This window comes from Erinaceus europaeus, chromosome 13 (genome assembly GCF_950295315.1).
Source record: "Erinaceus europaeus chromosome 13, mEriEur2.1, whole genome shotgun sequence".
NCBI classification, from domain to species: Eukaryota; Metazoa; Chordata; class Mammalia; order Eulipotyphla; family Erinaceidae; genus Erinaceus; species Erinaceus europaeus.
Window position 1 is genome coordinate 28,809,278 of NC_080174.1, and position 219,508 is coordinate 29,028,785.

At 40.1% G+C, this 219,508-nt stretch overlaps 3 protein-coding genes and 2 pseudogenes across 15 annotated transcripts in view; 2 read left to right on the forward strand and 3 right to left on the reverse strand.

Annotated features, from left to right (window-relative positions):
- Window positions 1-52,915: 52,915 nt before the first annotated feature.
- Window positions 52,916-74,930, forward strand: LOC103124694 (zinc finger protein 709-like). Its single transcript, XM_060205476.1, has 5 exons — window positions 52,916-53,071; window positions 58,750-58,880; window positions 71,028-71,154; window positions 71,314-71,371; window positions 72,442-74,930. The coding sequence occupies exons 2-5, from the start codon at window positions 58,776-58,778 to the stop codon at window positions 74,102-74,104; spliced, it is 1,953 nt and encodes a 650-aa protein (XP_060061459.1). The 5' UTR covers window positions 52,916-53,071; window positions 58,750-58,775; the 3' UTR covers window positions 74,105-74,930.
- A 12,402-nt stretch (window positions 74,931-87,332) lies between these two features.
- On the reverse strand, window positions 87,333-92,353 carry LOC132542710 (heterogeneous nuclear ribonucleoprotein A1-like; annotated as a pseudogene).
- Window positions 92,354-93,144: 791 nt separating this feature from the next.
- Window positions 93,145-191,228, reverse strand: SNX14 (sorting nexin 14). Of its 11 annotated transcripts, none has more exons than XM_016193577.2 (29): window positions 190,918-191,227; window positions 177,989-178,109; window positions 175,767-175,843; window positions 175,601-175,679; window positions 165,560-165,603; window positions 160,889-160,976; window positions 153,734-153,818; window positions 149,439-149,595; window positions 146,397-146,472; window positions 143,177-143,221; window positions 142,991-143,023; window positions 142,778-142,892; window positions 135,146-135,301; window positions 134,628-134,752; window positions 134,061-134,119; window positions 131,296-131,322; window positions 126,837-126,969; window positions 124,080-124,281; window positions 119,979-120,062; window positions 115,716-115,816; window positions 108,494-108,605; window positions 102,901-102,941; window positions 102,649-102,768; window positions 99,187-99,310; window positions 98,554-98,718; window positions 97,849-97,944; window positions 96,946-97,037; window positions 95,120-95,176; window positions 93,145-93,369 (listed from the first exon to the last, which is right to left on the reverse strand). In XM_016193577.2, exons 1-29 carry the CDS (start codon window positions 191,055-191,057, stop codon window positions 93,331-93,333), a joined length of 2,793 nt encoding a protein of 930 aa, XP_016049063.1. In that variant the 5' UTR covers window positions 191,058-191,227; the 3' UTR covers window positions 93,145-93,330. The 11 variants fall into 11 exon arrangements, 9 of the variants coding, with proteins under 9 accessions (XP_016049063.1, XP_060061455.1, XP_007535492.1 ...); XM_060205472.1 differs by having other exon boundaries at window positions 95,120-95,142; window positions 142,991-143,071; XM_007535430.3 differs by having other exon boundaries at window positions 142,991-143,071.
- LOC132532516 (U6 spliceosomal RNA) lies at window positions 108,908-109,159 on the forward strand (annotated as a pseudogene).
- Window positions 191,229-214,531: 23,303 nt separating the features above from the next.
- Window positions 214,532-219,508, reverse strand: part of SYNCRIP (synaptotagmin binding cytoplasmic RNA interacting protein) — a 35,079-nt gene continuing 30,102 nt past the window's right edge. For 2 of the 3 annotated variants that reach the window (XM_060205468.1, XM_060205471.1), the window contains one exon: window positions 214,532-219,051. In XM_060205468.1, the coding sequence (XP_060061451.1) occupies window positions 219,010-219,051 (42 nt within the window). In that variant the 3' untranslated portion in view covers window positions 214,532-219,009. The remainder of the gene's footprint in view (window positions 219,052-219,508) is intronic. The other variant, XM_060205469.1, reaches the window with a different exon arrangement.

The window sequence follows — 219,508 nt, forward strand, 5'->3', positions numbered from 1 at the left end:
TGGGAACAGGATGTGACGCAGAGAGGGTGGAGAGAAAAGTGACTGGTGAAAACAGGGTATGACAAGGAAAGGGGGCAGAGCAGGCAAGAATTCTACCACTGAACCACCAATGCCCTGGAGAGAGGGTGGTGCTTGTTAACAGAGGTTATGTAAATAGAATACAGTGTTATGTAAATAGAATGCAGTGTTAAGCAGGGGGGATTAAACCAAATGAAACAGAAGGGGGTATTAGAAGCATACCAACAAACATGTAGTCTATAATACACAAGAGGAGAATTACTTTATTACGAAGACATATCATGTCAAACACAAATTTTAATCTGTACTGTTTTAGTTGAACCATTTTTCTCCTGGATCACACCTGCAGAGAAAAAGCCTTATGAGTAGTGAAGCAGGGATGCAAGTGTCTCTCTGTCTCTCTCCCTCTCTCTCCATACACTTTCATTTTCTCTCTCTCTCTATCCAATAATAAACAAATAAGATGGGAATCAGGCGGTAGCACAGCGGGTTAAGCACAGGTGACGCAAAGTGCAAGGACCTGCAAAACTATCCCGGTTCAAGTCCCTGGCTCCCCACCTGCAGGGGAGTCACTTCACAAGGGGTGAAGCAGGTCTGTAGGTGTCTATCTTTCTCTCCCCCTCTGTCTTCCCTTCCTCTCTCCATTTCTCTGCTTTATCCAACAACAAGGGCAACATAAAGGAATAAGTAAATATTAAATAATAAAACAAAAAGAAGATATACTTTTGTTTTTTAAACTATGGTCTATGCATCAAACCTTTGAGACATTTGATCCATTTTTCCCCTCATTACTTAGTGATTTGTGAGACTATAAGCTGATCCAGGGACTCGAAGAGGGCAGGTAGGAGGGGTTGGAATGTGGTGAGGGCTCAGCCTGGCTGGAGGCTTAGGGGTACTGACATCAACCTGAGACTCTGGAGCCCTAGGCACGAGATCTCTTTGCAGAAACATTATGCTGTCTACCCTCTGCACACAACAGTTTTGTAAATCAACACTCCCTTGAGTAAATGATGTTTTTGTCCTGTCATTCATTCACTTATTTACCCATTTATTTTTTTTATTAGTGGTTTAATAATGATTGACAAGATCACTGATTCCCACCACCATAGCCATCAGAGTTCCATGTCCATTAGAATGCCCTGCACTGGAAGCTTCAATATTCTTTATCCCTCAACAAGGGCAACAAAGAAGGAATAAATACTAAAAAAAAAAAAAAAAAAATTAAAATAAATAAATAATAAAAATTAAAAAGAAACTCTTTATCCCTCTGAGAGTGCATATTTTTATTCTAGCGTTTGCCCTTTTTCCGTAGCCAGTCAACAGCGTCAGGTTGAGCCTGATGTCTGCTTGTTGCTGGCTTTGAAAGTGACTGGGATCCATGTGGATTCAGTCGGCTAGGAAGGATCGTCAGTTTCCCCAATAAATGGGTACTCACGGGATGCACCACGAGAAGCTCGATCCAGTGCATCCCCGTATTTTTATTGCCACCAAGGTTATCACTAGGGCTTAGTGCTAACAATGAATCCACTGCTCCTGCTGGCCATTTTTTCTATTTTATTTGACAGGACAGAGAAATTGAGAGGGGAGGTGGAGATAGAGAAGGAGAGAGAGGAACCAGGTGGTGACATGCCTAATTAAGTACACACATTACACAGTTCAAGCCCCTGCAGAGGGGAAAGAAAAATTAAGAAGAAGGAAAAAAAAAAAAAAAAGGAATGTTGTAGCCAGATCTGGAGTTGGTTCACTGAGTGAAATATCTGCCTTGCTCCTTGTGCAGCAAGCTTCTGGCCAATCTCTGTCACAAGGTAGAACAATTGAAGAGCCCCAGTTTCTTTGGTTCTTGGGACATTCAGCAAGAATTGAAGAATGAAACAGAAGTTTGAAGCAAAGATGTTTTCTTACAGTATTAACAAGCAGACATACTCTCTGGAGGATTTCTGTAGAGATGGTCCCAAGTAATAAAGTGTTTTAAGGTTCCAATATGGAGAGAGGGGAACAGTCTGTCACTGCTTGAGGTGGAAATGTCCTGTCTGACAAGCTGGGTGATACCCTGTATGCACTCAGTTCCTGTAATTACAATGCTTACAGAGAAGCTCTAGAGGGCGGTGTGGAGCAAAAACCACAATCATTACTTTTACGTTCTTTAAAAAAAAAGTTTTTATTATCTTTATTTATTGGATAGAGACAGCCAGAGATCGAGAGGGAAGGGGGAAATAGGAAGGGACAGAGACACCTGCAGCCCTGCTTCACCACTCATGAAGTTTTCCTCCTGCAGGTGGTTACCAGGGGCATGAACCCAGATCTCTGTGCACTGTAATATGTACACACAGTTCCCACCACCAGACTCCTCCATCAGAAGCTTCCCTATTCTTTATCCCTCTGAAACTATGGACCCAAGATCTTTATGGGGTGCAGAAGGTGGAAGGTCTGGCTTCTGCATTGGACATGGGTGTTGGCAGGTAGATCCACACCCACAGCCTGTTTCCATCTTTCCCTAGTGGGGCAGGGCTCTGGGGAAGTGAAACACATTGGTGAGGTCATCTGCCCAGGGAAGTCAGGACGCTGTCATGGTAGCATCTTCAACGTGGTGACTGAAAGGTGGTAAGATATAAAGCAGGAATGATTGTTTAATATACAGGATCTAGGGAGTAGGATGGTAGCGCAGCAGGTTAAGCACAGGTGGCGCAAAGCATAAAAATCCCAGTTCGAGCCCCAGGCTCCCCACCTGCAGGGGAGTCCATTCGCAGGCAGTGAAGCAGGTCTGCAGGTGTCTTATCTTTCCCCACTCTTTCCCTCCTCTCTCCATTTGTTTCTGTCTCATCCAACAACATTAATAACTACAACAAGGGTAATAAAGGTAATAAATATTAAATAAATAAACAGGATTAGGGAGTCGGGCAGTAGTGCAGTGGTTAAGTGCAGATGGCGCAAAGCACAAAGACTGGCATAAGGATCCTGGTTTGAGGCCCCAGCTCCCCATCTGCAGGAGAGCCGGGGCTCCCCACCTCTGAGCATTAAGTAGTGTCCATTCCTATCTTTTTTAATCTTATCTATTTTAAAGTCTATCATGTCAGATATGAGAATAGCTGGTTTTGCCCCTTTTTGTGGGCCTTTGGCTTGTATGATAGTTTTCCATCCTTTCACTATGAGTCTGTGTTTGTCTTGTTGAGTTAGGTGGGTTTCCTGTAGACAGCATATTGTTGGGTTGTATTTTCTGATCCATCGTCCTACTCTGTGTCTTTTAATAGGTGAATTCAGGCCATTGACATTTATTGATATCAAAAATTGAAGATATTTTAATGCCATTCTTGCAGAGTTTTAGAGTGTTCTGTCCTATTTATGGTGGTCTGATTGTCTATAGGAGATCTTTCAGAACTTCTTTCAGGGAAGGCTTGGTGATAGTTGATTCCTTCAACTGTTGCTTGTCTGAGAAGGTTTTGATGCCTCCATCTAGTCTGAATGACAGTCTAGCAGGATACAATAGTCTTGGTTGAAAGTCTTTCTCATTGAGCACGTGATAGATATCTTGCCATTCTCTTCTGGCCTGTAGTGTTTGTGTGGAGAAGTCTTCTGCTAATCTTATGGGTTTTCCTCTGTAGGTGACTCTTTGTTTTTCTCTTGCAGCCTTCAGGATCCTTTCTTTATCCTTATTCCTTTCCATTCTAAGTATGATTTGTCTTGGTGTCTTTAAGTCTGGGTTAATTCTGTTTGGGACCCTCTGGGCTTCTTGAATCTTTATGTCTTTGATGTTGTCTAGACTAGAGAAGTTTTCAGCTATTATGGCCTGAAGAATGCTTTCTTCCTCTCCCTCTCTTTCTTCCTCTGTTATGCCAATAATGCATATATTGTTTCTTTTGAAGTCATCCCATAAGTCTCTGTTGTTGTTTTCAGCATCTCTTAATCTCTTTTTGAGATCTCTTACTTCTTTTTTAGTTGTCTCTAATTCGTCCTTGATCTTGCTAATTCTGTCTTCAGCCTCATTGATTCTATTCTCTCTGCCCTCTACTGTTTTCTGGAGTTCATCTATTTTGTTTCCCTGTTCTGATACTGTTTTAGCTTGTTCAGCTAGTTGTGTTTTTAGCTCAGCTATTTCAGCTTTCAGCTCTCTAATAACCTTGAGATATCAGTGTTTTCTTCCAGAGTCTCATTTGTTGTTCCTGTATTTCTGATTACAATTCTTTACTCTCTCCTGTCATTATTTCTTTAGCTAGTGTTTGGATGTTGAATTTGTTATTTTGTGCTTCACCCTTTGGGGGGCTTTTAGCTGGACTCTTGTCCTGGTTTGTTTCTCCAATATCTCTTCTTGTTGTTTTAACCATTTTATATATTATGTTATGAGTTCCCTCTCTCAGTACTTTTCAAATTACTGATCACTATTGCCTGGATTGACTTGTGTCTAAGTAAGGTAATTAAAGGGTTCACAGTGGTGGAAGTTAACAGTTGTTTCAATAGTATTTTAATCCCTGAGTTGGAGCTCAGTGGTTTAAAAGCCTCTTTTTTTTTTTCTTCCCTGTAGGCTATGGGAGCCTGAGCGCTTTTAAACTATAAGTAGGCATCTTGGCTTAATCACTGACTCCTGACCAAGATAAAGCAGGGTGTGGCAGAGATAATCCAGTGGTTATGCAAAGAGACTTTCACAGCCCCACCACTATGCCATAGAGGTATATGTCTTCTCCTGAGTTTCCTGGTTAGATCTCTGTCCCCTGGTGTCCCTCCCTGCCGCTGCTCCAGATTCTGAGAGCAATAACAATGGAGACTCAGAGTTGCACTTGGTGAGTCTCCGGGGAGTCCTCTCCTCCCTTCAGCTGTCCCCTTATTGGTGGAACAGACTGAAGGTGGTGTGTCAACTGATAAACTGCTGTACTGTTACCAGTCACTTAATCTCTCCCTAGACTCCTCTCTGTCACCAACCACACATGTTTGCACTCACCAGTGATTTGGTTGGTTCCTGTAGTCATTCTAGTCCTGTCTTGTTGTGGTCCCAGGTGGTATCCTTTGGTATTCCCTGGCACGCGTGAGCAGCTGACCCAGTGAAGCTGTGCCATTCTGGGTTTTTTTTTAAATACTTTCACTTATTTATTTTTTGATAGAAACTGGGAGAGTAGGAGGAGATAGAGAGGAATAGAGACAGAGAGACACCTGAAGTCCTGATTCACCATTCATGAAGTTTCCCCCTGCAGGTGGGGAGCAGGGTCTTGAACCCCAGTCATTGAGCACTATAATGTGAGTGCGAAACCAGGTGTGCCACTGCCTGGCCCCACATCCTGTTTATGATGAGAACTTAAGTCTTTTGCACAGCTCAGGACATGTTTGACCACACTGTTTTGTATCCTAGAGCCTGGCCTTTAAAGAGAGAGAGAGAGAGAGGAGTTATTGATCCCACCTTCTGCACCCCAAAAAGAATTTTGGTCCATTCACCCAGAGGTCCATGATAGAGGGGAGATCACTAGAGGGCTCTGGACTCATGTCTATTAGGACCCAGAGAGGGAAAAGAAAGAAAAGCAGAGTATTTGGATATAGTAATAGGTGTAGCTGTGGCTTAGAGAAGAAGAGAATGGCTAGGGGACAGCATAATAGTTATGAAAAAGAACTTCATGACTGAGGCACCAGAGGTCCCTGGTGAAATCCCCGGCCCAAAGATAAGCCAGAGCTGAGCAGTGCTCTGGAGGGGGGAAAAAAAAGAAAAAGAAAGAAAGAGAAAAACAGTGGTCCAGGAGGTGGCATAGTGGATAAAGCATTGGACTCTCAAGTATGAGGTCCTCAGCAGCACATGTACCAGAGTGGTGTCTAGTTCTTTCTCCTCCTATCTTCTTCATGAATAAAGAAAAAAGAAATATATAGAATTTCCTGTGGAATGGAAGGGAAGATGGGACCATGAGGGAAAAAAATGAACAAATATAGACAGTTGTAGAAATAATAATTACCCCATATCTGCAACCTTGTGAGAATGGCTGTCGATTCCAGTGGAGGGAGAGAGGACACAGAACTCAGGGAACAATGTGAAATTATACCCCTGTTATCTTATAATTTTGTAAATCAATATGAAGTCACTAATAAAATTGAAAATTTTTTCAGGAGAAAAAAGAAAAGAAAGAGGGAAGTATCAGTATACATATCTTGGGAGTGGGAGGAGAGGGTATGTGGAGAGAAACATTTGTGGGGCCAGTTGGTAGTGCACATGTTACCGTGCACAAGGAACCAGTTTGAGCCCCTGGTCTCCACCTACAGGAGAAAAAGCTTTGCAAACAGTGAAGCAGATCTGCATGTGTTTCTCTGGTTTTCTCCCTCTCTTCTCTGGAAAAAAAAAAAAGAAATATATATATATATATATATATATATATATATATATATATATATATATATATATATGGAGAGACTAAAATAAAACCCGAAAATATACCAGAAACCTGGGCCTGGGTTACATCCTTGGAGCTCTGCCCATTGATGGCTCAAGCCTGTGCCCTAGTGGTGATTTCATCAATTTGCAGTAGGCTTTCGGTTTTGCTACTTTTTCACCACCACCCCCCACCTTTTTTTTTCTACCAGAGCACTGTTCAGCTCTGGCTTGTGGTTGTGTGGGTGGTTGAGACTAAGACTTTGGAGCCTCAGGAATGTGAGCAGGATGGAAGAGAATCGATACGGAGTGATCTCACTCACAGGTAGGCACTAAGAAACAATGAAGGGCTGTGTGGGGGCAGAACCATAAAGTGCACCTGTTACCATTCAAGAGGACCCAGGTTCAAGCCTCCCACTCCCCACCTGCAGGGGGTGGGGGGATTCACAATGTCTGCAAGTAGCTCTTTCCCTTCCCCTCTCCATTTCTCTCTGTTCTATCCAGTAAAATGGGAGGTGGGGTGATGCTAAGATTGGAAGTCAGGCGGTAGCCCAGCGGGTTAAGCCCACGTGGTGCAAAGCACAAGGACCAGCCTAAGGATCCCGCTTTGAGCCCCTGGCTCCCCACCTGCAGGGGGTCACTTCGCAAGCTGTGAAGCAGGTCTGCAGGTATCTATGTTAGCTTCATGTTAACCTGAAGGCCTGTTGATGACTATCTGTGTTTACCCTGATGTAGTCAAAGCATCTCCTTGAAGCTGCATACAACACAAGAAAGAATAGAAATAATTTGACCACATCAAATCTATGGGGTTTACAGGCAACAACATTTATACCCCTTTCCTATATTTGGGAGCTACTCTCTTCCCTGATGCAGCTTTCTGGTCCTTCTTTCAGCCATGATATCATCTCCCCAGACAATAACTTGGATCCATCTGCATATCAGATTTCAGGCTCAGGAGAAAAAAACAAACTAGTATAGCCACAGGCCCTTTGGAAGATAATTAAAATATGCCTACTAGCTATCTACAAAATTGAGTACCCCCAACTCTTCATCTGCACTATTTCAGCCTTTAGTCAACAATTTGTTTGACTTTGTATGTTAACTCTCTTTTCAGCCACCAGACTCCAGATGCTAGCATGATGCCAACCAGACTTCCCTAGACAGACAATCTCACCAATGTGTCCTGGAACTAGCTCCACTCCCCCAGAGCCCCACTCCACTAGAGAAAGAGAAAGGCAGGCAGGGGGTATGCATCAACCTGTCAATGCCCATGTTCAGTGGGGAAGCAATTACAGAAGTCAGACCTTCCACCTTCTGCATCCCACAATGGCCTTGGGTCCATAATTCCAGAGGGTTAAAGAATAGGAAAGCTATCAGGGGAGGGGATGGGATACTGAGTTCTGGTGGTGGGAATTATGTGGAGTTGTACACCTCTTATACTATGTTTTGTCGATGTTTTTGCCATTGCTTCCTATTTATAAATAAATTTTTAAAAATTTGACATGTTTGATATAATGCATAGCTGTCAGTAATTTAAAAAAAATGTTCTTTTGTGTCCAGAAGGTGGCACATGGATAAAGCACAGGATTCTCAACCATGAGGTCCTGAGTTCAATTCCCGACAACACATGTACCAGAGTGATGTCTGGTTCTTTCCTTCTGTCTCGCTCATGAATAAATAAATAAATAAATAAATATAAAAAATAGTTCACCAGAGAAATAACCAGCATTATAATTAGAGATTCTCCAACAATCATGTGACCTTGTAAGCCATTACAGAAATACTAATGCATTACAGTACTCTCACTCACTCCAAAGCTAACCTTAGCAAAGCAAGGACTGCAAAAGCTGAATAAAGGCAAGACTGGCATACTTTAATGATGACACTTTAGTCACTATAAGACCATCTCATCACCTGGCGCTTTATTCAGGGAATCCTGAGATTACCAAACAGACACCTCAAATAAATCTCTATCAGGAACAAACAAATAGACCCCTTTGTGGGGGGGCCCCACAGGACCTTGCCCTCATCTTGGATCAACAATGGTAGAGAATGTTCCATCCTCAAAACAGAGGATGGACAAGATACTCTATGCTACACCTGAGGAAGATGGGTCAATATTGGGGCAGCTTGGAATGTTACTACTCATGACCACAGAATATGAGCTCAGATCTACAGGGATGCAGAGGTCACATAGGCTCCTAAGCTGAACATGGGCCCTAGATCACATCAAATCGTTGGGGTATACATTCAACAATATTTATACCCCTTTCCCATATTAGGGAGCTACTCTTTTCCCAGACCCAGTTTTGTGGTCCTTTTTCCAGCCATGACATCATATCCTCAGACAATAACTTGGATCCACCTGCATATCAGATTTCAGGTTTAGGGAAGAAAAAAAAAAACCTAGTATAGCCACAGGCCCTTTGGAATATAACTAAAATATGCCTACTAGCTATCTACAAAATGGAGAACACCCCCCTCCCCAATCTTCATCTGCACTATTCCAGCCTTTAAGTTCATGATTGGTCTATTTGTTTGGCTTTGTATGTTAACTCTCTTTCCAGCCACCAGGTTCCAGATCCTAGACCTCCCTGGACAGACAACCCACCAATGTGTCCTGGAGCTCCTTTTCCCCAGAGCCCTACCCTACTAGGGAAAGAGAGGGGCAGGAAGGGCATGTGGATCAAACTGTCAGAGACACCTGCAACTACACCTGGTTGAGTGTACATGTTACAATGTGCAAGGACACAGGACACATGTTACAATGTGCAAGGACACAGGGTAAAAAGTAACAATATTCAAAGTTCAGGAAAGTCATCAGCTCATCAAAATTACAAAAAATAGCACACTTAGAAAATGTGCAGTGGTAAACATTTCTTAGCACATTACCAATGCAACAAGGACTCACATTCAAACCATGCTCTCTTCCTGCAAGGAGAAAACTTCACAAGCAATGAAACAATATTAATGATATTCTTTCCTTCTCTCCACTCTCTCTCATAATATCCTCCCTATCCTAGCAAAGTAAATAAATTAAATTAAATTAAAAAGTCTGCAGTTTGCACTATAGTGAAAGACTGTGGGGTGGGGGTTAGAATACAGGTCCTAGAAATGTAAAACATTAATCCCCCAGTAAAGGAAAAAAAATTTTAAAAAAACTGTGCAGTGGAGAGACCACCTAGGATCTGTGCACTGTACCCATCACAAAACTTCTGTCCTCCTTAAGGAAATATGCTGAGGCTTGACCACCTACTTGCACAGAAATAACTTTTCTTGATGAAAGAGACTGAAGGGGACATTCTGAGAATAAGCAGACTCTTCACCCTCACAAGAGGATTTATTACTCTCTGCAGCAAACACATCCAATCAAAAACATCTATAAACCCACAACGACCCTGGGTCCATGCTCCCAGAGGGATAGAGAATGGGAAAGCTGTTGGGGAGGGGATGAGATATGGAGATTGGGTGGTGGGAATTGTGTGGAGTTGTACCCCCCCCCATCCTATGATTTTGTTAATGTCCCTTTCTTAAATAAATTTAAAAATAAAATCTAAGTGGGTCATAAATCCTGTGCCCATGCCAGAAATAGCCAATACACTACACATGGTATTTTATTTGGATTTCGTATTGGATAGAGACAGAGAAACTGAGAGGAGGGGAAGATAGAGAGGCAGAAAGCACTGCTTCACCACTCGTGACAGGGGACTTGAACCTGAGTCCTTGTGCAGTGTAGTCTGTGTAGTTAAGCAGCTACACCACCACCTGGCCCCGCCAGTACACTACATAAGGCCCTGTCACCTTGGGCTTCTCAGCTTCCTCTCCCCAGGTTGGATCTTCTTCAATCCTGGATGGGCATCCTAAACTCTCCTGGCTACTTTATCTGGGCTTCTCAAGCTCTCACCTGGCTACTACTAAACTTTCCTTTGTCTATATTCCTGACTCTACTTGTATCACTTAGTGATTCATATTTGTAACATTTGGTGCTAAAACCTATGGAGCTAGCCCCTCTATTGTCATTCTTGTCACACATTTCTCTCCAAGAGTCTGCCCCAGTATTGAGAAGCATACTCAAAAGTTGAAATCATATTAAAAAGATAGGGTGGAGGGTAGATAGCCTAATGGTTATGCAAAGGAACTCTCATGCCTGAGGCTCCAAAGCCCCAGGTTCAATCTCCACCACCACACCATAAGTCAGAACTGAACATTGCTCTGGTTTAAAAAAAAAAAATACTAAAAAGGTAAGTACTGGGAGTCTAGCGGTAGTGCATCTGGTTAAGCGCTCACGTGGTGCAAAGTGCAAGGACTGGCATAAAGATCCCTGTTCGAGCCCTTGGCTCCCCACCTGCTCTAGTATTTGATTTGGTCACCTATATTCTACATCCAACAGGAACCATCTGGTGCTATCTTCACTGTACTTACTTCACCTGGTGCTCCAGGTAGTACAAACAAGTACACATTCTTTTATTTTTAATTTTTATTTATTTATTCCCTTTGGTTGCCCTTATTGTTTTATTGCTTTAGTTATTGTTGTTATTGATGTCATTGCTGTTGGATAGGACAGAGAGAAATGGAGAGAGGAGGGGAAGGCAGAGAGGGGTAGAGAAAGATAGACACCTGCAGACCTGCTTCACCACTTGTGAAGTAACTCCCCTGCAGGTGGGAAGCCAGGTCTTGAATTGGATCCTAACGCGGGTCCCTGCTCTTTGAGCCGCCTGCACTTAACCCTCTGCGCTACCGCCCAACTCCCATAAGTACAAATTCTACTGTAATTTTTAAAGATATTTTTATTAAATTGCATTTGTTTAAAACATATACTTTTTTTTTTCCCCAGGGAAGTGCTCAGCTCTGGCTTGTGGTGTGAAAGACTGAACCTGGAACATTGAAGCCAGGGAAATAAACTCCATTTGCATAACCATTATGCTATTTCCCCCACCCTCTTTCTTTTTTTTTTTTTAATTGCCACCAGAGTAATTGCCACTGAAAGAAAGTACCTATCCACTGCACTTGGCAACCATTTTTTGTTTTGGTTGTCCTCCTCCTGTGAGAACTATGGGGGTTATAAGGTGGAGGACAACAAAACTGGTGCAGAGTGTGGTGATTTATAAACATATGTGTACATGTGAAGTTACATCCCCAAAATCTTATATTTTGTGAAATACCATTAAACCACTAATAAAGAAACTAAAATGAAACTACACAGAGACAAGCTATTTGTAGACCTCATAAAATTATCTAAAAGTTAGAACACAAGAGAGTAATGTGATTATGTCAATTATCAGAGATTGCCTTTTGTTAATGACTACAAGTCAAAGGTACTCCTTGTTTTGTTTTGTTTTTGTTGTATTTTATTTTTGAGAGACTTACAGAGAGAGAAAAACAACAGAGCACTGCCCAGCTCTAGCTTATGCTGGTGCAGGGGATTGAACCTGGGACTTCAGAGCCTCAGTCATAAGAGTCTCTTTGCATAACCACTAGACTATCTCCCCCCACCCAAAGGTTTTCCTTTAATTGGGTGTCTGAATTATATTCAATTTGTCTCAGAAAGATTTGGACAACAGAAGTTGTTCAGTGTCATTGTCTGTCTTAGGTTCATTATCTGTCATAGGATTGAATAGGCTATACCCAGAATTTAGCAGGGAGCTGTCACGATGACTATGTTGATATAAATATGCCCATAGTAAAGATTGCAGACAGTTAGCATGTAGGGATGTTGTATGGATGTTGTGTGTCTCTGGTCGTCTCTGTCTACCACAGCGAAGCTAGCCCAGCCTGCTGGAGCCCCGAACTTTAACAACAAATGGCACCCACGTGGACCTGACCTGCACATCTCTCAGATAAGTGAAGACAATTTGGCTACCTATGCACTATGGCCTTCTCTTCTGCTTGTGAAGAGATCTCCAAAGGCCTCTGCCCTTTCTTCACGAGACTGTTTCGCTGTTTCTGGAACATTTATCTCTGGACCAGTCTTTGGTTTCTGCCCAACGCCAGCCCGCATGAGGCGGCTTTCTGCCGCATGGCAAGGGGCATTGGGCGTGGGCTCCTCCCACGCTGCTCGGCTGCTGAGAGCAGGGCACCAGACATGGCAGGCAAAGCTGCAGCCTCTCATGGCTGCCACCCCGGGGCACCTCAGCCCGCACCTTCTGCACGGCTGGCCCGCCCGCCCACCTGCTATGAAGTCTGGGCAGATTCCGGACCACCCGGAGACCGCGGGCTCCCTACCAAAACTGGGCCCCCTGGCCGAGATCTCCAGCTTGGGTCTGAAGGCAGACGAGCTAGAATACGCAGAGATTTGTCCATAGATCACTACCTACAATTCCTGAAGCTGAAGTTGCGCAAGAGGCCACCGCTGGACAACGCACTCCCCAAACGGCTAAGACAGTACAGATCTAAACTCGTGTTTAAAATGACATGTCTTCGTAACAAAGGTTTCTCTCCTTGTGTATTAAAGACCATGTTTATGTGTGTGTTTAAAGTTTGGTAATATTAACTTTAAGGTTAAAAATATAACTTTAAGACTATATTCTTACCAGACAGAGTTAAATGAAAAAGGTTTTCAACATAGTTCTCATAAAGGTAAAATTAACTTACATTCAAAGTCTGAGGTAAAAATTAGTTTAAAATCAATATATTTTAACTAAGTTAATCTAAAAAAAAAAAAACCTGCACACACATAAGGTGAGTCTCCATCTTGAATGGGTGTAACAAAAGGTTAAAAAGACGCTGTTGATATGTAAAACTATCAAATTCCTTCTCAATTAAAAACATTAGATTGTGCTATATGGTTATGCTAATGATTCTCATGCATGAGGCTTTTTTTTTCCATGGTTCTTAAGTTTACCTTTCCACATTCTATTGTTTAAACTTTAAACAACCTTAAAATCATACTAAAAAAGACTTCCAATTGTAATAGAGTTATCAATTGTGATAAACTTCTAACCTGCTACAAGTTTTGTTTCATAGTAAGTAAATTGCAGCTGTCAAGTTCTCTACAGAAAAGTGGAATTCCAGCAGCTGACCTTCCTCATACAACGTTCCACCCCCTGGCATTCTTCCGTGGACATCTGCTTTGGACTGGCACTTCTGTCGGACTCACTGGTACACCTCTTGGACACTTTGAAGCTTCCCTTTATGCTGCTGGGTTTCTCAAAGACTGACTGCAGCCAGCTGCCTTGAGACTCTAGGCCTTACCCCTCCCCCCATGCTAGAAAATGCCCGTGGAGGCCAGTAACACCCCCCAAAGGTAAAAAAGGTCCCCCTCAGGCCTTCCCTTGGCAGCACACTGGTTCTTATTACTCGCTTACATGTTCCTCCATGTTTGTGCCAGTTTCTTTTTTAAAATTCCTGTACAATATAGGTTTCTATTCACCCCACACCCCTGATACTATGGTCATTTAGTTAAAAAGAAAAGGGGGAATCGGTGTATGCTTCACATTGGTTTTGGTCTCACCCCCCCCCCCACCTCTGGGAGATTGTGGTATGGCCCCTGCTAGTTTTGCGGGCCCTCTTCTCTCCGCCCCCGGAACCCCAACAGACTTCGGGAGTTCTGGCGCGGCCACCGGAAGAGAAGGATGGAGGACAGATCTGTGTGGTGATTAGTTTGGGTTAGTTTATGCATCCTTGTTCGTGAATAAAGAAATACAGCTTCCCGGCACAGCTGTGTGTCACCAAGTCTCTGTTTACCGCCGTGAAGCTAGCCCGGCCTGCTGGAGCCCCAAATTATAATGACATAGGGAGGGGACTCTCAGGAAGTAAAGTCACTTCCTTGGCCATAGTCCCCAGTAGAACTTGCAGCACCTGTAACCAGGCAACCACTCACTACATAGATATAGTATATGACATAAAATATGTTCTCCTAGACTGGTGGTGATGCATCTGGTCAAGTGCTCATATTGCAGGGCACAAGGACCCAGGTTCAAGCCCCTGGTTCCCACCTGCAGGAGAACAGCTTCATGAGTGGTGAAGCAGGGCTGCAGGTATCTCTCTGTCTCTCTACCTCTCCTTCCCCTCTCAATTTTTCTGTCTCTATCCAATAATAAATATTTTTCCCTTTTGTTGCCCTTGTTTTTATTTATTTATTCCCTTTTGATGCCCTTGTTTTCTTGTAGTAGTTGTAGTTGTTGTTATTGATGGCGTCAGTATTGGATAGGACAGAGAGAAATGAAGAGAGGAGGGGAAGACAGAGAGGAGGAGAGAAAGATAGACACCTACAGACCTGCTTCACTGCCTGTGAAGCGATTCCCCTGTAGGCGGGGAGCCGGGGCTGGAACTGGGATACTTACGCCGGTCCTTGGGCTTTGTGACATGTGCACTTAGCATGCTGCACTACTGCCCAACTCCCATAAATAAAAAAATTTTTTAATAGTTTGAAAAATATGTTCTCCTGACATATTCCAATTTATAGGGGCTCTTTCCTGTGGGAACCTTAGTGACAGAAGCTTTCAGATGCTGCACATGTTGTCTGAATCTGGTCATTTGTCACCACATTCCAGAAAGTCTGCTAAGATAAACAAAATGTTTGCAAGGTGAACAAGTGTCTCAAGTAAGTTAGACCATTTTAGGTTAGTCAGAATAACCTAAAGCTTCTTTGTTTTTGCACTTCTACCAGAGCACTGCTCCATTCTCAGTTCTGATGCTGGGGATTAAATTTAAGACTAGCATGTCTCTGGTGTGAACATTTCTTCTATAAATCACTGTGTCAGGACCAGGTTGAGCACATATGTTTTGTTTTGGAAAAAGCTAATAAATCTGTTTTTTGGCATACTGCACCAAAGTAAAAGACTCTGGGGTGGGTGGGTGGGGGGAGAATACGGGTCCAAAAAGAATGACAGAGGACCTAGTGGGGGTTGTATTGTTATATGGAAAACTGTCCAATGTTATGCATGTAGAAACTATTGTATTTACTGTTGAATGTAAAACATTAATTCTCCAATAAAGAAATTTTTTTAGTTTTTTTTAATATTTATTTATTCCCTTTTGTTGCCCTTGTTATTTATTGTAATTGGTATTGTTTTCATAGCTGTTGTTGTTGGATAGGACAGAAATAGAGAGAGGAAGGGAAGACAGAGAGGGAGAGAGAAATACAGACAACACCTGCAGACCTGCTTCACTGCCTGTGAAGCGACTCCCCCTGCAGGTGGGGAGCCAGGGGCTTGTACTGGGATCCTTATGCCAGTCCTGTGATTTGCGCCCGTGCACTTAACCCACTGCGCTACCACCTGACTCCCCCCAATAAAGAAATTCAAAAAAATCTATTTTAAGTATATTCTTTTTTTTTTTCCTCCTCCAGGGTTATTGCTGGGCTTGGTGCCTGCACCATGAATCCACTGCTCCTAGAGGCCATTTTTCCCCCTTTTGTTGCCCTTGTTGTAGCTTCGTTGTGGCTATTATTATTGCCCTTGTTGACGCAATTCATTGTTGGATAGGACAGAGAGAAATGGAGAGAGGAGGGGAAGACAGAGAAGGGCAGAGAAAGATAGACACCTGCAGACCTGCTTCACCACCTGTGAAATGACCACCCTGCAGGTGGGGAGCCAGGGGTTCGAACCGGGACCTTACTCTGACTCTTGTGCTTTGTGCCATGTGTGCTTACCCCACTGTGCTACCGCCTGACTCCCTGTCTCATGGATTCTTTAGGGCTTTCTATGTGTACTATCATATCATCTACAAAGAGTGAGAGTTTGATTTCTGCCCTTCCAATCTGCATTTCTTTAATTCCTTTCTCTTGCCTGAATTCTATGGCAAGAACTTCCAATACTATGTTGAAGAGTAATGGTGATAATGGATAGTCCCCAATTTGAGGTGGAATGCTTTCAGCTTCTGTCCATTGAGTATGATGTTGACTGTAGCTTTGCTTTATATGGACTCCACTGTCTTAAAGAATTTTCCATCTATTCTCTTTTTTTTTTTTCTATTCTCATTTTTTGCAGTGTTTTGAGCATGAAAAGATGCTGGATTATGTCAAAGACTTTCTCTGCATCTGCATCTATTGAGATAATCATCTGGTTTTGGTTTTGCTTTTATTGATGTGGTGAATCACACTGATTGACTTGCATATATTGAACCAACCTTGCATTCCAGGAATAAATCCAAGTTGCCATGATGAACACTCTTTTTAATATAATATGCTGTGTCTGGTTGACTAGATTCCTGATTGTTTTGTAGAATTCATTTGAAAAGCCATCAGGTCCTGGATTTTGTTGAGAAGGTTTTTTAATAACTGTTTTGATTTCTTTTGGTCTGTAATTGGTGAATTTAGGTCTGAGATGTTTGGGATGACTTCAGTATTCTTGAATTTGTTGATACTGTCTTCGTGGCTTAACATGTGTTCTATCCTTGAGGATGTGCTGTGCAGATTTTTAAAAAATGTGTATTCCAAGTTCTTGGAGTGCAGAACTCTGGATATATCCAGGAGGTCTAGTCTATCCATATCTTCAACTCATTCTTTTATTTCTTTTTTTTATATTTTAATTTAGTTTCCATTTTTGTTGCCCTTGTTGTTTTTCATTGTTGTTGTAGTTATTATTGTTGTTGTTGTTGTTGTTGATGTCCTCATTGTTAGATAGGACAGAGAGAAATGGAGAGAGGAGGGGAAGACAGAGGGGGAGAGAAACATAGACACCTGCAGACCTGCTTCACTGCCTATGAAGCAACTCCCTACAGGTAGGGAGCCAGGGTTCGAACCAGGATCCTTATGCTGGTCCTTGCGCTTTGCTCCACCTGCGCTTAACCCACTGCACTACTGCCCGACTCCCTCTTTTATTTCTTTATTGACTCTCTGCTTAGATGATGTAAGTGTGAGAGTGTGTTGAAGTCTTCTACTATTACTGTCTTATTATTGATGTATTTTTGTAGCTGTTTCAGTGTTAAATCTTATTAATTGATTGATCCTCTGAGCAATATGCTATGTTCATGCCTACCTTTTATTACTTTATTTATTTCGTAAAGTTTATTTCTTAAAGTGTCAGAGGTGAAAATAGCAGTTTAAGGAGAATAGCTGTTTAATGTTTATTGGTTTATTGTATCAGAGAAAAGAATATCTGGTTTTGTTTTGCTTTGTTTTGGTGATCTATTAATAGCTCGTATGATAGTTTCCAATTCTTTCACTTTGAATCTCTGTTGAGTCACGTGGGATTCCTGCAGCCTTCATATGGTTGAGTTGTTTTTTCTGATCCACCTTCCTACTCTGTACCTTTTAATGAGAGAGTTTAAGCACTGACATTTACTGATATTATGGACTTAATGTATTACAATGCCATTTTTCAAAAATTTCTTATTTACTCTGATATACGACCTTTTTTTCTGGTGATGTTGCTTATGGTTATAGGAGGTATTTTAGAACCTCTTTCAAGGAAGGCTTTGTGATAGTTTCCTCTTTTACTGTTGCTTATGTGAGAAGGTTATTAACCCTCACCTACTCTGAATAACAGTCTAGCAGGATATACTATCCTTGGTTGAACCCCTTTTTCATTGAGAGCTCGATAGATATTTTGCCATTCTCTTATGGCTTTTAGCATTTATGTGGGGAAGCCTTCTGATAAATCTTAGGGTTTTTCTCCAACATGCATATTTTTTGTTTCTTTGTTTGTTTTGTTATTTTTTCTCAAAGCTTTCAGGATCATTTCTCTATCCTTCTTTTCATTGTATCTATGATGTATCTTCTGATCGCATTGATTGTTTGGAACTCTTTAGGATTCTTGAATTTTAATGCCCTTTCTTTTTCACAAGGTAGGGTAATTTTCTTTTATTTCCAGTAGGATGCTTTCCTCTCCTTCCTATCATTCTTCCTCTGGTAGGCCAATTATGCATATGTTACTTCTTTTGAGATAATTTCATATGTTGTCGAGTTGCATCTCGGGGGAGAGAGAAGAGACCAGGAACTCGTGGCAGAGTGGGAACACAAATCTTTATTCACGTGGGTGCCCCAGAATTAGGTGTGAGCACAGCAGTTTAAGCCACGTGGAGCTAGCAAAATAGCCACCTCCCACTATGCCCACTAGCCCTTCTCCAGGTTGGGTTGCGGAAGAGAAAAAAGAGAGAGAAAGCAGAAACAGCAGAGGCTTTTATGGGGGAATTCTGGAAGTGGAAATGTGGGAAGGGATTGGCTAGGAAAGGGGGTGGAGAGAGGGAAAAGACATGCTGGGAAGGTGGAAGCATCCTTAGCAACTGTTGCAATGGTTTTAACTGAATTAACAATACCCTGAGGGGATAGCGTGGTAGGGATCTGTAATTAATACTTGCATGGAAATATAGTGATTTGTGGGCTCTGCCAGTGTCCAAAAAAATATGCACAATTTCTCAACACCTCCCCCTTTCCTTATATCTAATGGCCATAGTATAGAAAATTTAGAGTGGAGCAGGCTTAAAGTTTTTTAAGGAATGCCAGGCTCCAGTGGGAAGAAGTAGGATGTTTTTGTGGGGGAGGGAAGACTTACACATAGCCACCAACCTTGTGAGATTTATGTGCCCCCCCCTTTTGCTCAACCCCTCTGTAGAGAGAGAGACTTATCTGGAGGGAGTCATCTCATAGGTTAAGCTCTGCCAGGCTTCACCATCTCTTCACAATATTTCTACATCTTTCTCTTATCTTTCTATCTAATTGTCACATTTAAATGGGTCAATGTCTGTAAAAGACTTCATCTTTGACAGGAGAATAGTAGTGTAGGGGTGAACAGAAATCTTTTAGGCATATCCCTGAATGATATCGTGCAAGCATTTTCAAAAGTACTGGAACAAGACAGGAAGGGACAAGTAGGAGAGCAACAAGAGCCAGTGTGATGCCAAGGAGAGGCCTGGTGGGCAAAGGGGTGTTTCCTGCCTCAAAGGGCAGGTCCTAGTAATGAGGGGAGTTTCCTGCCTCTGGGGGCATTTTCTGCCTCAAAGGACAGAACCTATCAAGCTAAAGGGGGCATTGCCTGCCAAGCAAGAAGAGGGTATTTGGTGTTGTATAGTCCCCAAGGCAACTGGCTCCAAAGTCCATGAACTGCTGCAGTCTTTGAGAAACCCAGCAGGGTAAAGGGAAGGAAGCTGCTGTAAAGTTGTGTAAAGTGTCCAAGAGGTGTACCAACAAGTCCAATAGAAGTGTCAGTCCAATGTCAACGACCAGGGGAAGAAATACCAGGGGTTGAAACGCTGCATGTCTATCCCAATGGGGAAGGTCAACCACCGGAACTTTGCTTCTCTGTAGAGAGTGAGCTGGAACTGCCAAAACATGACAGGCAAAGCAGAAGCAGGAAGGGCAGACATCAATGGGTGAGAGAAAGGCAGTAAGAAAGTTCTGTCCTTGGAGTCTGTGAATCAGTTTCTTCAGATTGTGTCAGGTCACATCATGGGTTTCAGGGGGTGTGCTGTAGTCATGCCATCTTGGGGACAATGTCAGAGGACAGGAGTCCAGACGAATTTCCGGGGATTCCTGTGAAATAAACACAAACAATTCTGCTTCCCATGGTTAGTAGGGTGTCTGGTTCAAATTTTTATAGATATTAAATTAGGTTTAATGTAGTTGGTGTCTTAGCCAAATGAATATTGGGGGGATGTATCCCCTTTTTTCTTTACTTAATTGGGCCTAGGTGTTTGATGGGCCTTTTCAACAACCATTTGTCTTTGGGGGTTTTAAGGGCTGTCTGTGGCATGGGTGATGTTATAAAGGAAAAAAGTCTTTAAATTGTTAGCTGACAAAGGGCAGGCCTATAGTGACAAAATGAGATACACCAGTTAAGTGTAGAAAAATATGTGAATGTTGTTAATTTAAATAAGTTGTATATGTAAGGACCTCTTTTTTTTTTATTTTTTTATTATCTTTTTTATTTATTCCCTTTTGTTGCCCTTGTTGTTTTATTGTTGTAGTTATTATTGTTGTTGTCATTGTTGGATAGGACAGAGAGAAATGGAGAGAGGAGGGGAAGACAAAGAGGAGGAGAGAAAGATAGACACCTGCAGACCTGCTTCACCGCCTGTGAAGCGACTCCCCTGCAGGTGGGGAGCCGGGGTTCGAACCAGGATCCTTATGCCGATCCTTGTGCTTTGTGCCTCCTGCGCTTAACCTGCTGCGCTACAGCCTGACTCCCTAAGGACTTCTTATATAGTCTAATATCTGACCATATGAGCAGATACTTCTTTGTGTGAAGGCTTTAACATAGTTGTAATCAATTACTTCTGAAGAAAAAAACTAACAAGTTAAATTGATAATGCGATGATTATAATTGGTTTAAGTATCTTTATAATTTTGTTTAAAGGTCATTTTATGTGACCTCATGTAGCAGTCTCTGTACAGCAGGATCTTCAGACCAAATTTAGTATATATATATATATATATATATATATATATATATATATATTAATTTTTAACTATTTTTCACTTTGGACTTTAAACAAACTCAGGTTACTTAGAGAGTTAACACATGTTAGTGACAATATTTTTTTTAACATATACAGTGTCAGATTGATGCTAGATTTGTTGTGGACTAATTTTCACAAGATTAGTTTACAGGGCATTTGGGGGGCCCTCAAAAAATGTCCTGTATAGAGAATTTGTATTTTAATTTTGGTGATGATGAATTGTCATGTTGAATATTTAGACTTTTACCTTAAATACTCAATAACTTTAGCAAATTAATTTTACCTTGCCTGGTCAGAATGTAGCTTCAAAGTTACACTTTTAACTGTTAAGTTAATGTTTACCAAACTTGAAACACACACATAAACATGTAGTTTAAAACACACAGGAGGAGAAAAACTTTTGTTACAAAGACATATCATTTCAAACACAAATTTAGATCTGTACTGTCTTAGTTAAGCCATCTTTACTAATACAGTTTAAGACTAAAAGTTTCAAATTTATACCAAGACAAAAAAAAATCAAAAGAGGAAAAAACAAATTTTTGGACTGTTTCTAGACATCTCCAGAAACAATGTCTGTGTCCAGAATTTTTGTATAAAGTCAACTAAGTTTCAGAGTACTCTGAACAAAATGGGTCATAATAAAAAATTTTGGTCATTCAACTCACTCAAAAAAATTTTTTTAGTCATTCAACTCACTCACAAAGCACTACTGGCCATTCATAGCATAAGATATTCAGAGAAGGGGGGAAGAGTGGCCTCTGTGAACCAGATTTTTCAGATTCCGACATGTTGTATTATGGGTCCTGGGATGCTCCCTGCAGCCAGTCCTCTTGCAGTGTTTCTTGTTCCTCAGGGATAGCAGCAACATCATGCGGGTATTGCCAGACATGGCATGCAGGAAGCCAGACATGTTTTGAGTAATTCTGTGGAAACACGCATACAAAACCCCTCCCCATGGTCAATAGGGGGTCAGGCCTTTTCCAAATTTTACCGAGTGGGTCTTTCCATTTGACTTAATAGCTGAGAAGGTGGATGGTGTTTGCCAATAAAGAATAATAGGAGGTTGGTTCAAGTTTTTGTAAATATTAAAGACATTTAATGTAGCTAAGGCTTTTGTCAGCTGGATATTGGTGGGGTATATTCCTACTTTTTCTTTATTTAATTGTGCCTTAAGGGTTTTATGGACCCTGTTGAAAATGCCTAGTCCCTGTGGATCATAGGGAATGCCTGTAGTATGAGTAATGTTCCAGAGGGAACAAAAATCTTGTTTGCTTATAAAAGCGGGACCATTGTCAGTTTTTAGTTGAAGATGTATGCCCATTACAACAAAACAGGAGAGTATATGGCTTATAAGCTGTTTTTTTTTAGCTTTCTTCTGTCTGAACTGTAGCCCACATAAACTTAGAGAATGTATCAATTGAGACAAACATATTTTTGTTTGCCAAAGTTGAGTAAGTGGGTGACATCAATTTGCCAAAGTGTATTGGCTTTTAAGCCTCGGGGATTAACCCCAAGAGTTTGAACAGCAGATGTCTTGATTAGACCTGCACAGGAGGAGCACATAGAAAGAATACGTTTCAACTGTGCCAGAGGAATATCAGGAAATCAAGCTCGAAGGCCTTTATGATTAATATGGGTTAGGGGATGAAAGTCAGCAGGATTAGATACAGAGGCTAGGAGAATTTCTGTGGAGGCGAGGCGGTCAGCTGCAGCATACCCTTTGGACAGGGCAGCGGGTAGAGGGCTGTGGGAATGATGGTGTTGAATATACAGTGGTTGGGTTTGAGAACAGAGCATAGAGGCAATTTGAATTAAGAGAGGAGAAAGTGGGTTGTCATCAAATCTCACATAAGCACGAGCAAGCCATAGAAGTAAGTTAACAGTATACACACTGTCAGAAAAAAGGTTGAAGGATTCTGGTACAGCTTTTAATGCAAGGAAAACAGCATAAAGTTCTTTGTACTGAGGGGAATTATCAGGAAGCTCAGTAAAGAGAGACTTGGGGTATTGCTTGTCTGGATAATAAATAAGGGCAGCAGCTCCCTTTTTTCCACCATCAGTGAAGATTGTAGGAGCAGAGGGGATGGGATCTTGAGAGAAAAGTTTAGGTACTAGTAGAGGCAAAAGAGGTAAGGACGCTGTCAACTTATTAGAAGGAAAATGATTATCTAATTGTCCTTGAAAACCCATAAAACTTATGGAAAAACGAGAATGGTGGCATATGAGCCACTCTGTATCTGTGAGAGAAAAAGGAAGAATAATTGAACCCAGTTCCCTTCCTAATAACTGTATTGATCTGTTTCTTCCTTGGCTAAGGGATCAGTCTTGGTAAGATGTCTTGGAAATCCCCCTACTGGCATATGAAACCATTCAAGAAAGCCATGATTTTGCCACAGTGCCCCCACTACCGTGGGAGTGGAGTTAAAGATTAGAAGATTTGCTGGAAAGGAGGGGGAGAATCGAATGAGGTTCTTGTCCTGGAGAGCCTGGTTAACCCTTTCCAGTTCCAAGGAGACTTTGGGGGATAGCATACACTTTGAGGAGAGCAGTTTGTTTCCTTTTAGCAGATCAAACAGTAGTTAGAGGCATCTAGTAGGCAGATTAGGATACTGTCTAAGCCTATTTAAATTTCCAAGAAAACTTTGTAAAGAAGCAAGAGTGAGATTAGAAGGAAAAGTAACACAAGGTTTTAAGGGAATAATCTGCATTAGAGAAATCTCTGAACTTAAGAAAGATATTGGAGGAATTAGCTGTACCTTCTCAGGAGCTACATTAAGGCCACTTTTCTTTAAGGCAGGAATAAGAAAATCATGTAGGGCAGAGAGATCTATATCTAATTCTCCCCATATTAAGACTTCATCCATATAATGAAAAACCTTAAAGCCCTTATGAATATATGGAACAAGGACAGATTTAAAAGCCTCTTGACAAATGGTAGGATTAATTGGCAATGCTCTGGGGCAGTACCACTCATTCAAATCTCTCAGCAGGGCTGGCATTATTAATAGAAGGAACAGAGAAGGCAAAATGTTTACAATCTTTTGTATAAAAGGGACTAGAGAAAAAACAATCCTGTATATCAATAGCTATGATTGGAATTGCCATGTGAATTGCAGAAGCAATTGGCAAACCCCTTTGGAGGGAGCCCCAAACCTGCATGGTTTTATTAACCACACAGATATCTTAGAGGAGGTGCCATTTTCCCAAGTATTTTTTTAATCACAAAGACAGGAGTATTCCATGGGTTCCAGGAATGGTGAATGTGTCCTAAGGACAATTGCTCTTGGATGAGCTCTTTTAATATTTCTAGCTTCTCCTTAGTTAAAGGCCACTGCTCCACCCAGACAGGCTCATTAGAAAACCAATCTAAGCAAGGAGTTCTGTTACAAACAATGGGAGTTAGTATTGGTGGTGCTGGTTGGATCTAGAATTCTCACAGGATTGGGTGTGGCACCCTGCAGAAGCATCTGAGGCTAATACTACATCAAGAGATTCCAGCAAGTCTCTGCCCAATAAATTGATGCTAATATCAAAGGACGAAAGTGTCCAGTAGTCCTTTCCAGGTCTTCCCACACAAGCAAATCTTGTATGAGGAAAGCTTGTGTCAACACTTCAACACCATATAAACGTGGTCCTGGAAGGAGTTCCCAACTCTGGGGAACCTCTGCTTGCCTTAAGATTGTCTTGTCTGCCCCTGTATCAATCAAACACTTAAAAGGAATATTATCAATCCTTACTGTCATAGTAGGATGACCCCTTTCTAAAACAGGGGTGATCCACAAAATCTCAGGTTCTGAATCCACACCATTCACTTGCTCTAGCTGGCTATTTTTATGCTGAGGGTTCCCACATGCTAAAAGCTCTGCCTTCCACTCACCCTCTGCTATTATTACATTGTGTGGTGGGCAGAGCGATGGCTTGGGTCCTGGGCTGGGCTTTTGTTTATGGAAGAAAGACACAGCACCGAGCAGGAAACCTGCTTGACTCCCTATTGAAGCCGGGGCTGAGGGATCCCCCGCACCTAGTTTAAATCCCTGTTTAAATCTACATTTGACAGGGGCGTGCCATTTCCATGAAACTTGGACCAACAATCTCTCCTCCAATGAAAACCCTTCTGACATCAAGGACAAGGTGTTCGGGGCCTCTGGCTCCCTAACTGGAAGCAGGGTCACCATTTATTTTCTGGACATTGTTTACACCAATGCCCTTGGTGACTGCATCGAAAGAAAGCCCCTTTTTGCTTATCTAGAGCAGCTGCATAGGCCTATGTCATAATAGGTGCCTGGTAAGAGCTTGATCTAAGATCCTCTGTCGCTAAAATCCAGGTGTCTGGGTGTTTGTTTTTAAGACTGAGGCATGCCTGATGGAAGTCTAGAAGCATGCCAACCCAGACAATAGAACACAAGAGGAGAAAATGGGCATCAGGACTATGAATCTTTCCCTCCAAACTTGATAGGACCCTGGTAATGAATTTAGCTAGGGATTCATCAGGTTCTTGGCAAAGGGAGAGAATGGGGGCTGAGGCCAATCCTATGGATGGTGTTAACCTCTCCCATGCTTGTAATGCGCAGAGGTGTACCTGATCAAAATAACTGGGTGGAAACTTGGCCTCTGCCTGTTGAATTCCAGTTCCAATAAGGAAAGACAGAAACAGGCTGAGGGTATGGATTGACCTGTCAATGTTCATGCCCAGCAAAGAAGCAATTACAGAAGCCAAACCTTCCTTCTTCACCTCCCCATAAAGAATTGTGATCCATATTTTCCAGATGTATAAATAACAGGGAAGCTTCCAACAGAAGGGAAGGGACATAGAACTCTGGAGGAGGGAACTGTATGAAATTGTACCCCTGTTATCTTGAAATCTTGTTGACTATTGTTGAGTCACTAATAAAAAGATTTTTTAAATGTTGAATGAGGATAGTGGTAGTAAATACCCTTTTGCTCAGTTACCTTGGAAATCTTTTCAAATAATAGTATTCCAACTCTGAACCATCGATCAAGAAACAACCCTTATGAATACTCAGAAAATATTCAAGAAAAAAAATGATAGGTTAAAAACAAAAACATTGTTTTATAAGTCTATCTTGAAAGCTATACTGAGTTTTTATTTAAATTTTTATATGTATTTATTTATTCCCTTTTGTTGTCCTTGTTGTTTTATTGTTGTAGTTATTACTATTATTGTTGTCGTTGTTGGATAGGACAGAGAGAAATGAAAAGAAATGAGGGAAGACAGAGAGGGGGAGAGAAAGATAGACACTCGAAGACCTGCTTCACCGCCTGAGAAGCGACTCCCCTGCAGATGGGGAGCCAGGGCTCGAACCAGGATCCTTACTCCAGTCCTTGCACTTTGCACCACCTGTGATTAACCCGCTGCACTACAACCCAACTCCCCTGAGTTTTTAATTATCCCTCCAACTATGTACACTCAGTATGCAATATTCAGATTTTAGTGAAGACAAAAAATGCCATAAAAGTAAACATATTTCTTTATGAAACAGAGGGAAACTGAAGCACCACTTCACTGTTTATGATGTTCTATTTGTCTTAAGAGAAATAGACAGGATGGACCTACTAGATAGATAGGATGGACCTACTAGTCTATAGAGCTCTTCATCCCAAGAAAGTAGAATATACATCCTACTGGAGAGGCCTTTTTTCATTATTGATTTAATAATGGTTCACAAGATTATAAGATTCCCTGTAAAACACCACTACCACTACCAAAGTCCTATCTATTGCCCCACCCTCATCCCCTTTGATAACCACCACAGTTCTCACAGACTTCAGAGACAATGATCATTTTTTATAAGTTCATATATTTCAATGATCTGTATTTACATATATAACTATCCATTAGTTGCCTTCCACTTCCTTCAATAAACATCCAACTCTAGCCATTTAAAAAATATATTTTATTTATTTATTCTCTTTTGTTGCCCCTGTTGTAGTTACTACTGTCCTCGTTGTTGGACAGAGAGAAGTGCAGAGGGGAGGGGAAGATAGAGAGGGAGAGAAAGACACCTGCAGACCTGCTTCACCACTTGTGAAGCTACTCCCCTACAGGTAGGGAGCCTGGGGCTTGAACTGTGATCCTTATACCTGTCCTAGCACTTTGCACCACTGTGCGCTTGCTGGTACTTTTGTGGGGTGACTTTCAACCAGGAAGGTAAGCTACTGGTTCTCCCTCTCTTGTTTGAGGGCTCAGCAATATAACAAGAGACACCTGGGAGAATTTGAACACTCTCATTTATTGGAAGGTAGGCTTGGGTTTTTATAAGTATTCAAACAAAGAACATTTTTCAAATACATCAGAAAATACAGGTTTCTTAAAGGTCAGCTTGCCTCTATGGTAGGGGGCTGGTATGACAAGAATTGATGTGACACATAAAGGCCAAAAAAATTATTCCGCATGATGCAAACAGGTTAATTATCTAAAGGCAATTGAGAGAAGCATAGGGGTTTAACTAGCAGGGTGAGATAGAGAGAAGATAAACAAAACTTGATGTAAATCATAGATATCAAAGAGCATAAGGAAATAGAGTTTTGAGGTTGCTGTCTGGTGTTGAGGAGGTATTTGATGGAGTGTGTTCTCCTTTGTGATCAAAAGTGAGATGAATGTGTGAACTCTGAGTGACTATGTGAACTTTGAATGAACCTTAAAGCAGGCAGCCATGTGACCTGCTGCTAGCAGGGAGAAACTGTGTGATCTCTTTGGGCTTGAGAGTCTAATAAGGGGAAACTGAGTCTGGGAGACTTTTTTTTTTCGCCTTTGCTCATCTCTGTGAGAGAGGCTATCAAAGGGGTGTCTTTTCCAGACCTCCATCCAGGGATGGGGGGAGTTCCCCTAAGCTCTATCAAGCTTTCACATAGTCCCACATGTGTTGTCAGAGTTCAGGTCACCAGTATGCCGGGCTAGCTTCACGGTGGTAAACAGAGACCCGGGGACACATGGCTAAGCAGAGAAGCTGTATATTTTATTCATGAGCAAAGGGTTCAAAAACTAATCTAATCTAATCACCATACAATGTGTCCTGCATTTTTCTCCTCCAGCGGCAGCGGCAAGAACCCAGGAAGTATGTAGGGTAGGGGGCAGAGAGAAGGAAGAAGCACGAAACTAGCAAGGGCTAAACCAAATCTCCCGGAGGTAGGGGGAGTGAGACCAAACCAATGTAATGAAAAAGACCATGTAAATAGACCACAATGTCAAGTAATGTAACAGAAGCAGAACTAGATTCCAGAAGCAGAACTAGAAGCATAACAACAAGTCCCCCTTTTCTTTTTAACTAATTGACCATAGTATCAGGAGTGTGGGGTGAACAGATGTCACTGTCAGCCCGCAACAACGACACGGACACCAGAGTCTTCTTCCTCAATTCCCTTTATTTCCTTCTTATGCCCACCTTAAGTACCTTTCACTGTTACATAGTCAGCCAATGGGCATTAAGCAAGCATACAGCATTCATAGATCATGCAGCCTTCTACCAATCATAAAACAGTTCACGTGTACAGCACGCAGTCTGTTCAGTTGGATCATCCAACTTCTGCAAAGTTGTTTACCACTTTACTGGTTTAGCCACCACGTGGCTGGCGCCATCTTAGGGGCGTGAAGTGCAGTGTCATTATGGCTCCTGTCAGCTCCCCCGTTTATTTATAATAAAATGAGCAGGGGACCATGCCTGTCTTAGGTTGTCCCAGACTGTTCGTACCCTTACCCATCTTCAGCGGCCGGGCAGCTTGGCACGCTGCCTGTCTTAGGTTGGTATAGGAACCCCAGGGAACTTACCCATCTTTGGCTACTGGTCCAGCATGCTTAGCCAGATTTGAGGGGTCTCTCCACCTTGGATAGCCAACATGGCCTGGACCATAATTTGTCGTTTGACTCGAGCCTGTGCTCTGAGACGACACAGACAATAAAGGCCCAGGATGATGGCACCCACAAGCGCTGTCCCGAGGACCCCTACTCCAGCCCATTCTTTTAGGTGGGAGACTGCCGAGAGCACATAAGTGGCAAACTCTTTTTCCATGGCAATCTGCACTTTGGTGGTATTAATGGAGAAAATTTGGCGTCTCATGGTCTTGGTCAGCGTGTCAAACTCAATGGACCAGGTGCCACTGAGCATCAGGGATAATCGCCTGGAGTAATTAGCTGCCAGACTGTTATTGACCCATGCTGTACTGGTGACACACACTCCAGGCATGCTCCGCACACAATGAGCAACGAGCATACCCTCTATTTGCTCAAATGACTCTTGGAGAAGGTCTACCCTTTGGTTCACAATCATGATACCTGCTCTGAGGTGTTGAATAACAGCTAGATTGGTTTGTAAGGCCTCGGCAGTGGATGCAGTGAGATTATTTAGAGCTTCTGCAGTAGGTATACTGGTAGCTAGGGAAATGCCTGCCGCCGCGCAGGCGGTGGCAGATAAGGCAATGGCAGCAACAATTGCCGCTGTGATGCCAAAATCTCACCTGGGGCGGAGCAAAATCTCTAACTTTCCTTCCTCTATCTTAGTGGGTACAGGGAGATAAGTGGGTACCCTGGCCACTACAGCTGTGCCCATACCGCTCCAACATTGTGTCAGGTTACATCTCCCTGACTTACAAGGCAGCCGAGTGGTATTAACCGAAGCATGAACAATGAACATGAACAGGGGCTGCACATATACAGGTGTAGGGGGGAAGTTCAGTGTAGCATTGCAATCAGAAGGAGAAACATTAGTTTCAAACGTCTCATCGGGAGTATGAGAATAGGTGAAGTTTTTCCACATAGCCCCCCGTGCAAAGGAGAAAGGGGAAATGTCCAAGCAACCCCCGCCCGAGGTGCAGAACAGCCACACTTGCCAAGGGTTGACTGGGGCACCCTGCGTGGGGTTGCCAAAGGAGTAGTTATATCCTCCAAAAGAGTTGTTGCTAAAGGTAGGAACCTGCAAGGTGGAGTTGCACACCCGACGAGGGCAGACCTGCGGGACAGTGGCAGAAGTCATTGTGACTGCCCAGGGGAGCCCGGAGCTATTGGAGAAATGTCCCAGGGTCTGAGTCAAAAGCATCACACAGGGTCCAACAGAGTCTGCTGAGACCCTGGGGGCTTGAAAGCAGACAGTCCCTTGGAGTAGAAAGTCCATGGTATTGAAGTATCCTGTGGCCGGCACTGTAGGAAGTCCCATAGAGGCATTTGTGGACAGGAAGGCTGGCAGGATTTTGGACTCATTGGTCACTGGCAGGGGGAATGGCCACGCGCGGGCCAGACTCCACAGGGTTCGCGTTTGTGCCCTGGCCGTCGTCATCACCATCATCATGATCAGCAGGGCAAGCGGGGGAGTCATCTTTATGCGTCACAGCACAGGTCAGCCTTTCCGGGATCCACACAGGCGTCTGCTGATTCTCCCCTCTTTACTAGACAGGATTTGATCAGGGTCCACAATCCCAAAGTTCCCGGCCTCAGGGGCCCCTCCCTGTCCTCTATCTTTCTGAAAACTTCTCCAAGGTGCTCCCATTGCGGGACGGTAAGAAGTCCCTCTTCCAGGAACTATGGAGAGACCTCTTCTACCGTGGACATGAAAGTCCTAATGGTCCCCGTCTTAACGGGGGTCCCATTATTCTTCAGTAATTTCTTAATAGTTCCCTCCATGCGCTGGCTTGACTGAAAGCCTCCCATGGCGACTCCCTGCTTAAAAGAAGCTTAACCTGTGATCACAATCCTGCATTTCTCGCAGCTCCCTAGTCTGTTTGACTAGCTTTCGGTTTACTCACAGACCGTTTTGAGATTCCCGGGTTTCGGCACCACTTGTCGCTGCTGGCCCACAACAACGACACGGACACCAGAGTCTTCTTCCTCAATTCCCTTTATTTCCTTCTTATGCCCACCTTAAGTACCTTTCACTGTTACATAGTCAGCCAATGGGCATTAAGCAAGCATACAGCATTCATAGATCATGCAGCCTTCTACCAATCATAAAACAGTTCACGTGTACAGCACGCAGTCTGTTCAGTTGGATCATCCAACTTCCGCAAAGTTGTTTACCACTTTACTGGTTTAGCCACCACATGGCTGGCGCCATCTTAGGGGCATGATGTACAGTGTCATTATGGCTCCTGACAAACAGAAACCTATATCGTACAGGCATTTAAAAAAAAAAAAAAAAGAAACTGGCACAAACATGGAGGAACAAGTAAGTGAGCAACAAGAACCAGTGTACTGCCAAGGGAAGGCTTGAGGGTGGTGTTTCTTGCTCTGTGGGCAAGGCTTTATCAAGCTAAAGGACCTTTCTTGCCTTGACGGGCGTTTCCTATCTTTGTGGGCATTACCTAGCATGGGGAGTATGGTTTATAGAGTCCCAAGGCAGCCGATTGCAGTCAGTCTTTGAGAAACCCAGCAGCATAAAGGGAAGCTGCTAGTTTTGTGCAAAATGTCCAAGAGGTGTACCAGTGAGTCCGAAAGAAGTGCCAGTCCAAAGCAGATGTCCACGGAAGAATGCCAGGGGGTGGAACACTGTATGAGGAAAGTCAGCTGCTGGAATTCTGCTTTTCTGTAGAGAACTTGATAGCTGCAATTCACTTAGTTATGAAACAAAACTTGTAGCAGGTTAGAAGTTTACCACAATTAATAACTCTATTACAATTGGAAGTCTTTTTTTGTACGATTTTAAGGTTGTTTAAAGTTTAAACAATAAAATGTGGAAAAGTAAACAGAAGAACCATGGAAAAAAAGCCTCAGGCATGAGAATGATTAGCATAACCATTGTGCAATCCACCATTTCTCATTGAGAAGGCATTTGAGAGCTTTACATATCAACAACGTCGTATTTAACCTTGTGTTACACCCATTCAAGATGGAGACACACCCTAGGTGTGCGTAGGTTTTTTTAGACCAACTTAGTTAAAATACATTGATTTTTAATGAATTTTTACCTCAGATTTTAAATGTAAGTTAATTTTACCTTTATGAGAACTATGTTGAAAACCTTTTTCATTTAACATGGCCTGGTAAGAATGTAGCCTTAAAGTTAGACTTCTAACCTTAAAGTTAATGTTTACCAAACTTTAAACACACACATAAACATGGTCTTCAATACACAAGGAGAAAAACTTTTGTTATGAAGACATGTCATTTTAAACACGAATTTAGATCTATACTGTCTTAGTTGTTCGGGGTGTGCGTTGTCTGGTGGTGCCTTCTTGCCCAACTTCAGCTCCAGGAATTGCAGGTCGCCATCACTGTATGTATGTCTGTGTATTCTAGCTCCTCTGCCTTCAGAGCCTAGCTGGGGATCTCGGCCTTGGGGCCCAGTCCCGGCAGGGAGCCCACAATCTCCAGGTGGTCCAGGATCTGCCCAGACTTCATAGAAGGAGGGCGGGCGGGCCCGCAGTGCAGAAGGCTCGGGATGAGGCACCCTGGGGCAACAGCAGCCAGGATGGGCTGCGGCTCTGCCCGCCATGTCTGCTGCCCTGCTCCTGGTGGCCGAGCAGTGTGGAGGAAGCCCACTCCCAACACCCCACGCCACGTGGCAGCGAGCCAGCTCCTGCGGGCGGGCAGCGGGTAGAAACCAGAGTGTGCCCCAGAGAGAAATGTTCCAGAAACAGAGAAACAGTCTCATGAATAAAGGGCAGAGGCCCAGGATTAGACTTCCAGAGGCTGAGCTACGAGCAGCAGATCACTTTCTCTCCTCTCCTCTCCTCTCCTCTCTCGGATCAACTAGGAATACCAAAGGAGACCACCCGGACCGAAACAAGACAGGACTAGAATGACCACAGGAACCCAGTAAATCACCCATGAGTACAAACACGCGTGGCTGGTGACAGAGAGGAGAGAGAAGAGATTAAGTGACTGCTAACAGTTCAACAGTTTATCAGTGCAGACACTACCTCCAGTCTGTTCCACCAACAAGGGGACAGCTGAAGGGAGGAAAGGACTCCCCAGAGACTCACCAAGTGCAACTCTGAGTCTCCATTGCTACTACCCTCAGAATCTGGAGCAGCGACAGGGAGGGACACCAGGGGACAGAGATCTAACCGGGAAACTCAGGAGAAGACCTATACCTTGGTGGCATAGCTGAGGGGCTGTGAAAGTCTATTTGCATAACCACTGGATTATCTCTGCCACACCTTGTTTTATCTCTTGGTCAGGAGTCAGTGATTAAGCTAAGAAGCCTATTGATAGTTTAAAAGCCCTCAGGCTCCCATAGCCTACAGGGAAGAAAAAAAAAGAGGCTTTTACACCACAGAGCTCCAACTCAGGGATTGAAAAAACTGTTAACTTCCACCACGGTAAAACCTTTAATTAAATTACTTAGACACAAGTCAATCCAGGCAATAGCGATCAATAATTTGAAAAGTACTGATAAAGGTAACTCATAACATAATATATAAAATGGTTAAAACAACAAGAAAAAATATTGGAGAATCGAACCAGGACAAGAGTCCAGCTAAAAGTCCTCCAGAGGGTGAAGCACAAAACAACGAGTTCAACATCCAAACATTGGCTAAGGAAATAATAACAGGAGTGAGTAAAGAATTTGAAAAAATTGTAGTCAGAAATGCAGGAACAACAAATGAGAATATGGAAGAAAATTCTAATAATCTCATGGTTATTAGAGAGCTGAAAGCTGAAATCGCTGAGCTAAGAAGGCAACTAACTGAACAAGCTAAAACAGTATCAGAGCAGGGCAACAAAATAGATGAACTCCAGAAAGCAGTAGAGGGCAGAGAGAATAGAATCTATGAGGCTGAAGACAGAATTAGCAAGATTGAGGATGAATTAGAGACAACTAAAAAAGAAGTAAGAGATCTCAAAAAGAGATTAAGAGATGCTGAAAACAACAACAGAGTCCTATGGGATAACTTCAAAAGAAACAATATACGCATTATTGGCATACCAAGGGAAGAAAGAGAAGGAGAGAAAGAAAGCATTTTCCAGGCCATAATAGCTGAAAATTTCTCTAGTCTAGACAACATCAAAGACATAAAGATTCAAGAAGCCCAGAGGGTCCCAAACAGAATTAACCCAGACCTGAAGACACAAAGACATATCATACTTAGAATGGAAAAGAATAAGGATAAAGAAAGGATCCTGAAGGCTGCAAGAGAAAAACAAAGAGTCACCTACAAAGGAAAACCCATAAGATTAGCAGCAGACTTCTCCATACAAACACTACAGGCCAGAAGAGAATGGCAAGATATCTATCGAGTGCTCAATGAGAAAGGCTTTCAGCCAAGAATACTATATCCTGCTAGACTGTCATTCAGACTAGATGGAAGCTTCAAAACCTTCTCAGACAAGCAACAGTTGAAGGAAGCAACCATCACCAAGCCTGCCCTGAAAGAAGTTCTGAAAGGTCTCCTATAAACAACCAGACCACCACAAATAGGACATATATCAAAACACTCTAAAACTCTACAAGAATGGCGTTAAAATATCTTCAATCTTTGATATCAATAAATGTCAATGGCCTGAATTCACCTATTAAAAGACACAGAGTAGGAAGATGGATCAGAAAACACAACCCAACAATATGTTGTCTACAGGAAACTCACCTAACTCAACAAGGCAAACACAGACTTAAAGTGAAAGGATGGAAAACTATCATACAAGCCAATGGCCCACAAAAAAGGGCAGGAACAGCTATTCTCATATCTGACATGATAGACTTTAAAATACATAAGATCAAAAAAGATAGGAATGGACATTACTTAATGCTCAGAGGATCAGTCAATCAAGAGGACTTAACAATTATTAATATCTATGTACCCAATTAGAAGCCATCTAAATACATCAAACTTCTACTGAAAGAGCTACAGCAATATATTAACAGTAACACAATCATAGTAGGGGACTTCAACACCCCACTATCTCAACTTGACAGATCATCCAGGAAGAAAATCAGTAAATACATAAGGGAGCTAAATGAAGAGATAGATAAACTGGAACTACATTTTCAGAGTCATTCATCCCAAGAAACTGGAATACACATTTTACTCAAATCCACATGGATCATTCTCAAGGACAGACCATATGTTAGGCCACAAAGACAGCATCAGCCAATTCAAGAGCACTGAAATCATCCCAAGCATCTTCTCAGACCACAGTGGAATTAAACTAACACTTAACAATCAACAAAAGATTAGTAACAGTCCCAAAATGTGGAAGCTCAGCAATACACTTCTTAACAACTTCTGGGTCAAAGAGGAAATCAAGGAAGAAATCAAAATGTTTCGAGAGTTCAATGAAAATGAAGACACAAGCTATCAAAATATTTGGGACACAGCTAAAGCAGTCCTAAGAGGGAAGTTCATAGCTATACAAGAACACATTAGGAAACAAGAAAAGGCACAAATAAACAGCATGATTGCACATCTTAAAGACCTAGAAGAAGAACAACAAAGGAATCCTAAAGCAACCAGAAGGACAGAAATCACTAAAGTTAGGGCAGAAATAAATAACATTGAGAATAGGAAAACCATACAAAAGACCAATGAAAGTACATGTTGGTTCTTCAAAAACGTAAACAAAATCGACAAGCCTTTAGCCAGACGAACAAAACAAAAAAGGGAAAAGACCCAAATAAATCGGATACTGAATGAAAGAGGAGATATCACAAAAGACACCACAGAAATTCAACATATCATGCGAGGCTTCTATGAACAACTATATGCCACCAAGCTAGAGAACCTGGAAGAAATGAATGATTTCCTAGATACCTACCAACTTCCAAAACTAAGTAAAGAGGAAGTGGATAACATGAACAGGCCCATCACAGCTAATGAAATTGAAACAGTTATCAAAAATCTTCCCAAAAATAAAAGTCCTGGACCAGATGGTTTTACAAATGAATTCTACAAAACTTTCAAAGAAGAACTAATGTTGGGTAGTATGCCACCTCCCCCTGGCTTCTGCTTAACCATATGCCTATATAGGGATTTACTGATCCCATTCAAAGCTTTGGTCTATTTACATAAATCACTTTTACATTTACATAAAGCACTCCCTCCAGGGCATTGGTGGTTCAGTGATAGGATTCTCGCCTGTTCTGTCCCCTCCTTGTCACACTCTGATTTTCACCAGTCACTTTTCTCTCCACCCTCTCTATATCACATCCTGTTTCCACCCTACTTGGAGAGTATAAAAACAGCTGCTCTTCTGATTAAAGACACTTGGAAATTGCTTTCCGGCTCCGAGAGTTCCAGAGTGTATCTCCTGCGGAAGTTAGTGCGGCACGAGTTCCTGATCCCTCTCCCACGCAGCAGCCTAGATCGGCTCCAATTGAGTTCTCTCCAAGCCAGAGAGCACTAGCTTGGGAAGAAGTACCCTCAGGCTATCCCAGCATCTGGCGCCCGAACAGGGACACATAAGCAGCAGATTTACAAGAAGACATCTTAGATAAGTACACACCTTTTGGGTATCTGCAATATTGTGTTAAGGCACTGTGATTTTTTTCTTTCTTATTGTTTTCCTGAGATCTCTCCACCATGGAAAATCTTTTCCAAATTCTGCATCCTTTTTCCAGTATACAATTTTTATATATCTGGGACATTTTTCTCGGGGCTTCACCTTATATCCTGTTGATCATCATAGCAGCTTTTAAGGGATATATAGGGCAACCTCTCAAAAGGCTTAAGGACCTAGAGGCTGAGGTCCAAGAGATAAAGGAAGTGATCATAGAACTTAACCAGCACCTTAAAAACAAGAAGAAGCAAAGGCCTGTCGTGATCTTGACCCACCCTAATTCCTCTGCATCTTGCCCTGAGGCCCCTATTTTGGCATCTTGCCCTGAGGCCCCTATTTTGGCAGACACGTGTCCGAATTCTCCTTTGGACTCCACAGCCACTTCTTCGGCCACCCTCATTTTGGCAGACACGTGTCCGGAACCTCCTGCTGCCTCCACGGCTGCTTCTTCGCCCACCCCTGTTTTGACAGACACATGTCCGAATTTTCCTGTAGCCTCCAAAACCACTTCTTCGGACACTTGTCCAGAAGCTTCCACTTCGGTGACTCCTACTACCGCTACACACTTATCAGAGCAAGTCCACACATTTCCGGTCAATGTTGCCCCCAATAGACAAAAACCTCAGGCCTGGTATTCATATTCCGCCACAGACCTGAAGGAACTACGCCAGGCTATCAAGGATGACGGTGTTCATGCCCCATGGACCAGGTCCATTTTACCTGGCCTGCTTCAGAACCTTAATACCCCCAAGATTGGAGGGATTTGACTCGTGCTACGCTCCCAGGCCCCCTCTTCCTGCAATGGGAGGCATTCTTTCACGACGAATGTTTACAACAATCGCAGAAAAATATTCAAAGTCAGCCAGAGGGTAATTTTGATGCATTGTTTGGAACAGGCCAATTAGAAACAGGGATTCAACAGGCGGAAGCCAAGTTTCCACCGGGGTATTTTGATCAGGTACGCCTATGTGCATTAAAAGCATGGGAGCGATTAACACCACCCATGGGAGCAGCCTCAGCCCCCATTCTCTCCCTGCAACAAGAACCTGATGAATCCCTCGCTAAATTCATTGCCAGGGTCCAGTCGAGTTTGGAAAGGAAGATTTATAATCCTGACGCTCGTTTTCTCCTCCTGCGATCCATAGTCTGGGATGGAATGCTTCCGCATTTTCGACAGGCCTGTATCACTCTTAAAAACGAACACCCAGATACTTGGATTATAGCTACACAGGATCTCAGATCAAGCTCTTTTCAAGGACCTATGTTACAGGCCTATGCAGCTACCTTACATAAGCAAAAAGGGGCTTGCTTTCAGTGCGGTCGCCAAGGGCATTGGCGTAACCAATGTCCAGAAAATAGACTGCGACCCCGCCTCCAGTCAGGGCAACCCCGCCTCCAGTCAGGGCAACACTGCCTCCAGTCAGGGCAACCCCGCCTCCAGACAGGGAATCAGAGACCATGAATGCCTTGTCCCAGATGCCAGAAAGGATTTCACTGGAGGAGAGATTGTTGGTCAAGGTTCCATAGGAACGGCACACCTCTGCCAAATGTAAACAGGGATTTAAACTAGGTATGGGGCTTCCCTTAGCCCCGCCCCCAAGAGGGAAGGAAGCAGGTCACCCGCTTGGTGCTGTGTCCTTCTTCCACAAACAGAAGCCCAGCTTGGGACCCAATCCATCCCTACACCCACCACGCCAAGTAACAATAACAGAGGGTGAGCAGAAGGAGGAACCCACGGTATGTGGGAACTTCCAGCATAGAAATAACCGGCTGGAGCAAGAAAACAGCTCGAATTCGGAGCCTGAGATTTTATGGACCACCCCTGTTTTAGAAAGGGGTCACCCAACTATGACAGTAAAGATTGGTAATATTCCTTTTAAGTGTTTGATTGACACGGGAGCAGATAAGACAATATTAAGACAAGCAGAGGTTCCCCAGAGTTGGGAACTCCTCCCAGGACCACGCTTACATGGTGTTGGAGGATTGACTCAGGTATTCCGCACACGAGATTCCCTTGTGTGGGAAGATCCAGAAGGGACTACCGGATGCTTTCAGCCTTTAATAGCTGATATAAGCACCAATTTATTGGGAAGAGACTTGCTGGAATCTTTAGATGTAGTGATATCCTCAGACACCTCTGCAGGACACCACACTCACTCCTGTGAGACTGCTAGACCCAACCAGCACCCCCAATACTAACTGCCACTGTTCGTAACAGAACTCCCCGCTTAGATTGGCTTTCTAATGAGCCTGTCTGGGTGGAACAGTGGCCTTTGCCTAGGGAGAAGGTAGAAATTTTAAAAGAACTTGTCCAAGAGCAGTTATCTTTGGGACACATTCGTCATTCTCGGAGCCCATGGAATACTCCAGTCTTTGTGATTAAAAAGCGCTCAGGAAAATGGTGCCTCCTCCAAGATCTTCGTGCAGTTAATAAAACCATGCAGGTTTGGGGCTCCCCCCAAAGGGGTTTGCCTCTTGCTTCCGCAATTCCCACAGGAATTCCAATCATAGCTATTGATATACAGGATTGTTTTTTCTCTATTCCCTTACACCCACAAGATAAGATTGTAAACGTTTTGCTTTCTCTGTTCCTTCTATTAATAATGCCAGCCCTGCCAATAGATTTGAATGGGTGGTACTGCCCCAGGGCATGGCTAATAGTCCTACTATTTGTTAAGAGGTTGTTAAATCTGCCCTTTTTCCATATATTCATAAGGGCCTTAAGGTTTTTCATTATATGGATGATGTGTTAATATGGGGAGAATTAGATACAGATCTCTCCGCCCTACGTGATTTTCTAATCCCTGCCTTAAAGAGAAGTGGACTTAATGTAGCTCCTGAGAAGATACAGCTAATCCCTCCAATATCTTTCTTAGGCTCAGAGATTTCCGTAACGCAGATTCGTCCTTTAAAACCTTGTGTTACTTTTCCTTCTAATCTCACTCTTGCTTCTTTACAAAGTTTTCTTGGAAATTTGAATTGGCTTAGGCAGTATTTTTATCTGCCTACGAGCTGCCAGCAACCACTGTTCGATCTGTTAAAAGGAAACAAACAGCCCTCCTCAAAGCGTATGTTAACCCCCGAAGCCTCCTTGGCACTGGAAAAAGTTAACCAGGCTCTCCAGGACATGCACCTCGTTCGGTTCTCCCCCTCCTCTCCAGTAAATCTTCTAATCTTTAACTCTACCCCCACGGTAGTGGGGGCATTGTGGCAGAAACATGGCATTCTCGAATGGCTTCATACGCCAGTAGGCAGAGCTCCAAGACTCCTTACCGAGATTGATGCCTTAGCATTTATGGTTCGCCAAGGAAGAAACAGATCGGTTCAGGTCTTAGGAAGGGAACCAGATTCAATCATTCTTCCCTTTTCTCTCACTGATACAGAATGGCTCATACGCCACCATTCTCATTTTGCCATAAGTTTAATGGGTTTTCCAGGACAATTAGATAATCATTTTCCCTCTAATAATTTGATAGCTTCTTTACCTCTGTTGCCTCTACTAGTACCTAAACTTTTCTCTCAAGATCCCATCCCCTCTGCTCCTACAGTGTTCGCTGATGGTGGAAAAAAGGGAGCTGCTGCCCTTATATATTATCCAGACCAGCTATACCCCAAACCTCTATTTACTGAACTTCCTGATAATTCCCCTCAGTACAAAGAGCTTTATGCTGTTTTCCTTGCATTAAAAGCTGTACCAGAATCCTTCAACCTTTTTTCTGACAGTGTGTATACTGTTAACTTACTTCCATGGCTTGCGCGATCTTATGTAAGAATTGATGACAACCCACTTTCTCCTCCTTTAATTCAAATTGCCTCTATGCTCTGTTCTCGAACCCATTAACTGTATGTTCAGCACCTACGTTCCCACAGCCCTCTTCCTGGTCCCCTGTCCAAAGGGAATGCTGCAGCCGACCACCTTGCCTCCACAGGAATTCTCCTAGTCTCTGTCTCTAATCCTGCTGACTTTCATTCCCTAACCCATGTTAATCTTAAAGGTCTTCGAGCTCGATTTCCTGATATTCCTCTGCCACAGTTAAAACGTATTCTTGCTACATGTTCCTCCTGTGCAGGTCTAATCAAAACACCTGCTATTCAGACTCTGGGGGTTAATCCTCGAGGTTTAAAAGCCAACGCTCTTTGGCAAATTGATGTTACCCACATACCTAACTTTGTTCGTCTCAATTGATACCTTCTCTAAGTTTATGTGGGCTACAGCTCAGACTGGAGAAAACTCAAAAAAGCTTATAAGCCATATGTTCTCCTGTTTTGCTGTAATGGGCTTACCTCTTCAACTTAAAACGGATAATGGACCTGCTTTTACCAGCAAACAATTTAAAGATTTTTGTTCCCTCTGGAACATTACTCATACTACAGGCATTCCGTATAATCCACAGGGACAAGGCATTGTTGAGAGGGCCCATCAAACTCTTAAGGCTCAATTAAATAAAGAAAAAGGGGAAATGTACCCCCCTAATATCCAGCTGGCAAAAGCCTTAACTACATTAAATCTCTTTAATATTTACAAAAACTCAGACCAACCTCCTATAATTCTTCATTGGCAAACATCACCCACCCTCCCAGCTATTAAAGTCAAATGGAAAGACCCACTTGATAAAATTTGGAAAGGACCTGACTCCCTGTTGACTCTGGGGAGGGGTTTCACATGTATTTTTCCACAAAATTACTCCAAGCCTGTTTGGGTTCCTGCCTGCCATGTCCGGCAATACCCACATGATGGCGCTGATATCCCTGAAGAACAAGAAACACTGCAAGAAGACTGGCTGCAAGAGGACTGGCTACAGGATGCACCCCAGGATCCATAATACAGCATGGCAGAATCAAAAAAAAAATCTGATTCTGAACTCTTCCCCCCCCCCCCGAATGAATGTCTTATGCTATGACTGGCCAGTTGTGTTTTGTGAGTGAGTGAGTGAGTGAGTGAGTGAAAAAAAAAATTGAGTGACCAAAATTTTTGTATGACCCATTGTGCTCAGAGTACTCTGAAAGTTAACTGACTTTATATAAAACGGCTGGACACAGCCATGGTTTCTGGAGACGTCCAGAAACAGTCCAAAAATTGTTCATTCCCCCTTTTGATTTCTTTTTTAAGTCTTGATATCAATATGAAATGTTTAGTCTTAAACTGTGTGAGTAAAGATGGTTCAACTATGACAGTAGATCTAAATTCACATTTGAAATGATATGTCTTATTTACAAGTTTTTCTTCTCCTGTGTGTTATAAACTATATGTTTAATATGCGTGTTTCAAGTTTGGTAAACATTAACTTAACAGTTAAATTGTAATTTCGAAGCTACATTTTTACGAGAAGAGGTAAAATCAATTCATTTAAGTAACTGAGTGTTTAAGGTAAAACTCTAAATATTCAATGTGACAATTCATCATCTCCTAAGTTAAAATACAAATCCTCTATACAGGACATTTTTGGAGGGCCCCCAAATCTCTCCTGTAAGCTATCTTGTGGAAATTAACCCACAACAAATTTGGCATCAATCCGATATTGTAAATGTACCAAAAAAAAAAATTGTCACTAAAATGTGTTAACTCTAGTAACCTGAGTTTGCTTAAAAACCCAATGTAAAAATAGTTAAGAATCAATATATGTGACTTAAATTCGGTATGAAAATTTTGCTATATAAAGACTGCTACATGAGGTCACATAAGATGACCTTTACACGAAATTATAAAGATACCTAAACCAATTATAATCATTGAGTTATCAATTGTAGTAAACTTCTAATTTGTTACAAAGTTTTTTCATAAGTAATTGACTACAGCTATGACAAGCCTTCGCATAAAGAAGCATCTGCTCATATAGAATCCCCAGAAATCCATCTTGGACCCCTGACCTCTGACATCACCCACAATTACAGCCATCCCCCGAAACCCATGATGTGACCTGACATGATCTGGAGAACCTATTCACAGACTCCAAAGGACAAGACTTTCCTACTGCCTTTCTCTCAACCATCAGTGTCTGCTCTTCCTGCTTCTGTTTCGCCCACCATGTTTTGGCGGTTCCAGGTCACTCTCTACAGAGAAGAAAATTTCTAGTGGCCGTCCTCCTCCATCAAGATAGACGTGTGGCATTTATTTCCTGGCCGTTGACATTGGACTGATGCTTCTATAGAACTTGCTGGACACTCCTTTTATACTGCTGAACTTCTTGAAGAATGACTGTAGCAGTTCATAGAACTTTCTGCCAGCTGACTTGGGATTTTGCAATGCCAGATCACCCCTCTAGCCCCTCGGCTTATCAGGCCCCCACTCCTCCACCCATCAGGCTCACTCTGTCTCTTACTACTCTTACTTATCCCTCCCTGTCTTGTGCTAGTTCTTTTTGAAGACACTTACACACTATCATTCTGCTTTCTTCCCAACAGGTTTCTGTTCACCCCTACACTGCTATTCCCCTGACAGAGATGAAGCCTTTTACAGACATTGACCCAGTTATATATGGCCATTAAGTAAGAGGAAGATGTTGGGGAATTGTGAGGATATGGTTGAGCTTGGAAGGGCTTGAGCCTGAGGGGTGTGTCAATCCTGTTAGTCTCTCTCTCCACGGAGAGGTTGAGCAAGGAGGGACAGTAGAACCCAAAAAAAGGTGTGCCTCTTATTAGTCTCCCTGCCTCACAAAGTGCCCCACACTCCTGATACTATGGCAAATAGTTAAAAAGAAAGGGGGAGATGTTGGGTAGTATGCCACCTCCTCCTGGCTTCTGCTTAACCATATGCCTATATAGGGATTTACTGATCCCATTCAAAGCTTTGGTCTATTTACATAAATCACTTTTACATTTACATAAAGCACTCCCTCCAGGGCATTGGTGGTTCAGTGATAGGATTCTCGCCTGTTCTGTCCCCTCCTTGTCACACTCTGATTTTCACCAGTCACTTTTCTCTCCACCCTCTCTATATCACATCCTGTTTCCACCCTACTTGGAGAGTATAAAAACAGCTGCTCTTCTGATTAAAGACACTTGGAAATTGCTTTCCGGCTCCGAGAGTTCCAGAGTGTATCTCCTGCGGAAGTTAGTGCGGCACTAACTGATCCCTCTCCCACGCAGCAGCCTAGATCGGCTCCAATTGAGTTCTCTCCAAGCCAGAGAGCACTAGCTTGGGAAGAAGTACCCTCAGGCTATCCCGGCAAACTAATACCTCTACAAAGTCTTCCAGAAGATTGAAGACACTGGAATACTCCCTGCCAGCTTCTATGAAGCCAACATCACCCTGATACCAAAAGCAGACAGGGACACATCCAAAAAAGAAAACTACAGACCAATATCTCTGATGAACATAGATGCGAAAATATTGAACAAAATTCTAGCCAACCGGATACAGCAGTATATCAAAAAGATTGTTCATCATGACCAAGTGGGGTTTATCCCAGACATGCAAGGTTGGTTTAATATACGTAAATCAATCAATGTGATCCACCACATCAACAAAAGCAAGACCAAAAACCACATGCTCATATCAATAGATGCAGAGAAAGCCTTTGACAAATACAACATCCCTTTATGATCAAAACACTACAAAAAATGGGAATAGATGGAAAATTCCTGAAGATAGTGGAGTCTATATAGAGCAAACCTACAGCCAATATCATACTCAATGGTGAAAAACTGGAAGCATTTCCCCTCAGATCAGGTACCAGACAGGGCTGCCCACTATCACCATTAATATTCAACATAGTGTTGGAAGTTCTTGCCATAGCAATCAGGCAGGAGCAAGGAATTAAAGGCATACAGATTGGAAGAGAAGAAGTCAAACTCTCCTTATTTGCAGATGACATGATAGTATACATGGAAAAACCTAAGGAATCCAGCAAGAAGCTTTTGGAAATCATCAGGCAATACAGTAAGGTGTCAGGCTACAAAATTAACATTCAAAAGTCAGTGGCATTCCTCTATGCAAACACTAAGTTAGAAGAAATTGAAATCCAGAAATCAGTTCCTTTTTCTATAGCAACAAAAACAATAAAATATCTAGGAGTAAACCTAACCAAAGAAGTGAAAGACTTGTATACTGAAAATTATGAGTCACTACTCAAAGAAATTGAAAAAGACACAAAGAAGTGGAAAGATATTCCATGTTCATGGGTTGGAAGAATTAACATGATCAAAATGAAGATATTACCCAGAGCCATCTACAAATTTAATGCTATCCCCATCAAGATCCCAAGCACATTTTTTAGGAGAATAGAAAAAATGCTACAAATGTTTATCTGGAACCAGAAAAGACCTATAATTGCCAAAACAATCTTGAGAAAAAAGAACAGAACCGAGGCATCACACTCCCAGATCTCAAACTGTATTATAGGGCCATTGTCATCAAAACTGCTTGGTACTGGAACATGAACAGACACACTGACCAGTGGAATAGAATTGAGAACACAGAAATGAGGCCCCACACCTATGGACATCTAATCTTTGACAAAGGGGCCCAGACTACTACATGGGGAAAGCAGAGTCTCTTCAAGAAATGGTGTTGGAAACAATGGGTTGAAACATGCAGAAGAATGAAACTGAATCACTGTATTTCACCAAATACAAAAGTAAATTCCAAGTGGATCAAGGACTTGGATGTTATACCAGAAACTATCAGATACTTAGAGGAAAATATTGGCAGAACTTTTTTCCGCATAAATTTTAAAGACATTTTCAATGAAACGAATCCAATTACAAGGAAGACTAAGGCAAGTATAAACCTATGGGACTACATCAAATTAAAAAGCTTCTTCACAGCAAAAGAAACCACTACCCAAACCAAGAGACCCCTCACAGAATGGGAGAAGATCTTTACATGCCATACATCAGATAAGAGTTTAATAACCAACATATATAAAGAGCTTGCCAGACTCAACAAGACAACAAATAACCCCATCCAAAAATGGGCGGAGACCTTGGACAGAATATTCACCACACAAGAGATCCAAAAGGCCGAGAAACACATGAAAAAATGCTCCAAGTCTCTGATTGTGAGAGAAATGCAAATCAAGACAACAATGAGATATCACTTCACTCCTGTGAGAATGTCATACATCAGAAAAGGTAACAGCAGCAAATGCTCGAGAGGGTGTGGGGTCAAAGGAACCCTCTTACACTGCTGGTGGGACTGTAAATTGGTCCAACCTCTGTGGAGAACACTCTGGAGAACTCTCAGAAGGCTAGAAATGGACCTACCCTATGACCCTACAATTCCCCTCCTGGGAACCCAACCCATCCATCCAAAAAGACCTGTGTACACATATGTTCTTGGCAGCACAATTTGTAATAGCCAAAACCTGGAAGCAACCCAGGTGTCCAACAACAGATGAGTGGCTGAGCAAGTTGTGGTCTAGATACACAATGGAATACTACTCAGCTGTAAAAAATGGTGACTTCACCATTTTCAGCAGATCTTGGATGGACCTTGAAAAAATCATGTTGAGTGAAATAAGTCAGAAACAGAAGGATGAATATGGGATGATCTCACTCTCAGGCCGAAGTTGAAAAACAAGATTAGAAAAGAAAACACAAGTCGAACCTGAAATGGAATTGGAGTATTACACCAAAGTAAAAGACTCTGGGGTGGGTGGGTGGGTGGGTGGGGAGAATACAGGTCCATGAAAGATGATGAATGACATAGTGGGGGTTGTATTGTTAAATGGGAATCTGGGGAATGTTATGCATGTACAAACTATTGTATTTACTGTTGAATGTAAAACATTAATTCCCCAATAAAGAAATAAATTATTAAAAAAAAAAAAAGAAGAAAGGGCAGAGGCCTTTGGAAACCTCTTCACAAGCAGAAAAGCAGCCCATAGTGGATAGGTAGCCAAAATCTTCACTTATCTGGGGGATGCACAGGTCAGGCCCCGTTGGGCGCCATAATGTCGTCAGAGTTCGGGGCACCAGTATGCCGGGCTAGCTCGCAGTGGTAGACAGAGACCACGGGGCACACGGCTGAGCAGAGAAGCTGTATTTTTTATTCACGAGCAAACGGTTCAAAAACTAATCTAATGTAATCTAATCATCACACAATGTGTCCTGCATCTTTCTCCTCCAGTGGCAGTGGCAGGAACCCAGGAATTACGTAGGGTAGGGGGCGGAGAGAAGGAAGAAGCACGAAACTAGCAAGGGCTAAACCAAATCTCCCGGAGGTAGGGGGAGTGAGACCAAACCAATGTAACGGAAAAGACCATGTAAATAGACCACAATGTCAAGCAATGTAACAGAAGCAGAACTAGATCTCAGAAGCAGAACTAGAAACATACCAACACACATGCACTTAACCTGCTGCGCTACCGCCTGACTCCCTAGCTCCATCTATTTTGTCCTGAGGGATACAATATCATCTTTTTATTGATGCTTTTAGTAAATAATTAAAGTTAAATGAGGCTGCAGAAACCTAATCTTATAGCATCAGTGACCTTATAAGAAGAGATCACTTTGGGGAGTCAGGCAGTTGCCTAGCAGGTTAAGCACATGTGGCCTAAAGCACAATGACTGGCATAAGGATCCCGGTTAGATTCCCCGGCTTCCCACATGCAGGGGAGTCACTTCACAGGCGGTGAAGCAGGTCTACAGGTTTCTAACTTTCTATCCCCCTCTCTGTCTTCCCTTCTCCTCTCCATTTCTCTCTACCCTTTCTAACAACGACATCAATAAAAACAACCATAATAACTACAACAACAATACAAGAACAATAAGGGCAACAAAGGGAAAATAAATAAATATTTTAAAAAGTAGAGATCACTTTCTTTCTCACTTCCCACATGTACACACCTGTACAAAGAGGTCATGTGAGAAGGGAGTTGTTTGCAAGCCAAGTTTAACCTATGTTAGAATGAAACTTGCCTTACAGGCATGGTCTTGGGCTAGGAATAGTAGATTTCTGCTGATTAATTACTGTGTATATGGTATTTTGTCATGACAGCCCAAGCAGACTGATAGAGCTATAGCAAGTCTTTTCTCATATAAATACACAAAATAGCATAATATATACATATATAATTTTTATTTATAAAAAGGAAACACTGACAAAACCATAGGATAAGAGGGGTAGAACTCTCACAAGTTTCTACCACCAGAACTCCATATCCCATCCCCTCCCCTAACAGCTTTCCTATTCTTTTTGGTGGTTTCCCATTTTTTTTATTTAATATTTTATTTATAAAAAGGAAACATTCACTAAACCATAGGAAGGTACAACTTCAAACAATTCCCACCACCAGAACTCTGTATCCCATCCCCTCCCCTGACAGCTTTCCTATTCTTTAACCCTCCTGGAGTATGGACCCAAGATCACTGTGGGATGCAGAAGGTGGATGGGGAAACAATTATAGAAACCAGACCTTATGCAAACACACTGTCATGCCTGAGGTCTGAAGTCCCACATTCAATCCTCCTGCACCACCATAAGACAGAGCTGAGCAGTGCTCTGGTTAAAAAAAATAATAAACAAACATGCAACTTGTTTCTACTAGTTTATAAAAATGTGAGGGAACAAAATTCAGGTGATAATTCAGCTAAAAAGTAACAATATTCAAAGATTTGGAAAGTCATCAGCTCATCAAAATTACAAAAAATAGCACACATCAATGTTCCACATTTAGGAAACATGCAACAGTAAACATTTTTAGCACATTACCATGCAACAAGGACTCATGTTCAAGGCATGCTCTCTTCCTGCAGGGGGAAAGCTTCACAAGCTGTAAACAATGTTAATGATGTTCTTTCTTTTTCTAATCTCCTCTCTCTCTCTCTCTCTCTCTCTCTCTCCTAATATCCTCCCTGTCCTATCAAAGTACAAAAATTAAAAAGTCTGTAGTTTGCACCAAAGTGATAGGCTGTGGGGAGAATAATACAGGTCCTGGAAAAGGTTGACAGAGGACCTTGTGGGAATTCTATTGTTATGTGGAAAACTGAGAAATGTTATACATGTACAAACTATTGTATTTACTGTCGAATGTAAAACATTAATCCCCCAATAAAGGAAAAAAATTTTTAAAGTGTGCATTGGACAGACCATCTAGTGCTGGCACTCATGTGGGCAGCCTCACAACCCAAGGCAGCTGCTGGCCCTCTCGTCACCAGTTCTCGTGACTGTATGATGCAGAAAGAAGCTCCAGGAAAGGTTGAGGTATGAACTTCCACTTTATTTGGGGTGAGCACAGGTTTTTATAGCAAACAGAACAAAGAAGATTTTTTGAATACCTCAGACATTACAGGGTTCTAAAGGTCAGATACCCCTATGGTGGGGAGGGGTAGGAATGACAAGAATTGATGAGATACAGAAAGGTCAGAGCAATTAGTTTCCATGATGCAAGACATGTTAATTATCTAAAGGTATTAAGAAAAACATAGTGGTTAAACCAGTAAGGTGAGATAAAGCAGAGAAGGGCTTGATGTCAAAAGACAAGGAAATAGATAGATATCAAAGACAAGGAAATAAAGTGTGGGGTCTGACTGCCAGGGTACTGGCAAGGCTTCTGATGAAGTATAATTATGTGTGTGATCAAAGGATGGTGAACTTATAGTGAACATAGTGAAGCAGGCAAACATTTGGTCTTCTAGTAGGGGAGTGAACTAAGTGTGAGAGGCTGCAGGCTTCTGTGAAGCTTTGAGAGACTAACAAGAGGAAACTGAGTCACAGAAAGCGTTTCCCTCTTAGCTCCATCCCTAGAAGGGAGAAACTGACAAGAGGGGTGTCTTTCCAGACCTCCATCACAAGGATGGGAAAGCTCCTCAAGCTACTGGCTCCTCAAGCTACCAGGCTACTACTAAACTTTCCTTTGTCTATATTGCTGACTCTACTTGCATCACTTAGTGATTCATATTTGTAACATTTGGTGCTAAAACCTACGGAGCTAGCCCCTCTATTGTCTTTCTTGTCACACATTTCTCTCCAAGAGTCTGCCCCAGTACTGAGAAGCATACTCAAAAGTTGAAATCATATTAAAAAGATAGGGTTATGAAAAGGAACTCTCATGCCTGAGGCTCCAAAGTTCCATAACAAGAGCTGAACAGTGCTCTGGTAAAAAAGAAAAAAAAAAAGAAAACCTACAAAAATAAGAACTTCCAGCCATTGTGGTGAATCCTTGAACAAACACAGATGGAGGACAGGTGTAGATAGCATAGTGGTAATGCAAAGAGACTCTCATGCCTGAGGCTCCAAAGTCCCAGGTTCAATCCCCTGCACCACCATAAGCCAGAGCTGAGCAGTGCTCTGGTTAAAAAAAAAAATACAGATGGAAATGTCATATTATCCAGCAATTCCACTACTAGGCATAGACCCAAAAGATATAACAACACTGATTCAAAAGGATATACTTAACCCCATGATCATAGTGGTCAAATTCACAGTATCAAAAACCTAGAAGCAAACAAAATGCCCTTTGACAGATGACTGGATAAAAATGTTATGGGACATATACCCAATAGAGTGTTATTCAGCAATAAAATTGATGTTGTGTCCACTGGGCTAAAGTGGATGGAATTGGAGATTATATTTAGTGAAGCAAGTAAGGTGACGGACAACTCCAGAGTGATTGTACTCATAATGTGGAATAGAGAGAACTGAGACTACAAATGTGAATAAAAGTTAACCTATATTTAAGAATGGGAGAGCTGTAGTTGTTACCTATGGGCGTGGCAATGGGGACACCAACCTTTGGTGAATAGTGACGAAAAAGATGTAAATAGAGGCCAGAGGGTTGCTTACTGAACACACGTTACAATGTGCAAAGACCTGAGTTTGAGCCCCTAGCCCCACCTGCAGAGGGACTGTGGTGAAGCAGGATTGCAGGTGTCTCTTTGACTCTCTTGCTCTCTATCTTCCCCTTTCCTCTCAATTTCTGGCTGTCTCTATCCAATAAATAAATAAATACAATAACAATTAAAATAAGTAGATACATTTAAAAAAATATATCACAAGTAAAGTTCCATAATATAATCTTTTTGATTGATTTAACATAAAAACACTATAGTCCAGACTCTCATGCCTGAGGCTCCAAAGTTCTAGGTTCAATCCCCTGTACCACCATAAGCCAGAGCTGAGCAGTGCTCAGGTTAAAAAAAACAAAAACAAACAAACAAACAAAAAAACAGTATAGTCACCACTAATTAAAGACAACTGTGCTAGATTAAGTTCCTTCGTACTAAAGATTCCATTTTACTCCACAACAGATATGTGTTTTTTTAATATGATTTTTTAAAGATTTTATTTATTTTATTAATGAGAAAGATAGAGAGAGGGAAAGAGCCAGAAATTACTCTGGTACATGTGCTGCCAGGGATTGAACTCCGGACCTCATGCTTGAGACTCTAGTTCCTTAATCACTGCGTCACCTCCCGGACCACATAAATTTTCTTTAAAAAAAAATTTTTTTTTATTTATTCATGAAGATAAAAGGAGAGAGAAAGAGAAAGAACCAGACACCAGACATCACTCTGATACATGTACTGCCAGGGATTGAACTCTGTAGGGCTCTTCTGTTTTTTTTTTTTTTTAAATATTTATTTATTTATCCCCTTTTGTTGCCCTTGTTTTATTGTTGTAGTTCTTATGGTTGTTGCTACTGATGTCATTGTTGGATAGGACAGAGAGAAATGGAGAGAGGAGGGGCAGACAGAGAGATGGAGAGAAAGATAGACACCTGTAGATCTGCTTCATCACCTGTGAAGGAATTCCCCTAGAGGTGGGGAGCCAGGGGCTTGAACTGGGATCCTTCCATGGTCCTTGCACCTTGCGCCATGTGCGTTTAACCCGCTGTACCACTGCCTGACTCTCAGGGATTGAACTCTGAACCTCATGCTTGAGAATCCAATGCATATCCACTGCGCCACTGCCTGGACCACGAACTTATGTGTTTTTCATAAGCTGTTTCACTCATTAGATCATCTAGCTATTTTTATTATTTAATTAATTAATTTATTATTATTTATTTTTTACCAGAGCAATGCTCAGCTCTGGCTTATGACGGTGTGGGGGAGCCTAGGATCTCGGAGCCTCAGGCATGAGAGTCTTTTTACATAATCATCATGCTATCTACCCCAACCCCAAATATTCCATTTTAATTTTTTCTTAGAATCTTTTATTTAAAAACCCTGGTGAAGCAGGGCTGCATGTGTCTCTCTGTCATTCTTCCTCTCTATCTCCTCCTTCCCTTTCCATTTCTCTCTGTCCCTATGCAATAATAAAAATAAATAAATATTTTTTAAAAATCTTTTATTTATTACTGGGTAGAGAAAGGAATTGAGAGGGGGAGATAGAGAGGGAAAGAGGCTGAGAGACACCAGGAGCCCTGTTTCATCACTCATGAAGCTTTCCCCCTACAGGTGGGGACCAGGATCATCTAGTTCTGAAGGATCACTCACTGACATGTTGATCAGTCACCCATAATTATGACAAGATTTGTTGATGAGTCCAGGATTTCTGCAAGAATTTCAGTAATTTTAATTCCTTCTCCTGACAGAGGAGAGTACAGGTCACTAGCACCTCTTACTAATTCCAAAGCAGCAAATCCACCTCATTTGTCCAAGTTGTGAGAAGATGGAATTCTCCAAATTTAGACTAGTCCATTAAAGTAGAGAAAGTGTCTTAGAAATTAGATAAGATGAAATACACTAATGCACTAATTGTTTCAGCTCCGCACCAGGCAGATACAAATGTTTATCTTGAAACTGCATACCATATAATCCCTGCTTCCTCAGCTATATGTTAACCTGTCCATTTGGCTTCTGTAAACACTGCTTGCTTCCTCCCTAGAAAACAAGAATGGAATGTTCTCTTTGAGACTTTTACCCCAAAGATAGATTAGCAAGGACATGCAGACTCCTCCAATCATGCAGACACCCCCTGCACTTTTCTCTTTTAAAGGAGGGTGAATTTTAAGCCTGGTTATCTCAGAGCAAGGGAAGCAGACTTGGTACCGGCCTGGGATCCCTCAGCTGAGGTTTGTCTTTGTCTCTGTCTTTGTCTTTTGGTGTTGTCTCTTTGTAAGTATGTGGACTGGCCTTATTTTCACTCTTTTAAAATTAAGAATAAATTCCTTATACTTCACTTATATACTGGAGTCATGTCAGTTTGTGTGGGTTCCGATCAGAAGTGCTCTTACAAAGTTTATTCCAACTTCATGCAGAATATAGGAAACAACATCTCCCAAAAGCCTGGGCAAAACAGCCGATTTCCACTGTTCCATTTTCTATGGTTAGCCATCCATATTAGTCTGTGAACTTACTCAATGATAGCAAAACGGGACCCATGCTCAGTATCCAGAGGGTACTGCCATGTACCCCTCTCCCCTGCCTCAGGGCTGTGGAGAGCATTGTGCATCAGAGGTCAAGGCTGCAGGGAACAACAGAATGCATCCTGTACACCTGTGCATCAAAAAGCATGGTGATGGCAGGGCCTGGGGTCTCTGGACTGTGGCCCAAATACCCTAGTGTGTGTTGGGTGGGGACAGTGCAGGAGCTAGCCAGCTTGAAGTGGACGCTGGGAGTAAGTCTAAATTCTTAGTTGCTGGTGCTTCTTGAGTGACACTCAAGCTCGGTTTCTTGCTTGGCTAGTTCCCCAGTCACACCATCTCTGGAAAGCCAATTGGACAGAGTTCCTGCCATTCAGAAATCTCTGGTTTTGATCTGCTGTTAGTTTGGGGGCGTGCTTCTGTGTTGGGCGGATCTGAGTATTATCCAATCAAGAGAGGAGGTGTGTTGGCGACATGTGCTCCATCCAATTATATTTTAAGCTATTGGAAGTGGACACCTCCTTTCCCATCTGGGCTGGTAGTGGTTAAAGAAGACAAGCCAGGAAGTGAAGCACACTAATGACCCCACTCCTGGGGTTCTCACTTATTTCTCAGCTAACCCTTGCTTTCTTGTGATTTGGATTTGGAGAGGAGTCTTCAGGGAGCCCAGAGCCTGTACAGCCAATGGTGAGTGCAGTTCACCTGAACCGAGATGGGAAGAGCTGCACCGGAGAGCTGCTGCGATGATGTGGGAGGCAGCCATGTGGCCAGGGCGCTCCTCCCCCAGTCATTCCGCCATGTCCACATTGCAGCTGGGCTGCAGCCCCCTTGACCGTTACCTCCTGATCCATCGCAAGGGTCCCCGATTCAGTGTGCTCCTTGGGCAGGGAGTGGGAAACACCATTCAGGTTCCAAAACTTTTCTCTGCCTGGCTGAAGCTGCAGAGTCACTCGTCCAGGTTGTAGTGGGAGAACAAGAGGAAGAAGACAGAGGTCCCACCATAAAGTTCCGCTGGTGTTATAAGCTGATTTTTACATGAGGAATCACCAGAGAATCAGTCATGTTTCAGGGAGGCAAGCACTTACTGAGATAAATCCGAGAGAGAGAGAGAAGAGGCAAATACACGATTCAGACATATATACTCCCAAGAAAAAGAGAGGGGGCGGGTTTTGAAATATCTGGCCTTCTAACTTTTGTTGTGGATTCAGGGAATATTGAAGTGGAATTCCAAGCCATTGTCTCAGGTGTGCACATCTGCATGTCTTACTTATTTAATTTCATTTTTGTCAAAACACTGATCAGCTCTGGCTGATGGTGGTAGTGGTGACTGAACCTAGGATTTTGGAGCCTCAGGCATTAGGAGTCTTTTACATAACCATTACGCTATCTACCCTCTGTCAGGAACTGCTTTTTTTTTTTTCCCCCTCCAGGGTTATTGCTGGGGCTGGGTGACTGCACTATCAATCCACTGCTCCTGAAGGACATTGTTCCCATTTTTGTTGCTCTTGTAGTTATTATTGTCATAGCTGTTGTTGTTGTATAGGATAGAGAGAGAGAGGGAGAGGGAGAGGGAGAGGGATAGAGAGAAGACACCAGAATATCTGCTTCACTGCCTGTGATGCGACCCCCTGCAGATGTAGAACTGAGGCCTGGAATGGGGATCCTTTTCAGGTGCTTGCACTTTGTGCCATGTGCGCTTAACCAGCTGCACTACTGTCCTGGTCCCCCCCCCCCCCCCCACACACACACACTGCTTTTTATGCAATAACGGTAGGGTGAAAGAAGAGATACGGGGTTGGTTATGCAAAAACACTCTTATGCCACAGGTTCCAAAGTTCCAGGTTCGATCCACAACACCACCATAAGCCAGAGCTGAGCAGTGCTCTAGGGGGAGTCAGGGACTTTGTTTCATTAGAATGAAAATGGCAAGAAATCATTTGAGATTTGTTCTCTTTCCCAACAATGTCCCTGGGGTTGTCAGCACTCTATAAATGGGCTTGTTGGAAGCAGTAACCAAAAAAAAATTTTTTTTAATTTAGTGAATTTTAATATATAGGTAAGATTCAATTATCCTTAATACTCAGTGGTTTCTGTGGTCACTAAGACTTGAAAAGTAATGCTTGTTTCACTAATTTATTTTATTATTGCTCAGCTCTGGTATGTGTTGTGAGGAACGAACCTGGGACTTTGAGCCTCAGGCAAAGTGTCTGCATAAACATTATATTCTAGTTACCCACCTGTTTTTTATTTTATTATTATTATTTATTTATTTTACAAGAGTACAGTTCAGTTCTGGCTTATGGTGGTGTGGGGGACTAAACCTGGGATTTGAGCCTCAGGCACAATATTCTCTTTGCCTGACCATGATGCTATTTACCCCCATCCAGGAAATAATGTCACTCAGCCTAAATTTCCCTTTAGGATTAGACACGAAATTTTCAGAAAAATCATTGATCACTTTATTTTTTTAATATTTATTTATTCCCTTTTGTTGCCCTTGTTTTTATTGTTATTGTTGTTATTGATGTCATTGTTTCACAATTTACCGACAGAATAGGACAGAGAGAAATTGAGAAAGGAGGGGAAAACAGAGGGGGAGAGAAAGATAGACACCTTCAGACCTGCTTCACCATCTGTGAAGCAACTCCCTTGCAGTTGGTGAGCTGGGGGCTTGAACCGGGATCTTTATGCCGGTCCTTGCACTTTGCACCACTTGCACTTAACCCGCTGTGCTACCGCCTGACTTCCTGATCACTTTATTATATGTTTTTCTCAACAAGATCATTCTAGATTATCGTTTTTGATTGACTGTTTGGTTTTAATATGTATGCATGTGCATATTCATGTGCAGTTCAGAGTTGGATAAACCAATCTATATTAATTTGTTAGTAACTTGACAGTGTTTTGCAAAATTGCCACCAGAGTAATTGCCACCGATAGTACCTATCCACTGCACTTGGCAACCTTTTTTTTTTTTTGGGGGGGTGGCTGTCCTTGAGAACTATAGGGGTTATCATGTGGAAGACAACAAAATTGATGTAGACTGTGGTGATTTATAAAGATAGGTGTTTATAAATCACTGTACACCCAAAATCTTAGACTTTTGTGAAATACCATTAAATCACTAATAAAGAAATTGAAAGAAGCTACACAGAGACAAGCTATTTGTAGAGATTACCTTTTGTTAGTGACTGCAAATCAAAGGTTCTCCTTTCATTGGGTGTCTGCATAATACTCACTTTGTCTCAGAAAGATGTGGACAACAGAAGTTGCTCAGCATCATTGTCTGTCTGAGGTTCATTATCTATCATTGGATTGAATAGGCTGCACCCAGAACATAGCAGGGAGCTGTCACAATGACTATGTTGATATAAATATGCCCATAGTAAAGACTGCAAACAGTTAGCATGTAGGGAGGGGACTCTCAGGAAGTGAAGTCACTTCCTTGGCCATAGTCCCCAGTAGAATTTGCAACACCTGTAACCTGGCAATCACTACATAGATATAGTATATGGCATAAAATATGTTCTCCTGGATCTGGTGGTGGCGCACCTGGTCAAGTGCTCACACTGCAGTGCACAAGGCCCCAGGTTCAAGCCCCTGATCCCCACTTGCAGGAGAAAAGCTTCATGAGTGGTGAAGCAGTGCTGCAGATGTCTCTGTCTCTCCTTCCTCTCTCAAGTTTCTGTCTCTATCCAATAATAAATAAATAAAAGAATTTAAAACATAGTTTGAAAAATATGTTCTGACATATTCCAATTTATAGGGGCTCTTTCCTGTGGGAACCTCAGTGACAGAAGCTTTCAGATGCTGTGCATGTTGTCTTAATCTAGTCATTTGTCACCACATTCCAGTAAGTCTGCTAAGATAAACAAAATGTTTGCAAGGTGAACAAGTGGCTCAAGTAAGTTAGACCATTTCAGGTTAGGCTGCCTTGTGGTGCTCCACACCCCAGTCTCTTCAGTGTGGAGATAAAAGAGAAATCATGGAAGAGATGTCCTGGGCAAGCTCAAGTTGCTGGGCTATTGATAACCTGGTGATTCTGTCATCACTCACCAAAACATCCCAGAGGCCTCGGAATGGGGTCATTGAAGTGTCCCTTATCTGTCCAAGTGGCCCATAGTCATTGCTGTCCTCTTCTCCATCCTTCCTGGAGATCTCTGTAGCCATGGTGTGCATGGATCTGCTGGGCCCTGTCTTTACAGATGATTAACGAAAGATCAGACAGGAGCTCATCAACTAGGTCCCCTGCTCCATCTGCCAACAGAGTGGTCATGTGTCCTCCATCATCGACACAGTCAGATATTATTGCAAGTGGGGATTCAAAGTCAAATAGTCGTAAGACTCTGCAGGCTCTAACTTTATACCTAAGAAGTTTCATGTCTCTCTTAACTTGTTTGAGTTCCATGTTTAGTGTCAGAATAACCTAAAACTTCTTTGTTTTTGCAGTTTTACCAGAGCACTGCTCCATTCTCAGTTCTGATGCTGGGGATTAAACTTTAGACCAGCATGCCTCTGGTGTGAACATCTTTTGTATAAATCACTGTGCTAGGGCCAGATTGAGCACATATGTTTCATTTTGGAAAAAGCTAGTAAATCTATTGTAAGTATATTCCAAGGGGCCCATGACTTTGCTAATTTTTGCCTGAGCCTGTCAGCTAACATGCAGGTAGGCTAAAGGTATTGACTGTCTGGGGAGATGCTGTCAGAGTTGGAAAAAGAACTAGAGCCATTTATTGAAGAGACCCTCTTTCCTTCACGTAATACTTTGAGTTCCCTTATCAAAAATTAGGTGTCCTTGTTGTGGTCCGGGAGCTGGCACAGTGATAAACCTTTGTACTCTCAAGCATGAGGTCCCAAGTTCGATCCCCAGTAGCACATGTACCAGAGTGATGTCTGGTTCTTTCTCTCTTCCTATCTTTCTCATACTTAATAAATAAAATCTGTTAAAAAAAAAAATCCCTAACAGTCAGTCTTTAGATTAGATTAGACTGGCTACGGAAGAAGGGCAAATGCTAGAAGAAGAAGAAGACTATTCCAGATTGGCCACACAACCTTCCCCCTTCCTAAACAAAGCAAAAACACACAACCACAGGAAACAACTATCAGTTAAATTCAGTAGGTATAACGGAGATAGGAAAATGATAAATTAGACCAAGCAAAACCAAAGGACATTATTCTCACAGCCCCTGGCAGAGGCAGAGATTGGTCAGGTATTCAGCCTCTCAGATTGAGCTCGAGCTTCTGACAAAAAAAAAAAAGTCTTTCTTGGGAGAAGAACCCCTTCGCTGAATTGCTCCCACGGAGCTAGGTATTTTGATAAAGAAATTATCTTTTTTAAAATATTTATTTATTTATTTATTCCCTTATGTTGCCCTTGTTTTATTCTGGTAGCTATTATTGATGTTCTTGTTGGATAGGACAGAGAGAAATGGAGAGAAGAGGGGAAGACAGAGGGGTAGAGAAAGATAGACACCTTCAGACCTACTTCACAACCTGTGAAGTGGATAAAGTAATTATCCTTAGTGTTCTCTTGTCTGTAGCTGGTTCCCTTACTCCTCTGGTGTGGGCGATGGTCTTGGTGTGCAGTGGGAAAGACTCAACTCACAGTCCATGGGACAACTCCATTTTCCTTTGTCCTTTTCACCTTCGTTTGCCAACCTAAGTGTGAGTTATAGGGCTCTTCCTTGGTTCCTTAGAGCTCTCCTACATGCTTTCTTTGCCACTGGCCTGGAAATCCTACCCTCACCTGAAATTCCCAAGTTTAAAGCAGCCTCATTGCAGAGCTCATGCCAGGTGTTGTCTTCAAGCTGCCATCTTGCTCCATCCACCCCACTCCCCCCATATCAATGAGCAGTATTTAGGTGAGACTTGAATTAAATAAGAAAACTAGCAGACGTTTTACTAGTTATTTTAATATATTTTGTTTATTTACCCTTCTTGATGTCCTTTTTTTTTTTTTTACTGTTGTTATTGATGTTGTCACTGTTAGAAAAGACAGAGAGGAAGGGAAGACTGTGAGGGGGAGAGAAAGATAGACACCTGCAGATCTGCTTCACCACCTATGAAGCGACTTCCCTGCAGGTGAGGTGAAGGGGGCTCCAACTGGGATCCTTACACTGGTCCTTGAGCTTCATGCCATGTGTGCTTAAACTGTTGCGTTACCACCAGACTCTCATTTCACTAAATTTTTGTGGGTGTTTTTGTTGAAGAAAAATTAAAGGGTTGGAAATAGATGTCAGTAGAATTTGTGGGCTTTGTGATGGTCCTAATAGGCAGGATAACTCACTAAATGTTTCCATAATCTCCTCTTTTAACATTGAACAGCTAGCTACCTTTTATTCATTACAATATCTTCCATCTAGGGGCCGTACTGTCCAGTGAAGAGGCTATGCTGCTAGATTTAAACAGAGTCTCAAGCTATTGCTGTGGTTTATCTTCCATTTTCTGGCCTGAAAGACATTCAGGGAAAGAGGAAGAGATGGCCACTTCTTGGGTAAGTGACTTGCCCACATCAGAGTCTGTTTTTTTTTCCTCTTGAATAAGTTGTATTTTAATGGATACATGTTTTATTTACTGTTTGTGTTTTGCCTATCATATTTATTTCTGTATCTCTATCTCTTTCTCTCTCTTTCTGCCAGGGCACTGCTCATCCCTGGATTATGGTGGGTCAGGAAATAGATCCTGGAACCTGAGAGCCTCAGGCAGAAACTTTATGTTATCTCCCCCACCCTTGTATTTCTCTTTTCACTTACTCCATTTTTTTAATATTTAATTTTTAATTATAAAATGAAAACGTTGACAAGACCATAGGATAAGAGGGGTACAATCCCACCAGGAGAATGCCATATCCCATCCCCTTCCCTATAGCTTTTCTGTATTCTTTACCCTCTGGGAGTATGGACCCAGGTTCATTATGGGGTACAGAAGGTGGAAGGTTTGACTTCTGTAATTGCTTCCCCACCAACCATGGGCATTGACAGTTCGATCCATACTCCCAGCCTGTCTCAATATTTCCCTAGTGGGGCAGAGCTCTGTGGAAGCAGGATTCTTTAACTTAATTTTTTTTTTAATTTATTGTAATGAAGGAGTGAGAGGGAGAGGGACTGACCAGAGTACTGCTCAACTCTGGCTCATCTTGATGCTGGGGATTAAAAGCCTCAAGTATGGGCGTATTTTGCATAACCACTATATTATCTCCCCAACTTCTTACTCTTAAAACTCTTCTTTTCCAATTAGTATTATCACTGGTTCTCAGTGTCATCACTGTTTAATGTCATGATTTTATATATATATATGTATATATATATATATATATATATATATAGAGAGAGAGAGAGAGAGAGAGAGAGGTATAAATAGATAAGAGAAATGGGACTAGAGGTGAGACACATATGATTGTGAGACTTCCCTCTATAGTTGTTGGAGAGATGCGTCTTGCACCCATCTGGGATCTCACAGGTGATCATTTGTAGTCTCTACTTGGTATGCCCCCAGAAAGACCCTGTGAAATAATTTTGGAATACTGAGAAATAAGTTGTATTGTAACTTTGTCATACCCAGATATTTAGATTCAAATGTATTATAGTTGTATGATAATTAAATAGAGACTTGTTGGTGTGGAAAAGAAAACCATGTATCATCTTTTTAAAAAAAATTAATTAATTATATTTATTCCCTTTTGTTGCCCTTGTTTTATTCTTGTAGTAATTATTGTTGTTATTGATGTCATTGTTGTTGGATAAGACAGAGAGAAATGAAGAGAGGAGGGGGAGAGAAAGAGAGACACCTGCAGACCAGCTTCACTGCCTGTGAAGGGACTCTTCCTGCAAGGGGGGAAGCCAGTGTCTTGAAAGAACCAGATATCACTCTGGTACATCTGCTGCTAGGGTACTGAACTCAGGACCTCATGCTTAAGAGTCCAACAATTCACCCACTGAGCTAACTCCTAGACCACATAAACTATGCACCATCTTGGCATTAGCCATTTTCATGTTGAGATATATTTTCATCACTATTGCTAGTGGTACACAATTTCTGCGTAAATTTATTTCTACTATCCCCCTCTAACTTTTATCACAGCTATATGTACAAAAGGAGTTCAGGATCTAATAGTTGAAATTTTCTCCTATGTATCTAAGAGAAGTGTCTTACCAGAAAATTGATTGGTCAACTAATTTAGTCAGTAAGTCTCTACATTCCTTTGTAAGCGCCCCTGTGGTGGCAGAATCATGTGTTTTTTTCCCCTTATTGGGCCACCACCTGACCTCCAATTTATTTCATTTTAAAATGTTTTATTCGTGGTCCGGAGGTGGCGCAGTGGCTGAGGCTTTGGACTCTCAAGCATGAGGTCTCAAGTTTGGTCTCTGGCAACACATGTACCAGAGTGATGGCTGGTTCTTTCTCTGCTTCTATCTCTCTCATGAATAAATAAATAAATACATTCTTTTTCAAAAAATGTTTTTATTCCTTTTTCAAGATTTAACTAATTTCTGAAAGGAAGTGACACCATAAATCTCCTCAGTTCTAGAATTAGAAGATACTTGGAAATTACCCTATTGTCCTTGGGACATCAGATCTGAAAGTCTGGTGTGTCTTCTCACCATATCCAGTACTATTCCTTAAAAGAAAATAAAGGTTCATTTGTTGTATTACATATGAGAAGTCATTTCATATGACACTAATAAAGGGAGAGAAAAAGATAAATTGAGAGAGAACCCATAACACAATTTTAGGACATACTGGGAATCTAACAAGGAAGCTTAGGTGCTCAAATCTAATGATCTACAATTTGAGGCGATTCCCTGTCCTGGTTTTATTCATTTAAAAAAAAACAAAAATATTTATTCTAATATTATTATTATTGATTTTACCAGGGCACTGTTCATCTCTGGCTTATATCGGTGCAGGGAGATTTGACAGAGCCTCAGGCATGATTGATTGTTTGCATAGCCAATATGCTATCTACCCCCTCCCTCTAATATATTTTTTAGCTCTATTTATTTTACCAGAGCACTGCTCAGCTCTGGCTTATGGTGGTGCACGGGACTGAACCTGGGACTTTGGAGCCTCAGGCATGAGAGCCTCTTTGCATAACTATTATGCTATCTACCCCTGGCCTAATATTATTTTAAACTGGTGTTTTAAAGTTGTTTTTTTTTAACTATCTTTATTTTTTTGATATAGACAGTCAGAAATAGAGAGGGAAGGGGTGATAGATAAGATATAGACAAAAAGACACCTGGTAGCCCTATTTCACCAGTCACAAAGCTTTCTGCCTGCTGGTTGGGTCTGGGGGCTCAAAGCTGGGTCCTGGAACACTGTAACATGTGTTCAACCAGATGTGCCACCACACAACCCCTCAGGTTAAAAATTTTTTTAATTATCTGTAATTATTTATTGCGCAGAGACAGCCAGAAATTCAGAAGGTAGAGGTGACATAGAGCAAGACAGACAGACATCTACAACAATGCTTCACCACTTGCAAAGCTTTCCCCCTGAAGCTGAGGTCTGGGGGCTTGAACCCGGGTCCTTGTGCATTATAACATGTGCATTCAACCAGGTGCACCACCACCTATCCCCAAAAGAAGAAATTTTACAGGTGATTGTGTGTTTCTGCAATGTCTCTCCTATTTCCTTGGCCTCCATATTTCTCTCTGCCTCTCTCCCCTTCTATGTAAAAAGAGAAATATACTTTGTCATCTCCCTCAGGTGGTGCTGAAAATTGAAGGCTGTTTTTACAGCTAGCAATGCTCTCCTCACTCCAGTCCTGGCAGGCTGTAAATAACTCACTGCATTGTATAAGAAAGTGGATTTTTGGAGACAACATCCTTTTCATGCACAAGGCTTTTTTGCTTGAGGCTCTAATGTCCACCATTACAGGGATGCAGAGGCTACATAGGCTCCTGTGCTGAATATGGGCCCCAGATCAAACTGCAAACTGGTGTGGTTTACAGTTAACAATATTTACATTCTTTCCCATATTTGGGAGCTAATCTGTTCCCTTAGCCAGCTTTGTATTCCTTTTTCTATCCTTTTTATTCTTTATTCCATCCCATAAACTAAGAGTTGAGCTAATCTGTATTTCATTAATAATAACAATCTATTAAAATAAAATGTTCCACAAACAGCAAAATAACTCACTCAGATAGTTTTTATTTATTTATTTCCCCTTTTGTTGCCCTTCTTGTTTTTGATTGTTGTTGTTGTTTTTGATGCCCTCATTGTTGGATAGGACAGAGAGGGATGGAGAGAGGAGGGGAAGACAAAGGGGAATGAGAAAGATAGACACCTGCAAACCTGCTTCACCGCCTGTGTATCGACTCCCCTTCAGGTGGGGAGCCGGGGGCTCAAACAGGGATCCTAACCCTGGTCCTTGCACTTTGCACCATGTGGGCTTATCCCTCTGTGCTACCACCGACTCCCTCACACAGATAGATTTAACTCTTAGCAGTTTAGTATACAGTCTTCATTTGAGACAGAGCCCCACCACACGACAGGCAGTTCAGTGTTGGACTATCTTTCTGTCTTTTTCATCCTGAAAAATATACAGGAATAAAGCCCCACTGATGAACCATAGAAAGTAAAAATAAATTAATTTGTTCACTGGTGGATCTCCAAGACCTAAATCTGTTCTGCTTGAGCCTGTTTATTCAGCCTCCCAAGTGGAGTTAACTCCCTCCTCCTCTTAAGAGACATAAAACCATGTCACTGTCACAGACTTTCCACAATGGTTCCCTCCTCCCCATAGCATCTTTCTGTATCTATAAATTATATTTTGCTTCCTACTATAGAGAGAAACAGAGGAGGATGTAGATTACTGGATAACAGTTCTTCTTCTAGTCCTCCTCTTCGTTTTTCTGCCACCAGGGTTATTTTGTGAGCTCAGTGTGAGAAGTTTGAATCCACTGCTGCAGAAAGCAACTTTTTCTTTCTATTTTATTTGATAAGAAACACCTGCAGGCCTGTTTCACTGCTCATGAAGTGTCCCCCCGCTCAGGAGGGAAGCAGGCCTCAAACTTTGGTCCTGTTTCATGGTGATATTTACACTTAACCAGGTACACCGCTGCCCTGCACCTGATACTTATTTTGTTTCTATAACATTCTAGCATTTTTAACTATTTTTTTGGACACTGACCCTACACAGAGAAGCCTAATGTGGAATGATCATTCTAAATTGTCGGGGTGCATCTCAGGAGAGAGAGGAGACCAGGAACTCATGGTGGAGCGGGAACGCAAATCTTTATCCACATGGGACCCCAGAGTTGGGTGCAGGCACAGCAGGTTTAAGCCACGTGTAGCTACCAAAATGGCCACCTCCCACTATGCTCACCTGCCCTTCTCCAGGTCGGGAATCTGAAGAGAAAGAGAGCAAAACCAGAACAGCAGCAGTCTTTATAGGGTAAAAACCAGAAGTGGCAAGTCAGGAACAGGGTTGGCTAGGAAAGGAGGTGGATAATACAAGGCACTCTTGGAAGGTAGAAAGCTTCCATAGCAATGGTTACTAGGGTTTTAGCTGGTGAAGGGCAATACCCTGAGGGGGTAATATGGTGGCACAGGAGTCATTTTAAAACAAGGCAGAAGACTGATATGTAAATAATAATACTTACATGGAAATATGGTGGTTTCTGGGCCCTGCCAGTGTTCAACCACATCTTTACAATATCACAACACTAAATAGTATAATTTCTTTTTTTTTTTTTTTCTATTTTACTTCTAGAGGTTTTTTTTTTTAATTTCTTTATTTGGGAATTAATGTTTTACATTTAACAGTAAATGCAATAGTTTGTACATGATTAGCTTTCCCAATTTTCCATATAACAATACAACCCCCATTGCATCCTCTGTTATCCTTTTTATACCTGTATTCTCCCACCCCACCCCCACCCCAGAGTCTTTTACTTTGGTGCAATATGCCAATTCCAGTTCAGATTTTACTTGTGTTTTCTATTCTGATTTCAACTATTTCAACTTCTGCCTGAGAGTGAGATCATCCCATATTCATCCTTCTGTTTCTGACTTATTTCACTTAACATGAATTTGTCACACTCCATCCAAGATCTGGTGAAAACAATGAACTCACCCTTTTTAATAGCTGAGTAGTATTCCATTGTGTATATATACCACAACTTGCTCAGCCACTCATCTGCTGTTGGAACCTGGGTTGCTTCCAGGTTTTGGCTATTACAAATTGTGCTGCTAAGAACATATGTGTACACAGATCTTTTTGGATAGATTTGTTGAGTTCATTAGGATATATTTTCAGGAGAGGAATTGCAGGATCATAGGGAAGGTCCATTTCTAGCCATCTGAGAGTTCTCCAGACTGTTCTACAGAGAGGGTGGACCAACTGACGTTCCCACCATCAGTGCAGGAGGGTTCCTTTGACTCCAACATTTGCTGCTACTACCTTTGCTGATGTATGACGTTCTCATAGGAGTGAAGTGGTATCTCATTGCTGTATTTATTTGCATTTCTCTGACAATCAAGGTCTTGGATCATTTTTTCATGTGTTTCTCAGCATTTTGGATCTCTTCTGTGTTGAATATTGTGTGCATGTCCTCCCCCAATTTTTGGTTGGGGTTGTTTTCTTTTGTTGAGTTTGGCAAGCTGTTTATTTATTTTGGATATTAGCCTCTTGTCTGATGTATGGCATGTAAAGATCTCTGTGAGCGGTCTCTTGGTTTGGGTACTGGTTTCTTTCGCTGTGCAGAAGCTTTTTAACTTCCAACACTATGTTGAATAGTAATGGTGATAGTGGGCAACCCTGTCTAGTACCTGATCTGAGGGGAAATGCTTCCAGTTTTTCACCATTGAGTATGATGTTGGCTGTAGGCTTGCTATATATAGACTTCACCATCTTCAAAAAATTTCCATCTATTCCCATTTTTGTAGCATTTTGATCATAAGGGGATGTTGTATTTTGTCAAAGGCTTTCTCTGCATCTATTGATATGACCATGTGGTTTTTGGTCTTGCTTTTGTTGATGTGGTGGATCACATTGATTGATTTACGTATATTAAACCAATGTTGCATGCCTTGGCTAAAATCCCACTTGGTCATGATGAACAATCTTTTTTTTTTTTATTGAATAACTTTTGCTGTTGTTTTTGCTATAACCAGTAATAAATCCTGAACATTACTAATATGTAGTGTTTGATTATACTCAGCTTATTGGTAAAACTAATTAAATGAGTGGGAGGAAACAGAAGATTATAGAATATTCAGGTTAGCTTTAATGAGAAAGCAATGCTTTTTTTTTTTTTTTGCTTGTTTTTGTTTATTTGTTTTTACAGAGTTTCTAGTTTCACTGACTCCACTGTGCTTCCATTTTCCTTTTTTTTTTTTTTTCAGAAATTTTCATCTTTATTTGGGAAAACTGAAAACATTCACATGTTGGGCCAAGGGAGAGGCAAGAGAGGCAGAAAGGGCAGAGAGAGAGTAGAGTAGAGCCCATACTCACATGATGACTCGGACAGAGGGCAAGCCACGCCCACAGGTCAAGCTTTTACCAGCTAAACCTCGCCTCCACCTTTCCAAGTCACACCTATCACCACTCCCATTATCTGGGCGGTGCTCTCCAGGTACCTCCAATCCCTCAGCTAATTCTACACTTTTTTTAAAAAAATAATTTATTTCTTTATTGGGGAATTAATGCTTTACATTCAACAGTAATGAACAAACTTTTTAATACGCTACTGTATCTGGCTGGCTAGAATTTTGTTCAATATTTTAGCATCTATGTTCATCAGAGATACTGGTCTGTAGTTTTCTTTTTTGGTTGTGTCCCTGTCTGCTTTTGGTATCAAAGTGATGTTGGCTTCTTAGAAGCTGGAAGGGAGTATTCCAGTGTCTTCAATCTTCTGGAAGACTTTGAAAAGTAGAGGTGTTAGTTCTTCTTTGAAGGTTTTGTAGAATTCATTTGTAAAACCATCTGGTCAGGACATTTATTCTTGGGAAGGTTTTTGATAACTGTTTCAATTTCATTAGCTGTGATGGGCCTGTTCATGTTAAATAGTTCCTCTTTACTTAATTGTGGAAGTTAGTAGGTATCTAGGAAATCGTTCATTTCTTCCAGGTTCTCAAGCTTGGTGGCATATAATTGTTCATAGAAGTCTCACATGACATACTGAATTTCTGCAGTGTCTGTTGTGTTATCTCCTTTTTCATTTACGATTCGATTTATGTGGGTGTTCTCCCTTTTTTGTTTTGTGAATCTGGCTAAAGGTTTGTCAGTTTTGTTCACTGTTTCAAAGAACCAACATTTACTTTTTCTCATCTTTTCTGTTGTGTTCTTATTTTTAATGTTATTGATTTCTGCCCTAACTTCAGTGATTTATGTCCTTCTAGTTGCTTTAGGGTTCCTTTGTTTTTCCTCTCTAGGTCTTTAAGATGTGCAATCAGGTTATTTGTGTTTTGTCTTTTTTCCTAGATCAGACGAGATTGGGCATGTTCAGGGTGGTATGGCCGTAGACTTTTTTCCTAATCTGTGCTTTATGGCTATGAACTTCCCTCTCAGTACTGCCTTAGCTGTGCCCCAAATATTTTGATAGCTTGTGTCTTCATTTTCATTGAACTCTTTAAACATTTTGATTGCTTCCTTCATTTCTTCTTTGACCTAGTAGTTGTTAAGGACTGTACTGTTGAGCTTCCATATTTTGGGACTGTTACTAATCTTTTGTTGATTAAGTGTTAGTTTAATTCCACTGTGGTCTGAGAAGATACTTGGGATGATTTCAATGCTCTTGAATATGCTGATGCTGTCTTTGTGGCCTAACATATGGTCATGACCCATGTGGACTTGAGTAGAATGTGTATTCCAGTTTCTTGGGATGAATGACTCTGAAAATGTCCAATAGTTCTAGTTTATCTATATCTGCATTTAGCTTCCTCGTGTCTTCATTGATTTTCTGCCTGGATGATCTGTCAAGTTGAGAGAGTGGAGTGTTGAAGTTCCCTACTATGATGGTGTTGCTGTTAATATATTGCTATAGTTCTTTCACTAGATATTTGATGTATTTAGATGGCTACTTATTGGGTGCATACATGTTAATAATTGTTAAGTCCTCTTGATTGATTGATCATCTGAGCATTAAATTGTGTCCATTGCTATCTTTATTTTTTTAATGTTCATTTAATTATTTTCCCTTTTATTGCCCTTGTTGTTTTTTATTGTTCTTATAGTTATTATTCTTGTTGTTACTGATGTCGTTGTTGGATAGGACAGAGAGAAATGGAGAGAGGAGGGGAAGACAGAGAGGGTGAGAGAAAGATAGACACCTGCAGACCTGTTTCACCGCTTGTGAAGTGATTCCCTTGCAGGTGGGGAGCAAGGGGCTTGAACCGGGATCCTTATGCCTGTCCTTGGGCTTCACGCCACATGCACTTAACCTGCTGCATTACCACCCAACTCCCCCATCCCTATCTTTTCAATTTTATTGATTTTAACTTCTATCATGTCACATATGAGAATAGCTGTTCCTGCCCTTTTTTGTAGGCCATTGGCTTGTATGATAGTTATCCATCCTTTCACTTTCAGTCAGTGTTTGTCTTGTTGTGTTAGGTGAGTTTTTTGTAGACAGCATATTCTTGGGTTGTGTTTTCTGATCCATCTTCCTACTCTGTGCCTTTTCATAGATGAATTCAGGCCATTGCATTTATTGATATCAGAGATTGAAGATACTTTAACACCATTCTTGTAGACTTTTTGACTGTTCTAACAGATGGCCTATTTATGGTGGTCTAATTGTATATATATATACCTTTCAGAACTTTTTTCATGGCAGGCTTGGTGATAGTTGATTCCTTCAACGGTTGCTTGTCTGAGAAGGTTTTCATGCCTCTATTGACAGTCTAGCAGGATATAGTACTCTTGTTTGAAAGTCTTTCTCATTGAGCACTCAATAGATTTCTCTTCTGGCCTGTAGTGTTTGTGTGGAGAAGTCTGCTGCTACTCTTAGGGGTTTTCCTCTGTAGGTGACTCTCTTTGTTTTTCTCTTGCAGCCTTCAGGATCCTTTCTTTATCCTTATTCGTTTTCTTTTTAATATGATGTGTCTTGCTGTCTTTAAGTCTGGATTAATTCTGTTTGGGATCCTCTGTGCTTCTTGAACCATTATGTGTTTGATGTTGTCTAGACTAGATAAGTTCTCAGTTATTATATCCTGAAGAATGCTTTCTTCCTCTCCCTCTCTTTCTTCCTCTGGTAAGCCAATATTGTGTATATATTATCTCTTTTGAAGTCATCCATAGGTGTTCGTTGTTGTTTTCAGTATCTCTTAATCTCTTTTTGAGATCTCTTACTTCTTTTTTAGAAGTCTCTAATTTGTCCTCGATCTTGCTAATTCTATGTTCATCCTCATTAATTCTATTCTCTCTCCCCTCTACTATTTTTTGGAGTTCATCTATTTTATTACCCTGTTCTGATACAGCTAGTTCAGCTAGTTGTGTTCTTAACTCAGCTATTTCAGCTTTCAGTCTCTCTAATAACCTTGAGATAATTAGTGTTTTCTTCCAGAGTCTCATTTGTTATTTCTGCATTTCTGATGACAATTCTTTCCAACTCTTTACTCTCTCCTGTGATTATTTACTAAACTAGTGTTTGGATGTTGACCTCATTATTTTCTGCTTCACCCTTTGTGGGGCTATTTGCTGGGCTCTTGTCCTGGTTCATTTTTCCAATATTTCTTGTTGGTTTAACAACATTTTATATAGTATGTTACAAGGTTGCTCTCTCAGTACTTTTCAAATTACTGATCACTCTTGCCTGGATTGACTTGTGTCTAAGTGAGGTAATTAAAGGGTTCACAATTGTGGAAATTGACAGTTGTTTCAATATTATTTTAATCCCTGAGTTGGAGCACAGTGGTTTAAAAGCCTCTTTTGTGCTTTTTCTACCCTGTTGGCTATGGTAGCCTGAGGGCTTTTAAACTATAAGTAGGCTTCTTAGCTTAATCCTTAATCTTAGCTTAAACTCCTGACCAAGAGATAAAGCAGGCTGTGGCAGAGATAATCCAGTGGGTATGCAAAGAGACTCTCACAGCCCCACTGCTAGGCTACCGAGGTATAGATCTTCTCCTGAGTTTCCTGGTTAGTTCACTCTCCTCTGGTGTCAACACAGGACCAATATCGTGTCTGTCCTCCCACCCCCATCCCCCACCACCACTACCGGTGCTGCTCCAGATTCTGAGGGCAGTAGCAATGGAGACTGACAGTTGCATTGGTGAGTCTTAGGGGAGTCCTGCCCTCCCTTAGCCATCTTTTTGTTGGTGAAACAGACTGGAGGTAATGTCTCAACTGGAAAACTGCCGGACTGTTACTAGCCATTTAATCTCTCCCTATAGTCCTCTCTGTCCACAAGCCACACATGTTTGCACTCACTGGTGATTTGGTGGGTTCCTGAAGTCTTTGTAGTCCTGTCTTGTTGCAGTCCCAGATGGTCTCCTTTGATATTCCTAGTTAACCTGGGAGAGGAGAGGATAGAAACACAGTTGCTGCTGCTCCGTAGCACCCCCTTCTGTAAACCCTAAGTAGTATAATTTTTATGCTTTCATAATGCTGTTAATTTTATAAAGAGCTATATGTGGCTAGAGATGTTTCATTTCTAACAAGCTTTTAATTTTATAAAGAGCTATGTGTGGCTAGAGATGTTTCATTTCTAACAAGCTTATCATAAAATCACTATGTGTTATTTTTTATCCTATCTTTTTTTTTAATGACTGTGGCTTTATTATGAATTCATTAAGCCCAGTGGCCATTTTCTTTCTTATTTGTATTTTTGAGTTTTATGTAGGTGAATATAATTTAATATGGAAAGTGAGGTAGAAAGTGAAGTACAGATATCTCTTATCTCTTTGTGTGTCGTTGGAAATTATTTATATATAATAAAATAAAATTAATGTTTATTTTATTGTTATTTTTAAAAATATTTTATTTATTTATTCATGAGAGGGATAGGAGAGAAAGAACCAGACATCACTCTGGTACATGTGCTGCCGGGGATTGAACTCAGGACCTCATGCTTGAGAGTTCAATGCCTTATCCACTGTGCCACCTTCCGGACCACTGTTTATTTTATTTTAATGAGAAGAACTGAAGATACTAAGGAGACACACCAGACTTGAGTCCCCAGGTCTATAGGTTCAAATCCCATTACCTTGAACTTCACCTTCCCTATCAAATTCTCTTTACCTATATAAACTTTATATTATAAATAAGGAAGACAATATCCAAAACTGCTCCACCACTTGTGAAGAATGCCTCACCTCCTGCATATGAGGACTAGGACACTGAATCTCAGCCCTTTTGTATGGCAATGTGAATACCCTATCAGTTTTACTCTTACACAGCCACTAAGGTTTTATTGTTTACTCATTAGAAAACTATAGGGGGGGAATAGTGAGAATAGGGATATCTCTCTGTCACATGAGATGGCAGAGATTTTACTCAGGGCCTCCTGAAAGAGTGTCCAGTGTTCTAATTAATGTACCAACTTCTAGACCATGATTAAGAGGTATTTGATTTTTAAGTCCCCAAAGACATGGTTGCAGATGAGACAATCATTCACAGGATTCCTAAAGTAGAGACTGAATGGCTAATCTGCTGTCACTCACATTTTCTCACATAAACACATTGCACATATTTTAGGGCTCAGTGACCTTTGAAGATGTAACTTTGAAATTCACTCAAGAGGAGTGGGCACTATTAAATCCTTCAGAGAAGAAACTCTACAGAGATGTGATGTGTGAAAACTTGAGGAACATTCTTTCAATAGGTAACTCTAATCGCCTTAATTTTTCAAGTAGAAGACAAATCGCTTTTCATCAATGTAGAAATGGAGACACTATTAAGTGAGAAAGGTTTGCTTGTGATTCATGATCAAATTCAATCTATTTGTATAACTTCTAATACTTTTTATATTTTGTAATTTTAGGAAAAATACAAAAACATTCCACCAAAGAGCAGCATAACTTGCATGGGAGTAAACAAAGGTGAGAGTTACATTTACAGTAAAGCGTGATATACCACTCAGAAAGCTATTGTTTTCAAAAATTTTGTCATTGTGTAAATTACTGAGATCTAGTGTCTGCATGGTTTCCCTGTATAAGTAGACTCATGGGTTCTTAATTGTGTGCTCTCTTCTGACTTAACAATTGCATAGCACACCTTTTAATACATTTATTAAGTAAATGAAATTTAAAATTGATGCCACAAATAGATTAATGAGTAGGTTATAGAAGACTAGGACAACTGACTAAGATATGATGTATGTGATGTACATGGCTGAACTTCCTATCTGGGTCACTGGCAACAAAAGTACTATCATGATGTTCTACATCATCTGTCTTTTCTCCACTTTATAGGAAAATCTTTCTCACATGTAAGAAGGAAATGGAAAGTTTAAAAAGGGGGCAGAGATACTTAGTATTTATAAAATAGTATACTTGGTAACAATAAGAATATCTTCAATGTATGAATATCTATATTTTTATGTTACTTAGAGGTAGTCCTTCTAGAAAAGATCAGTATTTTCAGTGAAAAATTTCAACACAAAGCCAAAACATGCTATTTACAATAGTAGTTCAATTAATACATAAAAAATACCTGTAAAGATATCATTAGTTTTGGCATAATAAATTTAGATGAAAGCATTCAGTTTTTACTAAGTTTTATTTTATTTATTTATTTATTGGATAGAGACAGCCAGAAATCAAGTGGAAGGGGGAGGGAGAGAGACAGAGAGACTCCTGCATTTCTCCATCACCACTCGAAAGCTTTCCTACTGCAGGTTGGGACCGGGGGTTTGATCCTAGGTCCTTGTGCATTGTAGCATGTGTGCTCAGCTAGGTGTGCTACTGCCCAGCCCCTTTGACCAAGTTTTTTAAGTTGAGATCTTTTTTTAATTTTGAATATCTGTGATTTCTTTGGTATATGTTTTTAGTCAAATCTATTGTTAGTGTCTGATTTTGTGGCTTATGTAAAATAATGTCCTGCATTTTGATAATAGGATCAGTTACAGTTTTATTCATTAAAATATCATTAATTGTTCATTATTTTACAGTAATACAACAGTGAACATCTCTGAGGGCAAAGATAGTCAGAATGGTAGAAAATCTCAAGGATGTGGAGTATACAACAAATTATTTACTTATTCTATTCATCTTCAACAACATGAAGGAATTCACAGTGGAAGGAAACCCTATCAATGTAAACTGTGTAGTAAAACATTCATTTCTTCCAGTCATCTTCGGACACATGAAAGAATTCATACTGGAGAGAAGCCCTATCAATGTAAGCTATGTAGTAAGACATTCAGTTCTTCCAGTTATCTTCAGATACATGAAAGAATTCACAGTGGGGAGAAACCCTATCAGTGTAAACAATGTAGTAAAACATTCTGTCGTTCCAGTAGTCTTTGGACACATGAAACAATTCACAGTGGTGAGAAACCCTATGAATGTAAAGTATGTAGTAAAACATTCAGTTTTTCCAGTAGTCTTCGGACACATGAAAGAATTCACAGTGGAGAGAAACCCTATGAATGTAAACTGTGTAGTAAAACATTCAGTTTTTCAAGTACTCTTAAGAAACATGAAAAAATTCACAGTGGAGAGAAACCCTATGAATGTAAACTATGTAGTAAAACATTCCGGCGATCCTGTCATCTTTGGCAACATGAAAGAATTCACAGTGGAGAGAAACCCTATGAATGTAAACTATGTGGTAAAGCATTCAGACAATCTAGTATACTTAGATTACATGAAAGAACTCACAGTGGAGAGAAACCCTATGAATGTAAACAATGTAGTAAAACATTCAGACAATCTGGTACACTCAGATTTCATGAAAGAATTCACAGTGGAGAGAAACCCTATGAATGTAAACAATGTAGTAAAACATTCAGTTCTTCAAGTTATCTTTGGGCACATGAAAGAATTCACAGTGAAAAGAAACCATTTGAGTGTAAAGCATGTAGTAAAAAATTCAGTTTTTCAAATAGTCTTCGAATACATGAAAGAACTCACAGTGGAGAGAAACCCTATGAATGTAAAGTCTGTAGTAAAACATTCCTTTGTTCCAGTAATCTTCGAACACATGAAAGAATTCACAGTGGAGAGAAACCCTATAAATGTAAACTATGTAGTAAAACATTTAGTTTTTCCAGTAGTCTTCGGACACATGAAAGATTTCACAGTGGAGAGAAACCTTATGAATGTAAACAATGTAGTAAAACATTCAGTCAATCTAGTCATCTTCATATACATGAAAGACTTCACAGTGGAGAGAAACCCTATGAATGTAAGTTGTGTAGTAAAGCATTCAGTCTTTCCACTAGTCTTCGAGAACATGAACGAACTCACAGTGGTGAGAAACCCTATAAATGTAAACTATGTAGTAAAACATTCCGGCGATCCTGTCATCTTAGGCAACATGAACAAACTCACAGTGGAGAGAAACCCTATCAATGTAAGCTATGTAGTAAAACATTCAGTTCTTCCAGTAGTGTTCGGACACATGAAAGAATTCACAGTGGAGAGAAACCCTATCAATGTAAACTATGTAGTAAAACATTCAGTTCTTCCAGTAGTCTTTGGACACATGAAAGAATTCACAGTGGAGAGAAACCCTATGAATGTAAACAATGTGGTAAAGCATTCAGTCGGTCTAGTAGTCTTTGGGCACATGAAAGAACTCATAGAAGGAGAGAAACCCTATTAATGTAAACAATGCTTTAAGACATTTAGTTGTTCCAGTAACCTTCGGTCACATGAAAGAATTATCAATGGAGAGAAACCTTATTAGTGTAAAGTATGTAGTGAAACATTCAGTTTTTCAAGTAAACATGAAAAAATTCACAGTGTATAGAAACCCTATGAATGTAAACAATGTGGTAAACATTCATGGTTTCTAGATCTTTCCAGTTACATGAAAGAACTCACAGTGGAGCAAAAGAAACTTCATGAATGTAGACAATGTAGTCAAACATTTATTTAAGATACTTTTTTTTTTTTGGAGACTTGAAAGATATCACAGTGGAGAGAAACTCCATGAAAGTAAGCAGCAAAACATTGGTTCAGGCCAGTCATCTTTGTCAACATGAAATAACTCACAAAGGAGAGAAATTTGATAAATGTAAGCAGTGTTGAAAACATTCCGGTATTCTGGTCCTCTTTGTAGACATGAATGTGTTCACAGTGAAGCAAAACCCTATGAAAGTAATAAAGCTTTAGATGTTCACTAATTTTCAAACACATGAAATATTTGCAATGGAAATCAATCTTTTGAGCATAAGTTGTGTACTAAGCACTAGAGAGAGGGATGTAACCTGAGACATGATGCAGAGACTAGTGGTTCAATATAATAGATCTCAGGAGTGATCTTCTGCACTACATGGGAAGGAGTTATGTTCTGTATTATTGTCTCTCTATCTCTCCATCTTGTGTTAATATATAAGTAAATATGTCTAAATAATTGTAAGGATAACAGTTCCATGATATATAATTGAACCCATACCTCTGAATATTCAATAAATGTAAGGAATATGAATAAGTACTTGATTCTTTATCTTAAATCCTAAAACATGCAAAAATACACCATCCCACCCCTGCCCCATTGGATCAGCAGAGTCAGGGAGGATCATTATCACCTATTCAATGCAATTCTCAAACACTCCACCCAGGGGAGCGGTGTGTTATGTTCATGTGCACAGTATGTACTAGCCAGCTGTAAGATACCATGAAACAAGGTGAAGGACAAAGCCTGGAAGGTAGTACAGTAAAGTCCTGGGCTCAGACAGGTGGTGTTGGTGTACTGTGGGGGTGCCTCTTCACAGGCTTGTACTCTCTGGGTTGGAGAGAACCTGACTGGAGGCAGCCTGGGCTGCTACTCAGTGATGTGAGGGAGATCACTCAGGAACAGATTCATGGTCGTGAGACAGTTCAATTCTTTATTGATTAGGAAGTGGCAAGTTGGAAATGGAAATGGATAGGAAAGGGGCGGAGAAAGGCAAAAGAGGCTGGAAAGGTAGGAACTTCCTTAGCAACTGGTTTTACCTGGTGGGATTAATAATACCCTGGAGGCAGGGAGGGTCTTAGGTAGAAAGTAGCTCAAAAGAATGGAATGGGTGGGGATCTATCAGCAAAACAATGGTTATGTAGATAATAAGTCTGATAAGAAAAGAGGATGGATGTCCCCTCAAGTCAAGCTCTGCCAAGCTCTACCACATCCTCACAATTTGGTTGGTTCAATTTTTGTAAATATTAAAGAGATTTAATGTAGTTAAGGCTTTTGCTGGCTCGATATTGGGGTGGGGTATGTTCCTTTTTCTTTATTTAATTGTGCCTTAAGGGTTTGATGGGCCCTGTCGGCAATGCCTTGTCCCTGTGGATCATAGGGAATGCCTGTAGTATGAATATTATTCCAGAGGGAACAAAAACCTTGTTTGCTTGTAAAAGCATTACCATTGTCAGTTTTAAGTTGAAGAGGTATGCCCATTACAGCAAAACAGGAGAGTATATGGCTTATAAGCTTTTTCTGAGCTTACTCCTGTCTGAGCTGTAGCCCACATAAACATAGAGAAGGTATCAATTGAGACAAACATATTTTTGTTTGCCAAAGTTGAGTAAGTGGGTGTTGGCTTTTAAGCCACAGGTGTTAACCCCAAGAGTTGGAACAGCAGATGTCTTGATTAGACCTGCACAGGAAGAGCACATAGAAAGAATACGTTTCAACTGTGCCAGAGGAATATCAGGAAATCAAGCTCGAAGGCCTTTATGATTAATATGGGTTAGGGGATGAAAGTCAGCAGGATTAGATACAGAGGCTAGGAGAATTTCTGTGGAGGCGAGGCGGTCAGCTGCAGCATACCCTTTGGACAGGGCAGCGGGTAGAGGGCTGTGGGAATGAAGGTGTTGAACATACAGTGGTTGGGTTTGAGAACAGAGCATAGAGGCAATTTGAATTAAGAGAGGAGAAAGTGGGTTGTCATCAAATCTCACATAAGCACGAGCAAGCCATAGAAGTAAGTTAACAGTATACACACTGTCAGAAAAAAGGTTGAAGGATTCTGGTACAGCTTTTAATGCAAGGAAAACAGCATAAAGTTCTTTGTACTGAGAGGAATTATCAGGAAGCTCAGTAAAGAGAGACTTGGGATATTGCTTGTCTGGATAATAAATAAGGGCATCAGCTCCCTTTTTTCTACCATCAGTGAAGATTGTAGGAGCAGAGGGGATGGGATCTCGAGAGGAAAGTTTAGGTACTAGCAGAGGCAAAAGAGGTAAGGAAGCTGTCAACTTATTAGAAGGAAAATGATTATCTAATTGTCCTTGAAAACCCATTAAACTTATGGCAAAATGAGAATGGTGGCATATGAGCCACTCTGTATATGAGAGAAAAAGGAAGAATAATTGAATCCAGTTCCCTTCCTAATACCTGTATCGATCTGTTTCTTCCTTGGTGAATCATAGATGCTAAGGCATCAATCTCAGTAGGAGGTCTTGGAGATCCCCCTACTGGTGTATGAAGCTATTCAGGAATTCCATGCTTTTGCCACAGTGCCCTTACTACTGTGGGAGTGGAGTTAAAGATTAGAAGATTTACTGGAGAGGAGGGGGAGAATCCAATGAGATGCATGTCCTGGAGAGCCTGGTTAACCCTTTACAGTTCCAAGGAGGCTTTGGAGGATAACATACGCTTTGAGGAGGGCTGTTTGTTTTTTTTTAACAGATCAAACAGTGGTTGGAGGCAGCTAGTAAGCAGATAAAGATACTGCCTAAGCCAATTTAAATTTCTAAGAAAACTTTGTAAAGAAGCAAGAGTGAGATTAGAAGATAATATAACACAAGGTTTTAAGGGACGATCTGCATTAGAGAAATCTCTGATCCTAAGAAAGATATTTGAGGAATTAGCTTTACCTTCTCAGGAGCTACATTAAGGCCACTTTTCTTTAAGGCAGGGATAAGAAAATCATGTAGGGCACTGATAACAACAACAATAAAACAACAATAATAAAAACAACAACAATAAGAAATAAGGGCAACAAAAATGAAATAAATATTTTTAAAGAAAGATAATTCCTTCAAAAATAGGTAGAATATATGACCAGAATATTCTCAAGAGATCCACAGGGACAATAGACATCTGAAAATATTCTCAAAGTCACCGATTATCAGGGAAGGTAAATAAAACCAATAATGTGAGTTGTCATGCTTCAGAAGAGACAGAAACAAACAAACAAAAAAAGACAGAAAAAGCTACTTTCTTGAAAAAGCTACTGAGTGGTTCGGGAAGTGGTTTTATCCAAACCCACCCACTATGCCACCTCCTGTGCCATGAATTTATAAATTTTTATAAAAAGGAAACACTGACAAAAACCATAGTATGAGATAACTCCACACAATTCCCACCACCAGAACTCCTTGTCTCATTCCACTCCCCTGGTAGCTTTCCTATTCTTTATCCCTCTGGAAGTATGGACCTATAGCCATTATGGGGTGCAGAAGGTGGAAGTTATGGCTTCTGCAATTGCTTCCCTGCTGAACGAGGGCACTGACAGTTCAATCCATACTCCCAGCCTGTCTCTCTGTCTCTCTTTTTTCTTTCTGTTAAAGAACTGCTTTATTAATACAAAGTTAGACACACACAAACCACAAAGAGTTAAGTTTAAATAGGCCAGCCATTGCAAATAGGTGGCAATTCAACATCTAGGACTGACAGAATGCTTGAAGGACACTAGAGCATATCAGATTCCCACAGTGGGGTGGCATCTTCACAGGGGAAGGAAGACCCAGGTTCAAGTTCCTTCTCAAGAATCATGAGGGGCACACCACTCAAGGGCAGGTATGCAATCTGATGTTCTTCAATGCTGGGCTAGCGTGGGGGTGCCTCTTCCCCAGGCGAGTGTTCTCTGGGTTGGAGAGAACTCGAATGGAGCCAGCCTGGGGTGCTACTCACTCAGCGAAACAGAAGAGACAGTCTTGAACTTGTGGAGAAGTGGTAAGGCAATGTTTTTTTGTTTTTTTTTTTAAATTTCTTTATTGAGGAATTAATGTTTTACATTCAACAGCAAATACAATAGTTTGTACATGCATAACATTTCCCAGTTTTCCATATAACAATACCCCCACTAGGTCCTCTGTCATCCTTCTTGGATCTGTATTCTCCCCAACCACCCCAGACTCTTTTTACTTTGGTGCAATACGCCAATTCCAGTTCATGTTCTACTTGTGTTTTTTCTGATCTTGTTTTTCAACTTCTACCTAGAGTGAGATAATCCCATATTCATCCTTCTGTTTCTGACTTATTTCACTTAACATGCATTTTTCAAGGTCCATCTAAGATCAGCTGAAAACAGTGAAGTCACCATTTTTTATAGCTGAGTAGTATTCCATCATATATATATATACCACAACTTGCTCAACCACTTACCTGTTATTGGACACCTGGGTTGCTTCCAGGTTTTGGCTATTACAAATTGTCCTGCCAAGAACATATGTGTACACAGATCTTTTTGGATGGGTGTGTTGGGTTCCTTAGAATATATCTTCAGGAGAGGAATTGCAGGATCATAGGGAAGGTCCATGTCTAGCCTTCTGAGAGTTTTCCAGACTGTTCTCCACAGAGGTTGGACCCATTTACATTCCCACCAGCAGTGCAGGAGGGTTCCTTTGACCCCCCAACCTCTCCAGCATTTGCTCCTGTTGCCTTTTCTGATGTATGACATACTCACAGGAGTGAAGTGGTATCTCATTGTCTTTATTTGCATTTCTCTGACAATCAGAGATTTGGAGCATTTTTTCATGTGTTTCTCAGCCTTTTGGATCTCTTCTGTGAATATTCTATGTCCTCCCATTTTTGGATGGGGTTATTTGTTGTCGCTGAGATTTGCAAGTTCTTTATATATTCTGGTTATTAGCCTCTTGTCTGATGTATGTTATGTAAAGATCTCCTGTGAGGGGTTTCTTTGGGTATTAATTTCTTTAACTGTGCAGAAGCTTTTTAATTTGATGTAGTCCCATAGGTTTATGCTTGTCTTAGTCTTCTTTGTAATTGGATTTGTTTTGTTGAAGATGTTTTTAAAATTTATGTGGAAAAGAGTTCTGCCAATATTTTCCTCTAAGTATTTGATAGTTTGTGGTCTAACATCCAAGTCCTTGATCCACTTGGAATTTACTTTTGTATTTGGTGAAATATAGTGGTTCAGTTTCATTCTTCTGCATGTTTCAACCCATTGTTTCCAACACCATTTGTTGAAGAGACTCTGCTTTCCCCATTGAATAGTCTGGGCACCTCTATCAAAGATTAGATGTCCATAGGTGTGGGGGCTCACTTCTGGGCTCTCAATTCTATTCCACTGGTCAGTGTGTCTATTCATGTTCCAGTACCAAGCAGTTTTGATGACAATGGCCCTATAATACAATTTGAGATCTGGGAGTGTGATGCCTCTAGTTCTGTTCTTTTTTCTCAAGATTGTTTTGGCAATTCTAGGTCTTTTCTGGTTCCAGATAAACATTTGTAGCATTTGTTCTATTCTCCTAAAAAATGTGCTTGGGATCTTGGTGGGGATAGCATTAAATTTGTAGATGGCTCTGCAGTATATTCATTTTGATGATGTTAATTCTTCCAACCCATGAACATGGAATGTCTTTCCACTTAGTTGTGTCTTTTTCCATTTCATTGAGTAGTGACTCATAGTTTTCAGTATACAAGTCTTTCATTTCTTTGGTTAGGTTTACTCCTAGACATTTTATTGTTTCTGTTGCTATAGCAAAAGGAAATGATTTCTGAATTTCAATCTCTTTTTTTTTTTTACTCTGATTTTTTTTTTTAATTGGGGAATTTGCGGCGCCCCCCCTGTCACGAACGCCAGGGAGCCTGACAGGGTCATCTCCTCTGGACCTGCATTCAGACTTCAAGGAAGCTGGGCAGAAAGGACGAGAGTGGGACGACGCATTCTCCCCCCTGTCATTGTTACAAATAATTATACTGTCACAATTGATTAATAGTGCTTTGGCAGTGCCTGATGAAAATGGAGAGTCAGAAGCACCCCCTCTCCCTTACACAGGGGCATATTTGAAAGTTACATTATGAAAGTGGGGAAGGTGGGTCAGCATAGACAGACAAAAGAAGTCATGTTATGACTTGCCCCTCAAAGAAAGAATACAGAGATTGAGGCCTCCTAGGTACAAGTTGACGTATTGAAAGAAAGAAAGATTAATAGTTAAACTGTACCAGACCTAGATGAGCAGTGGTCCACAACTAGGCAAAGATCTGTATGCCCCCCATAGAAGATTAATGGTAGAGATAGCCCTCAGCAAAAGTCTAAAACAATTCTGGGTATGACCTCCCCTGAGAACAGGGCGATACTAAGCATTGTACCAATCTTTACAGAAATAGGGGAGTAGCATATAGGTTGCCAAAGCCACAAGACTAAGCTGGTTGTTTAGGCAACCTGAATGTAACCTGAAAAAAGTATAAAAGCTAAAGCAGTTTCACTATTAAAATGAGTCCAGATTCACCCTCCAGTAGAGTGTGGTGTCTATCTGTTCTCCCTCGCGCCGACTCCTGACCCACCGGGGAGGTTGCCTTCAAGACCCCTGACCCTCCTGCTGCTCATCCACTGTGGTGGTCTGCGGCAGGAATTAATGTTTTACATTCAACAGTAAGTATAATAGTTTGTACATGCATAACATTCCCCAGTTTCCCATTTAACAATACAACCCCCACTAGGTCCTCTGAATCCTTCTTGGACCTGTATTCTTCCCATCCACCCCAGAGTCTTTTACTTTGGTGCGATATGCCAATTCCATTTCAGGTTCTACTTGTGTTTTCTTTTCTGATCTTGTTTTTCAACTTCTGCCTGAGAGTGGGATCATCCCATATTCATCCTCCTGGTTCTGACTTATTTCACTTAACATGAATTTTTCAAGGTCCGTCCAAGATCGGCTGAAAATGGTGAAGTCACCATTTTTTACAGCTGAGTAGTACTCCATTGTGTATATATACCACAGCTTGCTCAGTGACTCATCTGTTGTTGGACACCTGGGTTGCTTCCAGGTTTTGGCTATTACAAATTGTGCTGCCAAGAACATATGTGTACACAGATATTTTTGGATGGATATGTTGGGTTCCTTAGAATATATCCCCAGGAGGGGAATTACAGGATCATAGGGTAGGTCCATTTCTAGCCTTCTGAGAGTTCTCCAGAGTGTTCTCCACAGAGGTTGGACTAATTGACATTCCCACCAGCAGTGTTGGAGGGTTCCTTTGACCCCACACCCTCTCCAGCATTTGTGCTGTTACCTATTCTGATGTATATGACATTGTCACATACAGGAGTAAAGTGGTATCTTGCTGTTGTCTTTATTTGCATTTCTCTGACAGTCGGAGAGTTGGAGCATTTTTCATGTATTTCTCGGCCTTTTGGATCTCTTCTGTGGTGACTATTCTGTCCAAGTCCTCCCCCCATTTTTGGATGGGGTTATTTGTTGTCTTCTTGTTTAGTTTGACAAGCTCTTTATATATGTTGGTTATTAGCCTCTTGTCTGATGTATGGCATGTAAAGATATTCTCCCATTCTGTGAGGGGTCTCTTGATTTGGGTAGTGGTTTCTTTTGCTGTGCAGAAGCTTTTTAATTTGATGTAGTCCCATAGGTTTATACTTGCCTTAGTCTTCTTTGTAATTGGATTCGTTTCATTGAAGATGTCTTTGAAATTTATGCAGAAAAGAGTTCTGCCAATATTTTCTTCTCAGTATCTGATAGTTTGTGGTCTAACATCCAAGTTCTTGATCCACTTGGAATTTATTTTTGTATTTGGTGAGATACAGTGGTTCAGTTTCATTCTTCTGCATGTTTCAACCCATTGTTTCCAACACCATTTGTTGAAGAGACTCTGCTTTCCCCATTGAATAGTCTGGGCACCTCTATCAAAGATTAGATGTCCATAGGTGTGGGGGCTCACTTCTGGGCTCTCAATTCTATTCCACTGGTCAGTGTGTCTATTCATGTTCCAGTACCAAGCAGTTTTGATGACAATGGCCCTATAATACAATTTGAGATCTGGGAGTGTGATGCCTCTAGTTCTGTTCTTTTTTCTCAAGATTGTTTTGGCAATTCTAGGTCTTTTCTGGTTCCAGATAAACATTTGTAGCATTTGTTCTATTCTCCTAAAAAAATGTGCTTGGGATCTTGATGGGGATAGCATTAAATTTGTAGATGGCTCTGCAGTATATTCATTTTGATGATGTTAATTCTTCCAACCCATGAACATGGAATATCTTTCCACTTTGTTGTGTCTTTTTCCATTTCATTGAGTAGTGACTCATAATTTTCAGTATACAAGTCTTTCATTTCTTTGGTTAGGTTTACTCCTATTTTATTGTTTTTGTTGCTATAGTAAAAGGAATTGATTTCTAGATTTCAACTTCTTCTAACTTACTTTTTGCATAAAGGAATAAAAGTCACTGACTTTTGAATGTTAATTTGTAGCCTGACACCTTACTTTATTGCCTGATGATATCCAAAAGCTTCTTGCTGGATTCCTTAGGTTTTTCTATGTATACTATCATGTCATCTGCAAAAAGGGAGTTTGACTTCTTCTCTTCCAATCTCTAGCCCTTTAATTCCTTGCTCCTGCCTGATTGCTATGGCAAGAACTTCCAACACTATGTTGAATAGTAATGGTGATAGTGGGCAGCCCTGTCTAGTACCTGATCTGAGGAGAAATGCTTCCAGTTTTTCACCATTGAGTATGATGTTGGCTGTAGGTTTGCTATATAAAGATTCCACTATTTGAGGAATTTTCCATCTATTCCCATTTTTGTAGTGTTTTGATCATAAAGGGATGTTGTATTTTGTCAAAGGCTTTCTCTGCATCTGTTGATATGAAAGGCAATGTTTTTATTGATCAGAGAGACAATGCTTTTATAGAATTGAACTGGAAGTGGTAAGTCGGAAAGGGAAATGGCTAGGAAAGGGGGTGGAAAAAGGCAAAAAAATTCTTTAGCAACTGTTGTGAGGGTTTTAACTGGTGGGACTTATGCACCCCTGCAGGCAGGGCAGGTCTCAAAGAAGAGATAAAAGGAATGGAATGGGTGAGGACCTTTCAGGCAAACCAATGATTATGTAAATCGGCCATAATATCAGCAATGCAGGGGGAGCTGCCTTAATTCCCAACATCTCTCCCCTTTTTTATCTAAATGCCATAATATCAGGAATGCCCGGGACTTTGTGAGGCAGAGAGTCTGATAGGACGAGGCACACCTTTGGGGTTCCTACAGTCTTTCCTTGGTCTACCTCTCAGTAGAGAGAGAGATTAACAGGATCGATGCACCCCTCAGGTTGAAGTCCTGCCAATTTCCCAACACTTCAAGCAGGTCGAAGCTCTCAAAATTTAGAGGATTAAAGGGAAATAACATTTCTATTTCTGGATAGGTGTCGTCTACCACAGGAGTAGTGCTCTTTGCTTTAAGTCTTTTCCGTTAACTCTTGGGCAGAGAAAGCTTTCTGTTTCTGTATGAGGGAAGGGTCCATTAGTCTGCACAAACTTTCCTGTGGTTCTGTTTACAGTCTGCCTGTGAGCTCAGTGGTCTTGTGTATTCTGATGCCCCCTTCCCTGAACCCTCTCTTCCAGTCCTTCCATGTGTGAAAAAAAAAAGTCCAGGTGGTGGGATTGGTGTTCCACTCACCCTGCATTAACTGGACAAGGCTCTCTTCTGCTGATGCATTTCACAGACTGTACTTCTCTGCTGCATTCCAGAATAGGCAGCTCCCCAAGGATACGCAACATCTTCTCATCCAAGCCCCAAGGCTGAGTCAATCTGACAGTTCTTGGCATGTCTCCAAAGAGTGGGCTGTGTCCAGAAGCTGTCCGGGCTGCCTTAGCCAAGACCCTCTCACAGTCTCTTCCACACAGCTCTGCTAGCCTAGGTCCCTGACCCAAGAGGCTGGCGAACCTTAGGGGTCTCCTGCCACCCTTCAAAGGTCCGCTAGTCATGATGATACAGTGCCATGAGTCCATAAGATGAGTTCTCAGCCTTTGGATACACGTGTTCAGGTTCCAGGAGAAGCAGCACAGTGGTTAGGGAGGAGAGCTTGCAGGAGCAGCTAGTGCAGCTGAGGAACGGAGAGTGTGTTTCCAGCAGACACGCACTAAGCCACTTCCGACACACCACACCCATGTGAGTTTGAGTCTTTTTTGCCTCCAGGGTTGTCACTGGGGCTCAGTGCCTGCGTGAGTCTTACTATACTTCCAGTTTGACATCAGCCATATGATGATTATGTCCCAAAGTCCAGTATCTACAGCTTGGGCTATTCCCACCTCTTTGACACACTTGGAGCCTTGTGTGTGCAATAGACGGCCTAGGAATATGCCATCAGAATCTGGGAGAAATTCAGGTCCACTATCTACTTCCTTTCACACAAGGATAGTTGAAGCCCAGAAAGGTCAAGTGATTTCTTTAAGTTCTCCTCAATTGGTCCACACATGCCAGGATTATTATTTATAAGTTTTAAAATATTTAACATTTATTTTTCCTTTTGTTGCCCTTCTAGTTTTTTATTTTTGTTGTAGTTATTATTGTTATTATTGATGTTGTCATTGTTAGATAGTACAGAAAGAACTGGAGAGAGGAGGGGAAGACAGTGAGGGGGAGAGAAAGATAGAAACATGCAGACCTGCTTCACTGCCTGTGAAGCAGGGAGCCAGGGGCTTCAACAGGATTTTTACGCTGGTTCTTGAGCTTTGAGTCACATGCGCTTAACCTGCTGTTCTCTCTCTCCCCCCCCATATATTTATTTATTCCCTTTTATTGCCCTTTTATTTTATTGTTGTAGTTGTTGTTGGATAGGACAGAGAGAAATCGAGAGAGGAGGGTAAAACAGAGAGGGGGAGAGAAAGATAGACACCTGCAGACCTGCTTCACTGTGAAGCGACTCCCCTGCAGGTGGGGAGCTGGGGGCTTGAACTGGGATCCTTACACCAGTCCTTGCGCTTTGTGCCACGTGCGCTTAACCTGCTGCGCTACCGCCTGACTCCTTAACCTGCTGTTCTAACGCCCAACTACCACAGGATTATTATTTTTTTCATTTTGTTTTTATTTATTTTTATTTTTTTTAAATAATTTATTTCTTTATTGGGGAATTAATGTTTTACATTCAACAGTAAATACAATAGTTTGTACATGCATAACATTCCCCAGATTCCCATTTAACAATACAACCCCTACTATGTCATTCATCATCTTTCATGGACCTGTATTCTCCCCACCCACCCACCCACCCCAGAGTCTTTTACTTTGGTGTAATACTCCAATTCCATTTCAGGTTCGACTTGTGTTACACAGGATTATTTTTTTATAATTATTTTATTTATTGGATAGAGGCAGCCAGAAATTGGTAGGGTGAGAAAAAGAGAGAGGAAGAGAGGGAGAGACACCTGCAGACCTACTTCATCACTAGTGAAGCTTTCCTCCTGTAGGTGGGAACCAGGGGTTCAAACCCTGGTCCTTGTGCACTGTAACACTACAGTTCAACACACCTGCGTTCAACCAGGTGTGCCACCACCCAGCCCCCACATGCTGCAGGATTCTTATCCAATGAGGTGGATGGGTCCCTCTATAAGACCAATCTTGAAGCTTTAGGATATAGTCAGTATATGGGGAGGTGGGGTGGAGGGGTGGGCAGCACTGCAGGAGCTGTGGTGGGGGGTTCAGTGTCCCTGTTACCTAGAGAAGAGTCTCCTGAGCTCAAGGAGGAAGGATAAAAAGACCTATCCACCTCTGACTAATGAATCTTTGGAGGAACTTGAGGATGGGGTTTTTTCTGGTGAGTAGCTGTGGGATGAGAGGGGATCCCTGTTGAGGACCAGGACATGATCTGGGGCAAGAACTTGGCACTGTCCTTGCACAGGACTGAAGCCCCTCTTCCCTGGAGGGACCTCGACCATCTGGTGAGGATCCCACCTCTGGTCAAGAAGGACGTTCCTCTCTTCCATCTCTCTGCTGGAAGTTGACAGCTACTGTTGTTTTTCAGTGTTTCTTTTTTATAAAGAAAAAAAAAAAAAAAAATTGGGGGGGAGCTTCAGAAAATTAGGGCTTTCCTGATCCCATGACTCATGTGTTGGCTTTTTCATTGTTTTGTTTCTGAGAGGTTGAGAGAGGAGAGATTCTACCACACTGCTCTACCCCAAGTGGAACTTCCTACTTATGGTGCTCCCGTGAGGTGCTCAGACCTGAAATCTTATATACAGTAAGGCAAATGCTCTCCTGTGTGAGCCAGCTCTGTGTCTAGTGTTAAAATTTTTTAATATTTATTTCCTTTTGTTGCCCTTGTTGTTGTTGGATAGGACAGAGAGAAATGGAGAGAGGAGGGGAGTACAGAGAGGGGGAGAGAAAGATAGATACCTGCAGACCTGCTTCACCTCCTGAAGCAACTCCCCTATAGGTGGGGAGCTGGGGGCTCAAACCGGGATCCTTACGCCAGTCCCTGTGCTTTGTGCCACATGCGCTTAACCCACTGCACTACTGCCCGACTCCCAGTGCTCATATTTATTTTTATTTATTAGCACAGTGTTTTGTTTTTTAAAAAAGAAATTTATTCAGTGTCATGATCAGACTATCACATTTAGCAAACAACAGCATGGGTGAAAAAAAAACGTACATTAAAACCCTTTGTTGGAATGCTTTACACTTTCCACAAAACAGAAACAAAAAATAACCTGTTATACAATTAGTCACAAATACAGTCCTCCAATGTTTTTTTTTCCCATAAAAAGAGCATTTTAAAAAAATATAATTTATTTATTCATGAGAAAGATAGAAGAGAAAGAACCAGACATCACTCTGGCACATGTGCTTCTGGGGATTCAACTCGGGACCTCATGGTTGAGAATCCAATGCCCTATCCACTGCACCACCTCCCGGACCACACAAGAGTATTGTTTTTTTTTTTTTTAATTTTATTTATTTTATTTATTTATTCCCTTTTGTTGCCCTTGTTTTTTTATTGTTGTAGTTATTATTGTTGTTGTCGTTGTTGGATAGGACAGAGAGAAATGGAGAGAGATGGGGAAGACAGAGAGGAGGAGAGAAAGATAGACACCTGCAGACCTGCTTCACCGCCTGTGAAGCGACTCCCCTGCAGGTAGGGAGCCGGGGTTCGAACCGGGATCCTTATGCTGGTCCTTGTGCTTTGCGCCACCTGCGCTTAACCCGCTGCTCTACAGCCCGACTCCCAAGAGTATTGTTTTAACACAAGTCTTCTTTGTAGCAGCTAGGCCCTGCCATCACTATGCTTGGCTGAGTTAACAAATCTGTTGTGACCTGTCGCTTCCCTGTCACTTCTCTGCTCTCCTCTCCTGCTAAGCTTTGTTTCCTGGCAAATAAAACCTTCTGCCACTGCCATAGCTACTGCTGCTGTTGGAGCCACCATATCTACCTTGGTTTCGTGGTTTGGCAAAATATTGGCCACCACCACAAGGGCCAGAGCTTCAGCCTCCAAAGTTTTCTCCTTTCATAGGTCCAAAATTTGAGGACTGGTTATTGTAATTGCCAAAATCATTGTAGCGTCTGTCACCTCCAAAATTACTTCCATCATTGCCAAATCCATTGTAGCCATCCTCACTGTCATAACGGCCACCACCTTGGCTGCCACTAAAGCCACCTCCACCAGTAAAGTTTCCTCTTCGGCCAAAGTTGTCACTGCCACCAAAGCCACCCCCACAGCCACCACCAAAGTTTCCAAAACCACTTTGTCCTCTTTGGTTGGATGAGGTACTAGCCATCTCTTGCTGTGATAAGGCTTTCCTTACTTCACAGTGGTGGCCACTCACAGTATAGTATTCTGAATGACAATCTTGTCGCCAGAAATCATGTTCACCAAAGGTTACAAAATCGAAGCCTCTCCTTTTGCCACTATCCCAGTCAGTCATGATTTCAATAACTTCAATTTTCCCATATTGTTCAAAATAATCTCTTAGATGGTGTTCTTCAGTGTCTCCTTTAATGCCACCCACAAAAATCTTTTTCACGGTGCCAGGTCATTGAGAATCTTCTCTGGAGATGGCCCTCTTTGGTTCCACAACTCTCCCATCCACCCTGTGTGGCCTTGCATTCATGGCAGCACTCATAAACAGAAGTTGAGAAAGAAGAACAGAAAGGAAAACTCAAAGCAGGATTTGACTGAGTTTGGAGTAGGGCAACAAAGTAAAAATCTCTGTGTGGAGGGTGAGGGTGGATGTTAGGCTTCATTGGCTGGGGGTGGGGGTGGGGGTGTTTAGGGGGGAGGATGCAATGGGACAGTCTTTTGGTGGTGGGAATGGTATTTATGTACACTATTAACTTATAGGCATATAAATAACTATTTAATATGAGAGGGGAAAAAAATTGACTGTCTCAAACTGTTTAACACACAGACCATAGGCTGAGTCTTGGAAATGTCGAGTCTCTTAAAAGCTTAGACCAGGGAGAACAGAAGCAACTGGTGGCATTACTCTATAAGACACAGCTATATACAAATAATGTCAAATGACATAAATTATACAGCAAATCATAACAAAGGGATTTTCAAAGTTAACCCAATTGCAAAATAATCTGATTACAGCAATAACTATCTATTGTCTTCGTAAACCCTAAGACAGCAGGAACCTCCCACTTCCTCTATAGAGCCTCTATTTCCCCCAGTCCTGGAGCCTCTAGGATGGGGCTTAATTTCCCGCATGCCTCTTTCAATTCATACCAAATGATATTGCATCTGCCAACCCCAGCCTAAACAACACAAGTACCACCTCAGCATGCTTCACTTCAGACTATGTCCAGAGACATCAGGCATGGAATGTCAAGTCAACCCTTTACCTCATTACTCGGGTGAGACCTTTCCTTTCATAGGATTCTCTAATTCCATTTCAGGTAGTTCACTTCCTAACTAAGTCCTAAAACCTAGATATAGACCAGGTCCCATGAGATAGGGCATATGCTCACATGTATCCATAAATTAGGGCAAAAGTGCATAATAAATTAGGGCAAAATTGCACCTAAAAGCAAAAGTGCACAGTAGTGTGCAGTGTGTCAGTATATGAAGCAAGTAGGAAGACTTAAAAAGACACCATAAAGTTCCTAATGAAATTGTTTCTACTTAGACTTAGTTGCCCTCCTCACCTACTTCCTATTATACTTCCCTTAGTCACTCCAAAGCTAACCCTATGAAAGTAAGGACTGCAAAAGCTGAATAAGGGCAAGAGACTGGCATACTTTTTTCTTTTTTCTGATTTTTTTTTTATTTATTTTTTTAATTATAAAAAGGAAACCATAGGATAAGAGGTGTACAGCTCCACACAATTCCCACCACCAGATCTCCGGATCCCATCCCCTCCCGATAGTTTTCCTATTCTTTAACCCTCTGGGAGTATGGACCCAAGGTCATTATGGGGTGCAGAAGGTGGAAGGTCTGGCTTCTGTAATTACCTCCCTGCTGAACATGGACATGCCTCTCTCTTTCCATAATAGGGTAGGGTTCTGGGGAAGTGGAGCTCCAGGACACATTGGTGGGGTTGTCTGTCCAGGGAAGTCTGGTCAGTATCATGATAGCATCTAGAACCTGGTGGTTGAAAAGAGAGTTAACATACAAAGCCAAATAAATAGTTTATCAATCATGAACTTAAAGGCTGGAATAGTGCAGATGAAGAGTTGGAGGGTACTCCATTTTGTAGATAGTAGGCATATTTTAGTTATATTCCAAAGGGCCTGTGGCTATACTAGTTTTTTGTTTCCCCTGAGCCTGAAATCTGTTAAGCAGGTGGATCCAAGTTATTGTCTGGGGAGATGATATCATGGCTAGAAAAGGACCATAAAACTGGATCAGGGACAAGAGTAGCTCCCTAACATGGGGAAGGGGGTATAAATATTGACTGTAAATCCCATCAATTTGATTTGGTCTGGGGCCTATATTCAGCTTAGGAGCCGATGTGGCCTCTGCATCCCTGTAGACGTGTGCTCACATTCTGTGGTCATGAGTAGGAACATTCCAAGCTGCCTCAATATCGACCCATCTTCCTCAGGTGCAGCATAGAGTGTTGTCCATCCTCCCATCATGTCTGTTTGGGAATCTCAGGACTCCCCAACTAAGGATCCCCCTGGTCAGGGCCCCAGCTGATGGGGTGGCTTGATAGTGACTAAAGAGTCATCATTAAAGTATACCAGTCTCTACTTCCCTAGTCGGGGAGTCCTAAGATTCCCAAACAGATATGATGAGCCTAGACCTCAAATAAATCCCTCTCTCTAACATTACCAGTTATCTCTATCAGAAACAACAAAACAGACCGCTTTGTGGGCCCCCATAGGACTTTGCACTCAACTTGGATCAACAATGGTAGAGAATGTTCCATCCTCCAAAGGGAGGCTGGACAACAAACTCTATCTTCCTCCTGAAGAAGATGGATCCTGAAGTTGGAGCAGCTCATAACTACAGAATGTGAGCTCAGATCTACATGGATGCAGAGGTCACATAGGCTCCTATGCTGAATATGGGCACTGGATCAGATCAAATTGATGGGGCTTACAGTCAACAATATCTATATCCCTTTCCCATATTAGGGAGCTACTCTCTTCCCTGATCCAGATTTTTGGTCCTTTTCCCAGACAAGAACTTAGATCCACCTGCATATCAGATGTCAGGTTCAGGAAAAAAAAAAAAACTAGTATAATCATGGGCCCTTTGGAATATAACTGAAATAGTACTACTATCTACAAAACGGAGACCCCTCCCCCCAACTCTTTATATGAACTTTCCCAGCCTTTAGGTTCATGATTAGTCAATAATTTTTTTGGCTCTATATGTTAACTCTTTTTTTCAGCCACTAGGTTCTAGATGCTAACATGATGCCAAACGGACTTTCCTGGACAGACAACTCCACCAATGTGTCCTGGAGCCCTACTTCCCCAGATCCCTGCCCCACTAGGGAAAGAGAAAGACAGGCTGGAAGTATGGATTGACCTGCCAACGCCCATGTTCCGCGGGGAAGCAATTCCAGAAGCCAGACCTTCCACCTTCTGCACTCCATAATGACCCTGGATGTATACTCCCAGAGGGATAAAGAATAGGAAAACTATCAGGGGAGGGGATGGGATACAGAGTTCTGGTGGTGGGAATTGTGTGGAGTTGTACCCCTTTTATCCTATGGCTTTTGTCTGTTTCCTTTTAATAAATAAAATTTTTAAAAAATACAAAAAAGAAGTTATTTGTTGGGATGGGTGGCACACTTGGCAGAGCACACAAGTTACAGTGTGCAAGACCCAGGTTCAAGCCCCTGGTCCCCAGCTGTAGGGAGGATGTTTCCTGACGAGAAAGCAGTGCAGCAGGTGTTTCTTTTTCCCTCCCCTTTCCTTCTTAATTTCTCTCTGCTTCTATCCAATAAATAAATGCATAAGATACTTTTTATTTATTTTGAAAAAATAAAGCAAAGCATTCAAAGAATTATGTTTAGTTCTACATGCAGTATCTTTAAAAAATGTCATTTAAATTAATTAATTTCTCTTAAGAAATACAATTAATTCCTGATTTTTCTTTTAGAGGGACAACAGATTACATAAACTAAACATCTACTTGACTAAAGCTTCTAGAATATAGTATATAGCAAAGTATATCTTGCAACCATACAACCACAAACTTGGTCTTTATGCTCAATAGAGCTATAACTTGTCAGTCATTAAAAAAAAAAAAAAGTAAGTTCTTCACTCACTATGAAAAATTCTTAAAAGGTGGCCTGTCTCTTTTATACATAGTTAACTATTTAGAAATTTTGAAACTCAGGGGTCGGGCAGTGGCGCAGTGTGGTGCAAAGTGCAAGGACTGGCATAAAGATCCCGGTTTTAGGCCCCGGCTCCCCGCCTGCAGGGGAGTCGCTTCACAGGCGGTGAAGCAGGTCTGCAGGTGTCTATCTTTCTCTCCCTCCCTCTGTCTTCCCCTCCTCTCTCCATTTCTCTCTGCCCTATCTGACAACGAACAACATCAACAATAACAATAATAACCACAAACAAGGCTACAACAAGGGCAACAAAAGGTGGAAAAAATGAAAGTTAAAAAAAAAAAGAAATTTTGAAACTCACTAGCTCTAAATAAGCAAAGCAAATCAAATCTTACTACTGTTCACACTAGACAAACCTATTTTCTTTTTGAATAGTTTATTTTTTATTGGATAGAGACAAAGAGAAATCAAGAGGTAACAGGGAGATAGGGAGAGAAACAAAAAGAGACACCTTCATCACTTGGAAAGCTTCACCCCTGCAGGTGGGGACTAGGTGCATGAACCTGGATCTTTTTATTTTTAATTTTTTTTTTTTATCTTTATTTACTGGATAGACACAGTCAGAAATAGGGAGGGAAGGGGGTGCTAGAGAGGGACAGAAAAACCTGCAGCTTTGCTTCAACACTTGCAAAGCTTTCCCCCTGCAGGTGGGGAATGGGGGCTCGAACATATTAGTCCTTGCGCACTGTAATATACGCTATCAACCAGGTGTGCTACCTCCTCAACCCGAACCTGGATCTTTTGCACACTGTAATATATGTACTCAGCCAGATATGACACCACCTGGTTCTGATATAATTATTTTAAAGGTGACATGATATAAAAATTTTGGTATTTTTTACCCCAGGGAATTATGAATTATCTCTTTAAGAGTAGAAGTAGTATGTGGTGTGCACAGTAACAAAATTTAGCTAAGAGGTATAAAATGAAAGGTTTCTAGTACCCAGGCACTTTTAATCATTACTAGGTTTGTGTTAGTGTTTATTAAAACAAAAAGATAATCAAAATTTCAGACAAAGAATTACATGATATATACAAAAATATACAAAGGGAAAAGGAAAAAGTACACAGCTACAACATTCTCATAGCAGACATTCTGAATGGTTATTCTATCCCAAATCCAAATGCTTACATCCAAGATGTCAAATGCTTACATCCAAGACGTCACAGAAGTAACTTCCTTTTGCACCTAAAATGAAAATAAATCTATTTAATATAAGGCAAAAAAGAGTTCTTTTGTGAATTACCTAGTAGTTCATTAAAATTTTACCCTAGGGCGGAGGGTAGATAGCATAATGGTTATGCAAACAGACTCTCATGCCTGAGGCTCCAAAGTCCCAGGTTCAATCCCTTGCACCACCATAAGCTAGAGATGAACAGTGCTCTGGATAAAAAATTAAAAAAAAAAAAATTCTACCCTAGTGGTTCGGGAGGTGGTGCAGTGGATAAAGCATTGGACTTTCAATTCCTGGTAGCATATGTACCAGAATGATATCTGGTTCTTTCTCTCTCCTATCTTTCTCATTAACAAATAAAATCTTAAAAAAAAAAAAAAAAAAAAAAAAAACTACCCCAACATACACATACAGTTAGCTGTATAACCAAAATAAATTAGCTGGCATATGCTACAAAAATAAATGTAACATTTAGCAACAGACCTTACAAAATGTTAAATAGAAACTGAAGATTACCTAACATTGACCTGTATATAAGTTAAAGGTGTCTGCAAGTCCTGTTTTAACATACATTCAACATTACTATAACTCAAGAGCTTATAAGTAATAGGGAAAGTGGTCCAACTTGGGTTTCCTGTACATTACTAAGCTGACATTTGACTACTGTAACAGAACACTGAAGCAGAAAGGTTAAGAAATGCAGCCGAAAGGTTAAAAAATTTTTTTCAACAGTAGAAAATAGTGACTTAGGGAAAGTTGCTCAGAGGTTAGAGAATCTGCCCTGTGTATTTTACCACTGAGAACAAGGAAAAATCTCCCTAGATGGTGGAGGGTGTTTTGGTTTCTCTCTCTACCCCCACCTCCATTCTAAAAGTTAAAAAAAAAGGGGGGGTGGTGGAAATGGGCATAGATACATCTCATGCTCATGTATATGCTCTGACCTTGAGGTCAACCTCTAACAGTACACAAGATAATAAATATAGTAACAACAGTAGTAGCAGTAATGATGACAACTTATATCTCTGCTTAAAATTTAAAAATTTTCAACATTCAACATAACTATGTTAACATTCAATTCATTTTGTACTCATTGGTTTCTATTAACTCAACTGCTTCAAAAATACTATATCATCAGTTACATAACATTCACTTTTGCAAATGACAGCTTGAAGAGCTTGGTCCATTCTAGTGCTTAAAACCAAAACACACATCTTCCTCTGTATAGACTCTATAGTAATGAATGTATGTAATTTGTTTGTAATCTGATTGTAATTTGGAAGAAATGAAGTCAAGGTAAAATCTCTATCCCCTCTGATACAAAATGTGCTTGAATGGGCTGAATAAAAAAATTTAAAAAGCCATTCATTAAAAATTTTCATTTTTAAAAGGAACACAGTCACAAGGCTTTCTTTACTTAAGTCCTTAATTAAAGTAAATGTCAGCATATAGAGACTAAAAGTATTGAAATATAAACATGTTGAAGCAAATCTATGCTGGTAACTTAAAACTCTAATACTCGTGGTCTGGGAGGTGGCGTAATGATTGGATTCTCAACCATGAGGTCCTGAGTTCGATCCCCAGCAAGCACCTGTACCAGAGTGATGTTTGGTTCTTTCTCTCCTCCTATCTTTCTCATGAATAAATAAATTCAAAAAAAATTTTCAAAAAACAAAACACTATACTCTAGACTTTGCAATACACTACTGTGATGTGGAAATTATAACATATTCAAGGAAAGAAATTAAATTGTTACTTTTTAGTTACCTTATTGAGCTCTGGAAACAGTTCTTGCACAACAATGTCCAATAAAACATAAGTCAGCTAAAATATACACAGAATTTAAGGCATTACACAAAATAACATAAAAATGATAAGCACAAAACTCAGAACTGTGATTGATTACCTACAATTGAAAAGGCTGGGAACAGAACTAATAATATAAAACAAGCACAAAAGTAGTTTCAATAGTATGCTTAGTTCTTAAGGTGAGTGTTAGATACAAGTGCATTCATACCTATTATTATAGCCTATATTCATTTTATGTTAAATATTTTACATGTAACAACAATTTTAAAGACAAATACAAAATTCAAACTACCAAGATCTCAAAAATGTACTCTGACTATAAACTTAATTGTTAGGTGGGTTTTCTATGTAATCTGAATAATGAGATTCTCAACTTTCAAGCTTTATTTTGGGTTGAAGAGACAGTGGACTTGTATATAAGAAGTCACAGAACAGATCTAAGGCCCCTCCAGTAGCCAGAGCTGAGTAGTACTCTAGTCAATCAATCAATAAATTTATTTTATGAATTTTCTGTATACTCTAAATTTTCTACAATGAATTATTGTGCCTATTTTAATTAAAAGCAATTCATGACATAAAGAAAAAAAAGCAACTAAACAAAAGTATAATACAAAACAAACTTTTCTATCTGAATGTTTAGAGTTACACTGTCATGTAGCCTGGGAGGTAGCATAGTGAACAAAGTTATGGACTCTGAAGCATGAGGTCCTGAGATCAATCTCCAACACTGCATGTGCCAGAGTGATATTCTAGTTTTCTCACCCTCTCTTTCGTGTTAATAAACAAATACTAAAAAATTATTTTAAGAAAGTTACATTGCCATGATTTATTATAGTGTTACTTCACAGTTATTAATGTATCAAACTCCTTACTGTGTCATTCACCAACCTAGACAACACCAGTCGACTTGCTTTGACAATTTTAAAAAAAATTTTAATTGGGGGGATTAATTATTATAGTGTTACTTCACAGTTATTAATATATTAAACTCCTTACTGTGTCATTCACCAACCTAGACAACACCAGTCTACTCGCTTTAACAATTTTAAAAAAAATTTTAATTGTGGGGATTAATGGTTTATAGATGACAGTAAATACATTTGTTGGTACATGTACAAAATTTCTGTTTTCTGCAAAACCCTCTAACCCCCCCCCTACCTTGGTCCTTCTCTGCCATCATGCTCCAGAACCTGAAACCCCACCCCAACCTACCCCAGAGTCCTTTACTTTGGTGCAATACACCAAACCCAGTCCAATTTCTGCTTTGTGTTTCCCCTTCTGTTCTTACTTCTCAACTTCTATCAGTGAGATTATCCTTCTGTTTCTGATTTATTTCACTAAACATTATTCCTTCAAGCTCTATTCAAGATGAGATGAAGATGATGAATTCATCATTTTAATAGCTGAGTAGTATTCCATTATGTATACATAGCACAACTTTCTAAGACATTCATCTGTTGTTGGACACCTGGGTTGCTTCCAGGTTTTGGCTATTACAAATTGTGCTGCTATGAACATAGGTAAATAAAGATCTTTTTGGTGGTCGGGGAGATGGCACAGTGGATAAAGCATTGAATTCTCAACTATGAGGTCCTGAGTTCAATCCCTGGCAGCACATACACCAGAGTGATGTCTGGTTCTTACTCTCCTATCTTTCTCACGAATAAATAAATAAATTCTTTAAAAAAAAAAATAAATAAAGATCTTTTTGGATGGGTGTGTTAGGTTCCTTAGTGTTCCTTGGGTTCCCAGGAAAGGAATTACTGGGTCATAGTAAATTTTACCTGTTTGTTGAGAACTGGCTGTTGTAAGCCATCAAATAAAAGTCTGATGCCTTCATACTTGGCCTCTTCACCAATGCATTTGACTATCAGATCTAAACAAGAAAGTCACATGTAAAAAAAAAAAAGTATTATAAAGTGACAAAGCATTAGTTGAATCATAAGACAAAATCTCTACTTTGTTTCCCAGATAATGTGCAGAAACATAAATCACCATTTCCTAAAGAAGTATTTTTGCAAGAATCTTCTGGGAAAGGGGGGAGAGAGGTTACAGTTGGAAAACACAGTATTATGCAGCCTTTTCTAAATATCCCTTTCATTCTGCATCGACTGTAGTATATGAAGGTGTTGAATATATATATATATATATATATATATATATATATATATATGAAATTAAAAAATGAATTTTTGTAGTTCAGGAGTTGGATTCTCAAGCAAGAGATCCCAAGTTTGTCCACATTGCAAGCACATGTTCCAAAATGGTGCCCTAGTTTGTTCTCATTCTCTATCTCACTGAAAAATACATTTTTTAAAGAAAAAATGAATTAGGAGCCTTTAGTTACTGTAGTAGTACAAGTTTCCTCACAACCAGAGTTCAAGTCCCCATAAGTACATCATTTTGATCAGTTTGGGTATGTTACTGTTGAAATAATTTGGCTATAATAATAATAATTTGAAGACAGAACCAGCCTTGCCTTGAAGTTGTTCATATCTGCATCATAAAAAAAAAAAAAAAATCACCTACTTTTAAGTGGGTTTATTTAAAAATGGATTCATTTAAATTCATCCTTGTAAGTACTTCTAAAATGAAAAATCATAGTAAATATTAGCTTCAATAATTACTACACATTATGAACTCAAAGGATTACTAATTTATATTTAACTATTTCTTAAATATTACACCTGGTATATAGTCCATCATTGCTTCAAACGTTTGCTTTGCTCGTTTTTGCTTATCTTGGAAAGAGCGAGGCTCAGTGTTTTCACAGAACACAGCATCTGAAAAGAGACCAAAAATTTTTTTTTGCTAATTTTTTTATCTATTATTCACAAAGTATTTCTTTATTGAAGAAATAATAAAATATCTAAGAAAAATAAGACTTCACCTTCTAGGTCTGATTAAAAGCACAGCTGTGTAGCCCAGGAGATAGCTGAGTGGATCACGTACTGGACTCTCAAGCTTGAGGTCCCAAGTTCACTCCCCAGCATCGCATATGCCAGAGTATGGTAATGCTCTGGCTGTCTTTCTCTTCTCCCTGTCCTCTCCTTAATAAATAATTAAATTCTAAAAATAAATAAATAAAATCATAACTGGATGCTGAGGAGACAGCATAATGGTTATAACTAGAAAACTTTCATACCTGAGACACCAAATGCCCCAGGTTCAATCCTCAGCACCACCATAAGCCAGAGCTGAGCAGTGCCCTAGTAAAGAATGAATGATTGACAGCCAGGAGGTAGCTCAGGGGGTTAGGGATGTGCATATATAGAGACCAAGGGTCACCACAAATGACAAAGCAGAGTTATGACTGTTTTCACTCTCAATATCACTTATTAAAATTTGAAAATAAGAATACATAAAACACAGACACCTGAGAAATTACAAACCTCTGAGAAGTGTTATGAGGGAGACCAAACGGTGCTCCTGAAATAGTTGTTCTAGTTTATGTTGAAGAGTGTAATCAGTATACATCTCCAGGGTGTTTTTAAAGAGGATTCGAGCTCCCATTAAAAGATGATGAAGCCAATCAGGAACTTGGAAAACCACCCGTCCTGAAAAGAATCAACATAGAACACTTCACAGCTGAGATAAATATTTTGAACACTTTTCAATATAAAAGGCACAAATGTTCAATATTTTTATAAACACACATAACTTATAGTCTAAGAGAAGCATCTTCATCTTTAGGGCTATGACAGTGCAATACTCAAAAGCATTAATTCATATTAAAGAAGAAATATGATAGATGAACTAAACACAGGTTTTGAGAGGAGGGAAGATGTTGAGGACACTGGGGACCCAGGGCACAATGGGTGGGGGAAGATCTAAGTTGGTGGGAGTGGTGTGCTGAAACCTATCATGTGGAGATAAATTGTACTGTTGTGACAACTATCTTAGAGATCACTATTTCTCCAGTAAAGCATTAAAAGGAAAAAAGAAAAAGGGAAAAGGGGGAGAAAACAAGCATCTGACAATAGGGAAAACAAATCAGATTTTAACAGTAAGCACACAGATCTTACCTAGGTACATCAAGTAATCATAGACTCCCTCTACAGTCATCACTTCCATAAAATAATTCTGATTTTGCTTCCTTTCTGTATTCTCAGCACGATTTGCATTATTTTTAAAGAGGTCATTGAAAAGCTAAAACAAAAATAATTTTAAAATACTTTTGGAAGTAATAAATACATAATTTATTTACAACTGCTAGTAATAATCTATAACACTAAAGCAATACAGAGCCTGGGAATTTAAACTTCTTTCAGTCAAAATATCAGGTAGGTTAAGATCTGCTTTAGGGTTCCACATTTATATTCAAAACTAAATTAAAAAAAAAAAAACTTGTTTAACAAAGATAGTAATTTTTTTTAAAAAAATTTACTTATTTGTCTCCCCTTTTGTTGCCCTAGTTGTCTTTTTTTCTATAAATTTTTTATACTTATTTATTCCCTTTTGTTGCACTTGTTTCTTTTTATTGTTGTAGTTACTATTGTTGTTGTATAGGACAGAGAGAAACGGAGAGAGGAGGGGAAGACAGAGAGGGGGAGAGAAAGACACCTGCAGACCTGCTTTGTAAAGTGACTCCCTGCAGGTGGGGAGCCGGGGGCTCGAACCAGGATCCTTAAGCTGGTCCTTGCACTTTGCACCACCTGTGCTTAACCTGTTGCGCTACTGCCCGACTTCCTGTCTTTTTACTTGTTATTGTTGTTGTAGTCATTACTGTTGTTATTGTTGTCGTTGTTAGATAGGACAGACAGAAATGGAAAGAGGAGGGGAAGACAGAGGGGGAGAGAAAGACACTGCTTCACTGCCTATGAAACAACTGCCCTGCAGGTGGGGAGCCAAGGGGTTCAAACTGGGATCCTTTCGCTGGTCCTTGCGCTTCACACCACGTGTGCTTCAACCCGCTGCGCTACCGCCCAACTCCCAGTAGAAAAAAATTACATTGTCTGTGTCCATTTTAGGCACAACAGATAACTCACTATTGTTAATGATCCCATCCTTTATTTAGAAAACAAATGAAGTATGTAAACATATAAGTGAAGGCTAATTCTGAAATGAATATGATTTAAATATAATGAGTATTTAGAAATAAATATTAAGTTTCTTTTTCTTTGTTAACCAGAGCAGAACTAACTGCTCAGTTCTAGCTTATAGAAGGAACATGGAATCTAGTGCCTCAGGCATGAAAATCTATTAAGTAAACTGCTGTTATTTCTCCTACTTCTCAATATTAAGTTTTCAGAAAAGTTTATTTAGACAATAATAGTCAAAGCCCAGAAAGATCTAGACAATGTAAATAAAAGCAAGGCATGTAGAGCTATTTATAGTAGAATTGGTAAAAATGCAACTAGATCTTAGTTCTAGTTAGCCCTAAAATAAGCAAAAAAAGGTTTATCAATAATAAATAGCAGAAACTAAGGAAGTCAAAATATCTGGTGATAGCATAACAGTTATGCAAAGAGGCTTTCACACCTGAAATATATAAAACATATATAATTTATTTATTTACTTGAGTGAGAGAGAATATAGAGAGAAAGACACACAGAAATAGACCACAGCACTGATCAGCTCTGGCTTTTGGTGGTGCTGAACCTGGGACTTTGGAGCCTCAGGCATGAGAGTCTCTGCAAAACTATTATGCTATCTACCCCCCCCCCGTCCAGTAAAGTATTTGCTAAAATAACCTGACAATATAGATCAACAAAGCCAAAGGATAGATAAAATAAATGAAATCTTTGGCAAATTTGGTCAGTAAGGAAATAAATAAAAGACACAATTTATTCATAACTATAGATATTAAAAAAGAGGATTGACAACTTCAAGCCAAAACTTCTTTGAATTTAGATAAAATGAGAAATTGGCAAAAAAAAAAAAAAAAAAAAACCCCAGCATTCCATCAATTTTCCCCTCATATTAAGTGATTTATGAGACTATATGTTAATAAGAGTGTATATTAAAACCATTTCCACAACCGAAAGTCTGTATCCCTCCCCCCCACCCCCTTTTTCCAACTATGACACCATTTCCCTGTGGGGAAATTGTGAGGAGCCTCACAAAACATTAAGCCAGCTCCCCCTGCTCCACCCTGCATTCCTGATACTGTGGCCTATCTCCATAATAACTGTTTTGCCTGAAAGATCCCCACTCATTCCATTCCTTTGATCTATCTTCTTTCTACCCTCAAGACCCGCCCTGCCTCCAGGGTAGTATTAATTCCACCAGTTAAAACCCTCGCAACAGTTGCTAAGGAAGTTCCTACCTTTCCAGCCTTTCTCCACCCCTTTCCTAGCCATTTCCATTTCCAACTTGCTGCTTCTGGGTCTGTCTTTTAAAAGTTGTGGCTCTCTGATCAATAAAGAGATATTGCATTGTCTTGCCACCACGTATTCGGTTCCTGAGTCATCTCCCTTGCATGGCTGAATGAGTAGCAGCCCAGGCTGGCTCCAGTTCTCTCCAACCCAGAGAGCATGTGCCTGGGAAGAGGCACCCCCACACTAGCCCAGCTTCTCCCCAGACAATAACCTGGGTCTACCTACATATTAGCTGTCAGGCTCAGGCAAAAACTAGTTGGGTCATGGGCCCCTTGGACTATACCTAAAATAGACCTATTAGCTTTTTCCAAAACGGAGACTCCAAATCTCCATCTGCAATATTCTTGGTTCATGACTAGTCAACAGTTTGTTCTGCTTTTTATCTTAACTCTTTTCAGGTACCAAGTTCCAGATGATACCATGATGGTAACTTAACTTCCCTGGGCAAAGGACCCCATCATGTGTCTTGGAGCCCTGCCTCCCCAGACCCCTGTCCCACTAGGGAAAGAAAGAGAAGCTGGGAGTATGGATCAGCCTGCTAGTGCCCATGCTCAGCAGGGGAGCAATTATAGAAGCCAGACTTTCCACCTTCTGCATCCCATAATGAACCTGGGTCCATACTCCCAGAGGGATAAAGAATAAGGAAACTATCAAGGGAGGGGACTGGATACAGAGTTTTGGTGGCAGGAATTGTGTCCTCCTATCCTATAGTATTGTCAATATTTCCATTTTATAAATAAAAATTTTTAAAAACTATCAAGCTGAAAGAATGAAACAGTAATTTTGAAGGATATTATAATCATTAATGAAATTAAGCTGGTTGTGGAAAATTTCTACACACAAAACTCAAGATCTGAATGGCTTTCCCAACAAGTGCTACTGAAGTATTAGCATCAGATAAACAAATATATTAGAGCAATTAAATCCATAAGAAAATCAATTATTAAAATCTCCCAAATATGGAAGTTCCAAAGTTACATAAGTATAATATCATAATTTTTTTTACATTAAGCAACCACATACCCATCTTAGACTGTACAACAAACTTCCATAGAAAGGAAATGAAAGTCCATCCATTTCATTAATACAGGATTCTCCTTATAACAGAAAAGTTATTTCAAATAAAGCAGCTTCAAACTTATAGCTCTTTAAGGCAATGTACATTACCTTCTTGTTGTTTTCTGAAGTAGGACTGAGAATGGTCAATTCTGGTTTACTTGGTTTAGGTTTTGGAGATTCACAAGAATTAATGAAATTCATGATGAAAGGCTCCAAATGTTGACCTTTCTGTAGTCATAAAGAGATCACAGTTTGAAAATTGAACACCAAGATTATGATTTTATAATAACATAATAAAACTTATTAAAATAAATATGCTTATTTGTCATGTTATAGAATACATATAAATCAAGTATTCACCTCTTTCATTAATTTTCCAGGAACAGACTTTATAATTTTTCCTGCAAGTAAAAGCAAAATATTAATTTTATAAAGGTATATAAAACTTTGTAACTGCTCATATGAAAATTTCACTGAGTAATTTTAAATATAAAATAGTCAGATATAAAATAAAACTTAAAAAGTATTTTAACTGCCCATTTCACAAGTAGAAGAAGCAATAAATATAATATTCTTGTTTTTAATATGATGTTTTTAACTACATACAACATTTGGGATTTATTTTTAAAATAATCCATTTGGTGGAAATGGGTGAAGGGAATGAGACAAACCAAGTGCTGATAAATACTGAAATAGGATGTGAAGATATATACAAATTTCTCCATTTCTATGTATCCTTGACACTTCAATATGAAAACTTATCAAAGGATTTAAGTAAAGGCAAATATACAAAGATACATAAAAGTATGCCAAAAGAAAAAACTGAAGAATTATGACATTTTAATTATCTTAATAACATATTCTGAATTTTACAGTCAAGTAGAGAGGGTGGTGGAGCATTTGGTAGAATGTACATCTTACAACATACAAGGGCCCTGGTTCAAGCTACCATCCTTAACTGCAGGTGGGGGGAAGATTCATGAGTGGTGAAGCAGTGCTGCAGCTATCTTTCTCTCTCCCTGTCTCCCCCTTCTCTACAAACTCCTCTCTGTCTCTATCCAAAATAGACAGGCAAATACACAGACAGACAGACAGGCAGATAAAGACAGACAGACAGATGGGTATGGTTATGCAAAGACTGACTGTGGCCCGAAGTCTAAGGTTCAATCCCCTGCACCACCATACCAAAGCTGGCCAGTGCTCTGGTTTAAGAAAAAACAAAAAAAGATACCCAGATAAACTGGCAGACAGGAAGAATAAATAGATGGAATTTATTGTCTGGGGGCCAGGAAGTGATGCACCAGATAGAGTGTACACATTACTGTGCACAAGACCAATGTTGCACCTGCTGGAAAGAAGCTTCACAAGTGGTAAGCAGGGCTGCAGATGACTCTTCCTCTCCCCTCTCAATTTCTATCTCTATTCAAGATAGATTAATTTTAAAACATGTATATTCTGTTTTTGAGGGGCAACATTCACAACTTTATTATGACTACAAATCCCTACCTATTCAAAGCTGGAGTTACACAAATGTGTACAGAGGTGGGACTTTGGGATGTGCTTATTCTAATATGTCCATTAACCAGTTTTCTGTGGGGACTGGGATAGTGGGGTAGGAGGGAGGTCTTAATGTTACAATATTCTCAATTATTTGAATTTTTACCATGACCGTGAATAATTTATATAATACAAGTATATTTTTAAATTTATTTATTATTATATTTTATTTTCCCTCCAGGGTTATTGCTGGGCCTCAGTACCGGTATTACGAATCCACTGCTCCTGGAGGCCATTTTTTTCCATTTTATTGGATAGGACAGAGAGAAATTGAGAGAGGAAAGGGAGACAGAGAGGGGGAGAGAAAGACAGATAAAAACTGCTGACCTGGGAGTTGGGCGGTAGTGCAGCGGGTTAAGCGCAGGTGGCGTAAAGCGCAAGGACCGGCATAATGATCCCGATATGAGTCCCTGGCTCCCCACCTGCAGGGGAGTTGCTCCACAGGTGGTGAAGCAGGTCTGTAGGTATCTTTCTCTCCCCATCTGTCTTCCCCTCCTCTCTCGATTTCTCTCTGGCCTATCCAAAGATAGCGACAACTGTTGGGAACATGTGTGAGCCTGATAGAGCTTAGGGAGAACCACCCCCATCTTTGGATGGAGGTCTGAGAACATAACCTCTTGGTAAGTCTCTCTCAACCGAGGTGAGCATAAGGGGGGAAACTCAGACTTGGTTCTTTCCTTCTTGATTCTCAGGCCCACAGATACCCCAGTACTTCCCTCCATTAACTGCAGGCCACATGGCCACAGATTCACTCATTCAAAGTCACCTTCTGATCACAGAAGAACACACCTTATCACACACTTCATCACACACCTCAGACCCCAGACAAGAGAAATGCCAAACGATATGGCCTTTTGATATCCATCTTCTCTCTGTCTCACCCTACGGGTTTAACCCCTATGCTTCTCTCAAATACCTTTGGATAATTAAGTTGCTTGTGTTATGCAAAATAACTGTCTTGTATCTCATCAATTCCTGTCATACCAACCCCCTACCTTAGGGGCATGCTGACTGTTAAGAAACCTGTAATTTCTGTCATATTGCAAAAATAATTACCTCCATTGCTTTTCTATTTAACTCATGTCAATTTTGCTAATAAACGGACTCTAGGATTCTGGGACTCAAGGACTCAGATTCTAGATTCACGCTAAGAGTCCCCTGGTGTCTTTTACTTCGTGTCACCCCTGTCGTGAGCGAGAAAGAACCAGCCCGTTACCTTTCCCCTGGAGGACACCCTGCCGGAGAAGGAGAGAGACACCCCGAAAAACAACAATAATAATAATAGCCACAACAATGATGGAACAACAAGGGCAACAAAAGGGGGAAAAATGGTCTCCAGGAGCAGTGGATTCATGGTGCAAGCACTGAGCCTCGGCAATAACCCTGGGGGGGGACTGCAGACCTGGGTGGAAGGTAGATAGCATAATGGTTATGCAAAAGGACTTTCATGCCTGAGACTCCAACATCCCAGGTTCAATTCCCCGCACCACCATAAGCGAGAACTGAACAGTGTTCTGGTAAAAAAAAAACAAAAAAACTGCTGACTCGTTTTACCACTTGTGAAGCAACCCCCCTTCCAGGTGTGGAACTGGGGACTTCCAACTGGGCTCTTTGGGCAGGTTCTTGTGCTTCACACTATGTGTGCTTAAACCCAGTACACCACCACCTGGCCCCTTAATTTTTTAGATTTATATTCTAATCCTTTAGCCAAGATTTCTTGACCTTATCTCCAGATTTCCTTATTATAAAATGTATCAAACATCTTGAGATCTTTCCAAGTATTTAGAAATAATTAAAATTAGTCAAGATTGGAAAATATAGGTTAAATTTCTTTCAGTTAATTTAGAAAAAGACTTGTAGCAAGAGGTTAAGACATAATAGAGGGGGTTGGGTGGTAGCGCAGCGGGTTGAGCGCACAAGGCGGTGAGCACAGGCACCAGCATAAGGATCCCGGTTCGAGCCCTAGCTCCCCACCTGCAGGGGAGTCGATTCACAGGTGGTGAAGCAGGTCTGCAGGTGTCTTTCTTTCCCCCTCTGTCTTCCCCATCTCTCTCCATTTCTCTCTGTCCTATCCAGCAACGAACGACATCAACAATAACAATAATAACCACAACAAGGGCAACAAAAAAAAAGGGAAAACAGCCTCCAGGAGCAGTGGATTCATGGTGCAGGCACCAGCAATAACCCTGGCGGCAAAAGAAAAAAAAAAGACATAATAATAGAAAGTAAAAGTAGAGATCATTTTACAACATGCAAATCACACAACCTGCCTACTAGATTGTTTCTATACTAGCATCCCTCAATATTATCCCTGTCTCCTTAGAATTATCCTGGCTCTTTAGATAATTTTATCCTTTGCAATTCTCTCTTCTACATGTTCTTGCTAAACCAAATTATTTGTTCAATCTGATTTCAACAAACTTATATCTCTATTTTTTAAAAATGTTTCTTGGTCTCTCGTCTTATTAAACTCCTTCAACTGGATTTTACAAGTCAACAAAATGGAGTTACCCCTAATCTATTCCTTTTTAAAAAAAAATATTTTATTTATTTATTCATGAGAAAGACAGGAGAGAAAGAACTAGACATCACTCTGGTACATGTGCTGCCAGGGACTAAACCTGGGACCTCATGCTTGAGAGCTCAACACTCCATCCACTGCGCCACCTCCTAGATCACCCTAATTTATTCCTTATCTCAGCCAGTAAAAACATTCATTTGGTGGTCCGGGAGGTGGTGCAGTGGATAAAGCATCAGACTTTCAAGCATGAGGTCCTGAGTTCAATCCCCGGCAGCACATGTACCAGAGTGATGTCTGGCTCTTTCTCTCTCCTCCTATGTTTCTCATTAATAAATAAATAAAATCTTTAAAAAAAAATTCATTTGGTTTTCAAAATAAAAACATGGATGGATCATCTTTGATCATTTTTGTTCTCTTTTAGTCAAAACCTGTCAGACTTACCCAATTCTATCTCCTAAAAAATATAGAACCAAATAGAAAATGTCCTTATGTTTTCTCCTAATAAAAGACTCCCTGCACACAAAGAAAATATTTTGGCTCAAATAAATGTAGTCATTTGAAGAGATACAGATGCAAGCCAAATATCCACTTGTAGTTATGTTTTGTTCAGTTTTACCAGAGCATTGCTCAGTTCTGGCTTTTAAAGCTATGAGCTCAGAGCCTCAGGCTTGAAAGTCACTTACATAACCATTATGCTGCCTACACAGCCCAGCCCCCACTTATAACTTTTAACAAATACATTTTTCTCTATATGCAACTCTTCAACTCTTATTAAATAACATATTTAGAAATATGCATTTTTTTTAAACAACTTTATTGAAACTTTTTTTTTTAAGCTCCAGGATTATTGCTGGGGCTCAGTGCCAGCACTATGAATCCACTGTTCCTGGAGCTCATTCTCCCCCCCCCCCCCTTTTATTCTTATTGGGATAGGGTAGAGAAAAATTGAGAGAGGAAGGGAAAATAGAGAGGAGAGAAAGACAGACACCTGCAGACCTGCTTCACTACTTGTGAAGTGACACCCCTGCAGGTGGGGAGCCAGGGGCTCCAACTTGGATCCTTGTGCTAAGCTGCCAGTCCTTGCACTTTATACTATGTGCACTTAACCCAGTGTGCTACCACTACTAAAACTTTTCCAGCTTTTTCAAACTTTATACAAAAGAAATCAATGTATATATAGTGTTATATATAGTGTTTATTGCATCTTTTACCCAACATGTTTTCAGGATTACCTACATTACTGCAAGTTAACTATACAGTATAGGTATTCATCTTAGAAATCTACCACAAGTTTATCTATTTCACATCTGATAAATATTTGCATTATTTCTAGTTGGGCAATGTCTTATAAACAATGCTGCTGGGGTCAGGTGGTAGCGCAGTGGGTTAAGTGCATGTGGCACCAAGCACAAGGACTGGTGTAAGGATCCCTGTTTGAGCCCCTGGGTCCCCACCTTCAGGGGAGTCACTTCACAAGCAGTGAAGCAGGTCTGCAGGTGTCTGTCTTTCTCTCCCCCGCTCTGTCTCCCCTCTCTCCATTTCTCTCTGTCCTACCCAACAATGACGAAGACATAAATACCAACAATAATAACTACAACAACAAGGGCAACAAAAGGGAAAATAAATATATAAAAATTGTTTTAAAAAATGCTGCTATAATAACTCTTATATGTAGATACAAGATTCTCCAGTGTCTTACAGAGGAATTGCTGGGTCATTCAGTTTTATAGCAAAATACTTTTCCAAATAGTTTTCCCCTTTAAATTCCTAATAATGTTGTACAAGAGATCCTTTGAAGTTCACTACATAAACAATTTTTCTAAGTTAATTTCAAACAGTTTATCCAAATATATATGACTCTTTAAACTGACTTACCAAGATTTACATCTGGAAGTATCTTATCAAGAAACTGTGTTTCCCCACCATTGGGAGAGAGAAAATCTGCCAGAAGTTGACTATTACTCAGTTCTGGATGTTGTAGAAGTTTCTTAAATGAACAAAAAAGAAAAGAAGAAATACAGTGTGTATATATAGAAGGGTGACCAAAATTATTCTTTAACCAAAAAAATAACACTGAGTTCCCAAAGTTAATTTATATTCAGAATAACGTAATTGCATTTTTAGAGTGAACAGTACATAGCAAGTAAGACAAACAAATCTGAGCTGTGGTTTTTCAGATTACTTTGCTGTGCTGTTTTGTTTTACTCCCATCAAGGTGATCACTAAGACGCAGTGCCTCTAAATCAGTTGCAAAATATCATGAGTTGAATCTATATAAAAGAAATACCAGTGCATCAGCAGCACATACACTAAAATTGGAATGACACAGACATGAATGGTGGAGCGTGGATAACATAATGGTTATGCAAACAGACTCTTATGCCTGAGGCTCCAAAGGCCCAAATTCAGTCCCCCATAACACCAGAAGCTAAAGCTTAACATTGCTCCAGGTTAAAACACACACACACACACACACACAGAAGATTAGCATGGCTCCTTGTACAAGGATGACCCCAAATTCTTGAAGCATTCCATATTTTTTTATTCTAACACTGGGCTTAAAGTGTTACAGCAGGGAACTGGATGGTAGCATAGCAGGTTAAGGGCATGTGGCATGAAGCACAAGGACCAGAGTAAAGATCCTGGTTCGCTTCACAGGCAGTGAAGCAGGTCTGCAAGTGTCTCTCTCCCCCTCTGTTTTTCCATCTTCTCTCCATTTCTCTCTGTCCTATCCAACAACAATGACATCAATAACAACAACAATAAAACAACAAGGACAACAAAAGGGAATAAATAAACATTTAAAAAATTGTTACACGGGGGTCAGGCGGTAGGTAGTACAGTGGGTTAAGCGCATGTGGCGCAAAGTGCAAGGACCTGTATAAGGATCCCAGTTCAAGCCTCCGGCTCCCCACCTGCAGGGGAGTCATTTCACAATCGGTGAAGCAGGTCTGCAGATGTCTATCTTTCTCTCCCCCTCTGCTCTCCATTTCTCTCTGTCCTATCCAACATTGATGACAACAATAATAACTACAACAATAAAGGGCAACAAAATAATAAATATAAGTAAAGAAAAAAATTGCTACAGTATTTCTAAAAATAACTTTTTTACCCAAATCCTGAGTAACCTTAGACCAGATAAATCAGGATCACCTAAGATATAGTTATTAGTAGATAACGGTAAATGACATAAACCATGGTGAGGTCAAGTATAGTATGATAAATTCTAACCATGGGATTTGCAAAGTAAACTAAGCTCCTAAGTAACTTGGCTATAAAAATAATTATCTATTACCTTCTTAAACTCTAAGACAGCAAGGAACCTTCCCCATTTTCCTTAAAATCCTTATTTCTCCTCGTCCTGCAACCTCTGGAACTCTGCCTTTCTTGACGCCTCTTCTCTTGATCCCTTACCCTGCTATATTGCCTCTGCTGAGCTCAACTAAATCAATGCAAACAGTGCCACCATGCCACATTATGGCGCTACTACCTTTTCATTTTGGACTGTAGCCAGAGACACCAAGTCAAAGATGCCAACCTTCCAACTCCAATAATCTGGTGAGACCTTTCATAACACATGGGACTACCTAGTTCCATTTTCAAATAGCACACTCTCTAACAAACATACAGACCCTAGATATAGACTAAGGCCCAGGGAAATGGGTACATGTATACACATATCCATAAATCAGGGAGAACTATATACCTCAAAGTAAAAGTGCTCAATAGTCCGCTGTGATTAGATTTAGACCTAATAATTTCAGAAAGCAAATAGAAAGGTCTAAAGAAAGCACCATAAATAGTCTAATTCAATATTTACTACTTAGCCCTAGACATCCTCCTCTCATATCACCTACTTCACTTCCATTAGTCATTCTACTCAAATAACTAGACAAAAAAAAAGTAAGATGTATCCCAAATCTCTTCTGACAGTACCAACATTACTGTCAACCCTTGATAATCTCTAGAAGAAACATTGTATACAACTGGCCAAGAGATATACTGGCAAAAAATAAAAATAAATTAAAAAATCAACTAAAGAACAACTACTGTCCCTATGACAACCTTTGTCAAAATCATCACTTAACTAAGACCCCACTAAAATCCTAGGTCTATTTCCTCCGTACCTTGAGGTCAGACCCCACAAACCTAACACCAATTAGGATACAACAAATGACACTCAATGCTTTAACAACTGGGAGAAAGTCCAAGTTCATCAGATTGAAAAAAAAAAAAAACTACAAAAGTTGGAAAAGGGCAAGAGATTGGCACACTTCAATGATGGTCTTTTTGGTCAATACCAGGCCACCCCATCATCTGGGGCTCTAGTCAGGTAATCCTTGGATTCCCACATAGATATATGATAGGTCTAGACAGACATCTAATATATCCCTCTCCTCTATCACTGGCCACTTCCATCAGGAACATCATTGTAAGCCCTCTTGTGGGTCTCTCTCTCTAGGACTTGCCCTCACTATAAAGCAATTAATGGTAGGAACTGCCTCACTCTCCAAAGGGAAGCCAGATCATCCTACTCTGCTACTCAAGGAAAACTGGTCCTGAAATGAGTACAGCCTAGAATGTCCCCAGCTGTGACCATGGACTGCAAGCTCAGACTGACAGGGACTCAGGCTCTTGTACTAAATGTGAATATATATATATAGGTCCTGGGTCAGATTGATGGAGTAAACAGTTAACTGTATTTATATATACACTTTCTTCAAGTTTGGGAGCTACTCTCTATCCTATCCCAGTTTCCTAGCCCTATTCTAAACTCTAACTACATCTTCTCAGACAATGTTTTTAGTCCATTTGCATGTTACCTATTGAGCTCAAACAAAAATTACTAAAATCATGAGCCCCTAGGAATTTACCTAAAATAGACTTCCTAGCTTCTCTCCACCCTGAGATCCCTATTCTCATCTACTCTATTCCTATTTTGGGTTCCTGTTTACCATCTTTTTGTTTGTTTTCTACCAGAGCACTGCTCAGCTCCAGCTTATGGTGGTGTAGGGGATTGAACCTGCAACTTTGGAGCCTCAGTCTGTTTGCATAACCAGCATGCTATCTATCCCTGCCCATGTACTGTTTTAATTTTATTGTTTGTCAAACTTTGTATCTCACAGCCTTTCAGCCATCAAGTTGCAAATGTTACTATGATTCCATCCTGACTTCCCTGGGCAGACAACCTCACCAAGTTTGTCCCAGAACCTCACCTCTCCAGCACCCTAACCAACTAGGGTCAGACAGATATAGGCTGGGGGTATGGAGTGACCTGCCAACGCCCATGTCCTGAGGAGAAGCAGTTACAGAAGATAGAAATCCCACCTTCTGCACCCTCAAAAGAAATCTGGTCCATACCCCTAGAGGGGGAGAAATGTTAGGGGAAGATTACCAAAGAGCTCTGAACTCCAATTCTATCAAGACCCAGAGAGAGAGGAGGAAAAAAGAAAGGACACTGGGAAATAGCAATAGTTGTAGGTCTGACTTAGAAAAGAAGACAGGACCATAGGAAAAAAATGAGATGATAGATAGATAGATAGATAGATAGATAGATAGATAGATAGATAGGGGTCAACCAATGTCTGGACCTTGGGAGAACTACTGCAGTTTCCAATGGAGGAAATGGAGACCAGAACTCTGGTGGTGGGAACAGTGTGAATTATAACCCTATTGACAGAGGACCTAGTGGGGGTTGTATATTCCATAAGTTATATGGAAAACTGAAAAATGTTATACATGTATAAACTATTTTATTTACTGTCAAATGTAAAACATTAATCCCCCAATAAAGGGAAAAAAATGAAAAAAAAAAAAAAAAAAGAATTATGGAGCCGGGCAGTAGTGCAGCGGGTTAAGCACATGTGGTGCAAAGCGCAAGGACCAGAGTAAGGATCTGGTTTGAGCCCCTGGTACCCCACATGCAGGGGAGTCGCTTCACAGGTGGTGAAGCAAGTCTGTAGGTTTCTGTCTTTCTCTCCCCCTGTCTTCCCCTCCTCTCTCCATTTCTCTCTATCATTTTTTGTTCTATCCAACAATGACAACATCAACAACTACAACAATAAAACAACAAGGGCAACAAAAGGCAAAATAAATAAATATTTAAAAAATTCTAAAAAAGAATTATACCCATTATCTCATAATTTTACAAATCAATATTAAATCACTAATTAAAAATAGTAATACTGTAATCTTCAATTCCCTATTACCAGAAAATATTTCTTCTAGAATAAAGTACTCTCATTCTTAAAAAAATAAATAAATAAATCAGTTCAATCAATGGACTAGTTTTATCAACAAAAACACGGGTTAACTAATACATATTGTGTTCAGATATTCTTGCAGTAATTTATGGTTATTTCATATCCAAATTTTCACATCATATCAAAAAAATTACACTGAAAATTATTTGGGGGCTGTCAATAGTCAAACACAAGGACTATAGTGCAATACCCCTTTACAACGTTAACTTTTTTTTTTCTTCCTGGGTTATTGCTGGGGCTTGCTTGGTGCTTGCCCTACAAATCCACTGCTCCTAGCAGTCATCTTTTTATAACTGTTGTTGCTGTTACTGTTGTTGCTGCTGGTGCTGTTGCTGGATAGGACAGACAGAGATTCAGATAGGAGAGGAAGACAGAGAGGAGGAGAGAGAGAGAGGCACCTGCAGACCTGCTTCACCGCTTGTGAATTGACACCTCTGTATTTGGGGGCAGGGTGCAGCTCAAAGTGGGATCCTTATACTGGTCCTTGTGCTCAGTACTATATGCTACTGCCCAACCCCCATTAATTTTTACTTTTATTTATTTTTTTAATGAAAGCACTGGTCAGCAATGGCTTATGGTGGTGTTGGAAATTGAACCTGGGACCTCAGAGCCTCAGGCATAAAAGTATTTTTGTATAATCACGATGCTATCTCTCCACCTAAATATTTTAATTTTAAAAGTATCTATTTTTTTTTTACCAATAAGTACCCATATTTAACTGAATTAACACACAATAAAAACAGAAAATTCCATGCCCAAATAAAAGATTTTGTAAAAAAGTAAATTAACAATAATGAGGGGGGGCTTGGATTGGTGATGAAAGTGGAATGGTGACATTTATGACAAGAAGATAAGAATGTGCCAACAACTGTTCTGTAAACCATTATTTCCACAGTAAAATGACTTGGAAAAAAAATATCAAAGTATCCACTTAAACACTGTATTAAAGAAAAATGATAATTTTAGATAATTTTTAAATAAGGAAATTTTAATCTGACTGAACTACCAATGGAAATAATGTACCAACGACATTGTTTATATAATACAATACAAACACATTTTTAAAAAACAATGGATTTAGTCCCAAATGTTAAAAAAAAAAAAATGCAGTCGGGGGGGGGGGTCTGGGCTACCCATGGGCAAGGACCTGGATTCAATTTCCATTCCCACTTGGAAGGAGAAAGCTTTACCAGTGGTGAAGCAGGTTTGCAGGTGTCTTCTACTTTTCTCCCCCTCTCCTATTTTTCCATCTCCTCTCAGTTTCTCTCTGTCCTACCAGATAAAAAATAAAAGAAAAAAGAAAGAAAGAAAGAAAGAAAGAAAGAAAGAAAGAAAGAAAGAAAGGGAAAAAATGGTTTCCACGACTAACCCTGGTGAAAAAATCAGAAGGTCCCAAAATAACTGGGAAAATATCGACAAACTTCAAAAGTAAAGGAATTAAAAAATAAAACAGAGGGAAAGATTCCAAAGTTCAGAAAACATTATATGTAAAAATCAAAGGAAATAGGGGCCAGGAGATAGTGCACCAGGTTAAGGGCACATAGTACCCTTCACAAGCGGTGAAGCAGGTCTGCAGGTGTCTTTCTCCTTCTCTATCTTTCCCTTCTCTCTCAATTATTCTCCGTCACACTCAATGAAAATGGGGAAAAGTGACTGCTAGGAGCAGTGGATTCGTAGTGCAGGCACCGAGCCCTGCGGTTACCTGGAAGCAAATAAAACAGAATAAAATGAAATAACAAAAACTACCTACTGTTCTTAAATTCCGTTTAACCTCTAACACAAAAAGATTCCATTTATTTCTTAACTTCTCAAACCAAAAGTTTTTAATTAAAATTTTATTGGCTTATCATTGGATTACAGTATTATATAAATTTAGAAGTACAATTTCATACTTCTATATGCACTTAAGTCTCAATGTACTCACCAGAAAATGTTAAACATAGCATTAAACAGAAAAACAATATAAAAATAACAAAAACCATCTATCATTCTTATGCTTCATTTAAATTTATATCAAATACTTTTCTTTCTTGCTTCTATTAGCTCTCCACATAAGACACTTTAAAATAAAACTAAAATTTTTTTCTCCCTAAGGAAATATATGGTATTTCATGGGTTATTTTCTTTTTCTTTTTAAATATTTTTTATTTATTTTCCCTTTTGTTGCCCTTGTTTTATTGTAGTTATTGTTGTTGTTACTGATGTCGATATTGTTGGATAGGACACAGAGAAAAGGAGAGGGGAAGACAGGGGGAGAGAAAGATAAGACACCTGTAGACCTGCTTCACCACTTGTGAAGTGACTGTCCTATCTAACGATGACATCAGTAACTACAACAGTGAAAAACAATGCCAACAAAAGGGAAAATAAATATAAAAATAAATAAGTAAATAAATAAATAAGAAAATAACCCGGTAGTCGGGCAGTAGCACAGAAGGTTAAGCACAGGTGGCGTGAAGCTGAAGGCCTGGAATAAGCCCTGTTCGAGCCCCTGGCTCCCCACCTGCAGGGGAGTCGCTTCACAGGTGGTGAAGCAGGTCTGCAGGTATCTATCTTTCTCTCCCCTCTCTGTCTTCCCCCTCCTCTCTCTATTTCTCTCTGTCCTATCCAACAACTATGACAACAATAAAACAACAAGGGCAACAAAAGGGAATAAATAAAAAAAAAATAAAATGAGTTTAAAAAAAAAGTATACTTTCGACAACAACTAAGTTCTACATATGAAAATAAAATTAAATATTTTGTAGTCACATTAATACAGATTTGGAGAGCAAAGAGTGTGTGCACAAGAGGCAAATTAAAGAATACTATTTTAAATTGAGTATATACTATACCTGTAGATATTCCTGAAACTCTTCTCTCTTTGACTTTAAGAATTCATAATTTTTGGGGCCAATGATCCTCTTGGAAGGAAGCTGGGCATCCGGAAATGTGCCTGAAATTTATTATATGGATGTTAACACTGGGAGTCGGGCGGTAGTGCAGCAGGTTAAGTGCAGGTGGTGCAAAGCGCAAGGACCGGCATAAGGATCCTGGTTCAAGCCCCCGGCTCCCCACCTACAGGGGAATCGCTTCATAAGCGGTGAAGCAGGTCTGCAGGTGTCCTTCTCTCCCCCTCTCTGCCCCTCCTCTCTCCATTTCTTTCTGTCCTATCCAACAATGACGACATCAAGAACTACAACAATAAAACAAGGGCAACAAAAGGGAATAACTAAATAAAATAAATATTTTAAAAAAGAAAGTTAATACTATATTCTGGTTCTGTTTGTTTGTTTGTTTGAAACCTAGTTTATGGAGTAAAGGATGTAGCTCAGTGGACAGCACCTATATCATCTGTTTAAAGCTCTGGGTTTGATTCCTGGCACTAAAACAAATGTAATTTACTATTCCTTTCACTAAACAGTCACCATAAGTAGACAAAGATTTTAGCCTTCTATTTGAATAAAACAAGTGTCCAAAATGTCATAAGATTATTCTGAAATTAATTAAACTCTATTAAACAAAATTTCAAAAGCAGATTTTCCCTCACAGAAAAAAAAAGGGTAGCATTATATGTCAATGCCATGTAAATATTAAGACAACATTTTTTTTTTTTTTTAACCAGATCACTGCTCAGCTCTGGCTTATGGTAGTGCAGGGGATTGAACCTGGGACTTTAGAGCCTCAGGCATGAGAGCCTCTTTGCATAACCATTATGCTATCTACCCCTGCCCAAGACAACATTTTAAAGGCATGAATATTCTTTACATTAGATAAGGTCTAACAGAAATTTTAGTACTCAAAAGGAAAAATATTACTGGTAGTCCAACGAACTTTGGTTGATCCAGGACTTTAAAGTATGAAGACAAATAATCTTCTTTCAATTCTTGAATAAAAAGAAAAACTTAGAGAAGGAAAAAAAAAAAAGATACAGATGGCATTATATGAGACTAGCAGAGGATGGGGGTACACAGCATAAAGGTTATGCAAACAGAATCCCAGGCTTGAGGCTCCAGAGTCCCAGGTTCAATCTCCCGTACCACCATAAACCAGAGTTGAGTAGTACTCTGATAAAAGAGAGAGAGAGAGAGAAAGAGATTTGCAGAGACAAAAAGAAAACTACAAAGGACACGAACAAACACAAAATCTTGGCCAAAATGATCCTGTATTTTTATCTTATTGCAATACTTTGCTTATGATGGGCTTAATTCTTAGAGCAGGATAAAGAAGCCCTCCTGCCTTATAAATTCAGAAATAACCTCTACTTGGATCAGGGATCATTCTTATAGAGCTTTTCTAAAATAAAAAGATTTCAGACACACTAACTCACCAATCTTACAAAATGATTCAAAATAACTCAAAATGTCCCAATATTAATGAAAATAATTAACTAAAATAAATACATACAGACAGAAGTAAGAAGAAAGAAAAGCATTTTGAAAAATGCTTTTCTGATTATCCTTAACAGAGCATGCAGATCTACTTTTTGTTTTCATTCTTAAATCTAAGAGTCACATCAACATTACATATAACGTAGCAAAAATATTTACCAAAGAAAAGAAGGGTGAAAGAATAAAGCAGGGGGAGGGGCTGGGTGGTGGTGCACCTCCTTAAGCGCATGTATTACAATGCACAAGGACGCGGGTTCCAGCCCCCGGTCCCCACCTGCAGGGGGAAAGCTTTGTGAGTGGTGAAGCAGTGCTGCAGGTGTCTCTCTGTCTCTCGCCCTCTCTGTCACCCCCTTCCCTCTTGATTTCTGCCTGTCCTTATCCAATAAATAAAGATTAAAAAAAAAAAAAAGAATAAAGCAGGGGGACCCGGCAGTAGTACAGTGGATTAAGGGATTAAGTGCACATAGTACAAAGCACAAGGATCCCAGTTGGAGCTTCTGGCTCCCCACTTGCAGGGGGAGTCACTTCACAAGCAGTGAAACAGGTCTGCAGGTGCCTAACTTTTTTTATCCCTCTCTATTTTCCCCTCCCCTCCCAATTTCTCTGTTCTATCCAATATAATGTTAAAAAAAAAAAAAAAAAAAGGTCCCCAGAAACAAGGCACTGAGCCTTGGAAATTACCCTGGAGGCAAAAAAAAAAAAAAGAAGAAGAAGAAGAAGAAGAAAGCAGATCAGGGGAGAAAGCATACTGATTTTCATGCCTAGGGCTCTAAAGTCTCAGGTTCAATTCCCCACATCACTATAAACCAGCAGTATGCTGTACTCTGATAAAAAATAAACAAATAAAATCAAGTAAATAAAGCAACTCTGAAACATCTAGTTTAAATTCTCTAATTAAAATTCAATTAGAAAAAGAACCTTTCTTAAAATGTAAATACATTTGGATGTTATTGCATATGAAGCAATGAATGGTAGCTGAGGAGGTAGAGTGTAGGTCTTTTGTTCCACCAAAATTCCAATATTCTTTTCTTGATGAAATATTTACAGGATTTTCTGTTGTCACAAGGGTACATTTCCAAATTAGAGTGCATGTTTTGCATGTGTAAAGATCAGGTTTGAATCCCAGTACTATGTATGTCAAAGTAGTACCCTGTCTATGTCTGTCTGTCTCTCTCTCTCAGTAATTTTTTTTTCTCCACGTGGCGCAAAGAGCAAGGACCCGTGTGAGGATCCCGGTTTGAGGCCCCAACTCCTCACCTGCAGGGGAGTCACTTCACAAGCAGTGAAGCAGGTCTGCAGGTGTCTGTCTTTCTCTCCCCATCTCTGTCTTCCCCTCCTCTTTCCATTTCTCTCTGTCCTATCCAACAATGACATCAATAACAACAATAACTACAATAATAACAATAAAATAATAATAACAATAATAACTATAGTAATAACTAAAAACAAGGGCAACAAAAAGGAAATAAATATTAAAAATTTTTTTTTTTTTCTCCTGCCACCAGGGTTATTGCTGGGGCTTAGTGACAGCCCTATGAATCCACCACTCATGGCAGCTATTCTTTCATTTGTGTTTTATTTGACATGGAGAAAAAAATTGAAAAACAAGGGGAAGATAGAAAAGGAGACACCTGCAGACCTGCTTCATGGCTTGTCTAGTATCCCTCCTGCAGGTGGGGAGAGCAGTCTCAAAGCCAAGTCCTTGCACATGTTATCATGTGCACTCAACTGGTGTGCCACCACCCAGCTCCTTTAAATCTTTTTTTTTTCCTTAATACTGTGTATGCCTTACATGAGGACCTGGGTTTGAAGCCCTGTTTGACCTGGGAGAACCAGGGACAGCACTTGAAGGCAACAACCAGGATGGAGAAGCAATGCTGTAGTAACTCTCCTCTCAATCTTTCTTTTTCTCTCACTCACTCACTCAGAAAAAAAAAAAAGAAAGAAAGAAATTAAAGAAAAGGAAAAGAAAAAATTGGGCTAGGGAGGTTGCTCAGTGGTATCACTGTCTAAATTGTTCTTTATAAAGAACAAACACCTCATCACAGACCCCTGCAAGCGTCAACCCGGCTTTGACCTAGCACGTTATGATTGGGCCCTCCTCAATCGCTATCAAACAGGCCATGGCCGGTGCGCCGCTATGTTCCATCGCTGGGGAGCCAGAGACGACCCGAACTGCCCCTGCGGCCACAGACAGACTATGACCCACATAGTCAACGACTGCCACCTCTCCAGATTCAAAGGAGGTCTCGAAACTTTACATCAGGCTCAACCTGAGTTGACTGGCTACGGAAGAAGGGCAAACGCTAGAAGAAGAACTGTCCAAATGTGAGATTCTGGATTCATGCCTCAATAATATGTAAAAATATAATTATAGCAACAATAAAATTGAAAGGTCTTAAATCACAAGAAGGAGGTAGCATATAATAATGCAGAAAGACTCATGTCTGACGTTTGCAGACCCCAGGTTCAACTCCCTACACCACTACAAGCCAGAGCTGAGCAGTACTTGGGAGGGGGCGGGCAGGGGGAAAGGGGCACAGTAAATATGCATTGAAAAAAATCTTAAAAATACTTAAAACAAAATGGCACACCCATATTATCAGTAGGAGTATGTATAAGTATGACTGTTACATTTCCTTGACACACAAACTTAAAATATAAAACAACAACAGTTTTCAAGAACAATTCTGCCATTCAGTATTTTATATAAAAAGCACAACATACCATGAAATTCTGTTAGTTTGGATTCAAGTACATAGAATTCAAGATATCTTCTATAGACAGACCAATGTTCAGGCTCATGCCCAACTGTAAATTAAAGAAATGTACACTAAGTAATAGATAATTTTACAAGCTGCTTCTAAAAGGATGAAATATTTAAAACATAAGTAAACAAATTTGGAGATTACTATGTTCTTAGTAATGTATCTTTAGCATCACGTTGACATATTCTGATCTAAGTAAACTAGATTAATACATTTCATGCATAAATTCATCTCAATAATATGTACTTTTCTTTTTTAATATTTATTTTAATTTTTTCTTTATTGGGGGATTAATGATTTATAGTAAATAGTAATATTCAGTAGTTTGTATTTGTATAACGTTTTTCAGTTTTCCACATAACAATTCAACCTCCTTTAGGTCCTCCTCTGCCTCTGCCATCACATTCCAAGACCTTGTATTTTTTAATTTATTAATGAGAAGGGCAGGAGAGAGAGAGAGAACCAGACATCCCTCTGGTACATCCCTCTGTACTGTTGGGAATCGGAACTCAGAACCTCATGCTTGAGAGTCCAACACTTTATTCACTAAGCTACCTCCCAGACCACAATAACATACTTTTCTACAATAGTTAGAGAACTGGCAGAAACTTTAAAAATTATGCAATTACAAAAAGTATATAAGCTTATAAAAATTATCGGTAATTTTTTTCATTTATTGGGGGATTAATGTTTTACATTTGACAGTAAATACAATAGTTTTTACATGTATTAACATCTCTCAGTTTTCCACATAACAATACAACACCCACTAGGTCCTCTGTCATCCTTTTCTAGGGCCTGTATTCTCCCCACCCACCCATCCCAGAGTCTTTTACTTTGGTGCAATACATCAACACCAGTCCAGGCTATAGGTAACTTTTCTAGCCTAAAATAGTATCAAATTATTCTATCCAGTAGAACTTTCTATAATAATGAATTTTTTTTTTTGCCCCCAGGGTTATTGCTGGGGCTCAGTGCCTGCACCATGAATCCACTGCTCCTGGAGGCCATTTTTCCCCTTTTTGTTGCCCTTGTTGTAGCCTTGCTGTGGTTACTATTGTTGTTGATGTCGTTCATTGTTGGGTAGGATAGAGAGATATGGATAGAGGAGGGAAAGACAGAGAGGGGGAGAGAAAGACAGATACCTGCAGACCTGCTTTACAGCCTGTGAAGCGACTACTCCCCTGCAGGTGGGGAGCTAGGGGCTCGAACCAGGATCCTTATGCAGGTCCTTGCCCTTCGTGCCACATGCACTTAACCCGTTGAGCTACCACCTGACCCTCATGAAACTGTTTTATATGATCTCTACCAGTATACTACTAGCCACACTTTACTACTACTGATTGTTTGAAACATATCTAGTATAAAAAAAGAACTGAAAATTGACATAACTTAATTTTAATTATCACACACACACACACACTACCAAACTGGACAACTACCAAACTGGACAACACAAAGTAAATTAGTTAAAGAATTAATTAGGGGTGGTCCGGGAGGTGGCGCAGTGGATAAAGCATTGGCCTCTCAAGCATGAGGTCCTGAGTTCAATCCCCGGGAGCACATGTACCAGAGTGATGTCTGGTTCTTTCTCTCTCTTATCTTTCTCAGGAATAAATAAATAAATTAGTTTTAAAAAAGAATTAATTAGGGGTTGGGGTAGATAGCATAATGGTTATGTAATATACACCCTCATGCCTGAAGCTAGAATGTCCCAGGTTCAAACCCCCACATCACCATAAGCCAAAGCAGAGCAGTGCTCTGGTTAAAAAAAAAATAAAAAAATTAATTAGGTCAGATCATATTTCCCAAGTTCCTTCATTTACTATACATTTAAAATATAACAATTTCACTATGCCTTAGCTAGCTTACAGATGTAAAATAACTGCATCTATTACACATAATGCACATGAAGAACTTTCTGTGCAGTGAGCAAAGAGTTAAATATTCCAAAAATATTAATTGCTATTATTATCATCACGTTGTGGAAATGCAATGCACTAAATCAACTGAAACTATTACAGAGACTGGAGAGATAGCTCAACAGGCAGAGTGCATGATGATGCACACTGCCCAAGTTCCAGTGCTGGTGCCACACAGGAGGTGCCATGACACTCTAGAAACTACAATACTGTGGTACCTATCTCTCTGTCTCTCACTCTGCAGCTGGCGGGGCTGGAGGCCTTGTGTCTGTTCTATGGCTGCCTTCCCTAGAGCCTGCAGGAAGTCCCGGCTCTCTCTGTCCGTTCTGGGGGACATCTAGTCTGAGGTGGCAGGAAAGACAGAGCTTTTGCTGAGAAGTTGTTCTCACTTCCAAGTGACTGCAGTGTGGACAGGCTGTTACAGGTTTTGCTGTTTTGTTGACATAATTGGCAAGACATGTGGAAATGCCAGGATTTCTGTGGGGGCCCACAGGCATGGGAGCAGGTGTGCTGGTAGGTGGATGTCGCCGCAGGTGGCCTCAGGTGTCCCCGCAAGTCCCCTCTCACATTTTTCTCTTTTAAGGCACAGGGGCGCAGTACCCCATCCTCTGCTAACTCGGTTTGCCTGTGGGCCTGGCCTCAGTCTCTGTTCTGAGTCATGAGCACTGGGCTCCCCGGCCCCCTTCCGCTTCCTTTGCAGGTGCAGCAGCTGCAGAGGCCCTCAGCCTGGCCTGGTGGCCTGGGGACCTGATGCCCACACACCTCTAACCTTTGCCTGTGCACAGGGCCTTCCCGTGCCCTTTCCCTGCCTCTCTTTCTCCATCCTTCCTCCCTGCCTTCCTTCCCCAGGTCCCAGGAGAGGACGCCTCTCTCTCTGCCTCCCCTCTGCAGGCTTCTTGCATGAGTGAGTGTGGGAGTGATTGAGGGGATCCTCAGACCCGCAGCCTGGCCTGCAGGAGCGCATGGGGAGGCAGGTAGTCTGTGCAGAGCTGTGGGGCCAGGCAGGGCAGCCATGTGTGCCCTGCGCCACTGTGACTCTGCTGTGTACTGTAACCGCTGTAAATAAAAGGTCTGCCTTGAGGCCAAGAGGTGGAGCGCCTGGTTAAGCGCACACATTACAACACTGTTGTAACACAAGGACTAGGGTTCAAGCCCCTGGTCCCCACATGCTTCACAAGTGGTGAAGTAGGGATGGAGGTGTCTCACTCTTTCTCCCTATCTTCCCCACCCGCTCTCAATTTCTATCTGCCCAATAATTAATAAATAAATATTTTAAAAAACTAAATAGAAAGGTCTGCTGCACCCCCTCAAAAACAAAAAACAAACAAAAAAACAGTGGCCCAGAAGTGGCAAAATCACAAATGTGCAAGGACCCCAGCTCGATTCAATCAATCAATCAATCCCAACCACCCCAAGTAATACCTGCATTCAGAAGAAAAACCAAGTTGTTATGAGACACAGCCCTCAAAGCAAACATTGTTTCTTCTTCATTTTTACCCAGTAGTGCACACACATGACCATGTATAAGGACCAGTGTACTCTAGTGCCTACCTGCAAGGGTGGGGGAGCTTCACAAGTGGTATAGCAGTGCTGCAGGTATCTATCTCTCCCCCCCTTTTTTTGAGTAATAGGTATTTTATTGGGTGGCACTGCCATCTCACAGTGTAAAACAGGTAGAGCCAGGAACACTTCTAGCCACCCACCCCATCCCACCCCCGGTCCTGCACATCTATCCTGGTCCTCAGTAGAATCTGACAAGAGGTAGAACCCAGACCATGCTCAGGAGCACTGGCAGTGAATTCACCCCGGCCACAGGCCACAGTATGAATCTGAAACACTTGGGAGAATGACCAAAAGCTAATAATGAATGCAACAAAACCATTAAAAGAATATTATATAAACTGCAGTGCTAAATTGTCAGGCATTATCTCAATAAGTACTGGTTGAACAGATTAATTAGCTAATTTGTAATAGAAATAGCCTCGGGAATTCTACACTTTCATTCAATTTTTTGTTCTGGACATTTATATTTTAGATATGCAGTCATACTCAAAATTTAGAATATGGCAAAATGTTCATGATTCCTGATAAAGACAGACTAATGGGCATCTAAGAAAGGCACACATAAAACTTCTTACCTGCTCTTCTATCATTTCTTTCAACATCAATACAAAACACAGGTATCCTTTCCTTTTTTTCCTTCCTTTCAGAAGAGGGATCTTCAAAAAAGTCTACATATGGGATGCTAATTTTCCAAGCAGCAAGGTTTCGGGGAGTAGTAGGTGTGCTCACAGCTTCCACTGGAGAATCATCTTCCATTACAACAATACCTTCTTCAATCTGAAAAATGATTATCAAGATAACTGTAATATATTTAGGGCCTCTAGGCCTCTAGCACAAGAAATACAACTCTAAAGTAATGTGCCCATATGCATTCTATAATTTTTAGAAATTGAATTTTTTATTATCTTTATTTATTTATTGGAAAAAGACGAAAATCAAGAGGAAAAGTGAAGAGATAGAAAAGAGAGACGGAAGGACACCTGCAGCACTATTTAAACCCTTGCAAATCTTTCTCCCTGCAGATGGGAACTGGAGACTTGAACTCAGGTCCTTGCGCACTGTAACATGAACTCAGCAAGGTGTGCCACCACCCGGCCCCAATTTTTAAACTTTCAAAAAATGTATTTTATTTAATTTTATTTCATATAGACAAAGAAATCAACAGGGAAAGGGAAAATATATAGACACCAAGCAGCACTACTCCAGTGATCATGAAGCTTTCCCCCTGTAAGGAGGTACCAGAGGCTTGACCCCAGGTACTTCCACTGGTAACATGTTCATTCAATTGGGTGTGCTACTGCCTGAACCCAATTTTATACTAAGTACTATCAAATTTTCTACTGATAACACAAAACCAAAACATTTCAAGCTGACAAATAACAATTCCAGACTTTGTTATTCATCTACATATAAAAATTCAGTAGACAGCAGATCAGAGACAGAAGTGACAAGTATCAATAACTGTACTGCAATCCATTAGTCTCCCCATAAAGAAGAGAGAGAGTCCAGAGTCCAGTCAACAGTGCTACATCCTAGGTTGATACAACTGTGTTGTTTTTGCTAGTGGATTTGGCTCCTTGGAGAGAAAGTAAAATGGACCACAAAGTGATGGAATAAAAGATGTTTAACAACATGACTATCAAAAAAGGGAACAGTCTTAAACAATAGAACTTTCACAAAACCAACCTAAGAAATAAAATGGGTATAAATTTTCTAGGGAAATGAAGGAAGAAAATTCAAGCAGACTAGCATGTGCAAAGGTACAAGAAATAAAATAGTTTGGTAGGTGTAATGTGTTTATAAATCCCCTGTGGATCTTCCAAAAATGCAAATTCGGATTAATTAGGTATAGGACAGCACCTGAATTTAAAAAAAATTTTTTTTAATATTTATTTTATTTATTTATTCCTTTTGTTGCCCTTGTTTTATTGTTGTAGTTATTATTGTTGTTGTCGTTGTTGGATAGGACAGAGAGAAATGGAGAGAGGAGGGGAAGACAGAGAGGAGGAGAGAAAGATAGACACCTGCAGACCTGCTTCACCACCTGTGAAGCGACTCCCCTGCAGGTGGGGAGCCGGGGCTCGAACCGGGATCCTTATGCCAGTCCTTGTGCTTTGCGCCACCTGCGCTTAACCCGCTGCGCTATGCACCTGAATTTTGTATACAAATTACCAGGTAGTGCTGATACTAGTGATCCACAGAAAACAGAAAAAATAAAATATTTTTAAAAGGCATTAAAAAAAAAGTGGATTTTTTTTTCCATATATGCATGACCTTGGAAGTGGTACAGCAGATAAAGCCTAAAAAGTCTCAAGAATGAAATCCTAAATATCATTCCTGACATCACACGTGCCAGTATGATGCCTGTTTCTCTAATAACTAAAAAACTCTAGGAGAAGAAAAATACTTTATGCTTGGGTCATAGGACTTGAAAGATAACATCAGGGGGTCTGGTGGTAGTACAGCGGGTTAAACGCACATGGTGCAAAGCACAAGGACCAGCGTAAGGATTCCGGATCGAGCCCCCAAGCTCCCCACCGGTAGGGGAGTTGATTTACAGGTGGTGAAGCAGGTCTGCAGGTGTCTTTCTCTCACCCTCTCTGTCTTCCCCTCCTCTCTCCATTTTTCTCTGTCCTATCCAACAATGACATCGATAACAACAACAATAACTACAACAATAAAACAACAAGGGCATGGGAGTTGGGCGGTAGTGCAGCGGGTGAAGTGTACATGTCGCAAAGCGCAAAGGCTGGGCTTAAGTTCGAGTCCCCAGCTCCCCACCTGTAGGGGAGTCACTTCACAGGTGGTGAAGCAGGTCTGCAGGTGTCTATCTTTCTCTACTCCTCTCTGTCTTCCCCATCTCTCTCCATTTCTCTGTTCTATCCAACAACAACATCAACAACAACAATAAAACAAGGCAACAAAAGGGAATAAATATTAAAAAATTAAAAAAAAACAAGGGCAACAAAAGGGAAAAATCAATAAAATAAATATTAAATAAATATATTTAAAAATATATATTTAAAAAGAGAAAAATAATCAGGATATTAAGTAAAAACCGAAATAAAATATGGTAAATTGCTTGATACTAGAAATTGTATCTCAGGTTAACATAAACCATTTGTATTAGTAAACAACAACTTAAATACTTAAGGATTTTAACACTTAGGTTAACACCATGAAACAACAGTTAATGAAAGACTGGAGACTACAAAGGAAGTCTAAAATAAGAACTAAGATAAAGGTAAAGGAAATAATTGAGCATATCCATTTTTTCAACACCAGAGTTAAATCTTAAGTTTCATAAATTTAATTAAACAACATTTACTTACAAAGTCATCTTCACCTTCAGTTAAACCATAATTGGGCAACATGGCTCCTTCCATTGTAGTGCTTTTGAATACTCCTTTAATTTTACTACCTATCCTGCTGATTCCAAATGATTCCCCTCTTTTCTGTGTGCTCCTAAATATTAAACAAAAATGTATCAGATCCAAGACAAAATGTCACGAGTTTAGTTTAATATAAAGAAACATAACTGTAAAAAGGGTAAACTAGGGAGTCAGGCTATTGTGCAGTGGGTTAAGCACAGGTGGCGCAAAGCGCAAGGACTGGTGTAAGGATCCCTGTTCAAGCCCTGGCTCTCCACCTGCAGGGGAGTCATTTCATAAGCAGTGAAGCAGGTATGCAGGTGTCTATCCTTCTCTCCCCCTCTCTATCTTCCCCTCCTCTCTCCATTTCTCTCTGTCCTATCCAACAACGACAACAATAATAAATACAACAATAAAACAAGGGCAACAAAAAGGGAATAAATAAATAAATAAATAAAAAGGGTAAACTAAAGTTGTAGTTAATTTAAGTTTTGGGGCTCTCATCCTAAGTTAAGTCAACATTTCAGAAGCCAAAATTAGCAGACCATTTAAAGTTTAAATTTAGGGTATAAACTATGCAATATTTATTAACATCATCTGAAGCTTACCTATTGTTATCTTTAAAATATTAACTGAATTTATTAACAAAATACTGAAAAGACAAGAGTCCCCTAGTGGCATGTACTTTATATTGCCATAGACAATTTCAAATAACAGAAACATGGTATACACTAGAATCTTTTTTTTAAAGATTTTATTTATTAATGAGAAAGATAGGAGCAGAGAAAGAAAGGATATCAATCTGGTATACATGCTGCCGGGGATAGAACTCAGGACCTCATGCTTGAGAGGCCAATGTTTTATCCACTACACCACCTCCCTGACTACTACATTAGAATCTTGTCGATCATTATTAAATCAATAAAAAAAAAAGAAAAAAGAAATTATACTGCTAAAATAAGTATTACATAAAAAATAGTAAACCAGGGGACTGGGTGGTAGAGCACCTGGTTAAGTACATATGTTACTATGTGCAGGGACCCAGACCCAAGTTCAAGCCTCACTCCCCACCTGCAGGGACAAAGCTTCACAAGTGGTGAAGCAATGCTGCAGATGTCTCTCTATCTTCCCCCCCCCTCAATTTCTCTCTGTCCTACCAAATAAAATGAATAAAGATTTTTTAAAACTTTTTTTTAATATTTATTTTCCCTTTTGTTGCCCTTGTTTTTCATTGTTGTTGTAGTTACTACTGTTGTTATTGGTGTCGTTGTTAGGACAGAGAGAAATGGAAAGAGGAGGGGAAGACAGAGAGGGGGAGAGAAAGACAAGGGACCTACAGACCTGCTTCACCGCCTGTGAAATGACTCCCCTGCAAGTGAGGAGTCGGAGGCTTGAACCGGGATCCTTCCGCCGGCCCTTGCGCTTTGGCACTTAACCCACTGCGCTACTGCCCCACTTCTGAATAAAGATTTTTTAAAATAAATAAATAAATATCATAAAAATCAACCACAACCACCTCGGTATTTGACGTTTAGATAGAACTGCTCTTTATGATTATGCGTGTGTATGCAAAATTCAACTTTATAATCACTCATGAGAGGAAAAAAGTATTAAAATTCATCCTTATTTTTTTTCAGTATTTATTTATTTATTTCCTTTGTTGCCCTTGTTGTTTTATTATAGTTATTGTTGTTATTGATGTCGCCATTGTTGAATAGGACAGAGAGAAATGGAGAGAGGAGGGGGAAGACAAAGAGGGGGAGAGAAAGACAGACACCTGCAGACCTGCTTCACCATTTGTGAAGTGACCACCCTGCAGGTGGGGAGCCAGGGGCTTCAACTGGGATCCTTACGCTGGTCCTTGCACTTTACGCCATGTACGATTAACCCACTGCACTACCACCTGACTCCCTCTTAATTTCAAAGTAATAAGAAATGATACACAATTGAAAGGAAAGGTAAATTATCAATGAGCATAAAGATAAAAAAATTTTAAAAAAAACAGCTATGTAGCCCAAGGAAGCATCCTATTCTGCTACAACTAAATATTGGTTGCAAAGGGCAGGGCATAATGATTATACAAAAAAAACAAAACAAAAAAACCCCGTTCATGTCCAAGGCTCCAAAGTCCTAAGTTCAATTCTCCACATGACCATAAACCAGAGCTGAGCTGTGCTCTGAGAAAAATAAAGTTGGTGTACAATTATTTCAAAAGTGGGCAAGCAAGATAGCTCACCTTGAAAGGGTTTTTGCTTTGCTATCCACATGATGCAGATTGAAGCCTGGTCCCCACACCTCACTGGGAAAAACTTGAGAGCTATGGTATCTTTCCCTCCCTCTATCTCTTCTAACTGAAAAAGTCAGCCCACATAAGTCATAAAACCCCAGTGACAGCAACAACAACAAAAAAAAATTTTAAGTAAATTTCTGTAAACAGATACCTTGAACAGAAAGCAAAGTAAAACTTTCCTCCACTATAGTATACTGCCCCATGAATTTTCATCAATAATAATAATAATGAGATAAATGAAACTGGGACAAGGTGGTGGCACACCAGGTTAAGTAAGAACCCTGAGTTTGAGCCCTCCTCCCCACCTTCAGGGGGGCACTTCACAAAAAATGAAGCAGGTGTGTAGGTGTCTTTCTCTATCTACCTATCATCTATCTATCTTATCTATCTCAATCTCCCCTCTTTCTCTGTCCTATCCAATAAAATAGACATAAAAAGAAATAAAAATAAGACTTACCCAATTTACAGTTATGCTTACTATACAAAACTGCCCTCAGAACAGATATCCAGGGGGTTGGGGGGGTGGCACAGTGGGTTAAGCTCATGTGGCGCAAAGCACAAGGACCTGCTGAAGGATCCCGGTTCCAGCCCAGCTCCCCCACCTGCAGGGAACAGAGTCGCTTCACAGGTGGTGAAGCAGGTCTGCAGGTGTCTATCTTTCTCTCCCCCTCTCTGTCTTCCCCATCTCTCTCCATTTCTCTCTGTGCTATCCAACAACGAACAACATCAACGATCAACAATGGTAATAATAATAACCACAAATCAACAATGGTAATAATAATAACCACAATGAGGCTGCAACAACAAGGGCAACAAAAGGAGGAAAAAATGGCCTCCAGGTGCAGTGGATTCATGGTGCAGGCACCGAGTCCAGCAATAACCCTGGAGGGGAAAAAAAAAAAAAAACAGATATCCACTATTATTATCTTAAAATCTTAAAGCTTTTTTGAATGCTTAACTTAATGCACTATTATCTCAAGTAAAAAGGTACTTATACTGAAACAATTACAGAAATAAAAGTGAATTAGTCAAATTTCAAATACACTTTCTATAGTGACATGTGCCTTTTACACATGTTCATAAAGCAAGTCAAATTTATTTTAAAACTGTAAAGTATAAAAATAAGTAAGTAGTAAAAAGAATATTTTAAACTAGATCAACTTTTATTTTTAAATAAGCATTCAATTCTTTTTAAATAAGCATGCAATTAGTGTCTTAGAAGTCATATGCCAACCTGACTTTGCTGGGCAGATGACCCCACCAATGTGTCCTGGAGCCCCACCTGCCCAGATCCCTATCCCCCTAGGGAAAGAGAAAGACAGGCTGGGAGTATGGCTCAATCTGTCAACACCCCCAGATTCCTATCCCAATAGAGAAAGAGAGAGGGAGAGAGGCTGGGCGTGTGGATTGACCTGTCAACGCCCATGTTCAGCGGGGAAACAATTACAGAAGCCAGACCTTCCACCTTCTGCACCCCATAGTGATCCTGGGTCCATACTCCCAGGGGGATAAAGAATGGGAAAACTATCAGGGGTGGGGGATTGGCTACAGAGTTCTGGAGGGTGGAAACTGTGTGGAGTTGTGCCCCTCTTATCCTATGGTCTTGTCAGTATTTCCATTTTATAAATAATTTTTTTAAATCCAGTATTATAAACACAATTTTGATAAAATGTTTCTAAAAACAAATATAAAAATGTTGACAAATGTTACTAAAATCCCTAGAATCTAGACATAGTTTTCTAGGCTATAGAACCTGAATAGATTATAAAATATTTGGGCTTTTTAAATATGATACTTTTAAAGTATCAATACTTGCATTAAAAGAAGAAAAAATGTCCTTTAAACAAATAATCCTAAAAGCAATTTATCAAAACTAATAATGGCTTTTTATCTTCTTACTGGCATTTTCACTTTATAGTAAAAATGTATTATGTTATTTCAAAAAAGAGATATCTAGAATCAAAGTAGAGGTTAACTTTAAAAAGATACCCAAAATTGCAGGTATAAACACAGTTTAAAGGACAGTATTTTTTTTTCTTTTTTAATTACTTAAGATTATTCTGAATATACTTTCTGGATCTGAACATAGAATTTGCACTGAAAAGAATGGCATGCTATCTCAAGACTTACCGAAAATCATCCAAACTTAGGCTACCTCTGCAATAACAGAGATACGAAGTTATATAAAAGAGAAAGCCCAAATATTAAACAAGTTTCACATTACAACACAAAGCAATATTTTAAAATTATACAACTGGATAGTTTTGTCCTTAACAAAGGGAAGAAATTCCTATGACTAATTTTTTTTTTTTTATGACTAACTTTTAAAGGTAAGAGAAAGTATAGAGATTACATGAAGGTTGGAAATTTGAATTCTAGAATAACAGGAAAATTCTTAAAAACTCAGTATGTCAGATGATATATATATCTATATATATATATATATAGATATATATATATCTATATATATATATATATTTGCCTCATTTAAGCATACCATTTGTTTGATACAATGGAAAGTATGCGAAAATTATGCCACCAAAACTTTGGCAGAAAGCAAACTTACTTTTTCCAACATGGAATTCATGTCTGCATTAGATACACTATCCATGTTTCACACATACTTATTTTGAGTATTTTACAAGGTGTGTTTTGAAGCTAAGAAGTAAAGTTAACAAAAGATCCCTAAATGGTTTTGTTTATTTTGTTATTGTTATTATTGGATAGAAAAAGAGAAATCAAGAGGGAAGGAAGAGGTATATACATAGAGAAAGAAAGACACCTACAGCACTGCTTCACTGCTAGTGAAGTTCTCCCCCTGCAGGTTGGGACCGGGGACTTGAACTCATCGGATCTTTGGGCACTTTAACATGTGTGCTCAACCAGGTGCACCACCACACTGCCCCTCCTAAACGTTTTTTTAAATGATGTGTTGTAAAGCAAAAATGGGACAGTAAAGTTAATATGCCTTAAATTTTTACTTTTAGAATATAATTAAATGGGGGAAGGAGGTGGCACACCTGGTAAAGAACACATTACAATGCTCAATGACGCAGGTTCAAGCCCCTAGCCCCTCCCTGCAGGAGAGGGGGAAGCTTCACAGGTGGCAAAACAGTGCTGCAGGCATCCTCCTATCTCCTATGCTCTCTCAACTTCTCTCTTTTCCTAATAAAATAAAATGCAATTAAATAAAAAATAGATAAAATGTATGAAAATCTTTATATATAAATTTTAAAAGTGTATTCATATCTACATATATTCTTTATATTTATTTATTTTCATTGGAGGATTGTTTACAGTCAGCAGTAAAATACAGTAGTTTGTACATGTGTAATATTTCTCAGTTTTCCACATAATAATTCACCCCCTCTAGGTCCTCCTCTGCCATCATGTTCCAGAATCTGAGCACAGTTCAGCTCTGACTTTCAGTGGTGCCAGGGACTGAACTTCAAAGTTTCATATATGAGAGTGTTTTGACATAAACATTATGCCATCTCTCTGGCCCTATTTTATGTATATTAAGCCATTTAACAGAAAATTCACAGAGACTAAATTTACAGTGAAAGAATATAAGGAATTTTTACTTATCTATATATGAAAATGAATCATTATGTACCACAGAAGTAGAGTCCTGACAACAATGATAGCTAATATTAAAAAGCCAATATAAAGAGAAGAAAATGAATAGACTGTAATTTGTGTTCATAATGGATAGAACTCATGTTCTTTCTGCTTACTTTATATTTTAAAATATAATACTCTTTCTGCCTCTATCTTTAGAAAAAAAAAAAGGAAAGAAAAGGAAGCAATATATTCTTCCCATACCTAAAATGTAAAAATTTATTTATTTGTATTTTTCATTGCTGGGGCTTCAAATACTCTGGGGGAGGAGAGGAGGAGGAAGAGGAGAGAAACAGGAAAGAGAAAGAGAGGCAGAAAGAGAAAGAGAGAGGCAGAGAGAGAGAATGAGCGAGAAGAGAGAGAGGAGAGAAAGACATCACAGCATCAAAGGTTTCTCTAAAGCAGATCAAATGTGGGTCAGACGCATAGCACAGCAAGCACTTTCCACAGTGAACTATCTTGTAGGCTCAGGTTTTCATATTCTTAACTTGTACTATCTTTAAGAAAGAAAAAAAATAATTCCATTTTCTGATCTATCAACTTCTATCACATTTCCAATTTATATACTTACTAGATTCTATCTTAGACAAACTGGAAAGTGCTGAGAAGAATGTAAATATTTATTCTCTGGATTCATAGATCTGTTATCTCTGTCAACTTTGTACATACAGTAATACTTGGACAAATCAAGACATTAATCATACAGTTCATAAATGAATAAAGCTTCTGTCCTCTGCTGTCTCTTCTTAGGTCATTTAACTTTTATTTCCAGAGAAGAGAAAATAAAATCCAGTTCTGTAACTGAATTATCTATGGATTTCGCCTATATATAATCTAGTCTATAATAAAAATGATGATCAAATGAAATCCAAAGATAATTCACTTATAGCCAGTATTTTTCCCCCTAGAGAATATATTCTTTTAAAATATTTATTTATTTACTTATTTTCCCTTTTGTTGTCCTTGTTTTTTGTTATTGTTGTTGTCGTTGTTAGATAGGACAGAGAGAAATGGAGAGAGGAGGGGAAGACAGAGGGGGGAGAGAAAGATAGACACCTGCAGACCGACTTCACCGCCTGTGAAGCAACTCCCCTGCAGGTGGGAAGCTAGGGGCTCGAACCGGGATCTTTACCGGTCCTTGCACATTGTTCCATATGCGCTTAACCCACTGCACTACCGCCCAACTCCCAAGAATATATTCTATTAGAGAAATTACTGCTTACAAAAGTGGATACTTGCAAAACCAAAATATACATAAGAGTTAATATACCTACCTGTTGAATTTTGAATTGCGAGTTGGTGACTCTGCACCTCTTAAAAGCTGTCTGAAATACTTCAAAAATAATTGTGATTTATTACACTAATACTTGATATAGAAAATCCTAATTACTACTTTTACAGTCTAAAGAAAATATTTAAATCAAGTGAATAAAATCATACTCAAAAAAATAAAAATTATAATAATACAGAGATATTAAAGTCATCTGATTTCCACCGGTCTATAATAAGGTATATACAAAATTAATGAGATTTTTATATCAGCCCAGCAGTATAAAACCACTCAAGCATTTAGCAAGTCATGCAGATCAATTTGATCACCAACTTCTTCCTCATATATATATAAACACGGCCTTGGTACAGAAAATTTTTTACAATCAACTTCTCATCTCTATTACATTACATTATGGAAATGAATGTTTACTTTCTTTTTCTTTTTTCAATGTTTACTTTCTTAATTAATCATGCTTCTTTTGCTTATTTTATTTGATTTATATAATGATCTTGAAGTCACTCTTGAATTTTTAAGAGAATTCTCAAACAAGATTAATACTTTTACTTACCTCATCACTATGGCAGAACATAGGGGTAAACACATTCTCCAAAAGAGAAAGTACATGTTCATACGCTTCAAAAAGACATCTCATTGTTTGAAGTTTCACAACATCTATATATGGGCCTTCAGCAACTATTTAAAAAAATTATATTATACATATTATTTATGAGTAGCATAAGCCCAATAATATTAAAGTCCATGACAGTGAAAGTATATAATCTAAAACTTTTAAGTCTATGACAGTGAAAGTATATAAATAATCTAAAAATTATGCTTTTCAGAAATTTCACTATATAGTATAGAAATCAAATTAGAATGAAGAACATGAGCAAACTAGTTCTGGAAAGCATCACTTATGTGAAATGTGAATAAGCTCCTTCATCATCAAAGTTTTCACATTATTAGTAAAATCATAATGACTAGTTGTGTATCTCAAATAGCGCTTACAATAATAAACAGAAAACACATGGGAAAATTCTGAAAACAGTAACATGCATAGAATTCATTCATATCAATTTTACTTACTTTTTTTAATCTCTTCTACAATGAAGGGATCAAATCTAATTTTGTCAATACTTTCATCCAAACAGTAAGTTTTATAAATCTTCTGCAACTCCTCATGAAGAGACAGCATTTCATCATTTGATAATTCTGGCCGCAGAATTCTATCATTGAATTCCTCTAACAAAATCAAGAAAGAGCTACTACTAGGCAACAAATAGAACAAACTACACAATAACATGAATCAATCTTAAAAGCTCTCAAGGGGACCAGGTTTGGAACACTTAGCTGAGCACAAATGTTACAATGTGTAAGGACCCAGGGTTCAAGCCCCCAGTCCCCACCTACGGGGGGGGGGGGGGGGGGGGAGTTTTACGAGTGGTAAAGCAGGGCTGCAGGTGTCTCTGTCTCCTCTCTCTCTACCACCCACTTCCCTCTTGATTTCTGGCTGTCTCTATCAATAAATAAAGATAATCTAAAAACTTAAGGACCAGAGTAAGGATCACAGTTTGAACCCCTGGCTCCCCACCTGCAGGGTAGTCACTTCACAAGCAGTAAAGTAGGTCTGCAGGTGTTTGTCTTTCTCTCCCCCTCTCTGTCTTCTTGCTCCTCTCTTGATTTCTCTCTGTCCTATCCAACAACAACAGTAATGACAACAATAAAAACAACAACAAAGGCAACAAAATGGAGAAAATGGCCTCCAGGAGAAGTGGAGGCACCAAGCCCCTACCTTAGAGGCAGGAAAAAAACAAACTCTCAAGCATGAGGTTACTAGTTTAATTCCCAGTGTTACGTGTGCCAGAATGATGCTCTGGTTCTCTCTCTACTCCTCTTCTCTTTCTCATTAGTAAATAAATATTTTTTAAAAAAAGAAAGAAGAAAGAGAAAGAAGAAACTATCCTGAATGAACAAAGCAAGATACAAACTTCACTGTATAGTAAATATATACTATGTGATTCCACTTGTATACGGAAATCTTATAAGCAAAAATAATCTGTAGTGAAAGAAATGACACCAAAAATTAACTTGGTAGAAGTGAAAACAGAGATGACCATCTGAAAAGGACTCTAAAGTAATTTACTGGGGTGAAGAAAATAGTGTACTGTGTATTGCACCAAAGTAAAAGACACTAGGGTAGGAGGGAGCGTTTAGGTCCTGAAACATGGTGGACCTAGGTGTATGTGTATGTGGGGGGATTAGATCGTTATTTAACAATGAGAAATGTTAAATATGTAGAAACTATTATATTTTACTGTTGGCTGTAAACCAGTAATCCTCCCAATAAAGAAAAAATAACAAAAAGTGAGAGCCGGGCGGTAGTGCAGCGGGTTAAGCGCAGGTGGCGCAAAGTGCAAGGACCCCGTAAGGATCCCAGTTTAAGCCCCCGGCTCCCCACCTGCAGGGGAATCGCTTCACAGGCGGTGAAGCAGGTCTGCAGGTGTCTATCTTTTCCACCCTCTGTCTTCCCCTCCCCTCTCCATTTCTCTCTGTCTTATCCAACAACAATGACATCAATAACAACAACAAGAAAGCAAGGGCAACAAAAGGGAATAAATACATACTTAAAAAAAAATAACAAAAAGCATAAAAAAAAAGGGTTGCATGCACGATATATGAGCTCTCTTGCCAGCCTTTTAAGATGAAGTATTAAGAGCATTCTTGGAAACAAACATCCTACCTTACTGAAAGCAGCAGGGTTTACAGAAGTGGAAAGTTAACATTATTCCTACTCTAGGTCTGATTAAAAATAAAAAACCAAAGCCATAAGTTACATTAAGGTAGCTTCAACTACTAACACCTAAATGAAGCCCACATCAAAAAGAAAAAGAATCAAGGTTGAAATAGCCTGGTGGGACTATACCAAATTAAAAAGCTTCTGCAAAGCAAAAGAAACCATCACCCAAACAAAGAGATCCTTCACAGAATGGGAGATCTTTATATGTCATACATCAGACAAGAGGTTAACAGCCAAAATATATAAAGAGCTCTCCAAACTCAGTAACAAGAAAACGAATGACCCTATACAAAAACAGGGAGAGGATATGAACAGAATATTCACCACAGAAGAGACCCCAAAAGCCGAGAAACATATAAAAAATGCTGTAAGTTATTGTCAGAGAAATGCAAATAAAGACAACAACGAGATACCACTTCACTCCTGTGAAAATATCTTATATCTGAAAAGGTAGAAGCAACTAATGCTGGAAAGGTTGTGAGGACAAAGGAACCCTCCTGCACTGCCGGTGAAAATGTAAATTGATCCAATTCCTGTGGAGAGCAGTCTGGAGAACTCACAAAAGGCTAGAAGTGGACCTACCCTATAACCCCGCAATTCCTCTCCTGGTGATATATCCCAAAAAAGAACCAAACACACCTATCCAAAAAGATTTGTGTATTTCTGTGTTCATAGCAGCACAATTTGTAATAGCCAAAATCTGGAAGCAGCCTAGGTATCCAACAACATGAGTGGCTGAGTAAGTTGTGGTATGTATACACAATGGAATACTACTCTGCTATTAAAAATGGTGAATTATTCACCTCATCTTGGATGGCACTTGAAGAAATTGTGTTAAGTAAAATAAGTTAGAAGCAAAAGGATGAATATGGGTTGATCTCACTTATAAACAGAAGTTAAAAAACAAGATCTGAAGGGAAAACACTAAGCAGAACTTGGACTAGAGTTGGTGTACTGCACCAAAGTACAAGTCTCTGGGGTGGGGGTGGGGGGAGGGTTCAGGTCCTGCAACATGATGGCAGAGGAGGACCTAGTGGGGGTTGTATTTGTTAAGTGGAAATGTTATTTTATTGTTGACTGTAAATCATTTATCCCCTAATATTAAAAAATAAAATGAAATAAAGAGTCTATCTTGACAAATGTATAGGCTACACAAACATACATAACTGATAAAGTTGGTCAAGTTTAAGTTTTATGACTTTTACTATGCAAATTATATCTCTATTTTTTAATATTATATTTGAAAAAGAAATCAAGGGGGTAGTGAGATAACTCACCTGGGAAGGTGCCTGCTGTGACTATGTACACAACCCAGGTTTGAGTCCTTGCATGGGAAGTACATGGCAAAGAAGAAACTTCAGTGATTGAATGCTCATCCTCTCTGTCTCTCTGATTATTTCTCTCTCTAACCATAGACATACACACATATCTGAAAATGCAGGCCTGGAATGGTGATGCCCTGGTAACAATAAAAAGCTTAAGGGTCCAGGCAGTGGTGTACCTAGTTGAGCACACACACATAACCATGTACAAGCATCGGGTTTGAGCCCCTGCTCACTACCTGCAGGAGGAACACATCAGAAGTGGGGAAGCAGGTCTGTAAGTACCTCTCTTTCTCCCTATCTCCCTACCCCCCTCCCAATTTCTCTCTATCCTATCAAATAAAATAGAAAAAGAAAAAAAGAAAAGAAAAAAGAAAACTGGCCACGTGGGGAAGTAGATTTGTCATATAGGCACCAAGCCCCAGCAATAACCCTGGTGTCAAAGAAGAAACGGAAGGAAGGAAGGAAGGAAAGAAGAAAGGAAAAATGGAATGAATTGGGGATCAACAGATAACTCACCAGATAGGACAAACACCTTGCCATACAAACAGCCCAGATTGAAACCCTAGCACAATGGGAATGCCAAGGAACCAGGTAAACTCCAGTGCTATGGTGTCTCTTCCATCTCTTTGAATAAAAATGTCAGGCTGGCTTTAGTGAAATTACAAATGTACAGGGCAGAGGCAGTGGAAAAAAAAATTAGCTGCAAAGAAATCTGGTGGAACCCAGATGAAGGCTGCATTAAATCTGTATATAACTTGGGGAGTCTGGTGGTAGCGCAGCGGGCTAAGCACACATGGCACGAAGTGCAAGGACCTGCGTAAGGAAGTTCGAGCCCCAGATCCCCACCTGCAGGGGAGTTGCTTCACAGGCAGTGAAGCAGGTCTGCAGGTGTCTTTCTCTCCCCCTCTGTCTTCCCCTCCTCTCTTCATTTCTCTCTGTCCTATCCAACAATGACAGCAATAATAACAACAAGAAAGCAACAAGGGCAACAAAAGGGAAAATAATTTTTTTTAAAAATCTATATATAACTCTGGGTAGAAAACCAGTTTGGTGTATTGCACCACAGCAAAGGACGAGGGAGAGGAATGGGGTCCTAGTGCACAATGATAGAAAGGATAGAAAGGAACCTAAATTGGGAGTGAGAGTGTTTTGCAGACACCTATTATGGTGAGATGAAAAAAAAAAGTATCCATTTATCAAGGACCATACTGTAAACCACTAACCTCCAAATAAAATGAAAAATTTTTTTTAATAATCCATAGAAGACAGTACTTGTTCCAAAAGTATTTTAGTAAGTTATAATAATGGGTGTCTCCTCAGTGTCCTATAGTGGAAGATATAATTTGATGGAAGGTGTGGCATTCTGACACTTACCATGAAGAGATAAGAAACTGTACACATATTGACAACAGCTTTGTAAATCTTTTCCCCAAAAAAGTGATTTGATTTTTAATAGCTGCAAAAATTTATCTTTTCAGATAATCAAAAAATTTTCATAAATCTAATAATGCAAAATATTACAGAACTTATAATTAAACTAAACCATTTGTATGTTTGATTATTTAATTAAAATAATACTAAACTGGAAGATAACTCACCAAGTGTGATTTTTGCCTTAACATGAGTATGGTCTAGACTTAAAAGTCCTAGAACCATATGGGAGAACCATGGTACTTGGGGAAGCTCAAATGTCTTGGTATCTCTCCCTCTCTATTTCTCTGTCTTTCCCTGAAATAAAAATGAAGACTGCCTAGGAGCAATGAAATCACCACAAAAGAAAATAAGAGGGAGTCAGGCGGTAGCGCAGAGGGTTAAGCACACGTGGCGCAAAGCCCAAGGACCAGCATAAGGATCTGGGTTCGAGCCCCCGGCTCCCCACCTGCAGGGGTCTATCCTTCTCTCCCCGTCTTCCCCACCTCGCTCCATTTCTCTCTGTCCTATCTAACAACGACAACATCAGTAACAACAATAATAACAACAATTAAAAACAACAAGGGGGGGAGTCGGGCTGTAGCACAGTGGGTTAAGCGCAGGTGGCGCAAAGCACAAGAACTGGCATAAGGATCCCGGTTCGAGCCCTGGCTCCCCACCTGCAGGGGAGTCGCTTCACAGGCGGTGAAACAGGTCTGCAGGTGTCTTTCTCTCCTCCTCTCTGTCTTCCCCTCCTCTTTCCATTTCTCTCTGTCCTATCCAACAATGACAACAACAATCATAACTACAACAATAAAAAAAAAAAAAAAAAAGGGCAACAAAGGGAATAAATAAATAAAATAAATATTAAAAAAAAAAAAGGGGGGGGAGTCGGGCGGTGGCACAGCGGGTTAAGCGCAGGTGGCGCAAAGCGCAAGGACCGTCTTAAAGATCCCGATTGGAGGCCCCAGCTCCCCACCTGCAGGGAGTCGCTTCACAGGTGGTTAAGCAGGTCTGCAGGTGTCTTTCTCTCCCCCTCTCTGTCTTCCCCTCCTCTCTCCATTTCTCTCTCTCCTATCCAACAATGAACGACATCAACAATAACAATAATAACCACTTATTTCACTCAACATGATTTTTTCAAGGTCCATCCAAGATCGGCTGAAAACGGTGAAGTCACCATTTTTTACAGCTGAGTAGTATTCCATTGTGTATATATACCACAACTTGCTCAGCCACTCAAATCATGTTGAGTGAAATAAGTCAGAAACAGAAGGATGAATATGGGATGATCTCACACTCAGGCCGAAGTTGAAAAACAAGAGTAGAAAAAAAGAAAACACAAGTCGAACCTGAAATGGAATTGGAGTATTACACCAAAGTAAAAGACTCTGGGGTGGGTGGGTGGGTGGGGAGAATACAGGTCCATGAAAAATGATGAATGAAATAGTGGGGGTTGTATTGCTAAATGGGAATCTGGGGAATGTTATGCATGTAAAAAAAAAAAAAAAAGAAGTAGAAACGCAAAGCAGAAATTGACTGAGTTTGGAGTATGGCACCAAAGTAAGAAAGCAGAAGTATACTAGAGTTTGCAGTGAGTACCTCCCTAATACTTCCTCTCCACTTTTCCAAGCTTTGGGTCCATGATTGCTCAACAATTTGTATGGCTTTGTATGTTAACTCTCTTTTCAGTCACCAGGTTCCAGGTGTCATCAGGATGCCGGCCAGACTTCCCTGGATTGAAGACACCACCAATGTGTCCTGGAGCTCAGCTTCCCCAGAGACCCATCCTACTAGGGAAAGAGAGAGGCAGACTGGGAGTATGGACCGACCAGTCAACGCCCATGTTCAGCGAGGAAGCAATTACAGAAGCCAGACCTTCTACCTTCTGCAACCCTCAATGACCCTGGGTCCATGCTCCCAGAGGGATAGAGAATGGGAAAGCTATCGGGGGAGGGGGTGGGATATGGAGATTGGGCGGTGGGAATTGTGTGGAGTTGTACCCCTCCTACCCTATGGTTTTGTTAATTAATCCTTTCTTTAATAAAAAATAAATAAATAAATAAATAAACAATAATAACCACAACAAGGGAGAAAAATGGCCTCCAGGAACATGCATTGAGCCACAGCAATAACCCTGGAGGCAAAAAAAAGAAAGAAACCAACTAGGGCAACAAAAGGGGAAATAAAAATAGATAAATATAAAAAAAAATTTAGACAAGAAAAGAAAGTAATTGTGGGGGTCTAGGTTTGAGCATTCACTTCTCAACTGGAGGGGGATGCTTTATGAGGGGTTCAGCAGGTCTGCAGGAGTCTTTTTCTCTCTCTCCCCTTCTTTCTCTCTCTACACACACACACACACACACACACACACACCCCTCCCCTCTCAATTTCTCTCTGCCCTATCAAATAAAATAGAAAGAAGAAAAAAGGGAGTCAAGCAGTAGCGTACCGGGTTAAGCGCAAGTGGCGCAAAGTGCAAGGACCTGCCGAAGGATCCCAGTTCGAGCCCAGGCTCCCTACCTGTAGGGGAGTCGCTTCACAGGCAGTGGAGCAGGTCTGCAGGTGTCTATCTTTCTCTCCCCCTCTGTCTTCCCCTCCTCTCTCCATTTCTCTCTGTCGTATCCAATAACGAGGACATCAACAACAATAATTACAACAACAATAAAAACAAGGGCAACAAAAAGGAAATAAATAAATAAATATTAAAAAAAAAAAAGAAAGAAGAAAAAAAAAAAGGAAAAAATGGTTGTCCTAGAGTGGTGGACTAGTTATGCAGGTACTGAGTCCCAGCAATAACCTTGTGGAGATTTAAAAAAAAGGAAGGAATAAAGAGGAGGGGAAGGAAGAAAGAAGGGGAAGAGAAGGAGGAAGAAAAATAATCTTTAACAAAAACTGTGACAAAATGTTATTAGTATGAGCTAATGACAAGGGTCCATAATATATTTTCATTATGCCAAAATTTTAGCAATTTTTTTTCTGCAAGAAGACTTGGGTTTAAATTAGTTACTGATTATGTCCCAATCTGGAAAACTTAAAAAGAAACTCACAGTTGCTTTTAGAACACCTAGGAAATGAATTTTAGTACCATGATAGATGCTGACTACAACAATGGATCTGATCTAAATACTCATATCTACTAAAAAGTTTAAAGTGACTTTGATAAAATACACGCATAAGCCTTACCCACAGTCAGACAAATCTGTAATACGTGCACTGCTCCTTCATGCTTCAGAAAGTTCATAAAACGAAATAAGAGATCTTGTTGCTCTCTGATTTGCTTCAATTCTAACTTCAACACCTTTATACAAAATATGAGAAAGAGTAAGGTGGGGCTATAAGAGTATGACAAAGTTGTTTATATCAAAAATAACTTAAGTTATAGCTGAAGATACTTACAGATGGCTTTTTATTTCTGGGTTCTGCAAATTTCTGCAAGAATGGGACCAAAGGGGAAGGTGGTTCAGTTGCTTTTTCAGGCTTTGAAGAAAGAGAATTACTTCAACATAACTGTTATTTGATTTGGCAAGTGTGAATCAAATTCAGTGTAGTATAAAATGTTTTCTAGTTATATTTAATACTCACTGGACTATCATCTATGAAGATGATAAGCAAATGATTCACAGTATCCTAGTGGAAAAACAATAGGTTAAAATAATTCCATGGTTGTACTCTATCTACAATTTTCTCTTTTTAAAAAAAAGATATATTTATTTACTAAGCTGAAAGAGAAGAAGAGAAAAATCAGAGCAACACTCTGGCACATTCAATACAGAAGATCAAATTTAGCATGTTCTCAAGCATGAGGTCCAATGCTCTAGTCATTGGTCACTTCCTAGAAGGACTCCTACCTAGAATTTTCAGTTTCTATCATATTGTGAAAGTTTCTAGAAAAATAAAGAAATGAACAACACATTGGCAAAGCATCTAAAGTTATATAATAGAAAACAAATTTAAAAACATCAACATAATGTAATACTTCTTAGGAAAATAAGCAAAATAAAAAAGTAAATCTATCTTTAATTATTCCTATCTTTAAAATTTGCTGGATCAAAAGTAAAAGCTACTAAAGTATCTATCACAAATAAGCATAAATATACACCTTGAGTAGTACTGAAAAGGAAGGAGCTTGGAGGGTGGGGGGAGATAGCATAGTGGTTATGTAAAAAGACTTTCATGCCGGAGGCTCCACATTCCCAGATTCAATCCCCTGCATGACTAAAAGCCGGACCTGAGCACTGCTCTGGTAAAAATAATATTAATTAATTAATTAATTAAAATTAATTAATTTATTAAAAAAAGGACCAAGTGGTGGCACAACAGGTTGAGCACACACATAACAGTTCACAAGGACCTATGTTCAAGCCCCCAGTCCTTCCCTGGGCAGCTGACCTCACCAATGTGTCCCAGAATCTCACTTCTCCAGAGCTTTACCAAACTAGGGAAAGACAGAAACACACTAGGGGTACAAATTGACCTGCCAACATCCATGTCCAGCAGAGAAGCAATTACAGAAGCCAGACCTTCCACCTTCTGCACCCCATAAAGAATTGTGGTCCATCCTCCCAGGGGGAGAGAAATGATAGGGGAAGATGATCAGAGGGCTCTAAACTCCAATTCCATCAGGACCCTGAGAGAAAAGAGGTAATATGTACAGGTGTGACTCAGAAAGGAAGAAAAGATAGAACCATAGGAAAAATGAACAAATTTATATAGACAGACAATTATAGAAAACAGTCAATCCCTGTCACCTTTGGAGAACTTCTGTAATCTCTAGTGGAGAGGGTGAGGATACAGAACTCTGGTGATGAGAACAGTGCAGAATTACACCCCTTTTATCTCATAATTTTGTGAATCAATACTAAGTCATTAATAAAAGAAAAAAAAAAAAAAGACCCTAGTCTTTCCATGCAGTGGGTAAGCTACAGAAGCAGTGAAGCAGTGCTACCCTCTGTCTGCTCTCTTCCTCTATTTTTCCTTTACCCCCTCAACTTCTGTCTCAATCCAAAATAATTAATTAATTTAAAAAACAGGAAAAGAAAAAGAAAGAAAATCCTAGAGAAGTCACCAGGACATGTACTTTGCCATGTACACAGTGCAGATTTGAGCCCCAACACCATGTAGAAATATTATAGCACTGTGTGTGTGTGTGTGTGTGTGTGTGTGTGTGTGTGTGTGTGTGTGTGTGTGTGTGTGTAAATTAAAAGAAAAAAGTGAGTTCAGGAGTGGTGAAATCACACATGTTTAAGATCCTAGTTCTACAAATAAAATTAAAAAATTGAGGGGCAAAAAAGGGGAAAACTTGGGCTCCAGGTCAAATCAATGGGGTTTACAGTTAATGATACTTACTTTCCCATATTTGGGAGCTACTCTCTGCCCTGATCCAGCTTTCTAGTCCCTATTTCCAACTCTGACATTATTTCCCCAAGCCCACCTGGCATGTTAGCTGTCAAGGTCAGGCAAAAATTAATAAAGCCATGGGCCCCTTGGATATGCCTAAAATAAACCTACTAGCTTTTTCCAAAATGGAGACCCCCAAATCTCGTCTGCTCTATATGTAGGTTCCTAGGTTCCTGATTATTAAACGATTTGTCTACTTTATATCTTTTAAAAATTTTTTTATTATCTTTATTTATTGGATAGAGACAGCCAGAAATCAAGAGGGTGATAGGGAGAAAGACAGAGAGACACCTGCAGCACTACTCACAAGGCTTTCCTCCTGCAGGTGGGGATTGGGAGCTCAAACCCACCTGCATTGTAACATGTGCGCTCAACCAGATGCACCACCACCCGGTCCCCAAGTTCTAGATGCTATCATGACGCCAACCTGACTTCCCTGGGCAGACGACCTCACCAATGTGTCCTGGAACCCCATCTCTCCAGATCCCTGCCCCACTAGGGAAAGAGAGAAATAGGCTTGGAGCATGAATCAAACTGCCAGCACCAATGTTCAGCAGAGAAGCAATTACAGAAGTCAAACCTTCCACCTTCTGCACCCCATAATGATCCTGGGTCCATGTCCCAGAGGAATAAAGAATAGGAAAGCTTCCAATAGAAGGGATGGGATTTGGAACTCTGATAGTAAGAATTGTGTGGAATTGTATCCCTCTTATCCTACAATTTTGTCGATCATTATTAAATCAATTAAAAAAAGGAAAATCTCAATATATGGTATAATATGGATGAACCCTGAAGTCATTATTCTTGTACTAAGTGCACGTAACCCACTGTGCCACCACCCACCCCTGGTTATTATTAACTGAAAAACACAAGTCACAAAAAAAGATACTGATTTGATTACTCTTATGTGAGATAACTAGTGTAATTCATAAAGACAGGAAGTAGAGTGGTAACTGCCATGGGTTAAGAAAAAGAAGGAAGGGGGGGGTAAAAAAAAAAAAAAAGAAGGAAATGGAGAATTATTACATAATATTTGTAGTTTCAATTTTGTAATATGAAAGGAGTTCTGGAACTGTGTAAGGGTAATTATTGCACAATATAAATGTTCTTGTCACTAATAAACTATAACATGTAAAAATATTTGGAGGGGCCAGGTGGTGGTACAACCATTTGAGCCCACGTTACCATGTGCAAGAACCCAGATTCAAGCCCCAACTCCCCACCTGCAGGGGAGGGGCACTTCACAAAGTGAAGCAGGTCTACAGGTATCTCTCTATCATCCCCTGCCCTCTCAATTTTGCTCTGTCTTATATAATAGAAAGAAAAATAGAAAATAAACTTTGAGATGTTAAATTTAATGTTATATGTATGTTATCACAATTAAAGAAAAAAGTTTTATTCTTACTGGATCAGCTAGGAAATCCAAAGAAGGAAGGAACACCGAACCAGAGAGAATCTCTCTTAAGAGTAAGGTTAGGGATCTGGAAAAATAAACAATAATTTCACATACTTAGTGATTTACATCAGTTTTTATCTGAGACTCTTGTAAAAATGCAAACTATAACTGAGGAAGCATAGATATACCTGGAGATTATGCATTTAAAATAAGCAAATAAGCAACAATTACTCTACTAAATTCTCAGAATTCTTAGTTGACTAAAAGAGAATGCTATTAAAAGGAGAAAAGGCTTTTGTTTAACAGACAGGAACATGGGGATACACTAGAAAATACTTCCTGATTTAAAATACTTAAAACATTTCATGTAGTTTTAAATAATGCTTAAAAGTAAACAGCATAAGTAAAATGCTTAATCACATTTAATTAAGATCTAGGAATTACATTTTTAAATAAAATATTACTTAAAAGTATATCATTACACGTAAGTCATGGTTTCTTCTTTGAAGATTATGCATGCTAAAATGACTTTATGAAAGAATCTATCTCTTGTACAGTATGAAAACTAAAATGGTTGAAATCACTAACAAAAACATTGAAAAAATTCAGATATGTTCCTGACAAAACAAAGAAGGATATGGCCAGGAAGGTAACTCAGATGTATAGTAACTGCCTCACATATGTGAAGCTCCGGGTCCAATTCCCAGCACCAGATGAGAAAAGAAACTGGATCACTATGGATGGTAGAGCTATGTCTTGCTTATTCATATGCAATATAAACAGGAAATGAGAGCCTAGAGAACTATTAGATTTTATTACCACTTGGCTATCTTAAAACCCAATGTCTGTGGATCGACCTACCAGCGCCCATGTTTAGCAGAGAAGCAATTACAGGAGCCAGACTTTGCACCTCTGCACCCCATAATGATCCTGGGTCTATATCCCCAGAGGATATAGAAAAGAAAAGGAAAGGATATATAGAAAAGAAAGAGGAAAGATATATAGAAAGATATATAGAAAAGAAAAAGATATATAGAAAGATATATAGAAAAGAAAAAGGAAAGATATATAGAAAAGAAAAGGAAAGCTTCCAATGGAAAGGATGGAACTCTAGTGGTAGGAACTGTGTGGAATTGTACCCCTCTTATCCTATGGTCTCGTCAATATTTCCATTTTATAAATAAACTAAAAAAAAAAAAAAAGTAAACCAATGTCTACATGGTTTGCTCAAAGTGTTCCTGCCAACAGACAGGGAGGTGGCATAGAGGACAGTGCATTAGATTCATAAGTGTGGGGTCCTGAATTTGATACTCAGTGTCACATGTGCCAGAATGATGCTATGGTTCTCTCCTTCTGACTGGTAAACAAGTATTATTTTAAAGTGTTTCGGCTGGTAAATCGTAATGGGAAAAGAAAAAAAAAAAGAACACTAAGCAATTAGCAATGTATAATAATGTCAATTAAAAAATTATTTTAGTGGATAATTTTTGACAAGAGGGCCTAAAACATTAAGTACAGAAATGAAAATATCCTCAACAAATAGTGCTAGAAAATTGGAGGAGCTGAAATATGCAGAAGAATCAGAACCACCACAAAATACCATATACAAAAGTAAACTAAATGGATTGAAGACTTGAATGTTAGACCAGAAACCATCAAATCCATAGAAGAAAATATTGTCAGAACACTCCACATTGTTTATGAAACTTCTTTGAAAAATCAAGTCCAACAGCTGAAAAAAATGAAAACAAAAATCAACCAATAGGACTACCTTGAACTGAAAACTTCTGCACAACCCCCAGCAGCAAATATACCAGTGATGTCTGGTTCTCTCTCTCTCTTATCTTTCTCATTAACAAATAAAGCCTTTTAAAAGAAAAGAAAAGCAAGAAAGAAAGAAACTTAATAACAACATAAAAAAAGCAACTCCATTTAAAAAATAAGGAGAGAACATGATCAGGCTCTTCAACAAAAAGGATATCCAATCCAGATGGTCAACAGATGTGAAAAAATGCTCAAAGACACTGATTATCAAAGAAATGCAAATATAGACAACAATGAGCTACCACTTTACACTTGTGAGAATATCATACATCAGAAAGGAAAGAAACAAGGTTGGCAAGGATGTGGGAGAAAAGAAAGTCTTTCAGTGCTGCTGGTGGCAATCTCTAGAACACTAAAAATGGAACTGTCCTATGATCTAGCAATTCCTTTCCTAGGGATCTAGCTAAAACAATATATCTAAAGAGATCTTTGTACATCTACGCTCATAAAAGCACCATCTATAGTAGCCCAAACATAGAGTCAACCCAGTTACCCAGCCACAGATGATGCTATCCAAAATGATGACACCATCTCATTTGCCTAATCTTGCATAGAATCTGAAGGAGCCATGCTGAGTGACATTAGCCAGAAGGAAAAGGATAAATGCTAGATGCTATCACCTTTAGGTTGATCTTAAGAAACAAGGAAAGAAACACAAATCACAGACCAACCAAATGTATGACAACAACAGTCTTGTAAATCATTATTTCTCTCTAATGAAACAATGAAAAGTATTCTTTGATTTCCCAAGATCAAGAAAAATAAAAAGCAGTAAAACACCTCACAAATAACTCAACAACTAAAACAGCATTTTAAGACCTGATTAATCACATTTATTCATTTTTTTAATGTTGTTGACCAGGCTTTTGACATGCACTATTCTATGCTCCCAGACTGACTATTTCATTCTTCGTATTTCAGAAGGAGGGAGAGAGGGAGAAAGGAAAAGAAGACACCCTTGAACACCACCCTGCTTTCCATGGAGCTTCCCTCAATGATATAGTGCTCCCATGTGGGGCCAGGGCTCAAACCTGGGGCTTCACACATGGTAAGGTATATGGCTCTACCATGTAAGCTATTCTCCAGCCTCCAAATCAAATTTCATAAACAAAAATCATTCACATCATAGGCTAACCTCAAATTTTAACACACTAATGATTAAAAATGGCAATATACATATGGCATGCTATCCAAATAATGCTATGACATTTTCTAGTTTATTTATACCTGCAGTCTGTTGCTTTAGGAGGCAAAATGTAAGGGAAAAGTAGTTCAGTAAGTTTCCTTAAATAGTGCAATTCATCTCTTCGACTCCTCAATGCCACATGAAGCTCTGGACCATATTCTTCCAAAGCAGCTTGCTGTAAAAATTCTGCATTTTTAACTATAATTAAAGATTAAAAAAATGGAATGAAATTGAGCATTTTTTTTGTTTTATTCAACCACTTCTAACAGAAAACCACTTAACCTAGTCATTCCTTTCCTAGTCTGCTTTCTTTCCAAAATGTATTCTACAGGGAAATTTTTAGTGAACATAAGTGTGTGTGTAGGGGGAAGATTACACTTCCTCTCTGCTAGAAATTTTATTTTTACTTTACAATAAATTGATAAAGATCCTTTTTCCTTGGTAAACAAGATTTTGAACTTACATAGCTAGTTTATAAATATTGAACAAAAGAAAAAAATATGATTTTATTTATTTATTACAGAGAGAAATTAAGAGGGAAGAGGAATTGGTGTAGTGCACTTAAGTAAAGGACTCTAGGGTGTGGGGGAGGGTTCAGGTCCTGAAACATGATGGCAGAGGACGTAGAGGGGGTTGAATTGTTATGTGGAAAACTGAGAAATGTTATACATATACAAACTACTGCATTTTATTGTTGACTGTAAACCATTAATTCCTCAATAAAAAAAATTTTTTTAAAGAAAGAAAAAAGAGAGAGAAAGAGAAGAGAGACACCTGCAGTATTGCTTCATCACTTGTGAAGTAGATGGGGACCAGGGACTTGAATCTAGGTCTATGTACGTGGTAATCATGGGCCCAACTAGTTGCACCACCATCCAGCCCCTGCAAAAAATGAAATCGTGTGTGTGTGTGTGTGTGTGTGTGTATTTAACAGGACAAAAAGACATTGAGGATGGAAGGGGAAGTAGGGAGAGAGACAGAGAGACACCTGCAACAGTGATTCACCATTCATAAAGTTTCACCCCTTCAGGTGGGGACTAGGAGTTTGAACCCAAGTCCCTATGCACTGTCATGTGTACAGTTAACTGGGTGTGTCACCACCTAGTCCCCTGCAAAAAAAAAGTTTTCAAAAGTAGAAAAAAAAAAAGAAAACATCTAGCAAAGATTTTCCTTTCAAACACTGCATCTCACCTTCTGAAAGTAAAAAGAAACCTCCTCTTAAAATTATTATTATTATTTTTTTTTTTGAGAGGACAGAAAAATTGAGAAGGGGAAGACAGAGGAGAGAGAAAGATAAACACCCACAGACTTGCTTCACCGCTTATGAAGTTACTCCCCTGCAGATGGGGAGCCAGGGACTGGAACTTGGATCCTAACACGGGTCCTTGCACTTCATACTGTGTGCTTAATTAACCCAGTATGCCACTGCCAGGCCCCCCATTCTTATTTATCAAAAAAAATCTTAATTGTCTCTGCTTTGCTTTCACATCAACAACATTCAAGCAAACCTTTTTTTTTCTTCCCTACCCCCCTATTTGCCCACTTCTCAAAATCATTCAGGCAACCTTCCTCTTTTTTTCTTCATATTTTTATTTATTTATTTATTATTGGATAGAGACAGGGAGAGTGTGAGGGGGGCAGGGGAGATAGAGACAAAGAGAGACAGTGAGACACCTGAAGTCCTGCTTCATATCTTGTGAAGCTTTGCCCCTGCACATGGTGGGGACCAGGGGCTTGAACTCAGATCCTTAAGCTCTGTAATGTGAACGCTTAACCAGGTGGCCCACTACCTGGCCCCCAGGCAAATTTTTTAAGTATTTATGGTGCAACCTGTAAGATGGTGCAGTGGATACAATGTTGGTTGTATAATGTTCTTTCAATCCCTGTCATCACATGTGTCAGTGATGCTCTGGTTCTTTCTTACTTCTCTCATAAATAAAAAAATATATAAAATATAAAGCAATTTTGGTATTAAAACTGACTCCCTTGGCAAGTTCTTTATCTCCTACCAAGAGTATATAACAGGGTCTGCAAAATAGTTCACTTGGACAGAGTTTGTGCAGATGTTCACTTGACAGATGCACAAACCAGATTCAAGCCCAGCCCCCTACCGCAGTGCTGTGGTCTTTCACTCTCTCTGTCTCTATGCAAAAAAATAAGTAAATAAGTGGTATCTTAAAATATTTGAGAGTAAAGATACTGTGCCTTTAAATGTACCTCTCTTCTTTTAATTATTTATTTATTTATGAAAAAGATAGAGCACTACTCTACCACTTGTGAAGCTTCCCCCATGCAGGTGCAGACTGGGGGCTTGAACCTGGGTCCTTCTGCAGGAGAATCTATGCACTACTTCTGAGCCCCTGACCTGCAATTTTCAAAATTGCAGGACCTTTTAATTGCAGAATCTTAATGGAATCTCAACATTAATTACATGGCTATTTTTGTATTTTATTTATTATTATTTTTATTAGTGATTTCATATTTACAAAATTATAAGATAACAGAAGTATAATCCCACACTATTCCCACCACCAGAGTTTTGTGACCCCATTTCCTCCTCTGGAGACTGCAATAGTTCTTCCAAGGTCACAGATATGGGTTGGCTAGTATTTTATAATTATATATAACGTATTATGTCATATATAAATATATGTTATTTTTGGCCTCCTCCTTTTTGCCTCCAGGATTATCACCAGGGCTTGGTGGTCAGCACCATTGCTCCTTGGAGCTATTTTTCCCTATTTTATTGGGCAGGATAGGGAGAAACTGGGAGAGATGGAGGAGATAGGGATAGAGAAAGACACCTACAGACCTGCTTCGCTGCTTATGAAGACCATCCCCTCACCACCACCCCACCCCAACCCGCACAAGTACGGAGCAGGGTCTCCAACCCAGATCCTTGCGTGGATCCTTTCACTTAGTACTATATGCCCTTAACCAGGTGCAACACCGCCAGCCCCCACCCATTTTTTTCCTATGGTCCTACCTTCTTTTTTATTATTGTTTATTTATTTAAGAAAGGAGACATTAACAATACCATAGGATAGGAGGGGTACAACTCCACACAATTCCCACAACCCTATCTCCACATCCCATCCCCTCCCCTGATAGCTTTCCCATTCTCTATCCCTCTGGGAGTATGGACCCAGGGTCGTTGTGGGTTGCAGAAGGTGGAAGGTCTGGCTTATGTAACTGCTTACACACTGAACATGGGTGTTGACTGGTCAGTCCATACTCCCAGTCTGCCTCTTTCCCTAGTAGGGTGGGGCTCCTTCTTTTCCTTTCTAAGTCACACCTACATCTATTACTACTTCTGAATGCCCTTCCTTTTTTCCTCTTCTCTCTCTGGGTCCTGATGAAATTGGGGATCAGAGCCCTCTGGTCATCTTCCCCTAACATTTCTTCCTGCTCTGGAAGTATGGACCAAAACTCTTTTTTTAAAAAAATATTTTATTAGTGATTAATAATTAACAAGATTGTAGGATAAGACGGGTACAACTCCATACAATTCCCAACACCAGAGTTCTGTGTCCCACCCCTCCATTGGGAAGCTTCCCTATTCTCTATTGCTCTGGACTAAAATTCTTTATAGGTACAGAAAGTGGGAGTTCTGGCTTCTGTAATTGCTTCTCTGCTGGACATGAGTGATGGCAGGTTGATCCATACCCACAGCCTGTTTCTATCTTTCCCTACTGGACAGTAGTAGTGTTCTGGGGGGGTGGGGGTGGAGGAGACAGGACACATTAGTAAAGTCATCTGAAACTCTTACTGCCCAGCCCCGTCATCACATTTTTAACAGGGAAAATACATATAAGAATTCTGATATGTCGATATTAACAATGGTAGTAGTATATAGGATTAACTAGAATAAGTCAAAATTATTTTAAATCATTAAGGAGAGATGTGAGAGATATCACATAGGAATTAATGAAGGCAACAGACTGTCTCAAAAGAGAGATGAGAAACAAGTCATGTTTCCAAAAGCTGACTGAGTAAATTTCCATAAATTCCTTAGTGTTCTTAGTCACTTAATTAACCAAATATTAAAAGGGATTTCAGTTTAAAAGTATGCTCTCTCACAACAAATGTGAAAAAATATGCTCTCTCACAACAAATGTGAAAAAGTATGCTCTCTCACAACAAATGTGAAAAAATCAATTAATGTATCAGTACTCAGGTATCTGAGGCAAAAGTTGATATTGAAGACAAAAGTACATACCTATCTTGGGAAGATTTGAGACTGTACCTCAGAGATAACAGTCTTAAAACAGGCATTTCCTCCGTAAAATAATTGAAAACAAAATCACTCAATCTTTGTAGTAGAAAACTGTATTACCTTTCAGTCTGGCTTTAACTATCACTTCTATATGCTTCATTGCTGCTTTTAATAGCTTCTTGGTTATAATAGATGGGATATCCACCTAGAAAAAGTCAGTATTAAAGTAAAACTTTTAAAATAATATCAGTAAGTTACAATGGTATGAACACTTTATGTAAACTATTAGCACATATCTTAAAAACTAGAGGTATTCAGTCTAAACTTAAAAGCATGAGGTCCTGAGTTCAATCCCCAGTATCACATGTTGTAGAGTGGTAGCCTGGTTCTCCCTCCTCCTCCTTCTCTTTCTCTCTCCTTCTGACAAATAAATAAATAAATAAATAAATAAATAAATAAATAAATAAATAAATGTATATAAAATTAAAGGTACAAGTCAGACTTTTAAAATTATAATTTAGTGGTCATGGAGGCGGTTCATTGGTAGAAAACAACATGCAGGGCATCCTAAATTGGATCTCTGACACCATAAATGCTAATGATGCTCTGATTCCTGTCTTTCTCACTCATCAGATAAGTAAACCTTCAAAAGATTATATAGATATAATTTTATATATTACTTATTTTTTATTGGACAGAGACAGAGAGAAATTGAAAAAGAGAGGGAAGATAGAAATAAAGAAAGGGGGGCAGGTGGTGGTGCACCTGGTTAAGCACACATGCTACAATGTGCAAGGACCAGGGTTCAAGCCTCTGGTCCCCACCTGCAAGAGGAAAGCTTTACAAGTGGTGAAGCAGTGCTGCAGACTGTCTCTGTCTTTCCTCCTCTCTATCTCCTTCTTCCTCTTAATTTTTGTCTATCTCTATCCAATAAGTAAATAAAAATAATAAAAAATAACTTAAAAGAACACACATTTGAAACTTGCATTTAAGAAAAAAGAAATAAAAAGAGTTATCTTCACACTACTTTCCTACAAGATCAGGGGTTTTGAACCAGGTTCCTTGCATAGTAACAAGTATGCAACCAGGTTCCTTGCATAGTAACACTCAGCCAGGTATACCACTACCCAGCATGCAATTTTGTATGTGTGTATAAAACTATATTTGTAGTTTTAAAAAACATTTTACATTCTTGAATCATATTAACTGTAGCTTAAGACTAGTTTAATACAGTCTTAATTCCATAATACAGTTATGGAAATACAATATGCATACCCTAAATACTAAATTTTCCTCAAAAATAATATGCTTGACATTTCATTATGAAATCTTTGTTTTAAATGTATTCAAGAAATTATTTCCCAAAAATTTATCACCTCTATGTGGCATTAAGTTTGCACTTAATAAAATTATTTGAAAACGGCAGCCCAGGAAGTAGCACAGTAACTAAAACATTGGACCAAAAATCAGGAGGTCCTGAGTTTGAGCCCCAGCATCACTTGTGCCAGAGTGATGCTCTTGTAGTTCTCTTTCTATCTTATATTTAAAAACAAATAAATCAAGGAGTCGGGCTGTAGCACAGCGGGTTAAGCACAGGTGGTGCGAAGTGCAAGGACGGGCTTAAGGATCCCGGCTCCCCACCTATAGGGGAGTAGCTTCACAGGCGGTGAAGCAGGTCTGCAGGTGTCTTTCTCTCCCCTTCTCTGTCTTCCCTTCCTCTCCAACAACAAGGACATCAATAACAACAACAATAAAACAACAAGGGCAACAAAAGGGAATAAATAAATAAAAAATAAGTTTTAAAAAAATCTTAAACTTACTTGAAAATGAGCACGCACACAGGTGCACACACAAGTGCACGCGCGTGCACACACACACACCATCATGATGGCACACCAAGTTAAGCAAACATAGTACTAAACACAAGGACTCACACAAGGATCCTGGTTGGAGCCCCCAGCTCCCCACCTGCAGAGGGGTGGCCTCACAAGCGGTGAAGCAGATCTGTAGGTGTCTATCTTTCCCCCTATTTTGCCCTCCCCTCTCTGTCCTATCCAATAAAATGGGAAAAATGGCCTCCAGGAGTAGTGGATTGTACCAACAGCACTGAGTCCCAGATATAACCCTGGAGGCAAAAACAAAACAAAACTAAACTTTTTTTAAAAAGCATCTTTTTAGGCCAGAGAGCTGGGCTCACCAAGGCAGTGCTATATGCCCAGCAGGCACAAGCCCCAGAACCATGTGAAAAGTCTTTTGGCACTAGAGGAAGCTCTGGTGCCCTGGATGTGTCTTTCCTGTCTCTCTACCTGAATGAAAAAAGTAGTCCAGGGCAGTGAAACTGCACATTCTCAGGGTTGGCTCCAAAAAAAAAAGAAAAGTAAATACATTTATTTTTTATTCAGGGTACAAGAATTCTGGTTTTAAAAAAACTGAAACACTATTTTGTAATGACATTAAGTTTCATCATTCCTTACACTTTTCAATTTAAAGGTTGAAAACTGTATGGTAGGTCAGTTTTATACAAACATAAAAGAGAACAAAAAAAAAAATACAACAGCTGGACTTCAATAGGTTTATCTTCCACCACAAAATTTAACTTATTTATTTACTTAGATTATTGTTTTCCTTTTACCAAGAGGTATAACAAAATTCCACAACAGAGTTAAATTCTGTGTTAATTTTTCAAATATCTATTTATTTATTGGCTGCCAGGGTTATTGCTGGGGTTCAGTGCCTACACAACAAAATCCATCACTTTCAGCAGTCTTCTATATACTTTTTTTTCCTTTTGAATAGAGACAGAGAAAAATGGGGCAAGAGAAAAAGAGGGGAGAAAAAGAGATGCCTGCTTCACTGCTACACTGCTCATGAAGCTTCTGCCCTGCAGGTGAGGACCAGGGGCTTGACCCCAGGACATTGGCATAGTAACATTTTCACTCTATTAGGTGTATGACTGCCCAGTTCCAACTTTTCAATTCTTTCTTAGTTCCAATTTAAGAAATATTAAAAAATAGAATGATAAATCTCATGATTATGGAATATATAACCCCAAATTTTAGTGAATTACTGATAAGACCTAGAGTAGTTTACTGATATCTTGTAGCTATGTAAGATCAAACATGTTCAGTAAGAGGGGATGTTTTTCCCAGTAACATGCCTTTTCACAAAACAGCACAATTAGTCATTTATCCTTGGCCATTTTACCCAATGATTATAAATTGTCTTATGTGGGATAATTGTGAAAGCATGGTAAGAGCATAGGGGAACTCCCATCATAAAGATGAAGGTCTGAAAAGATACCCCACCTGTCAGCCTCTCCCTGACTCAGTTTCCTCTTGTCACTCTCCCAAGCATCACAAAACCCTACACCCCCCCTAACACTTAACTCATCCCCTTGTTATAAACCAAATGGTTGCCAGCTTAAAGTTCACTATAAGTTCACCATGTTTGATCACATACAAACTATACTCCATCACCCTACCCTGTCAGCAGAATAATAGTAAAGCCCACTCTCCATTTGCTCATTCCTTGATCACATATACTCCATATATATCAATATTCTGCCTTAACCAAAAGGCTTTTTCTCTGTCTGCCTCTCCCTTGCTGGTATAATTAACATGTTTTACTAAATACCTTCAGCTAATTGACTCTCTTACCCAATAGCCACTAATCATTCCTGAACTTTCCTCTACTCCCATCAATTCTCTTCATTCCTTAAATCTTTCACCATGAGGGTTTTGACCTTTAAAACCCATCATTATTGTCACATGTGAAAAATGTCCTTTGTTCCCTTCTGCTATTTAAACCTTGCCTTCTGTACAATAAATGGACTGTTTGCAACTAAATGGTCCCGTGGTCTTTTCCTGTTGTTAGCCACTAGAGTTAACAGGAGAGGCCAGTTCGGCTTACCTCTGTTGTGAGGCCACCCACGCGAGTACCAGCAGTCTTATATTTATCAAACAAAATGTTTAATTCTCATTTTATAAATTTTATCTTCATAGAGAACTTATAAAAATTTTCTCTTGCAAATTCCATTTTGGAGACTTCAGATCAGGGAGCCAGGTGGTGGCACACCTGGTTGAGCGCACATGTTACAGTGCTCAAGGACCCAGGTTCAAGCCCTGGGTCCCCACCTGCAGGGGGAAAGCTTTGCAAGTGGTGAAGCAGGGCTGTAGGTGTCTCTCTGTCTCTCTCCCTCTCTATCACCCCCTTCCCTCTCAATTTCTGACTGACTCTATCTAATAAATAAATAAAAAGTAAACATGTTTTAAAAAGAGAGACTTCAGATCAGAATCAAAACAGTATATAAATAGGTTTGTCTCTAAACTTTGACTGACAAAAAAATGTGGACCTTAACTTAGTCTTTGTTTTCATTATTGCCTATAAAATCAATTTATGTTACTCAGAAATCGGTGTCAAGAACTTAACATTGTACTGCAAATAATATGACCCTAACTTATACTGCTAATAACATGACCCTAGCCTAATTCTTTCCCCTTTGAAACTTAGGCAAAGTTACCAACTTTCTAGGAAATGGCATTAATAATGACCTACTTATCTCTCAGAATAGTGATGTAGTTAAGAATAATATATTACATAGCAATCCAAATATCAGATATATGACTTCAAACCATATATCTGATATGGAACTTTAAAATATTTGATAAATGTACCAGAATGTGTAATAAATTCTTACAATTAAATAATAAATTCCTGACAGTAACCCAGGAGACAGCACAGTAAATATAGCATTGCACTTGCAAGTACAAGTTCCTCAGTTCGGCAGTGCAGAAGGTGGCTCAGTGTTAAAGCACTGAACTCACAAGTATTAGGTCCTGAGTTTGATCCTCAGTATTTCATGTACCAAAGTGATGTTTTTCAGGCTCTCTGTCACTTTCTTACTAAAAAATAAACAAGGTCTTTTATTTAATTTTTTTCTTTTTAAATTTATTTTCTTTTTCTTATGTAGAGACAGAATTGAGAGGTTAGAGGGAGAGAAAAAGAGAGGCACCTGCAACACTGTTTTACAGCTCAGAAAGCTCTGTCCCCTGCAGTAGGGATCAAGGGCTTGGGCCTGGCTCCTTGCACACAGTAACATGTACAGTCAACCAGATGCAACATTGCCTGGCCTCTTTAGTTTTTTGGGTTTTTTTTATTACTATTTTTATTTTACCAGAGCATTGCTCAGCTCTGCTTTATGGTTGTGCTGGGGATTGAACCAGGGGCCTTTGGTGCCTAAGGTGTGAAAATCTTTTTCCATAACCATTATGCTATCTCCCCAGCCCAAAAAAAATGTCTAAATTCAATCCCTAGCACCATAAATGCCAACGTCATACTCTGGTTCTCTCTCCCTCTTTCACTCTTCATGAATAAATAAATCTTTTTCCTTAAAAAATAGTTTCCTAGTGACTAGATAAAATAGTTCAACTGGTAAAGCAATAGGCTCATATATCTGAGGTTCTCAGTTCAATCCCAAGCACCACATGGAACAGAGTATGCTCTGACTTTTCACTTGTCTCATGTGAAAGTCTTTCTCATATGTAATCAATAAAATAAATATTTTTAAAGTCGTTTTCTAAACATAAATGAATAAATCATATGAAGAAATATTTCTTGAATTAAATAATACAGTTTAAGGGGGCTGGGTGGTGGTGCACTGGTTAAGTGCACACATTATAGCAGCCAAGGACCTGGGTTCAAGCCCCCAGTCTCCACCTACAGGGGCAAAGCTTCATGAATGGTGAAGCAGTGCTGCAAGTCTGTCTCTCTCTCTCTCCCTCTCTATCTTCTCTTCCCTCTCAATTTCTCTCAGTTTCTATCCAATAAATGATAAATAAAAATTTTAATAATAATAATACAGTATAAGGGATGCAGCACAGCAGTAACACACAGGAATTGAAAAAGTTCAAGATCAATAGCCAGAGCTGAGAAGCACTCTGATGAAAAAAACATATGTATACAAGGATATATATATATATATGTATATATATATATATATATTTGTGTGTGTGTGTGTATGTCGAAATAAGCATATAAAAATTATCAACACATGTAAGTCACCAGAAAAATGAAAAGCAGAGGCACAATGATAAACCATTTTATATCCAATTTGGATTATAATCTAAAGTGAGATAAGAGGTCCTAGGACCTGACTCAGCAAGTAAAGATTCCCCTTGATATGCATGAGGTCCTACGCTCAGTCCCCACAACAAATAGGAGCACTAGAGACAACGCCAAGGAAATTCCATGGTGCAGAGCTTCGGTGTCTCTCCCTCTCTTTAAAAAATACAAAGTTGAGGGAGTCGGGCTGTAGCGCAGCGGGTTAAGCGCAGGTGGCGCAAAGCACAAGGACGAACCCCGGCTCCCCACCTGCAGGGGAGTCGCTTCACAAGTGGTGAAGCAGGTCTGCAGGTGTCTATCTTTCTCTCCTCCTCTCTGTCTTCCCCTCCTCTCTCCATTTCTCTCTGTCCTATCCAACAACGAAAACAACAATAACTATAACAATAAAACAACAAGGGCAACAAAAGGGAATAAATAAATAAAATAAATATTTAAAAAATATATATATATGATAGTTTAAAAAAAAATACAAAGTTGCATATCACACCAAAGTAAAAGACTCTGGGGTGGGTGGGTGGGAAGAATACATATCCAAGAAGGATGACAGAGGACCTACTGGGAGTTATATTGTTATATGGGAATCTGGGGAATGTTATGCATGTACAAACTACTGTACTTACTATTGAATGTAAAACATTAATTCCCCAATAAAAAAAAATACAAAGTTGTACTCCTCTTACCCTATGGTCTTGTAAATATTTCCATTTTATAAATAAATTAAAAAATGTTAAAAAAAAATAAAATGAGCTGGAAGAGAAAAAAATATACAAAATAAAAACCAAGTCAAGGGCTGGGGATACAGCAATGTAAGACACTCATTTCTAAGGCTCTGAGGTCCCAGGTTCAAGGACCAACTCACCTTAAGCCAGAGCTGAGCAGTGTTCCCATCAAACAAACACACACAATACTGTGAAGTAACAAAGTGGAGAGTTCTGGACTTGCAACCTTGAGATCTCATGTTTGATCCCAAGTACCTCCTATACCAGAGTGCTGCTGTGGCCTCTCTATCCCTCTCTATCTATCTCTCATGAAATGAGTAAATATTTAAAACAAAACAAACAAACAAAAATATATATACAGGACAAAATAAAATTAAGACCCTAAAATAGCTCTTTAGTGATGATAAACCCCAAATTCCATATTTATAGTATATACCTTGTGAATCCTTCGTATTATGACAGATGCAAAAAAGCGTAATGTTATTCTCAGTTCATCAACAAAGGAGTCATCATCTGTTACATCCCTTCAATTGAGGAGAAAAGCAAAAATTCAGGTTAAAGAAATACATAGTTTCACCTTTTAGAAATGAAAGTATAGAAAACTCCTCTATTTTCCATTTATTTTTCTTCCTTTTTAAAAAAATGCATTCTATTACAAAATAAGACAAAAGTTGAAAAAAATATATCGTCTATAATGCTAGTACCAAGGCATAATAATAATTTATAACACTACGATCATTTTCTAAGCATCATAAGAGAAATTTTTAAAAATCAAAGAGTAATTCTGGAGAAGCAATAGAATTAAATTGGTACAGTATCTTAAATTAGTTTAAAATACTTAGAAATTAATAATATGAACTAATTCTTTTAAAAAGTGTTTAAAGTATACATTCTATTTGATTAAGAAAACAGAGCAGGGGAAGATAGTATAATGCTTATGCAAAAAGACTCATTCTTTCTGGTCAATCCCAGGCTATCCCATCACCTGGGACACTAGTCAGGGAATCCCTGAATTCCCCTTAGATATAATGAGCCTAGACTGCTAACAGATTCTCTCTCCACCATCACTGGTCACTTCCATCAGGAATGTTATCATAAGCCCTCTTCATGGGCCTCTCCAGGACTTTGCCCTCACTGTAAAGTAGCAATGGAAGAGACTGCCCCACTCTCTAAAGGGAGGAGTCCCTACTCTCATCCATTCTCCTACTTTTTTGGTTTCTATTTTTTAAACATTTTGTCCTGCTTTATATCTTACTATTTTTCAATAAATTGTAGATGCCACTACGATTCAATCTGGACTCCCCTGGGCAGATGACCTCACCAATGTGTTCTGGAACCTCACCTCTCCAGAACCCTACCCCACTAAACAGAAACAGGCTGGGGTGTATGGATTGATCTGCCAATGTCCATGTCCAGTGGAGAAGCAGTAACAGAAGTCAAAACTCCCACCTTCTACACCTCAAAATGAATTTTGGTCCATTCTCCCAGCAAGGAAGAAATGATAAGCAGAATATGACCAGAGAGCTCTGAACCCCAATTCCACTAGGACCCAGAGAGAGAAGAGGAAAAAAAGGAAAGACATTCGGAAGTAGCAATAGATATATGTGTGACTTAGAAAGGAAGAGAAGGGCGAGGTAGAGAGCATAATGGTTATACAAAGAGACTCTCATGTCTAAGGCTCCCAAATCCCAGGTCCAGTCTTCCGTATCAGCACAAACCAAAGCTGAGCAGTGCTCTGGTTAAGAGAGAGAGAGAGGGGGGAGTCAGGTGGTAGTGCAGCAGGTTAAGCGCACATGGCGTAGAGAGCAAGGAATAGTAAGGATCCTGGTTTGAACCCCCGGCTCCCCACCTGCAGGAGAGTTGCTTCACAAGCGGTGAAGCAGGTCTGCAGGTTTCTCTCTCTCCCTCTCTCTATCTTCCCCTCCTCTCTCCATTTCTCTCTGTTCTATCCAACAACAACGACATCAATAACAGCAACAATAATAACTACAATAATAAAACAAAAAGGGCAAAAAAAGGGAATAAATAAAAAAAGGGAGAGAAAAGAAATAAGCAGGGGAGAGGAGGGGAGGGAAGCGGGGGGAAGAAAGGAAAAGAAGGCAGGGCCATAGAAAAAAATGAGCAGGATAGACAGACAGATAGGTAAAGAAATAATAAGGGGCCAGACAGTGGAACACCCGGTTAAACGTATACATTACAGTGCACATGGACCCAGGTCTAAGCCCCCAATCCCCACCTGCATGCAGGGGAGAAGCTTCACAAGTGGTGAAGTTGAGCTGCATGTACCTCTCTGTCTCTCCCTCTACCCTCTCAATTTCTCCCCATGTCTATCCAATAATGAAAAATACATAATTTAAAAAATAAAAGAAATAATAGTCAACCCATGTCTGTGACCTTGGGACAACTACCACAGTTTCCAGCGGAGGGTATGGGAACACAAAACTCTGGTGGTGGGAATGGTGTGACATTATACCCCTGTTAACCTAAAGTTTGGTAAGTCAATATTAAGTGACTAATAAAACTAAATAAATAAATAAATGGGTCTCATATCTGAGTCTCTGAAGTCCTAGTATTAAGCCAGAGCTGAGCAGCACTCTGGAAATAAATGAATGAATGAATGAATGAATGAATGAATGATTGAATGAATGAAGTAAGAAAGGAAATAAACTGAAACTCAAACTTTTTTTTCCCATTATCATGGCTTCACCACTACAGGCCAAACTTTTTAGATAGAAAGAGACAGAGGACAGGTGTGGGGGGGTGGTAGAGAGATAAAACAGCTCACCCTGTTACCATGCATGAGTACCCATGTTTGAGCACCTGGCCACCATATGGAGTAGCTTCAGAGGAGAGGGAAGGCGGAAGCTTCATGAATGGTGGAGCCATACTACAATTCCTCTTCTTTCTCTCTTCTCCCTCTCAACCTATCCCTGTCTCTCAACAGAAATTTTGACAATTTTTTTTTTTCCTAAGGAGCTACTTTGCACTTTCCTCAACTGTTGAGTTCCCCCCAGAAGACTTAAGATACTTCCCTAATCAAAGGCAAAAAGAAAGGTAGATATAATGGTGGTATGCTGAACTTGAAGATGCTACTATAAAGTATCTTGGTAGAATAAGGAAAATAATTTCATCAACCATACTTCCCACTATGAAACACAGTGGTATGAAAGCACCAATAGCTGTAATGAGGATAAAATACATAATTTAACATTTAGCTACACAGACTATATGTCTGTAGAGACATGGGGATATAAGAGGGCCAATACAATAGAATTCATTTGATAAAATCTAAACAAAAAGTTACTTTGCATAGCCTCTCAGAAAAATATAGCAATCTAAATATTAATTGATTTACCTCACTAAAGAGCAACACAACTATAATATTTTCTTAATTAAAAAATATAAAATGGGGATGGGATATGGAACACTAGTGGTGGGAAATGTGTGGAATTTTACCCCTCTTATCAAGTCACAGAGGTACAACTGTTCAAATATATAATTAAACACATGATGTTTACCTAAGGATACATGTACTTATTAAATGATATGACTTAGGTTTCAGACTCAATTTTGCAGAGCCAGAGTCTTACATATGTACAATTTCAACACTTTTTTCAGAGAGCAAGAGATTTAAAAAAAAAAAAAAAAATGGAAAAATGGAGAGATACCACAACATTGAAGCTATCTCTGGTGTCAAAGCACCTCTCATATGGTTCCAGTGTTCAAAACTAGGCACTCACCCTAGCCAGTGACCTATCTTCTAAACTTCAGTATTTTTTTTCCCCCAGATCTAGAGTATTTTCTATATCCTTCAAGGTACAGTCAAGCAGATACCAAAAGTTGCTTTGGGAAACAAAATTTCCAGGAAAATTACAAATGACATCATCTTTTAAAGTTTTACCATCTTTATTTACTGGATAGAGACAGCCAGAAACCAAGACTGTAGGAAGAGATACAGAGAGAGAGAGAGAGAGAGATGTGCAGCACTGCTTCACTACCTGCAAACTCTTCCCCCTGCTAGTGGGAACAGGGTCTCAAGGGGAGACAGAGAGAAGGCGAGAAAGATAAGATACCTGTAGACCTGCTTCACTGCTTCACTGCTTCTGAAGCGACCCTCCACAGGTGGGGAGCTGGGGGCTCAAACCGGGATCATCATGTCAGTCCTTCCACTTCATGGCCATGTGCTTAACCCACTGGGCTACTGCCTGCCTGCCCTCCCCCCCATTTACTTACTTTTTATATGAGAAAGATACAGAAAGACACACAGAGAGAGCTACCTAAGCACTACTCAGCTCTGGTTTATGGTGGTGCTGGGGATTGAACCTGAGACCTCAGAACCTCAGGCATAAAAGCCTTTTGCATAAACATTATGCTGTCTCCTCAGGTCCTCCTTCTTTTCTTTTTTAAGATTCATTTATTTATATGAGAGAGACAGAGAATGAAAAGGGGAGAGAAGACCAGAGCACTGCTTGAATCTGGTTTGCGGTGGTACCAGGAATTGAACCAGGACATCTGGAGCCACAGGCATACAAGTAGGAGCTCTAACAGGCAGAATTATTTCCTCAACCCCTAACAAGTTACTTTTATCTCTCAAGAAAGTTTTGGGAGGTTGTTTGTGTCACCCACTTTGCTATCATTAAAACATTAACTAATTCTATTAACAGCTCTTAGCAAGCTTGTGCCTCTCAAGCACCACCTGATAATCTCCGATTATATTTTTGATGATAAGAATTAACTGAAAGAATATTACTAGCATCTAATGAGAATGGGATACTCCTAAATATTTTATAATGCATAGTACAGGCTTCCACAACAAAGAATTACTTGAGGTGAAATGGCAATAATGCCAAAGCTGAGAAATTTCAAACTACACTGAAAACACATTAGCAGTCAGGGGATATAGCTCAACTAGTAAAGTGCCAGACTGAGTCTCCCAGTTCAATGCCCAGCACTACATTTGCCAAAGTGATGTTCTGGTTTCTCTCTTTTTCTTATATGAAGCCCTATTTATTTCATATGAAATAAATTAATCTCTTTTAAAAAAATCATTAGTACACTTAATGGTATTCACATACTATGGAAAAAAAGTCTAATAGAAAGAACATACCTGTACCATGGATAAACAAAGTTTTCCAACACTAATTCAAGAACCTGAATAAAAATAAATTTTAAAGAAAAATCAATTAGCCAAATCTAGGAAAACAATTTAAGTAATACTAATATATTATCAAAGGCCAAGTTTACTATTCCAAATATCTGACATCTAATATACTTTCCACATGACAAAAAAGTACAAGTCAATCTTATACTGTCATTCTGATAATCAACTAAAACACATTTTGAGTTATGTGGAAAACTGAAAAGTGTTATGCATGTACAAACTACTGTATTTACTGACGACTGTAAAATGTTAATCCCCCAATAAAGGAAAAAAAAAGTTTTTTAAAAAATAAAACACATTTTGAAAACCATCCTTAAAAAATTACTATTCAGGAGTCGGGCTGTAGCGCAGCGGGTTAAGCGCAGGTGGCGCAAAGCACAAGGACCGGCATAAGGATCCCGGTTCGAACCCCGGCTCCCCACCTGCAGGGGAGTTGCTTCACAGGCGGTGAAGCAGGTCTGCAGGTGTCTTATCTTTCTCTCCTCCTCTCTGTCTTCCCCTCCTCTCTCCATTTCTCTCTGTCCTATCCAACAACGATAACAACAATAACAACTACAACAATAAAACAACAAGGGCAACAAAAGGGAATAAATAAATAAAAAATAAATATTTAAAAAAAAATTACTATTCTAGTGGGCCAGGAGGTGATGCAGTGGATAAAGCACTGGATACTCAAGCATGAGGTCCTGAGTTCGATCCCTGGCAGCACATGTAGCAGAGTGATGTTTGGTTCTTCTCTCTATTCTCCTATCTTTCTCATTAATAAATAAATAAAATCTTAAAAAAAAAAAAAACCTATTCTGGGCAGAGATAGATAGCACAGTGGTGGAGAGTCGGGCTGTAGCGCAGCGGGTTAAGTGCAGGTGGCGCAAAGCACAAGGACCGGCATAAGGATCCCGGTTCGAACCCTGGCTCCCCACCTGCAGGGGAGTCGCTTCACAGGCGGTGAAGCAGGTCTGCAGGTGTCTATCTTTCTCTCCTCCTCTCTGTCTTCCCCATCTCTCTCCATTTCTCTCTGTCCTATCCAACAACGACAACAACAATAATAACTACAACAATAAAACAACAAGGGCAACAAAAGGGAATAAATAAAAAATAAAAAAAATAAAGATAGCACAGTGATTATGCACAGACTCTCAAGCTTGAGGCTCCAAAGTCCCAGGTTCAATTCCCCCAACCGCACCATCAGAGTATAGAACAGTGCACATACTTCTAAATATATCCATAAAAAAAAAAACTTAAAGAAAGAAAAATAATAGAATAGTGGTTTTTGGTCCTGTCTCTGTAAGTCAGCTAATTGTTTTTATATTTTATTTGGGAATAGAGAGACTCATATAAAAGGTCAAACTAGATATCATTCTTAAGAATAATGACCAGGAAGTCTGGCGGTAGCACAGGGGTTAAGACACATGGCGCGAAGCACAAGGACCTGCGTGAGGATCCCACCTGCAGGGGAGTCGCTTCACAGGCGGTGAAGTAGGTCTGCAAGTGTCTATCTTTTAATCCCCCTCTGTCTTCCCCTTCTCTCTCCATTTCTCTCTGTCCTATCCAACAACAACAATGCCAACAACAATAACTACAACAGCAATAAAAACAAGGGTGGGCGTAGCGCGGAGGGTTAAGTGCACATGGCGCAAAGCGCAAGGACCTGCACAAGGATCCCGGTTCGAGCTCCCGGATCCCCAGCTGCTGGGGAGTCGCTTCACAAGTGGTGAAACGGTCTGCAGGTGTCTTTCTCTCCCCGTCTTCCCTTCCTCTCTCGGTTTCTCTGCCCTATCGAACAACGACATCAATAACAACAATAATAACTACAACAATAAAACAATAAGGGCAACAAAAGGGAATAAATAAATATAACAATATTTTTTTAAAAAAGCAATGGCAACAATAAATAAATAAATAAATATTAAAAAAAAAAAGAAGAAGAATGACCAAAAGAGAACACAATGAGGATTTCTGGGTTACAGATAATGCTTTGCTTTTTTTTTTCCCCCTCTGGGAATTGGCTATATGGATATATTTTCACTTTATAAAAATGTAAATTGGGAGTAGGACGATAGCACAGTGGGTTAAGCGCACGTGGCACAAAGCTCAAGGACCAACTTAAGGATCCAGGTTAGAGCCCCCGGCTCCCCACCTGCAGGGTCACTTCACAGGTGGTGAAGCAAGTCTGCAGGTGTCTTTCTCTCCCCCTCTGTCTTCCCCTCCTCTCTCGAGTTCTCACTGTCCTATTCAACAATGAACATCAACAACAACAATAATAACCACAACAAGGGCAACAAGAGGGAATAAATAAATATTTTTTTAAATGTAAATTAAAAAAGATATTAAGCTAATGAGGCCTGGGAGCTGGCACAGTGGGTTAAGCACGGGGTCTCATGTCATACCCAGCACCACAGGTACGAGAATGGTGCTCTGGCCCCCACCCATTTTTCTCTCACTCTCATTAATAAATCTTTTTAAAATAATAATAATAATACTAGGGGCTGGGTGGTGGTATACCTGTTTGAAACCATGTGTTGCAAAGTGCAAGGACCCAGGTTCAAGCCCCTGGTCCCCACCTGCAGAGGGAAAGCTTTGTAAGTGGTGAAGCAGTGTTGCAGGTGTCTCTTTGTCTCTCTCTCCCTCCCTGTCTTCCCTTTCCCTTTCGATTTCTGGCTGTCTCTATTCAATAAATAAAGATAATAAAAAAAATTTTTTTTTAATAATAAGCTCAACATTTAAACTAACCACATAAGCCATGAGCGGAAAAAAATAACAAAAAAGCTGCTGAGTGTTAAACCTTGAATTTATTGGGTTTGGGTGTGACCATATGTTTTAATGTATAAAAGGGTTTGCAGAGCCAGGGAGATAGTTCATCTGGGTTCTGCTTTGCTATGCACATGATCTAGGTTTGAGCCCACAGCACACCGCATAGGAGGACTATAGCACTAGAACAAATTTTTTTTTTTCCCCTTGAGGGTTATCGCTGCACTATGAATCTACTGCTCCTGGAGGCTATTTTTTCCCCTTTTGCTACCCTTTTTTATTGTTGTTACTATTATTGTTTTTACTGCTGTTGTTGTTGGATAGAACAGAGAGAAATCAAGAAAAGAGGGGAAGACAGAGAGGGGGAGAGGAAGATAAGACACCTGCAGACCTGCTTCACTGCTTGTGAAGCAACCCCCCTGCAGGTGGGGAGCCAGGGGCTCAAACAGGGATCCGTAGCCAGTCCTAGTGCTTTGTGCCATGTGCGCTTAACCCATGGTGCTACCACCCAGCCCCCCTAGAACAAGTTCTGTGCTGTGCTGCCTCTCCCTGACTGGCCGTAATAGCTGGCCAACAGTAGGGATGCCCCAGGGACAATTGCAGTGGGCAGAAACTTCATAGAATGGGGCCAGGGAAGGGACTCAGTAGTAAACTGTATGCTTTGCATAAATGAAGCCCTGAGTTCAATCTCTGGGACCACATGAATGAAGTAGAGGTAGCTGCGAGTGTGTCTTTGTCTCTCTAAATAAAACTAATAATAATAATAATAATAAAGTAATACAAAAAATAGATAAAGTAAAACAATGTACATGATTTAACTGACTATATGCCTTCTCTGGTAGCAAACCTAGGCTGTGGAATCTAACAAGGCAGTAAGAAAGTGGATACTTCACTGCAAAACTAAGCTATATTAGCTGGGGGTGGGAGGGTGGGGGGGAGACACAAATAAACATAATGGGGAGCACTAGGAAATTAACCATTCAACATCTGATTTCTATTCTACATTCAATCACCAAATCCTACTGGGTATACAAACCAAGGGCTCTTTACAGCTGCCCTGTTCATTGTCTCACCCCTATGTAGTACAATCACCTCTAAAGCAGTCTCCCTACTTCCAAGGTAGCTCCCTCCTTTCTCCACAGAGCTGCTAAAGTAATGTAAAACATATTTGACTACATCACTCAGTTTCATGCAAGTCTCATTATATCAAACCACAATATATCAAAGTAAGAAAAATAGAGCAGCACTGATTCTGAATGGGTGGGGAAAAGTTTCATGCCAGTAGCTGTGACCATTTACTTCCTCCCTACCTCCTACTGCCTCCATTCAGTCACATCTGAAAACTCTTAATTATTAAACAGTTTGTAAGTTACTGGCTTCCATGATGAATTAAAACCCTATAGTGTGGCCTCTGATTTTAAAGTCTTTTGATGGTCTGATTTTTAAAGGTCCGTATAAAAACAGGCTAACAACTAAGTTAGACATGGTTTTAGATTAGTTCTGCTATCAATCAACTATAAAATTTGACAAAATTATTAAAACTCTCTAAACTCCAGTTTTGCTAAGTCACCAGTAATGGCATTCACTTCATAAGTTGCATATAGATAATATGAAATAATGTAAGAACAGTGAATAGCACAGTGCTTAGAACACAGTAAGTGGTCAATAAACATTAGTTACCACAACACTGTCTCTTTATTGTTGACATCCTCACATTTTACTTTCCAAGTTATTGAACATTCCACTAGTTTCAAAGCCTCTTTCTCTTCAAATGTTCTTGAGAAGGGGGCCAGGTGGTGGAACACCTGGTTGAATGCAGTTAAAATGCACCAAGGAGCCAGGTTCAAGCCCCCTGGTCCCCACGTGCAGGGGGCGTCGCTTCACAAGTGGTGAAGCAGGTTTGCAGGTGTCTTTCTCTCCCCCTCTGTCTTCCCCTCCTCTCTCCATTTCTCTCTGTCCTATCCAACAACAACAACATCATCAACAATAAAACAACAAGGGCAACAAAAGGGAATAAATGAATATTTTTTAAAAAAGTTTTTGGAACCAGGCAGTAAAGTACCAGGTTAAGTGCACATAGTAGAAAACACAAGGACCTGCACAAGGATCTCAGTTCAAGCCCCCAGACCTCCCCCACAGAAGGGGGAGGGTGTCACTTCACAAGCGGTGAAGCAAATCTTCAGGTGTCTCTCTTTCTCCCCCTTTCTCTACCTCCCCCTCCTCTCTCAATTTCTCTCTGTCCTATTCAATAAAATGGAAAAAATGGCCTCCAGGAGCAGTGGATTCGTAGTGCAGGCACTGAGCCCCAGTGATAACCATGGAAGCAAAAAAAAAAAAAAAAGTTCTTGAGAAGAATGGGGGTGAGTGGAGACAGAGGGGCCACTGGACCTCAGTAGAAGGTGAAATATAGTCCGCTATCCATACACTACACAGTGTGGGTATGGAACTATTCCCTCCCACCACCATAATCTTATACTATTGGAAAAACTGTTAAATCACCAATAAAGAAAAAAAAAATAAGTCCTTCCCAAACTCTGAAATATTATTTCCCATAATGTCAGCCTGACAAACCTCTGGTCATTCTTCCTGACTGCCCCTTAACAATTAAGCACTTTATCTATGTATAAAAATTCCATAGTTTGTCCATTACTACCACTATTGTTGCATAAAATTATATTACGGGGGCCAAGTGATGATGCACCTAGTTAAGTGCACATAGTATCATGCACAAGCATCTGGGTTCAAGCCCCTAATCCCCACCTGCAGGGAAAATGCTTCACAAGCAGTGATGCAAGTATGTAGGTGTCTATTTCTTTTTCCCTCTCTATCTCCCCATCTCTCTCAATTTCTCTTTGTGCTGTCAAATAAAATAGAAAGAAAAAAATGGAGAAGATGGCTGCTGGGAGCAGTGTAATCATAGTAGTGAACATGGAGCCCCAGTGATAACCCTAGTGGCAAAAAAAAGAATAAGGAAGGAATTATCATATTTTAAGATGTTTACATAATAGCCTCTTTTCCTAGACTGAAGTTACTCTAAGAGAAAGGGAATATTATCTTACTTTTGTTTTTTTTCCCTTGCACCTTGCCCAAATCATACCTAAACAAGATCTCAAAAAATGCTAGGAAGTAGGTCAAGAGCATTATATAAATTCTTTGATTTTCTTATTATTATTATCAAGTATCAAAGCAGGGCAGTGCACACTTACCATGCACAAGGATCTGGGTTCAATCCCCCAGTTCCCACCCACAGGAGGGAAGTTTCACTAACAGTGAAGCAGCACTGCACTTACTCCCTCTCTATCTTCCCCTCCCCTCTCCATTTATCTTTGTTCTATCAAAAATGAAAAATATTTTAAAAACATTTTTAAAGTCTTTTAAAAAAATAAAATGATAGGGAGTTGGGTGGTAGTGCAGTGGGTTAAGTGCACGTGGAACAAAGTGTAAGGACTGGTATAAGGATCGCAGTTTGAGCCCCTGGTTCCCCACCTTCAGGAAAGTCACTTCACAGGCAGTGAAGCAGGTCAGTAGGTGTCTATCTTTCTCTCCTCCTCTGTCTTCCCCTCCTCTCTCCATTTCTCTCTGTCCTGTCTAACGACAAAAACAACAGTAACTACAACAACAATAAAAAACAAGGGCAACAAAAGGGAAAATAAATAATATTTTCAAAAATTTTTTTAAAAAATGACATGGAGTGCCTAAGACACAATTAATATGTCTTCAACAGACATCAAATCTGCACTGTCCAATAAAATTATGTAAGCCACATATGTAATTTTAAAAGTTCATACTAGCTCATTTTTTAAACAACATGACAAAAGGAAACAGATAAAATTAATTCTATAAAATATTTAACTCAACAAATCTAAAGCATTATCATTTCAACATGTGAACAGCATAAAAAATACTGGGTTGTCTGAAAAGTAATGATGCATTCTTGCATAAAAAATATGGAAAAATACGTCGTGACTTTTCTAGCAACCAAAATTAATAGGGCATTTACAATCAACTTTTCTTAGTAAGTACTCAAAAATCTAGTACATAATTTACACCTATAGCAACCTCAATTTGGACTAACACTTTTCAAGTGTTCCTTAAGAATCACACATTGTCACAAGGGCAACAAAAGGGAATAAATAAAAAAAAAAATCACACATTGTTAGTAGCTGTCATAATGGGCAGCACAGTAAAAAATCAGGAATCCTAAAGATTAAAAAAAAAGTTTTAAAGAATCAATAAAAAAGAAAAAAATTGAGCAGCACATTATATATGCACCATATTTTCAGTCAAAGAAGGATACAAACTAGACAAAACTTAAGATGTATAATGTTACTACGCAGCTAATCAGCTATCAGCTACCAGCAATGTATTTGGTCCTGCACTTTGTGCTGGGAACAAATGAGCCCTTGCTTGACTGTTTTCTCAGAAAGCTTGAACAAGTGAGTTTCTGAAAAAATGATATGTTCCCAAATGGCACTCTCATCTACATCTTTCTCTTTCATACATATAAAATAGAGAAATGTGACTGAAATAGGGAGAAGCTTTCTATTACTGCACTAGGTAATAACAGTGCAAATTATCCCCTCCTTAGTTTTATCCTTCAGTTAACTGTCAAAATTGAGATCACAATCTGAAAAATTATGTATCTACTACTATTAGCTCAGATATCTCTACGGAATTACAAAATGATCATTTCTATTGTATTATCATGAAAATGAGCAGTGTGGGGAGGAGCCAAGACAGCGGCTTGGAGACAACACCTGGTGTGAGCTCAGCAAGGAAGCTTCTTTCTTTATTTCTTTCTTTGCCTCCAGGGTTACTGCTGGGGCTTGGTGCCTGCACCATGAAGCCTGAAGGCCATTTTTCCCCATTTTGTTGCCCTTATTGTTACCCTAGTTGTTGTCATTATTATTGTTGTTATTGCTGTTGTTGTTGCTGTTGGATAGAACAGAGAGAAATGGAGAGAGGAGGGAAGAAAGAGAGGGGAAGATTAAGACAGGCACCTGAAGATCTGCTTTACCACCTGTGAAATAACCCCCCTGAAAGTGGGGAGCTGGGGTCTCAAACCGGGATCCTTATAACGGTCCTTGCACTTCTGACCATGTGCACTCAACCCACTGCACTACCACCCAACCCCCAGAGGCTACTTTCAACCTGGGAATCTCCAGAGAGGCCACCAGGTTCCAGACACTATCATGCCGCCAATCAGACTTCCCTGGGCAGACAACCTCACCAATGTGTCCTGGAGCCCTACCACCCCAGATTCCTACCCCACTATGGAAAAAGAGAGACAGAGTGGGAGTATGGATCAACCTGCCAATGCCCATGTTCAGCAGGGAAGCAATTACAGAAGCCAGAACTTCCACCTTCTGCAACCCATAATGATCCTGGGTCACACTCCCAGAGGGATAAAGAATAGGAAAGCTAGGGAGGGGGTTGGATACAGAGTTTTGGTGGTGGGAATTGTGTGGAATTGTGCCCCTCTTATCCTATGGTCTTGTCAATATTTCTTGTCAATAAATAAAAATTTTAAAAAGTAAAATAAAGGGAGTCAGCGCAGCAGGTTAAGCACACATGGTGCAAAGCGTAAAGACCAGCGTAAGGATCCCGGTTCGAGCCCCCAGCTCCCCACCTGCAGGGAGTCGCTTCACAGGCGGTGAAGCAGGTCTGCAGGTGTCTTTCTCTCCCCTCTCTGTCTTCTCCTCCTCTCTACATTTCTCTCTGTCCTGTACAATAACAACAACAATAATAACTACAACAACAATGAAAAACATGGGCAACAAAAGGGAAAATAAATAAAGTAAATTTTCAAAATGAACAGTTTTAATAAGAGTTAAGGAACAGTGGTCCAGGGGGAAGCACGGTAGATAAAGCACTGGAGTCTCAAGCATGAGGTCTCAAGTTCAATCCCCAGCAGCAAATGTACCAGAGTGCTTTCTCTCTCCTCCTATCTTTTCATTAACAAATAAATAAAATATTTTTAAAAGGAGTTAAAAAATAATTAGGAGGTGGAGAAGATAGTTTAATAGTTATGCAAACAGATTCTAAGGCCTGAAACTATGAGGTCCCACATTCAATGCTTAGCACCACCATAAGCCAGAGCTGAGGAGGAAAAAAGAGTAACTAGGTAAAACATTGCTTTTCTTGACTAAAATATCCATCTTACTCAAATTGCATGCTTCTAAATATCAACTACCCAGCCAAGAACTGACTAGGTGAATTATATTAAAATGTCCTGTGAGAGGCCGAGCCGTAACACACCCAACTGAGTACACATGTTACAAGGTACATTAATCAGGGTTCAAGTCCTCGGTCCCCACCCATAAGGGAAAGCTTTGAAAACAGTAAAGCAGTGTTGTGGGTGTTTCTCTTCTTCTCTATAACCCCCTTCCCTTTCGATTTCTCTCTATATCTATCCAACAGATAATGTGCTTGTTTGTCTGTTTTTGGTTTTTTGCCTCCAGGGTTATTGCTGGGACTCCGTGCCTCTACTACAAATCCAATGCTCCTGGTGGCCATTTTTTCCATTTTTATTGGATAGGACAAAGAGAAAGTGTGGGGGGGAGACAGAGAGAGAAGGGAAGAGAGAGAGAGAGAGAGACACCTGCAGATCTGCTTCACTGTTTGTAAAGCAAACACCCCTGCAGGTGGGAAGCAGGGGTCTCAAATCGGGATCCTTGCACAGGTCCTTTCTTTTCTTTTCTTTTTTTGCGAGAGATGCAGAGAGAGAAAGACACAGAGAGAAACACCAGAGCAATGCACAGCTCTGGCTTATGTGGTGCGGGGAACTGAACCTGGAACTTCAGAGGCTCAGGCATGAGAGTCTCTCTCTGCATAACCATTATGCTATCTATCCCCGCCCAACACAGGTCCTTTCACTTCATACTATGTGCGCTTAATCCAGTGCACCGCCCGACCCCCCTAAATAATTACTATTTAAAAAGGTGCCTTCTGGGAGTCAGGAGGTAGTGCAGCGGGTTAAGCGCAGGTGGCATAAAGCACATGGACTGGTGTTAAGGATCCTGGTTCAAGCCCCTGGCTCCCCACCTGCAAGGGAGTCACTTCACAGGCGATGAGGCAGGCCTGCAGGTGTCTTTCTCTTTTCTCTCAATTTCTCTCTGTCCTATCCAACAATAACGATGACATCAATAACAACAGTAGTAACTACAACAATAAAAAGAAAAAGGTGCCCTGTGATTTTATTCCCATAAGCACTTAGCATTTCCTGCTTGAGTTAGTTACCTCTGAAAGAGATGCATCAACCTTAGAAGGAATTTTCAGGTCTAGCCATGGCTGGTAGTTTTCAAGTAGCAAGGCAGGCCTAAAGAAAACCAGGTGACTAAATTACTTGGAAGTCCAAACTATAATTGAAAGGATAAACAAATGAAAGAATGTTCAAATAACTTACCTATGTCGTTTACATTTCACTTTACCACAAATAGCACAGCTACGACCTTGAGGAAATAATTCTTGCAGTCCTAATTGCTAAAAAAAAAAAGGGGGGGGTTGGGGAAAAAGTAGAAAAAGTTTATCTTTACATATCATCTTTATCTTTACTAAAGAAAATAATTTTTTAAATAGCTTATTAATAATGTAAGAATTCAGAAGTCAGTTTTTTTTTTTTTTTAACATTATTATCTGCTTAAAAAGTGAAGCCACTAAATAGTCGCAGTGAATCTAGGGAAATAGCCAAGTGGGTAAAGAGCAAGGCTTATTGCCTAGGTTTAATCCCCAGAGTGGCATATACCACAACAGTGCCACCCAACCATGGGCAAGTGTCCTCTCTCCCTCTCCTATCTGTGTCTGTCTGTCTGTCTGTCTGTCTGTCTGTCTGTCTGTCTGTCTATCTATCTATCTATCTATCTGTATCTCAAGACATCTTTTAAGAAATAGTTGTGGTCCGGGAGGTGGCACACTGGATAAGCATTAAGACTCTCAAACATGAGGTTTCCTGTTCAATCCCCTGCAGCACATTTACCAAGTAATGTTTGATTCTTTCTCTCTTTCCTCCTATCTTTCTCATTTATGAATAAATAAAATTGTAAATAGTAATAACTGCAAACTAAGCCACCGAGAAAAGATACAATAACCATACAATAATCAAATCAACTCTCCATGTTTATAGCTAAATCCAACTGTTACAATCATTGTTAAAATTTCAATCCACATTTGAAAATTATACTTACTTGCAAAAGTACAAAGGAAAACTATCTTCCATTTCTCTAAAACCTTGACTTCAATGAGGGAAAAAAACAGATATATGACAACTAGTAAAGTTCTAAACTAAGTATGGGACAATATTTTCAGCTGTGAGGAGAATTACCAACAAGCCTGAGATGAAAATGAATGCACCATCAGAATTATCAAGAAAGTCTTTTGAGATATTCCACCAATAAATAAATACTCCACAGGGACCAGGCGGTGGTACACCTGGTTAAGCTATAGTGTGCAAGGATCTAGGGGGTTCAAGCCCTTGGTCCCCACCTATAGGAGGACAGCTTCACAAATGGTGAAGTACAGCTGCAGGTGTCTTTCTTTCTCCCTATCTCCCCCTCTCCTCTCAATTTCTCTCTGTCTCTATCCAATAATAAATAAATAAAATTTAAATAAATAAATATTCCACCAAAGCCTCATCTCATAGAGACTATGACTAATAGAGATAGGGGCAATGCATTACCCCCTTTGTCAAACTTCAAAAGTACAAATTATTTGGGTTAAAACTCACTTAGACTCTGAGGGAAACTATTGTGGCTGTCACAAGAAGTGGGCAGAGATGGAGAGGCATTAGGTAGAGGGGCACAGGAACTTTAGTGGTAGGTGTGGTAAGTGGTACACACTGAAATTTTATAATTCTAGTAACCAATGTTAAACCACTAATAAATTAAAGATTAAATAAAAATTTACATCGCTTTCATTACGTAAACTGCAATGATTTTTTTTTATGGAACAAAAAGGTATATGACAGGGTAATTTAACCCAGAATTCCTTAATTGCCTCTGTGCCTTAGAATCTCCTTGAAAGTTTTTATTAAATACCGAATTCATAAGACCATAACCCAGAACTTGTCCGTCAAGATCAAGTGGTAGGATTTAGGAATCTTTATTTAAAAATCTCCCAGTTGGGGAGTCGGGCAGTAGCGCAGCAGGTTAAGCGCATGTGGCGTAAAAGTACAAGAACAGGCGTAAGGATCCTGGTTTGAGCCCCCGGCTCTCCGACTCCTGCAGGAGAGTTGCTTCACAAGCGGTGAAGCAGGTCTGCAGGTGTCTTATTTTTCTCTCCCCCTCTCTGTCTTCCCCTCCTCCCTCCATTTCTCTCTGTCCTATCCAACTACAAAAACATCAATAACAACAATAATAACTACAACAATAAAACAACAAGGGGCAACAAAAGGGAAAATAAATAAATATTAAAAAATCTTCCAGTTGATCCTACTGGATACAAAATTTTAGGACCCTCTTTAAATTCACTATCCTCACAGTCTAGAAGACAGTACAGTGGCTAGAGGATCAGAACCACATGCATGAGGTCAAGTTTGATCCTCAACACCATATATGCCAGAGCAATGCTATGGCTCCCTCTCTCTAATAAATAAACCAATCTTTTAAGAAAATAATAATATATTCATTTTACCTTGGGTTTATGTTTTATTGTGAAGAATATATTTGGTAAGAGAGAATTAGGTCCTAATGAGCAGTAGAATGTGACAACTCCAGCAACGAATGACCAGAAGATCATTAAAACATGAAGATACCTTAGAAGTAATGAAAAACATTACAATCAAAAAAGCACAGCACTACAGTTTTCCATAATTTACCATTAAGCACCTACCCTATCATATTGGGCAATTATTCCAATCATGAAATTTTGTATAACTATAAGAAACATAAAGTGTTTGCTGTCAAATATATATTCCTTTAAAATATAAAGTACAGTGGTCCGGGAGGTGGCGCAGTAGATAAAGCATCAGATTTTCAAGCACGAGGTCCTGAGTTCAATCCCCGGCAGCACATGTACCAGAATGATGTCTGGCTCTTTCTCTCTCCTCCTATGTTTCTCATTAATAAATAAATAAAATCTTTAAAAAATAAAATAAAATATAAAATACATAGTCTCAATATTTCACAATTTGGGACCTATGTTGTCGTTTATCAAGCCTATATTACATTATTCCAGCATGCCCAATAATAAAGATGATAATATGTTGATAGTTAATAACCCACCACAATTCTGATTACTATTCACTAGATTAAAAAAAAAATTGAACAAGTGTCAATTCTATGCAATACTGTGTTGAGTTCTGGAAATACAATAAAGAACAGCTAGAGAAAAGCAAGAAGTCATCTGTATCTATATGAGGAAAATCCGGTAAGACCATCAGCTGATTTCTCTACAGAAAACTCTGCAGGCTACGAAATTTGGCAGAATGTGCTCCAAAGATTGAAAAGATCTCCATCCAAGAACGTTTCATCCTGCGAGGTTATCAACCAGGTTTGAGGGAGTAAAAAGAACTTTTCATTAAAGCAATAGCTGAAAGAATTCAATACCACCAAATCAGACCTATAAGGAATAATAAAGGAATTTTCTAAATAAATAAATGAATAAGGAAACACAGAATTATATCACCATGTACATAAATCACCAAAGCAAGGAAAGCAAGCAAAGTCCAACAATGACTATGGACTCAAACTGCAGAACTAAGGTTAACAAAAGGTTGAGGGAGGACTGAAAGGAGAGAGGTGGTCCAATGGACTTTGAGGTAGAAATACTGGTGCTGTGGTGGGGTGAGGAGTATGGCAATGCATTCTGAAGAAGTGATAAACTGTATTTCTACAACCCTTCTGCGGTTTAGGAGAGAGCATCACGGTTATGCAAAATGACTTTCATGCTTGAAGCCCTGAACTTCCAGGTTCAACCCCTAGCACCACAACAAGCCAGAGTTGAGCAGTGCTCTGGTTAAATAAATAAGGGAACTGGGTGGTGGTATACCTGGTAGAGTGCACATGTTACAATACACAAGGACACTAGGTTCAAGTCCCCAACCCCCACCTGCAGGGAGGAAGCTTCACAAGTGGGGAAGCAGTGCTGCAGGTTTCTTTCTCTTTCCCTCTCAGTTTCAGTCTATACCTAAAATAAATACCATATATATATAAATTTTTTTTAATTCAATCCCCAGGTCACCATCTGTGGGAGGGAAGCTTCGAGTGGTGAGTAGTACTGCCAGTGTCTCTCCTCTCCTATATTTCTCTCACTTTTTTTTAAAATGAACTGGGTTACATTACTATTTATTTATTTACTCATCAGATAAAAACAGAGAGGCAGAGAGAGAGTAAAAAAGAGACTACAGCACTAAAGTATTCTTCAATGCAGTAGGAACTAAGCTTGAACTTGAGTCATGCATATGGCAAAGTAGCACACTATCCAAGGGAGCTATTTCGCAGCCCTTCTATATAAATATATATCACGGTGTGTGTGGGTGGGGGGCATGTTTGCAAATTTAGTGTTGTAACCACTGTACACCACCTCCTAGGCCCTTGGACCATAGGACTCCAGATTTTCATATCCAAGGACCCGACAGGTTGGAACATTAATCCTTAGGACCACTAAATGTCAGAGTTGAACACTGCTCTGGTGTCTCATGAAAATAAATAATTTTTTTTTTTCAAATTGTGGTTATTTGTGTGTTTGTTTAACCAGATTACTGCTTAGCTCTGGCTTACAGTAGTAAAGGAGACTGAACCTGAGAACTCTCAAGAGCCTCAGGTATGAGTCTTCTGCAGAGCCACCATGCTAGCTCCCTGGCCCTTTTCAAAAGCAGAACAGGATGTGGCACAGTGGGTAAAGCAACGGAGTTAAAATTAAAAGCATGAGGTCTCACATTTGATCCCTGGCATCATGTGTTCTGGTTCGTTCTCCCACCCTACCCCCTGCTGCCTGCCTTTCTCTTCCTCTCTCTCCCTTCCTCCCTTCTCTCATTAGTGAATAAATAAATCTTTTTAAAACAATTGATTTTTAATAGTTTTTTAAAATTTTTTAATATTTATTTATTCCCTTTTGTTGTCCTTGTTGTTTTATTGTTGTAGTTATTATTGATGTCGTCATTGTCAGATAGGATAGAGAGAAATGGAAAGAGATGGGGAAGACAAAGAAGGGGAGAGAAAGACACCTGCAGACCTACTTCACGCCTATGAAGCGACTCCCCTGCAGGTGGGGAGCCGGAGCTCAAACCGGGATCTTTATGCTGGTCTTTGTGCTTCGTGCCATATGCACTTATCCCACTGCGCTACGGACCGATTCCCAATTAATTTTTTTAAAACACAAAATAGAGCATGTGGTGCAGCAGATAGAGCATGGGCCTCTCAGACATGAGGCCTAAGGTTCGATTCCCAGAATTACATATGCCATAGTGATGCTATGATTCTCTCTCTTCCCCCTCCCTCATTTTCTAATTAAATAAATCTTAAAAGAAGAAAATAGCAAAGCTTAATTTAAAAAAAAAAAAAGGAGAGCAAAGGAATCACACAGGCATGGAGCCATAACAATAACTAAAACTCATGATTTTAAGTAAAGAAAATGAAAAAAAAAAAAAAGGCACTGGTGAACTAGCCAAAAACAATACTTTAGCAGAACTGTAAAAGGCTACTGTAAATTGAAGAGTGAAACAGAAATGAGAAAGTGGAATTGTTAAATGAATATAAATAATTCTCCTTTTAAAGCAAAGAAGAGCTAAAGCAATGGCTGGAGAGCTCCAATAAGCCAGACATTTAGTTAAAAATCCAATCACACTGGGTGAGCAAAACAGCTCATCAGGAGAGTGTCTACTTTGCCATGCGCACAACCCAGATTCAAGCTGGTCCCTACCAGAGTATTGGGAGCTGCAGTGATCTGATGTCACTCACTCTCTCTCTGTATCTGAAAAGGTTGGTCTGAAGCAGTGAAGCCTTGGTGACAACAAAACAAAAAATGTCATCCCATTTAAAAGTTGACAGAAGAGATGCCAAGTGACACAGTGGATAAAGTATTCAGTTCTCAAGCACGAGGTCCAAGTTTGATCACATGTGCCAAGATGATGCTACTGGTTCTCATAAGTATCTTTATTTTTTTTTAAACTTTATTTTATTTATTTATTCCCTTTTGTTGCCCTTGTTGTTTTATTGTTGTAGTTATTATTGTTGTTGTCATTGTTAGATAGGACAGAGAGAAATGGAGAGAGGAGGGGAAGACAGAGAGGAGGAGAGAAAGACACCTGCAGACCTGCTTCACCGCCTGTGAAGCGACTCCCCTGCAGGTGGGGAGCCGGGGTTCGAACTGGGATCCTTATGCCCGTCCATGTGCTTTGCGCCACCTGCGCTTAACCCGCTGTGCTACAGCCCGACTCCCCCATAAGTATCTTTAGAGCAAGAGTGAGGGACCAGGAAAATAGCTCACTTGGATAAGGTGCCTACTTTGCCACATATATGATGTAGGTTCAAGTCTGACCCCCACCACACTGAAGGAAGCTTCAGTGCTATGGTTTCTCTCCCTCTTTCTACCTCTCTCTCTCGGATGTCTCTTAGCTCTCTTTCTATTCAAAAACTATCAGCCTGGAATGGTGAATCACTGGAAACAACAAAAACTTTAAAAAAAAAAAAAAAAGAGAGAGAGAGAAAAGGGTAGGAGAGAAGAGATAAATGAGTGATTTGTGTCCTGGAAGCAAGATTCACAGTCTAAACAGAAAAAATAGTTATGAGGGCTGGGCGGTGATATACCTGGTTAAGCACACATAGTACCATGTGCAAGGATCCACGTAAGGACCTGGGCTTGAACGTCTACTCCTCACCTGCAGCAGGGATATTTCACAAGCAGTGAAGCAGGTCTGCAGGTGTCCACCTTTCTCTTTCCCTACCTCCTCTTCTCTCAATTTTTCTCTGTCCTATCCAATAAAATTGAGGGGGGGAGTGGCCAACAAAAGGAGTAGATTCATAGTCCCGGCTCCAAGCCCCAGCAGTAATACCGGCTCCAAGCCCCAGCAGTAATACTTGAGACAAAAAAAGAGTAGCTCTTCCCTTAATACTAGAAAGAATATATGGATAAGAATGCAGTTAGGGGCCTGGCAGTGGTACAACTGGTTAAGTGCACACACTACAGTGTGCAAGAACCCAGGTTCAACTCCCTGGTCCCCACCTGCAGGAGGAAAGTTTCACGAGTGGTGAAGCAGGGCTGCAGATGTCACTCTGTCTCTTTCTCTTTCTCCTCCCTTTTCAATTTCTCTCTATCTCTAGCCAATGATAAATAAAAATATAATTTAAAAAAAAAGGGGGGGGGAGTCGGGCTGTAGCGCAGCGGGTTAAGCGCAGGTGGCGCAAAGCACAAGGACTGGCATAAGGATCCCGGTTCGAACCCCGGCTCCCCACCTGCAGGGGAGTCGCTTCACAGGCGGTGAAGCAGGTCTGCAGGTGTCTATCTTTCTCTCCTCCTCTCTGTCTTCCCCTCCTCTCTCCATTTCTCTCTGTCCTAACAACAACTACAACAATAAAACAACAAGGGCAACAAAAGGGAATAAATAAATAAAATAAATATTTTTTAAAAAAAAGAAGGAAAAGGGGAGTTGGGCAGTAGCGCAGTGGGTTAAGCACACATGGCACAAAGCGCAAGGACTGGTGTAAGGATCTGGTCCTTGAGCCCCCCGGCTCCCCACCTGCAGGGGAGTCGCTTCACAAGTGGTGAAGCAGGTCTGCAGTTGTCTATCTTTCTCTCCCCCTCTCTGCCTTCCCCTCCTCTAATGTCTGGTTCTCTCTCTTCTCTTAAATAAATAAAACTAAAAAATTAAAAATTAAAAAAGTTCCAGAAGACTAGGTAGGTTCTGAAACAGCTGCTGGGAGAAATAAAGAGTACACTAGATAATTTGACACATGTATCCTAAAATGTATCTGGCAAATACAGGTTCAGAGAGAACTGAGCCGAGGCAGTTGGCTCTCATTTTACTGACCTGCCTTGCTCTGTCTCACCTTTTGAGGCAGATGGCTCCTTTTTACAGTCTGCCCTTCGCTTGATGACTATTTCTTAACTTGTTTATTCTAATAAAATTTCTTTTTTAATTTTATTATTCTTGTTTATTTATTGGCTAGAGACAGTCAGACATTGAAAGGGCAGGGGGAGGGTGAGAGACAGAGACACACCTGCAGCCCTGCTTCACCACTCACAAAGCAGGTGCTTTGCGCCACGTGCCTTTAAACCTTTGCAACTCCCAGGTGTCTGTCTTTCTCCCTGTCTTCCCCTCCTCTCTTTATTTCTCTGTCTTATCCAACAATAATTACAACAATAATGACAACAATAACAGTAAGTACAACAACAAAGGCAACAAAAATTGAAAAAAAAAAAAAAAGGCCTCCAAGAGCAGTGGATAATACAACAAAGGCAACAAAAAGGAAAAAAAAAAAGTATGTAATAGTATGTGTGCTTAACTGGGTGCACCACCACACAGCCCCCTCTATCTTTTTATCTTTTTTTTTTACCAGTGTAATCTTTTTTTTTTTTTAATAATTTTATTTCTTTATTGGGGAATTAATGTTTTACATTCAACAGTAAATACAATAGTTTGTACATGCATAACATTCCCCAGATTCCCATTTAACAATACAACCCCCACTATGTCATTCATCATCTTTCATGGACCTGTATTCTCCCCACCCTCCCACCCACCCCAGAGTCTTTTACTTTGGTGCAATACGCCAATTCCATTTCAGGTTCTACTTGTGTTTTCTTTTCTAATCTTGTTTTTCAACTTCGGCCTGAGAGTGAGATCATCCCATATTCATCCTTCTGTTTCTGACTTATTTCACTCAACATGATTTTTTCAAGGTCTATCCAAGATCTTTTTTTTTTAACTACTGTAAGAAAGAAAGAAAGAAAAAAAGGGAGTAGGGCAGTAGCGCAGTAGGTTAAGCGCAAGTGGCGCAAAGTCCAAGGACCTGCGTAAGGATCCCAGTTCGAGCCCTTGGCTCCCCACCTGGATGGGAGTTGCTTCACAGGCGATAAAGCAGGTCTGCAGGTCTTTCTCTCCCCCTCTCTGTCTTCCCCATCTCTCTCCATTTCTCTCTGTCCTACCTAACAACGACGACAGCAATAATAACTACAACAATAAAACAAGGGCAACAAAAGGGAATAAATATTAAAAACAATAAAAAATAAAAATAAAAGAAAGACAGACACTTACAGACCTGCTTCACCTATTTTGAAGCAACCCCCTCAGGTGGTAAGCCAGGGGCTCCAACCGGGATCCTACTCTGGTCCGTGTGCTTTGCACCATGTGCACTTAACCCGCTGTGCTACCGCCCACCAGCCCCCTCTTCTTATTTACTTATTTGTTTATTCTAGGATAGAGACACAAGAGAAATTGAGAGGGAAGGAGGAGATAGGGAGGGAGATAGATACCCACAGCCCTGCTTCACCACTCATGAAGCTTTCCTCCTGTAGGTGGAGTCCAGGGGCTTGAACCCGGTTCCTAGTGCACTGGACTGTGAGTACCTAGCCAAGTACACCACCACCTGGCCCCTCGCTCTCCCTCTCTCTGTCTCCCCATCCTCTCTCAATTTCTTTCTGTTCTAATAAAATAAAAATAACTAAAAATAAATATCCACCAGGAGCAGTGGATTCATACATAGTGCATGCATACAGCCCCAGCAATAACCCTGGTGGCAATAAAAAGAGAGACAGACAGACAGAGGCAGAGAGTGACAAAGAAATACAAAGAGAGGGAGTCGGGCGGTAGCACAGCAGGTTAAGCGCACATGGTGCAAAGTACAAGGACCAGCAAAAGGATCCCTGTTGGAGCTCCCGGCTCCCCACCTGCAGGGAAGTCTCTTCATAGGTGGTGAATAAGGTCTGCAGGTGTCTGTCTATCCCCCTCTCTGTCTTCCCCTCCTCTCTCCACTTCTCTCTGTCCTATCCAACAAGGATGGCACAATAACTACAACAACAATAAAAAAAACAAGGGCAACAAAAGGGAAAATGAATAAATACATAAATATTAAAAAAAAAAAAAAGTGATCCTGGAGGTGGAGCAGTGGATAAAGCATTGGGCTCTCAACTATTGTATTTACTGTTGAATGTAAAACATTAATTCCCCAATAAAGAAATAAATTTTAAAAAATAAAAAATAAATAAATAAATAAAAAGAGTGATCTGGGAGGTGGAGCAGTGGATAAAGCATTGGGCTCTCAAGAATGAGGTCCTGAGTTCAATCCCTGGCAGCACATGTACCAGAGTGATGTCTGGTTCTTTCTCTCTCTCCTCCTATCTTCCTCATGAATAAATAGATTATTTAAAAAAAGAAAGAAAGAAATACAAAGAGAGAACAAAAGGGAGACCAGAGCACTAATTGGCTCTAGCTTATGGTGGTGCTGGGGATTGAACCCGGAACATAAAGTCCTAAGCTTTTGGATAACCATTATACTGTCTCCCCAATCCAAATAAATCTTTTTTTTTTTTTTTACCTACAATAAGAAAAAAAAGGGAGTAGGGTGGTAGCGTAGTGGGTTAAGTGCAAGTGGTGCAAAGCGCAAGGACTTGCATAAGGATACCAGTTCGAGCCCGGCTCCCCTGCGCTTCACAGGAGATGAAGCAGGTCTGCAGGTGTCCATCTTTCTCTCCCCCTCTCTGTCTTCCCCTCCTCTCTCCATTTCTCTCTGTCCTATTCAACAACGATGACATCAATAACAACAACAATAATAACTATAACAATAAAACAAGGGCAACAAAAGGAAATAAATAAAAACAATAAAAAATTTAAAAAAGAAGAAAAAAAAATCAAAACATAGGACATTCTCAAGTTTAACCATCTAGGTTCATATCCTAGCCATGACATGATACAAACTATTTTCTGTGACTCTTCTTTTGTCCTCTAATAAAATGAGATACCTGACTCATGGGCTGCTATTATGATTAGTAAACCAGTAAGACAATTAGGTAGTCTGTCACATACTAAGTGCATTGTTCTGATAATTTAAAAATAAAGTTGATGGTAATAAAACATGTTAAGAAGCAGGTTTCAGGGCTAGGGATAGCATAATGGTTATGCAAAAGATTTTCATGACTACTGACTATACTGAGCTCCCAAGTTCAATCCCCAGCAGTGCTCTGTCTCTCTCTCTTTCTCTAATTAAAACAAATAAATATTTTTTTAAAAGCATGCATAGAAAAAGGGTATATACACAGCCTCAATTGATATGATAAAATATATTGCAAGTGAAAGTGGCTCAAATGTCAACAGTAGTCAATCACGGTAATTTTTTTTTTCAAGGTAAATTTGAGTGATTTTTATTTCCCTATTTTCTGCATTCTTTACATTTTATATGAATCAATGTTATTTAGGAAGTTACTAATAATAATATGCATCTTAACACTCATCCTTTTATGTAACTTTTTAAGAGCTTGGCTTCTGAATCCGAATGACCTACATTAGAATCCCATTCTTGAACTTAATTATCTATGAGCCAGAGCAAGTTAACAACTCTTAAGCTTGATCTGGGTGCTGATTACAGGGTTGGCCCTATTTTTAAATTAATAGAAATAGAGAATTGTATGTTACATGCTTTTCTGTATATAATATGTTTTTATTTGTTTCGTTTTTTTTTTTTTTTTTTGCCTACAGGGTTATTGCTGGGGCTCAGTGCCTGCACCATGAATCCACTGCTTCTAGAGACTCTTTTTTCCCCCCTTTTTTTGTTGTCCTTTTTTTGTTTTTATCATTGTTGTGGTTACTGTTGTTGTGTTGCTGTCGTTGGATAGGACAGAGAGAAATCAAGAGAGGAGGGGAGACAGAGAGTAGTTACAGCAGCCGCCTCACATATGTGAGGCTCTGGGTTCGATCTCAGCTCTACTTATGAGCAACAGGAGAAACCCATTGATGATGGAGCAGGGCTCTGCTGTGTCCCTAATACTAACGTAATGTAAATATAAAGATTTTAAATCTGGTCCAGGAAGAAATCAACCCAATTTTTTCTGTGATGAAAGTTCACATGTGAAACACTGGGTTTGATTCCTGGCATTGCACTGAAGAAAGATAATATTTTAAAATGCTATGCAATGAGCAAGCAGCAGCACACCCAACTGAACACACATCACCATGCACAAGAACTAGAGTTTGGGCAGAGGTAGATAGCACAATGGTTATGCAAACAGACTCTCATGCCTGAGGCTCCAAAGTCCCAGGTTCAATCCCCTGCACCACCATAAGCCAGAGCTGAGCAGTGCTCTGGTTTTAAAAAAAAAAAAAAAAGGGGGGGCAACAACAGGAAATAAAGAAAAAAGAAAAAAATTTCAAAAAAAAAAAAATTGAGTTCGCAGTGAATCCACAACAAGAATAAATAAATAAATATAAAAGCTTTAAAAAAAAAAAAATTGAGTTCAAGACTCCGCTCCCCACTTGCACTGAGGAAGCTTCACAAGTGGTGAAGCAGGGCTTCAGGTTTCTTTCTCCCTCTCTGTCTCCTCCTCTCCTCTCAATTTCTCTCTTTCCTATCGAATAAAATAAAAAAATTTTAAGGAAAAAAAAATAACTTCTGGGAGCACTTTATTTATAGTTAATGGCATCAAGCCCCAGCATTAACCCTGGAGGCAAAAAAGAAAAAAAAAAGAGAAAGAAATTAAGAAGGGAAAAAAGAGAAGAGAAAAGGAAGGAAGGATGGAAAATTACACAGTTCTGCAGCCTTCCAAAACTTTTTCCTCAAAAAGGGACCTAAAGAGCTTGGCAGGTGGCACAATGGATAAAGCCTTGAGCTCTCATGGATGAGATCCTGAGTTTGAACCCCAGCATCTAGCATATGCCAGAGTGATGCTCTAGTTCTCTCTCTTCCCTCCCCCACTTCTCTTTAATATTTAATAGATATTTTTAAATTAACATTTAAAAAAGAAAAGGGGGTGCAGGCAGTGGCACACCTGGCTAAATACACACACTACAGTGCACAAACACCCAGGTTCAAGCCCAATTGCAGGGGGAAAGCTTCTCAAGTGGTGAAGCAGGACTATAGATGTCTTCCTGTCTCTCTCCCCCATCCTCTCCATTTTCCTCTGCCTCTATCCAATAGTAAGTAAGTAAAAATATTTTAAGAAGAAAAAAATGGACATTGTGCTATTATTTTATTCAAGGCAGCTATATCATTTTTTAAAAAGATTTTATTTATTTATTTATGAGAAACATAGGAGGAGAGAGAAAGAGCCAGACATCACTCTGTGCTGCCGGGAATTAAACTCAGGACCTCATGCTTGAGAATCCAATGCTTTATCCACTGCACCATCTCTCGGACCACAGCTATATCATTTTTAAAAAAATTACTCTGTGGCTAAAAATGGGAAAAAAAATAAGTATGCAAAACACTCAAGTATACCACTGAGAGACATTTATGTGTAATTCCTTTTCTTTTTTTTTCTTTTCTTTTTTTTTTTTTTTGTATAGGGAAACACAGTACAGATCAGATTAGCATCATGTGACTTCTATTTTCCTTTTCCTTATCAGAGTACAATTCAGCTCTGACTTGTGGTGCAGGAGACTGCCAATCTGGACCTTTGCGCTTCAGCCACACAAGTTGTTTTTTTTGCACAACCACCAAGCTATTTTCCTGGTCCTTATGACTTCACAACATTAAACACTAGATGATACTATGATTAAATAAACATCTTCAGACATCTAGTTCACCCTATCCCCTCATTAGTTCTCCCTTGGAGGCCTAAACTTACCAGTTCCAAAAATAAGCAGCTCTCAGGTCCATGGACATGGACCATAAAAGTGTGCCCGTCTATGATCATATTAAATCTATGAGTCTCAGTTAGAATATTTCCCAGACGACTGAAATCAAAGTAGTTAGCTTCCACTCTTAGAGTCTACATTTTCCATGCCCTTACAACCAAGCATTCTATGATCATTCTATCACCGTCAAAGCATGCTATCCAATAGTATTGCAAGAACTGTTCGAGTCTAATTATCATGTAAACCCAGAGTCAGCTAACCAGAAAGGAGAACAGCTAGGGAAGAATAGGGTGTGTGTGTGGGTGGGTGTGTGTGTGTGTGTCTGTGTGTGTGTGTGTCACCATTTCCCCTTCCCTCTCAATTTCTGTCTTTATCCAAAATTAAAAAGGGCTACGGAGACAGTAGGTGTGTGTGTGTGTGTGTGATGTGTGTGTACACCATTTCCCCTTCCCTCTCAATTTGTCTTTAGCCAAAATTAAAAAGGGCTACGGAGACAGCATAAGTTATGCAAACTACTTTCATGACTTAAGTTCCAAGGTGCCAGGTTCAAACCCCAGCACCACCAAAAGCCAGAGCTGAGCCGCGCTCTGGTTAGGAGGATGGGGGCTGGGTTGGGAGGAGGAAAGAAACAAGTGTTGTTACAAATTTCTTTTTTTATTATTTTCTTTTTTTAAATATAGAAAATGTTAAAGTTTATTAGAACAGACAAACTAAGAAATAGTCACCGAAGGAGGTGACTGACTGGCAGCTGGTGACGGACGAACTGCCAATTGATTGCTGGGAAGGGTCTGTATTTATGCCTGTAATTTTCAGGGTTACATTATTTTGTGGTTGCTCAAAAACAAAACAGTCCTCTTCCTGCCTTATCTCTTAAAAATTATTTTAATTATTTTAGTTAGAGACAGGGAGAGTGAACGAGACACAACATCAAAATTTCCTTCATTATTATTTTCTTTATTAGATAGAGACAGCCAAATATTGAGAGGGAAGGGGGAGATAAGAAGAGAGACAGAGACACACCTGTAGCCTTACTTCACCACTCGTGAAACTTTCCCCCTGCAGGTGGGGCCCAGGGGCTTGAACCCAGGTCCTTGCACATTGTAACATGTGCGCTGAACCAGGTGCACCACCCAGCAGCCGGCTTTCTTGTAAATGATTCCAGGTTCCTATTCCGAGGAAACCTACTGCTTAGCAGAGTGGCGTATAAAAATAAATAAACAAACAAATAAATGGCACATCGGAGAAAGCAAATCTGAAAATAAGCCCGAAGGAAAAGTTCCCTCTTAACGATTTCGGCCCGGTTGTCTCCAGAAGCGGCACAACGAAGGCGGTGTACGGCTAGCTCGTTTCAGGGGCAGAACCTGCAGATTTTAAAACGTCACAAATTGGGGCGCAGGGAGCGGCGGGCAGCTGCGTTAGTGACTCGCATTATTTTGCGAGAGACAGAGACAGAGACAGAGACAGAGAGATGTGTGTGTGTTCGGCTGCAACAGGACCTTGATCCCTCCAGTCAGCTGACCACGCCGCCCTTTGTCAAATCTCGAGCTGGATTGGGCTGAACAGATTTCACCCTTGAGGGCTGCGGGTGGGGGGCGCATCGATGACAGGTTCAAAAAATGGGTGACAAGAAGTCAGACTTAGAAGCCGAAGCCTTTGGGAAAGGAGGCGGCACAGGAAGGCTGTTTACCGCCCCCCAACCCCCACCCCGGGCAACACGCGCATTTCCGGGCCCGGGACTCGGCGGGCCGAGGAGCCACTGTTCCCGGAAGCCGCCGTCCGGCAGTCCCGCCGCAACGCGGCCCAGCTGCGGGGAACCTGCCGCCCGCCGCCGCCTTACCTGTTGAGGAGCAGGGAGGCGGCGCTGAGGCACAGCAGCAGGAAGCAGAACAGCGGGTACTGGCGGCAGATTTCCCGTCCCACGTCCAGCCGCAGCCGCTGTTTCAGCTTCTCCCCCATTGCCCGCACCCCGGGAACCATCTCGATCGGCGGGGCTGACTGCTCTAGACTGTGAGGCAGAGGTCGAGGCGACCCCCATCAATCTCGGGCGTCGCCGCCCCGCCGTTCCGGCGGCGGACTCCAGCTGCCGTGGACCGGCGGACTATCCGCAAGCTGCTGTCTCAAGCCCCGCCCAGGAGGCCTGGCGCGCGTGCGCAGCCACAGTTCCCTTCTCCACCCCCCGCCCCCCAGGAGATGGGGAGTAGCGAGGGGGAGGGTCCGGCGGAAGTGAGCGCCGGGTGCGTACGATGTCCTCACCTCGCAGTTGGTTCCTTGCGTTCGGCTGCTTCTGTCGTCAAAGACTAAGCTCGATCTCCCCAGGTGGTCGGCTTTTTTGGGAAACGAAGGGAAACTGCAGCACCCACTGACCGCACGTTTAGAGGATGGAAAAAGAGAAGGTTGTGCCCACACACAGGAGAAACTACCCCCGCAGCCCCGGACCCTGCGGGTGGGACACCGGAGCCCGCGGTGCTTGATGGTCACTGTAGTTTTTGTGGAACCAGCCCGCGAAGGAATGGAGCCTTGTGATCCCACGCCCCAGCCGCTCTCCTGGTAATCGCAACTCCGGGTGGGAACAGGTGGTGTTGGCGGGACGCGACGCCCGAGAGGGAAGCGGGCGACTCAGAAGAACTGCGGGAACCTGGGGAAGGCAGGCCCACGCCGCCGCCGCCGCCGCCCTTTCGCCAGAGCATCTTTTGTTTGCTGGCCGGCCAGGTAGAGCTCAGTCCACGCCAGCCCTGCGGGCCTAAGCAAGATGCTAATCTTTGGACCGGGGCGGAGCTGGGGCTGAGGGTGCGGGAGGGGGACAGGTTAGGTTTAAATATCAGATCACCCCATTGCTGTATTTTAATCTCTATATCCGCCGCTCTCCTGAGAGAAGCAAAAGTGTTTCGATAGTAACTAGAATCTGCCTTAAGGCGACTCGCTCAGCACTTGGATTTAGCCTTCGCACGTTCATCTCTCTTAAGTTCTGGTTTCGCTCACTTTGTAACCAGGTTTCCGAGTCACAGAAACTTAGAATAATATGGAAGCACCGGGCTCAGTACTGATTTTCCCTGTATGTCTCTCTTTCTGAAAATTTAAGTGGCTGGGAGTAAGTAACAAAGGAGATCCCTTCCATCCCGAAAAAAAATTGATTACTGCCGTCCGTACTCATAAATCTATACCCATGCTAGCTAGCATTAACATCAATACAATTGCTCAAAAGAACTGTCAAATTTCTCCCATGAGTGGTCTACCAACTTCACGGAGGTTTATATAAGTATCCATTTCACTGACCCTCGGTCAGCAAATACTGTTTATACATAGCAAATAAATTGAAGCTGTCCTTTCTTTTCTCTCTCCCTCCCTTTTTTTATTTACCAGCTGAGAGGGAGAGAGAGTATTACTGGTATATGGGATGCTGGGATAGACTCAGGACCACATTATCCATTTTGTCACCTCTCAGGCCGCCAATATGCCCCATTTCTATTGAATAATTAAACATTTAGAAGACTACTGTGTAGTCTGACGAGATAGCTTAATGGCTATACAAAAAAGTGTTGGTCTCAACTATGAGGTCCTGAGTCAGAAAAATCTGGTATTGTGTCAGAGTGGTGGTCTGGTTGTGTGTTTCTCTCATTAATAAGCAAATCTTGGGGGTTGGGGAGAACAGCTACTGTGTAGCATCAATGGAAATCCTAGGGCCTTATTTAAAAATGATTTGAGGGGCCAGGTGGCTGCACACTGCATTGAGTTTACAGATTACTATGTGCAAGGATCTGGGTTCAAACCCTGGGACCCACCTGCAGTGAAGAAGCTTCACAAGTAGTAAAAGCAGTGCTTCAGGTATCTTTCTCCCTGTCTCCCCCCTTCTCTCAATTTCTCTGACCTATTAAATAAAAGAAAATTAAAATGACTGCCAGGAGCAGTGGAAGCAATGGATTCATTGTTCAGGCAACAAGCCCCCAGTGATAACCTTAGTGGTTTCCACCTGCTGAAATATCCCTGCCTCTTGCCCCCCCCCCTTTTTTTTAGCAATTTTGAATTTATATAGCCACCCATCTTATGGACATTCTTTTTTATTATTACTTTTTAATCAGAATACTCACTGCTCAGCTCTAGTTTATGGTGGTGCTGGGGACTTAACCTGGGAGGTTAGAGCCCCAGACATGGAAGTCTACTTCCATAACCATGATGCTATTTCCTCAGTCCTATATGGACATTCTATGGCTATAGTGTAGTGTAAATAAAAAGTGTTGAAGATGAGTTTGAACACGGATTTTTGCCTTTCCCAAAATTCTAGGCCTCCTCCACTATCCTATACAGGTTGTCAGACATTTGAAATGTGGCTACTTTTGTAAATCAGATTTTTGAAGTCAGCATGAAAAAAGAATGTAAGTTCAATTTTAAAGTTTATTTTTGATGTCTGTGAGTTTGACATGAAGGAAAGATAAGGCAGAACGCCACTCAATACATGTGGCACCAGGGATCAAACCAAGAATGCCAGTCATATAAGCCCTGCATTCTATACCTGTTGGACTATTTCCTTGGCCAATAAACTTAGCTCAATTTTTAAAACTTGGTATGTAATGGAATTTCAAAATTAATGTTAAAAATATTAGTCTAAACAACTTGGGTGGTGAAGTGGCTAGAGCTTTGAACTTTAAAGCTTGAGATCCTGGGGCCAGGCCGTGGCACACCTGGTTAAGCACACACATTACAGTATACAAGGACCCAGGTTTAAGCCCTTGGTCCCCACCTGCAGAGGGAATCTCCACAATTGGTAAAGCAGGGCTGCAGGTGTCTTTGTCTCTTTCCTTCTCTATCTCCCCCAACCCTCTCAATTTCTATGTCTATCCAGTAATTAAAAAACAAAGCTTGAGATCCTGAGTTTGAGACACAGCTCTGGTTTTCTCTCTCATGTTAATGAATTATTTTAAAAATGTTAATCTTGTTCACAGTTATTGCTAGAGAGAATTAGTACAATTAAATGTATAAATTTCTTATAAACACCACACTTTTCACATGTACTAGTTATATTTTGAAACTAAAAGGTTTTTTATTTTCTAACAACAGGGTGCTCTTTTTAAAAAAAAAAAAAATCATTTATTGATGAGAGGAATAGGAGAACCAGACGTCACTCTGGTACATGTGCTGCCAGGAATCGAACTCAGGACCTCCTGCCTGAAAGTCCAACACTTTATCCACTGCACTACCTCCCAGACCACATAAAGGGGGCTTTTTAATAATATATTTTATCAATGTGTTTTGTTTTGCTTTTACCAGAGCACTGTTCGGCTCTGGCTTGTGTTAGTGATGACTGAACTTGGGACTTAAGAGCCTCAGGCATGAAAGTCTTTTTGCATAACCATTATGCTATCTCCCTCACCCCAGTAATGTTTACCTAAAGAACTAACAAACCTCTAGTACAAATCCAGTAATATCTCCACTATTTATTATTGACTTTTCAAAGACATGTTAAGCACTGTACTGTATTTGATGGCAGGTACAATTATGTAGCTGCATGTGTCTGACTTCAAAAAGTTTACAATCTAGGGGAGGAGACATGTCACACATTAGAAATAATAATGCAGTCAGATGAAATACTGATAGCTCACTTAGTGTGCTGCTTTGCTGCTATATGCAAGACCCAAGTTCAAGCCCAGCCCTCGTCCGTCACATTGAAGGCTATGATCTTTCATTCTGTCTCGAAAAAATAAAATTAATAATGCAGAATATATTTCTATATAAAGCTATAGTAGTTAAGACAGCAGTAGGAGTAGGGACAATGGCATTCTTTCATAAAAAGCAAAGTACTGTGTTCAAATCTTTACATACAGCTTTCAAATGACTTCCTGAAAAAAATATAAAGCCTTTGCAATCCTTTTATCACTTGGTAAATTATTTCCTAAAACATATAAGAACTAAAACACTTTGGGGGGCCAGCAGGATATCTCATCTAGGAAGATGCATGGTCTGCTATGCATGTGACCCAGGTTTGAGCCTGGGTTCTCCCACAATGAAGGAAGTTTAAATATTATGGTGCCTTCCTCCACGCCCCCTCCCCCGCCCCCCGTGTGTGTGTGTGTGTGTGTGTGTGTGTGTGTGTGTGTGTGTGTGTGTGTGTGTAAATTAATCAACGAAAGTGAAGCCTCAACATGGGGGGGTAATAAAATACTTTCACATGGTGCCTATAAGCTACCATATAACTGTACGTGACTCTAAATTGTGAATCACTAATACTAGTACTTCAATTGCAGCACTTTACAAGGTTACTGCTAAATAATTAAAATCAATTTTCCACCCCATTTTTTCCCCTATTTTAGTAAGCTGATGACAACTACAAAAATATAAATTCAGGTGCCAGGCGGTGACACATCTGGTTAAGTACACACATTACAGTGCACAGGGACCCATGTTCAAGCCCCTGGTCCCCACCTACAGGAGAGAAGCTTCATGAGTGGTGAAGAAGGGCTGCGGGTGTCTCTCTGTCTCTCCTCTGTCTCTCAATTTCTCTGTCTCTATCCAATAATAAATAAAATTTTAAAAATAAATCTTAAAAAACAAAATAAAAAAATATAGATTCAAGGGACTGAGAGAAAGCTTAACAGGTAGGGAATATGCCTTGTCATGCACACTCTACAAGTCCAAAGCCTGACACAATATCTAAGTGTCAAGGTACCAGAGAAATTCCATGCTTACTCTGCTGTATTTCACCCTATAGAAGTGAAATGGAATGGTGAAATCATATGCGCAAAGCCCCAATTCCACAAAAATAATAAAATACTCAATGCAGTATATCTAAATAGAAATTTTTCATCTTAAGTCAATGTTGGAAATATTACTGGGAAGTGGTCAGTGGAAAAAGCATTGGACTCTCAAGCAAGAGGTCCTGAGTTTAATCTCCAGTAGCACATGTACCAGTGATGTCTGGTTCTTTCTATCTTTTCCTTTCTCGTTACTAAATCAAATCTTTAAAATAAATAAATATTGGGAAATCACTCATATACATTAGATTAACATTTAGTTTCTTGGCTAGGAAGACAGCATAATGGTTATGTAAGACTTTCATGCCTGTGGTCCCAGGTTCAATCGCCAGAACTAGCACCACAAGTCAGTTGATCAGTGCTCTGGTCTTTCTCTGTCATTAAATAAAAAATAAAATGGGCGGAGGGTAGATAGCATAATGGTTATGCAAACAGACTCTCTTGCCTGAGACTCCAGTGTCCCAGGTTCAATCCCCCGCTCCACCATAAGCCAGAACTAAACCATGTTCTGGTAAAAAAAATATATATATATATTGTTTTTTGTGGTGAAGCAGATCTGCAGGTGTCTGTCATTCTCTACCCCTTTCTGTCTCCCCACCCCCATTTCTCCTTGTCCTATCTAACAATGACAGCAACAATAACTACAACAATGATGAAAAACAACAAGGGCAACAAAAGGGAAAACAAATAATTAAAAAACTAAAATATATTTTAATTAGTTTCTTTAGTTCATGGAGTACAAGATTTTATACAATAATATAAGACATATGAGCCATATGCTTCAGTTCTGTTATACTTTAACAGTGATGCTCTGGTTCTCAGCCCCCCCCCCCATAAGTACATAAATCTTTAAAAAAAAAAAATTTCTGTCTAAAAAATTATCGCAGAGACACTGACAACAGTATTGGAACAATATTTTAAAGTATTCATTAATAAGAGAGGAGTAATAGCCAGAGAAGGTCAGAATCAGAACTTTACTCTGGCAGAAGCGATACTGGCAATCAAACTCAGGACCTCGTGCCTGCAACTCTAACACTATCTACTATGCCATCTCCCAGAGCACATGAAACAGTCTTTGTAGGATTTCAGATTTGAGATAAAATAAGTATATAGGGAGTCAGGCAGTAGCGTATTGAGTTAAGCGCACGTGGTGTGAAATGCAAGGACCGAAGGATCCCAGTTTGAGCCCCTGGCTCCCCACCTGCAGGGGAGTCGCCTCACAGTGGTGAAGCAGGTCTGCAGGTGTCTTATCTTTCCTCCTCTCTGTCTTCTCCTCCTCTCTCCATTTCTCTCTGTTCTATCCAACAACGACGACATCAATAATAACTACAACAATACAAGGGCAACAAAAGGGAATAAGTAAATATTTAAAAATAAGTATATAATATTAATATAGCTGGTTTTTAGGACTGGAAAAGAGCTAACCCAGTAGAGCACATACCTCACCATGTACATGACCCAGGGTTCAGGTTCCATCCTGAAGTGCCAGAATGCAGCAGGGGTCTAGGGGGAGGTTCTGAGTTGCTGTGATTTCTCTTTCAGAAGTAAAAAATAGAGAGATTGAACTGGAAGGAAGTGTTAAAATGCTGCAAGCACGAGGCCTGGGCGTTGTAAAAACAACAAAATAATAAAAAAGAAAAGAAACTGGGTTTTCAGTGTTGTTACACATCATTTTTTTTAATTTATTAGATAGAAACACCAGAAATTGAGAGACTGGAGTGGGAAAGAAACACTATTGTTATAAATTTCTTTTTTAATGTCTTTATTTGACAGAGACTGCCAGAGGGAAAGGGTAGATAGAAAGGAAGACAGACACCTGCAGCACTGCTTTACTTGTAAAGCTTTCCCCCTGCAGGTAGGAACTGGGGCTCAAATCTGGATCCTTGTTCATTGTAACATGTACTCAACCAGGTGTGCCACCACCTGACCCCTATATATCATTCAAATTGGTTTGCTGTAAGTGTATTCACCTCCCCAACTTCTATAGCATTCTTTTTTCTACTCTGTATGAAACAAAGTATGAAATAATCACTGGTATTGGTGGAGGGGAAACTGTAAGCACCACATATATTGTCAACAGAAAATGAAATGTGACGGGGGGGCAGGCAGTGGTGCACCCAGTTGCATGCAGGTTACCACACACAAGGACCCAGGTTCAATTCCCCAGTCCCCACCTGCAGGGGGCAAGCTTCACAAGCAGTGTCTCTCTTCCTGTCTCCTCCTTCCCTCTGATTGTTCTCTGTCCTTTAAAGTTACAATAAAGGAAAAGCTGGCCACCTAAAGTAGATTTGTCATACCCAACCCCAACAATAATCCTGGTGGCAATAAAAATTTTTTTAATGAAGGTGAAGGGAGAGGAGAAATAATGAAAATATAAATACTGAAGATTATTCTTGAAATTACAAAGCATAAAAATAGCAGATTTAAAATGTTGCCAGGCAGCCTGGAAAATAGGTCAACTGGTAAGACTTGCATGCCTGCAATTTCTGTTGCTATCCCAGCACCATATATACCAGAGTGGTTCTCTGGCATAGCTTCCTTTCTCATGTCAAGCTCTCATAAGTAATAAATCTTTTAAGGGAAAAAAAAAATGGTACCAGATTTTTTTTTAGGATTTTATTTACTTATTAATGAGAAATAGAAGAAAGAACCAGACATCACTCTGGCACCTGTGCTACCGGGGATCAAACTCAAGAACTCATGCTTGTCCTGCGCCACCTCCCGGACTACAGTACCAAATATTTTAAATCCATGGTGTTGCTCCGATAGTAAATTTCATTTACTTACTTACTTACTTACTTACTTACTTACTGGAGCATTGCTAAACTCTGACTTATGGTAGTGCTGGTGACTGAACCTGGAACGTTTGGTGCCTCAGGCCTGAAAGTGTTTTTGCATAACCGTTCAGTATAACAGCATAACCATTATGCTGTCTCCCCAGCCCAAATTTCAGTTTTAGACTCATCTAAAAAGCTATTACTGGGGGTCAAGCAGTAGTGCAGCAGGTTAAGTGCAGGTGGCGCAAAGCACAGGGACCAGCATAAGGATCCCGGTTCGAGCTCCTGGCTCCCCACCTGCAGGGGAGTCGATTCACAGGGTTGGTGAAGCAGGTCTGTGTCTTTCTCTCCCCCTCTCTCTCTTCCCCTCCTCTCTCCATTTCTCTCTGTCCTATCTAACAACAAATGACATCAACAACAACAATAACCACAACAAGGACAACAAAAGGGGGAATATGGCCTCCAGGTGTAGTGGATTCATGGTGCAGGCACTGAGCCCCAGCAATAACCCTGGAGGCAAAAAAAAAAAGCTGTTACCATCATGTAGCACAGACAATAAAGAAGAAAAGCTAACTAAGCAATTTAAAATTATGTAAGTAATTTGAAATTAGACTTGGGGCTGGGTGGTGCACCCAGTAAAGCGCACACCTTATCATAAGCATATCTGCAGGGATGAAGCACCATGAGTTGTGAAGCAATACTGAAGATGTCCCTCTCCCTCTGTCCTTCCTTCCCTTTCAATTTCACTTTGTCTAAAAATAATTAAAAACTTGTATTTAATCCTAGAAAGCCATAAACAGAACTTCTTAAAACTATATATATTTTATTTTAATGAGAAAGACCAGAGAGCACTATTCAGCTCTGGCTTATAGTGATGCTGGGAATTGAACCTGGAATTTAAAAGCCTCAGACATGAAAGTCTTTTGCATAACTTATGCTGTCTTCCCAGCCCTGAAGAGGAATACTTTTAAAAAAAGTATTTCAGGGGGTGGGGCGGTGGTGCAGCAGGTTAAGCACGCGTGGTGCAAAATGCGAGGACCGGCGTAAAGATCCTGGTTCCAGGCCCCAGCTCCCACCTGCAGGGGAGTCGCTTCACGGGCTTGGTGAAGCAGGTCTGTGGGTGTCTGTCTTTCTTTCCCCTCTCTCTCTTCCCCTCCTCTCTCCATTTCTCTCTGTCATGTCCAACAATGAACGACATCAGCAATAACAGTAATAACCACAACAAGGGTACAACAACAAGGGTAACAAAAGGGGAAAAAAATAGCCTCCAGGAGCAGTGGACTCATGGTGCAGGCACTGAACCCCAGCAGTAACCCTGGAGGCAAAAAAAAAAAACTCGTATTTCAGCAGTCCTGGAGGTAGCACAACTGATAAAGAACAAAGTCTCAAGTTCAATTTCTGACAGCACATGTACCAGAGTGATGCTATAGTTATCTTTCCTCCACTATCTATAGCATTAAAACGTCTACACACACACTAAGAAGCCAGAGAAGCATTCAAGTACACAGCTCGACTGCATAGCCTGCACAGCTGCTCCAGAGGATTTTTGTCTGAGGTTAACATGGACTAAGGTAGAAAGTAGTTAAGATACCATAATTGTTAAGTGAGCCAAATAACGACAAGGCAAACAGTTTACAGCTACTATTAGATGACTATAAAAAGTGCTAGGACTGGGAGTCGGGCTGTAGCACAGCGGGTTAAGCGCAGGTGGCGCAAAGCACAAGGACCAACATAAGGATCCCGGTTCAAACCCCGGCTCCCCACCTGCAGGGGAGTCGCTTCACAGGCAGTGAAGCAGGTCTGCAGGTGTCTATCATTCTCTCCTCCTCGCTGTCTTCCCCTCCTCTCTCCATTTCTCTCTGTCCTATCCAACAACGACAACAACAATAAAACAACAAGGGCAACAAAAGGGAATAAATAAATATTAAAAAAAAAAGTGCTAGGACCAAATTATGAAATTTTGGACTTTGGGGGCGGAGTTGGCGCACATAGTACGAAGAGCAAGGGTACCAATCGAACCTCTGGCTCCCCACCTGCAGTGGGGGGTGGGGGGTCGCTTCACAAGTGGTGAAGCAGGTCTGCAGATATCTCTTATCATTCTTTTTTTTTTATGTGTTTATTGGCTATAGCATATAGAATGTCCTTAATTTTCCCTTAATTTGAATATATATATACATATATATATTTTTTTTTTTTACAAGAGCACTGGCTCAGCTCTGGCTTATGGTGCTAAGAGGGCTTGAACCTGGGACTTTGGAGCCTCAGGTATGACAGTCTGTTTGCATAACCATTATGCTATCTACCCTCTGCCCTGAAATATATTTTTTTAAGATTTTATTTATGAGAAAGATAGGAGAGAGAACCAGACATCACTTTGGCACATGTGCTGCTGGGGATCGAACTCGGGACCTCATGCTTGAGAGTCCAAAGCTTTACCACTGTGCCACCTCCCAGAGCACCTAAAATATTTATAGTTTCTTTGTTGGGGAAATATTTGTTTACAGTTGATAGTAAAATACACTAGTTTGTACATACATAACATTTCCCAGTTTTCCAAATAACAATAACCTACTAGGTCTTCCTCTGCCATCATGTTCCAGGACCTGAATGAAAACCCGGTTTCAAGCCCCTGGTCCCCCCACCTGCAAGGGAAAAGCTTCACCACTTGTGAACCAGTGCTACTTGTGTCTCTCTGTCTCTTTTCCCTTCTCAATCTCTTCTCTCTCAGTATCTATCCAATAACAAATAAGTAAAAAGAGTAAAGTAAAAGAAAATATATTAAAAGAAATCAGAGTTATTTCTACTTGTTTCTGTTTACAGAAAATTTTAAGGAACTAATTGTTTTTTTGGTTTAGAAATTAATTTATAGTGGTCTGGGAGGTGGCACAGTGGATAAAGCATTGGACTCTCAATCATGAGGTCCCGAGTTCAATCCTCGGCAGCACATGTACCAGAGTGATGTCTGGCTCTTTCTCTCCTCCTATCTTTCTCATTAATAAATAAGTAAAAAAACAAAACCTTAAAATATAAAAAAAATGAAATTAATTTATTACCATATTCCTTCTACTAGAAAAAAAGTGTTCTTTTGTCCTAATGTAAATTTTTTTGTTTTTTGGCCTCCAAGGCTCAGTGCCTGCACTCTAGGAATCTCCTGCTCCTGGAGGCTATTTTTCCCCTTTTGTTGTCCTTGCTGTTTATTTGTTGATATTGTTGTACTTGCTGCCATTGTTGTTGAATAGGACAGAGAGAAATCAAGAGGGGAGAAGACAGAGAAGATAAAGATAGACATAGACACCTGCAGCCCTGCTTCACTTGTGAAGCTTCACCCCTGCGGGTGGGGACCTGGGGCTTGTTTTTACCTGGGTCCTTGCACACTGTGATGTGTGTACTTAATCAGGTGTGCCACCATCTTATTCTTTTTTTATAAAATATTTATTCCCTTTTGTTGCCTTTGTTTTATTGTTGTAGTTATTATTGTTGTTATTGATGTCGTCGCTGGATAGGACAGAGAGAAATGGAGAGAGGAGGGGAAGACAGAGAGGGGGAGAGAAAGACACCCGCAGACCTGCTTCACCAAGCCTGTGAATCGACTTCCCTGCAGGTGGGGAGCCAGGGGCTCAAACAGGGATCCTTACACCTATCCTTGTGCTTTTGGTCTCTTATCATTCTTTCCCCATCTCTGTCTTCCCCTCCTCTCTCAATTTGTCTCTGTCCTATCAAAAAAAAAAAAAAGACTACTAGGAGCAGTGGATTTGTAACCCTGGAGACTAAATAAACAAAACTTTGGGTTTTCAATGAGAGGGAGGAATGGGGATCCAGAGCATCATTCTTAGAGTATATGATGCTGATGATCCAACTCGGGACCTCATGTTTTCTAGTCCTATGCTTTCTCCATTAGGCCTCAAAAATACTTTTTTTTCCAAAAATAATTTTATTTATTTTCCCTTTTGTTGCCCTTGTTTTACTGTTGTGTAGTTATTGTTGTTGATGTCCTCATTGTTGGATAGGACAGAGAGAAATTGAGAGAGATGGGGAAGACAGGGAAAGAGACACCTGCAGACCTGCTTCACCACCTGTGAAGTGACTTCCCTACAGGTGGGGAGCCAGGGCTCAAACCAGGATACTTATGCCAGTCCTCGTGCTTCGTGCCACCTGCGCTTCATCCACTGCACTACCACCTGACCCCCAAAAAAATAATTTTTAAAAGAGTTGGGTAGGACTTGGATAAAAAAGGGTAGGAGTGGGAATCAGGCGGTAGTGCAGTGGATTAAGCACACATGGTGCAAAGCACAAGGACCGGTGTAAGGATCCCGGTTCGAGCCTCCGGCTCCCTACCAGCAAGGGAGTTGCTTCACAGGTAGTGAAGCAGGTCTGCAGTTGTCTATTTTTCTCTCCCTTTGACTGTCTTCCCCTCCTCTATCCATTTCTCTCGTCCAACAACGACGACATCAGTAACTACAACAATAAAACAAAAAGGGCAACAAAAAGGAATAAATATTTAAAAAAAGATTTACTTCTAAAAAAAAAAAAAGGGCAACAAAAGGGAACAAATAAAAAAGGGTAGGTAGTATAATTATGCAAAGAGATTCTCATGCCTGAGACTCCAAAGTTCAAGGTTCAATCCCCCATACCATCATAAGCCAAAGCCAATCAGTAAAAAATAAATAAATGTTAAAGAAGCAGCATTCAGAATTGTAAAAAGAATATTAAAATATTTAAAAAGAGCATTTCAGGGGCTGGGGAGACAGCACAATGGTTATTCAAAAGACTCATGCTTGAGACTCCAAGGTCCCCAGTAACACCATAAACCAGAGCTTGGCAGGCAGTGCTCTGGTCTTTCTCTGTGTGTCTTTCTCTCTACATCTCTCTCACATTAAAATAAAACTAAATAACAACAGGCATTTCAGTAACGGTAAATGACCAAGTATAGCTGGACGTGCGTGATATGAGAGATTAACAAGACAAGATCACTGAAAGCAGAGCATGCTGAAATGCCCAGCAAAATAGCTGAAATGCAGACTTGTGCATAATAGAACCAACATTAAAACAAAAGCCCACAGGAGTCGGGCTGTAGCTCAGCGGGTTATGCCCAGGTGGCACAAAGCACAAGGACTGGCATAAGCATAAGGATCCCGGTCTGAGCCCCCGACTCCCCACCTGCAATGGAATCGCTTCACAGGCAGTGAAGCAGGTCTGCAGTTGTCCTATCTTTCTCTCCCTCTGTCTGTCTCCCCCTCCTCTCTCCATTTCTCTCTGTCCTATCCAACAACGATGACATCAATAACTACAAAAAAAAACACAAGGGCAGCAAAAGGGAGCGGGTTAAGCCATGTGGCGCAAAGCGCAAGGGCCTCGGAAGGATCCCGGTTCCCCCAACTCCCCACCTGCAGGGGAGTCGCTTCACAGGCAGTGAAGCAGGTCTGCAGGTGTCTGTTTTTCACTCCCCCTCTCTGTCTTCCCCTCCTCTCTCCATTTCTCTCTGTTCTGTCCAACAACGAAGACATCTAATAACAACAACAAAAACCAGGGCAACAAAAAGGAAATAAGTAAATTATTTTTTAAAAAAGAATAGGGTGTGATCAAAGATGAAAGAACCAGTAAAGTGCCAACTAACATTCCAGAATGATTCATGTACAAATACCTTAGAGATTTAACAATTTTGATAAAACTTTATCAGATTGCTGCATCCTGTGAACAGCTGCAGGAAATAAAGGCAAGGCTGGGTGGTGGCTCACCCAATGGAGCACACATTACAATGCACAAGTAGGTCCCCACATGTAGGGGGAACACTTTGAGTAGTGAAGCAGTGCTGCAGGTATCTCTTTCCATCTCTATCTCACTCTACCCTCTTGATTTCTGACTGTCTCTATCCAATAAATAATTAAAATTTAAAATTGGGAAAATAAACTTTAAAGTTTATTCTCATCACTCCAACTGTCAAGTTGCCTACGGAAAGGTACAATAAATTCTTTAGTCTGATAATAGTTTACTAGAATGTAGAAGACTGCTAGTACTTAAGAAGAAACATATGCTGGGGCTGGGCAGTGGATCACCCAGTAGATTGAGCATGTTACAGTGCTCAAGGAGTCAGGCTCAAATCCCTGTTCCCCACTGCTGGGTGGAGGCGCCAAAAGCAGCAAAGAAGTGCTTTAGGTATCTTTCTCGTTTCCTCTACTTTCCCCCTCCCTCTCAATGTCTGTCTCTATTCAATATAAGGAGATAAATGTTAAAAATAATTAAAGAAAACTTATGCAAGTCCTATACAGTTTTTGAGGGGAGTGTGGATAGGGAGGGACCTCCAGGGCTTCACTGCTCTGGGCTTTTTCAAACAGAAAGCTAGACAGAGAGTCAGAGAGAGAGAAAGAAACTATCACACCAAAATTTTCTTCAGTGCAATAGGGGCCAGACTCAAACCTGAGCTGACATATAATAGTGAATTGTTGTGCCAGCCTTATTCCTAGAATATTCTTAAAACATTTGAATTATTGGCAATAAATTACCTTTCATTTCCCAATGAGCTCCATTAATGTCAGCATTATACCAAATGGATTCTGTCTAAAATCTCCGAACTAAAAGTGAACATTCATTCCAAATACTAAGAAAAATATATATTGTATCAGGGGTCAGGCGGTGGCGCAGCGGGTTAAGCACACGTGGTGTAAAGCGCAAGGACCGGCTTAAGAATCCCAGTTCAAAAAAAAAAAAAAGAATCCCAGTTCAAGCCCCCAGCTCCCACCTACAGGGGAGTTGCTCCACAGGCGGTGAAGCAGGTCTACAGGTGTCTGTCTTTCTCCCCCTCTCTGTCTTCCCCTCCTCTCTCCATTTCTCTCTGTCCTAACAACGACGATGTCAATAACAATAATAACTACAATAATAAAAGGGAAAGTAAATTTTTTTTTTATTGGTTATTGGATAGAGAAAGAGATAAATTGAGAGAGAAGCGGGAGATAGAGAGGAGGAGAGACAGACAGACACCTGCAGACCTGCTTCACCGCCCGTGAAGCGACTCCCCTGCAGGTGGGGAGCCGGGGTTCGAACCGGGGTCCTGACGAAGGTCCTTGTGCTTTGCGCCACGTGCGCTTAACCCACCGCGCCACCGCCCGACCCCCGGGAAAGTAAATTTAAAAAAAAAATTTTTTTAAAAGAATGAGGGGGTCGGACGGTAGCACAGCGGGTTAAGCGCAGGTGGCGCCAAGCACAAGGACTAGCATAAGGATCCCGGTTCGAGCCCCCGGATCCCCACTTGCAAGGGAGTCACTTCACAAGCGGTGAAGCAGGTCTGCAGGTGTCTTTCTCTCCCTCTGTCTTCCCCTCCTCTATTTCTCTCTGTCCTATCCAACAACGACATCAATAACAATATTAACTACAACAACAATGAAAAAACAACAAGGGCAAAAGAATGGACAACCTGAGAGATGGCATTCTACTCTCAACCATGACCTCCCAAATTCAATGTCGGGTATCTCATGTGCCAGTGATACTCTAGTTCTTTCTCAAATAAGTCTTTTTTTTTTAAAGGGGGCGGGGGAATAGTACACCTGGTATAGCACACGTTATAATATACAAGGACCCAAGTTCAAACCTCTGGTCTCCATCTACAGAAGGGAAAGCTTCATAAGCAGTGTTGCAGGTATCTCTCTCCCTACCACAAACATATATATGTACTGTGTGTGTGTATCCTCTTCACTCTCAATTGTTCTATCCAATGTTTAAAAAAATAGAAGGGACTTGTAAGACCATTACAGTACAAGACTTGCATGTTAGAGGACCAGGTCTTTTTGGTTATACAAAAAGACCTTCATGTGGTCTGGGAGGTGGCACAGTTGATAAAGCACTGGATTCTCAACCATGAGGTCCTGAGTTCAATCCCCGGCAGCACATGTACCAGAGTGATAATCTGGTGGTTCTTTCTCTGTCTGCCTATCTTTCTTATGAATAAATAAATTCTTTAAAAAAAAAAAAAAAGACCTTCATGCAAGAGACAGCAAAAGTCCTAAGTACACTTTTATGTTTTAAATAAGACACAGCCAGCAATTGAAGGTGCGATCTTAAGGATCTTGCAAAAAAAAAAAAAAAAAACTTTGCAGACTAACATTTTTTAGTTTTATGAAATATCAATAAGTATCATGAGGAAACTGGCTTCGATTTTTTTGGTAAATATATATACATATATATATAAAGATTTTATTTATTAATGAGAAAGAGAAAGAACCGGGGCAGAACCTCATGCTTGAGATAAAGCCCAAAGCTTTATTACTGTGCCACCTCCTGGACCATGGTAAATATATTTTTTTCCCCTCACACCAGACCACTGCTCGCTCTGGCTTATGATAGTGCTGGAGATTGAACCAAGTAGGGGGCCAGGTGGTGGTGTTCCTGGTTAAGCACACACATTACAGTGTGCCAGGACCCAGTTAAGCTCCTGGCCCCCACTTGCCAAAAGAGGAAAACTTTGAAAGTGGTAAAGCAGTGGTACAGCTCTCTCTCTTTTAAAATATTTATTCGTTAATTTTTTTATTTGATAGAGACAGAGAAATAGAGAGTGGAGGGGGAAATAGGCAAAGAGAAACCTGCAGTCCTGCTTCACCACTCATGGGGACTAGGGACTTGAACTTGAGTCCTTGCACATTATAACGTGCACTTAACCAGGTGTGCCACCATGTCTACAAGACCCTTAAGGTCAAAGAAGGAGGGTCAGGTGGTGGTGCATCTGGTTAAGCATGTACATACAGACCTGGGATCAAGTCCCTGGTCCCCACCTGCAGGGGGGGAAACTGCACAAGTGGTGAAGCAGGTCTGCAGGGTCTCAGTCTCTCTCCAACTGTCTCCTCCCTTCTCAATTTGTCTCTATCCAGTAATAAAAAATATATAAAAATCAACCAAAAAGGGATGTATATTCACAGTAGTACTGTATGCAATAAACAAAAACGGGGTGGGAGTAGATAGCATAATAGTTATAGAGACTTTCATGCCTGAGGCTCCAAAGTCGCAAATTCAATTCCCCACATCACAGTAAGCCAGACCTGAGCAGTGCTCTGCTTAAAAAAAAAAAGAAATAAGGGAGTGGGGCAGTATTGCAGCGAGTTAAACGCACGTGGCGCAAAGCACAAGGATGCCGTTTCAAGCCCCCAGCTCCCCACCTGCAGGGTACTCGCTTCACAGGCAGTGAAGCAGGTCTGCAGGTATGTCTCTCTCCCCATCTTCCCCTCCTCTCTCCATTTCTCTCTGTCCTATCCAACATTAACAATAAAACAAGAGCAACAAAAGGGAATAATTATGAGGCTCTTTGCATAAGCATTATGCTATCTACCCCTGCCTGAAATAAAGTTTCTTTAGAGCCATCCAGCACTGTTATGAGTGTGTGTGTGTGGGGGGGGGAGGTTTCTAGGATGGCAGGAGTATAAAGAGCACTAAATTTAACTGAATATCCAGAAGTTTGGTAAAAAGGTCATTAAACACTGATGAACAAAAAAGGTCACAGTTTATATTTGAGCAATGGCATGCATCATTAAGAGTTCTCACTATTAGAATTTGGTCCCAGGGGGGCAGGCAGTAGCAGCAGCGGGTGAAGTACACAGGGTGCGAAGCACAAGGACTGGCTTCGATCCCAATTCGAGCCCCTAGCTTCCCACCTGCAGGGGGGTCACTTCACAAATGAAGCAGGTCTGCAGGTGTCTTTCTCTCCCCCTCCTCTCTTGATTTCTCTGTTCTATCCAACAACAGCAGCAGCAATAACAAGGGCAACAAAATGAGGGGGGAAATAGCCTCCAGGAGCAGTGGGTTCATAGTGTAGGTACAGAGTTCCAGCAATAACTCTGGAGGCAAAAAAAAAAAAAACCAAAAAACAAAAAACCTTGGCCCCTAAAAGGCACAAATTTTGTGGAGAGGATATGAACCTAAGGTAACTTTATGGCACCTTCAGTGCCAGTGCATAGGATAATCATGAAAAAATTAACAAGCAGAAATTGGGAAACTAAGGAAAACTGTACTGAGTGTGATCTTCCATGTATCACCTTGTGAGGAACAATGGGAGGGTGGGTACTGTAGCAGATGCTGAATTTTTTTTTTTTTTTTTTTTTTTACCAGAGCACTGCTCAGCTCTGGTTTACAGTTAATACTGGGGACTGGGAGTTCAGAAGCTCAGGCAAGAAAGTAGTTTGCATAAACATGCTGTCTCCCCAGCGAGAAGAGTACTTTGAGCAAAAAAAGGGTGACCAAATTTAGAATAGTTGGGCAAAAAGCACAGTACAAACCAAATCCCTCACAGCCAGTAGAGTTATACTGCTTAAATGTTTCAACATACAAAGTAGCCACTCAGGGCCAGGTGGTGGTGCACTGCATTAGGTGTATACATTACAGTGCTCAAGGACCCAGGTTCAAGGGTTGTCCTCACCTGCAGGGCAAGAAGAAAGCTTCATGAGTGTTGAAGCAGGGCTACAGTTGTCTGTTTCCCTCTCTCCACTCAATTTCTGTTTCTAAAAAAATAAAATGATACACAACAAGGGCAACAAAAATGGGAAAAATAGCCTCCAGAAGCAGTGGATTCGTAGTGCAGGCACCAAGCCCCAGCGATAACCGAGGCAAAAAAATAAAAAAATAAAAACCTGTTGTAAGAACAGAGAGTAGTGTGTGAGAGCAAAGCAGATGCTTATATCCTGTACTATTTGGATGCTGTCATATCCTATTTTTCAGGCCTATGGAGAGCCCTGAAGCCTTCCACCAGTGTAATGGGGGCCAGGCTGGAACTGAGATCTTATACTCAACAAAGCAGGAGCACTATATCCAGCTATCTTGCCAACGCTCATGACTTTCAGTTATTTAGCCTTCATGCTTCTCTTAGGTATCACTATTTATCCTTCCCAACATGATTCTGAAAGAACCATATAAAACTTCATGGATTGAATACAGCATTGAATGTTCTCAGCTGTGAACTGGGATAAGGACTCTGGTGCTAAATATGAATAAACATGGGCCCCAGGTTACATCAATATGGTAAAGTTTATTGCATTTATGTATTTTTTAATTTGTGAGCAACTTGCCCTACTCCTATTTCCTGGTTCTATTCTCAACTCTTGACACTATCTTCCCAGACAGTATTTCTATCCCACATCCATGTTAGCTATCAAGCTTAAAGATTACCAAGGTAAGAAGCTAAAAATATACCTAAAATAGACTGCCTAGCCTCCTTCGGTCCTAAGTTCCCTACTTTCATCTGTTCTAGTCCTACTTTATGGTTCTATTTATTAAACATTTTGTCATGCTTTTTCTCACTGTCTTTTAGCCACCAAGTTCCAGATGCTACTATGATTCCATCCTAACTTCCCTGGGCAAGTGACTTCAACAGTGTGTCCTGGAACCTCACCTCTCCAGATCCCTGCCCCACTACGGAAAAGATAGAAACAGGCCAGAGGATCAACCTGCCAATGTCAATGCCCAGCAAAGAAACAATTATAGAAGCCAGAACTTCATGTTCTGCATCCCAAAAAGAATTTTGGTCCATATCCCCAGAGGGGTAAAGGCTAGGGGAAGTAAACCAGAGGGCTCATTCAACCAGGACCCAAAGTGTTTTGCACCAGGAATCTTATTTTTATGCCAGCAATGAAAGGGAAAACATATCTGGAAAACACTGGAGGAAGTCAGGCACTGTTTATCTGAGAGAAAAGACACCTGGAAGTAGTAATAGATGTGTGACTTAGGATGTGAAAGGACTATTAAAAAATAAATTATATATACACACACAGATATAATTATAGAATCAACCTGTATCCTTGACCTTGGGAAAACTACTGCAGTTTCCAGTGGAGGGGGTAGGGATGCAGAACTCTGGTGGTGAGAACCATTTGGAATTATACCAGTTATCTTACAATTTTGTAAATCACAAAAAACAAAAGTGCATTTAAAAAAGTTTAGATTCAAAACCAGCAAAACAAAAATGCACTCATCAAGTATCCTTCCTCACAAAGAGATGAGGTTTGCATGTCCATAGTTTTGTTCAACAGCTTGGAACTCTGTTGATCAGCATAAAGGAGAAACTGCTATGCAGTTGTTTTAATGACATAATTAATAGATAAGAAAAGTAAAGTCTGTAAACCAATGCCAACCATTTATTCCCTTTCACTTTTGAGAAGTTTGATTTCATTTTTTGAGAATTTACTTCAAAATGGCTATCCCTCTGTTCAGCTAATTTGTTATAATGATAAGCCTAACTAAATAGTTACCAAATTGGAAAATATTTTTATAAAGTTACCTAGCATCATTCAGAAAGTCCTGCTCTCAAGGAGCTTCCATTCTAAAAGGAGGCAAAAAACTGATCTTACAAAAGTACTAGTAACCTAAAAAGTGCTTTTTAAAAGATAGTATAATGAAAGAAAATACTATGGTAAAAATGTCCTTTTGCCAATGGCTGTTGTAAAATGAGCCCTATATTTCCGACTCAAGTAAGGTCTTCAGGGGGGAGCAGACCCATCAATCCTTAAGAAGATTCCTTGGAAGTTCTACAAATTTGTGAATATCTCAAAGTTGTCAAACTTTTACATATGCATTATGAATGCAGAGAAATGGAACATATTCCACAAAGTTTATAGACTGTGACATACTACTGTATCTAGTTGTCCTGAAAGCATATTACAATTATTATTCAAAAAACTAGTCTCTGCTAATTTTTTGGTATGCTAAATAAAGCAACATAAATACCAACTTACTTGAAGTGACTATCCAGGGCACTTAAATTCCAAAGCAGAAATCTGTTAATGAATTTAATGCCAAGTCTTAATTTACTTTTTGACACTAGGGTTATCACTGGGGTTCCCAGCAGCTTTTTCTTCCCTATTTGACACAGAAATTGTGATGGGGAGGTAGGATAGAAATTTGCAGACAAGGGGGGCAGGGTGGTGGAGCACCTGGTTGAGTGCACGTATTAAAATGCGTGAGGACCCGAGTTTGAGCCCCCTGTCCCCGCCTACAGGGGAAAAGCAGGGCTGCAGGTCTCTCCTTATCTTATCACCCCCTTCCCTCTTGATTTCTGGCTGTTTCTATCCAATAAAGATAAAAAAGAAATTTGCAGACCTACTTCACCCACTCCTTAAGCAATCCCCCTGTAGGTAAAAAGCAGGGGTGCAAACCTGAGCCCTGGCATATGGCAATGTGTGTGCTAAATGGGGTGCACCACCACTAAGGGCCCCCATTACCCTACACAGAGATTTCTTGATGACTCTATGAAGTTAATTTTGAATGAGAGAATTTAGGCTAATGGGGAAAATTCCAGTTTGGTGGTATTCCTCTATATGAAAAGTAGACCCAGGGGGCTAGGGAAATACCACAGTTGTAAGATTTTCATGGCTAGGGCTCTGAGGTTTCAGGTTCAATTCCCAGCACTACTGTCAACCAGAATTGAAAAGTACGGTCTCATTAAAATAAATAAAATACTAAGATTGAAAGGCTCAGAGTTGAGGCACTGTAATGTGAGGCACCAGCAATACACACACAATTCTTTTATCACCTATTTCTTCAGTTTACTATCTTTTACTTAATGGATAGAGACAGCCAGAAATGACAGCCAGAAATCAAGAGGGAAGGGGGTAGGTAATAGGAGAGACAGACACCTGCAACACTGCTTCACCACTTCTAAAGCTTTCCCTTTGCAGGTGAGGAACGGAGACTTGAACCAGGTCCTTACACACTGTTAACATGTGCACTTAACTACCTGGTGTGCTACCACCTGGCCCCTTTAGCCACCTATTTCCACACTTGGTTTAATGTGAACAAGTTCTAGTCTTACTTTACCTGTAGTAATGGCTTGTCCACATCAAAACATTTATTGTAGATCTGCATAGTTCACACTAGTGAACATGCATGCCTTACCATGAATGAGGCCTTGTTTGAACCCTAACATGTGAGCACCAAGAAATGTCCTCTGGATTCTGTAGAGAGGTACTGTGCTGTGATTTTTCCCTCTCTGAAGTAAAATGCCTCAAACAAGGAACACAGGCATAAGGCATGTATGAGGCTCTTACACAGAAGATAATTCCTTGTCATTTTACTTTGAAAGAGCACAAACTGTCACTTGTGACAGATACTCAATCCCTGCACTATCTTAAAATTCTCTCCAAAACAAGGGACAGTTTATCACAAGAATCTCTTCAGAATACCAATGTTTTATGATTCCATAACCATTAGATAGCAGGCTTTGCAAGTCCCCTCAGATTAGAATTAACTGTAAACTAGGAGTCAAGTGGTAGTGCAGCGGGATAAGCACATGTGATGTAAAGTGCAAGGACCAGCGTAAGGATTCTGGTTTGAACCTCAGTCTCCCCACCTGCAGGGGAGTTACTTCACAAGCAGTGAAGCAGGTCTGCAGGTGTCTTTCTCTCCCCATCTTCCCCTTCACTCTCCATTTCTGTCCTACCCAACAATGACGACATCAATAAAAACAAGGGCAACAAAAGGGAATATATATATTTTTAAATTTACTGTAAACTGACTTTAGAGAAGTGAATAAAAATCTGATATTCACTGAAGCTTGCACTTTATTCAAGCAAAAGTACTGCTTGTGGTTACACACACTCTTTAGGAAACATTTGAAGACACTAATTTCTAAAAAATTTTCAGGACCTCTCCCTGATCCAAAAAGTCTGATTTCAACAGTACTGGTTTCAGTGAGAGAAAAAAAGACTATTACAGTCTATGTACAGTAAAACAAAGTTAATGTAAATGGTTTAGAGTACCCTTGTGTAAAACTTCAAGGCCGGGGATCCGGCGGTAGGGCAGTGGGTTAAGCGCACATGGCACAAATCGCAAGGGTTGGTGTAAGGATCTCAGTTCGAGCCCCCAGCTCCCCACCTGCTGGGAAGTCACTTCACATGAAGTGAAGGTCTGCAGGTGTCTTTGTCTCCCCGTCTTCCCCTCCTCTATTTCTCTGTCCTATCTAACAATGATGATGATAATAACTACAATAAAACAAGGGCAACAAAAGGGAATAAATATTTTTTAAAAGTCCATGGCTGTTCGAAAATGACAAAAGCCTGTTAGTGGGAATGGTTTTGGTAATTCTAACAAGCAGCTAAATAACCCAATGAAAACTGGCCAAAACCATCCATCCAAACTTCCCACCCAAGAAATTCTAGCTCAAGTACCTAAATTCTATTTGCAATTTCACCATTCTGATAAGTTTGCCATCTTCATAAACTTAACTTTGCAGCCTGGGAGGTAGAGCAGTAGCTAAAGTAACTCTCAAGCATGAGGCTCCAAGTCTGACCTCTAGCAATGATGAGCCAGAATCCTCCTAGTTGTCTCTCTCCTCCTCCTCCTCTCAATCTTTAAGAAAAATTAATGATTTCAGGGCCATGTGGTAGTGCACCTGGTTGAGCATGTTACAATGTGCAAGGATCCAGATACAAACCCCCAAACCCCACCTGCAGGGGGAAAGCTGAGAGTGAAGCAGGGCTGCAGGTGTCTCTCCTGTCTCCCCTCCCCCCCTCGATTTGTCTCTATCCAATAAAAATTTTAAAAATTTAATGATCATGTTCAAAGTCAACCTGACCAAAACCTTCAATCATATGTAGTTATACACTCCCCTCTCAAATATTTACCTCAACTCCACAGTCCCAAATCTCCAGAGAAATAGTCAAAGAACGAGAAGACATGTTCCCAGGAAAACAAAACCAAATTATCATTAACTTCATTAAGTCTGCTGACATGTCTATAACCAAAGATTAAAATTAAGAGAAACACTGTACATTTGTTCTATACATCACCCCACCACCTGCTGAATTAGAAAGGAAATTTGTTATCATTATTAGCTAGTTACGTTGAATGTGCAGATAACCAAAAGGTCAAAGACCTCTTTAGACATGAAGAGTGCCTAAAGTTGTTAAATGAAAAAACAAAATGGAGGACACCCACAATAATTCTTGGACTCCTGGAGATCCTAAGACATGCTACAAAAATAGGTCTTTATTCTTAGGAAAATATAGTCAGAGCTAGCTTCCTTATACTATACATAAAATCTTAACATCAGAGGCAGTACAGATAGTACAGATAGTTTTTGAACTGATCTCCAAACAAGCACAAATCCACTACGTTGAAAAGAACAGGTAATTTGAGGTTTTTGGCAAACGACAGTACTTCACGTCTAATCCAAATCAAAGAGCCTGCAGACAGTTTTTAGTGAGATGAAAGGCATGAAATAAATATAAACTCTATGGATAAATAATGTTAAGAAAATTTAAATAGGCTAAAATTATTTTTTTTAAATAAAAACTAATCAGGTACAAGCTTTTGTTTCTCAGTGACAGACTTCTAAATGTTTATCAGACTACTGTAAATATTAAAAACCTAAACTTGGACCAGCACAATGGTTGTAATACTGAGTTGCATTTGTAAAAAAAAGTTCCCCTCCCCAACTGAATGTTTCTGGTCCTGAAAAATATTTTAGGTATATTGAAGGCAGACTGTGGTGCAAACATAACCCGATGTACTTTTTAAAAAGTGACAGACCCAAAAGTCCATCTACTTGTTTGCCCACAGTTAAAAGTATCTTTGAACAATGCCTCTTAATTGTCTGAAGTAGTGGCAAGCCCTATTAAGTGGTATGATTAATTAGCACTACACTATATAAAATGCTATCCCCAAATCTGTTAATTTTATAATTACCAGTAAGTGAATTCCCATGGTCAGATAAAAAATTTATGGTATATTATCACTGGGGAGAAAAGTGGTCATGGTGGGTATTGTTGGAAGTCTTAGGAACCTGAACAGTTACCAAGAGTTAGCTCACTCTCCTACAAACACTTAAAATTTAAATCCTACTTTTTTCTTTCTCCCCTTAAGAGACCACATCATTCTCTAGTAGCAAAGTCATCTTTTACTGTGTTTCTCATCAAGTGACTTTTGGCTTAGTTTAATAAAAAAAAAAAAAAAAAAAAAAGTCCTGGGTATGACAAAACTACAAAGATGTTCACCCTGACATTCTCTTTAAAAATGTACAAATGAATAACAGATCACCCCACCAATCCAACCCTATGTTCCTATTTTATCATGAGGAAAAGATTTGCATATTCTTACATCAGATTTGCAGTAACTGGTTGATCAACTTTATGAAACTACAACTGTCATAATGAGTGTATGTACAACTGCTCTTTTTGTGCTCAATTTCCCCCTGCATTTCTAACATTTGGTTCAGTTGCACTGGCTGAAAATCTTCCAGAAAGCATGTTTGGAGAGTATATGAAACAACAGTTCACAAAGCATTTTTGTGAAAACTAAACTGATTATCAATTTTGACTGCCAAGTAGTCTGCAGAAACAAAATCTTGCGTCTGTTTTGGTTAGGTAACTCAAGTTTTCTTTTAAGTTTTCAGGATATATTTTTCACCCCAAGGAAGGGACTTGACTCTTAGAATTAAGACCCATTCCTTGACAATACATACAAAATTTCTTTAACTTGTCATCTGTCCATTCGTTGAAGCTGTCAAAGCCAAGAACCCATAAACAAATCACAAATAGCAATAACCTACAGTAGTTAACATTCCCCTTTAAACAAGTTGACATTTTTACTAAAGGATTAGTTATTTTTGCATTTCCATTTCTCATATCCAATGACATTCCATATAAATTGCATTATTGCTTTATAGGCCACACAACATTCAAAAGCATGTTTATATGCATTGCCTGTTTTCCTTGATCTCTGATAAGAGCTTGATACTGATTTTACTACAGAAATTTAAGTTTGAAAATACCAGTTATTTCTTCTCAGAACTTAATTGTTCACATCACTAATCACTACATGCATATTTAGCTCTGATTATATTGCTCAAAAACTGCACCCATTATCAGAACAGTGCAAATGATATTTAATTTAAAAAGTAAAATGGCTTGAATTCAAATGAACACTGTCAAGTTATTTCACTTGAGTGTGTGTATATATATTATCACCACTGTTTACGTTACCCATCAATTCTTCATGTTTCTTTACATAAGTTTCCCCTCCCAACTCCCCAAACTAAGAATCTCAAATAGTCTTGAAAACCCACAACTCCATTATTTTAATGTTTTAGGAACACATTTGTGAATTCACAAAAATGTTCATCTTTTAAACTTTGACAATGCAGTTATCAAGTCAAACAAAACCATCCAAAAAATCCCAACAAATAATTCTGAGAATTAACTTAAACACCTTGACAGTGTCCCTTAAAAAGGGTATGACAGTAAAGTGTCAATAGGCAATGACCTCTTTGATGGGATCATTTAACTCCTTGAGACTGGAAAATGCCAGCACCAAGGATTACACTGAGATTCAATTTTACTGAAGGCTACATTTTACCCAGTTTCCACAAGCTATTATACTCCTTATATGTTAGAATGAAATATAAATGTTTGTGTAGCCCTCAAACTTATGCCAAGATTTGAGAGAGATGTACTTTAAAAAAGCACGGGGTATATATAAAATCAGTGGCAGAAAGTTTCATTAAGCACCAGGAACTAATTTTTGTCACCCCATACTCATTTTGTAGGTAAGTTTCAATAACCGGCAAGGCACATTTACATATATTCCAATGAATACTTATTGACAAATTTTAAATTACACTCTATGTCCCAGCTATCCCAGTAACTGACGTACAACATACTAAAATGGTTTATTAATATAACATAAAAAAACCAATTAAATGTGAAACATACAGGCTATTGGCAACCACTATTCTAAATTATGTAAGTACAAATAAACATACTGAAATGTGTGCAATTCTAAGTTTTTAAACCAGAATATTTCTACACTAACACATTTATATTAATGACACATAAAAAAAATAAAAACTTTATTACAAAAATAAGTTACACTCGCCTCCAGCTTACAGTATAAAACAATTTTATTTGCAGGAATGCAAAATGATTGTTTGCCATGAGCATTTTGAACATATGACATGTCTAATTTTCTCGTTAAATTTGCATTTACTGGGGGAACTGGTGTGTATAAAACCTTAATTAAGTATAATAAGCTCTGATCTTCTTCGTGGTGCCTATCGGGTATGTGATATAACTGCAGTATCCCTTTGGGGAAGGGGACCAGGGATTTTTTTTATGCCAAGTCCTAATTAAACTATTATTTGACTTTAAGTTATCAATTTAGGACTTGGAAATAAATTTTTTGAGGGTGATTCAATAGAGGATGCTTCACCACTTAACACTCACTGTCATCAAGGTGCTTTAGAAAATTAAAAACAGCACAAATGATTGTACTCTATTCTACAAGTTATCATGACCTGCATAAGAAATGGAAAGCTGATTCACATTTTTGCAGTGATCAGCTGTAAGAAATGCACTAATGAAACATACCTTTTACCTAAAAAGCTAAACTACAGCCATATACTAATTTCTATGATTTATGAAAAAACTTCAAAATATCCAAATGTCAGGCTTTGCTGTACAATTGTCAGTTTTTGTCTGACTTTTTATAAAGGGACACTGCAGTATTTAGTACAAGTTCGGATGCATTTTTTTTTTTTTTAACATCTGATGTCTTACAAAAGTAACATCTTGCTAAACTATTATACATCCAAATAACTACAATATCTGAAGAAGCAAGGCTGCTTTTTCAGCCACAAAATACGACAAAAGCAAGGCCTGTTATGATGGTCATGAGGAAGTCTTACAAGCCTCTGGAACTAAAGGCAACTAAGAATGTTACATTTGGTATATTAAAATCTTACCCTCATATCATTTAACAAGCCTTGCTTTTATCTACAAAGATTTTCTATGTACAGTACAGACAGGGTATAGTTCAATCCTCTGCTACTGAGGTAGTTAACCAACCCTTTAAAAAAGGTTCTGAAAAGAACCACTATCTGGAATGCCTGACTAACCAGCTCTGATGATTACACCTGAAACTGCATATCTGAACACAATTCAAAAGTGATTACTATAAAAAAGATATAGACAATCATGATTAACCTTGGTGAGCAGAAATAATATTTAAGGATACCAACAATGGCATTCATCTATACCACTGCAATAAAATATAAATGCACAAGTTCAAGAGAATATTTCAGAAAAACCACTGCTGGGATCCTTAATTTAAAAAAACAGGGGAAAAATCTACTTAGAGCAGATTTTTTAAAGAACTTTATTCTTTATTAAGATACCATGCTAGAAGTTATGAAGGATTTCTGTTGGAACACATTTGGAAAATAGAGTAGCTTTAGTTTAATAACTTGCACTGCAGAGAAAATTGTTAAAGAAATTCATATCAAAGTCCAAGTATTAGTTCAGTGTCCTGTATTTGATTCCATGATCTTCACTGGAAGGTCTTCTGCAATAGAATATGCTCCTATACAGCCGAGATATTTAAGGTTGCTTGATTTCCTTACCATTACTCCACTGCAAGCTTCTGGTGTAATCCCACATAGCAAGTCAGTCTTCATTGTAACAGGTCAGGACCGGCCTCGACCCCTTTTCCCTGCTAGCCAGGTAACAAAAGGAATCAGTTAGATAATCATTTTAAATTAAAAATGTGTACATACATAACGATAAACATTTTTAAAAAGTGTTAACACAATTCTTAAATAAAGGCTGACCCAAAAGTTTCCTTTAGTAGCTATTAACTTTGCACTTGTTTGTGTTGAGCCTTTTCATCTGCATATTCTGCCATAGGGGGAGGTGGAGACTGAGGTCTGAAAACCCCATTTTCCTATTTTCCTTACAAACTGATTTTATTTAAAAAAAAGTTAATAAAAAACTCAAAGAAAGTCTAACAAAAATTATACATTAAAGCACTTGCCCCCATTAACTCTAAAGAAATTGCTGTTTGAGACATGAAATAATGAAATATGCCAAATATAAACATCTGTGATTTGTTTGGTTTTGACATCTTTCAAGTCATGCATTTTTCACATGTAAATCCTTAAATTTAGAATGGA

Coding starts and splice junctions, on each gene's coding strand:
- SNX14 (XM_007535430.3), bottom strand. CDS start 191,057: ATGGTTCCCGGGGTGCGGGCAATGGGGGAGAAGCTGAAACAGCGGCTG. Junction 175,680..175,766: donor GTGAAATGTAAACGACATAG/GTAAGTTATTTG, acceptor GGTTTTCTTTAG/GCCTGCCTTGCTACTTGAAA. Junction 160,977..165,559: donor TTTGTTTATCCATGGTACAG/GTATGTTCTTTC, acceptor CCTCAATTGAAG/GGATGTAACAGATGATGACT.
- LOC103124694 (XM_060205476.1), top strand. CDS start 58,776: ATGCTGCTAGATTTAAACAGAGTCTCAAGCTATTGCTGTGGTTTATCT. Junction 58,881..71,027: donor AAGAGATGGCCACTTCTTGG/GTAAGTGACTTG, acceptor CACATATTTTAG/GGCTCAGTGACCTTTGAAGA. Junction 71,155..71,313: donor GAGGAACATTCTTTCAATAG/GTAACTCTAATC, acceptor TTGTAATTTTAG/GAAAAATACAAAAACATTCC.